At 41.7% G+C, this 268,317-nt stretch overlaps 17 protein-coding genes and 1 long non-coding RNA gene across 23 annotated transcripts; 10 read left to right on the plus strand and 8 right to left on the minus strand.

Moving 5' to 3' along the window:
• Positions 1 to 757: 757 nt before the first annotated feature.
• Positions 758 to 49,040, plus strand: LOC115362607 (membrane-associated guanylate kinase, WW and PDZ domain-containing protein 1-like). Its single transcript, XM_030056585.1, has 22 exons — positions 758 to 856; positions 9,992 to 10,111; positions 11,226 to 11,414; positions 15,754 to 16,021; positions 17,161 to 17,243; positions 17,953 to 17,991; positions 20,531 to 20,588; positions 20,998 to 21,092; positions 22,038 to 22,160; positions 23,091 to 23,276; positions 23,467 to 24,087; positions 31,254 to 31,288; positions 34,015 to 34,270; positions 36,968 to 37,059; positions 38,092 to 38,287; positions 38,539 to 38,841; positions 41,849 to 42,016; positions 43,652 to 43,733; positions 43,851 to 43,911; positions 45,101 to 45,244; positions 45,426 to 45,564; positions 47,929 to 49,040. The coding sequence occupies exons 1-22, from the start codon at positions 775 to 777 to the stop codon at positions 49,038 to 49,040; spliced, it is 4,452 nt and encodes a 1,483-aa protein (XP_029912445.1). The 5' UTR covers positions 758 to 774.
• Positions 49,041 to 53,311: 4,271 nt separating this feature from the next.
• LOC115361929 (rhodopsin) lies at positions 53,312 to 54,878 on the minus strand. Its single transcript, XM_030055647.1, has one exon. The coding sequence runs from the start codon at positions 54,800 to 54,802 to the stop codon at positions 53,744 to 53,746; it is 1,059 nt and encodes a 352-aa protein (XP_029911507.1). The 5' UTR covers positions 54,803 to 54,878; the 3' UTR covers positions 53,312 to 53,743.
• A 26,679-nt stretch (positions 54,879 to 81,557) lies between these two features.
• LOC115362728 (prickle-like protein 2) lies at positions 81,558 to 114,186 on the plus strand. The gene is made up of 9 exons (XM_030056789.1): positions 81,558 to 82,027; positions 104,204 to 104,387; positions 108,651 to 108,764; positions 108,925 to 109,062; positions 109,484 to 109,687; positions 109,980 to 110,166; positions 110,866 to 111,020; positions 111,184 to 111,985; positions 112,085 to 114,186. Exons 2-9 carry the CDS (start codon positions 104,256 to 104,258, stop codon positions 113,029 to 113,031), a joined length of 2,679 nt encoding a protein of 892 aa, XP_029912649.1. The 5' UTR covers positions 81,558 to 82,027; positions 104,204 to 104,255; the 3' UTR covers positions 113,032 to 114,186.
• Positions 114,187 to 114,487: 301 nt separating this feature from the next.
• On the minus strand, positions 114,488 to 121,312 carry LOC115362582 (putative uncharacterized protein DDB_G0271982). 2 transcript variants are annotated; one of them, XM_030056554.1, is made up of 7 exons: positions 120,801 to 121,312; positions 120,100 to 120,180; positions 119,855 to 119,958; positions 119,081 to 119,358; positions 117,507 to 117,568; positions 116,206 to 116,361; positions 114,488 to 115,188 (listed from the first exon to the last, which is right to left on the minus strand). In XM_030056554.1, exons 1-7 carry the CDS (start codon positions 120,837 to 120,839, stop codon positions 115,003 to 115,005), a joined length of 906 nt encoding a protein of 301 aa, XP_029912414.1. In that variant the 5' UTR covers positions 120,840 to 121,312; the 3' UTR covers positions 114,488 to 115,002. The 2 variants fall into 2 exon arrangements, with proteins under 2 accessions (XP_029912414.1, XP_029912413.1); XM_030056553.1 differs by having other exon boundaries at positions 119,081 to 119,367; positions 120,801 to 121,310.
• A 1,513-nt stretch (positions 121,313 to 122,825) lies between these two features.
• On the plus strand, positions 122,826 to 127,238 carry LOC115362609 (receptor-type tyrosine-protein phosphatase V-like). Its single transcript, XM_030056588.1, has 11 exons — positions 122,826 to 122,923; positions 123,532 to 123,682; positions 123,876 to 123,957; positions 124,073 to 124,163; positions 124,278 to 124,354; positions 124,639 to 124,773; positions 125,506 to 125,631; positions 125,735 to 125,895; positions 126,046 to 126,181; positions 126,835 to 126,905; positions 127,016 to 127,238. Exons 2-11 carry the CDS (start codon positions 123,678 to 123,680, stop codon positions 127,236 to 127,238), a joined length of 1,107 nt encoding a protein of 368 aa, XP_029912448.1. The 5' UTR covers positions 122,826 to 122,923; positions 123,532 to 123,677.
• Positions 127,239 to 127,854: 616 nt separating this feature from the next.
• Positions 127,855 to 134,879, minus strand: LOC115362032 (glutamine-rich protein 1-like). The gene is made up of 12 exons (XM_030055798.1): positions 134,647 to 134,879; positions 132,879 to 133,165; positions 132,689 to 132,784; positions 132,463 to 132,603; positions 131,586 to 132,362; positions 131,275 to 131,455; positions 131,024 to 131,178; positions 130,788 to 130,902; positions 129,861 to 129,969; positions 129,448 to 129,596; positions 129,260 to 129,350; positions 127,855 to 129,156 (listed from the first exon to the last, which is right to left on the minus strand). The coding sequence occupies exons 2-12, from the start codon at positions 133,131 to 133,133 to the stop codon at positions 128,970 to 128,972; spliced, it is 2,256 nt and encodes a 751-aa protein (XP_029911658.1). The 5' UTR covers positions 133,134 to 133,165; positions 134,647 to 134,879; the 3' UTR covers positions 127,855 to 128,969.
• Positions 134,880 to 135,442: 563 nt separating this feature from the next.
• qars1 (glutaminyl-tRNA synthetase 1) lies at positions 135,443 to 145,829 on the minus strand. The gene is made up of 23 exons (XM_030056332.1): positions 145,640 to 145,829; positions 145,101 to 145,251; positions 143,095 to 143,204; positions 142,918 to 142,993; positions 142,751 to 142,815; positions 142,563 to 142,616; positions 142,412 to 142,475; positions 142,242 to 142,313; positions 141,931 to 142,016; positions 141,736 to 141,822; positions 141,526 to 141,625; positions 141,360 to 141,438; positions 139,478 to 139,717; positions 139,263 to 139,355; positions 139,006 to 139,143; positions 138,414 to 138,501; positions 138,160 to 138,306; positions 137,935 to 138,036; positions 137,722 to 137,814; positions 137,342 to 137,472; positions 137,191 to 137,257; positions 136,952 to 137,077; positions 135,443 to 136,133 (listed from the first exon to the last, which is right to left on the minus strand). Exons 1-23 carry the CDS (start codon positions 145,748 to 145,750, stop codon positions 136,083 to 136,085), a joined length of 2,331 nt encoding a protein of 776 aa, XP_029912192.1. The 5' UTR covers positions 145,751 to 145,829; the 3' UTR covers positions 135,443 to 136,082.
• A 272-nt stretch (positions 145,830 to 146,101) lies between these two features.
• Positions 146,102 to 149,206, plus strand: ogg1 (8-oxoguanine DNA glycosylase). Its single transcript, XM_030054766.1, has 7 exons — positions 146,102 to 146,560; positions 146,688 to 147,040; positions 147,157 to 147,336; positions 147,895 to 148,073; positions 148,226 to 148,373; positions 148,485 to 148,534; positions 148,629 to 149,206. The coding sequence occupies exons 1-7, from the start codon at positions 146,451 to 146,453 to the stop codon at positions 148,848 to 148,850; spliced, it is 1,242 nt and encodes a 413-aa protein (XP_029910626.1). The 5' UTR covers positions 146,102 to 146,450; the 3' UTR covers positions 148,851 to 149,206.
• A 3,832-nt stretch (positions 149,207 to 153,038) lies between these two features.
• Positions 153,039 to 170,116, plus strand: LOC115362758 (proline-rich transmembrane protein 3). Of its 2 annotated transcripts, none has more exons than XM_030056826.1 (4): positions 153,039 to 153,144; positions 161,446 to 162,356; positions 162,460 to 162,786; positions 165,474 to 170,116. In XM_030056826.1, exons 2-4 carry the CDS (start codon positions 161,522 to 161,524, stop codon positions 167,504 to 167,506), a joined length of 3,195 nt encoding a protein of 1,064 aa, XP_029912686.1. In that variant the 5' UTR covers positions 153,039 to 153,144; positions 161,446 to 161,521; the 3' UTR covers positions 167,507 to 170,116. The 2 variants fall into 2 exon arrangements, with proteins under 2 accessions (XP_029912686.1, XP_029912685.1); XM_030056825.1 differs by having other exon boundaries at positions 153,118 to 154,072.
• A 3,859-nt stretch (positions 170,117 to 173,975) lies between these two features.
• LOC115361998 (cytosolic sulfotransferase 3-like) lies at positions 173,976 to 179,948 on the plus strand. The gene is made up of 8 exons (XM_030055745.1): positions 173,976 to 174,089; positions 174,883 to 175,021; positions 175,140 to 175,271; positions 175,629 to 175,729; positions 176,934 to 177,060; positions 178,417 to 178,514; positions 178,675 to 178,849; positions 179,003 to 179,948. The coding sequence occupies exons 1-8, from the start codon at positions 174,069 to 174,071 to the stop codon at positions 179,113 to 179,115; spliced, it is 906 nt and encodes a 301-aa protein (XP_029911605.1). The 5' UTR covers positions 173,976 to 174,068; the 3' UTR covers positions 179,116 to 179,948.
• A 3,489-nt stretch (positions 179,949 to 183,437) lies between these two features.
• Positions 183,438 to 184,362, plus strand: LOC115362000 (uncharacterized). Its single transcript, XR_003928469.1, has 3 exons — positions 183,438 to 183,516; positions 184,047 to 184,173; positions 184,270 to 184,362. It is a non-coding gene; the product is annotated as an uncharacterized LOC115362000 (long non-coding RNA).
• An 828-nt stretch (positions 184,363 to 185,190) lies between these two features.
• On the minus strand, positions 185,191 to 190,768 carry LOC115361999 (cytosolic sulfotransferase 2-like). The gene is made up of 8 exons (XM_030055746.1): positions 190,694 to 190,768; positions 188,398 to 188,536; positions 188,144 to 188,272; positions 187,890 to 187,990; positions 187,661 to 187,787; positions 187,460 to 187,557; positions 186,633 to 186,807; positions 185,191 to 186,497 (listed from the first exon to the last, which is right to left on the minus strand). Exons 2-8 carry the CDS (start codon positions 188,534 to 188,536, stop codon positions 186,385 to 186,387), a joined length of 882 nt encoding a protein of 293 aa, XP_029911606.1. The 5' UTR covers positions 190,694 to 190,768; the 3' UTR covers positions 185,191 to 186,384.
• A 609-nt stretch (positions 190,769 to 191,377) lies between these two features.
• Positions 191,378 to 198,868, plus strand: wdr46 (WD repeat domain 46). The gene is made up of 14 exons (XM_030056563.1): positions 191,378 to 191,485; positions 191,705 to 191,851; positions 192,155 to 192,235; positions 192,327 to 192,439; positions 192,548 to 192,635; positions 192,752 to 192,813; positions 193,320 to 193,424; positions 193,573 to 193,723; positions 194,159 to 194,394; positions 195,812 to 195,965; positions 196,804 to 196,951; positions 197,767 to 197,957; positions 198,079 to 198,192; positions 198,307 to 198,868. Exons 1-14 carry the CDS (start codon positions 191,429 to 191,431, stop codon positions 198,424 to 198,426), a joined length of 1,767 nt encoding a protein of 588 aa, XP_029912423.1. The 5' UTR covers positions 191,378 to 191,428; the 3' UTR covers positions 198,427 to 198,868.
• Positions 198,869 to 205,463: 6,595 nt separating this feature from the next.
• Positions 205,464 to 206,868, minus strand: b3galt4 (UDP-Gal:betaGlcNAc beta 1,3-galactosyltransferase, polypeptide 4). Its single transcript, XM_030055676.1, has one exon. It carries the CDS (start codon positions 206,577 to 206,579, stop codon positions 205,464 to 205,466), a length of 1,116 nt encoding a protein of 371 aa, XP_029911536.1. The 5' UTR covers positions 206,580 to 206,868.
• A 2,088-nt stretch (positions 206,869 to 208,956) lies between these two features.
• On the plus strand, positions 208,957 to 220,581 carry nr2c2 (nuclear receptor subfamily 2, group C, member 2). Of its 4 annotated transcripts, none has more exons than XM_030055673.1 (15): positions 208,957 to 209,103; positions 210,392 to 210,483; positions 210,751 to 210,844; positions 211,100 to 211,300; positions 211,543 to 211,648; positions 212,326 to 212,505; positions 212,737 to 212,893; positions 213,107 to 213,197; positions 213,620 to 213,765; positions 214,370 to 214,547; positions 215,800 to 215,921; positions 216,070 to 216,209; positions 216,620 to 216,757; positions 216,900 to 217,005; positions 217,966 to 220,581. In XM_030055673.1, the coding sequence occupies exons 3-15, from the start codon at positions 210,773 to 210,775 to the stop codon at positions 218,138 to 218,140; spliced, it is 1,812 nt and encodes a 603-aa protein (XP_029911533.1). In that variant the 5' UTR covers positions 208,957 to 209,103; positions 210,392 to 210,483; positions 210,751 to 210,772; the 3' UTR covers positions 218,141 to 220,581. The 4 variants fall into 4 exon arrangements, with proteins under 4 accessions (XP_029911533.1, XP_029911532.1, XP_029911534.1 ...); XM_030055672.1 differs by having other exon boundaries at positions 210,392 to 210,480; positions 210,768 to 210,844; XM_030055674.1 differs by having other exon boundaries at positions 210,396 to 210,480; positions 210,768 to 210,844.
• Positions 220,582 to 220,793: 212 nt separating this feature from the next.
• On the plus strand, positions 220,794 to 223,396 carry mrps25 (mitochondrial ribosomal protein S25). Its single transcript, XM_030055558.1, has 4 exons — positions 220,794 to 221,019; positions 221,389 to 221,495; positions 221,575 to 221,662; positions 222,443 to 223,396. The coding sequence occupies exons 1-4, from the start codon at positions 220,886 to 220,888 to the stop codon at positions 222,630 to 222,632; spliced, it is 519 nt and encodes a 172-aa protein (XP_029911418.1). The 5' UTR covers positions 220,794 to 220,885; the 3' UTR covers positions 222,633 to 223,396.
• On the minus strand, positions 223,285 to 234,553 carry rbsn (rabenosyn, RAB effector). The gene is made up of 12 exons (XM_030055557.1): positions 234,422 to 234,553; positions 233,032 to 233,313; positions 230,336 to 230,470; positions 228,426 to 228,526; positions 228,267 to 228,312; positions 228,005 to 228,166; positions 227,623 to 227,885; positions 227,366 to 227,436; positions 227,189 to 227,275; positions 226,955 to 227,057; positions 226,755 to 226,859; positions 223,285 to 226,662 (listed from the first exon to the last, which is right to left on the minus strand). Exons 2-12 carry the CDS (start codon positions 233,192 to 233,194, stop codon positions 225,550 to 225,552), a joined length of 2,349 nt encoding a protein of 782 aa, XP_029911417.1. The 5' UTR covers positions 233,195 to 233,313; positions 234,422 to 234,553; the 3' UTR covers positions 223,285 to 225,549.
• Positions 234,554 to 236,578: 2,025 nt separating this feature from the next.
• Positions 236,579 to 239,256, minus strand: trh (thyrotropin-releasing hormone). Its single transcript, XM_030055864.1, has 3 exons — positions 239,151 to 239,256; positions 238,507 to 238,700; positions 236,579 to 237,931 (listed from the first exon to the last, which is right to left on the minus strand). Exons 2-3 carry the CDS (start codon positions 238,682 to 238,684, stop codon positions 237,315 to 237,317), a joined length of 795 nt encoding a protein of 264 aa, XP_029911724.1. The 5' UTR covers positions 238,685 to 238,700; positions 239,151 to 239,256; the 3' UTR covers positions 236,579 to 237,314.
• Positions 239,257 to 268,317: the final 29,061 nt, after the last annotated feature.

Consider the following 268,317-nt stretch of genomic DNA (forward strand, 5'->3'; position numbering starts at 1 on the left):
GTGTGCTCTGTAGGAGGTTCAGGAGTGGCCCAGTATTGGGAGGCAGGATGTGGGTCATAGCATGCACTCAAACAGGCCACTTCAGGGACACATGTCCCCTGCTCTGGAGCTTTTTATGAACTGCCAGTGAGGACAGAAACTGGCTTCCACAACTAGCTATTTATAGTCCACACTCTGAATACAGTGTATGTGTATATTTACACACACACACACACACACTCTCTCTCTCTCTCTCTCTCTCTCTCTCCCTCTCCCTCACTCTCCCTCCATCACACACATGTGGGTCTGTATGTGTTTACAGTAAATTTTCATGCTATTAACAGAGCTGTCGCAAAAGCTGTCGAGCACAGTGGGGACTGAGGGTAAGTGGACATGCAAGATTATCGTTAAGCTGGCACTCATTTTATTTCTGGTATGGCTTTCAGCAAACCTACATGTATTTTATATGTTCTGTAATGTAAACAGGGAGAGCTTTAAGGGCTGCAGCAGTCAAATGACAGGGTACAGAGACAATGTTGATGACGTGACAGAGGCAAGGACAGGCTTGCCTGAGCTCCCTTATCCTTTTAGCAGTGCTAAGATCAATAACTACCCCCCTCCCATCTCTCTCTCTCTCTCTCTCTCTCTCTCTCTCTCTCTCTCTCTCTATTCTCTCTCTCCCACACACACACACACACACACACACACACACACACACACACACACACACACACACACATACACCTTTAGCCTTGTGAGAAAGAGAGAGAGAGATGCTACTCACTCAATAACAAGATGCCCAGACAAGATGAAAGTGAAGATGTGAAGAGAACCAGCGCAGGGAGTGGAACAGGGAGTGCTGCAGAACAAGCCAGAGGTGCTGTGTTTGTGTTTGGCTAGTTGGTGGTGCGATGATTGTTTGTCAGACAGCGAGAGGTGAGAATGAGGGAGAAAGTGTGAGATGTTTGTTGTGAGAGGGATTTCATATGCCCATTAGGTGATTGTTTTTCCTGTTGTCTGTGATCCGTGCTGTCATGTCTCTCCCCTGTCCACAGCCTCTCTTTTCCTCGCCGTCTTTCTCCCTCTTCCATTCCACCATTTGACAGACCCCCCACCCACCCACCCACCCATAACAACCGCCCCGCACCTCCTTTCCTCTTTTCCTCCTCTTTCTGTTGGAATGGACTGGAGCTGCTGATTGATGTTGTTGTTGGAAAAGGGATTGACGCTGATTGGACGATGAGTGCTCCATTTCCCAACCTTCCCCAGTAGCAGAGAGACGTCAGCAGTGTGGTGGGCATGTATAGTAGAGTATGGAAGAGATCGTGTGAGAAAGGGACAGTAGATAGGCCTATAAACTATGCTGGAGGGACAATAATAAAAATTCTATTCATTCCTTAAACAATGAGCGAGTGAATGAGTGAGTGAAGGGCAATAATGGGAGCTGAAACTACAGGGAGCTGTGTGTTAAAAGGCTAGCCATTTTACTCGTGCCTTTTGAAAGTCACATTAATGGATATACTTTGTCACAGAGCAACACAGCTGTGTCTGTTGAATACTCACGCTAATACCACAGGTAATGCACCCTACAGCAATGACATCAGCCTGTGACAGCCAAGCTGCATTGTTACTTGATAACAGCACAATGCTTTTGCCACTTCATTTAAAGGGACAAAGGAACCAGGTTCTACCAAAGCTGTTTTGTAAACATTAATTTTGAACCACTGGCAAGTCAGGCAGTGATGCAGCATGCTTACATGTGTAACACTTTATGCTGTTATTCCCCACAAAAAGACATGCCAAATTTACAAAATCACACGGTTAATAATCTAAATTATGTAACGGATAACTTGTGTCACATCTTACTGGTTATATATTTCAGCTAAAATAAGGCCAGCTGTGCTTTATTGGTCGCTGTGCCAGCAATTTAAGAGGTGTTTTACTGCAGCTCATTAACTTGTGTGTTAATTTGTGGAAAAGTATTGTAAGTGCACTACTTTGTAACATAGTCTATAATGGTACAACAATACCTTGTCTCTGAGGAAGACTCCATAGTGTTGAAACTGTTTGTACCAATAAAGGCAAACTTTTGATCTAACTATTGAACGATGTGTCTCAGCCACCATTTGAATGGTGTGTGGATCGAGTGCTGTACATTCTGCATTAGGGAGATTTTCATCATCTGTCTATATGGTCATTATGTATCCTTACGATAGTTTTCCACAGGGTCATTCCCTGGAATCAGGTGGATGCAAAGAGTTACCTGAAGTTCTTGTGGCAACACGGCAGCTCTGCTTGCTGTCTTTCTTGATTTTTGTTCATATCGTAGTACATGTGGAACAGAGCTCTTTTGGAAGTTCAGATGTTGTAAGTGTTTGCCATTATATTCCTCATGAAGTTATTAATTTTATTGAATCATGTACTTTTGTAATGAATGCCCTCTCGTGTAAAGTTGCTACATTAAATTTATATGATGGTGTTCAGTGGTGAGGCTCTGCTGACAGCACATGGGTTATATAAACTATAAAGACTCTAAATCTGTTGTCCTTCTAATGATGGCAACATTTTTCTTTTCAAATAAGGGATTCCTAACTTGTCCCTCTTCCAGTCTAATATTAAAATGAATGCATGTGTAAAATTGACTAAAATTGACTATGTTTGCTTTTGAGGCTTCCTCTATTTTGCATTTGATTTTTTCCTGGGTTTGATTCTGATGAAGCTGAAATAAATATGGAAAAAATTCTAGTCATACCTACCATCCATGGATTTTGTGGCTTGGTGAAGTGAAGGTATCAAGACATCTGCACCATGCTTGTTTATCTTTATTATTATTATTATTATTATTATTATTCAGTAACAAGTAACTAATACTGACTCTGTCGTATGTCATTTCTACTTGCATTACAACTAGTGTCATAAACATCTTGTTTGGTTTTCCATAGCAACAGGAATAAATGTCTGACTGAAGTCATACATCTTAGTTGTACAGCATGCAGCTGCATTTGGCCTATTTTTTATTTTTTTTATTTTTTTATTTATTTTTTTTTGTAGCAGCCTTTAACTTGCAGACAGTTTTTTAATATGTATGCATACATAAAAAAGCTATATATATATATATATATATATATATATATATATACACACACACACACACACACACACACACTACCAGTCAAAAGTTTGGATACAACTTCTCATTTAATGTTTTTTCTTTATTTTCATGACTATTTACATTGTAGATTCTCACTGAAGGAATCAAAACTATGAATGAACACATATGGAATTAAGTACTAAACAAAAAATTGTGAAATAACTCAATACATGTTTTATATTTTAGATTCTTCTAAATAGCCACCCTTTGCTTTGATTACTGCTTTGCACACTCTTGGCATTCTCTGGATGAGCTTCATGAGCGAGTCACCTGAAATGGAGTTCCCAGAGGTGTTTAGCACTTGTTGGCCCCTTTGCCTTCACTCTGCGGTCCAGCTCACCCCAAACCATCTCGATTGGGTTCAGGTCCGGTGACTGTGGAGGCCAGGTCATCTGCTGCAGCACTCCATCACTCTCCTTCTTGGTCAAATAGCCCTTACACAGCCTGGAGGTGTGTTTGGGGTCATTGTCCTGTTGAAAAAAAAATTATGGTCCAACTAAATGCAAACCGGATGGGATGGCATGTCGCTGCAGGATGCTGTGGTAGCCATGCTGGTTCAGTGTGCCTTCAATTTTGAATAAATCCCCAACAGTGTCACCAGCAAAACACCCCCACACCATCACACCTCCTCCTCCATGCTTCACAGTGGGAACCAGGCATGTGGAATCCATCCATTCACCTTTTCTGCGTCTCACAAAGACATGGTGGTTGGAACCAAAGATCTCAAATTTGGACTCATCAGACCAAAGCACAGATTTCCACTGGTCTAATGTCCATTCCTTGTGTTTCTTGGCCCAAACAAATCTCTTCTGCTTGTTGCTTTTCCTTAGTAGTGGTTTCTTAGCAGTTATTTGACCATAAAGGCCTGATTGGCACAGTCTCCTCTTAACAGTTGTTCTAGAGATGGGTCTGCTGCTAGAAGTCTGTGTGGCATTTATCTGGTCTCTGATCTGAGCTGCTGTTAACGTGCGATTTCTGAGGCAGGTGACTCGGATGAACTTGTCCTCAGCAGCAGAGGTGACTCTTGGTCTTCCTTTCCTCGGGCAGTCCACATATGAGCCAGTTTCGTTGTAGCGCTTGATGGTTTTTGCGACTGCACTTGGGGACACATTCAATGTTTTTGCAATTTTCCGCGCTGACTGACCTTCATTTCTTAAAGTAATGATGGCCACTCGTTTTTCTTTAGTTAGCTGATTGGTTCTTGCCATAATATGAATTCTAACAGTTGTCAAATAGGGCTGTCAGCTGTGTACCAACCTGACTTCTGCACAACACAACTGATGGTCCCAACCCCATTAAGAAGGCAAGAAATTCCACGAATGAACCCTGATAAGGCACACCTGTGAAGTGAAAACCATTTCAGGTGACTACATCATGAAGCTCATTGAGAGAAGGCCAAGGGTTTGCAACGCTGTCAACAAAGGAAAGGGTGGCTACTTTGAGGAATCTAAAATATAAACATATTTAGAGTTATTTAACAATTTTTTCTTTGCAACATTAATATCTTGCTTCATATATTTGATGTCTTCAGTATGTATGTACAATGTAGAAAGTAGTAAAAATAAACAAAAAACATTGAATGAGAAGATGTGTCCAAACTTTTGACTGGTAGTGTATATATATAAAAACTCAGATTTTACAGTTGCTGATCACTCAGATTTTATAGTTGCTTATGATTTATATGTAGCCTGATATATAAACCAGGGATAATGTAAAGAGGGGCAGTCAGTATTGCAGAATAAGCCCCAACAGGGTGAATCGAGACTTTAAACATTAATCTGCTGACATTAACTCACTGGAGCCCGGCACATTGAGAAAATATTTATTTATTTTTCTTTTTTTTAACACAGCACAATAATTTGCAAGCTTCTACCTAAAAAATAGTAAAAAAAAAAAAAAAAAAAAATGCACCATTGCAACCATGGAAGTGTCTGTGCAATCTAGTATTCCTGGGTAGAACTACAGCAGAACTGTAACTATAGCAGGGTAAACAAATAGTCAAGATCTGTATGTCAGAGTTACTGTGGAACCAGTTGTTCACCTCTCTGTGAAAAGCTGTCTGCAAAAGTTTCAGCAAGAGTACCTCTAAAGCTGCTTTTTTATTATAATGCTAAGCTGTTCGTTTTCCCACCTCTCATAATGTATTATTTATGCATAATACACTGTAGTAATTGGTGGTTTAAGATTGCTGTTTCTCAGTAAGATTGTGATATGTGCCCCGGTTGTCTTTCCCTCACTCCAGCATGAAAATCCTAGCATTAAAACACACAGAAGATCAGTGAAATACAGAATAAATACATTGTAACATCACATAAACACTTTGCAGTCCTAATTAAATGATAATAATGACACAGACTCTTGAAAAAGCTGGTTACCATTTTTCACTGCCAGGGAAATGCTTGTGTTGTAACACAGCACTAAGGCTGCACTTGCAAGTCCTGAATTCACATCATTAGAGCTGGGTGAGCGTGTGGTGAAGTCTCACTCCTGCCAGAAAGTCCCACTTTTCCTAGGAAGTCTGGCACATGCCATCTGAACTGTGGACATTATTATGAATTTATACTGTGGATGTTAAGCGCAACTTGATGCTGAAAACATCCAATAGGTTGAGAAAAAATATGGTTTTGGTGACTAGGCAGTTAATGACTTCTTGCAAACAGTTGTGCTGGCCTTCAGTTAATATCCCATAAATTAAATCACCAGAAATTTAAGCATCTGTCATATTTGCTTTACTGAATGATCATACCAATCAATAATAAGTGCAAAATACAAAGTGTTATCGTGGGTTTGCACATTGCACAATTGAGCGCAATTGTGATGCATCTAGAAATAGGCCTGGGCCTGCCATGTTTGATTCTCCAGCAGCAAAACAAACTGCTTGAAAGTAGAACACAGAGGTCTTAACCCCACTGTGGTTCAAAGCAGCCTCATTAAAATTCATTTGTAGCATGAATTTGCATTTAGAGATTTCATACAAGACTGCCGCATGTGGTACCACACATGCAATCAGCCGAAAGATCTAACAGTAGGGCTTAAAAGTCAGCCTGTGTTAAGAGCTGCTAAGAAACTGAGATTAATTTAATCTATAGCATATGCATTAAAAGCCATTTAATGTTTTTTTTTTTGTTGTTTTTTTGTTTTTTTTTACATGCATGTGTGACATGGATGCATCAACAAAGTGTGAAAACATTCCTGGACTACAGACCACAAAACAAGTTGTATCTAGACTTTGTAAAAGCTGTGAACTAAAAATTAAGGGAAAGCCCCCTTCTCTTTTACTGTAACAGTAGAACAAAGTTCAGCATGTGATTTCTGCATAAGAAAAAACAAGCACCCTTGCATTTTGATATTATCTCAGATGTTTGCTAGATGGATATGTGCCTGACTTTTTTCCTTACAAAGATTATTCTCTGCTGGGTCAGTAGCATTTCAAGACTGTACAAGTTTCCAGTGCTTGTGTTACAGTTTTCCATTCATACTAGCACTCAATGGCTTCTCACGCTCAAATAAAGAATGAGCCCATTGATAACTGTCAGTGGAAGTTAGTTCATCAGAGGCAGGGTCAGTGCTGAATATGGCCCGGCCATTGTTCCTCTGGCCAGAGAAAATAGAGAGGATCCACAGTGACAGTAAGGAGACGAGCCTGAGCTCACTGGAGTTATTGTGATACTCTGAGAGCAGCGAGACTCTCTGCTAGGAGTCCAGCTGAGGCCAACTGAAGTGTCTATGCTTTGGTTTATGGCGCTGATAACATAATATATTACATGGGGGCTGGGTGATGTATTGAATTTATATTGATATTGTGATATCAAACTAAATATTGTCTTGAGATTCTGGATATTGTAATACGATGTGGAGTAAAGGGAAGACATCTTTTGAACTTGTTATTTTTCCAGCAGTTGTTATTTGCCTCTACCTGCTTGGTCATCAAATCCACTTTAGTAATGATTATTATCATACTAATGATGATGAATGAATTCTTGTGTTTAAATATTTATGAAAGCATCAACATTCATCTGTTGAATATTGCCACAATATCGATTTTGAGATATTTAGTCAAAGTTATTGTGATATTTGGTTTCGTTCATGTCACCCAGCATGATGATACAGTATGTATAACAATAGCTTTTCAAAAGTAGGACATAGACTCTTTAATAATAATAATAATAATAATAATGATATCATGGTGACCATGAAACAGAAACATTCAGAAATGAAATATGCTGACAATGACTTGTATTGGTGGTACATATTAACACTAACACTTTTTATTCCTTATTCTGTGTTATATTAAAACTGTTTCCACTAGTACCAAGATTGCATTTCCTACTACCACGGCTACTGCTCCTAGTATGTAAGAATAAAATACTAATAATATATAAGTTATAACTTTACATGTGGAAAACAAAAAAGTTGGACTCAAAGTTACATGTGGCTTCTGTAGTTTCTTAAAAGTAAATTCGTATTTGTGTGGAGTGTTTTTCTTATCACTGTCTGTGCTCGATTCTCCTTTTTGTTCGTTTTGAGGACAATGCGCAGGTTTTTCTCAATGATTTTACTGTCCAGTTGATATTTTCAGAGAGAAGAGGTGCTGGTAACATTTTGTGGAGAAATATTCTCAGTTGGCTTGACAGGTGGAAAGGTTTAAGGCTGATTGATTTGGTGTTCGGTGTTGCTGTTTTTGTTGTTTTTTTTGCATGACCACTGTGTAGTGACGTCAGACTTCACAGCAGCTCAAGGATTTGTGTAAATGAGGTAGTGTTCAGTCTTCAGCATAATATGAGCACACCAGAATTAGTCATCCTATCAGAGCTGTCTACTGTGGGGAATAGCCTGGAATAACAGCTCCATTCCCTGCTCAGTCGACGGCGTCATTAGAGCACAGCGAGCCTCAGAACCGTCTCCCACCGTGGGACCACCCAGTCCTATGACTCAAACTCCCAGACAACTTCACTTTCATCTGCACCTTGATCTGCTGAGATGAATACAAAGCAGCACTTTGCTGCATGGTGCTGCTGCATATGGCCAATTAGATGATTTATCATACATAGTTTTTGAAGCGAGGGATTTGTTTTCGCTCACAGTCCCGGTACTATATCTTCTCACCTAAATCGCCTCTCCTTATCAATTTATCTTCACTGTCGTTTCCAACAACGAGGAGGGAGGGACATGATAAAGGGTATTGCTGCTTCCTGTGCTGTGCAGTACAGGTGTAACTCCAAGCAGTGCACGGTAAAGATTTGTGTATTAGTAAGTGTTTATGAGCTGAATGTCTCCTGACGGATCAAGTGTGTGTCTGCTTATTGGAGAGGTTAGATAAACTATCAAATGTCTTGCATCGACCCTACCCTCTCTCACCTTTAGCTGCCATTAACGCGGTGAAACAGAGATACATTATAATTTCTGCTTGCACATAGCAATAACATGCTTTGCAACCACTTATTACAATCTTTGCTTTATTCTAAAGGCATCCTCCCATGATAAAAATGCATCCCAGTGGTATGGTGTGTTATCATCACTGAGACCGAGTAAGGAGCATTTACAGCAATGTGGAAACTGGATAAGTGCCCATGCTACATTGATTTACACTGCTGCGTGTGTTACAGTAAAGCCTAAGCCCCTTGGGTAGGGTGTGTGTGCATTGTGTTCATGCATGAGCGTATGCATACATGGCTTGTGTGCATTTGTGTCCTGATCACAGATGGGTTACAACTTCCGTCAACCATCTGGCTGGTTTGTGGCCCCTGGTCATCTCATCCCTCTGTAAAGACAGAGACACAATGGCCTCTGCCTCCATTGTGTGGTGTCATTTCTCTCCTGCTTTAATGATCCTAGTACAAAGTAAAACACCACAGCCCACTAATCATTAACTCCAATGGGGGGCATCAGACTCTGGATAGTTAACCCTAGCAATTAACATTTTGACATTCCCTCGCCTTTTAACAGAAGATGATGCCACGTAGATGATTGAGGGCTGTGAGCATCCATTGCATCAGACCTCTAATCTGCATTTCTTTACGAATTCTTTCAAATTGTCTCTATTTTATTGTTTCATATTGTCTCTATGTCCCCAGCATGAAGGCATTATTCTAGCTTTTGATTGTCTTGAACTGAAAAGGCCTTCATTGTGATGCAGTTAAACCTAACCTAGCACCAAAGCATGCATTAAGTGTAGTCGTTTAACAATGAGAACAGTAACACTAACAGCATGGCTATACTAAACAATAACACGCTTATTCTGTCAGTCCCGGTGATGCAGTGATCACAGTATTGTGCCAGTAAAATTTACAACTCCAGATTTCCCAAGGAGAAATGGAATGCATTTACAATAGCATTGGGACTCACAAATTGATAAAGATGACCTTTATTTTATCCTCGGATTTTGAAGGCGGCAGTTCCCCATCTGAGCCAGATAGAGATGTGAGGCTCTTTTTAATTTCCTGATATGGTGCGCACAGCCACTCGTCATTCACCGCACTTCCAATCACAACGTCGAATGACAGTCATACTCCCTCGGCTTCAGATCACACTCATTTTCTGTTTTGGAAATCATTCCCTTTGACTAGTCACCATCTCGAAAGCTGATTGAATGGCGGGATTTTGGCTGCGTTTGAACACTCAAGATAGGCTCTTGTAATATGAGTGTAACTGTTAGAGGAGCATACTAAACATGGAGCATTTTTATGTGGATGTTGCTGCTTTTCCCCTTGGCTGCTAGGCCAGTAGGAACCCAAAGATCAGATTAGATCAGATTTGACTACCAACTAACTACTCTTGTATGCCTGTAATTGTACCAGGTGATCAGCTGCCATCTAAACCTGATTTTCTGATATTTTTTCCTCTCTCTGCTACTTTCCCTAGGTACAACTCGCCCCCCTCGAGACGGAGAAGTCCCAGGGGTGGACTACAACTTCCTATCTGTGGAAGATTTCCTAGAACTTGAGGAGAGTGGCACACTGCTGGAAATAGGAACTTATGAAGGTGAGGATGATGATGATAAAGACACTCAGTGCATCTCATAATAACACCGTCATCCTAGTTCTCTAAATGTGTTCAGCGCAGCACCGATGATCAAGCACTTATTTTATCCACATGCAGACAGGCTGTAAGACTATGCACTCAGTTGATTCCGATTAGACGGTGTATGATGGGGAGAGATGCATGCAGGAGACAGCAGGTCACTCCACATCTGCCCCTCTCACTCTGATTAGAACAGTGTTGTGCAGCGCTAAGTCTCATACTGACACAAACCTGTGTGTGTACAAGTACGCGTGCGTGCGTGGGCGGATGTGTGTTCGCCACAGTTGTGCACTGTGTGCTTCTTTGCAAGGCTGTGTGTTAACGCACCGCTAAGACTCATACTAAGAGAAGTGTGTGAGTGTGTGTGTGTGTGTGTGTGTGTGTGTGTGTGTGTGTGTGTGTGTGTGTGTGTGTGTGCCTGCGCATGGAGCAGGGAGAGAATGTTACAACGTTAATCTGCTTGGCACCAGTTCTGCTGTGTGTTGGCACGTTTCTCCCTTTCCCGCAGACAATGTCAAATACCTGTCCACAGGAGTCTGTGGCCATCTCAGACAACAGGAGGACTGAGTCACTGATAGATAACCAAAGCTTAATATGAGTGTTTTATGATTTTATAGAAATATCTTTGATCATGTAACTTTGCGTTTCTGAAGAAGACATGTGCATAACGTTTTGTATCTAGCAGATTTTATTTGTTTTGCAAACTCTGGCAGATCTTAGCAGAGCGACTGTCAGAAGAAGCTGGTAAAACATGAAGTATTGAAAGGTTTGGTGTTGTGAGATGGTCCATTGTTCCTGCCCGGCATGCTCCCTGTGGCCAGGCAGTACAGCTCTATGGACTGAGACAGTTTTGCTTTACCACCAGCTGCTTATTTCCACCAGTTTTGGTCACATTGTGCTCCAGCTTTATTCTTTTTTTCTGTAAGATCAAGGGATTTTATAGATCCTCTACCCCTGCTATCTTTCTGTCCCCCCGCTCTGTTTGTTTTTATTCCCATCTTCCTTTCTCAGTCTCGCTTTCTCCTTCTCCTTCTCTCTCTCTCTCAAGCATGCTAATGTCCCTCTTGTTGCCTAGGTAACTATTATGGGACCCCCAAGCCGCCAAGGCAGCCCGTCATTGGGACAGTGATTCTCAGTGATGCTGGCTCCCAGCAGTCCAACCCCAAGCGCACCAAGTCCTACAATGACATGCAAAACGCCCGAGTAGTGCCTGCTGACGACGACGATGACGACCAGGCCACGGAAATGAACAACAGTTTTACAGGTGAGGGAGCTGCTGCACCTATAAGACAGTGTCTCTGTTTCTTAAAGTGTGTGTCTCTGGCCTTGTTTGCCTGTGTGTATGCATGTATACAGTACACATGTTTTGTTACCACCAAATGATTGATTGCTCAAGGGCGTGTGTGTGTGTGTGTGTGTGTGTGTGTGTGTGTGTGTGTGTGTATGCATGTGCCTGTGTGCATGTGTGTGTGTACCCAGGAGATACAGTACATGTGTATGGAGAGTGTGTGTGTGCGTGTGTTTATGATCCTCTCCTCTCCTCTGTTCTGTGTTGCTGGGTGTCTGGCGGTTACATCATGTCTTTGTGATGCTGATTCCTTTTTGTGAGCCTCCAAACACTGCCATCTGCCTGCGAGGAGGGGTGCAGTGGGGGAAGAAGGCTTAATTCACCGGCTTAATTCACAAGATTCATCATTGTCTCTCCATGCTTCACTCCTCACATCCTAGAGTTTTTCTAATTAAAATGCACATATATCTGTTAATTGAGTAATATTTCTTACTCATTAAATAGGTGATAAAATGCTTGATGTTGTGTCAGCCTGCTTTTTATGGCATATATTTGTTGACACCTGTTATCACAGTTGCTCAACTGCATGTAAATCCATTCAAGAATTTAAAACAGCAAATACGTGACAATATGAGATTTTAGTAGGGTTTTTTCTCTAACCCCATTTCTTCCTCCCATCTTTAAGCTCTGTCTTGTTTGTGTGTGTGTGTGAGAGACAGTTGCTAGATGGTGTTTTCTCTTTCTTGACGGTGTGAATCTATGCCCTCTCTGTGTCCCCCTGCCAGGCTGCCAGAGTGTTGAATTAGCATTTGATCAAGGCTGAAAGGCCCACGGAAGTGGTGGAGGACAGCGGGCCTGAGCTCAAAGACTAGTGGGGGATGGGGATGGGGGTTGGGTTAATAGTCGGTTTTAGGAGAAAGAGGCTTGTGGGTGGGTGGAGTGGTAGAAGAGGGTGGGGGTCAGGAGAGAGGGAGTTTGAGAAAGACTGTTGCTAAAGGAATTAGCATATCCCTGGGCCCCATTCAATACACCCAAACTGGGCGGGAGCCAAACTAAGGACAATAGTGGAGGGACTGAGAGTTAGGTGTAGTTTGCATGCTAAATTTTTTTCAAGACCTTTATTTAACCAGGTGAGTCACGTTGCAATTACAATGTCTTTTTTAAAGGTAGCCTGGCCAACACAGCAGCAAAAAACAGTATACAAAGAAATATTAACATATACAGTAACAATTCACAGGATCATATGTCTAACAAGACAGACACAGGGAAACAGATCTAGCTAAGGAAGCAGCTACAATTTCCAATAGAGTTTGCCTCTAAACTCTTCACTACATTTTTAAATGCGCTAATCAGGATTAGCTCATCTAGCTGCAAATCTGTCTGCAGATCCCTTTTCACACATGCACTGGACACTGCAAGTTGGCCAGAGGAGCTGTATGTGTGAACACAAATGTCCGCATCAGTTGTTCTGCACTGTATCCTTCCAGCTCCCTAGTACTGAGAGTACAAAACATGCAGCCGAGCCCATGTATGAATAGGGCAGGTACAGGTCTGGAGCAGGCACAGCAAGCAACTTTCTGTGTGCTCTGCCTCCAGGCTGCTCTACCCTGAGGCATTTTGGTATAGTTGGAAAAGTATTCACAGATTCTAACCTCCTGTATCAATAACTCGTAAGTGAAATGTTGTTAAAACACAAGCAATGCCTCTTTCCTACCATAATAGGGTACACAAAAAGCCACAACCTTAGTTTCGCCAAAATGAGCCATCCTCCAAGCTGGACAGTTAACATTGGTTTGTATCTATGTAGAGCTGGCTGTGAGTGCACAGGGACTGTTTAAAAAGTGCAACACCAGAAAGAGATACTACAAAAATACTCAATAACTTCATTCTTATACAGTACTCTGTCCCCAAAATCCCAGGCACCACCCCTCATCTAAAGTATTTCCTGTAGGTGTTAATGCCTCTGACATGGACATCTCTTGTTGTGTGCTGCATATTTGAAAGGGAAACTCTGTCTTATGTCTGGACCTGATTCCCAGAGTTCATGGGTGAAAACAGCTAGAAAGTGGCTCCAGGTTGCAGGGACAGAGAACATTAAGTGCTGTTTGCCAAGTTCAGTGCCTTGGGGACGGACAGTAAAAGGATGTCTTTAGACCATAAACAAGAATTACTAGTTTTGAGTGAGATATACCCACAAAGGTAAGAGGACAGCAGACCAAGGATAGACTTACAAGTAAATCTGTACCAGTGAGTGAGTTTGTGAAAAGTCAGTGAAGGCCACCGAGCTTTGGCATATAGGATGCAATGGTGAGTGAGATCTTTGCGGCCTGTGACTAATCTCAAAGCGCTGTGGTATACGGTATCCAGCCAATGTAAGCAATAGACCAAAGCCCAGCATAGGAGAAGTAGCACTTGTTTCTAAAATAAAAACCTAGCTCAAACATAACTTTCTTTACTAATTTTTCAGTGTGAGGTTTAAAAGTCAAATGATCATCAATTGAACTACCCACAATTCAAGCTGACTTCCCCGCAATGATAGCAAGAGAAGCCGATTTCATCCTGGCATTAGAAAACAACTTCAAATTAGTTTTTATAGCATTCAACACAGCTTTCACAGACTCTACAATACCAAGAGAAGGCTGTAAATACTCAAGTGACAGAGCAAGGATGGCACCACAGCAGTAAATAACAGTATCATCAGCATAAAAATGAAAATGTGCATCAGGAAGATTTTGACCCTGGTTGTTAACATAAATAGTAAAACAAAGTGGACCAAAAAATGAGACTTTGGGGATTCCAGAGGCAACATGTAGTACCCTGGAGGACGTGTCATCAAATTTAACATATTGTGTCCTTCCAGAAAGGTAATTTTCAAACCAGTCCACAGCCTGCTCAGACAAACCCAATACTGAGCAGTTGTTTCCTCAGGATAAAGTGGTCAACTCTATGCTTTTGAAAGACTGGCACAGTTTTTGTATGTTTGTTTGTTTGTTTTGTGATGCAGTGACTCAGTTAAATTACTAACAACCTTTAAAGACGTCATGATGGTAATGTGCTGTTTCCTGAAGACAGACTGGTACAATGAAAGGATATTATTATTAGCACTGAGGAACTCCCTTATTTGATCACTTACCAATCCTTCAAGGACCTTTGATAAGACAGTTAAGTTGGAAATAGGCCTATAATTGGTAAGTGATGTTCTTGATGTTCTTCCCAATCAGGGTAAAATAAATCATGTAAAAAAAAAAAAAAAAAAAAAAAAAAAAAAAAAAAAACCTGCTCAGAAAAGTGCTTGTATCTCATTTTATAACAGAACGAGCCTTGGACTTGGGAATTTTGGCATTTCAAATTGCAGCAGTTAAAACAGTGATCACTAACATCATTTGCAAAAACATCAGTCTCAGAGTACTTCTGTGAACACTAGTTAAAAACAAATCAACTAAAGATGATTTCTCTGGGTATTTGGGGTTAGGGTGTGTGGGGCACCCTGTAAATTTGGTAACATTTCCAGAAACTACAGAAATCTTTAAAACCATCATAGGCTTTAGCCAGTTCTAATTTAGGTTACGTGTCAGAATGATTTCACTGCACTGCAGCTGTGATCATAACTATATGACAGTGTTGGAAGTGCATCATCACCAGCTGAAGGCGGTCTGTAGCACCCACCTACAGTAATATGACTCCTTTCAGATATGTCAATATTTAGGGCCAGGAATTCCAATTGTTTGCTGACAGATTTAGACAGCGCAACATTCACAAGAAATTTGCTTTTTACAAAAATAACTACCCCACCCCCTTCCTTGGCGATCAGTTTGATATACATTATACCTGCCAATACAGATGTGTTTATCCACAATAGATTTTGTCGGCCAGGTTTCAGATATGACAGTATCATGAGCTGATTTAGCCCAGATACATAACAAATCACTTTTAGCATGCACCCTATGTGTATAGGGAGCATCCTACCTATATTCAGATGAATAACACCCAGACCAGACCTGCTCTTAAAATCAGCAAGCATAAATCTTGATGTAAGTGTCAGCTGGGTCAGGGTAAGGTTGTCTGTCACGAGGGATTATAAATAAAAAAACAAACAAACAAACATATATCTGTTTTTTTAACACTGTAGGGGGACTCGTTTTTTATAATGTATCATGTAGATAAAGTCAACAAGAGAATTCTCAGAAAACAAATTAGAAATCAGCTACTAGCGATCAGCCACTGCATGTCTGCATTTGCTCTTTTCTTGCATGCATGAAACATAAACCATATTTGTTCTTTTCTTGTTCTGTGTTGTGCTTGTTACGTTACCCAGGATCCTTAGTGCGTAGTCTCTTCCCCTCTCCCTTGCTGTGCACAGGTAACCCTAGTGACCAGGACGAGAGCCGCGGCGGCATCCACCGGCCATACCCCGCCCGTGACAATGCTCCATCCTATGGTCTGAACAATGCGGCCACCTCCACAGCAGACAGCGGTCAGCAGACCCTCGCGGAGCCCCAGGCCTCTCCGGAGGACCCGCTGGGCCCCCTGCCGGAAAACTGGGAGATGGCCTACACAGAAAACGGAGAACTCTACTTCATAGAGTAGGCGCCTGAAAATTTACTTCCAACATGCTGAGATTGTTCTGCTGCAATGCCATGCTACAGTGCCATGACGGCCTGAATACTTTCACTTTCTTTTCAGTTTTTGTTATTCATTTATTTATTTATTTTTAATGTGGACATCACACTAACTTTGGAACTGCGACATAAAACCACGTTTAAGTACCAGATGTACTGTGTTCAGTGTTTGTAGCAAAATGCAAATGTAACAACACCTGCCCACGGGAGGGTTTTAAAAACTAAAATAGACAAAAGATAGAGTCAGTAAACAAAAAAAGAAAGCAAACAGGTCACCACACAATAACGAGAAAACAGCCTTGAAGGAGAAGTCAGGAAATACAAATGGAGAAGAAAGAGAGAGAGAGAGACAGAAAAGCAAGGAAACAAAAGAGGGGCACTTATTGTACTTGCCATACTGTTAGGTGTGAGGGCAATATTTATTGTCTTTCAGCGGTGATTTAACACCTCTACAGAAAACATTAAACTCATGTTGCATTTTCAGCTCAGTGGGTGGGCAGTTCCCTAAGCATTGCTGCGAAAAGCTCATAGCTGAGGTCCTGTGAATTGGTCTTCTGTGTATTTTATCTGCACAGTAATCAGGGCATTGTCCCTCAGGTGTGTCCCTAAGCCCAGCAGCTTCACGTCCCGCCGCTGCTTCAGGCTGCCTCTGCTCCTCTTCCAAGCCACCTTGCCCAGCCCTCTGGGTGCTGCTGCTCTCCAGGCAGCCTGTTAATCCCTGCATGCCCTGAGGAGATCACAGCCGGATCACCTGACTACCACCAGCTCTCTGTCCTCACCATAGCACAGCACAGGCACACCACCAGGATGTGGCTGTATATTATCAGAATTTGTATGTTTATGTATGCGATTACTGAACTGCGCGCTCGCCTAGCAGTTAGGGAAAAATTCGGCGCAGTTGTTATTGTTTGTACGCTGTCTACAATGCTCTGCTGTTCTTAAGCTATTCTCATTGTAGCGGATGCCTTCTGTCCTCTGTAGACAAACTTGCTGACATGGTTTATTTTCAAATTCTTATTTATGCATTCATAAGCCCCCGCTGTGCTTTTATATGTTGGTTTAATGGCCTGTCTTGAATTGTTGTCTTGTTTATTTTCTTGCAGCCACAACACAAAGACCACATCGTGGTTGGATCCTCGATGTGGAGACAAAATATCCAAACCTCTGGAAGAGTGTGACGATGATGGTAAGCTGCTCTTATGACCTACTAAACAGAGGTGTGCTGTAGATCCACATTTGTGTGTCTAGTGATTTGCACGTCAGTAGATGGTGCACTTGAGCTCTCATGTACCTAGTTCTTTTTGTGTACCTACAATCCATTTGATCACATTATGTAGCCATTTATGTCTTAATAACATGCTCTGAATGTATTGGCTGAATGTATGAATTTGATTTTAATCACAGAATCTGATCTTATCTGTGTTTCACCAAAAGGAGCTCAGAGTAGCCTTCTAATTTTGCTATGCTCTCTCTGTTGTTAATAGGTGGTGTTGTGTTGTGTAATGTCAGAACATGTGATCAAATTAAATAATGAAAAAATGTCCCAAGTAAATAAAAAATGAAATGCAACACATTCACATGCACATTCAGATGGTGGATGAAGATTTAAGACCAGTTCATATTACAAATAACAAAATTGCACCATCAAGTGGCGAAATGGAAAATGGCACATCTCACATGGGTTGCTCAAGTTTCTTTATATTATGGATGTCCTTGTGTATGTTTTTAGACTAAGGGGTTTCTGTTTTCTTGTTCTTTATTTCTTTGGACCTCATTCTTTATTTGGCTTTGATTCCTTCACTCCCCCACACCCACTCACTTCTCTCCTGCTATCCATCCATTTTCTGCTCCTCATTTTGTTCTCTTTGTTTCATCCTGCTTTCTTCACCTTGGAGAAGAAGGGATACATACAGAGGATCTTGAGAGTGATCTAGGTAGGTTTTTTGTTTTTTAAATGTTTGTATTTGTACATAAAGTTGGGGTTCATAAAGTTCAGATGCCAAAGTTTAAAAAGTGATCTTAAAGTGTAAAAGTCTCAAATCTTAAAGGTAAGAGCTGCTACAGCTTGAATTATGCCCTCTGTTAGCACGGGTTAAAACTCTCGCTGCTATGTTGTGTCTGCTGTCTAGCAGAAAAGCCTCTGATTTAGGCAGGATTGAAGAGAGTAGCAGTTGTCTAGACAAAAGGAAATAGAAGTGTGAATGATTTTCTCCTGATTAAATGACTTCATTAGAGAGATTTGAGAGATTCACACCCTAACAAAACAGGACTAAAGATGGCACAGCTTTACACAAAATTTAACAGCAAATATGACTGCTATGTTTCTGGCAGCTGGCTTTATATAGCAGTCTGGCCCCACTCTTCCTATATACCTTGGTAGCATTTCAGTCATGTAATGAAGTCTCATAATATTAGTCACTGATAAGACATTGATAGGTGCTGTGGTGATTTTAAACCTATTGGTCATGTCAGCATTGCTTCTTAAAAATTACATGTTGTTGGCCCGAGCGCTGCATTTGTTTCCAACATCCATTACAACGGCCATATCCCGAACATGTGCAGTTGGGATTTTCAGACCATTCAATTCGCAGTTGAAGTCATTTACATGGTATGCTACTGCTCAGTGTTCACAGAGTGAATGACAGGGGTTATTTGTCTCCTTTGCACAGGAACACATTGGGAATGTGTTTGGCTGGTGATGCAGGTTGTGATGTATGTACTTAGCGTTGCTTCACAGACTGGAAAATGGTTCTGCCGCTGACTCTCAGCCCATTTGCAGGTGGCACAAACAACCCTGAAGCGAAATCAAATCTCAGACTCATACAAGGCCTTGAATGTCTGGCTATAAGCGCCTATTATTCCTGGCTGATCAGACGGAGACAGTCTGTGATTATTGATTGTGAAATCCAGCCCACTACAAAAGTGTTTACTGGACTTGGTAGAAGCCCACAGTAACACAATGAGCTAATGTCTTTGCCTGAAATCAAATACAGTGGGGAGGAAAACTGAGATGCCAACATCTTAATGGGAACGTGTCAGCTTAATAGGCCTTATCTGTCAGCCTGTTCCCTTGGAGCACAGCTAGATGTGTGTGTGTGTGTGTGTGTGTGTGTGTGTGTGTGTATGTGTATGTGTGGAGGGTGTGCGGGGTGCATGCGTGTGTGTGTGTTTGTGTTACACAGTGAGGTAATGTTGAACTGGGCATATAGTGACAGTCCGTCATCTGCCGTGAACATGTGGCTGTAAGCTGCGGCTAGATTTGCAGTACTGTAGTGGAGATTTGTGCAAACACTGACGATAGCTCTTTGAGTTTAAAGCCCGAAGACTGCTCTCAGTGCCTGCTTATGTACCCACATTTTAACAAGAACCTATTTGCCCTGCCCCTTGGTTTGTTACTGTAAAATATTTTAGTCTTAATAAAGAGCAGAGTAATAAAAGTGATCTTGTGCGGCAGGAGGGGGGATCCATGTTGTAATTTTGTGTTGCACGTTCACTTGACAGCTCCCTGTGTCTGATCTGTCATCTGCATGAGGTTGGATCAGCAAGATTTTCATAAAACATTTGTGCTTGGAGCAATGCTTGGATGAAAGAAGATACCAAGGAATCTACAAGCCCTGAACACAATAAAGAAACAAAAACAAATCGTGTTGCTGTAGCGAATGATTAACTTTACTCCGTACTTGCTGATCTGCATTTAATTGGCATTGGGTAATAATTTTAGCCAGATGACTGGACCCTCCTGCAATTTGACATTTATGGGGGAATCTATAACAGCATCTGAGAATGTAGCTTTCATCACGATCATAAAGATGGCAGGGCCAGATGAATGATGCCGGATAATGGCCCAATAAATGTAACAAGTCGAATTGCTGTATGTATATCCGTTGAACAAAAACAAAATTCACCGATAAATAATAATAATTTATAGCCTCTGTTGCTTTTTCCTGAGATTAAAGTGCCTCTGTACAGCAGTTTTACACCCTGTTTCAACTGTACCAGATAGGTGTAGTGCTTATGATTTTACCTATTGTTTTACATATTCAGAAGACTGATGACCTCTTTCAGGGTCACATACCAACCTTTTCTTTTTCGGCTCTACTAAAGCTAAAGGTAAATGTTAGGGCTGAACATTTAATTGAAATTTGTTCAAAATCGCAATATTGCAAAGCACAGTATCCAAGTTGCAGGAGGTGCAATTTCTTGTAAAACATAAAACGTGTGACAAAACACTGTTGTAAATGAAGTGTTATGATGCTGCAGAGAGGCCTTGGCCTTCAAATGGTATTTTCCAGATGCAAGAAAACACATTTGTTTGGTTCAACAGCGTTTTCAGTGAAAATGAAAATTATTATGCAAAAACTATCCAGAATATGAATCTTAATGTGATTGTTTTACCATATCATTCAACCCTAGTAAATGTATTGAGCAACGCTCTTATAGTAAGATCTTATGTCGCCTCTTTCTTTGTTTCAGAGCTGCCTCCGGGATGGGAGAGGATAGATGACCCCGTGTATGGAGTATATTATGTAGAGTGAGTTACGCTGAGTCACTCCAAATTACACAATTTCTAACAAACCTTTTCCAACCTTAAGGTACTGCCACTGTAAAGGCTGAACCTTCACATTGATATGGCCACATTTGCTGAGCTTTGGTGTAGCTGTCAGTCCCATTTAAATTAAGTTGAACAAAGCTGTTTCAGCAGTGACTGGAATCCATTTTGTGTCCGCTGTGCCTGAAGTGTGGACTTGCACTGCTTGTTACTGGGAGTCTGTGCGCCACAGAGACTGTCAAACACAGAGCACCACTATTTATCACTGACAATCAATCCTCCACTTCACCTCTACACCTTTTCTCATCCATCTTTACCTGCTCAATTTTGTTTTTCCATCCTCTTTCTGTTCTCTCTCCCTCTGTTTATCCCTCCTTCCAATCTCTGTCAGTCATATAAACAGGAAGACGCAGTATGAGAACCCGGTGGTGGAGGCTAGGCGTAGGAAACACCTGGAACAGCCGCAGCAGCCGCAGCCTCCAGAAGGTGAGCGGTACATTCGAGGTTCGTTTCCTGCCCTGGCACGGCACCATTTCTTTCTTTCTTCATGTGTGTGAGTGTCATGTCCTTCTTGGTTGTGTCCAGTTTTGTGTTCTCCTTGGTTTGGGCCAGATTGCTTTCATTTTTTTTGTTTCAGTCCAATCTCCAAATGACTCAAAATCTCATTTCCTTAATCCAACTTCTGACTCATGCACTGACTAAACTTCATTGGAATAGATCTGGCCCAAGCCTCGCTGTCTTAATCTGTGTTTAGGTTATTTGTTATTTGATTAAAAATCATAAATGCTAAATATCATTTTAATGTATATTATTTGAGACATTGGTTGCCATGTTATTTACTTTGCCATCAAATGCCTGGACCTTCTTGGTTCCATCTGAGCTATCAAAAGTTTTCATCTTTCTATGAAGATCACAGATATTGTGTTTTATTATTATGTACATGTCATCATTGCCAAGACACAGTATTATGATTTTGTTTTGTGGGCAACATTTATCACAGTATTATATTTTCAATGAGGAGCAACAAATAACACCTGTGCCTGCTGATGTAAATGAGTGCAGGTGACTTTTGAGGTTTGAATTGCACCAGGTGGCACAGTGGTACTCTAAAGTATGTATGTACTCTAAACTCTGTTCCTACAGGTGGCTGTAACACTAACTATATCAGTGTGCAAATTGGTTACACAAAAATAGGGAATTTAAATAAGTTTTCTGGCTCTTTGTTGGCCAGAATAAGACCGTCTGTACGCAAAATCACATCAGTACATGAAAGTACATCTGTACACGCGACGTTTTTAGTGTAATGGCCAACCTTAGTTTGTGTCTGTGTTACCGTCATGTGTTTGTCTGTGTGCATGTGTGTTGCATGAACATACAGCTCTGTGTTGTATGTGTGTGTGTGTTAACCGTGCTGTGTGACTGTGTCTGCAGAGTGGATAGAGGAGCACTCCTCAGCCGGGGCTCCCCTGGCAAACTATGCTCCCAACCACCTGGAGACCTACAGGGACCCACAGGCCCCACCGCCTCTACCTCCTGGTCCTGGAGGACCCAAACGTGAGTCTTTACACACAGATAGAGAAGCCATCCTAAACACCTCCATTACTGCATCTGTCTGCATCACAACTGCATAATTATCCAAACATGTCCTCTTAGCTGTTGCATTACAGTGTGGCATGTCCTGTAGGTGAGATTAGGAGAACGACGCAGAGCCTGTAAAATGGTATTTTACAACAGTTTGCTAATTTATTTCCAATGCATCGACTTAAATTCAACCTGTGTCTTTACAGTTTAGTCTAAAAATGTTCCTCATTTTCTGACCATAAAATTTAGCTCATAGTCGCTGATTTCTTGCAGCCTTTTTGCATGACCTTTATGGGTGCCAAAGATTGTGAAGGGTGCTGTACATGGAAGGGACAAGCCTTGGTATGCTGACTAAATGCTGTTAGACATATGTCAACTTTGAGCAATCAGATGCTCTAAAATTATAGTCCTCCCTTTTTCTCAGCTCACACATTTTGTCACCAGAAGGGCATGCAGTGTGTATGTTCAATGTAAAGTCCACCAAGATTATTATTAGATTGTTATGCAAGTAATTCAGCTATCATGAGTGTCAGAAGGAAATAGCACTTCATGTGTGAACCAGGTCTGTGAGACGATAGTGTTTCTTTTAGATTCATGTCTGTGGTGGCATCGCAGCCAGGAAACGTCTCCCATTGCTCAAAGAAAGTAAATACAGCAATCACTCCTCATCTGGTGTAATGGCTTAGTTCATAATAAACCAACAGCACAGCACATTTGTCCATATATCCACCCAACCACCCAAACAAGAGTGGTTTTTACACTAGAAAACTTATTAGAACTGAAATTGGAATGAGTATTACTCACACATTACCCACATCTACTCCAAAAATCTTCAGAGAACACTGAGTTTTTGTCTATAGGATGCGTGTAGGATAACAAAAGATTTACTCGGGTGTTTTGTAGGAGGGAAGCCGTTCTTCACAAGAAACCCAGCTGAGCTGAAAGGAACCTTCATCAACACCAAGCTGAAAAAGAGCCGTCGTGGTTTCGGCTTCACCGTGGTCGGAGGCGATGAACCAGATGAGTTTCTACAGATCAAGAGCCTGGTGCTGGATGGGCCTGCAGCTGTGGACGGCAAGATGGAGACAGGTGCAGTACATAACCACTGTCCACAGGGGGCACTGTCTTCATTCAGCCAGATAGAAGTGCTAATGGAGTTTGATGTACCCTTGGGATACATCTCACCAACATTTGACTTGTGTGTGCAAACACCACAGAAAATAGCTGCCAGGTGTGTTGAATAGTTGCATTATGAGCGTTTCTCTCTCCCTCTCTGCAGGTGATGTGATCGTCAGTGTGAATGACACCATCGTGCTGGGCTACACTCACGCCCAGGTGGTGAAGATCTTCCAGTCCATCCCTATTGGATCCATGGTGGACCTCGCCCTATGTCGTGGTTACCCCCTGCCCTTTGACCCTGATGACCCCAACACCAGCCTGGTGACCTCAGTGGCAATCCTGGACAAGGAGCCGATCATTGTCAACGGACAGGAGACGTATGACTCGCCGTCCAGCCATGGCAGCCAAACTGGGCCTGTTAACGGCATGAGAGAGCCACGCCCCCACAGCCCCTCGGCTGAGGTGGCATCTAACGGCTCACACGGCTACTCCAGCGATGTGGTGACCCTGGCCTCGTCCATTGCCACCCAGCCTGAGCTGATCACTGTACACATGGAAAAGGGAGACAAAGGCTTCGGCTTCACCATCGCCGACAGCCTGACGGGAGGAGGTCAGAGGGTCAAGCAGATAGTGGACTATCCTCGCTGCCGCGGCCTCAAGGAGGGGGACATTTTGATGGAGGTCAACAAGAGAAATGTCCAGAACATGAGCCACAACCAGGTGGTGGACCTGCTCAGCAAGTGTCCCCGAGGCAGCGAGGTCACCATGCTGGTGCAAAGAGGTAAGCACTCTCATCTCCTTGTAAGGGATTTGAAGGGAAGGATGGATGATGTTTTTCCTTGTATTCAGTTGAGGGTTCAAAGGTTGGGTGGTGTCAGTAGTTTTGATTCACTGTTTTCATAATGTGACCTTGTGGCCTCTCAGCGAAGGCATGCGGTTTTCTGAACTTTTCAGACTGTTGTAGCTGTTCTGTTTTGTTGCCTCTACCTGCTCGGTCTTCATTTCCATATTACTAAAAACTGTTCATTAGAAATCTATTGTGTGAATGTCATAAAAGCACAAATAGCCATCCCTAAATTGTTGTCACAATATCAATATGGAGGTATTTAATCAAAGATATTGTGGTGTTTGATTTTCTCCTTATCGCCCTGCCCTAGTTATGACAGTGAGGGGTGTTGTGTGTTTGAGCTAGTCTGCTACAGACACAGAAGACGCTATGAAAGAGGCCTGTTCGACAGATAACAGCTTGGCACAGAGAGAGTGACATAATGAGCAAATAAGAGAACGAGTGAGGAAGCAAGTGGGTGGTGGGGTGAAAAGCTTGGACTGCATGCGATGAAATGTGGAGAGGTAAAACGAGGATGAGCTGGGCTAGGAAAGGAGTGGATGAGCAGATGAGTGTGGGAGGGAGTGGGAGGCCGGGTAGAGAGGAGAGATGGATGAATGAGAGAGGGGGAGGAGCACATTAGGTCAGGGACTCTCATACATTATGAATATGGATACTGCTGAATCGGTCCTCAGGGACTTTGTGAGTCTCCATGTGTGCCATCATCTCTGTGTTCCTCCCTGCTACCTATATGTTAATTGGGCGGTGTGTACGGTGTGAGTGTTTATTGTCTGCTTGGGATGCCTCTTATTTTCAAATTACCTTAAGGAGAGAGAGGGATGAATGAACAAGGGGAGCCTGCAGCCGTGAAAGTAGAGTAAAATCAGAAAGAGAGGGGCGGTGGTAAATTTTGAGGGGGGCAGGAGTGGCAAAGCAGTTTTTTTTCATTGATTTTTATTAGCATTGTAAATATTTGGGAGGGTCTGCCACTCCCATATTCACTGTTGTGTGAATGCCTGCTAATGGAGTCACACATCATTAATGCGGATGTAAATAATAGACCTTACTTGTCCTCGCACCTTAGTCTATAGCACTTAACTGCTTCACCGTGGCATTCCTTTTGCCATCCATTACACATTTGCCCTGGAAGGTCCTTGAAGCTAAACATTTCTCTCACTGTTTGCAGGAGCCTAAAATGCCCACATATGCTCTGCATGACATCAGGGGTCTCTCATTTGTGTCCAGCCCTCATTCTTGTTAAATTACCATTCATGCTGACTTGCCCACATCTCTATCGGAGGCAGGTTCAGATATGCACCCCACATCAATTATTTCCTCTAATGAGCTGACCTTGTGCACCGCTGCTGGAATAACACTGCTGTATTGTGTTAAATGTCAGCATCATTATGGGCCTGTGTGTGTGTGTGTGTGTGTGTGTGTGTGTGTTAGAGGAATAGAGACAGAGAGAGAGAGAAAGTCGAGGAGACAGAGAATAATACAGATACAAGACAGTATATCTGCTGTCGGGGCATTTAGAGTGAAAGAGAGACTCAGATAAGAACTGAACGCAGGGGAGGGATAAGTGGGAAGGGACAATCGGGGTGACAGACAGCAGCACTCATCATCTCCCTTAGCTTTGACACCAGGCTGTCATTACTGCGGACCTGCAGGTCAGTGGCTTCCTGATGAGGGACAGAAACAAACATAGAGCCATGGAGTTATGATTTCGCTAAATAAAGTGCCGATCTGTCTGCACAAACTGTGGATATCAAGAAGTGAACACAGAGGCAAGCCGGGAGAAAGGATGCAGATGAATAATGGGCTAGGAGGCTGTTTTAAGGGGGTTGATAATGAGGGTTTGAGGGACCAAGATGCATGCCTGGGTTTTTGTCTAAGAATGATGCAGTGACCTTTCAAGAGTTATTGCTGGCAGTAACGCATAATCCTTCACAAACAACAATTACAGGAGCTAAGAGAGCGAAGGTAAAGGCGTGTAAGAGGAGAGAGAGCAGAGGAGGATAAACAGGAAGGCCTGAGATCAGGTATTTCAGGGAGTGGAGGTGGAGGATTAGAGGGGAGCGTGAGATTTTAAGAAAGACGCAGTAAGTTCAACAAGGGGAGGGCAAATGAGGTTGATTCAGAGAAGTATGGGCGGAGGAGAGGAGGAGGAACAAGGTGGACTTCAGCTAGAGGAGAAGATGCCTTAATCTGTTCATCTGTGACTCATCAATCTGGGCTGTCTGACTCAGAGGCAGCAGAGTGCTTTTTTAAGAGAGGATACAAAGCCCAAGGTCGCACATAACATCATGCCATGGCAGTGAATTTCTCCCCAACAATTTGTATCCACAGAAATGGAAATGTTTGTGAAATGATGGCTTACATTCAATTTCCTTATCTGTATGAAAATGTTGTTCAAACCTGTCAGAGATATCAGGGTAGGATTTTTTTTTTTTTTTTTTTTTTTTTTTTTTTTTAGCAGCCGCTGAAGCTGAAGTCGCATCTCGTCAAGTCTGGACCCAGATTTATGCAAAACATCCTGCGCTGGAACGAGAAATATTTCCTTAGATCATTTACAAAGTGTGAAAGCAGCTGTTAGATCTGCATCTCACATTGCCTCCTGTTCTTCTCAATATTCAGATGAAGTTGTCTGCAGAATCAGAATGAGGAGGGGGTCGGCTCCTTTTGTAATGACACAACAGTTCAACAGTTTATTCTTATCACCCCCAGGAAGCAGGATCGCTGCAAACCGAACAATGCAGAGGCAGATTGCTCGTGGTGAATCTCCGATAGATAGGCGCTGAATTTAGAGTTGCTTGCTTTGCAGTAAAAATCCAAATGAATGTATTCTGTCACGCAGTATTTATGAAACGATATAATGCATTTGGCCATTACTTCTATGCTCTCTACAGTGGCAGAACAATGTGTCTGAAATGAACAGAGCCATAGTTTGGCTTTTAGATTGCCTGACAAATGACCATTCCAGTTTCAATACTGCACTCACTGAATACTCAGAAGAAGGGGGAATGGAAACATAAAAACCGTGCCCTGTTAGATAGCGAAATAGAGAAGCTCTTGTGGTAATGGTGGAAGCACTTTTCTAAAGGATTGGGTGGTTAATGTTTTTCCAATATAGGCTTTATTGTCTACATCTAATAACATTGCACGAGGTCTGAATGGTTTAAAAACTGGAAATATACATTATCGCCTTAAGCTTTTCTCTGTTTCTAATCAAAGAAATTGTTTTATTTTCCAATTCAATTTCAAAATGTTGTCTCTCTCAAGATAGCATCAAATGTTTTCTCACGCAGCCATATCCTCCCCTCTAAAGGAGGCCAGCTATGACTCTCCTCCATCTTGCCTTCCCATCGTTGTTGCCATGACAATCGTGCACAGCACTTGTGTAGGGTCTGTCCCCTGAGAGCCAGAGAGAAAGAGGAGAGAAAATGAAAGAGAGAAAGAGAGATGAAGAAAATAAAATGTAGGGTAAATGAAGATAGAAGAATGAAATGTGATGATAATACATGACAGAGAGAGCGACAATAAAATATAGAGCAGATAAAAGGGGGGGGGCGGGGGCAGTGGATATGTCATGATATTCACTCAAAGGATTTTTTTAAAAACAGCATGGCAAATGAAAAGTTTAGCTCAACAAAGCAGAACATTTTTCATGATGTATGTCCTTTAACAATGCAATACGCAGAGAAAATCTGGAGGAAAGGCTTGTCACTCGCTCTGTGTGGGCACTTTACAGAGCCCACCAAGGCCATTGCTTCAACAGTGCATTGAAACGCTGGGCCATTCACCTCAGTGCAGAATAAATTTGAAGAGCTCAAGCCTATTCACTGCTCTTGTTCCAAGATAAAAGAGTGACCTGCCCCCACACACTTGTACCCACATACCTATGCCTGTGCACATTTTCTCACCTTTTTTTTTTTTTTTTTTTTTTTTTTTTTTACTAGTGCTCCGCTGCTGCCACTCAACAGAGATACACTCATGCCTCGCATGTATGATTCTGAAATGATAAAGCCCTCTATCTTTATTTAGAATGAGATATATAAGTTAAAGTCATTTTTCTTGGGTCAGATGGCAAGGATGTCTTTTCAAGACTGAGCATGTTACAGACCAGACCCCTCCCCCTTATCACTTGCACACATAAATTATGCAAACGTATTAAACACTAACACTAATTGGCATGTGCTGGTGGCCGTATGAGGATGCTGTCGCACATATGCATGCGTTTACATTCCCTCTCTCTAATCGTGATCAATTATTGCCTCATTAACAGCTTTCTATGTAATGCCGCTCATTGTGACAGGCTTATTTCGCTGTCCTAAGCAGCCCCTTTCTGAGTTAAAGAGGCCAAGGATGCAGCCTCCTCCACTGTGATGCTGGGAGCCAGTCTAGGTCACTGAACAACTTATGGCACTCTCTTTCACTTCCAATTTGTTTACTTCCCTTCTCATTTGAATGATAATGGCTGCAGTCTCTTAGTCATTCTGCTGAGATGGTCCGCTCACTATTCAAAACACTAGCCCTTTTTAAGCCCATGTTGCATCCTTAGTGATCAATTCAGAGCCCTTTAAATGGAACGAGGGGGAAACGGCTTAATTGTTCCGTTTTGGGGTATTGAGCAGAGCTTTGCTATCGTTCAAGCAGCTTAAGCAGAGGAACAAAATCAGGAGTGTGAACCTAATGCATAATTTACATTGTGTGTGCGCGTGCGTGCGTGTGTGTGCACATGCGTGTGTGTTCCCTGTGTGCATGAAGGAAAGCTCACATTTTTATGTGCATATCTGCCTGTGTTGTTATCATGTATGAACAGTATGCACGTGTTTATGGATCGCGTGTGTAAATGCATAGTGAGTACGGGAACATGCGATCCCCATCTTTCTCTTATTGAGCTTCAGTGGGTGCACAGCGGGTGCATTAGTACAGATTTGATCCTCTGCGCCTGTGGGTGTAGTTCTGAATCACACGTATATATCAACATCACAGTAGCAGAGTTCCTTCAGTAGATTTCAACGCGGCACCGTGCATGAAGACGCATTCACCCCGCGCAGCGTGTAAACCAGATTTTCAGCTGACACAGGCTGGAGCAGATGAATGTAGAGTTTGTGAGGGCTGTATTGATTTCTGCTTAGTTGCTTCAGTTCCTTGGAGTTCTGTTCTCCTTCAGCTCCATGCTGCGGTTTATTAACCATATGGTCAGTGTTAATTTCCATTTGTACACGCCTCATGCAAATCACTTTGACCTCGGCGCCAGAGCTGAAATTGTTCAGAGGTTGTTTCAAAGTGAAAGGTTTCTGTTGGTCTCCCACAGCGGTGTAATTTAGGGAGCCATGGTCACATAACCTCCCGTTGTAATGGGGAACACTGTTTTTGACATCTGACCTTCTGATGTGCATCCTTTCTCGGACCCTCGCTCTCTCTCTCTCTCTCTCACACACACACACACACACACACACACACACAGAACCATTCATCAGCACACCAGCAGCTGAGATGTTCCACTTGCTCCAGTCACAGGCGATCCCATGAGCTGATCTGAGAGAGAGTGAGTGAGGCAAGGGGAAAATAGGGAAGATAAATTATGAATCGTGTAGAGAGAGAGGCTTTGCAGCAACAGAAAGTTTTAACATTTAATGATTTTTCGCCGATGCAGCAGGATGACTAAAGAAAGAGGCTAAGATGGATGCTCACATGTCACTGCATGTGTTAATGTTGCTAGAACATTCCTTTAATATTAGACGTAGGTTTTCCTTGTGTGTGTTTGGTAGGGAGGCTGGCTTTATTGGTTTCATGTATAGCAACATGAAGCGGCCATGAAGGAGAATGAGGCTCTACTGTAAAATGGCTCATGGACCAAAGTGAAAGATTCAAATGTAGATTTAGCGTGCTGCCGCTCCCTGTTTAAGCTATTGTACATGGAAGTACATGATCACCTTGGCAACAGCGACTCTTTGTCCCAGTCCTACTTCATGCCATTTATACACTCAATTCAATTTCTATTTGCCTCTCAGTGTACTGTGCTGTAATAATTTTTCTTCAAGTGAAGAGGATTTGTTTTATTAAAAAATGCTCATGCTTAATTCTATCCATGAGACTGCATCACTTGTTTGAATCAGTTTTCATTAATATGTTTGAGGAAACTGTGTCATAAATGATTTTTTTTTTTCTTTTGCATGTGATACATGTGAAATAAAGCTGTTAACTGGGAATGTAGATTAGTTCTTACCCTGCTATGCTTTGAATCCTCCCCCTGACAATTGACTCCTATGTTAATATTTCATTAGCAGGTATGAGATTGATCTTCTTGGTAACTGTGTGTGAACTGGAGAGAGAGAGAGAGAGAGAGAGAGAGATAAAGAGAGAGAGAGAGAGAGAGAGAGAGAGAGAGAAGGGGGTGGGTGCCAGTAAGCAAGTCATGGCGTACGCAGGAGGAAGAGGGGGAGGGCACAGAAAAAAAGATCAGCTTCTCAATGTGTAAGCCTTTAGCAAAGCAGAGGAGTGGAAAGGAGGGGAAACAGTACTGTAGTCACTCAGCCGCTCAGAAGATGTGCATAGTAAGGGAGAAGCTCAGGCTTGCCTTTGATATAATGCTCAAACTGCTGAGCTCCTTCTCTATGGGTAATAGTTGAGATTCTGCTTGAGTGCTTGCTCCTGTGGCGGCCGTGGAGAAAGAAGACAGCTGGTGAGCGGATTGGGGGATCTGTGGCTGGCTGCGGGGACCTGTGGCTGGGACCAGCCCTCCGGGGCTGCTGCAGCATCAGCATCAGTCAGCCTGTCTAATGCAGATAGATCAGTAGCTCCTCTCCTAATAGCAGAGCGGCACGGGTGAGAGCGCTGAGCGGAGCAGGGTGCAGCACAGGGGGGAAGAGGATCACTTGGGCTAGTGACCAGCCTAGCACAGTGTTGCTGAGAGTGAGAGAGAGAGAGAAACACAGCGAAAGAAAGGAGGAAGACAGAGAGCTCGGCCAGCTGCGGTCCATCCAGTTGTCCTGTGGAGTCGTCTTTGCTTTTTTTTTTTTTTTTTTTTTTTTTTACTTTTTGCTCGGAGGAGACCAGAGAAGATCACCACCGGTCATTAATGCTCTCTCTGTCTCTCTGTCGCTGCTTTGCAGGAGTGGTGCCAGCCAAGAGGAGTCCAAAGCTGGTGGTGAGTACGAGGCAATCTTCAACTCTCTCGTGCGTGTGTGTGCATGTTTGCATGCTGAGCTATTTAAAGAACAAAAGACATGGACAGATGATATTCAAATCTTCTGTTGTGTATCCAGAGCTCCATAACTCCTCCTAGCGCGCTCTCTCACCATCAGTCTTTACTCCTTCTTTCATTTTCTGCCTCTTCTCTTGCTACTTATGCTCCTCTCCGTTCTTGTTTTTCTTTCTAGTGTTTCCTTCATTTTCTTCTCTTCTATTCCCCGCTCTTTCCTTCTCTTTGTGCCTCCTTTTCTCCCATGCTGCCATCCTGTGACTGATTAAGCATAGCCTGAGCATAACAGTATAACAGTGACCAGCTGTTGGGGAGGGCAGACGGCCACAGCTGAGGGAAGATGGGAGAGAGGTACGAAGCAAAGACAGGAGGAGGGGATGAGGAGGAGGGAGGGGAGGTCTGTCCTACAGCATTGAATCACAGTGATAACCCACAGCTACAGAGGACACGCTGAGGCTAACAGATTGGGAGAAGAGGGCAATGACAACAGAGTGAGGTGGGCGCAAAGGAGAGGGAGATTGCAACAGTTTTCCAATGTGACTTCGAGTTGCAGTGGATGGAACAAGTGACAGATAAGAGAGGAGCGATAAAGACGGGACAGAGAGGCCAGTTCTCTCCACAGTGTGAGGGTTTCCCAGGGGACGGGGCAATTATTCAGGAGTTTAAAGAGCAAACGGCCCTCTCATTTTTACGACTCATCCTGACCTGATAAAAAAATCAATACAGATTCAGAAGAGATGCCAGCTCTGCTTTAAATTACAGTCACCCCAATTCACCCCTGGGCAGCCACACAGTTTTAGCAGGAAGATGCTTCCTCCAGGCAGGCTCATCCAAGGTCAGTGGTGGGTTCAGTTCCCACCACTTGACTGGAACGAAACCTGAACCCAGGTCTCTTGATCAGAGCGAGGATCGACATTAAAAACCCTCCCACAGCAGGCAGGATATTAGGATTAAGGATTAGTTTGAAACGGCATCAGTCGAAGCTCTGGGTGCCACCTATTCAGGTCACATGTCATGAGGGATGGGGGAAGGGTGGGCGCTGTAAGGGGGTCGAGTGGGACCAATCGTGGCCCTGCTTGACTGTCACTGTCGATTAGTTTTTCTCTGAGGAAAAGCCGGTTTTCCCCCTCTGTGTTATGTCAGTGAAATGTCACGCTGCATGCAACTCCATGTCAGACTCAAAGAACCATTTTGCCCCTAGTTCAGACTCTAAATAGATGCACACAGTAGACTCCCATATGCAAAAGAGACTGTTCTGTCTCAAATCATTAAGCAAGTCTCTGGTGATCAAATGAGAAGTCAGCTTTGCATGGCTGTTGTCCTCATTAAGAAGCGTTACTAGGATACTTGACCTTTCAACTCTCAGGGTGTGATGAGTGAGAGACTGGAGGGCTGTGCCGCAACTTCTCCACCTGTTATTTTCAGTCTTGACTTTATTTGCCAACTTTCTGTTGGGATGACGATTGATTGTGTCAAAAATTTCATCACCTACCTCACAGTGGAGCTGTCATATCTCTAGATTATCAGGAGCGTTGCTGTCCAAAATTGATACACAGGGCAAAGGGATAATCTCCAACAGTTATACAGTGGATGTTATTCCAGTGTGTGAGCACATTGGAAAGTCGATTCTTGATGTTGCATTCATCACACAGCCTGCTTGTGGTCTAAAGTATAAAAATCACAATTATCATTAATATTCACACAAATATAATCAGCCACAGTTACAAAAGGCAACAAATACCTGCTGTGGTCCATTTACTGCTGACTTTTATAAATATAATTGATTTTGAATGTGGGCGTTCCATCGAGTAAAACATGCAAAGAACACGCTAAACCTGAAGCAACAAAATCCCGTTTTCCGCCTCTTCCAGCATGACTTGAACGCAGCAGAAAACTGTCAGCAAGCAAAGTAAATAAACAAGGATCGCATTTTGGATTAAACTGTTGGAGATTATGCGTAGTGTGTACGTGTGTGTGTTGTGTGTGTGTTGTGTGTGTGTGTGTGTGTGTGTGTGTGTGTGTGTGTGTGTGTGTGAACAGCAGCACTGCCAGCAACCTGGAGATATGTAAAGCTCTCCAGTGAAGTAAGTGACAAAGTACATTTTCAACACAATCAATCATTGTAATAGCAAAATGACACCTAGGTTGAACTGTAGTTTATGGATTATACTTTAAATCTGATGGTTTTTTTTAACTCATATCACTTAAAACATGATTCCATATGTCAAATGGAATCACAATGCAAAGGAATTGATAGAAATGTGAATGACAGAAAACCATAAGGGGCTCAACATTACAGTAACAGATATATAAGGAACAACACATGCATAACAACCTTAGCTCTTATCCTCTGTCATTAAATTCACTCATATTTTGAATTATCTTCATCCCACGGCCATGGCAACCATGTCATTTTTTTTCTTCCACTTCAGCAGACGTTGTTAGTGAGAGATGTTCTAGTGCAATGTCTAAAAAAGATGACCTTGGACATGTTTTTCCCCTCCTCTTTGTCCTCTATTGCGGCTTTTTTTCACTCATCTTTTTCCCCTCTGTCGTTATCACCGGCTCACTTATCACTCTCACTTTTTTCTCCTCTCTCTGTCCTCTACCTCCTTCTTCTACTTCGCCTCACCCCACCCCCACCTTACTCTCTGTGTGTTGTGTCCACCCAGCAGCAGTTGGAGAGGAAAGACAGCCAGAGCAGCTCCCAACACAGTGTGTGCAGTCACCGCAGCACCCACACCGATTCCCCCAGCCACCCGCCCTCCAACATGCCCAGTGAGGCGGTGGCCCCTACTCCTGCTGCCCCCACACAGCCTTTGCCAGGCCTGCCGCCCCAGGACCCTGCAGATGGCACCCTCACCCTGCAGAAGAAGCCAGACCCCTTTAAGATCTGGGCTCAGTCCAGGAGCATGTATGAGAGTCGACGTGAGTACAATTCAGCATTTTGCAGATTTCCTCTAAAGCTCAGCAGGGTTTGCAGAGCTGAGCCCAGCCTAAGATCTTATGCCAGGGCCCTCCTGAAGGATCCTCCGCTCAATACTAAAGCTGAATCTGCGTTTGCTGGTCTGGCCTCTAGACTGTCGAAACGACCTGCCCAAGGATCTGAGGCTTCGTGAATAAGTATCATCTATTAAATCCCCACTTAAGGCTCATTTTGTAAATTCGCTTTTATGTAACAATGAATTCTAATTTAAAATTTAAGTCTTTACATATTTTAAAAAAAAAAATCTCTTTCATGCCCTTGTTTTTTTAAATCTTAGTCCATACAGTGTGCTTTTTCTTTTCATTTTATGTGAAGCACATGGGGGCTGTTTTTATATCAACGCTGTGTAAATAAAGTATTTCAGGAGTTTAACAGCATAAAGTAGAAAAAAAAGTAATGCAGCAGATAGGTAAACCAGTTTTTTCTCTGTTATAATAGCCACAGACTGAATGGTTTGGCCTGATTTGATATGTGTAAGAGGATGTTGAAAAACACACAGGACACAAAATTGCAAAATTGTGGAGAGTGCAAGAATCACAGCAGAGTACTGAGTGAGAGCAACACAGAGCACATCTGTGTGTGTGTGTGTGTGTGTGTGTGTGTGTGTGTGTATATATATGCATGGGAGCGTGTGTGTGTGTGTGTGCGTTTGATGCTGTTTCACTCTGTACTAAACAAATGTGCACTTACTGAGTCACAACCATCCCCATGACAAAAAGTGCCTTCAAGAGTGAAGTCTCCTTGAAACACGAGTGCTCGGTGGTTAGTCTTGTGGTCTGTGTGTGTGTGTGTGTCTGTTGTGTAAATCCTTTTCTATTGTGAAGCACTTTTGATATTTGCAAAAGATGCGTGTACTCTACTGCACCTCAGCCACTGGAAGGACGATGTAATCTGTACATTGCTTTCCTGGAAGTTTAAAAAATCGGCTATCAATGATCAAACAGCCTGTGTATTTAAGCTATCTGATCACTGGCTGCAGTTTATTTGAAATCGGTTTGCGGGATAGTTGGTAGCTTTTCAATAAGATTCCTCAATATCAATTATAATCATGGCTCTTTCTTGCATTATGCATGAAGGAAACATTATGAGGTTATCATTCCACTTATTTTCTGTTTATTAATGGAAGACTCCTGAGAGAAAAAAGGGACGGATCCTCCAAATAATGGGTCACACAAATGATGTCTAGCAGACCGAGTAATAGTGTCGTACTAACAGTGGTGATGTTTAAAAGGAGGATCTGTCAAGTGTACAGGATTGAGCACATTGTGTTTTGTAGCATTATACTGTATTATAACAGCAAAGAGGTCAGGCCAAACTACACACACTCTTAAGAGACTTGTGATTGTTGCCAGCCACAGCCACGCGCTGTGTATTGCGGTGCTGGTTAATCACAGCGGCTGCCTGTAGAATCTAGGGCTGCCGCTGATTAAATATTAACAGGGCCCGGTGAGGGCTGCTTTAAGCTCTGGCTGATTGGTATATCTGTTTGATAACCCCTGAAGGAGCTGCAGCCCCTTTTTGAGCTGACTGGATTATGAGAGCAGGGAGGCGGGGAGAAGCAATGAAAAAGAGAGAGAGACAGAGAAGGGAAGAGGACAACAAAGAGACTGCTTGACTGTGTGTGTGTGTGTGTGTGTGTGTGTGTTTTTTTGTGTGTGCATGTGGCACATTCTTAGATATGTGAGTGAATGCATCTTTAAAGCTGTTGAGTACACAAGAATAGCAGCATTTCATCGTCTCTGAGTGCTGATGTTAGTGGCAGGATGGGGCCAGAGATAGACTTAGAGAGGTGAGCCATTCTCGCCGCCTCCTGTTGTGGCCATTTTGGTTTTCCTACAGGAGGTCACCACTCAATTCCTCAAGTCACCTGTGGCTGAGTGTCTGTGCTGAGAGCCCCTGGCATGTACCTCTTACTGTTAGTTTAAGCTGAGCTTCGATCACTGGTCCATAGACACGGGTCAGCGGAGGGTTAATTACCCTGTCCAGCAGGAGCAGTCTAATTCACACTGAGAGACAGAGAGCTGAGGCTAATGGGTTTTCTACCGGCCCGGTGTGGCAGTCATGGAGACAGCAGGCAGTGCAGAAGAAATGGCCTGTGCCGCCTGTGCAGACTGGCCTGGTGGGCGAGCAGACTGCCGCTAAATTGCCTGTGTCCTCCCGGTCTGCTCCATCCACCGCAAGATGCAAATGTGCCGGCGTTTACATGAGTGCATGTGAGAGAGTTTAAGATATTGATCGTGATGGATTAACTTTTTTTTGGATCGTGGTCTGAGGGTATGAGGAGGTCACAGCATGGGACTTGGGACACAGGCAGCCTTGTGTGTGAGTGTGTGTGGTCTGTCTCAGAGCAGCGGGCCAATCTGCCCAATGAGGCACAGCTGAGAGGAAAGAGGGAGCAGCTGTTGATGCCACAAATTGTCTGCTCTCATTCTGATGCAAATGAAAAAGCAAACAGTTTATTATTATTTTATTGATCACTGATTACACAAGTGCAAGTGACACTGTGATAACTGTACAAAAGGGGAGTCATTACTTGTTGATTGCTGCAACAAGCATCAAGTGATCAGCCTACTCGATGCTAATCAGTTACCGTGAGCTTGTGGTTCACGCCTGTGATGCCCTCGTCTTTTGTGTTTCAGTGCCAGATTGCCAGGAGCAGGACATCTTCTTGTGGCGGAAGGACACAGGTTTTGGGTTCCGCATCCTGGGGGGAAACGAGCCAGGGGAGCCGGTAAGTATCCCTCCACCTTTGTCTCACTGTCAATTTTGTCCGGTTTACATCACTTACAGAGAGATTAGCCTGATTCAGGTTGGAGAAAAGTAGGGCGTGGAGAACAGAGGTTCATCTAATTTAGTTCCAGTCCTTGAATCTCATCAGGGGTATGCTCTAAGAAAAACTCATTTGATGAATAAAACAGTGCACTGTACACACACACACACACACACACACACACACACAAACACACACACACACACGCACACACAATTCATATGCTATTGTTGACAGCATTGGTTCTCTAAATGCTCTTAATTCATTGCTCAAGGTAGATTGCCCAGTTCTGTCAAAAGTTTCTCCTTTTTGTCTGTATCACTTGTTTTATCCATCTGCCTACAACACAGTAACAACACTGTTTTTAACTGTAGCCACTGCCATCTCTGGAGGTTCATGTAGACATCTTATTAGGAGAAGCAAAAGCCCTTTGGTTGTGCTTCATATATTTGTTTGAAAAGGAGGAAGGGAGAGGGAAGCAAAGGATCTTGAAAAATAGAGGGAATTAAAACAGCAGCAGGCTTGCAGGTCTACCCCAGAGGAGTTAGTAGTTGTTTGTGCCAAGGATGCTGCATGGTAGCTGTGCTGTTGTTTCTATCAGAGCTTTGTACCCTCCCACATGATGCCAAAAGCGCACGGCTTCTCCTTAGCCCCAGTGGGCTGCAGCTGCCTTCTTGATGTCTCCTACCATCAGCTACAAATAATTAAAGCAATTCACCATTAGATTCTTACACTCAGCTCTGTTAAATAGATTAATTTAAAATAAAAAGGAAGATAAATCACACTGAATCATTCTGTTGTGTTTCCCCTTGACTGCTGTTTTCATTTATTGCAGTTTTATGAATCTTAATAGCATATAGTATTTTAAAAATAATTAACTAAAGCACTCATTTCACTCATTTGTTGATAAACATCAATGAATTACAGCACGTGTCTTTTTACAAAACTCTATCCCGAGTACATTATGCGTTGTGTACGTGTGCTTCGCCACAGATCTATATAGGGCACATAGTGAAGTACGGAGCTGCGGATGAGGACGGACGCCTGCGGTCGGGCGATGAGCTCATCTGTGTGGACGGCACGGCGGTGGTGGGCAAGTCTCACCAGCTGGTGGTGCAGCTGATGCAGCAGGCCGCCAAGCAGGGCCACGTCAACCTCACTGTCAGACGCAAGACCTCTGGATATGGAGGTGACCAGGGTTTTACATGTAACTCTTGCATGCATATGCATACACACACTCCAGCACGAGCAAATGTATGCGCTGTCACAGGTAGATTAAGCAAATAATATAAAAATATTCTCTAAGAATATTCTCTTCTCGCTTGCTCCTCTGTGCACATAGATTACTGTCATCATACGCTCCACGTTGCTGTCGGCCTGAACACCTGCAAACACCTGCAAAGCCACTCAATCTGTTTTCTGTTTCGTCTTCATTCAAAGTGTCAAAAGGGGAGGGCGATGTTCCCCCGTCTCCTGCCTCCTCCCACCACAGCAGCACCCAGGCGCCCAGCCTGACGGAGGGAAAGCGGACCCCCCAGGGGAGCCAGAATTCCCTCAACACTGTTAGCTCTGGCAGTGGATCCACCAGCGGCATAGGCAGCGGCGGCGGAGGAGGCAGTGGGAGTGCAGTGGTGCCTGCCACCCTGCAGCCATATGATGTGGAGATCCAACGTGGGGAAAATGAGGGTTTTGGATTCGTCATTGTGTCATCAGTGTCCAGGCCGGATGCTGGAACTACCTTTGGTAAGTGTGGCAGACTGAGATGAAAGTGGTGTGGGATCTATTCAGTGTGACATTTATTTTACCAGGCTAATCAGGCAAAAATGTTTGACTTGAAAAGAGAATCAGGTTCAAGTTAGACTTCAGTCTGACAGCCATTTGATTGGGTCTGGGGAGTCTATACTGGTGCAGCTGCGTGTTATTTGGAAAAAAAAGAGAGAGAGAGAGAGTCACCGTCACTTGTGATTTTTTTCTGTGATCAATTTACTTTCCAACTGTGAGAAGCATGCACAAATAAACAGGGCTAAAGTTTGTTCTCAACATCCTGATTTTCTACTAACAATAATTATTTGCTGATTATACTGTGAAACCATTGGAGCCCCCTTTATCGCCTTTTAAACTACTGAAAAAAATGACCTTTATGTATTTATGTATTTATTCATTCATTTATTTATCAAAAGTTAAAAAAAAAAAAAAAAATCTGTCATTTGGCCTGTGATAATGCAGTTTTGTAATGGAAAAGCACAGGCTCTCATCAAAAATAAATAAATAAATCAAATTTGAAAACTTAAACATTAAGACAATTTCAAGGAAAAGTAAAGCGCATGCTTTAAAAAATGCATATAGAATATTTTTTTAAAGATGTAAACAAAATGTAATTAATTACATGTATTATAATATCCTAAATATATGACATGTTTTTGAAAAACAGAGCCAAGAGCATGGATGTAGCCATGTTTTTCAATATTTTTGAAAGAAATGTAGTTAATTTCATTCAGGTTTCAAAGGGCTAAAGCTTTGAAACTCTGTGACGAAGATACTTGAGCTTTGCATGACACAGCTCTGCATAACTCCACAAACACATCCACAGAGTGCAGCACTCAGTGAAATGACTGATGCCATATCCTGGCAGAGTTACAATATTTTTGCAGTCACCCCTCATTGGGTTTCCTCCACTTTAGAGAGTGGCATTTGACAGGGGTGCACTCAGTGCCGCACACTGAGGTCACAAACCCAGTATCATGAGCTTTGGGAGAAACAAATCTCTTTATGTGCACAGCACATTTGCTGAGGATCAGACCGGATGCGGTTTTATCAAAACACCATCATCACAGATTCAGGCCTCCCAGCTGCCCTCACCAGTTCACTCAGCATGTAATTGAAGTCTACTCAGCACAATCCATAGCTGTCCATACCATTTATATATGAAGGCAAAAAAGCAGAGTTGCATCTATTAAAGTTGCTCAGCCATTGATGAGAGATTGTAGGTGTTCTCCTCTGAGCAAATTTGCTATTATGCTCCCTGTGATAAATTTGCAACATCAATGTCATGCCAAGGTCTCTTGTATAGTTAACATCATGATGATGTACAGTGGTGTGTCACATGGGACAAAATAAGAATGGATGACATGTTTTCCACAGTGACATCTCAGGGGGAAAAAATATGATCCCATGGGCTAATGATGTTGCTCTGTAAAATGCAAGGCAAGATTTAAAATGCTGTTGATAATGACACAGAGGTCGTTGATCCATTCCTGAACGTGTCAGTCTTTTGAGGTTTACTTTCTGATTTACTTTATCATGTTTGCTGCTTCCTCACTCTGTTCTTCTTCTCTCCTCGGTCACTGTTCCTCTTGAGAGGGTAAGAGGAATAGTTGTGGGTGTGCTGATCTGAGATCACGCTGTAGCATGCCAGGCTCACTCTTCTAATGCAATCCAACTATGTGGGACACAAACTGGCATACAGAATGAGGAGCACATATTACTAAAATATAGACTAAGGACTCCTCCAACTAGGGAAGCTAGATGCTTGTCACGGCTGGGATGACTGGCAAAGAGCCTTCAGCTGTGTCAATCCCCCATACATCACAGATGCATAAACCATTTTGCTCCTGTCCCAACAAGCCCCGCCCCCCTACACACACTCACACCCCCTCTTTCTCTGACCTGTGTTGGTGTTGTGCTCAGCAGATTATTAAAGTAGAGTATTAAATCCTGGGCATTTGTCACACCCAGTAAAGTCTCATATCTCATTATTTGGAAAGGGTGTCAGGAGACAAGTGCATTTTTTTAAATCAAGATAGGGGAAGGCGAGCTGTGGGGAAAGGAGATATAATAAATACGGATGTTGCGAGGAAGACAGGAAGAGAGAGTGCAGCGAGGGACGAGCACAGATAAAGGGAATGAGAGGGAGGGTGAGGAGAGGAGAGGAGAGACAGAGATCCCTAGGGTCTGTTCAGGGCTGCTCTGTAAACAAGATGTGCAGTATTGAATGCTGTCACACAAGTGCAGCTTGTATTTTCTGCGTCACCTGGATTTGCCAAATGATCACCCCCGGATTATCATCACAGCCTTGAGATTCCACATTGATATTCTCTCTCCTTATCATTCTGCGAGCTGTCCAAGAGCCCACAGCTCAATTACCTGAACATTGTAAGACTAGACTGCAGCAAAGAGTGCGTTCTCATTGATTGCTGGCAGATAGGGGGAGGGGAGGACAATCGTAATGCTGTGACACATGTATTGATAGCCTGTCAAGCATTAGCCACCTAGGGCTCTGACCGGTGGTGTATGATTCACACTGCATTGATTAATGCATCAGAGGAGGACAGAGAGGGAGGGTCAGAGCCCTGCACAGGAACACAGGTCCTGCATTTTCCCACCCGTCCCATAAACTCTGTGTTTACATTACTGTGTTTTGCCCTCCTCCATTAGGGGCGTTGTATCTTGCATGCACACTGATTGGAAGATGTTTTCCTTGGGCCGCGCAGCCTGTTTATTGGTTCTCTTTAGGTGTGTGGGATGCAGCGGTTTGGATTATTAACCCTTCTCTTTCCTCTGTCTTTTTTCTTTTCCTCTCTTTTCCTTTCTCTCCTTCTAAAAATGAAAATGCAAACCATTTAACCAATCAACACAATCAAATAATCACATCACCAACACTCACTATTTCTCATTCACACAATAAACATTATGGACATGCATGTTAACACAAAAGCTGGAAATGCTTGTGTGGCCATGCCCCACAAAATAGGACGCATCATCGAGGGGAGCCCGGCAGATCGCTGTGGGAAGCTGAAGGTTGGAGACCGAATACTGGCTGTAAACGGCTGCTCTATCACGAACAAGTCACACTCGGACATCGTCAACCTGATCAAGGAAGCTGGGAATACCGTCTCGCTCAGGATCATCCCAGGTGATGGTAAGGCTTTTGGCTTTCAGCTTCTCGTGGCTGTTTTATAATGCAGCAGGAATTGACTTATTCATGGAATCAGGTGGGAGGGCATTGCTGCTCTTCACTGGCAGCAGCACTTTTCATCAGCCTAGATGGAGATCCAAGTGGGTATGAACCCTGGTATCTCTCTGCGAGACTGACTCAGTGAGTAGGAGAAAAGGTGACACTTCCCTTAGAAATGTCTCCAGCACTTTGCGTTCTTCTTGGTGTGTTTGCATAAGTGGAGAAAGCGGGAGAGGTCAGATGTGCATTTAATGTCCAATGCCACATCATACTTAAAGGAGTTTTGTTTATTGTCTTGCAGACTGGTCATGGCATTTGCAATTATCTTTTTGGCTTCCAAAGCTAAATAAAAAAATGTTTAATCAGAGCTTCCTGTCAGTGTTGAACTCTTCTGCCTGGCTTTGAAAAGGAAATGGAACTGTGAAAAAGGCACAACACACGTAGTTCACTACCTGGTGCCCTAACAAGGATGTGTTTGATTATGTGAGTGCTTGTCATTGGTTGAACTAAGCTACTGGTGAACCAATGACAACACTGAACACATAGCCCTGCTCTAACAGCCCTCCACAGAGATAGAACATGAAGCTTAATTAAGATAGGAAATGAAAGAGGTAGGAACAAACACGCTCACACACATATACGTTCACTCACCCACTCACAGGCTTGGTATGTGCACACACAGTCACAATTAAAGCATGATTGCCCAGCAGAGAGCCTGGCACTTAATTTAAGGGAGCGCAGTGGTCGATTGAAGTAATGACTATTTAGATTCAAATGATAAAGAAAATGGGGAATAACACACGGTTCACAGTTTTGATGGCGGAATCTGCATGGATCTTAGGGCTTAATTCACATGTTTATGTCACTTGAATCTCTTCACTTGGCCCTCGGGAGTTTTTGCTCAGTGCAGCTTTAACATATAGGAACGATGGCATTAGCAGGTCCACCTCATTCTAATTTAAAATACCACCACAAGATGCGTGTGATTGCAGAATAGCTGCTTAGTTGTTTAGCCCACAGAGGTGGAGAGGTGGCCATGAGGAAGTCATGGCTCGCCAAATAATGAGTGGTGAGATGACTGAGTCAGGCTGATGTTCTCACTAAATGCAGGCAGAACTATATTTGTGTTATTAGTAACTAATGTCAGTGGTGACTAATGCGTGCTGCCTTGCTCTTGCGAGTGTTACCCTCAAGTTACATTTGAAAGGCAAGAAAAGACAAGTAGACAGAATAGCAGATGAAACAGACTGATGCAAGTCAGTATTTTGTGCAACTGATGTTTTTTTTTTTTCTTTCTTTCTTTTTTCTGTTTTTGTGAGGCCAGTGCTGGTCATGAGAAAATGGCAAATGACAACATCACAGGCAGTTAGCATCAGGTTGAATGGTGTAACCTTTAGGCAGTTCAAGGGCTTCTGGACAGCACAGTTTTCTTCAGACTGTCTCTTGAAAATGTATTTACTGATGAAAAGTTGCCAGTTTTTTTTTTTTTTTTAAACAAAGTTGTTCATTACTCATATTATAAGGCAGTCTGCCTTCTTATCATAACTAGTTCACCAAGGTCATGTCCTCTACCCATAATGTTCTCTGTTTCTCACCCAGAGTCCTCCAATGCTTCTCTGCTGACCAATGCTGAGAAGATTGCGACCATCACCACCACACACACACCTCAGTCAGAGTCCCGGTGAGTGACATTAGCTTGGTTGTGTGGATATACAGTACGCAAATCCAACAGCCTCCATAGAAAATACTCTTACTTCCTGTGTGTATTCATTTGAGTGTCCGTCTTATTTTTTTAAAGGAACAACTCAAAGTCAAAAGGTGCTCCTCCACCTCCACCCACACAAGCTCAGCCAACACAGGTAAGAAGAATAGATGCCATCACTCTGTATTCAATCAGTCAATACATCGACTACCATTTGTCATCGAGTTTGTCAGAAGCCATACGTCATAATTCTACATAAAGCTATGACTGGATTTCTTCCATGTAACACAAGTTTGGTCTTGGGACAGTTGCGCAGACAGAGAACTTTTGATGAGTGTAGTGGGTTTTGGGTCCAGCCCTTGTGGTGCCCTTGCTTGGTGATCTGCACCCTGCTCACATGCTGATGCAGCATTAATTATTCATGCCTTCTAGGGTTTTGCACTGCCATTGACATTTTGAGAGTTTTTGTGGGACATAGGTTGATTACCCCTTAAGGTTGGGCCCACCTTTTGACTCTCTCGTGCTCTGTGGATTTTGGCAATTTCTCTCTTCCTAGAAGCCACTTTCGGCTTCTCTCTGGCTTTCTCTCTCTCACTGTCTTTCTCAGTGTCTGTAATAATACAGTTACGGCAACACAACAGATAACTGTATGCAGTGGTCTTCATTCTGTGATGGCGCTTATTTCCATGTGTGTAGCAGTAAACAAATGTAGAGCTAAATTTGTGTACTTTGGGAGTTTGTTAGGGTCAGGATATCTGATGCTTATTCTATCAAAATACGCCTCTGCTATGTCTTTTTATCTCTCACAGCCGAAGCCGAACAGAAAGTCATTTCAGTTCCCATATTGACAAAACGAACATCCTCAACACTTGCTCTCTCTCTCTGTCTCTCTCTCTCTCTCTCTCTCTCTCTCTCTCTCTCTGTCTCTCTCTCTCTCTCTCTCTCCCTCTCTCAAATTCTCACACAAATTGGGTTAATGGGATTATTGGCTTCAAATGCAAATGTACGCACACAGGCACATGTACAGAACAAATACAAATTTACGAACTGATGAATTGATGATAATGACAAAACTAACAAAAACACTCAATTGATCGCATTATCAAATAATCAAACAGTTTATAAAGAACAATGTTTTTTTTTTTATTATTATTATTTAGGTTTTCCATTGTGTCTGTTCTTGAATTAAGTGCATATAATAAGTGCATCTTTCAGCTAATGTGGAATGTGGTAAAGATGTAATGGAATTCAAGAAAGTGTGATTCTCTCATGTTGATCCTTACCTCTCTCTCTCTCTCTCTCTCTCTCTCTCTCTCTCTCTCTTTCTCTGTCTCTCTCTCTGCTAGGATGCTGAGTTCTACTCTGTGGACCTGGAGCGTGACAGTAAAGGCTTTGGTTTCAGCCTGAGAGGAGGACGGGAGTACAACATGGACCTGTATGTGTTGCGACTGGCTGAGGATGGGGCTGCTGTCAGAAACGGCAAGATGAGGGTACGGCGCCGTTCTAGCTGGGTGTATTTTTATAACGTGTATTCATCTTCTCTTTTAGATCCATATACATCAAGTTAATCTCCGACCTTGTCAATCTGAGCATCTTTGAATTCTCTCTCTACACAACACTCGTTATGATTGTTTCGCTGGTTGTCATAGTAACTCGGCCTCTCTGTTTTAGGTGGGAGATGAGATCCTCGAGATCAATGGCGAGAGCACAAAGAACATGAAGCATTCACGTGCCATTGAGCTCATCAAGAACGGCGGCCGAAGGGCACGGCTTGTCCTCAAGAGGGGAGATGGATCTGTACCTGAATACGGTAGGTGACAGTGTGTTGTGATGCAACGTTTTTTTTTCCCCCCGCCCTAACTGTGAATAAAATTGCTAATGCCAAGGTGGAAAACTTATCCTTGTTCCAGCTTTAGACACTGGAGACCAGAATAAAACCGCTTGCACTGCAAAAACTCAAAATCTTACCAAGGTTATTTGTCTTATTTCAAGTCAAACATGTCTTATTCCTAGTCAAAATATCTCATTACACTTAAAATAAGACATAATCACCTCAGAAGTAACTTGTTTTTAGACAATTTTCACTTGTTTCAAGTGAAAATTTGCTTGAAACGAGAAAATTTGCTTGTTTCATTGGCAAAATTTGTTTCTTCTTTCTAGCTAATTTTCACTTATTTCAAGTGAATTTTCACTTTTTCCACTGGCAAATTTTGCCAATGAAACAAGCAAATTATCACTTGTTTCAAGTGAATTTTCACTTGAAACCAGTGAAAATTGTCTAAAATCAATTGACTTCTGAGGTGATCATGTCTTATTTTAAGTATAATGAGATATTCTGACTAGAAATAAGACATTTTTGACTTGAAATAACACAAATAATCTTGGTAAGATTTTGCATTTTTGCAGTGTGCATCTGCATAATGCACTTGAGCAACATCTTTTTTTCTGTTTTTAATGTACTTTGATTAATGCTAAAGGAATACTTGCCCAGCCTGAGACAAGATGTTTGGTATCATTTTCGTCTCTGTAAGTCCAATGGTTTTGTTCCAATGGCGAACTACAGGACTACAGAGGTGAAAACGGTATCGAACATCTTCGTCTCAGTCTGGGTGAGTTGGATACTACCAAAAATGTGGTGGCATTCCTTTACATGCGAATTAAACAATAAATATTACACAGGAACACACTTTCTGATCCATTAATTTAGAATGACCTATTATGGTATCAGTACTGGGTTGTCACATGATACTGATCAATGTAGAAATGGCTGATGCAGTAGCTATTTCAATGATTTCTATAGATTCACAGATGTTTTTATAGCTGAAATATTATTCCCTCCCAAGACTTGTACTCTCTGCTGATGGATTATGCCTCTTGCTGTGTTAGTCTAGACAAACAGACTGAGTCATATTATTGTTTTATTTTTCAGCTTTTTTCTGATTTAGCTGGGGTTTCATTTTGTGAAAACTTGTTTCTCTCCTAAGGTTGTTTGATACTGTATGAAATGTACTATTTTCTTTCTTTTCTCAACAAATTCCCTCCTTCTCTCTTTAAAGATGCACTGTAAACAGTCTCTTGTCTGTTTTATTTGTTTTCTCCTTTCTATTCCTCTCCCTTTCTCTCTTATTGTCTCTTGTTGCTGGGCTCTTCCTCCTCTCTCCAGCGATGATGGCTCCTCATCTCGCTGTTGGTACAATGAGGAATGACAAGATGGGAGAGCCCTGTTTCTACCTAATGGGCCAAAATCAGACAACGGTTTGTAGCCAAAAGTCTGTCCCAGTCCACTCTCCCTCTCACCTTTTTACTTTGACGTTCCAATTTAATTCACCCCTCTCTCCAGCTCATCCCTACCTGCATCCTTCTTTGTGTGTGTTTGCGTTTGCGCACACAGTGTACATGCTTTATGTTTTGTCACGCCTGACTTGTACTGTACTTCCATAATTGCTGTGAATCCTTTTGCATACAATGCCCCTCCACTCTGCCCACCCCAGACCAGCAATTTCCACTGGGACTGATCTGTGTCACCGCTCATCACATGCTGCTACCATAGCAACCTGTCTCTAATTTGGCAGACTTGCAGCCAAACACACTCTTGTTTTTGTATTGCTTTTGATTTGTTCTGCTCTTCCCAATGATGCACATTGAGTTGTTTGCCATTTTGTTTTTTAATGATTTCCTAGGTTCCTGTTGTGTCATTGATAACCCCTGCCCTACACTGCCAATGTGTTGCACCTGCTGTTGTTGCTGACGTCCACTTGTGTTTCAACCCACAGCCCCCGTACAGAAAACATGAAGTGATTTGTCACTTCAGTGTATTTTAGATACAGATGTAAAACAGAATGTCTAATTTTTACCTATTTAAGATGAATTTAATATAACCATCCAGGATACAGTCCTCAGTTAAAGTATTTTACATTTGTTGTCCCAAATATCATTTTTGGGATATATAATTGAAAGTGCTCGTGAATGCATCATTTCCATAAAAGCCCTGCATTGACTTTTTATAAGTGTCAATGCAAGAATTCGCTTTAACAGACGTGTTTGTCGGTATCTGTGAATAGCTGTCACTATATGCAAAAATAAATGTCGTATGTTTGTTTACTTGTTTGCTAATACTGTTTCAAAGCCTCACTCTTCTGTTCAGTCAGCTGACTCTTCCTTCTTCCTACTCCAGACGGCAGCAGTGACGGGCACCCTCCCACACCCGGGGCACAAAACACTCCGGAAGTGAGAACGCTGCCACCCAACAGCCGATATCACACCTCATCGGAGTCCAGTTATCCACCAGACCTTCACAAACCATCACGCCAGGAGGAGGCTGCGCGTGGCCGAGACAGGGACAGGAACTGGGACAGGGACAGGGCTGGGACAGACCAGAACGACTACCAAGGCCGGCAATTTAACCCCCACCATCATCACACCTGGAACAACAATCACAGTCAAAGTACCCCCAGACAACAGTCTCCAGACAACAGCAGTGGCAACAAGAAGGGCCGAGGTCGCAAAGTCAAGAAGTCTGAGTCGGAGAGCGGTATCTCTAAACTCCTAAAGACTCTGAGGAAAGACAGCTCGGGGAAGAAAGCTGCAGCTGCCGAGAAATTGAGGGGGCGAGAGCTCTCGAGCAGCAGTTCTACTTTGGACGGGAGGTTTGGTCGGCAGCGCCGTGGCTCCCTTGACCGTTCACCAACCCGAAAGCGTAACTCTTCCCCTGATCGTCGGCGGGCAAAGTCGATGGACCGCAGGGCAGAGCGAGCACATCGGGACCATACACCTGAGAGGGAGTATGACGACGGGGGGTTCCTCACAGTCACCCCCGAACGAAAATACTACGAGCGCAGGCTCTTAAAGGACTCACAGACGCCTGGACGAGTCAGGGAGGCCACAACCCCTGAGCGCACCAACAAAAACGGGGATTCCTTGTCTCTCTCCAGGGGCCGCACACCTGATAGAGCCATGAATAACGGCAGCCTCCTGAGGGACTCTTCCTCAGAGAGGCGGGAGGAGAGATACAGGTTGAACGGAACACCAGAGAGACGATACCGAATGGAGCGGGACTCTTCCCCTGACAGCAACTACAGCCGGGAGGAGCTGAACTATGCAGCAGCACCCAGACTGAAAGACTATTATAGCATCATGAAGAACAATGCTGCGCACAACAACGCTGCCTACAACAACACAGGCCATAACAATGCGGGCCACATTAACGCAGTCGGCCGCAGCCCAAACCAGCTCCCTGAGCCCAAGAGAAGGCTGTACAAAGAAAGCCCCAAAGACCTCAGTATCTAGAGCAGAGCCGAGATCCCCCTCGCCATTCTCTCCTCTATCTGTGGAAACTATGTACCATACACTGGAATTGGACTTCTGAGGATACTAACTCTTGTGATTAATTTGGTTTATTGGTTTATTGATTGATTTGATTGACTTCACTTCTTGTGATCCCAGCCAGAGATTCATAAAACAGCAGGAGTACAATCCTTCTTTCAGTTCATAATGGTTGTTTTGTTATTGTTATAGTTATTTTGAGCATAACAGAGGTTGTTGTACTATAGTAAAGGTATTGTATGTGCCTGCATATAAAATCAGTGATATTGCTTTTTGTAGGCATTTCTGATTCTAAATATTTGTTCCCTCAGAGGTTTGAAACATGCTTCCAGTTGTGGTAACTTGTTCTTCTAACTACTAGGCTTGTTTTGAACATGTTTTTAGATGTCTTTTCCACTCCTGAATTGCTTTACTGAACAAACTATAGCACAATACACTGTTGGTTCACAAGTATTGTGAATGCCACAATGGACTTAAGGCAAACACTAAATTTAAGACCTGATGGTAAAACTAGAGTGAAAAAAAGTATATATAATATATATGATTATTATTTTTGCCTTTGCTCACTATTTATTTTTTAATTGGCACATATCTTGAGCAAGCTTTGTTAAACCTATAAGGACCAAGGTATAAGTTCATACTGTACCTGGGAAAGCATGGTGTACCCCTAGTTGAGTTGCTCAGAAACTGTCCTCTTTTAAAAGAGTGGCAGCTCACTCTCCTTTGCCTAAACACCCCCACATTCTCATCCTGCATCAAAATTAAGAGAATAAATCAGACAACCAATGTCAAAACTGTCGAAAATTTTATTGGCTTTCCTGTCAGAGCAGGGGAAGCAAACACTCACACACATATGCACGCACACACTGGCAGCTCCACTACCCTGGCCCTTTGTTCCTTGGTGTGTAATGATGTAGCAGGGGGAAAAAAAACTAACTCGCTTTCATCCGTAAGAAAAGCTGTTCTGGAGAAATTCCCTATGGGAGAAATGAGAATCTGAGTTTCTTGCTCTTCCTAATCAGAGAAATGTCAAATCAGTCCTTTACCTGAGCCTGTGTTGTGCCAGAATGCCAGATTTAAGCTGCCATAAAATAACATAATTTAAGTGATATGCCAAAAAAAAAAAAAAAAAAGATGAAATCAGGTTTTATGGAAAACAACTAATCATCTCCATCCAAGATGCATGTGCAGATGAGAGTGTAGTTACAGGCTGCCACCTCATCTGACACGTCTGAGTGAGAATAATCAACAAGGAACATGCACTCTTATCCCATAGTAATTGTCAGCCCTGTCCTCATTTTGACACCCACATCTGTTCACCGACCACCTCCAGGGTCCCGACACAGTGAGCTGATTTGGTTGGTTAAGGAAGCATCTTGTGTTGGTAACAGATGAAGCGTCCCGGTACAGAAGTCAACCAATCTGCCATCCTGAGCCATGCTGTCACGCCACTGGAGTCTAACTGCTGCTTTATAATGTGTTTTGTGTGTATTCTCTGTTTTATGTTTCACTAAAGAACAAAAAAGATATTGGATAAACCACAACAAATGCATTGTTTTATCACTGTTGTCACCATGGTACTGTATTTAAAAAAGAAGAAAAAAGAGGAAAAACATTTAAGAAGTTAACCTGTTGGCCATCACCTGTAAAGAATTTTACTATGTAACTAATAGGAACCTGTCAAGGAATAAAATGTTGCCTTTTTCTTGTACAAAAGAGAAATCTATGAAAAACCTCAGCAGTGAGGAATGTGACATTGTGTTTATATTTCTTAAATGGACCTGATGATTCATGGGAAATATGTTCATTTACTCTGGATCAGGTATGTAAAGACATTTTAAAATGAAAGACTGTATTTGGTCGGTCAGAAGCTGTTTGATGGTTTGAATCTCTCTCGATGGTTAGCCTGCCTTTGTATTATAAAGCACTTGTATGCAGTCTGTGTTCTTTAAGCATTATTTCTTGCAATGTGCTCCGGACATAATGCTGTCTCTGTGTTGATAAAGCAGTACATGTATATGGGCCAATCTTTTTTATAAAACTATGCATATATAAATACTACATTGTTCATAGCTTTATTTGACCCATGAAGCTATACATAACATTAGTCTAAGTACAAGTAGATGTGGACTTATTCAGTAAAGCTTCTTTCCTTGAGTCAGATCACAATGTATATGTAGCTATCAAAAGAAGTCTGTGAATGCTATTTTTATTATCAAATAAAGTTTTCCATACAAATTCAAAAGGATTTCATATTTCTGCACGGCCATTTGAGAGTAATGTCTCAGGGGAGGCTTCTGCCATTTTTTTCACCAGTTTCAAATAAAATGGTCCAGATGTGTCAGCACGCACTAACCTTGATGTCTGATCCACTAGTCTAGAAAGTTCCTTCTTATGAAGATCGACACTGGAGTGAAATTTGTGAGCTGGGATATTAATCAGTGGTTCTTAAAGATCAATCAACTGTGTTTTTTTTTTTTTTTTTTTCCCTGGTCACTTCCGTGTCCTATTTAACTATAGTGAGGATGCTGGGTTTTAGTTTAAGAAATGAGCAGACAGTTTTACATGCTATGCTTTCCTGCTGTATATCAGTTCTTCGCCTTGGCAAACAGCAGAGATGGGCATGACACTGACAGTTCCTGCAAGATTCCCCTTCAAGCAACATAACAAGCCGACCTGAGGCAGATTTTCAGCAGCTTGTCATGTTTCAACTGTACAATACCTGCTTGCTTAAGGTGTTGTAGTAGATTACTATTCTGTGTTATAAATGGAGACTATGGCAACAGTGATTGCTGTAAAAAATAGACAATGTTGTCATAGAGTGAGGCACAGAAAAAATAGAAAAGAAAATATCTGACACAAAAGCACTTGCCTGCAACTGCAATTTAATAGAGCTGTGTACATGTTCAGTGGCCCTAAATAAAAGATCGGTAGGATTGTTTTGAAAGGATTATTTGTCATCAAGATTATCACTGATAAATTATGTTAATTAGGCTTAAGAGTATCACCGACCACAGGAATTCATCCCATTATTTTTCCCACAATTTACACTTACCAAAACGTTCTTTAAATTGATTTTTCCAGAACATAAATGTGAAACCACAGGTGGCGACTCTGTTCATTCTGTTGATGAAAATGTAGTAAGTGACTGATTGATTGTGGTTTTCTTCGACCTCTCTGATGGAGCTAGACTTTGGCAGACCACTTGGTGGGTGTATCTCTATTCCAAGATAGATCCACTGGTATGATGGTTGCTATAGCTACACATGAAGGTCATTATGGGAGAGATCTTGAGGTGTTTGTTTTGCTCCAGTCTGGCACTCTGCACTGCCAAGTACGGAGGAGGAGGAGGAAACATGTCATTCTCTGAGTTTCCGTTATTTATCACACTGGCACAGCTCATTGCTGTGTTTCGCCGAGTATAAAAGCATACGCTTGATTAACCAACATTATAGACAAATAACGAAGCCTCAAACTTAAAGAGACCTCCAAAATGAGCCTGTAGTTAACAAAGTGTCCCATTATCCATTACCTGGTATTTATCCTCCATTAGGACTGCAACTGAATTATGTCAGCTTCAAATCATCTGGTTCATATATCATTGTTGGAACAAGTGCACAGTTGAAAAGAAAAATATATATGTATATGCAATAAATTACCTTTTGGATAAGGCAATAATGCAGCAACTAATGCAACTGATTTTTCCAACCAGTCTAAACGGTCCTCACTTGTATCATCCTTAAACAATTTTGTATATTGCACACTAAAGTTCTGTGTCTGCATGTGTGTGTGTGTGTCTATTTACCTATCAGTGTGTTTGAGTCTGTATATATACATATGTGCGTGCATGTGCCCAATATGTTTGGGAAGGACTAACTTTTTCCAATCACAAACACTTGCACCAAGGAGACTTGATAGGATAATATTGACATGTTATCCAATATGTCTTTGCCCATGTTAACCTTTAATTAATGTGATTAATATGCGTCATCAGATAAAGCGGGTATTGTGTCATGTGTGTCTTCCTACATGATTACTCATGTCATAATCCCTAAGGTGGATCAAGTTCTAATCCAAGGTTAACTTGAATTGAGATTCCACTTTCACCGCGAATGAGACTACAGAAGAAAACCAAAGTCGTATCGGTGCTACCAGATCTTGCATATACATATACAATAGTAATAATTACACAGTATTCTAGTAGCTCTAGAGCAGCAACTCACTCGAGACATGAATGCAGGTCATTCACATTTATTGATTTGATTACATATACTACAGTCACTTGTACTTTTCCACCCCAACTGTAAGTAAAACATAAGCATGGATTGATTTGCAAAGTGCGATTTATTTTACATTGCCTTGATTACATGCTTCTACATTCAAAAATAAGCCAGTAACATATAAGATCCAACTGTAAAAGATTAACATTTTTTTCCTTTCAATTCAGAAAAAAAATTATTATTGTTACGTTGGATATTCTGTACATACAGAAACAACTTTGTAATGGGCTGACCTTTCCTGCAACTGTCTTTAGGTTGAACCAACTGGTTTGTAAAAATACAAAAATGAAGTTATTTCTGTAGACATTAGCCTTCAGTCGTTTCCCGGGGGGAGTAGAAGTCTTCTTCTTGGATAGTGGATCACGCAGCCTCTTGCTGAGGGCCCATTTATGCCGGAGACACAGAGCTGGAAGATGCAGAGGAGGCCTCGGTCTTGGTAGAAGATGCTCCCTCCTCCTCCTCGAAGGGATTCTTCCCGCAGAACAGGGTGGTGAGCATGCACTGACGGAACTGCTTGTTCATGCAGATGTAGATCACTGGGTTGTAGATGGAAGAGCTCTTGGCAAAGAAGGCCGGAATGGTCATGAAGAGTGGTCCGAACTCACTGCCCTGGTGTGTGAAGATGTACCAGGCCACGCTAGCATAGGGCAACCAACATACCAGGAAGCCGATGACCATGAGAATAACCATGCGGGTCACTTCCCTCTCAGCCCTCTGGGTGGTCTCAGACTCCTGCTGGGCGGCAGCAGCCTCTTTGACGGCGCAGAGCAGACGGCCATAGCAGAAGAAGATCACAACCAGTGGAATTAAAAAGTGGCCCACGAACATATATATGACATAGGATTCATTGTTGAAACCCTCTGCACGTGTGTAGTAGTCGATTCCACATGAGCACTGCATGCCTTCAGGAATGTAACGGGACCAGCCAACCAGAGGGGGAACGGTGCAAGCCAAACCCATAACCCAGGTCAGGGTTACACCCATGATGGCGTGGTTCTCTCCGAAGCGGAAGTTGCTCATGGGCTTGCAGACGACCACCCACCTTTCAACAGCCAGAACAACAAGAGACCAGAGACCGATCATACCACCCAAGGTAGCAGAGAATCCTTCGAGGTTGCAGCCAAGACGACCTAGGACAAAGTAGCCATGCATAGAGGTGTAAATCGTGGTCGTGAATCCTCCAATCACCATGAACAAGTCGGCCACCGCCAGGTTCAGCAGGATGTAGTTTAGAGGGGTCCTCAGCTTCTTGTGTTCGATGGTGACATACAGGGTCAGGAAGTTGACGGGGAAGCCAAAAATGATGAGGAAGAACATGTAGGCACCCAGGACAGCATAAGCCGCTGGGTAGACAAGGTAGTACTGAGGATATTCATAGGGACTCCGGACAATCCCAGTCGCATTAGACATAGGGATGTAAAAATAAGGTCCCTCTGTGCCGTTCATGGTTGCGGTTTGTGGTTGCGATCAGCCCTCTTCGATGGTATTTCTTCTAGCTGTACAGAAGAGTGATGGAGATGGACTTTGCTACAAATGGACCCTGGTGGCCCGACTCTGGCTTTTAAAGGAGCACCTTGGATTATCACTTTCCAAATCCGTCAGCACAAAGTGATTTAGGCCACAGTTAATATGTAATCCAGCCATCACTGCAAGCATAACTGACCACTCATCAAGATATTAAGGTTACACCTGCTCATACCTATCATGGAGCTATCTGATAACTGCTTACCCTAAAGCATTACAGCCAGGTAAACCTTGTTGACTGTGCCCCATCTGGAAGAAGTAATTTCTTTTCATGAGTACTGGATTTGAAAAACAATTCCAAGATACTTTTGAATGTGGGAATTTTAGACATTTGTGTTTGTAATAAAATACTCAAAGTAGCATTTTATTAACTTGTAAGCTTAAGTTAGTCAGTGGTTAGTGTCATGGCCTCAGAAAGATTTCCCAACCCAGCCCTTACTGTATGAAGTTTGCATGTTTTCCTTGTGTCTGTGCGGTTTACCTCACACGTTCCAGGCATACAGGTCAGGTATACTGGAGGCTAATTGTTCGTATGTGTGAATATGACACTGACTCTGTCTATCTGTGTTGGCTTTGTGATGGACTGGTGCCTGTAAAGGCTGTTTCCCTGCCTTTTACAAACTCCCAGTATACGTAGTTTCCTGACCCTGAACGGGAATAAGAAGTTAAGGAATACGAATGAACATAACCTCATTTTATAACTTCTAAACTCTAAACACTGAATACCAAGCTTTAACCCACACAGCAGCTTTGGCTTTACTACTACATTTATGCACGTATGTAAAGCTGATCCTAACCCTAAAACAACCTTTTTTCTTTTAAATATTTGCAAACATATCTAGGACATAAGCAGGCATTTCATTTTTGCACTTTGTTAGTATTTTTCATACACCAAGACACAGGGTCACATGTATGGCCCATGTCACTTCTAGATGCTGAAATACAGTACCACTTAAAACAAAAGTAATATATATCTCGACACCATGAGGCCAGTCAGCCGTCAGTAGATTTGTTATACCAGAGAATGTTTTCACTGATTCATGGAAAAACAGATCTGCAATAAAATGTTTCCATAATAATTTTCAAAAACATGTTGAGATGCACAGGCTAAGGCAGGGGTTTTCAAACTTCTTCACGTTCTGGACACCCAAGTTTATTTTCATTAAGTCACTGACTCTCATTTGAAGTGATTTTGAGCCAGAGTTCCTATGAAAAGACATTTTGGTATAAAAATATTCACTGTAATCACTTAGATGTCAGACTTGGACACTGACCCATAGATTCAAATTGGTGCGATTAAAACATAGTATTATTGTAACAATTTCAAGGAGAGAATATACAGGAATATACACACTGTGTGTGTGTGTGTGTGTGTGTGTGTGTGTGTGTGTGTGTGTGTACATAGCAGATGGTAAATTTTCTATTTTATGTATTTGAATGTACAGCAAAGACAGTAAGACAGTAGGTTTGAGTTGAGTTGAGTTGAGTGGCAGACCATCTTAGCATGTAGTAGAGTGCTCAGCACTTTCCTAATGGGTGTTGTATTAAAGAGATTTGGAGCTTACGGGCGCGTTACTCTCACCGGCCTGTGATGGGTTTAATGTCACAGAGGTCTAATAGCTGGTCACTCTCACCTAACAGCTTGTTGCTGCCTTCAACTTTAGTGCTCTCTATTTCCCGCTCTCTTTTTTGAGGGAGCTTTGTCATTAATGATGAATTTAATGCCAGGCTACATTATTTAGGCTGGTATTAAATTTGTAACTTAGAAATCCATTGGTGTGTAGTTTTGTATGTATTGTTTTAAGAGAAACCTTTGATACATTTTTCTGGCGTCTCAATCACAGAAGAAGAGATATTGTATCGCTATGGGGCCTTTATGGCTAAGTAAAGGACAATAATAATATTTAAAATTGACAAAATATTGTATAGCCTATGAGTGTAAGTGAAAGCACCACTGCAGCTGACCTACATCTTTTGTATGGTGACATACAGAGGCGACAGATTGGCCCACAGTCCCTTTATTTAGGAATGATTTACATTTTACTTACATTAACGATATCTATTAACAAACATGCTTTATACATTATTCATAAATGTTTAATTTGCTATTGATTATACTTGCTTTACTCATGTATAATGAATGATATCTTAGCACTGTTGTGTTATAAAGTTGCTCAGGTTTTTTGCAGGCCAGGTCAGGCTGTTTGAAACCATGCCCCATGTAATCCCTGATGAATACGCTGTAGGCTTTATGTATTTAGCCTTTACATAATTCTCTTCTCATTAGTAAAACTGTTTACAGTGTCTGATCCACAAAATGTAATCGGTAAACATTTATATTTATATTTATAAAGCTTAGAAAGCTAGTATTTGTTGCCTGAGGGATAAAGGAGTGGCATTATTACACGACACACACACACGTTTTTACAACTAGAATTAACGCACAAGTGGGAGTAATGCACATATTTATACATAATGCGCACACTTTTTTGTTTTGTTTTGTTTGTTTTTTTTACATATTTCTAATGCAAATATATTCATATTAGTTTCTTGTTTGTTTTCTATTTCTTATAATTTTACTTGTGCTTGCACTATATTCTTCTATTGAAATTTTGAGCAAATACAATATTGGCCCAATATATCCTGGGTGATATATTTCTGTTTCTGATATTGATCCTTATAAAAATAACGACGCCTACACCACCACTCGCGCACTCGTTTCCATGACGGCCATGTTTGAGTTACGTCATACTGGGCGGGACCCCAAAATACGTCACAGACCCGGAAGACAACAAAGCAGAAGGAAAACTCCGCAGGTGTTTGGATAAAATGTCCTTTTCAAACAAACACTCCTTTAACAAGACAAGTAAACCAAGCAGCTGTGTTTAATAAGTAAACTCGGACGGACATGTTTACAGATAGTTTAGATAATAAATAATGGACACTGACTGCGTCGAGCAGAGCAAAGCACGCCAAAATTATGTTTTCATGCTGATGTCACATTGAGTTTGGTGTTTCGCTTTAGGAGCTAAAATCTGGTGAATAGTTTGGTCTGATATTAATTGTTTATAGGGAGTCCGGTAAAATTGCCTCTTGTTTGTAAGTAAACTGTGCCCTCTTGTGGAGAGATCATAGTATGACAGCCCGTTTTCAGTGGTGAAAGGCCCTTGAGTATTAATTTGTTATAGTCCATATAGGAAAGATCCTCTAACGCCTATATTTCTATAGATATCATATACAAATGGGCATCTATGTGACTAAAGCCAGGGTTGGAATAAGAGAAGCCTACAGAGGTCCTGTGTGGGAACCCAGTGCCTCTTCCAATATCCAGTATCACAACCAATACTATTTAGCTTAGCATTCAGCATTTTAGAGAAAAATTTAGAGAAAATGAGAGACCGAATGTGGTCCAACTTAGGAAGACCACACATTCCCATATGAACAGTTGCTTATACTTAATATGTTTTGGGATATCTTTCAAAATAAACAATAGATGACCATATGTTAATCACTGTGTAAACTAAATTTTACACGTGCATGCCAAGGCCCTAACTCTAACATATTTTGAATAAAAAAAAATATAGATATCTATCTATATCTATATATATATATATATCTATATCTATATAGATAGATATAGATATAGATCTATAGATAGATAGATAGATAGATCTATAGATCTATAGATATATCTATAGATATATAGATCTATCTATCTATATATATATATATATATATATATATATATATGGCATTGGCTTAAAAGCTGGCTTAAAAGTAAGCATATACTGCTTATCAAGGCTGGTTGATGTGTTTTGGGGTTACAAACAATTTGGCATTTGCAAGCTTAAGAAAGTGGGTGCGATAAAAGGTGGACATGGCTCTGATCTACAGTGCCCTCAGACATCAGTCCCCTTGAGTTCTTCTGCATTTTTGGCAATGTAGCCTGAATTCAAATGGATTAAACTGAGATTCAGTATTTTCTTCAGGATTCAAGATGGAGATTTTGCCTGCAATCTACACAAAATACCCCATAATAACAAAGTGAAATCATATTTTTAGAATAGAATGAAGCATAAACTGATGAATATTGACACCACGTTGTGGGATATGGGAAGTGGGAGCTCATACACACAAACACATACAGCACACACACAGGCAAAAGGTTAAGTGAGTTAATGGCCAGTTGTGCTACGGTCACCTGGACATAACCTCAGGCAGCAAAGCCTCTGGTTGCAGATTTCCTGGTCGCGAACTCATTTAACCCTCCTGTCGTGTTCGCGGTCAAATCTGACCGGTGTACAAGTTTTCTCTCCAAAAAATGCAGTTAATTTCATCTGTTTGTCATGAGGTTCCATGACTTTGTTCACACATGCCATCTGAACACATAAAATAAATTTGGAGAATTTTATTAATTTTTGAATGTTTTATTTAACTTGTATACACCCATCGTGTTCCCGGTCACAAATGACCGGTCATTAGAAATGAATGGGTAAGACTACAATTAGTGTATAAAATAGAGTTAAACACATTCCCACACTCCTTTCCCACACCCCAACATGCAGGTGTCTTTGAGCAGACACAGATGTGTGTGAACACACACACACACACACACACACACACCTTATACCCCTTTCTGGCTTCCATGGCAACCCCCACAGGAAAATATCTCTCTGACTTCTTTCCCACACCCCAACATGTAGGTGTCTTTGAGCAGGCACACACACACACACACACACACACACACACACACACACACACACACACACACACACACACACACACACACCTTATAGCCCTTTCTGGCTTCCATGGCAACCCCCACGGGAAAGTATCTCTCAGATGTCTTTCCCACACCCCAACATGTAGGTGTCTTTGAGCAGGCACACACACACACACACACACACACACACACACACACCCCTTATACCCCTTTCTGGCTTCCATGGCAACCCTCACGGGAAAGTATCTCTCAGACTTCTTTCCCACACCCCAACATGTAGGTGTCTTTGAGCAGGCACACACACACACACACACACACACACACACCTTATACCCCTTTCTGGCTTCCATGGCAACCCCCACGGGAAAGTATCTCTCAGACTTCTTTCCCACACCCCAACATGTAGGTGTCTTTGAGCAGGCACACACACACACACACACACACACACACACACACACAAACACACACACACACACACACACACATGGACACAGACACACACAGACACACACAACTTTGCCCCTTTTTGGCTTCCATGGCAACCCTCACGGGAACCTACCACGGGAACTGCCAACACCTGTCACCTGACACGTGACACCTGTCAGGTGTCAGGTGTAAGGAAGAAGACCCAGCTGAAGTTGAGGTCACCTTTCGGTCCAAAAATGGTAATTTTTCCTGGACCTCATCCCCACCTGAGAGGAACGGTCAGCTTCCATGTGAAAATGTCATGAGGATGACTAGCTAAATCATAGTGGTCAATGCTGACGGGAACACAAAAGATGCTATTTTTTGCCACTATTTAGAAAATTGAAATGTTTTCAAAACAGTGTCCTTGGAAAACATTGAAATGAAGTACTCTGTGATAAATACTACAATATGTTTCATCTGAGTATTTGTTATAGTCAAAATAATATCTATATAATGTTTTTTCCCTAAAAAACGAATGGTATGATCTCAGGTAAATTAGGCCTACAGCACATACATAGCAAATAGAAGTTCAAAACTTGTCATTTTCACAAGAGCAGAAGTTGATAAAAAGATCTAACACAACATTAGGTGATAATATGTATCATAGTGGATTTATAATCAAATATAATGTTACCGGTCACATGTGACCGGGAACCTCATGAGTGTTAGCCCAAAATGAACAGAATAGGAGGGTTAACCTTATTTGGAAAAACTCCTAACTATTCCTTTGAAGAAGCCATGCCTTTGTCAACAAGCAGCTGGATGGAACAAGAGCAGTACACATGCCTTTTGTTTGGAGCGCAGTGAGGGCAGAGCAGGGTGACATGGCTCGCCTGCTGGGGTTACAAAAGCCTCCAAGGGCGCCACAGCGTTACCTCACCACTGTCCGCCCGTCAACTTGTTCTTGCCAACAGTCGGCAAGTTGTTTTGGAGAGCAAACACATGTGGCGCACTGATCTGTCTGTCGCTGAAATGGCCAACGCCCTCGAGGTCACTCAGTGCATTGTCCACTTTTCTATGCATCAGCATGGATTTCTTGTCTTGCAAAATTGTGGGATGTCATTCTGAAACCTGAAGCATAAAGTCTTATTATTAAGATGACTGAAGAATTATGTAGACTGCCTATGTGTGATCTATAAATCATTCGCCAGCCCTGCTCATCTTGCGGGCATTTCTCTAGTCTTTATTGTAAAATCCTCCCCTCAGTTTAATTACTGCAGTGCTGATACAGCGATCAGGATGAAATAGAAGCAGGTCAATAAAAGAGATATGATTTCACGATTTCACAGACTTATTCCTATTTGGGATCATGAGACAGCAGGGATAGTATATCCCAACACACACTGGGTGGGAGTGGGAGTCACAGAGACATAACACACAGTACTTGTCCACCTCAGTCACTTCTATGTACCATGTAGAGTTGTTTGGTAATTAGTACAGGTTAAGGGTTTAAACCTCTTTATTGGGGTTGTGGTATGTTGTTTGTGCGTGTGACATGATATGTTCAATAATGTTTTCCTGCTGTTAACTTGTTTACTTATTTATTTATTTTTTTTCTGGAGTACGAGGAGTTACTGTCTTTCTAAACAGTTGGCGCTCCTCTCGAGGACTTTTGTCAGGCCATGCTGCCATGAGTAGTTTGTAGTGGCTGTCTGCTGCCAGCGGCCCAAGCTTAAATGAGGCACAGCCTTTTGCAGTATTGTTACTTTCCCATCTTTAATGTGAGAGTCTCCAGTTGTTTTTCTTTTTTTTTTTAGTTTGGCCAAGCTTTTCTACACTATAAATATGCACATCACTGTTGTGAAGGGAAAAAAAGGGGGGAAAAAAGAACTTCTAACTGTTGAAAAGCTTAAAGAGCCTTACTTTTGCCATCGCCACTCCACTATCCTCACAGTGGGGAAAAGAGGGACCACTACTATCTTTCTGGGTGCAAATAACCAAAACAAAAAACACTGTAATTACATGTGCACCAGAGGAACAATGTCAACCTCATGTCAGGAATATAATTCTTATTACCCGGACAGGTAAACAAAAATAATTAGCATGCAGTTATATTCATTTTACAATCAGAGTGATGCAATATTGACTACGTGTACCTCAGTGTCGGCTCAATGATGAGTTAATGTTATAAAGAAATCCAACTAACAGCAGCACAAACATCCGGGAGGTCAGGAGAGACCTGTTGCTTCAGCACACAGTGCAGGTGTGTTGCTGCCCTCCACAGGAAGTTAAAAGTAACTGCACTTGCTATATTCAACGATGGATATATTTTTGTAACTAAACAAATGGATAGATTTACTTTTCGCATATAATAAAACAAAACCAAAAACAAGGCATATACAGTGTTAACTTAAAATTGCACAGGTGGTATGAAAAAAATACTGAGGTCTTGTAAAAGCCCTCCTAACACTGAAATTAAATACAGTCATATATACATGCCACAATTTACACACACATTTATACAAGTACATACATAAAGAAATACAAGGATTGCAGTAATATTTATTTACTCTGCTTACATTTGAAATGCTATAACAACTGCCTCTGTCCTCAAAACATATTTCCTCAGCTAAATCGTGTCTTTGTTTGCCTCATGTGCACAAACAGCCAAGAGTTGTTTGTGTTTGTGAACACTGCTGTGCTAAGCAGATTCAAGACACCAGTGTCTACACAGTGAAATCCGTCCACCTGGGGTGTACGTCTCAAACAAGGACTTCTCCAATGAATAATACACTGAGATTCTGTCTTATGAACAGAGAAACACATGTTAGCACAGGAGATGTACTGAAATTTAAATATGCTGATGTGTAGAGGAGACACAGAATGGAAGGAATCTGAATCACAAAATTTATCAAGTGGCTTGTTTTAGTCCTGGCTTGCTTTAGATATGCTGTTGCACTCTCTTAGCCTTTTAGATTAAAGGTACAGTATGTATTTTTATGGAGCTTTATTACCATCTAGTTGATATCCTTGTCTGTGTATACAGACTCAAGAGTATGTGCATTATAAGATAAATATTATTTCATTTGTAGAAAATTAATGGGGTTTCTGTTTTCCAACAATTTTGTCTTCTCAATATACAGTATTAAACCATGACATTAGAAAGACCAGAGGATGGATGCGTTCTTGCCTTATTCTAATTTAATATATATATTTTTTGTCATTCAAACACATTAACTTGATTTTCAACGGCTGTAATGCTAAGCAAGTTCAAATTTGTTCCATACCACTTTGACAAATGAAGACATCCATACGAAATCCAAAGATATTAAACAAGGCAGTCAGTTTTGGCCTCAGAATTAATTGGAGGCAGAAAATTTTCCCTTTTACTTCTGGCAACGTGATGGAACTGGAAGCTCCACATCACATCAGTGGTCAGTGGTTATTTGCACATTTAAGTGAGTAAATCATTGCAGATTGTAAGTAAAACTTTGTTTATGTTCATGTCTCAAAACAGGCACAGTCTCACATGCTTCACTTCTTTTTTTTTTTTTTTTTTTTTTTTTTTTGCCTATCAAGATGACTGTGGATTTTAGAGGACAAATGAGTGGGCAGAGTGTGATGCTCTCTCACTCTGCCCACAGCATCTCTCTTGCTGAGTGACCGATAGAGAGAAGGGAACACTGTGACCAGGATATGGCACATTCCACACCACCAGCTCCCACATACATTTCACACCGAAGGTTATACATCATCAGCCGCATGAGGGCAAGATAACAGATATTGGTGTCTAGAATGTCCAGATTAATTTACTGTTGGACTGAAAACACATTCAAGTGTTTGAATAATATTATTTAGTGTCCAGGGTTACTCGGCTGGAAAGAAATGTGTAATTTGGCCCATGTGATTTAGGCTGGGTGTAATCTTTGACAAATATTCAGCCAAACAAGTCACTGGACATCATTCTGATCTTACTTTTCCACCCCTCTGTGTCTTCTTTTTCAGTTCCTTTAAGCTATGAACAGAACTACAAATGAATCAGCATTTCATATAACAAGCAGTTGGCTGGATGTCTATGGTGCTGCACATGCTTACAGCATTTGCCAGTAGTGGGAGCTGTTAACCTATCATGCACTGCATGAGGTGAAAACATGGTCACATTTTGGTTTCTTGGTGATTCTAGAGGAATGAAGCGAGATTTGCATCTTGATGCTGAATTTTGGATGATGGTTTATCTAAATGTCTTGCTCATACTTTATTAGCACCGTTTGTAACAGCAGCACCACTGGAGTGTGTTGAAAAGATGGTGTCATAGCTGATCTGCACGCATGTTTCTTTCATCAAATTCAATTTTTTTCACGATGAACACCGCTATTACTCTGAGTAGTGCATGTGTCAGCACAACGCCATCACTGGCAGTAATGTATGCTGGATGATCCTCGATGTCTCTCAGACCCTCCTCCTCCTCCTCGTCCTCCTCCTCCACCTCCACAAAGACTGGTATTTGTCAGGAATAGCATTTGGGCCTATTCAACCACCTTAAAGTGCAGAGATGGATGAGGTCAGAGGTGTTGTTATGGTTTCATTCACTGGAGTCCTGCGGTGAATCAGATCATACTGCATCAACACCCTCCGCTCGCACCACAAATCATCAGGAGATGGAGTATAGCCAGAGTGGTTTTCAGAATTTAAATCAGATGAAACACATTTCTGTTTGCTGCTGTTTTTGTATGTGTGGATATCATTCTAACGTGCAATCAGATTGTAGCTCATAAATTATAAAAGCGTGTACAAGTACACAACTATCTCACATTTCTGTTGAAAAGACCCTTTTGTTTTGTGGGAGACAAGAAGAAATCCCCTTTCAGCAAGCTGCTTCCTGCTGGTCAGTCACATGTATGGAGAGGTAGATCAGTCATTCGTCCTCCTGTTTGGAAGGGCTTTCAAATGCCCCTTTTCCTTTCTGTCTCTCTTCACAGCGAAACCGTTTTGGCAGTCTTTCAGTGGAGACACACTCATAACACACTGTGATGACGTTTCTGTGACTGCTTCCTACCACCCATTGTTCATGTTTGATAACTGCACCAAAAAATTAGAAGACTTTGGCATGACTCACCATGTGCCGGTGGACTGCTTGCTAAGGTGATGAATCCCTGTTTTATGTGGAGACTGCAGAGGGCCTGTGGAATATGTAGAGAGCTCTGTCCTGTGCCCATCTGAACACACACACACACACACACACACACACACACACACACACACACAGCCTGACTTTGTGGTAAAAGTGTGGCTAAACCTTGGGCTGTGTTTAGTCCTTCTGTCTCCTGGCTTGATTTTTGGGGTTGGGAGAGAGGAGCCCCAGATGCTGGTGGTTAAACCCCTCACTGTGAGCCCAAATGTCACTCATCAGCAAACACATCCTCACACACACACACACACACACACACACACACAGAGAGAGAGAGAGAGAGAGAGAGAGAGAGAGAGAGAGAGAGAACCTCCCACACACTCATCTGCACATGATCGCACAACAACAGCATCAAAGCTACACATTTTTAGTCAACCCTCTCTAATCTCCCCTTTATTATAGCCCATGCTGTTATTCATATGCTAAGCAGCCACACAGATTTTGAGGTTGTAAGCTGACAAACAGCACCTAGTTAGGTGGACGCCCAGGCCTGGCCTGGCCCCAGTGTGATGCTTTTGTTGTGCAGTCAAGCCTGCATGGTCCTCCTTGTTAACTGTTGGTGTGCTGCTATGTAAGCAGTCTTCAAGACCATCGTCTTATCAAAATAATTAGAGATACTCACACTGCACCAGACAGACATTATTTTCTGTAAAAGGAAGAGTCTGGGCACCATCTTTGAAATGCCTACAGGCAGCAGGACCGCAACCAGTAAGACCAACCCCATTTCTTTTCAGTAGGAAGCTGTCTACATTTAACATTCTGCTATTTGTATTATTATTTGCATTTCATATTTAGGTGAACTGTCAAATTGTATACAACGTGGAGTGATTATGAATTTATTCCAATGGGTGTTAGTACCACAAAAAAGCTTTTTCATTCACTGAGGCTTGTAAACATGTACTATGCACCACCCCAAGAAACTGCAAGATTACGAATTTGGGCCTTGGGGCAGTCCTCGGCATCGCCATGGTAACTGTAAACAATCACTTCAGGCACGCAGTTGATTCACAGAGATTCCTTTAAAATCTGATAAAAGCGATTTTCACCTGTATCAATTGTACAGTTTTGAAGTGAGCTAACATTGATGTTATGTGGGTTTTTCCAGGCTTGCAGTGTTGTAATCCTTGCTGTTGAAAGGGTGATTGGCTGAAAGTGAGTCTTACACTAACGTCACGTCTTAAGCATTTGAAACATTCCCATTGTGAAACGATCGTCTGTGCCTGTCATGAGGAAGCCTCCTGTACCATATCATCCACCACCATCATCTGCTGCTCATATCTCACCACTCACAAACACAGCAGCATACACAGAAACTGTAAGATGTTCATTTGTGTCGACAGAATCAGGCAAGTCAAGATAATAACTTCCCACCAACGTAATAAAACATTAATGTAATAACAATTTGCACAGTATAAAGTAATAATCCAGTTAATGAACAAAATTTCCGGCACTTACAGTGATGACCAAGGGCCTCTTGCATTCACATCTGTGAATGGATGATAGATATTCCACTGTTTAAAACTGGAAATTTCACCCTCTGTATTAATGCAGTTCATCCTAGTAATGTTGTTATTATGCGATAAGAAAAGAAAAATCAAATGAATGGAAGACAATGCTCAAATGATATGCTTTTTTCAATTATTTAAAAAAAAATATGGCACAGACATGATTATCAGTTTGATTATCATTAACATCATCCAGATGTTACAGACTTAGATCATATATTTCAGTTTCCAACTCAGGGGCGTCATAGTGGGGGGAAAAGTGGGACTGATTACCCAGGGCCACAATGTGGGAGGGGGCCCTCGAAAGGCCTGAAATAAAAAGGTTTGCCTATTGGCTGGCTATACAAGGGCCCAATAAGATTTCTTTTTATGGGGCCCAAAATCCCTGGCGGCGCCCCTGTTCCAACCTGTAAAAAATATGGTGAAATATGTATATTTGTTCATAATAAATAAATGTTTGTTTGCCTACTGAGAATAATTGAGTATGAGGCTCACAATTTAAACCTTTTTTCAGTGATCACTAAACACCTATTTCATGCAAATCTGTGATTGGGTGAAAGTTATGCATTGAAATTTGACTGTTATAACATGATCAGTCCAGTTACTAGATTTTTAAAAACTGGAATGTTCAAGCTTCCTGTTAATGTAATAACTCCCTTTAATGTAATTATTATGTTAACAGGGGAAAAAAGATATTATAATAATGGTTGCCACCTTTTGTTATTATGTTTGCAGGAAATTTATTACATTAACTTGATTATTATGTTATTTAGTTATTACATTGACTGTTGCCTACTAGGTTTCCCTTTAAACTTCAATGTTATTTTCACATGCAGCTCGTTCCTGGTACAGACACTACAGGCCAAATTATTGCCGCATTAGGTGTGGCTCCCTTTATATTGGCAGCACATCAGCAGACCAGACTCTTTTTTTCCGTGTGTCCTTTTCATCACACTTGTCTTTCACACACATCTCTGGCTATGATCGGCGAAATACAGCAGACAGCACAAAATGTGGTGCTGCTCATTTGTGTTTTAATTCTAAACATCAGAGGTCAGAGGAAATGAGCGGCTGCCAAAGCAAGGGGCATCACTGATGTTTTAAACATCGGGGATGTTTGAAGCTGTTTCCTGTGTGTGTGCGTGTGTGTATACATGTAGGATATGTGTGAGTGCGTGCATGTGTGTATACATGTACTACATGAATGGAGCAGTGGTTTGCCACACCAGTGTGCTAATCACCTCAAAGATGAGCTTTAGTTCAAATCCAAATTATCATTCATTAATGCAGGACCTCGAGAACAAGTAGCCACGACTCATCCCAATTTTCCAGCACAGATGTATCCCATGATGCGTACAAGCTGAGACATGGATCCCGAAAATTTGCTTTGGTGAACCAGCACGCTTGTAAGTTTTTGATAGCATTAATCATTGTGATCTTAATGTGGCGTGAATAGTGGAAAGTGTGTGAAGATGAAAATATTTAACTAGGATGTGCATCAGTGGAGCTGTCCTTCCAAATTTGTCATGTGTGCCTCCTGTTTAGATGAAGTGAAGCAGAGATGGAGATTCAAACACAATTTGCAATTAGGGTTTTCATTTGCCTAATGAGAGGGAGAGACTTTGCATTCAGCAGATGATGGATTGTTCTCTTGAGGGGTGTGACAGGGAAAGGGATAAAAGTGCTTTAAAGTCCTTTTTTCCCTCCCAGCAGCCTGATTTGACTGCTCCAGAGGGCAAACAACATCACTATGACTGGACATATGAATAAAATGTTTGGGGGGTTTTATTCCCCCGTAAGCATGTGTGAAAAATGAAAGTTCAAGCGCTTCACTGCTCTAAATACCAAAGCTGGCAAAGAGAAAAATATCAATCCTTCTTTTTCATTTGCAGTGAGGATTTGGTATTTTGCTAGCTCACCATTGTGAAAGACTAACTCCGGTATATCTCTCAGGGCTGGGAAAGAGTGACAGTTGGTGTTTCAAGAGCTTCAAATATAGCTCGGGAGTTGATTGAAGTCTGCTAGTTAGCCGGAGTCCCCCGCTGAAGCGGCAGGGTCCAGCAGGCTTCAGGGCTCCTCATTGATTTATACAGGGGGTCTTATGATTGACACAGCCTCTGGTCTGCAGGGAAATTGACCGTGATTAATGATAGCAGACATGTGACTTGGTCTTCATGGTCAGCTAATGGAGGTGGGCAAGAACATGATTGCATGAAGATCAGACTCTTCCTTTCACAGAAACTACACAGGAAGGTACAGGTGCAGAAAAAAAATCCACTTTGCTGTACAGCACACAAGGGCAAAATGAACACCTCCGTGATATAGTTTTACATTCCTGCTTTTTACAGTCTCTTGACAGCAGAAGATGGCAAATGTGCAAAAGCAAGGGAATCTAACATCATCACTGTCTAACAGGCATATAAATACGTGTTTAGAATTGGTTTGTGTATGAAATAAAATGAGGTGGCTTGTTTTTTCCTACCATACATTACAGATTATCATTCTGAAATGAGACCATCTGAAAACACTGGCATCCCCTTTAACAAAAGGATGGCTGATATTAAAATCTGTGGTTCATATAACAAGGTCTTATTTTACAAAACAATTGTGTTATTGGAGATGAAGTCTGTGCTCGTGAGTGCTATGATTTACCCTGGTGAAGAAACACTCTTTTTCTTCCTTGGATATATATCACTTTTTGGAATGAAACCCTGACATCTCCAGGAGATAGATGAAGCAGTCAGTCCAGACAGTGATAATAAAACAAGCAGGAGTAGGTGGTGGATTGATTTATTTAATTACACACACAGCAAACATACAGCAAGTGGCTGCAAACGCAGACACACACATGCGCTTGCTTGAATTACTGTGGCCGTCTTTGACGGTGGTAATTATGAATGCTTGTTCTTTGAACTTCTCTGTCTTTTGAATTTTTAAATCTGTTTTATTATTATGCACATTGTGTTTGTGTGCGATAGCTGTTCAAAGCTGGATCGGATGAATACTTGTGTGTGTGTGTGTGTGTGTGTGTGTGTGTGTGTGTGTGTGTGTGTGTGTGTGTGTGAGTGTGTGTGAGTGTGTGTGTCTGTGTAAACTGAGAGAGTGCATCCCTACTTGAGGATGAAAGCTGTGCATCATGTTGTGATGTCCCGCGTGATCATGTACAACCGCTGGTTAAAGGTATAAGCCTGCTATTTTCAGATTTAAGACATGACATCAACCATTCTACACACACACACACACACACCTTGACGGCCCCCACACATATGCATGTGTACATACACATCCACATACCGTACACATACATATAAACATACATGCACACCCCTTCCTTCTCATCCTACTCACTCACTTAATGACACAGCTCGTATTAGATAATTCCTCTTAAATGATGTTGCCAAATATATAAAGGCCCACCAATAATCCCTAGGAGCCTTGAAATAGAATTGAATAACCCAAATGCTAACATGATCATCCAGTACTTAGTTGCGTAAGTGTCAGTGCTTGCGCACACAGTGTGGTGTGTGCTGCTGTCCTTCACCGTTGCTCTCTTTCTTCCATCTTCCTCCATCTGATTCTGCTGCTGCGCAGTATAATGTCATTATGCTCTGATCTGTTTGTGGCTTGTCTAGGAAACTGGCAGAACGCCTCCCCAAAGCTCTGAGCACATTCAGGAGACAGAGATCTTCACTGTCTGGCCTTGTAAACTAACAGTGTCTTACAGACCATGGCCAGACACTGATCACGTCTGCTGAGCCCAGTGTCTCACTGAGCACCAGTCTGCCCAGTAACGTGTCCCAGACACCCACCAGTAACACAGCCTCTCTTCATGTCCAGTTCTGGCCTTTTCCAAAGCCAGTGACAGCCACTGATGGACTTATGTGTGCGTTCAACGAGCAAAGGTCTTGCTGTTTGTTTTCTTGAACCAAATATGAGCCAAAGTCAGAGCGGCTGATTATGACTGGATCATGTGGTTCACAAGTGTTGGATGAGGCATCCCAGCACAGAAGCTGTGATAATCATCGGACACAAGACCACAAAGCACAGCAGGGCAGTCCCGGGCTCTTTTTGTATCCTTTGCAGAGATGAAAAGCAACTAAGTACATTCACTGTACCTACTATTGTACTCCAGTGCATTACTTTGCAAATGGTTTTGAAGTACTGGCACTTCACCTGCATATTTCTATTTTGTGAGACTTTAGACTTTTACTGCAGAAGAAAATATTGGTCTTTGCACTGCACTACATTTATCTGAGGCTGTAATCAGTAGCTACTTTGCATAATAAAATTTTACCACAGAGTTTAAACTAGCCAATAGCATGTGGAGCAATGAGATCTATAACATTAAAATAAAAATACTATAATATATCAGTAATTCACTCTAAAAGGAACTATTCCTCAGAATGAGTCCTGCTAACACTTTATAATAGCCATCATTAATAAATGGCAAACACATAACTGATGTTAATTAATAGTTGTTTTACAGTTAACAAAAAATGTAATGAAAATTAATAATGTTTACTTATTACATAGTGAACTGCTCATCAACAGTTTGTTGTTGCACACATTATAACATTTTATACATTATATGAAGTATTTGTTAAGGAATAACAGATGATTTGTAAACCTGTCAGAAATGGTCTCTAAAACATTTGCACACACTACATAGATAGATGGAGGAGCTAACAAAACTGCTTTGTAAACGCTCCATAAACATTATTTGATGGCTATTTTAAAGTTGCGACAGATGTTAATAATATGTGGCAAATAGTTAATAAATTCTGTGTAGTCCATCTTTAAACTTTATTTGGATGGCCTTTATAAAGTTGAATAATTTTAAGTAAGCTGTGAAACGTTTTACTTCTAACAGTCCATGTTGACTTGAACCCCAGAGTCACCTATAGATTTATTAAATAATTATTATAAACAGTAGTTGCAACTTTATAACTGCCACCCAACTAATGTGTATAGATTGTTTACAAAGTGCTATAAAACATCTGGTCCTGATGTAATGTTGTAGATGTTTGCCAAATGATTTAAGTCTGAAAATCATTAGGTAATCATTAACAAATACTTAATATTGTGTGTAAAATGTGTATAAAATGTTATAATATGTGCAACAATAAACTATTATTAAATAGTCTATGTGTAATAAGTAAGCATTATTGGTTATAATTTCAATGTTGTGAACTATCAATTTACCATTTATTGATGATGGTTATTACAATATCTTACCTGAGTGCTTTCACTTTTCATGCTGAGGAACATTTTACTGCTAACCCTAATGTAGTTTTGCTTAAGTCAAATTGTGAATGAAGGACTTTTACTTTTACCTTTTTTTACCCTTTATTTTCCCACTATGTTACTGCTACTTAAGTGACGGAAAAAGTAGTCAGATGCTGTGTTTGACTATTTTTTCCACCACTGACCCTTTGTCATACAACTTTACACTCCTGCCTATCACATCCATCTCATACTGTTACTTTTAAACATTTGAATGCATAGTAATTACTTTTGTTATGCCTTTGGAATGCCTTCTCACACACGAGAATAGCTGCTGTTTGTTGTTATTAATGGTGCTCCTCAATGTCTCTTTTTGCATAAAGGTAAACACTCTAAATAACTTTACAAGGAATGTAACCTCAAATGGCAAATCCTCTTGTGCTGGATGTTTTTTAGCTGCTTTTTATTGTATGACTGGGATGTCTCTGAGGCAAACGTGCTTTAGGAGTTTATCAGAAAGTATTTATCTCCACTTAGACCGCCCCCTGTGGTGGCAGCCACCAGGGCCCCAGTCGTGGCGCACAGTCCTTTGATGTCACAGAGATAGAGGGATGATAGAGATGCTAAATATGTATGAGTGGATGAGAACTGAGAAAGAGAGTAAATGTGTATCTGGTTGGCCCATTTCCCCAGTGGGGGAAATTACATCAGTTGATCCTGGCCTGTATCAATGGCAGCTATCCCCTCTCCTTATCCATTCCAAAATATGAAAATGTAATCAAAGTCAGAGAAGGCCTATGTGAGAGGGAATGGGATTGAATTTCTCTTCATGTGTCAGTCGACCCCTCTGCACTGGAACTAACAATGTTATTCTGACCTCCCCATCCTGCTTGATGAGGTAACGTCCTATGGTAGCTGTTAATCCATGACCCTCCTGGAGACTTGCCTGAGAGCAGACAGAAATAGACATGCAAATGAAAGTGGTTTCATAACTCGTCATATAGAAATCATAACCCTCTATCTTTTTTATCTGCTTTGTGTGTTGTAGCCCTCTTTGCGCGGCTCTGTTCGGGTCGTTCTGTATCAAACATATCTAAAGCGGCTTCTTCTGACGCTTTCATCTGTTCAGCCTGCTTAATTAGCAAAGCAAGAGTAATTCAATACCTGAAAATTGATTCACTAAACATGCAGGCTGTGGGACAGACAGCCTCCAATAATCTGAAAGTGGTTGGAGGGCTGAAGCTGCTACATCACTCAGTGAGAGCTCGTATGTAGAAAGGATAAGGGTTTGTAGCGGGAAGCAGTCAGTTGTTACATTAAAAAAAAAAAAAAAAAGAAAGAAAGAAAAAAAAAGAAAAATTAAATATGCCGCAGAAGGGTTTGGGATTACAGTCTCTAAACACATGTTCCATCCATATGAGACCCAATCAAGAGTGATTTACTACTCACATGGCTGTATAATAAAGAAATGAAATCTGCTACCCCGATGTGCCTTTCCCATTTAACAATTAATGTACTGCAGCATAGAGAGGATTTAACCAATTCAGCTAGCAGTGTGAAAGGCTATAGCTTGTGTGACTAATATGTGCAGTTGCAAAGTCGGGGTTTTGTTGCCGTGCTATTACGAGATCTGTTGGTACACTTGTGGCCAGAGACAAAAAAAAAAGGAGCTCAGCAAACAATAAAATTTGCCCCTTGTGTGTTCCTTGTGATGGTGGCCTCTTGAGAAAAGGGTAAGAGATAGACAGGCAGGATTTGAGGGCAGACTGCACACGGTGCCCATGTGGCTCCCTTCTCTTCTAGTCAACGTGTTGTCATAAAATGTCTTGTCTAATTAGTTCTACCCATAGTGGATGTGGCAGATCCAGAGGGCTTGTCCTCAGGGCTCCACGTTGTTGATGTAAAGCATCAGCGCAAAAAGCAGAGGGACCTCCAACACACAACAGGTTTGTGTATGTATAAATATGTCATTAGGTACAGGTTTGTTGTCACTGATATTCTGTGGTAAAAATGAAATTTATATAACAGCTATCATATGAGACTATTATTCTTAGTATTTGGATACACTGTGACCCCCGTTTAGATACTTATGGAGTGTACACGGATACATTATTTTATCATGTTAGCTTATATGTTGAATTGTTCATTGCAAATTATTTCAGTGCTGATTTTCCCTAATACTCATCTATGATTGCAGGTGAAGATCAAACAGCTGCAATTAGACTAAATGTTTAGTTTAATTTTGTCACATGGAAAGACGCCGGGAAGGTGAAAAAAGATATGGCCTCTGAAAGAAAACGTGCCGTAGACCTTGCCTATCATGCTTCTAGTATTCATTTTCAATTCATCTTCCTGGAGGAGAAGATTGCACGGAGATGGCTTTTCACTTGAGTGAAAAAGCCACAGACTCACAAAAGGCAAGAATAGAGAATTTCAAGCTTGGAATAATGTACGCAGCAAGGCAGCAGACTGTTTCAATCCAACAGTATGTGCCACATCTTTCATTGTGTACACTCTGCATGTGTGTGTCTCATCCTTTTGTGCAACTATACAATATTTTCAGTCAGTGTGTGTTTGTGCATTTGTATGTGCACGTACATTCATGTCAGTGTCTGTGTGACAGTCTTTCGGGTGATTCTTCTCTCTTGGCAAAAGAAGGAATATTACAGTTCAGTTTGCAGGGAGTTGTGATAAAGAATGATAAACTATAAAGATGTCTAGTTGACATCTTGTGCAAAAGCAGAACATGGAGGAGCTCTATTTTTACACGTGCTTTGAGGGGAACAGCTGGACAGGTGAAGATGTGGAGGAGACATGAATAGAGTAAAAAGACATTGAAAGAGGTAGGTAGATAGAGGGAGAAAGGGTTATAGATTGAGAAGGGAAAAAAAGCGTATTTCAGTGCAGCTTATTTTTGCCTGTACGGATATTTGGAAAACTGTGAGTTCGTTGTGTTTTACTTGGATTGATGCTCACTGCATCCCGAGTTGCAGCACGAAAAGCCATCTAATTCCACCTAAATCTCTTTTTTGATTTGTATGGTGTGATCCAAATGCTTTTTTTCTGGCCCATGAAAGTGGATTATCTTTCTTGCGTGACTTTCCTCCTCCTGTGTTGTGGCTGTGTGGTTGTGCATTGAGCCACCGGGGAATCGATGGCTCATCTCCTGAAGGCTCTTAGTGGTCTTAAGCTTGAGTAGTTATGACCCAGTGTTAACCCCTTAGGCATCTTATTCTTCACTCAGGCACATCCTCAACATCCTCAAATCTGACACCAAAAAAAGAACAGAGCCACATTTTCTGCTGCATATTCTCTAGACTACTAACCAAGAAAAGTAGATAGAAAGATACATGCTTTCAAGTCTTATGCTGCAAAAACCCCAGAGATACTTGCTGTCTAATGTTTTCCACTTGAATACCAAATAGCAGCACAGACAAATACTGTGCAACATCTAGCAGAGCAGTACACGGTCAAATCTCTCCAGTCTGCTTGTAAACAGATGTAGCTCCTATTAACTGGCAGCATATTCCACATAATTTCATAGACGGCATCAAAAAATGCATTCAGTTACAAGAATTTGATCACATCAAGGGACATGGTGTTGCAGAAAATTAGATAGTATTTAATAGGTAAGAAAATACGGCTTCTCCAGCTGACTCTGAAACAGTATGACATGAAACAGAGGCAGTGTTGTTGACGGTTTATTAGATTTCATTGAAGATGCAGATATTTCAAGTATTTCGGTGAAACAAGGCTCAAAGCGGAGCCACGATAGCTAAAAGCAGATACAGTAATTGGAACAGGGACGCTGGGACATAATCACCTCATCCCAATCCCGATATGGCCTGTAAATATTCACACTTTGGTGACACAAAACGGCGCTAACTGGAAATGGTGATGCTTTGTTTAGATAGCGAAGGTCATCTATAAAAAGCCCAGGCTGAACTGAAGTGAACACAACATGTGTCTCTCAGGCCACATCTCTACAACAAAATGTGTTTTCACCCTGAGGAAATAAGTATTTTTCATGTTTGGATTATGTTGTGTTTCTGTATTTTCTGGGCAGGTGATGGCATTTCCACCTTTTTTGCGATAGTGTGAATTGTTTCTGCTCTCAGCGGGATAGTAGCTGCCTCAGTGAAGGAGTGTGTAGGCAATATTTTTGGGTTTGTGGGCCAGACAGCCAAGACGGTCACAATGGGACGAGAGAATTCGTTTTAGCAAAATGAATTACTCCTGGTGTTTTAGCGCTATTGTGTATTTTGTTTAATTTTAGCACATGCTGTTTGTGTTGTGTAAGCGCCTCTGTCCTAGAGAGTCCAGGTGCCAGGCTCCACAGTGACAGTGAGGGATGAGAGGACAGCTTATCAGGCTGTAGTACTGGTTGTGTGATCAAATCAAAGTGCAGGCAGGATGACACTGGCTCTAATAGACTCAACACATCACTGTCAGACTCATTATCTCCTTTCTCCAGTGATCTGATCACCTCAGTAACACCATTCGCCTGGCTCACAATGGTTTATTAGTGTAGCACAGTGGATGTAATTTCCTCATTGTGGAGCTAAATCATACCTGCAGATACAACTAAATGTTTTTTTTTCTCTCTTTTTTCTTCTCTCGTCTCATCAAATACAAAAGAACAGAAAATAGACCTCAGTGGCCCAAATGCCCAAATATGAAATTCCAGATCCAGTGCATTTTCTCTATGTGGAAAATTGAAAGGCTTTTCACATAATCGTCCCTGTCACAGGCTGTGATTGATGCTGGCCGGCATTTAAAACTTGGACGTTTTTATCTGCATGTTTCTCTCTTAAAATGGGACTGGATCCACTGAATTCAGCTGCTGCTCTTCCACTGAAAAAAGCTTTAAAAAAAAAAAAAAAAAAAAAAAAAAAGCCAACACTGTAGTGCACAATAAATACATAGCTGGCTATTCTGTAATCAGCTTTGCCTGTCATAAAAACACCTGGTTAGTTAGCTACCATGTTCATTTGTTTGGTGTATATTTTATCTTTGTTCCAGGATGATAATATGAAAAAAAAAAAAAAAAAAAAAAGAATTACCACAGCACTAACTATGTGTAGCGGGTCATCACAGGTGACTAACTGTTTGAAGGTTATGGTACCTGGCCATAACCTTCAAATAGTTTGGGCTCTTACCCATATAATCATACTTTTTCCTCTATACTGGTATCAATATGCGACGTTGCTACCTATCGGAAAGTAGTACTGTCAGTTTTTGGAAGTAAGAGGGCTGGGAAAAAAGCAATAAATAATGAATTGCAAACAAAAGTCTGTTGTTCTGCATCCTTGCAAGCATATTTTGAGCTTTGGGTCATTGGTGGGTCAAAATCATGCTATTTGCTGGGCCAGGTGCACTTCAATGATTTTGGAGAAAACAGTCCCATTGAAGTGCTCATCCTTGTGACAGGAAATGAGTTGCATGGCCAAACTATATGGAGTAGCAAATACCCAGACTATCAGCTCAAATAGGCTCATGGAGCACCGGTGTGTCAGCTTCATTCCTGCTCTAAATTCAGTCCTGTGCACATGGTCTCTTGAGTCCTGTGCAGCTCAAGAATATTTGGAAAGACTGCAGATAAGGATAAGTACTGATTGCTGTTTATTTTACCTTTTCTTTTGATACGATAAGTTTTAATTTGTGGTTATAGAGTGGTAACATGCTCCCAGTGTACCAGCCTGCTGATTGGTTGCCACGCAGGGCTCCCTGTCATTAACTTCTTCTTTTTTCTTTAAGATTTTATTCTAAGGGCCCCGGCCTGGTTAGGGATCACAAAAGGAATTATGAAGACCCCATTCATTCATTCATTTCCCCCCTCAGACAAATATATGTTCTCATCCGGAAGTAACGACAATGCTAACAAATCAGACAAAATGATGACATGACCTCTGAGGCCTATTTACAACTAAATCATGCAAGTGTACACATGCATACACTCAAGGATGAACACACACACACACACACACACACACACACACATGCATTGCATACATATTATTCTATTCCAGACATACCCTGGCATCCATACGTCTGTACCTCTTTCAAAATAAAGGCCTTGCAGGGCGTCGTGGTAGTTCACCTGGTAAGAGCACGTACCACTTGTTAAGGCTGAGTCTGGTCGCAGTGTCCTGAGTCTGAATCTGACTTCAGGCCCTTTGCTGCACCTCATCCCCTCTCTCTCTCTCTCTCTGCCTCCTGCCTTTCCTGTCTATCTATTGTGACTGTCAAATAAAGCATAAATGCCAAAAAAAAAAAAAAAAAAAAAAATCTTAAATAAATAAATAAAAAAAATAAAGGCCTTGTGGTTGGCACTGCAGAGCTGTGTCATCCTGTGACACTGCACAGTGATGGAGCGGATGAAACCCCCGTGTGTCTAACTCACAGTCCCCCAGAGCAGGGCTGCTGCTCAGTAACTGAGATGGAGGATGGCAGGGCGGAGCTCCCCCCTCACTTACAGCATTTAACATCAGTGTGCTGGTATCAGATGTGGAAGGTCCCCAAGGGAGCGAGAAGTGAAGCAGCACAAATGTGTTGTGGGTGAAGGCTTGACAGAGAGACACAGAGTCAGACAGCGAGGAAGAGGGAGAGAGAAACTTGTGAAAGTCCCATATGGGGTGTCATCACCTTGACAGACAGATATTGGTCACAGTAAGCTCATGTGGATCATATTTTTGTTTATTTCCTCACTTACTTTTTTGATTGACAGGCTGTTGTCTTTGAGGCCTTTTGAATTTTGCTGACACTGAGTGGTTCTGACCGCCATCTCTTGACTTGTGAATCTCTTCCCTTTGACATCCACTGCTGACTGAAGTCTTATTTTACTATAAGCACTTTTAGCTGATTTTTCTGCTGCAGGAACATGACAAAAAATAATCAGGGGTACAACAGTGATTGGGTCAAAGATGTAACTAATGGAACAGGCCAACAGGCCACCTGATTGTGTTACTGTAGCTCCGCTATGGCTACTTAAGAACAAATGAATCTGAAAAGAGAGTTAATAGCAAAATGGCAAAAGCTGCTCATGTTAGCCTTGCTACTCTGATCTGGAGGCCATCAGTAACTGCCGTGTTCATTTTCCCCCCATTGTACACACAATGTTGAAATATCTGTGCAAGTATATTTCATCCAAAAAAAAAAAAAAAAAAAAAAAAATCCAGAGCCCCTGAGAGAGAAGAGTTTCCTTAAGAAAGGTTTCCTGCCAGCAAACTCCAGCAACTTGTATTTATCCAGCACCCAGGAGTGCAAACCATGTTGCTGGTGAGTTGTATTTTGTGAATTGTTCCTTTAAGTCAAAGCCAAAGCCAAAGCATGACACATTTAATGCAAGCTTTTGACGTTTGCTGATGTTATGTGAAAGATATGAGCAATATCAGTCAGGCCAGTGATGTGATTAATATTTTCACATACCGATTGATATTTCCAAGTTTCAAACGTAAATGTCAAGTACAGTCTTATGTTGTTGTCATGCAGTCCATCAGCATCAGTTGGCTCCAGCTGCTTTTATGAGGTCCGGTGTTGTACAGGGATGAGCAGGGAGCGCTTCCCTGCTTTGTGTCAGTGAAGCATAACATTTTCCATCATATTCCCGTGGAAGTCCATATGCGTCTCCGCTGCATGAGGAGAAACAGCTGTGAAGTCGTTTGACCGATCCCCTCAGACAGTTTGGTACTTATCTTAAGTGAGATGTTTTTGTCCTGAGAATGAGCCACTCTCCGAAACGACTTCATCATTTCAAGTCCTTTGCCCAGACCAGAACAAAATAGCTGTCATACTTTTACTGACCTAGTGAACTGGAGTCAATTGCAGCGGATTTCAAGGAAGGATTAATCTACTGTGACATGTTGACCAGACACAGTTGTTTGCGCTCTGGGAAGAGTAGCTCTTGTCCTGTGATGAGTTTCTTCTTTTTTTGTCTTGACAGAGTCTTGGCTAAGGTCATTACAAATAATTTTGATCTGATTTAATGGATACTTTCACAGTGATAAGAAAGATCTTCTCCTCATCATTGTTTCCCTCCCCCTCCCTCTACTTGTTCATTCATTTTGAGAAGCTATACCAAATGGGTTGATTTTGCCCTCCATCAGGGTATTTTTTTGCAGAGATAATGGAAATTTGAGTGGGGGGAAAAAAGAGCCTGTTAGGAAAAAGTACAATCCAGCCTTATAATAATCAGGATATTCTATTATGTGCATCTGACGGCGGGGCCTATTTTCAGCCTGCAACAGAAATTTGCGGAGGGGAAATGACTTTAACAGCTACACAGCCTTTCAGTCATATAGAATGGGCTCAATTTCCTCTCTTCACAAGCTCCTCTTTTTCTGTTTTTATGCTCACTGACTGTCATCTATTGATCCCTTTCACCTTACTGTACCTCCTTCTCCTCAGTCCTATCTCAGTCATACCCCATCTCATTCTTGCTGTTTCGTGCCCTTTGGCTCGTGGAGCTTCAGGATTAGACATGAGAGAAATTGATTTGGATTTGTGGCCCTGCCAAAAGACCACCACAGTATTGGCTTGACGGACTTTTAAACAATATCTGGTGACAGTTATTGAGTTACTCATATTGCATTATGTGCCCCACACTTCACAGACGTCCCCCGTCTTATCTGATTTTGTACAAGTCTGGCACCAAATGAAGACGTGTCTTCCTCGTAGTGCTGTTCAAAATCGATTTACAGCTCAGCCCTTGAAAAATAGCCCATTTATTCAGAAAATAGGATGTCAATCAATATTAATAGCCCCTTCTGAAGAATCCAAATGTTAAAAAAAAAAATCTACTCTTTTCTCTCTGCCAGAACCTCATTTCATTATCATGGTTTGGGAGGCATCCATAGGTATCCATATTCAGCTTGGAAGAGAGTCAGTCTGGTCAGGGGCTAATGAGGGGGGTGGGAGGTTGGATAGCTTTTTGTGGATTTCTGCACAGAATAGATTTGTCCTTTTTAGTCTCCTGAAATGAATCATATAGCACCCTGAGTCACATCATACACTGCACAATGAAATACTGTACCCCCATGACCACATACAAGCTTTCTCTTCACTTGTTTTGCCAGGGGTTTGTGGAACATGGCTGAGATTCAAAATCAGGAGCAAAGTCAGGTCACTTTCAGTCCTCCCTACTTTCTTAATTGTGCCTTTCAGGAGCAATGTGACTTTGTAAGGACCCCTGCTGCCATTCACTGCCTCCATCACTCACTTGGCAGACCTCAACCCCTCCTACCACCACCCAGAGTGATGACCACTAAAACTACGTATGCCATGTCCTGCCAGACCTTCTCCATTTCATTTTCATCTCCTCAAAATAAGAGTGCATAAGACTCCACTCCAATAAATACTCCTGTGATTCTAATCAGAGGCAGTGTGCTGGCTCGCGATTGGCTGAGAGCTGATGACTCATTTCAACAGGCTGGTGTGGGGAAGGCAGAGGAGGGGAGGAGGCGGGGGAGGAAAAAAAGGGAGTGAGGGAGGGGGAGAGAGGGGGTAGGAGGTGGGAGTAGCTTTCTCTCTCTCTCTCTCTCTATCTCTCTCTCTCCCTCTCTCTCTCTCTCTCTCTCAGTGAGGAGCCTCTATGTATTGTTGGTGTCACTGGTGCTAAAAAGATTCCTCTTCCTCTCACTCACATAAATACTTGCAAAGGGAGTCAACCTAATACATACACACTTTCTCCCTGTTTCTGTGTTCATCTCTTCACCCAGCCTCTGCCTCAGTCGCCTCCAGCCAGCCTTGAGGAGAGACACAGAGCCCAGAGGAGAGAGAGGAGGAAGAGTGAGAGAGTCAGAGAGAAAGACAGAGAGGGAGGGAGGGAGAGAGAGAGAGAGAGAGAGAGAGAGAGAGAGAGAGAGAGACTTGATCACACAGTCTGCAGCCCCCAGCCTTCCCTCCGTTGCTGCTGCGTGTGAAAGCCAGAGGCAGAGGCAGAGCTGGTGTTCGTCTCTGAGAGTCAGAGCGCAAGGGAGCTGCAGAGCAGAGCCGAATCACTGGCATGACTCCAGTGTGACAGACTCCGTCCAGTCCCTCCACATCTCTGCCGCTCTCTGACCAGCCTCCAGCCGGGAGATCAACACCAGGATCATAAACAGGTGAGTCTCACAGCCTTCCTTTAATCATCATGAAATACTCTGAGTAGTGCTGATTTGACTGACGTGTGGTATCCAAATTGAAAATGACTGATTGAAAACTGGATTTTCATCATTGAATATAAATACAATGGTGTTATGTTAAGTAAACACAACATAAACAAGTTGTTTATTATGATGATTATTATTGTTTAATTAATTAATTAATTAATTGTTTTTTTACTCGACTACTTATGAAAACTGTGATGCGTATTTACATCGAGGATGCAGTGATTTCAGAAATACTAGTGTGGGTTGTAGTGAAAGTTTTCCTATGCGGGGTGTGTGCATAGGGAGGTGAGGGATTGGTGTGTGTGTGAGGGTGTGTGTGGGTGGAGTGTGGGGGGGTGTTTGTATAAGAGCGATTGTATGCGTGTTACTTTGCGTGAAGGCTTGTTTACCTCTTGACTGACAAGTGAAAAAGACCACTGGGACTTGGGGAAGCTTTGCGTTTTTAAAGGGCTGTATCCATCTTGTTTCATCCTGTTTTCTCTGTGTGTTTGTGTGTGTGTGTGAATAGGTGTGTATCCATGTGTGTCTGAAAGAGAAGGTGGGAGGAGGGAACGGTTACAGCAGTGGCTCTGTTACTGTTATCTCAGTCATGTTCAGAAACAGAAAAAAAAAAAAAAACACATGAAGAAGACTGCCATATCAGCTGCTGCGCTTTAGTCAGAATGCAAATTTACACATACTACAAGCAGCGTTTGGACGCAGTAGTCCATAGACAGCTGTCTGGAAAATCTGCAGTTGTTTACATGTCAGATTTACGCTGTTTTTGTAGAGCTCAGTGGGAATCTTTTGTCTGAACTGCGCAAGACAGCTCCTACTGCAACCGTAGGATGGGATCACTGTAGTGTAAGACTGTAAAAATATGCTCAATTTCAAAGTATAATTCATTACATAATACTCAATTCAAGAGACTGGCATGATGTCAAAAATAGAAGTGACGTGAAAACAAAGATCTCAATATCCCCATACGGAGTCTTTGCTCAGCCACTCATTTGCTATTTCTGTGCTGTGAAAAAAATAATGATTTATGCAAAGGATGATGTGTGAAGTTGTTGCAATATTGAATGGTAAAATAAAGTAAGTCATAAAAAATGGTTAAAAATAATATGCTTATTATTATTATTATTATTTTGGATTCATGATGAGTTTTGACTTTCCTCATAAAGCGTATTTGTCATTAATCGTTTTAACCACGAAACGGTTGAACAGGCTCTCACTGCAGATGTGACACTGTTATCTAATTGATCCATCAGCTGCTCACCATTTAAAGATTTAGCAGGTCCTCCTCCTCCATGTTAATATGTGACACTTGTCACTCCTGCTGTTGCTCCGGGGAATGTAGTTTGTGTGTGATGGCAGCTCATGAGTGTTTACTGTAGGGAATCTGCAATTATTTCCTCAGTGTACAACTTGTTGAATCAGCTCATGTCCCGACTCAAATTTTTCTCTGAAGTAAGACATAATCTGTTACGACTTACTTCAAGTCAACATAATTTGCATACAAAGAGGACAGTGAAATATGAGGCTTTGAATACGACCATATGGCTGAATGAGATTTCCCCAAGAGACGCTGTCTATGTCACATTTCTACAGGCTGCTCTAAATGCTATAAAACCCTGGAACACGAGTGTGATCTCCGCTGCCATAGGTGATAAACTGAGTCTGAGAAATCCCTTCCATGTTTGTCTCTTTCACTGTGGATGCTGCTGCCGTTTGCCGCTCACTGTCAATCTGTCACTGAGTGTGATGTTCAGGAATGAGCCCCGGTTCCCCATTGACCCTGCCACATCCGTTTATCTCTCATCCCTCCGTCCATCTATCCCTCTCTTCATCTTTCTCCCACTGGATCTGAAATGTTGTCTCTCCACTTTTCACCCAGTGCCTCCCCCTACCCCTCTCTGCTCTGGTCGCCACAGAAACGGCTGATTCAGGAAGGGTGGGCGGGTGGCTCAGAGCTCTCGATGCTCTGCCCCATGCGGTGCTTTCACAGTACATTTCTGCCTCTGTGTTGCCTTTATGGCCCTTAAAAGCTGACAGTTCAGGTGGCTTTGTTGCTATACGATGGGAATAGCTATACAAAGGCTGTTTGCTCAATTCCCAGAAAAAGCAGGTTCAGTATTTACAGCAAATTTCTGTTCACAGTTCATTTTTACTAACTATGACATGGATGTTGAAACCGGTTCAACACCTCTAGATTGTTGAACACCACCATTTTTTTTTTTTTTTTTTTTTTTTTTAAAAAAGCTCATTATACTGAATTTGTGAGGACATTCTTCGTGATCCTCAGTTAAAGCAGCTGCAATCTAAATGACTGTCTTGTGACTGGTCATCTAATGTGATGGCAGATTGATCCTGAGGTTTTGCAGGCCTCTGTCTGTGTAAACACTTATGACACTCAGGCCGGAATCACACTGTGTGTGTTAAGGGCTTACAGAGAGGTGATTAATAATGTAATATACCATGACCGAGTCCTTTAATAATAGATATGCCATGACCTTTCTCTTACATAAGGTCACTGAAACAGAATGAGAGTGGTGGGGAGAAACAAACAACAGGAATATTCCCTTGCCAATACATACTATATGGCATTTTATGACGAAAACACAAAATAGGTACCCTATATGCTATTATAGAAATTTCGGAGTTAGTGAGAACTAAATAAAGGATTAGCAATTACAGGATTAGGATTAGTCAGAATTGGCTTTTTGTGTTTCTGTTGTGGTTTTATCCATTTTGTCACATTTTTGGATAGCTCTGCTTGTCATTAAAGCTGTGCAGATGGTTTATGCAGTAGCTAAAATAAAGCCGTTCAAAAATGTGTCTTAACAGGAAATGAAACCTGTGTTGCACCACAGTCAATTCCACGCAGGACCCCATGAGCCTGTCCTGCTGTGCCTGATTAAATTAAAAAGGGAATTTGTATTCACTGAGGAGGTAATGGTGAAGACCAGGTCTGTCTAATTTGTTTTGCTTGCTAAAAATCAAGGTTTTAGCTTTTTTTCTGCTCATTTCACAAGTCTTACTGGCTCACAGTCTTTTTTATAGTATATCCCTGGATATGTATTTATTGCAAAATCCACTTTCTGTTACTATTATCTTAAGTTTTGGATAATTAATGAAGATCAGTGTCTATTACACCAACCAATATGGACATTTACAACTTGCTTGACACACTGTTTGGCCACGGCTTGTTTAATCAAAATATCTCAACACAGATTATGTGTTTTTAAGTTTTGGAGAACAAAAAGGTAGAAATGTATGCAGGCTGCAGTGGTTTTCCACCCTGCAGTGTTCAGCCATTACAGTCAGTAGTGACGCAGCCCAGACTCACACAGCACACTGCAGACCCATCACGAGACACAGCCAGAACAAAGAGCACACACTGTCATCTGAGAGAAAAACTCAATATGGACGAAAACACAGATGTCACCTCTCCACAATCCCTCTGAGGATTGCTGATTTGGGAGAGTGTGATATACAAAGCCATGTGCGGTGCCCTGATCTCTAACCCTGCTCCTTTTAGGAATCTGTCCCAGGCACCCAAGGGATTTCTGTTGTACTAGAAGCCTCAGGTGGGACGCAGATGATTTTTTATGGGCATCATCGTACCACTTTGATGTATGCTAGTGTGTGTGCATGTGTTTCTACATCCATGCTCTCTTCCATGTGAACTTTTGAGGTGTAAATTCAAGAGGAGCTCACAGGTATTACGTCCTGTGGCATTTTCATGGTACACGTTTGCTTCACAGACTATAGCATGTATAGTCATAGAATACCCATTTGCAATCACAGCAGTGCCTGTTTTGAAGTTGAAATACCTGTCATGTAAGTGAGACAAATAATCCCACGGCACAGAACATGAACTGGTTGACTGACATCCTCCACTGCCATAAAACTGGTGTGGATGCACAGTACAGACTGCGAAAGAAAAAAGTAAAATATCTGAAGAGAAAGGTGAACAAGGAACTGAGTGGGAGGAAGTCATAGTGTTGCCCCACATGATAAGTGAGAGTGAGATGAAGGCTTGGCCCACCTCTACTTCACCATCCTCGTCTCTCCTACACTTTTCTCTCCCTCTTGCTGCCCAGAGAATCCATGTTCTTGGCAGGGTTTGTTCCTCTGGCAGAGCGATGCGATGTGGAGGAGCAAGACAACCTGACTTGCTTGTATTGACAAGAGAGGTTTTCAGACGTTAGCTGTGGAGCTCACTACGCATGTCGAGAGATGTCTGTTTTGCTTTGGTGGGCTGAATAATGATTATTTAGTGTGTCTTTCGAGTATCTTTAACCGTTATTTAATGTATCTTTTTTCATTTTTCTTTTTTTCTTTTCTTTACCGGGTAATGATTTAAATTGTCTGAGCTGAAAAAAGGTTGATCTGTGTAGTAGGATTACTCTAAATTGGTGCCACGAGGAATTACTGCAGATAACCTCTGTGGTCAGGAGGGTAAATAGGGAAAGCTTGGTTGTGGAAAAATGAAAAGCAAAATAACCATGTCGTGTATCATCCAGAAAATAAAAGTTTATTTGCTGACTACATGCTGAAAAAAGCATCATCAGTGTTTCGCTTAGGATAACTTGGGAGGGAATCAAGTGAATCACACTTGATTTAGTGCTGGAGTGTTGTTTGGGGTGTAAAAAGGGCTTGATTTGATTTCCATGTGGAGTGAAAGGGTGAATGTTTTGTCTCCAGCCAGACGTTAAGAAAATCAAGTTCCTCTTGAAGTGAATCTCAGATGATTCCCAGCGGCTGACTGCTGCTGTCTGATGACTAATTGTTTCCTGAGCCCCATATTAGAGTCCCTTAATTGGTTAGAACAAGTTGGTCATTAACTTACTCATTAGAGCTTATTGTAGCTCTGAGACCGCTGCGACTTGATCATGGCAAACTTCTTTAACTGCTAACCAAGCCTCCTCTCGGTCCTGTCTGTAACGTTATTCGATCTCATCAACACCAACGTCCTGACTCACTTTGGTTCTTTAGAGATTCCATGGCACTTAGTGTCAGGGTGTCTCGGCACTAACCTCACTGTTCTGGCCAAAAATTCCCATCTGGACCCACACTTCCTGCCATCTGCTCCTCTCCTATCTAATTGGCCAGTCACGTTGACAGTTGTGAGGCCTCCAGTTTGAAATGGCCCCCACACTGTTGTTGGATGGAAATAAAGAAGGAGGTGAGCTGAAAAAAGAGAAAAGGACAAGCCAGAGCAATAGGTCTTCATAAAGCTCAGGGTCTGGATTCACCACAGTGCCTTTCTTTACTGCCATTGCGTTGTGCATCTCAGCAGTTTCTATCCAATCTCTGTGTATAGTAGAAAGTGCTGACTGGTTAAGAATAAGGATCACTAGGAGAACAATATGCAATTTATGCTTAGTCAGAGAACAGTTTCCCTTAAATTAAAAGTAAAACCCGGAGAGAAGTTGAGGAACAGGGAATGAAAGAGAAGCGGAGACAAACCGAGGCTGTGGTCCTGGCGCAGGTGCATGGGTTACTGCCAGGGAGGGGTGACAATGTGGTGCGAGTGCCGCTGCTGCTGCTGCTGCTGCTGGTGTTATTGGTGCTGATTATGGTTGTGGTGCTAGCATAGCCTCACTGTCTGAAGCACATGAGGAGAGCAGACTGTGGGGGAATCATCTGTGCACCACTTTGCCCCAAGGTTCAGGGCTCACTCTCTCCTTCGTGGTACAGTCAGACATACTAATGACATCATTACTGTGTTTCTGAAATGCCTTTGTCCTACTTGCATATGCATACACACAATGCATACGTACACATGCACACAAAAACACATACAGGTGCGCACAAAATGCCAGAGGTAAACAGTCTTGAGCAGGCAAAATAATAAATTTACACATGCACATAATTTATAAATAGCGCAGCCCATAATGTAGGAATAATGAGATTTTGCACCTTCCATTTCACACTGACATTTGCCAATGAATATTGCATACAGAGTGAAATGTACAGAACACAGTGCTTTTCTGTGTTGCTGATTGAAATACTATAGAGTATAGAACCACTGTTAACACCAGCATTTATAGGTGATAATGCTTTGACTTGCAGTATAGTATTAATCCTGTTATTTTACTGATCATCTCCTTAAATTATTTCATGACTTAAGTTGCAGCCTCCACTGGCTCTGATACATTCAAATGCTTCAAGGGACAGGGAACTAAAATATGTAATCTTTCATTAAAATGCCTTGCCTATTTTCACTGAGTCAAAAAAGTGGTTTTGCTGTGGATTAAAAGTTAAAAGAGTGCGGGTAGTCCAATCAGAGCACAATCTCAGGTGGTTTTCCTCCCGCCCCCCTTTTGGTTGCCTCCTAAACTGCAGCTGTTATCCTCTGCTGTGTTCATCAAATGGTGCTAACAGTAACAGTAGGCTCATTAGCGTGGCATGCAGATTTTGTGCTGTTCCTTTTACCAATAATTATTTTACCATTATTTTATTAGAGGAGGGAAGGGCTGGCAACGTGCTTTATAATCTGTGAAATGAAGCTGTACCCTCTTTCGCCAACGTTAGCAGTGGGGTCAGTTGGCTTCCTCGCATTAACTCTAACTGGCTACCACAAGCCTCCAAAGTGTAAGTTTTCACAGCAATGGTAGCTTTACCACATTTGCCAACATATTGTTAAAGCACTTGTAAGACCTGTAGCTATACAGTTCCAATTTTCACTTTAACTTTGTTGGTTTTCCCGGAGTCTGTAGAAAACGCTGCACCTAAAATCCCATTTTATTACAGTTATTATTATTGTTAAGTCTCAAATCTTGGTGGATGATGAAGATTGTACTCAAGAATAATACATTTTTGACTGGGTTCACCATCCCTTTAATAACAGCTAATTTGCATGAATGGGTATTTCAGGGCAAGAAGTAAATCTTTTGTTGAATCAGTCACTGTGTCTGATGGATGAAAAATGTTTACCAGACACTTTATCAGGCGCTGTTTCTTCCCCACACAATATGAAAACGAGAATTGCAAAACCATGTGAGATTGCTTTGTATAACTTTTTGTTAAATCAAAAATGCACACACACACACACACTCGAATGACGTGTCACCACATTGTTTTGGACAACTGACTAATGTTTGATATTTGTTTATAATTTTCACTGAAACATGTACGACAATGTCTGTTCAATACTAGCCTCAAGTGGTTCAGTCCACAGACACAGGTGATAAAGTCATAGATGCTGCAATCAGTATTTTATCAGTATTGTATCAGTATTTTTATCAGTATTTTAATTAAAACTAAAAAAAAAAAAAAAAAAAAAAAAAAAAAAAACAAGCAGAGCATCGTTGTGCACTGAAGGCATCTGTGAGACAGCAAGATGAGCTGCTCATAATGTCAACATTGACTTACAATTTTACTGTTGGCTGGAGTTGCTAAGGTAGGCTGATTTGCAATCGCACTGTAATGCATCTATGGTGTCGACTGGAAATGTCACAGTGACATGATTGGTTAGCAGGATTCAAATCCCTCCACCCACAGTGATCAGCTAATACAGGGTGGGGGCAATTTCAGACTGAATAATGGAGTGGAAAATGGAATAGAGCCGGCAAGCAGGGTTCAGGAGGTAAAATTCCCATTCATATTTGCCATAGCGACTGAGATAATTGGCCATAAAATATTAACAATTCAAGGTACACTTACCATCAGCTGTGACATTGAGATATGATACTATATGCTCCCCCAAAAGAGATCAACTTTATTCTCAGCACTAATGTAGAGGCACTACATTTCCCACAATTCTTGAAACAAGTTCTACAAATCAGAGAGCTGTTACCATGGTGTCAGGAACAGCGTTGAGTGTGTCTTTTTGGAGCAGTTTTTTTGTCTAATTGCAGCGAGTATGTAGTCTCATAGACTATTCTGTGATTGGATTGCTGTTACCATGTGAACTTAAAAGTATATTTCTCCACAGCCTGCTATCTGCTATAAACATTGTGTTCTGTTTACCTGACAATGACACTCATTTTTTGAGTTGTCAGACCCTGGTATTCTACCAGTGCAAAACCATAATGTTCATACTTTATAGTATGGTCACACCATTGACAATGCAATAATGTAGGATCAATTTTCATTCAGGGAATAGAGCTCTACAGCAGCAGTAAGAAATTTAGACTTTAGCCAATTCCAAGCAGCTGCACACAATATTGACATTACTGGTGTCATGAGAAAGCTCTTAAAAAGTCTTTTAGATGCATTTTTTTTCATGTTACTGTATGTGTATAAAAATGAAAAAAAAAAAAAAAAAAAACTGCAACTGATCTCTCAGCCACAGATGATGTAAAAATAATATTGCCCGCATGACCCATTAAATTTGTAATCTCCATGAGTTTTTAGTGTGGAAGTAGTTCACAGACGCCAAATCTTTGGCGTCCGCCCCTGATGTCTGCATCAGTCTCAACAGCTTCGATGAGATGAGACGGCCATGCAGGCAGAGCTGTTAACTATTTCACCCCTCCCTCTGAAAACTACACACACATACAGGTTTAGGTACAGAAACACACACCCAGATACTTAGAGCTAACAGATCTGCTACATTGCTGTACCACCTGCCTCTCATCAACCCCCTCATCAAGCAGAATAAGATCACTGTTAATCCACTTGTCTCAGCCCACGGCGTACCAACAGTGCTCCCATTGCATGGCTCTGTTGTTCCCTCAGGGCTCCCTGGAAGCCAAGAGAATAGAAAAGGTGCTCACAGCCTACACACTCTTTTATGTGTCTCTCCCTCTATCCATCTCTGACTATTTTTCCACACACACGTATATATATATTTTCTTTCTTTCTTTTTTTTTTTTTTTTGGCAAAGCAACTTGACTTCAGAGAGACAGGTCCAACCCAGATGGATGTCCAGGTTTGACAAGAAATGGCAACTGTTGTTGTGTGTGTCTTATCCTGCCAGGAGGTCACTCAGTCCTGGGGGCAACAAATAATTCCCTCTTCATTTCGTGCTTGCAGTGTATTTGTTTTCTTTCACTGCCCCCCTGCCAGCACCCTAAACCTCTCTCCGACTCTTTCTGATTGTGGCTGCTGAGGTCGGTCCTGTCATCTGCTGGGGGAGTTCAATATCGAGGGGAGTTCTGAGAGTTATTTTGGCCACACGGTCCTCCAGGGGACCATCACAGAGATCCAGTACCAAGGAGGTAATTGAATTTGAGGTTTGAGCTAATGATTTTTCCAACAGCGGGATGATCCCCCCTTTTCCTTGGCACACAGCGTCATGCATGGCCTGCACTGAGCATCTCTCAGGCAAACCCTAAATCAGCCAATAATGGTGTTGGAGGAGCTAAGCGCTTCCTAGTCCTTTAACTGGCATGATTTAATAGCACTTGTTAATCCGACAACATATACGTTGCTTTCCATTTTGCGGGGGCTTACAGGCTTCACTGCACGGATTTAAGGCTAGATTTATTGCCACAGGACAAGAGCTTCATTGTTAAAAACCAATTATCAGCTAATAAACCTCCAGCCCACAGCAGTGTCATATGTTCAGTGAGCTCAAGATGCTAAATTACTAGGCCTTTACATACCACTTTCTTTATTGCCTTGTTTAGGTTATTATGTCTTTAATAAATATTGAAATCTGGTTTATCATTTAACCAGTGATCTGCCCTATCATGATCTGAGTGTGTCCTGACACACAAAGTTATAATTTCTTTTTATCCACTCAGATTTGAGAGGTTAGAGAGAGTCTTTTGGAATATCTCCATCTGTAATTGGCTCGAGAGTTTAATTTGTGTTTGTACTCTATTTTCTGATGACAGAAAAATCTCTTCCTGCTCAGACCAAAATGTCAGTTTGACTTCAAGTTATGGATAGCTCGGTACTGAGGCATTCCCTTACTACCCACGTGTGCTTTACAATAGCTTATGTTATGTTATGAAACTCTGCTGGACCCCATGGTGTCTTTGACCCCTGACAGACATGAAGCTGGATGTGGACTTGAAACGTGGTCTTTATTTATAGTTCAGTCATGAGCCAGGCCTTCTCCCCCCTGGGGCCTGTCTCTCACCTCCACTGTTATCCTTTTATCCCTCTTTGTCTTGTCTTTCACCAAATCTTATCCAATTCTCTATCCATTTAATCCATTTGTTTCTCTCTCCAACTTGGAAGCTTGTTCTTCTCACCAGAGAGGTGTATTATAATTATTCTGCTTACTCTACTCCAGTCCCACTCGAGTCACCACACACACACACACACACACACACACACATTTAGGCTTGTTCCCATTATTCCCAGCGCAGTGCTCTATCGAGTTGCCTTGCAGCAGTACAAGCACAGAGCTTATTGCCAACAGGTTTTCCTCATTAGTTAATTATGTTTTGTGTTAATGTCCACAGCTCTCAGCTGTTGGCTTGAATGCCTTTTAGGCCAATTCTATTTGATCACCTTTGCACACTGACCAAAACTGGCATTTTTTGGTAATTATTGCATCATCATGGCCATCTATTGCATCTAACTACAGTCATTATTCATGCAGACAGCCAAGCTGGTGTTTGTCTTTGTAAGAGAGCCAGTCTTGTGAACTCCGGTGGACTTTGCTGTAGCATTAAATGTTGTGTGATTGGGGTCGGAGGCCGCCAAAGGAAACTCTAGCAGATGATGGCGCCACCCACATGTCTATATGTAATCACACTCTTGCCAATAACCCTGCTGTCCTAAACATCATATGGCTCTCAGCCTGTAATCTTCCTGTCAGATGACGACCCACTAAAGCACGGAGGTGTAAATGATTCACAAAGATTTAGAGATTCAGCGGGGACACCTGCAGCAGCGTTCGACTGCGATGTACATACAGTTAGATTTGTTCTTTTTTAGAATCTTTGTCTGGCTTTGACTTGATCTATTGAAATATGAGCGATTTGTCTCATCTCATTGTCAGCTTCCTTTGTACTGTCAGTTAATTTATATTTCTTTGTTAGCTTTGGAAAGCCTGTGGTGTGAGTCATTGTGTGTCCATTGTTGATAGCATCGCTGCACAAAGGCACTGATTTTCAATAAAGACTACAACGATGAAAGAGAGTGTCAAATGAATCATGCCTACAGTGGCTACTCTCTCTCTCTCTCCCCTTTTGAATATGGGTTGGTACCCAGCTCCAAATATTCAATATTAGATTCCTATTATATTAACCTAAGGCTTCATGGGCAAACATATTCATGTCTGTGGATTGGACACTAGAGAACTTTTTTTTTCTCAAGCTGCACCATTATGTCAGTATGTTGAGCTACCTCCCGCACTTCCTGTTTACTGCACATTGATTGGTAAACTCATGGTGTTGATGTAATGTCTCAAACTACTCAACCCTATTCACACTTCTGAGTCCTGCCTACAGCTTCTCGGTGAAAAGCGTGAATCCTTCAGAAGCTGCTCGCTCTATTCTCCCGCAAGACTCCAATGTGCCCTTCATACCAACACATGCTATCTGTGGTCACACTGACAAAGCAGGCAGAGCAGTATATAGGGCCCAGACAACTCAAATCCAGACTGAACACCAAAAGACGTCTCTTTCAAATGCATAACACTTTACACATGCATGGAGAGCAGTAAATCCTTCCCATATGGCTGAGTTCACACATTGGTCAGCCCCTCTGCGTCAGTAAAAAAAAAAAAAAAAAAAACTGGCAGTCTCTTTTACCAGCAGTGAACAAGGCGAGATTATGGAAATATGGAAATATATTGAGATTTCTAACATTATTTATTTCCGGAGAGAGAGTGCTGAGATTGTGAAATTCTCACACTGCTGTCCTATTAAAATCAAATTGTCATGAGTCAAACATGGCACAGGAAGAAAGGGATTCTCTTTACTTAGATCCCAATACCTTACATCTTGCTCAGCATAGATACTTATTACATGCAAATCATTTTGCCTTTTGGAGTTCAATGTTGAATTAACTTGGAGCTTTTGTAGCTCAGTCACAACACATCATGGCTCTATTTCATAAGTGTGTCATAAGTGTCAATGTTGGAGGTAACTTGTGACTCTAACTGTAAGTTGCATAATAGCACTGATGTAATTATACTTGCCATCAAACTAATGTAATGTAAATACTTTCTTGAAATAAGTTAGTCAAATCATATTATTATGGGCAGTTTTATGTAACACAGTATCATGTTTGTATTACAGTGCTGTAGCCTACAACTACACTGACTACTACTTTAAAAAGCCAAACCAATTTCATGCTGCTTCCATTTCTTGTGAATACCATATCATATCATGTCATATACCAAAGGTTTGCAAATTTCTTTGTGGGAAGTGGGAACCCGCACATTAATTGATTTAGGAAAGATAAAAACATTTCACTGAAATGTGTAGGCCACTCTGCATTGCTGAATCTACAGCTGGCCAAAACGCAGCGCCTAGTTTTTGAGTCATTTTAATAAATTTGTGGTAACAGCTCAAAAGTTACATAACAATTTAATATATAATTCCCCAACCAAAGTAACATGGTAATGCTAACATGTAATATACTGTAATACATTTTCCTAGCAACTATCCCAACAACAGAATCTGTGGAAATAAAAAAGCAGGCTTAGGAGAACTAACAACATTTCAAAGGGTGGGGGTGGGGGGTTCAACCCCTTTTCCCTCAGAGCAGGAAGACAACTTAGGGAGGTGCATGACCTCTAACGCTATGCCGAGGGTTTCAGGGCTATTGCCTCTGAAAAAGGCTCAACTACATGTTTGTTCAGGCTCAACTACATGTTGTGTTAAACTCCACTCTGCTGTGCTTCATGTGAAAAGACCAGTGGGAGGAAGGACGTGTAAAAATGCATAGCAACAGACTCTTTCTCTCTAGCTCTCTCTCTCTCTCTCTCTCTCTCTCTCTCTCACATACTCACACATTTTAGCACAAACACGCTCATACACACACACACACACTTACACTTGCACAAACACACGCAAATTTACACGCGCCTCCACACATATACCCCCAGCCACAAGGCTCTGTGGAATAATAATGGGCCCATATTAAAGATTACACCCTCGAGCAAATGATGTAAATGGCATCACACAACAGGAATTAGCCTCAGTTTGTGAATCACCACCAGCAGTGATGGGAGAGGATGAGCCTGCCCAGCTGCACTTCTTCTCCACATACAGTTCACACGGGCTTCATCTGGCACCTGATCTGCATTGTGCTGCCATCTCAGACAGCGCCACTCTCCTGTGGTGACACACAACACGCTGTTCCTCCGTCTCCTGTCACCCTACTTCATCACGCTTGTCTGTAAAATAATTTGGGAGAGTGCCTACGGTGAGGGGAGCCGAATGAGAACCGGCAGTACCCATGTTTTTTTTCTTTTTTTTTTTCTTGTTGAGACACAGGATTGTGACTGCGCAGCGGTGTGAGTGTGATTTGCCTGTTGAAACCCTGCTATTCTATTTCAGGCCATCCCACACACAGTGGGAGAGGAGCAGAAATTTGTCACCCTTTAATTACAGCTTTCAAGTTCCCTGTGAAATTTTGTGCATCTGTAGGTAAGAGAGAGTCCTACTTTAGATTTCAGGAACAGACCTCCAGCAATTAGCACATCAGGGAGATGAACTTGTGTGTGCGTGCGTTTGTGTGTGTATTAATTGGTTCAGTTTAAGCGTTTTGGTTCATTGCCTATACTTTTGGGATCAATAGTTACAGCACACTGAAAATTATGTCCTTCCAGCTACTGGTGACAACACTGTGAGAGTATTGTAGACCGCTAAATGGAGCGTGTGTATTGTTCCTATTTAATATCACCAGTGATATCACCCACTCTGAGCTTTTCTCAATCTGTTCTGCCAGCTGAACTGCAGAGCCTTATTCCTATAGGGTCATCCCCTTTCAATTAATTTCTTGTTAGTCCTGATCCAAATAAGCTGCAGTAAGAATTTAATCCTCATAATTGGATTATGAAATGATTGGTGCTTCAAGCGAGCTTTGTTATTGTAATAGAGTTAGATATTTTTGGTTTTGATGGCCTGCTGGTTGCTGATCATAGCTGATTGCATATTATAATGGTCGCTTATGAAGTTACAGTCATTATCACAGTCTAGCCGTAACCTGTTTGTCTTTGCTGTGTGACTGAGCTTCAGAAGTTTATTTTACATTTTAATGGAAATACTTAAGTTTCCAAAGATACCGAATAGGCCCTGCTGAATTACAGGGAAATGTGCATAAATTGATGCACAAGACATCGAGATGTTTTCTATTTGATGAAATGGTGCAGCCATAAAACAATGGCAGTATTTCACCCAATTTAAGCAAAATGTAGCTTCAAAGAAGCGTTGCAACCAGAATATACAAAATATGAATCTGACGTCACACGATATCAGGGAAAAAATGTTTTTTGTAAGTTGGCTGCTACTTAGGGGCAAATTTAATGGAAAATCAGTGGGTTGATATAAATTATATGAAAGGACACAATGGAACAAAATGCCGTGCAGTGCCTGTGTTTCACACTTCCTTTTAGTTGCTGAGTGTCCTTCATGATGATTTTCAACACAAAATTCAGAGAGCCACTGAACACTGATACACACACATTAAACACACACACACACACACACACTCACTCACTCACAATCACTCACACTCTCGTCCTCCATGACCTGCTGTTATGCACGCTACAAAGAAGAGAAGGTGCAGGAATGAAGGACACAGAAGTTACACACAGAGGATTAATTTTAAAAGAAATGAAAGTTTTCATTCTTTTATGTAGGACAACTGGTGTGACACAAGAACTTGTTTTCTGCGGCTTTCTGTTCTATTTTCCTCATGCACATGCACACACACACACAGACACACACACACACACACACACACATCCACAAGCTCCTGTATCATCCCTTGCATCTTGTGTCGCCACATTTAGATAAATGAATAACAAATTTCCTGTCGCCGTCTGCCACAGTTATCACGCTGTCACTGAGTTTTTCCTTCCATTACATACATCGGTGCAGCTGAGAGTGTTGGGCACCGGGTTACCTTAGTTACTCAACCAGGCTGGCTCCATGGCGACCGGCTCCTGTGCCAGTGTACTGTATGGGAGGTTACTGTACTCTGGCACATTCGCTTCATGCTGTGGGAAATAATCCTCTCTTATTGGGAGGACAGGCTGGAAGTCACACAATTGGCGTGTGTATGTGTGTATGTGTGTGTGTTTGTGTGTCTATAAACCTTTATTATTAATCAAGGATAACTGTGTGTTCAGCAGGAGAGGGGAAAGAGGCCATTGGCTGACATTTTGTGCTGTTGTAAGTCCAGTAGGGAGGCTCACACACAACACTGTTTGTGGAGCAGTGGGTTACTGTTTCCAGGCTGCCCGTAGTGCTTTGTTGTGATTCCTCCAGAGTCACTGTGAATCTGTGAAAATGTCATAAACATTTTGTTGCTCATTGTACCGTATTGTAGAAAGGACACCGTGACATTCTGGCAGATTCCAATAAGAATATCAACACTTTTATTACCTAAAGATTAGTCTCTGTGCATCTCACCGTCAGCGGCGTGGTGTGCCACTGCCTGAGGAAGTCTCCTATTTCTGTTAAAAGTGAATCCAAACTAAAATCACCGAGCAGTTTGGAAGCTGTTGGGGTGAGAAGGACAACATCATTTCTCACCCATCTGCTGTCACATATAGAATTAATTTTATTATCATAACATTTCGTATTTTTATAGTCCTGCCTCTACACTGGATCATTTTTATTTGAAAGTTTGGCGGAAGAGAGATATGACTTGAGCCAGCAAATTAGAAACATAATTGTGGATAATTGAGATATCGGTGTCAGTCGGTACACATACATTCATGAATGAATATCAAAACATACCATTTAAACCTGCATAATGTTTTCAAAAGCAAAACTACAATCTGATAAACATCCAAATCCTATTATTCCACTATAAAGCCCTTCCAGGGTTTTAGTAGATGTGAAAGGCACTTATGCAGATAATTACCTTTACAACTGCTCTGTGAATGATTAGCTGAATATTAGCACTGTAGTCGGCTTCACTTATGAAAAACAAAAATGCGTACAGCCCTTTAGTGTTTCCCCATCATGTATGATGAGAGAGAAGAGGGAGTACAAAAATCAATAGCCATTTCAGTGTTTTAATTCAGTCAGCCTCTCACAACAGCTAAACAAATACTGCCAAACACTTATAGTGAAAGAGCTAATTAGGCGTACCTTATATTGGTAATCTATGTTATCTTTTGATTGTGATGTGCAATTTTCATATTTGTATTCTTAGATAATTATATTGCATCTTGTCAAATGACTCAGTAAATGAGTAAATTCTCAGGAGTTACATATGAGAATTCATTAAAGAATAACTTATTTAGCCTAAATTCAACATTTAGCTTCTCGGGCTTTCATCATTCCCTAATTGGGCTGCACTGCAGTCTACTCCCCCAATAAATTTGCATTTCAGTTTTTTAATAATTGACCTTTATGTACTTTGTTTCCTCATGCATTTGTCTGCCACAGTTCCCCCCAATGTCCCAAGGGCATATTGTGGAAGTGTTTGATGTTTTACAGTTTTGCAGAGGGGGGACACCACACGCCTGGAGGAGAACTAAATCACTATCACTTGTTTAACATTTGGAGCATATGTATAAGCACACACACACACACACATACACACACACACACACACACACACACACACACATGCACACACATACAGAGCCAGCAGAAAATGTATGAGTAAAAGGCTTCAAACCCCCAACTGGCTTTAATATTTCATTGGATGGGCTGAGTCTGTGAGATTGCCATGTTGTTGAAAGGGGTAAAGTGCTGCCATTACCAATAGAGAGCAGTGAATGACAATGTCTTCCTATCTGCTACATCTGATTCCACAGACGGGTTGTTTCATCGAGACAGTAAAAGGTTTAACAGCAGTCGGAAATTCTGAGCAGCACTCACTGTTGAAATTACGCCTAATGCATCACTGCAGCACCGTTCACCTTGCAACAGGCAAAGAATACTTCATTATCTGGGGGAGAAAAAAAAAAAAAAACAATTCTGCGATGGTTGTTTACTACAAAATAATTGCCAGCATACTCAAATTATTTTTTATGGTACAAAATGACACTCAAGTACCTGTTATGGACAATTACCAATCTCTTTTCCTTGACTTTTGCGTCTTTCTGGTGATGACTGTACAGTGGAGGTTGGTGCATAAAATTGTCTTCATCCAATTATTCAAGTTCCAGTTCTACAATTTTGGTGCCTAATTTATTTGTCAGATTCTGTTTGGCACCAGTTTATCTTTCTAGTCACAGCATGAAGTGAGTTATGGGCTACTGTCTGTGTCTGTATGTCCATTTTCCTTTGTTTTACATTGTTGAAATTTGGGAAGGGACTGTATAATTGCAGATAGTACAAGAAATGTGTCATTAACATTGACATTGTGGTAATATGTAAAGAAGTTAAATGTGAACTGTGTGTCATGTTCTGTGTCATGGCAAGAGCACAGCTGATTTTGATTGGTGCTGCTCTCACTGTGAAGAGTTAATAAAAACCTTGGTCAGGCACCGTGCTTCAGCCGAGCACCTCCTCTCATGTCAGCTTTTACATAAATAAGAGCTTTTTCTCTCCATCACTCCCTCTCCTTCTCTTTATTTCTCTCATGCACACCCACACAGAGCCTGTCAGAACCACATGAGGATGGGAGGAGGAAGGAGGGAGGTGGGTGAAGCATGACACGTGAAAAAGGAAAAGCGTTGCTCTTAACACTGCATCTACAGCCCTCCATCTATTGTTTCTCCTTTTTTTAAACATCTCTACCTCTGTTTCCAGATTCAATACGTATTCAGCAGAGGCATCATTTTGTTTAATCTGCTTCTTTCATTTGTGTATAAATTGTGTCTTACCGTCAGAGATGTCTGAGAGACTTTTGATGGAATCTGACTGAAGCAGAGTTAATGATAATGCTAACACTGAACAGTTCAATCTTTCATTGTTATAGTCATCAGAATTAGTCATGATGGATGATCAGTAAAACATGACATCGTTAGGTATCATCATCCATTACATAACCATCCATATCCATTACCTTGCTTAAGTTGTCAGAGGGGCACATTTGAAAGGTAAATTCACAACACCCTGAAGAAAAGGTAAAATAAACATGTTACACTCCTCTCACTTCAGATGCTTTTTTTCTTTGTGCTGTGGATTCACAGTTAGTCAATAAAATCATACGTTTTTTCAGTCACTGGCAAATGGGCGTTGTTCAGGACGATGCACACCAATTGGTTGCCAAGGCAACTCGCTGAGTTTTTCTAACTGACTTGCAGTTGGCAGACTGCTGCCTCACTGAGGGATGGATTGGACGAGACTAGTTGTTTTTCATTTCCTGGTAACCGTATATGGTTAAAATAATCAGCATCGTTATCATGTTAAATGCATTGATTCGAAAAGTTGCTGGACTTTTTTGGACATTTTAAATTCAAATTTTTTAAGTGACTTTGAACAATGCCCATTTCCCAAATTAAATGTATTATTTGTTCTAAAAGTTGTAGCTTAGTCCTAAAAATAATCACTTCAGCCAACCAATTTAATAGCCTTTCAATACAGAAACATATTCTGACCGCAGCAGACTGCTTTCAACAGGGTGAAAAACTGTAAACAGCAGGATAAGGCAGTGTCCATGCAATTATCACCATGAGAATATTATGTGACGGCAGTAAGCTTTTTTTTTCTTTTCAACCGTTTGTTCAATACAATCACTTCTTATGTTTCACTGAAATAATTACAGTATTTATAAATAGGACAGAATTATTCATTTTCATGACCCTACAGAGAGGGAGAGTTATTCTTACTTCTTAACATCATGCATCAAAATAAAAATAGATTTGAAAACATCAAATACCAGATGACAAGTTGGTATACTGTGGCTCACCCTTCCGAATGGTAGTTATCCTTTTGCTTTTGCTCTAGGATTTCAACAGCATTTATAATTTGGGGCACCAAGGTTATTGGTACTAATCAGGATTAAATGATAGATTAAAGATCAGAAACAGATGAAAACTGGGAGTGGATTGAGAGATTGGCACCATCATTGTAGAAAAGGCAGTCATGTGGTCTCGATAGACAGAAGTCTGCAGGTTTTTATTCAATATAAAGACTGCATCACATTAGTCCCTCTTCTCTGGGTGACGTTGTACAAGTCAGTGAAGTCACCAGGTGCAGTCTCTCTGTGTGGGATGAAGATTTACCGATTCCTGGCTCCCAGTGGCTTACATTTGTCTGACAGACTTTGGATCCTAGAATCATCTTATTGCTGTGCTTGAACATATCGATCACTCAAATGACTTTTAATCATAATGTTAATGGTTTCTTCAACATCACAGACGCTGCAGGCTAGAGAATCCTTAGATGAACTGGTAAATACCGGATTACTAGACCAGGATCACGTCAGGCTCACCCTCTGTCAAGATAAGGAATGAATTTGATAAGGAATGACTTTTTAAGTGCATAGATGTTGCTGATAGATTAGATTAAATTAATCAGGGTATTATCTGATGCATTTCTGTAGGGATTAAAAAAACATTTCAGCGTAAAATAATTAACACTATGGGGACAGGCACTCTTGAAAGTATATTGCATTTATCCAAAATTGAGAAATTGAGCCAGGCACAATGTGACTGGAGAGTGTAAAGAGGCAAACCATAAAACAAAAAGACGCTGTGTTCACCTTGAGGATGGCAAACATGTAATAAAAATGTAGAAAATTAGAAAATATATAAAAAAAAAGTTTAATATTTCTTTTCCCCCAAAATATAGATCAGCACTTCTTTTTGAAGCATGAATTGCCCAGAAGTACGCCTCCTCCAGGAAACAGAAGTTCACAACTTGGACCGGCTCTCCTCTCCTCTTGTGTTGCTGGGGAAGAACAGAGGAGTGTGTGTTATGACTAACCACTCAGCCTGGCGAGTGTGTATTACGTCAAAACTCACACACTCATCAGCAGCCTGTTGCACCAGCTGAACGTGCATTCAGTCGTAAGTTAGGGTGTAAAGAATACTCCCAACATTATGTCAAAACAAGTTAATTTTACACTGATGTTATGTGTAAAAAATGCACAGGGGAGATTTAAGGGAAACTTTTAAACTGGTGAGAGTTTAAAGGGAGCCCTAACCAAAACATTCCCTATAGACTAACACTTCTGTTTCTGATTAAGAGCGTGCCTAAATTAATTTCTCATTCCTCAAACAAGTTAATAAAAAACAGCTTACCGAGAATGATAGAAAAAGAGGATGCAATTTGCTAATTCAACATAACCAAATGTAAACCAACAGGTACAATATCTAGCATATATCAGGATAAATTTGTCTCCCACACCATTACATAAATCTGTGTACGTAAGTAAGAATGACAATTGGAGTAATATCAGAAGGTGTAGCTGTTCATTTGAATGGTGAAGACGCCTTTGAGAAAGGCCTATTACAAATTCTGTTATGACTAATAGTTTTAGAAAGCAATGCTTCATCTAATGTCAGATACCTAAATTGTAGTCTTTTTTTTTATCATTCCAGTGATCTAATTTCATTGAGCCAATTACAAAATATTAGTATTTGTTCCTCTGCGTCCTCCACAAATTTTGTCCCATTAATCAAATCAATGCACCAGGAATATTGCATAGAAGACTTTACACAAAGCAGGATGTCGGTGTAATTTTTACTTAGCTCTACAAGAGAGCTATTTTAGCTGATGCAACCACTTTTAATATTGTGTTAACTTAGTGAACATTTGCATTACAACTAGTCTGACTTTGAACTGAAGTTTAACTGGTGCAACAGGCTGCAGATGTCCCAGGAGGCCTCTCTGTCACTCTCCTCACTGAGCCTTCATACACTAATGAAGGACGGCCCGAGGCCAGGCCACGGGCTTGAGGTTACGTACCTGCGATCCCTCCGCATAAAGGAATCAGCAGCACCCATCTTAGAGAGATAAACAGTAGTCAGCTCTGCTGGATGGAGGCTGACTCACTCAGTCTGTGGAAATGTCTGCTGTTCCTGGCCACTGCGCTTAAACTCGCTCTTTCTGTGTTTTCTAATCTGCGGAACTGAAATAGTGTTGCTGCCTGAAACCACCACAGAAGGCCAGTCATATTTTTTGACAAAAATCATTTGGAATCAGAAATTTTTGGGCTTCATTCTTAAATAGACACGGACAAACATGTAGGTTCTACAAGGACTTTGTTACTGGCATGACCTTGATCTACAACCTTGAGACTCAAACAGAAAAAAAAAAAAAAAAATACAAAAACTGACTGTCTAGACCCTCCTGCTCGGTTCTCAGTTTGATGCTGATCAGACTGTGTACGCTGTGAATACACAACAGCCTCACAATGTCAGTAATCTCTGCAGGGTTTTTTCAAAGCCACATTAGGAGCTGCTGCTGTTGCAGAGATTGTTTCTTCCATTTGGACTGTTTGACTGACTCTAATATCCCTCCACCCATCATTTAAAGCGACAAGCAACGTGAAATTAACAGTTGCGACTCATTTGTGCTGTTGCTGTTACCGCACTAAATATTCAAATTGCTAACTAAATTAATTGCATTTTAGTTACACATTTCTGGTAGTGGAAGCAATACCTAGCCTGTTAATCATTCATGTATTAGTAATGTGTGCAGCTGTTCTTCTCTCAGTCGGAAAGCCCTCCCTCTCTATATCTCCTCTGACTTTGCCATGTGTGGCTCAAATTAATCTATGCACCCTCCAAACTCTTGTAAAGCCATCAGCACGTACACAGTGTGCTAATTTCCGGACTATACATGAGTTTTTAGATCCTTTTTCTTTATTTAGAGGATCTGGACCACTGAGGGTGTTGCCTCTGTGTGTTAGACTGTGCACTGTGCTACTCATAATATTGTTGATAATAAATTGCTTCCAACACTGTAATTCATTTTGCAGCAGCCCTGGTGCAGCTGATAAACACCACCAGGGAATCTGAACCTGCAGTTTCTGGATATAGTCTAGAAAATGTATCCTCTCTATTCCCTCTCTTTGCATCCCTAGTTTTTGTCTTGTCTTTTCCTCTTTTCCTTCCCCTACTCCTCCCTCTTGCATTCACTTACTATTCGTTTTTGTCTCTTTTCCCCCCCACACTCCTTCTACTTCTCTCATCTCCGCCCACAACAGGAACACCTGTCTTCACTGTAGGAGCTAAGCTCAGGAGCATGTTGTGACGGCCATGCCTCTGGAGATGGAGAAGACCATCACCAAGCTGATGTATGACTTCCAGAGGAACTCCACCTCTGATGATGACTCTGGATGTGCACTGGAGGAATATGCCTGGGTTCCTCCTGGACTCAGCCCCGAACAGGTACACACAAAACCAGCTGTATAGTTTCCCACTCCTCAAATTTCAAATCACAGATATTCAAGTTACGTGTGAAAAGCAGCGCACATTCACATCTCATTCCCTTCACTCAGAACTGAACAGCCACCCACCCATAACCATACTGTTGCACTTGGTAAGCATGAGGTCTACATCAGCCAATGCTTTATTTTGAGTCACCTTTTGTCCGGTGTCGCCAGACCACATCAAATTGAACTGTATCGGTCAGATGAATTTAATTATTGGCATGATAATGCGTCATTTAGTGTGACATTTTCCTAATTATCTGAGATGGAAAATTCACTGATCTGAAAACAAGGGAGTAAAACAAGACAGCGGACCGTTATTGTTTTTAAATCCCCTTCATGCTGTTTTAGTCGTACGGGGCTGCAGGGGAGAGAGGGAAGGGCAGGGATGACGCGCACGTATCACAGAGAATTAGCCATCAGACATTTCATGGAAGAATAACTGTGAGGAAGTTTCAGAACTGTCAGCGTTAAAGCTGCCACGTTGTCGAAACCAAGGTCACAATCTAAGAGAATGACACCCAGAACCAAGCTATAAAAAGGAGCCGTGGACCAATTTATCATTTGAAAAACAGAGATGACACTATGCTACATTGTCTTAATTACTTTGTGATGCAAGTTATTGTTATTATTATTATTATTATTATTATTGTTGTTGTTGTTGTTGTTGTTGTTGTTGTTGTTGTTAGATTATTAATTAATTATTCAATTATATAAGTTTGTGATGTGTTCAGTAATGATATCATGAAAAGTGATGTCCCATATGCCATAAGCAATGGGCCTGTGCCTTGACAGTGGCCGACTTTCCCAATCACCGTCAATGGAATTGCTCAACTCAAAGCAACATCAAGCAAGAATTTGCTTTTTCCCCTTTTATAAAAATGAATGAAAGTAGTGAAAGATGATTATTTAGATACTTGGTATATATAACCATTCTTTTTTCATTTAAGATTATTGTATACAGATTCATAGTCTAGAGCCTTGCACATATAAACCACACTGAATGGAGAGCTAGTAAATATCTGGATGGCTCAAACTGACCATGATCAACAAAATGTTTATGCATGGACATTCCAAGGTGCCTCGCCAGGACTAATTTGCAGTTTAAATGCCTTTCAATGCTTTGTTTTTCTTTTCCCACTGCATCTACCCGTTAGGAGATCCGCAGTTCAAATAAAAATGGTTGTGTTCAGCTAGGTTGTATTGGGTCAGGCTTTAAACCCTTCCTGCCTTTATTTAGTAAGTGCAGCGTTGTAATGCAGCAGGCCTCCTAGGGCTCTGTTAACAGATGACAGGCTGGGCTGATAACAGTCATTTTCTCCAGTCAGCCATCTTGACAGGATACTGAAAGAGGCTGCAGCTCCTCTCATCCAACAGGAGATGAAGGAAACTGGAGCAGCCTGTTGGTTTTCTGTATAATTGAATGTAATGATTTTTTATGCTTGTCACTTCTTGTTGATGGATGCGAGTGTGACAGCTGTACATTTCTCCCTGTACTGTATGGTGACATTCCTGTGCTTCACACTGTCAAACAAAATAATCAATCATTCTCATTTAATGTTAAAATCTGTGTTTTTTCCAGTTACAGTATCTAGTTTAGACACTATCACTGCTTCAAAATGAAAAAAAATTACATATATATAGGAATATGGCTGTTTCATATCCTATGTACTTTGGAAATGAACGTTATAAAAGCCGTGAAAATAACTCCAAACGAATTCAAACCCCATTTGGTAACACCAATTCATGAGTAATGCTGACACAAATATAAACAGCAACAACAGAGTTTTAATTTCATGCACTGTTTCATTATTTGGCTCTAACGGTGTCCTGTAATTCAAGTATTTTACTTGTTATGTTTCTGCCAGAGTTGCTTCCCCAGATGTGGTGGCGCCTGGCCAAACTGTCTTACTGCCGACTAAATGTGTGCCAGTTACCCAACAGACACATCTTTTGAATGTTCATTAATAGTTTGAATAACCGTCCTGACATAATCTTTGATTACATTTATATAATCCCATTCACGGACTAATAATATGATCAAGTTTGTCGGTGAAATAAAGTGTAAGAGCTTAGCAATGCAGCAAATGGTTAGTTAGAGCTACCCAGAGATTATCTACAGCAAAATGACAGGGAACTCAAAATAGAGCTGTTAAGTGAAAATACTAACCAGGAGGTCCACTCAAAACTATTTTTACGACTTGTCTGGCCAGATGCTTGCCAGAAAACATAAAAAAGGTCTGTACAGTATGAGAAGGAAACACTCAATAATAATATAACTGCAGCCCCTTAAAAAGGTTCCCCATTTTTCGCTCCTTCAAAAACCACTGTCATTTCTGTTGCAATGAAATTCAGTGTCATGCTCCATGGCGTAGGATAACCAAGTGAGTGGGACACTGAGAATCTTAGGGGAGGCTCCCTATCTCTCTCTCGCTCTCTACCACACTTAAACACATTTTTCATCATTTGAAGTAGCAGAGACAGGCTGACAAGAGCGTGTGTCACTGTTGTGTAAGAAAATGTGGAAATGCACTAGAAATTGTTGTGCTTTTGTTGGTAGTATAGTCTTAATACAGTATGTGACTCTGTGTGCTTTAAATATGTTAAGTGCAATATTTAAATTGGAGCTCACAGCCATTTCAGCAAAATAGGTGTCAACACCAGAGGTAGGAGTAAGTCCTTGATTTGCAAGTCGCAAGTACGTCTCAAGTCCTGGCATTCAAGTTCCAAGTCCTGAACTTTGAGGTTTTAGTCCTTAACAAGTCTTAATTCACTCTGGACCAATCATAATTTAATGATTTAATATTTTATTTTGCCTGCCCTGTACATGCAAATTATTGCACGTGGTCCATTAGCACACCCCATTCTAACTTACAAGTCTATTTTAACTGTTTATCAATTTGGGTGTATATGAAAAAAAAATCCTAAACGGTACTTCTGCATTTGGTTTACTCCAAAAAAAAAAAAATGGCAGGGCCAGCTGTGTGTGTATGTGAGGTCTTCATTTTTTTCATTTTCTCCTCTCCCAACTTACATTAGACTTAGCTGATTGTTGACTGATTTTATGAGCTTTAAATACCAGCTGACTAGCTGTGGGTCACTGTGGATCTGGCATACAAAGAGCTGATTTTTTAATGTCAATTAAAGTCATGTTGTTTATACCACTAGGGAACCTGCAAGGATACAAGGAAGTTTGTTGGTCATTATACAACAGGTTGAATAATGATTAAAGTGTGGTTCCCTCTTGATTGATCAATTGATTGTATAGAAAATAAAATCATTAAACATGGAGGAGTGCAGATGGTGCATTTAGTAGTCTCACAGCCTGAGCAAGCAGGGCTAATTTGTTTGATTTTTAATCTTTGGCTTTGGGAAAGGCAGACATCCAGAGAGATAGAAGGTAGAACGTCTCAAGTCAAAGTTAAATCATTAGTAATTGTTATTAAAGTCAAAGGCAAGTTGCAAGTCTCTCTTGATTTTGTGACTTGAGTCCAAGTCAAGTCCAAGTTATGTGACTCAAGTCCACACCTATGATTAACGTCACGCTAAAAACAACAGATTAGTAAATAACGAGAATGCTTTGTGCCACCAGATGGGTGTGTGCACTTCTCAACCACTGACTGTGAGTAGTTTTTGCTCATGTCACCCACCAACGTGCGAATGAAAAAGGTGTGCTAGTCAGTGGATGCCAACATACATATTCCTTATGACAGGATGAAGGCTAAATGCAAAACAGTATGCAGGAGAGAAACTCAGGTCTCCTCAGCAATCTGAATGCTAACATTTAAAAAATAAAGGAGCCTGGTAGTGTCCAAGGTTGCATCTGCCGCAGTAGCACAGCACTCATTGTCTCACACAACTTTCAAATCCAGACACTGATTTTCAAGGACAATGATGATGGAAGGCAGAACAAAAACACAAACCGTGTGCGGGTACAAACCATGATAAATTAATTTGAAACTGCTTTCAGATTCATATGGGTGGGTTTTTTTTTTTTTTTAAACCATTTTCAGGTATGTTACCAGTTACCACAACTAAAATGAAATCATGAAACAGGTTAGATTATGTGAACCAGCCTAGTTTTACCTCAGTGCAGTGCATAGTGAGTCAGTTACCATGGCTACAGGAATACCACAGCAGAACTTTTGCCTTAGCCTTACTTATTGAACAAGTGTGCAGTTATTTTCAGAGCCATCAGCTTTGATTTGGGTGTTTGTTTCAGGTGCATCAGTATTACAACTCCCTACCAGAAGAAAAGGTTCCCTATATAAACAGCCCTGGAGAGAAATACCGCATCAAACAGCTGCTTCATCAGTTGCCACCACATGATAATGAGGTACAGAAGGTTTCATACTGCAGTCAGTGCCTCGCTCATTTATACATTAACAGTTTGTGTGTTTTACTGTGATTTACAGAAGCTAGAGACATTCTATCTTTCTGATAAATAGGACAGATGTGGCAACCCCACTTGAATGATTATGAATTGTATTGGTCAGGTGCGTTACTGTAATGGTCTGGATGATGAGGAGAAAAGAGAGCTTAAGCTCTTCAGCAACCAGCGGAAGAAAGAGAACCTGGGCCGCGGAAATGTCCGTCCCTTCCCCCTCACCATCAATGGGGCCATCTGTGAGCAGGTAAAGTCAAAAATCAGCAGTGCTTCCTCTTTTTCCTGTTGTCGTCCTCTTTGCAAACAGAAGATAACAACTGTCAGTGCAACACTTTTGATAGTTTCTCCCTATTCAAGGCATCTGTATTATCATAAATCTGCCCATTTCTAAATGATATGCTCAGATTTGCTGGCCTGGGCTTCTTTTTTTTTGACATTTCATCAGATAGATGATACAGATTAGAAGTAGAAAACACATCAACCTTAAAAGATTGCATTCAAGTGCCCCACACACATACACACACACACACACACACACACACACACAAATATTTTGCATTAATCTCTCTCTTGCTTTCCCCATCCCTATTTCCTTATCACTCTCGCTCTCCCTCGCTCTCTCTCTCTCTCCCACTCTCTTGCTCTCTCTCACTCTCTCTCTCCTATAGTGTGGGGGTCAGATAAACGGAGGGGACATTGTGGTCTTTGCTGCCAGGGCAGGTCACGGGCAATGCTGGCATCCTCATTGCTTTGTCTGCAGTATGTGTGAGGAACTGCTGGTGGATCTCATCTACTTCTACCAGGATGGCAAGATCTACTGTGGCCGGCACCATGCCGAGAGGCTGAAACCCCGCTGCTGTGCCTGTGATGAGGTGCGCCTATCTGGGCTTACAACCCATAAGAGCTGGAAATGGCTGAATAGCTCAGAGGCTTGGATGGGGTTTAAACTGGTCTGGAATGAAAAGATCTCTCAGTATTCTTGCCATGTCTCAGAGAGGCCATGTCTGGTTGTTTTCTGCTTAACATGTGGCAAGCAAGCCTGTGCTGAGTTAAAAAATAATCTTTCATTTTCCATCACCCGATCACCTCCATCTCCATCTCAGTCAGATCAGTTTCCCTCCGTAGTACATCTACACTAATGACTTTGATGTCCTGGTCATGCAGATAATCTTTGCTGATGAGTGCACTGAGGCAGAGGGCAGGCACTGGCACATGAGGCACTTCTGTTGCTTTGAGTGTGAGGCCCCCCTCGGCGGCCAGCGCTACATCATGAAGGATGGACGGCCACACTGCTGCAACTGCTTCGAGTCCCTTTATGCTGAGTACTGTGACGCGTGTGGAGACCATATAGGTACAGCACTCCAAATGTGTTCCCTGCCCTTTTTCTTCATGATTTAAAGTGTACAAACCTAAATAAACACTCGGGTACACATTTCTTACACCAACCTTTTTGAAAACCTCAAACAGCCATCTAAGAGGCAGATTTAAGTGTGTGCAACATTAGCCCTCTCTGAGCCCTGTGTAGCACACAGCTGTGGAGAGGCGTATTCAGAGCAGTGAGATGTGGATGGTTATTATCGTCTCAGGCTCCAGTAACAGTGGGGGAAACTGAGCATGCTTCAGAGGTTGCCATGTTGTATCCAGATGGAAGCTCTGAAAGATGATTACTTTCCCCAGCTCAGGAGCAGGTCCAGTGAGAAGCCTTCTCAAGTTATTTCACCAGTTGAATAACCACGTTTGGAAGTGCAGTCACAAATATTCCACCTCAGGAGATTAAAGCTCCGTGTTTACTGGATTTCTTTACTTCCTATAAGTACCATCATAATATTGAGAGGCATGTTTCATGAGGATTAGCTTAACCTACTGGCTAAACTCAGACTGCGCTTGGCATTTGTAAGAGTGCTAGAATCACACAGCATAGATTCAGCAGGAGAGCAGTTTTACAGTACGCTGAAACAGTTCCCATCACCTGACCATTTTAAGGCAGTGGAGGCTACAGAAGTATCTAACAGATTAAAGTTAAGCATCTGTTTTCCTCATTTTACTGCAGGTATTGACCAAGGACAGATGACATATGATGGCCAACACTGGCACGCCACTGAAGAATGTTTCTGCTGTGCCCGTTGCAAGCGCTCACTGCTTGGCCGCCCCTTCCTGCCAAAGCAGGGGCAGATCTTCTGCTCAAGGTCCTGCAGTGCTGGACAGGTGGTTAATAAAACATGCTACTAACATTTCAGAGGTTGAAATTACACTTTGTGTATGTCATAAAAGGGAATTGTTTATGTGTAGATTTCCTCATACATTATATATGTTTACTTTGCCTGGCGGTTTAATCATTTTACTAATAAACTGTATCTGCACCAATCAGGATCCAGATGAGTCTGATTCCTCAGACTCAGCCTTCCAAAGTGCCCGTTCCCGTGAGTCCCGCCACAGCACCAAGATTGGCAAAAAGGAGCGGCGCAATGCTGAGCAGGAACGGAGGAGTGTGGAGGCCCGCCAGCCAGCTCCTCCACCAATGCCTGACCGTCTGTCTGCTGAAATCGATCCCTTGTCTGTTCAGATGGACCGCTTGAGCCTCTCCTCTGGCCAGACCCCAAGCAGAACCCCCAGCCGCACACCAAGCCGCACCCCGAGTCGTACTCCGAGCTTAAACCAAGTGTGGATGAGCCGGGATGAAACCTATGCCCCTGCTGCCTATGAGACCTCCCAACGGGACCCGTCCCCCACTCGAACACCTATACAGCTGCTGGGGCAGTGTAACCCCAGGCAGGGCTACAATCCCACCCAGAACCTGAATCCTCCAGCCCAGAGTCCTGTCAACCCAGGGAAGATGCCTGATTCCTGGGGGAAGGAGCAAGGTAATGCCAAGAGGACCCCTATGGCCGCCCTCAGGGGCCACTCCTTCAATGAGAACTGGATCCAGCACAGCCAGGATGAGTTCAGACCCAACAAGCTCCGCACCCAGATGAGCTTCAATGAGATGTCTAGCCAGAACCAGGGCTTCACAGACAAGAGGAGCATCAGCCTGCATGGGTTCCAGAGGGACGGCAGGCCCCCCCTGACCAGGAGAAACCCCATTAACGCCATGAGCTTCAATGAACCCCTCACTCCTCTAGAACAGACCCCACATGGATCCATTGACTCCCTGACAATGTCCAATGCTACAGGTAAAGTAATACATGATAAATGACATAATACATGATACAATATATGAGGCAATATGACATGACATGAACATCTGATGTGAGATGTATGGTTTTTTACAGGTAACTCTCTGGATGGGGTCAGTAAGCGTCAGGAACATCTGTCCAGGTTCTCTATGCCTGACCTGAGCAAGGACTCTGGAGTGAATGTGTCTGAGAAGAGCAACATGGGCACCCTAAGCTCCTCAGTCCAGTTCCACAGCACCGAGTCCCTGTCCTCCTCTCGTCCCTATGGAAACATGGATGCTCCACTGAGGGTGGGCTACCCCCTACAGTACTGGGATGCCCCACGGCCGCTGGCCTTTGAAGGCAAAGGTCGTGTTGGGCTGGTAGGCAGCAGTGGAAACCTTCACATGGCTCCTATGAGTGACAGAATGCCCCGCCGGCGCATAAACACACAGGAATCTGTATCCCAGCAACAGCAGCCACAACCAAGACGCCGCAAACACCATCGTGGTAACCATGGTAACGGCCAGCACCGTGGTAGCCGCCACCACAAACGCTCTCGCCGCTCTCGCTCTGACAACGCCCTACACCTGGTGGCTGACCGCCCTGCTCAAATGGTGGAGCTGCCCTACCGCCGTGTCCAGGAGGATTACGACTGCTTCTCCTCTGGCCACACCGGCAGGGAGATGTTCAGCCTGGGACCAGGCGGGTGCAGACAGCAGTCCTACCGGCCCTGTCCTCGCACCACCTCTGATCTCACCCTGCAGAATGCTGGCTGGCAACCTGTGGGGCTGGGTGGGCCTCACTGGGGCGATGGTTACAGGGAGGGGGCTGACCCCTGGTGCTCCAGCTGCTCCTCTACCTCAGAGTCTGAGGAAGATGAGGGTTATTTCCTGGGGGAACCCATCCCTCGGCCCGTGCAGCTGCACTACATCAACGAAGAGCTGCGCCACCGCTACAGCCCCTCTGGGATGGGGGGCCATCATGGACCTCTGCATGGACAGATTCATGGCCAGCTACACACTCGCCAGAGGAGGAAGAGCAAAAATTGCATAATTTCCTAGATGTAGAGCAAAGAGATTGAGAGGGATGAGCAGGAGAGAGAAAGAGTTGGGAGAGAGAGAAAGAGGTAAGAAGAGTGTGAAAGCAACAGAGGAGGGAGAGAAGGAGTGGGAAGGTGAGAGTGAGACAGTGAGTGCATGTGAAATGGAATAGTGTGTGTGTGTGTGTGTGTGTGTGTGTGTGTGTGTGTGTGTGTAAGGAGGGGGGGGTGGAAGAAAGGAGAAGGCATATTTTTTATGTATGTGAGCTTACACAACTCTACACCGGGTAGTGTTTGTGTACACCTACACGGTATGATCTAATCATGAGAGGAAGCTTAGCTGGCTTACACAACAGAAATGTTTACAATGATGGAGATGAGAATCAGATGATGGTACAAGGAAGCACTGATGAATTCAACTGCTAAATATAGTCTGGTCAAGGCAAATAATGGGTAAATGGTGTATGTGTGTGTGTCTGTGTGTGTACCCATGTACAAGAGAGGATGAACATCCCCTTTACAGATTTAAAGGGACATATTGGTATAACTGCAGTGATCCAGGCGGCTCTGGACAGCTTAACGCTCCGAGCTCTGGGCAGTAAACTTATTCTATGTGGACAAATCAGAAATTGTGTTGGGATAGTGAAAGCTACGTGCTAGATTCCAAGCTGTGTCTTTGTTTACCTCAGTGGAATCCAAATGCTGCTGGAATATAGTGTTGGCTCGCTAGCCCTGTTATCACCTTGTACAAATAGTCTGTTGAAACTTGTGCTCTACATAGCCTGCTCTCCATGCTTTACCAAGGACAGAGCGCTAGATAGCCTCCGCTCCTCGGCCATTCAGGCACAGTAACGTCAGGTATGGTCCCGTTTTCTCTTCTGCAACATGCTTTGTTTTTTGAGTTACCTATAGATGATTAAAAATACTACTACTAATAATAATAATTACAATAAATTAAAGAATGATACCTGTTAAATGTATATATAGTAATAAAAATGTTATTAAAGTAATGGATGTAGTAATGTAAATGTTATGTACATATGGTCTTAAATATTTATATATTATATTTTGTATCTAAAGAATCATTATTTGTATAACATGATGTAGAGATAGGGAGACTTGCATGTCAATTTGTTGTTGTTGTCTTATATTGAAAATAAAGTGTACTTCAATGATCCACCAGGAAGTTGCATCTTATATTCAGCTCTCTGGTTGGTTGTGGTTTTCGTCTGGTTGTGGAGAGGTTGGCTGAGTTATTTCGAGTGACGAGTTCTCTCCCTCCTGACTTTTTGTCTAATCTCTGATAAGACAACCCAATCTGCTCAAGAGCGGTCTGCTCCGATGATCAAACATCAAAAGGAATCTGCACTCATTTTTTAATGTACAAATAGCAATCCCTGGTTTAGTCACCTACTAACCCATAAATAAATCACCCACTATGACTACATTCATCTATAAATAAGTCACTGGGCAAACTGTTAATCATCTCATATTTAATGTACCATGAATATAAGCAGATTTAGAAAAGATTTAGAAAAAGTGGCCAGTGAGTGATAACGATAAATTATGAACATCAGTCATGTAAACATCAAAAAAGCCCTTTTTTGCTTCTTACACTTCAAGACGCCTCTGATTAATATATCCACAGTTTTTTTTTTCTTATAATCATCACAGTCTCAACATCAAAAGGAATGCAGAATACTCATTATGAAAATTGAGGATTCACATTTCAGCAGTGGTCACGCAAAACATGCAGGTCGAAGCAGAGCCACCAGACGGCTTAACACCAAGAGTGACTTTGACCAGGCAGCAGACAAGGACAAACGAGCTCATTACAGCCGCTGGCATACCAAACAAACACACACACACACACACACACACACACAGGCGCCGTTCAACCACCTGAAAGAAGAGTGTCAACATTTACCAGGGGTATGTATGCTAAAGACGGCAGGCAGGAAAGATGAGAGGTGTGTGTTGTGCGTATGTTTGATTAGTGCGTCGAGGGTTCCCTGGAGTCATACTCCTCGATAAATTTCTCCATGGCCTCCACACAGCGCAGGCCTATTTCCCTGAGGTTCTGCTGCAGAGAGGACTGGATGGGACTCTCAAGCGAGGGATCCTTGGCTATTAGCATCCTCGCCACCACACTGAACGTTTCGCAGTCCTGATGATACACCTGGAAACACACACACACACACACACACACACGCACACATTCATGGTTATATAGCCTGTTAAACTGAGGTTCCAGGAGAATTTGAGTAGAAGGGGAGGGACAAAAGGAGAGAGAAAGAGCTGGTGGAAATGGAAAATTAAGATGAGGATAAAACAAATGGGGGAAGAGGAGGAGAAGAGAGTATAACAAACAAGTAAACACTAACGAGAAGTCTCGTCATGTGTACACCGTTACCACTGAATAGATGAACAATCCAGGGATACACTCATAAGCAGGCAACTGTTCACACAAGTATCTTGTGTGTGGCTGTGTGTATATGTGTGAATTTTTGTGCACAACTTTGCATCAGCTACCTGTTGCCAGACTGCTTTCTTGCAAAGCCTACCTTCTCCCGTAACCATGGAGATATGAAAAGCAAGAGGCCATCTCTTCAGTCAAGTGGGTGGAAGCGCACACTCACTCTCTCTCTCTCTCACTCTCACTCTCTCACCCTGTCTCCCTCTCTCACATACACACACACACACATACACACACACACACACATACACACTGTGTCTATGAGCAGAGCTTCATGTGATGTGCTGTCACATTGAAGACAGCATTAAAGCACGTGTGTTTGAGTCAATGTGTCCCAGCGCCGCTGTGCGATGCAGGTGAGGCAGCATAAACAGCCTCGAAACACTTCAAGGTTTTGCTCGATTTGAAATTAATAATCTATCCCCATCGGTCCAGTCGGGTGATGAATGAGAGCTTCTTCGCTGGACTCAACAACAAAGCCAAGACAATAACAATGCACTGAAGCTGCCTCAGGCTCGGTATTTCAAAAATACTGTTTAGACTACACAAAGCAAATCTCTCTCTCCCCCTCTCATCTCTTTCTCCCGGTGCTTTCCAAGCTTTTCCCTCCTCCCTCTATTTTTCTCTCTCTCTCAGATCTTTTATCTCTCCCTATCTGTTTGTATCTATCCCCCTTCCCAAAGTGTGTGTGCTGTTATGTGTGTGATGGCACTCTTCTACCTCCTCTATCTCTCTCCTCTTCTGCTGGATGGCTCTGTTTCGTGCTGCTGCCTGGCTTACAGTTGAAGAGAGCTCTCTGTCTCGACTTCGTTCTTTGCCTTTGCCTCCTTTGTGATCTCGCTCTCTGCTTTGGTTTCTTTCACTCTCCTGAGAAACCTGTGCAAACGGCGAGACAAGAGAAGGGGAAAATGCGGCAATTAAAACAGTCAGCCAAAAACATGATGACATATGACCAGAATAGGCAAGCAGTCGTCAAATGACTACACTGTAATTCCACATGGCAGCTATCTAAGAGCATGCTTCTAACACTAAGGCTAAGGATTTATAAATTTTGAAGGTGTACCTATATATTTATTCATCCCCAACACCTGTAAAACAACACAGACATGCAGGAATATTTAGTATAATGAAAAGGTAAAACTTTGATTTCTAAAAAAAAAAAAAACAGATGCTGCATTCATGATAATGTCTTGGTTAGGTTACTATATTAATTATAGTATTACATGTGGCAATTCATCTACATTTACACAAATACTGTTTGCCACAGGCTCGATTTATGAGCAATTCCAGAAGCAGTCCTAACATAATTCTGATTTGAGTATTGATCCATAGAATCAGACAAATCAGAAAGCAGGCTCTGATTCTTCTTCCTCTCTGCACTGTGACTCCAATGTTAAAAAGCAGCCGCAGCCATACATGATTCATCACACTCGCAGGGCTGCATGAGATAATCATGTCCTGCTCTGCTCCTCACCTTGCTGAGTCTAGGTCGGCCAAGAAAATCATCCTGACTTTCAATTTCAAAATTTTCGACTGCAGCTGTAATCTTGGTATTCACTAAATGGCCTGAGTGGACAGATCAACTGCGGGAGGTGAAATTAATACTTCTTAGATAAAATATTGACCAACACAATTTCAAAATCTCAAAAGACTATATTCTTGTTTGTTTTGAGTTTGTTTTTGGTGTTGTGCCCCCTTTTCCATGACATTGTATCAAGGTCCACATCACAGAAAATGTTTTACTGCAGGCAAATTTCTTGTTACATTTTTAAAATTGCCTACCCATCGGTTCATGTTGAAAAAGCTGTGTTTACATGTCATATCTCAATAAAAACAATCAACAAAGAGAACTGCCATGTGAGTTTTTGTCATGGTTTAAATTGGTCTTGTGGGACAAAATGAAAACCAGCGTTTTGATCATGTGTTTTTAAGTGACGGCTGAGCTTCTATCATACTCTTGGACATAAGAGAAATGTCAAAGAAATGGAAAAGCAGAGCAGGTTTGTGGCTTGTGAACTCACAGTGAACTGCTTCTCCTTGTCTCTGCTGGAAATAGACCTGGGGAACAAAGGTCCCCAAGTAGCTGGGAAACAGACAAACCACATGAGATCAATAAAACACAACACACGGCACACACAGAGAATTAATGCAACCTATCTAAACCCAGGCGGCTCTGACACATTAGAGGGGTCTTCTTTTTCGACGCCATACACATAGCTTTCTGTTCTGTTTCAAGTCTCCTAATCTCGTTCTCTCTGTTCAATCTGCCATCAGAAGGGGAGTTTTATTGTCTGCAAGCAGTGGGGGCTAAAATTAATGTTTCTTTAAGCAGAATCCGCTGGGTGTGATTTGAGAAATCTGCCTCGCAACGTTGAACTGCAGTGTTCCTGTGTGAGGCAATAGCTTTGTTACGGCTCATTATATACTGCTGGCTGCCTGCCCTCTCTCTCCCTCTCCCTCTCTCTCTCTCTCTCTCACACACACACACACACACACACACACACACACACGCATACACACGCACACACCAGCAATGAGTCACCATCATCGCACCATCACTCAGGCACACAAAGAAACCTGTTCCCATCTCTCTCTCTCTCTTTCTCCCTCTCTATCTCTCTCTCTCTCTCACACACACACACACACACACATAAACACACACACATACACCTCCACAGTGCTGCAGTCTGCGCATAGATACAGTGGCAGAGTGAGAGAGAGAAATTAAAAGAAAGGGAAAAAAAAAAAAACACCAATTCTACAGTCGATAAAAATGCGATACCACAGCACCAGAGGATCAGTAACAATCTGAAACATTAACCTCACCAAACCAAACAACTCCAACAAAAACACACAACAGACCTCTACATTATTCTGTTACTACTTATCCTCTGAATCTAAATTGTTATTCTTTATTCATAATAACAGATCTTGCACTGGCAGATGATTAGATAATAATCAGGTATCTACTGTATCTCCCATATATGACATAAGTGCACAGAGTCCATGAGATGTGTTGAAGAATATGTGATGGTATGAGTGTAATCGCTTCACTGGGAAACTGTTAATCATCCGATGACATAATTCATCTGTTAATTCTAGGCTAAAGCTTCTTTGTAATCAAGATTATGTAACATCGGTTGTTGCAACCTGAATCTGACTACCTACCATCACATTCTGTGGTGGGAAAAAAAAAAAAAAAAACCCTTATAAATATTTGTAATGCAAAGTCGTCATGGAAATGGAGAAGTGCCACTGCTTGTCTACAGTGCCACCCAATGGTCACTCCATAAAGTGCACAAATATACAGCACTGTACATAAATTCACTGTATATGCTTATATAAATACATACATACATGTATGTGTGGGTGAGCCTATGTTTGCTCTTGCGTTTGCACAATCATGCCTGCATGTGTGTGTAGTGCTTTCTGTGGTATTGCTCATAACATTACTTGCAGCTGTGAAATTCATTTTGTTCCTGATGCACCTGATACCACGGGGAAATGTGAACACGCAGCCTCCAGGTATAGCCGAAATGAGGCGCGTGTCTCTGTGTGTTGTTTTTGCAGCCGTTTGTTAGAGAGGTAAACTCACCGGCGCTTTCTTTTGGAGGTGAGCTTGTCTCAGTGCCCTGTCTCTGCTCACTCCTCTGCTCACTCTTCTGCTCCCAGTCTTGCTCCTTCTCCCTCTCTCTCTCTCTCTCCTTGTCCCTCTGTTTTGTCTTTTCTCTCTCCCGCTCCGTCTCCCGGTCCCTCTGTGAAGTGTGCTTCATTTTAGCCTGCAAGTAATCTCTCCGGTGGAAGTAAGGCCCGTGGCTGAGATGGTGGTAGCGCTGGAGGCCAACGCCAGGTTTCCGGAAGGACTGCTCATCTCTCGGAAAACTACATGATACAGGGGAAACTTTCAAAACGATCATCCTCATTCCCACTGTCAGTATTACATAGATTAGGGATGTCATGAGAATCAACACAGTGCCAAGTCACACACAGTCTCACACCAAAATTTTGTAGATGACAGCAATATTAGTGCAATTAAAAGGCTATTGGCACTATCGGCACAATCTGATCCCACATGGCCTTAGCCTATTTGTTAATTACTTGAAACACATAAAGTTTCTGTTTACTTGTTGATGTTTATACCAAGTTTTTAGGGAGGGGTGTGTACTGAATGGGATTTGGTTTTATCATGTATCAAATCAGGTATCAAGAATTGTGGTATTTCACTTATTTTGGTATCAACTAGCATAATTCTTGTATCGTGACACCTCTACTGTAGATAAATTAGAACAGATAGTGTAATTCCCTTCCACGGGAGAAAAGGGAACAAACTGTTGGAGGAAAACAAAACACAAGAGCTGCCTCCTCTCACCGAGGCCTGTAAAATCCTCCTCCTGTCCTCGGCTTGTACGAACTGGACGTCCACGCCCTCGGTCTGGACGGGCTTCTCACTCTTCTGAAGGGCCTTGTCTCATCCTGAATTAACGGCAGCACCCAAAGTATGAGACAGTGACACTTATACAGAAAGCAAAAAATAATTTTACAGTGTGGAAAGGTCATGTTGGGGCATGTGGTCCCTGCAGAGAGGAAGCAGCTGGAGAGGGGGAAGCAGCCTACCTGAGTGGGAGATTTCAGAGAGACATCACTTGGCCTGTTGTCAGCAAACTCATCACTGTGCTCCCGGTGCCACACGGAGCCCTACACAGAGACGGCACTGAGTTTTGCATAAGTCATATATATATATATATATGGTCTTATATAATTAGCCCTCCTATCATATATTACAATGCAAGTGGATACTGAAGCATTATGAAAGCAGCTTTCTTAAGATGATTATGTGGTTAAGACACACGGACATTATAATAATCTTAAAGCCTGTCTGTGGTGCTCAGTGACTTTACAGCAACCATATTGTTCTTGTATTTTTTCGCATTTTTAAATCCCCAATGGTTCTACTATAATATTTCTGTATCATTCCAATAGGGAGTCATAGTTTTTGTGATAGTGGTATAGGCCTAGTTTCCTCCTGCTGTTAAATATCCTCCTGCATCCTTTATAAGATTTTTGGTTCTTTTTTTTTTTTTCATAACGTTCCGTCTTGGCACTGAGCCAGCAATGAGTCGTCTCTTTTTCCCAACTAATCAAACACCATATGTTGATGTAGGTCAGTCTTATACAGGCCTACATTACGTGCTTTCTGGTCACAGGGGGCAGGAAGGTTATTCTACCTGTGGCTATCCGTGCCATTTTTACCGCAGGGCACCGTTCAGCCCCCGGGTCTCCTGTGGTACAAGGGAAACAGCAGGAAGTGATTTTACCTTGCTCTGCGGCGACTCTTGCGCTCGTACATAATCCATTTCTCACTGTTGCACCATCCAGTCTCGTCTGCGCTTTCTGAACAACTCTCACACTGCTGTCACTAAAGTTGTGGCGATCAGGAAGTGTGTGGGACCTCTCAAGATTGTCTGATCTGATGAAAGTGAAACTGTTTGCCTCCCGTCTTCCTCATTGTCCGTCACCTGACATGACGGACTTTACCTGCAAGTTCACTATCATCGGCTCTGCACCATTAAAAACAACACGGTGTCGGCAGTCACAACTTGCGGATTATGGGGATTGCGGAAGGCAATATCGCTGCAACACTGTTTCTCACATGCCTTTTTTTTTTACTTCCTATTGAAAAGCTGCCATCCAATCAGAGCAGCTCCAGTACAATGGTTAATCATAAAACTCATGGATGACTTATTAGCTTGTTGAGACAACAGCAGGGAAATCATTTAGAAGCAGTGTGCTCGTTGCCGTTCGCCACCCACCGAGTCACACCTGCTTAATTCCCACCAGACCTGTCCTGTCTTTTGTCATGCGACACTCAGGCAAAGTGGTTTCACCAGCTGGTGGCGCACCTTTACTTTCGCAGGGAGTGGAAATGAGAAATTTTCTAACCTAGTGGGCAGGTTAAAGAATTCCCAAGTCCCCCCCCCCCCCCCCCCCCCCCCCCCCCCTGTGCAATTTGACCAGGGAGTTTTGTTATTTTTGTCCCTATGAATCCCACGTTATGTAGACTCTGTCACACTTCTCTGCAAAGAACAGTATGGACATTGAAACCTATTACCAAAACAGATATCTTAATGTCTCCTCTCATTGTGCCAGTCTCGGTGGGTGAAATGGCAGTGAAATTAAATAGTAAGGTGTGATTAAAACATTTTTCATTTTGGTGGTTCCAGACCCCCAGAATCCCTGGCTCTGCATGCACAGTGTGCTTATAAACTTATAAACCACGGATGTCCCATAAAAAAACCAAGTGCACAACTTATTGTAGCCTATGTGAAAAGAAGACAATTATTCCACTGGTGTTTTATCCCAGTTTGGCCTCACAAAAAGAAGGTGACAGCAAACCTTTATTTTCCAAGTACTACACTAATTATGCAGCCAAGCTTTAATAGGAATATGTCATGCAGAAAATCCTGTAGTTTCTTCTGAAATTGTTTCTGTGTTTTCATGAGCAGCACTGAACCATATTCCAATCAGCAATGGTTGAAATATCAATAAAGTATTGAACTGAATTGAATTTATTCACTATTACCATTACCTAGTACCACAAATACACTGTGACTGTGAGAATATTGTAGACATATTATAGTGCTTGTACACTGGCCTCATGTGGTTTATTAGTCTATTATGTGTGAGTGGAATAGTAAAATAGTAGAACAGTTTTGATCCCTCACCCCCCATAAAAAACAGTATTCATAATTAAATTCACGATTAATGTATAGCATTAGATGGATGCAATTTATCAATTTATGAATGTATTGAAATGATCATAAAATAAAGTGCTATTGTTGTAGCTCTGTCATGCAACACTTTTCAACACAATACAATAGAATGAATGCTTATTTACACATTGGTTTAGAACAAACTCATATATTTACTGTCTCACACTAGACACAAACAACCTCTAAAGGTTTGTTCATACTGAGTGACTGTGACCGGAAAACAAAGCCATGGGCCCCAACTTCACATGGTTTTAGTTAACGCTCAGGCCAAATAAACCTCTGCGTGCCACAAAGAAAATGCAAAAAGACAAGAATTCGAAGATGGAGATTTCCGAGAAGTAAGGGCATGTTGCTATTTTGTGCAATTAAGCCACAAAAAAGGAAAAAAGTAAGACCAACCTATATGCTGGCCACCCTTCCCTTCCTAAAGATGACTGTTGTTCTCCCCACCCCCTGTCTCCACCCATCTCTTCTTTCTGCCTGGAGGAGAGTGAGAGAGAGAGAGAGAGAGAGAGAGAGAGAGAGAGAGAGAGAGAGAGAGAGAGAGAGAGAGAGAGAATTATTAAAAGCAGACCACTTTTAGGATGACTTGGAGCAGTGAGGCCCTGCTCCTTTCCTCTGTGGCCCGTGACAGACTTAAAACAATCAACATGGAAGCTTTTGAAGAGGTAACACTGAAACAAGACAACACTGAACTAACTCGTAACTTGTCAGTTTTCTCCCTCCCTCTGCTGTTCGTGTTTAGGGTTGAGAACTTGTTGGACCAGGTTTCTCTACCGGGTGTTGGGAGGACGGTGTTGAATTGGTCTTAAACGTTGTATGTGTTGTGTATGCATTTTTGTTCAAATGGAGCCTTGGAAAGTGAAGTACAAGTGTAGCTGAGCTGGAATTTTTATATATTTTTTGTTGTTCTTGGTTTGACAAGACACCAACCTCACCTGCCCGGAGGCGTAAACAGAGGCAAACGATTCTGCGCGCGAGAGCTTAACTGCATTGTGACTGCTGTACCTGTTGTGTTCACATACATACATTGTACATTTTTTTGTGTTTTAATTAGAGTTTTTTTTTTTTTTGTCTGGTGTGACAGAGCTCAGTTAGAGAGGTGAAATTCCTTTTTAACTATCGGGGGAGGGGAAAACAGAAGCCAGACCGTGCTAGACACATAGATCCTTTGCTTTTTCAGCCAGTGCTTTTTTGTACTTCTCTGAATAATTATGTCTACTTTGAATTCATAAATATGACTTTATGAACAAGGGATTTGGTGTCTTTGTCACAGCTACAACACTGAAGAATGGCATCATCCAAGGACTGGCTAGGATTTCTGTAATTACACACTTCATCACAGAGCCGCTCCACATGCCATCGCTGTCCCAGTGGGATTTGTATTTCAAGTAGGAGGCTGCACAGAACTGCACAAGAAAGATGAGGTAAGAACTGACAGCTGTCCTGGCAGGATAGGTTGGGGCATCCTGAGAATAAACTTTAAGCATACTCTGAAAAGTCCCATTGATGTCTGGAATGAAGGATGCTAGTCTCACAGGCCAGATCCCCTGAACAGAGGATCAATATAACCTTACAACATAACAGAGTGATATTTCACAGGTTGCGAACTTTCTCCAGAGCAGAGATCTTTCATGAATTCCAACTTCGATGTCAGTCACTCGCCGCCAATAACAACAGAGGCTTTAAGCAGGAATTTGAGGTAATCCAAATGTGACTTGTTTAAATGTGTGCCTGCCTCAGTTTAACTTGGGAAAGTGGGAATCCGAGGTGTTGTCATGTATGCCGATGTGATCCTCTGTTTTGGCTGTGTGAAGGAGCTGAATGATGTTGGCAAGGAGCTCTCCGCCAGGGCAGGAGAACTGGAGGCCAACAGAGAGAAGAACAGGTACCCCTACATTTTGCCATGTAAGTACATAACCTATTTGCGTAAAAAAAAAAAAAAAAAAAAAAAAATGTTGCCTGTGAATGCTGATCAGCATACAAGCCACGCATCCATTTCTTGCTCACCTCTGCTTATAGATGACCACTGTCGGGTGAGGCTGTCGCTTCAAGATTCACAACCACACTCTGATTATATCAACGCAAATTTTGTGCCTGTAAGAAACCATTCTGCTCCTCCAACTTTGTCATGTGAAGTCACTAAGACTGTCCATTATTTTCCTGCCTGGCTTCCTCCTCATGCACATACCTTGCTCTGTCTCCGTCCTTTGTCTCTCTTTGTGGTTACCCACCTGTCATTCTGCTTCTGTGCTCTCTTCCTATCTGTCTATCAGCTGGGATCATTGTCTCCTTCTGTGTTTACCTGCGCACATTCCTCATGTTTAGGCTGTCTGTCATGGCTGCTGGTCTAATCCTGTAATGACTGTGTGTCTGGATCCAGGGTGGAACATCAGAACGGGACTTCATCTGTACCCAGGGTCCTTTGCACAGCACCATGGCTGACTTCTGGAGGATGGTGTGGGAGCAAAACGTCAGGATAATTGTAATGGTGACAGCTCTGAGGCACAAGAACATAGTAAGAAACACACGTTGAGTCTCTGTGTTTGCCTGTTGTGAGCTAATCTTTGTTTAATTGTTGTGCAGATTCTGTAACACAGTATGTCGACTGCCTGCTGCTCCAATATGCATTGTTATGAAGCCCAATACAATCTGGGCAGCCTATCGCCAGCTGGAGAAAACTGTTCATATGACAGCAGAGAAAACCCGTAGCCAACCATAACCTTTAACTTTTTTGTACATGTACGACTAAGGTTGGGTGGCATATCAATATTATATCAATATCATGATATGAGATTAGGTATTATATAGGTTTTTGGTATATGTGCTGTCTTTTCCTGGTTTTAAAGGCCACATTATAGTAAAAGGATGCAACTGTCTGACTTTAGACTGTTGTAGCTGTTCTATTGTTTACCTCTACCTGCTTTACTTTACTTGGTCATCATAACCACATTATTAATAACTGTTTCTCAAAAACTTTCATCTGTAAATATCTTATTAAACAGCCAATGGTTCCCAATAGTCCCAGTATTCCCTACAATAATGTAATAATATTGATATCAAGGTATGCAAAAACATTTTGATGTAAAATTGTGACCCATGTAACCCCTCTCTCCTGTCCATGCATTATAAATACATTCCTGTGTCAACAATGTGCATTTCCTAACAATTCCCTTGCTATACAATGTGTATTAAGATAACAAGGCAATTGCTAAAATACATTTTATGTCTTGGTTTTCCATGTGCACAGGTGCTGTGTGATCAGTATTGGCCCCTAGAGCGAGGGGGGGCAGTGTGTCATGGACTGATCCAAGTGACCACTCTTAGTCGTAAACAAGGTCCAGATTATTTTATCAGCACCATTAACCTCAGAAAGGTGAGCAACCAGTCAAAGAACCTTTTAAATTTTACAATACGGAAGCCAGATGAAAATAAACTGACAGGTCTTTGTGGTGCCATTGTGAATGTTTGTGCTTCAGAGAGGCTCTGCAACAGAGAAGACGGTCACACACTATTACTATCCTTCCTGGCCTGACCGGGGTGTGCCAAAAGAGCCATCGTCCCTCTGCGCATTCACCGAGCATGTGAGGCAACATCTGGATGCTATTCCATGCCTTGGGCCAGCTGTGGTGCACTGCAGGTCTGACCTCTGACCCATCACCCTCTCTTGCAAGGAACCCAGGACTTATGTGGCAGCCTTGTCAGCAGTCATCTCCATAATCCTACAAAGAGTTCATAGAGTTCATCAGATGTGAACGTGTAAAATCATTCATCTTTTTATGTATTACAGTGCGGGAGTCGGGCGGTCGGGGGCATTTGTAACGTTGTTGTGGCTGATGCAGCTGAGTGTGAGGGGCGTCCCACCTGATATCCGTGGTGCCGTGGAGGATCTACGCCGACACCGAATGTGGATGGTCCAGAATCTGGTCAGTCCACAGCTGACACCTGTCTGGGCAGCGCCATTAAACATTTTCCAGTCCTGGAGACATAAATGTCCGATAAAGAAGCAGGAATATCCCATTTAAATTTCCTTTAAATGCCAGTTATGATGGAAGGACTCTCCCTGAGTACCTTTGCTTGAGTACTCAGTGCCATGAAAAAAGTATTAAATGGCATACCCTGAACATTCACTCAGATTTGCAATGTAATTATTAGCGTGCTTCTTTGGATTGCCTTAACTCAGTTAACTCAACCTAATTATTTAACAAAATGTTTTTGGTTTTTTGCCTCTAAAATGTATACAACATTCAATTAAATGCTCAGTTTTCCAGTTTAAGGACAATTTAGCCACATGAATACCCACATGAACTTGTCAAATCTAAGTTATCACTTTGTTTGTACACATACTGGAAGTGTAATCAAATTATTGTTTTGAGAGTGGAATGACTTACAGTTACCAAGTTTTGTGTTCTTACATAACTGTAATTCATTCCAGTAATCCTTTACTCCTCCGCCGGCATCATAAATCTGTCTGCGCCTAACTCATAAAGTCAGTGTGCCCTAATAATATATGCAAAATGCAAGATCAGGCATCCTAATTATCTTCTCATCTTCTCATTCCAAATGTGTGTGTACACAGGAGCAGTATGTATTTATTCATCAATGTCTGCTGCACTGGCTCGGCAGAGGAACCGGGGGATACCCTGCACGGTGAGAACACATTAACATGCACCAGCACACAGAGATTGATTTCAGTACAGGAACACTAGTCACTGTAGTTTATGATTGCATCTTAATTGGGTGTCTCATCTCGCTCTCAGCGGCACACAGAGTCAGGGTGCCAGTTCTAATGCTGGCCAGATGCAGGAGAGACCGCACAGCGCCTCGGCACAGGGAGACGGAGGGAGGAGACATCAGCATCGACGACAGAAGCCTCACTCAAACCAAGCACAGAGCACCACGCAACATGTGCTTCACCCCGGGAACTTACTGAGGAGGTTCCTGCCTTCTTCAATGCAGTTCAACTCTAACTCACACACCTGAACATGCAGACACACCCGCAGCTTCCAAGGAACAATTACTCATCCAAAATGTCCTCACACCTGAGACGGAAGGATAAAGACTTGAGTGCAGAAATATGTGCCAGTGCAGGACACGCCCAGTAGGCAGGAACAATGCTTAGGGGCAACAAGTCCTTAAAAGGTGACTGAAGAGGGCACAGCTGCAGCTCTACATATTATTACCCGAGGGCAAAAATTACAGACAACCTGCCATTCGGGTCAAACCTGTTCCTCCATGCTGGTTTACTAATGCTAAAACGCTGACAATCAGGTAGATGAATGTAAATCAACACCAAGGATACAAACAAAAATATGTCGGTCACTTTCAGCAAAATGTTTACTCTTTATATCCAGGATGTGTACTGTATGACTACTGTGAGGTGGGGGCTTGAAGAATGATGTATGTTCCAAAACACTAACCAGTGAATTGTTTTTGAGTGTTGCCTCCACTACCGATGGGTTGATGTTGTTAGATGACTTTTATTTTGAACTTTTTTTTTTAATGTGTATTTTATATCACAAATAATGAAGATATCATAGTCAAGGATGCATGTGTTGAACTGATGATATACTCGCTAGAAAGGCAAAGAGACATTGTATAGTGGCTGTACAAAAAGGTCATGTTTCAAAAACACACAGGCACTGCCATTCTCCTTAGATGACTGAAACCCATTACAGTACATGAAGGAGCTATGAGTATTATACATTATAGAACAATAAGGGCTAACCCACTTTTAAAGAGTCTTTCATTTGTCATGTAAATAAACATTTATGATACAATGGATCCCTCTACGGGCGAGTCCTGGGGTTGGTGATGTACTGAAGAGGGAGGAGAATCCAGCAGTAGTCGGCCTACTTCACGCTCCCTCTGCCAGGTGTCCTGTGTGGCGGCTGCACGAGACCACACTATGGCAACAGAGTCCATAACAGAATTAAGGTCCTGAAAGTCATTCAACACTGCTGATCTGAGCTAGTCTGGGGGCACTACAGCCCAAGCACCATTCACTAATAAGCAAGTCATCTCCAGAGATCAATGTGTTCGCATGTCAACGCAGCTCATCACTGACAAGAGAGAAACGAAGAAAGAAGGAAAATTCACAACTTCAAAGTGAATATTTCAGGAGCCCCTGTTCGGCTACTTGACGCAGTCTCAATACCACTGAGGTATTCACTGAGATGTAACAATGAGGAAGGCAGAGATGAGGGAAAGTACAGCAAGAAATAGGGATATACTGTATATATCTATTATGTATGAAAAGCAGCATAGAGCAGGCCAACCCCAGTGAAAGTATGTATGAAATATATTACAGATTAAAACAAAAATAGCAAAGAAAATGTACAATTATTCCAGACTATTGGTAAGAGAACCAACAGCTAAAAGAACATTTAAATTAGAGTTCAGGTCCAATAAAAAAAGATTAGACACTACATCCTTTGGCAAAAAAAGAGAAACAGAAGGGAAACAAAAATGTGTGGTGCGATTGACAGATAATGCCTCTGTGAGGCAAAATCTATTATCTGCTGTATGTGTATGTACAATCAGTGAGTTCAAGATATGCAGACACGATGAATACAAACATATACATGCCACCCTTAAAGAGGACAAAAGGATGTGAAAGAATAGAAAACTATTGATATTAAGCAATCAAAGACTGAGTGAACAAAGAGGAGGGAAAGATGAGCCTAGTCCATTTATTGTTCTCCCTCAGCCCAACTAGTGCAAGTTCACCGACATGTTAATGGCTTCCTGGATTTCCCGGACAACAAGGATGCGGGCAAGCATGTGCTCCAGCTGTTCTTTCGGGATTGGCTGAGTAGAGTACCAAATGGGGCTGTTCGGAGCCACCACAGGCTCAGGAGTCAGATAGAAGGTATCATTGCGGCCTTTAGCGCTCTGTGGACTGAGAGACAGAGAAAAAAGAAAATGTGAGCACATTGGAGACACTCCTTTTAACAACATCATCATCCTCACCATCATTCTTATTGCATTTTTTTCCTATTTACCATTTGAAGAGGTAGAAATCATAGAGCTTGATGGGACAGCGCAGAGGGTTCTCTGGGTCCTCCAGTTGCTCCGAGTACATGTCGTCTGTCACTAAAAGATGAAACAGAAGTGTTAACTGTCAGTATGGTCGGTTTAAAGGGATATTCCCGCTAGAAATCATGGTACAAATCAAAAGGTGACTGCTCACCTTTCTGCCCGATAAATCTTTCTGTAGACTTCAGGTATCGAATGCTGGTGCTCTTGTCTTTGGGGTTGTTGGGACTCTTCCTGGTGTGTCTCAGCACCTTTGAAAAGGCCACTTTCAGATGCTGGTCCACTGTCTTCAGGTGGAAATACCTGGAAAACAGAATAAAAAAAAAAAAAAAAAAAAAAAGGCATGATATGGATTTCTTGTAAATGCAAAGCCTTGGAAAAGTAAATGTTAAGTGCTGTACTTAACATTGTACTTTGTTCTTATTTGGACATTTATATTCCAATTTATGGACAAATGATTACTGCACAACAATGGAGCAGTATAGCCAGATGAGAAATTTCATTTCATTTGCGTTTTTCTAGTTGATGGTACCACAAAGTTAATGTGAATAATACACTGCAACTCACTTAGTGTTGAAGAACATGAGCGTTGTGAGCAGTGTCGCAGGGGAATGGGCTCCCAGCTGTTTACATTCCCACAGCATCTCCTCTGTCACGTGACTGGGAATGACATAACCTGGTGGAGGTGAAGAACACAATATGAAGACATTCATACATTCACCAAATGTTCAAGCTCTATTTTACTGCACTCCAGAGGCCGATCAATATATTGGCTGGATGACACTGGCTCATCACAACTATATCCTATCAGAATGTTGGTTGATATGCAAAAGAAGACTGCAGCTAAATGCACTTGATATGATTAAAAACAGTGATACTAAATAGTCTGTAAAGCAAACTATTAGTTACGGTATTGGTAGTGTAGCATATCACAGCTAATGGTAATGTGGATTATGTTAAGAAATTTATTGGTCAACTGTAAAATATTAAGCATCCAGTACATATCTTTATTACAATATATGATCGCCCAATTTGATTACTTGCAACAAATGTGGAATTTTATGTAAAAAAAAATTGCCTAATACATTATTGTCAAAGGTTTTCTTTGTACTTTTACTTTTTTTTTTTTTTTTTACTGATATTGATACAGGTCCCAAAAAAATCCAGTATCCCCGAGCTTCTATCATGTTCACAACTGCCATTTCTGCATTTAGACAGTAAGCCATTTTTGGTAAATAATGTTTAAATAATATTTATTCAAATGATCTTACAGAGCTACAGGTCTGTGTTTCAGATATTTTACAATCGTACTGAATACGACTTAGCCAAGCTGAACTAAAAGGTCAATTATGTGATGTTATGGGATTGTTAAAAAAAGACGTACATTAGGGTTGTTCATTGCCTCGTATCATATTTGAAAATAAAATCTGCTCAAACAGAGTGCATGGGATACACATTTTAACGCAAGACTGGATGGACATCTTTTATTCTCACCTAGTGGATGGACAGACGGTCTCCATGGCTCAAGAATCTGATGCAGACTCTGAGAGAAGCGAGTGTAGTACGGATCTGAGAAGACATCATCCACGCGACCATTATCAAACAGGTACTGCAGAGAAAACAGGGAGGAAGAGAGATGTGATTAATCTGTGTTTCCACATCAATACCAAGCACCTGTTGAGATTAAAAGTGTGTTGAAAGCAGAGCCTAAGTGTGCATGCTGAGCTCACCTTTTGTATGCAGAGAAAGACATAGTAGAGAACATCAGCCTCATAAGTCTCCCCTTCCAGCCCCCGGGCCTCCTGGGTCATCAGAGAGAGAGCCATGCTGAGCTCCGCTACTGCACACGACACCAAGTCCTCCTGGAAACGCAATGCCTGGCGACCTACACACACAGACATACATCACAGGTTAGGCTGATATACGAGTCAAAAAATTATTAATATCGTGCTAACAACTTACACTGAATGTGTACACTTACGGCCAATTGGAGCTAGTTTATTCTTCTCTTCTTTGTCAAGCTCTGCATTTTTTCTTTGAGCCCAAAGCCTCCACACCTCCAGCCCCTCCTCTGGCTTCAGAGACGTAGGCAACAACAGTTCCTGTACCTGTACCTGCTGTTGGCCTTGGCCATCCACCTCTGCTACTGCCACTGTCTGACCCTAGACACACACACAGCAATTTTGTTATCTCATTCTACCCATGTAGCTGCAATACTACATGATGCACATTTCAAAGAGTTAGTCATGTGCCGACTGGTGGCAAAGTGTTTTTAGAGTGGTAAATTATTACCTGTAGCTGCTGAGCGTCCTGGCCTGGCAGCCCCTGTGTGTGCAGCACCTGCTGCTGTGGGTCCCAGATAAGGGACTGTGTAGCGTTGGGGTAACCCTGCACCGCCACGGGGATGTGGATATTCCCGTTCATCAGCTGGGCAGGGAACAACGTGTTAGCAGCCAGTGTGTGTACCACCTCTTCCTGGCCCCCCATCCCTCCAGAACTCGTTATGCTGGAGACGGCCTGCGCTGTCTGACTTTGACTGGCAGACATTTTCAGCTTATCATTTTCAACAGCAACTTGTGTTGGCATTGTGGTCATCGTTGTAGTGTTTGCTCCTGCAACCTGCACTGTTCCATAGGCCTCCGGGGGAATGGTAATATGTGTGACCTGTTCACGACCTGCTGAGCCGGCAGGAGCAGAGTAGACAGGGATGGTCCAGGTCTCCCCTGTGGGACTGGTGATAGTGCCTGTGGCACTGTAAAGGTGGGAGCTGTCCACAGTAAGGAGGTCTGGTCGCAGGGACACATAGCTCTGCTGTTGACCCTGTCCCTGTGGGATGGCTAGGACCGTGGCTACTTGCTGACCAGGCAGGGCATAGGACACTGTGATGGGCATGTCCACCTTACGCTTCTTGGCTGGCTGGAGGACCCCTGCTCCCTGGGAAGTGGCAACAGTAGTTCCCAGCACCCTCCTCTCAGAACTGTCCTGCTGCTGGGTGGGAGAAAGTGCCCCCACCGTCTGGATTTGGATCTGCTGTCCTCCTGCCACAGCTGCCACCAGCTGAGCTTGCAGCTGAAATCCATGAGAAAAAGCCAATTAAGTAACTAAAATCAAAGTGCAGTTGATTATTTTTTTTTAATGGAATGGACATGCTATGTATGAATGTTTGTACCTGCTGGTGCTGCTCCTCCGTAAGATCCCCAGGTTGAATCAGCTGAGCAGTAGTGACACCCTGTAGTTGTTGATGGGAGCCAGAGGGCACCTGCAGTACCTGACCCAGCATCTGACCTTGCTGCTGACCCTGGATCTGCACCTGCAAGAAACGGCAGTTCAAAATGTGGTAGTCCAAAGACAAAACAGAATAGGATTTGGTACTAAAGAATGACAAAGACACTAACCTGCACAATCTGTTGCTCAGAATTCTGTTGTACAGGCTGCTGCTGAGCTGTCGACTCCTGTATCTGTTGGGGCTGCTGCTGAACCTGCACCTGAACCTAAATCATAAGCACACAGTATAGCAGAAAGCTCAATCTCACTTGTAAAACCTATAAGAAATATTTTACTATCCTCTGTTGCACAGTGATTTACCGGGCAGGCCAGTTCCAACAGTGACCCTGCAACCTCTGTGCTGTCGGTATAGATGCAGTTAGTCTCTTGTTGGTAGACCATGGTGGTGGTGGTGGTCGTAGCATCTCCACCTTGCTGGCTGAACTCCTGCAGGGCATCTGGTCCCTTGCTGGCCAAAGACTCCAAGAACTCCTTCATGCGATGCTGAGGGATGCTGCGAGCTTTCTGCCTCACCAGCTCCTCATAGGAGCCTGTGCCATCCAAAGTGTTATTCATTACTGCTGGTAGCACTCTCTCTACAGGGGAATCTGTGAAAAAAGTTGGATTCAGTTACAATTTTTTCCCCCTGCGTTGCTGAAAGATTTTTCTCACCTTGGCACAAACCTAGCAAAGGAATTAGGACTGGGACAATATGTTTATCTCCTGATTATATACAATCACGATACTTGGGTGCTGTTTCCTTATCTACTGCAGTTGGATATTAAAATTTACTGCATTATTTTGTTCTGTTTTGTTTTTAATTATCCTCTAGTTTCTCTGATTATCCTAAAGGTCACAATCATTTTCTACAGTGATGACAAGTTTAAAAAATAGCCTCACTACAACGAAATGTTTACAATGGGAGGTAACATCAATGAATTTGAGCTCACTGAATCCACAAGAGTCTCAGCTTTACCGCCAAACCCAATTTTATGCAACTTTAGGCCCCAGTATGCAGAAACGCACAATTTTAGAACAGGCAAAAATAACACATTTACACTGCATGCGAACAACTGCATGGGATTAGCATAAAGTGGGCTTATCTTCAAAGGGGAGATCAATGGGTAACCATAGCAGTCATTTTCATTCAGATATAATGAGGTGGGAGGTACATGGCCATTCCAGTGTTGCCCTCACCAAAATTTAGCCTAAGTTTGGAGCAATACTCTGCCCCCTTGCCATGACACCACCATTGCCTGTCTGATTTCATATGATAACAATATAGTTACTTTACCTCAATTCACTATTTAAAAAAAAAATAAGATTAACAAAAACGTAAAAAAAACAATCGCGATAGTTAAGTGAATCGACTTTTTCCCATCCACGCCTACAAGGCATCATCATAAATGATTTTCTGTAACCCTGCCAATGTGCACAAGACACAGCGCTGAATATGTTTGACTACCCAGATGATGGCAACGCGACTTTTCATTTTGCAGCCCACGTAGAGAAGCTCGGTTGACATCAGCTGAGGAGTACTGTTTACAATTACAACTTGTGCTCAGTGTCCACTAGCAGCACGGCTAACGTTTGTAATACGAAAGGGTTAATTCTAGTTGTCTGTAAACGAGCAGGGGCAAAAGCGCGGTTTCTTTCCAAATCAGCCTCAGAGTTCAAAGTAATGTTTTGCGGCCGCTGTGAAACACGACGTGCTGTTTTTTACACGGCGAAACAAGTTCCGTGCATCATGTGGCATCAGACTTTACTTGCTAATGTGACAGCTGATTACACAACAAGCTAGGTTTGGCAGACAGCTAGGCTAACGTTGAGTAGCCGCGTGTTGTTTGCAGAGAAAAAAAAAATCAAGCTAACCCCCTCAGCTTGCAGCTTGTTTGCGGCTAATGCGGCGTTAACGCGCTCCTGTCGGCACAAATAACCCAACACTGCATTTGCATTTGATGTGCAAACGAGTAAATAGCAGGAACCGAATTGGCTGGCTCGTATCGGTACATCGAGTACATTTTCTTTTCTGTTATCTCCACTCCCCAGGTAACACTAGCAGGCTAACGTTAGCTGGCGCGTTAGCTACCTCTTCCTCAACCGGGCCGAGGCTTCAGCCGCCCACAAGCGCTTCTCTACCGGCGTAAGGGCAATCCTCTTCCAGCGGGCAGGGACGCAAAGTCACCACCGTCGTCTCTCTGCGCCTCGCTTGCTCTTTATTTCTTGTGATTTTCGTTAGATGGCTTGCCGTATTTTCCCCTTTTCTTCACCACTCATATTTCGCTGGGCGCCATCTTACAACAGTAGCCTCAGACCAATAAGCAGGCGATTCCGAACTATGGGCTGCTATCGCGATATCGGCGCCGCTCGGCATCGCGATAACCCGTGTTTGTGGGTTAGTCTATTAAAGGGGACATACACACCCAAATAACATACATGCGGTGAGTCAGCAACGTCGACTTCAGTCCACCTTAAATCCCGCAAGTGCTAGACAGACGCTCTCAGTGGTTCACTGGCTTCTGAATCTTTTAAGGTCGTACTACAGAAATGTGCAGAGTGTTTGGGCTGTGCTCAGGAGGCTCTGGGCAGTTGAGGGTTAATTCCCACGCACTCACTTCACTCAGCATGGCCTGTGTTGTGTCTGTCCCTCACAGTGTAAATGGCCTTTTTATGATGTGTATAAATGCACCGAGTCATATGAGTTTTAACTTAAATTTTCCATAGACCACTGGGAAAAGTGGAGACAAACATGTTAGATATTAACATCCATAAACTTCATTTTCAACATAAAGTGTGTGTATCTATATGTGAAGATAGATAGATAGACAGACAGATATATAGATATTTTGGTTTCAAAGCACTGAGAAATTTGACATTGAGACACATTGCATCTTCTTTAAGTATTATTTATTCATGGTCTTCTGTCAAAATGGCATGTCACTTTTCTGAAACTTACAAAAACACATGGTGGTTTGGCAGTGACAAACCACTTTTGTAAGAAAACCATACAGTGCATTGGAGAGCATTTACTCTGTGTAACATCAGCTTAGAGCTAAAAAAATATGTGGCGATATAAAATTAATAGATTTAAGGCCCCTGTTGAACTATGACCAAAGTAGCATACATTCAACAAAGACAAACCATTGTAGGTACATATTATTGCAGTAGATATAGAAAATATTCAAGAGGCCACTTATGACACTGACTGCCCATAAGATTTGGGCTGATCAAAGTGATACCGTTGTAACTGCTTATGCCACTTTTAGTATGAATAAATTACAACTGAAAACCAAGACAACCAATTTTTCCCCGCTGTTAAATGCTTTCACATTTCAGACAGTTACTAACATGAGGGGTGCAGTTTAGAGACGGAGACACTGTAAATGCTACAGTTTATAATCGGATTCACTTTTTGCCTGAGTAGTCCGAGTCTGATGTTCCACAATGAGTGATGCAATCGGTGATACACTGAAAATGTTTCTGTGGGCTCATGGGAAGCAGGGGGTGCAGCTTGATCTCGCTCAATCAGATCTTCCCAGGATCCTCTTTGAGGGTGACTGTTCTGTTGAAGACGAGCTGTAGCGAGAGGGAAAAAAAATCAGTTTCTCATATGCTAATATTGAAGGAACAGCTTTACCCAAGCCCAAAAAAATAACATTCTCCCGACTTACCCCCAGTGGAATCTATCTATTCAAATACAATAGTCTGTCATGATTTCACCTGGCTCCTGGCTCTCAAATACGACGAAAAAAATATTTCCTGCCACACAACATTGTCAAACTGTATCTATCCACCTCTAATCTTTTGCCACAAGGAGTTGCATTTGAATTTCGTTGTACAGTTTGTGCAATGACAATAAAGGCATTCTATTCTAATTCACACTCACTGGGGACAGGAAATACAGTACGTCCCCACAAAACTCTTCACCCTCAAAAGCTGTAGAATATGTCGGGTATTTGTGCCATTGCTTTTGGGAAAGAGCTTTTCAGTTTTTCACATGCACATCTTTGATAAAAATGAATACCAATCCAGTGATACTGTACTGGGGCGAAGAAATACAGGAAAGATTGCAGCAGAGTGCAAACCCCACCAAATCACACAAACTAACTGGATGGACAGATTGTACTAGTAGTGCGTGCGAAAATATATGTTTTTTGCATTTTGAGTGAACTGTTCTTTCAAGTGTGAGTGTTTTCACAATGGCAGTGTGGCAGTGTAGATGTAAAAGCATTTCTTGAAATTAACGGGACACAAAACTTTTCAACAGTCACCACTTGTAGTCTTACCATTTTAAAGTTGCATGGCAAAATACCTGAATATCTAATGGACATGGAAATGCTTTCTGTCAAACAGTCGCTGGCTTCACAAGCAGCAGAGCCTTTGTCTTACTGTACCTTATCTGCTGTGCTGTCTGGGTCCAGGGAGAAGTAGCCCACCCTCTCAAACTGGAATTTGTCAAAGACCTTTGCCCCCTTCACTGAGCTGTCCACAAAGGCACTGCTGATCACCTGCAGGGAATTCTACATAACAGAAAGAATAATTTTTAAATAATCACCACACATATTGATGCAGTTCATTAGTTTATCCAAGGCCTTCCCCCACAGCTTCCTGCTAATGGCACTGAGTTACTCACAGGGTTGATGTCACTCAGGAAGCCCCCGGGAACTTCGGACGGATCCTCTGGATTTCTGTGCAGGAATCTACAAAGACAACAAGAGAAGCTGGTGAGTACGCCATATCGGTGGATTGTTGGCTCTCAATTACAGCACTTTTTTGTGACTTACAGCCTTTCGTAGAGGCGTACTTCACACTTCAGTGGCTGGCTGACCCAATGGATGAAGGCCTTGGGTTTTTCTGCAGTTTCAGTGGAACTGCAGCAAGTCACCTCCAACGCTACCACTTTACCCTGAGAGTCCTAGGAAAAAAGAGAGGAAAAGCACAGGACAAGTTGCAAGGAGAGAGGCCAAAAGGTAGGTAAAGCAACACCCATGAAGAAGAACTACAGGATGCATGCAGGTAAAGGCATGCACAACAGAAAGCAAACACTGGTAGAAAACATACGTGACCAGGATCAAACGTGTTCTCAAATTTCAAGTTAATAAAACAAGGGAGATGCCATGAAATATGCCCAAAGTGCTGTGGAGTGAAAGGTCAGGAATTTTACCTTGATGACCCTCTGCACAAAGATGACATAACCAGCATGCCTTAGGCCAACTGGCTGTTCTGGGGTCAGACGCTTGTAGCCCTTCTCCATCACCTGTGCAGACAAATGTGAGAGTCATCTTCTTTACACTATCCAGTGCCAGAGAGATTTGCTACATTTATGGTGAAAATATTAATTTTAGGGTTCTTTAGAGGTTCATTGTTTCTCTCTAACCTCTCTGAAGTCACTCTGTTCAATGAAGATGGTGCGTGTAAATGGAACCACATGGCTGCCCTTGGCCTCGTTGGCAGGAAAGTCTGGTACTCGTACATCTGACTGAGAGACAACAGGATGCCAGGGGTGATTCAGTGCCAAGGCTGTTAAATATTATGTAAAAAACACAATAAATAGCAAGTACCCTGGCAGTTGGGTGTGCCAATGTGTACACAATGTACAAACCTTTGCATTCTCAGGAAGGTTCGTTATGGTAACTTTGAGGGGCTCCAGGACAGCCATGGCTCGAGGTGCCGTTTCATTCAGCACATCCCTCACACATGCCTCCAGTAGGTGGGGCTCCATCGTTACCTGGGCAACTGTTACTCCCACCTGTCAGGATCAGATGAAATGTCATGATCACACAGAATCAGGTTCCTTTTATACTTGTATGCTGGCTCCCCCATACAGCAATCCATCTTTTCATCCGCCCTGCATACCCGTGCACAGAAGTTGTTGATGGCCTCAGCTGGGAAACCTCTTCTCCTCAGCGCAGTCAGCGTAAAGAGACGAGGATCGTCCCAGTCTCTGCATGGTAATGGACAGTTATTAAGTCATTAACAAATCACAACAAACACTGCATACTATGAGTTAGAGCTATACACAAGTGAGTAGTTGTTCTTTTTCAGATTCACTCATAATGTATGACTCATTTGTGTATTGTGAATAAACAGATACTCAATCAGGGTCTATGCACTGCAAGAGATTTGTGTTCCTATAATAATCAATAGTAACAGTTTTTCCTGTTGACACATGGGGAGGCAGCACTAAATGTGGAGAAAACCTAAATCTAAAATAAAATAAATAAAGGCCAACAGACCATACTGTATACTCCTCCCCTAGTCATAGCTTCTAATCCAAACCACATGTTTTGAAAACTGGTGAACAAAATCTTTCCATCTGTTTTGTATTTTTACAACCCATTATGTAAACTATGACAATTATTACACTGTCAGCAGACTGTTAATTATTAGCCACAGAGTTACGAATTAACAACTAGAAGCCTAGAGGAACAAGAAAGTCCAGTTTTACCTAACAATCCCGGTCTCTACCAATTTGATGATTTTCCTCTTTGACACAACAGTATAGGTGAGGTTCAAGCGTCCATATTCCCACTGCACAGGACAGTATACATCCAGGGCATTGCACAGCCAGAAATATGATGACCGCCTGAAACACAAACATAAAAATATAGCAACAAACAAAACGATGACCACTAGCAATGCATTAATAGGCCTGCAAAGACTGTCATAATGAAACTGAACGAACACTAAATCACGAAAGTATACCTGGCCTGAAACTCTTTGGTACAAAGCGAGTGTGTGATGTTTTCAATGGAGTCACACAGACAGTGGGTGTAATCGTAGGTGGGGTAGATACACCTAGGGAGAGAGAGATGAGCAGAATAGGGATAAGTATAACATCTTGGGATAAAGATTTTTAATCTCAATTAGACCACATGGCATGGCATGCATTGTGTGTGCCATAATTCTTGTGTTCATACCATTCATCTCCTGTTCGGTGATGTGGTGTGTATTTGATTCGGTATGCTACAGGGTCCATCTTCCCGTCCTCCATGACCATCTTCATCCTGAGTGTAGCCTCACCCTCAGCATAAAGGCCCTTCTTCATCCTCTCAAACAAGATCAACGACTCTTCAACAGGACGGTCTCTCCATGGTGATGGCGGTACATTGTGGCCCTTTAATTCCTCTCCCTTCTGGTGGCACACATAGGCATGGCCCCTGAAGGAGAGAAAAAGACAGAAGGCCTGAGAAGGTGCCTATCTACATTATGCACTTTTACCAACCAGTGCCAGATCTAGAAATTTTGCAAGGTGTGGAGAAGGGGTGGCACGGAGTTTTGGCAGGGTGGCTTAAAGGGTGATGAGTAGATAAGGACTCTTTAATGTAACTTATTTTACTTAGACTGGAGGTGCAATCACAATCATTGCCTTCCGCTCCTCACAAGAAATCCCCTCAGTGAAAGAACCAAATCCCAAACCACCACAGACACACTCTCTCTCTGTTTGCACTTTCACATGGAGGGTTCACCACATTGAGGGCTGTCCCAAACCAGTTAGCAGGGAGTGGACAATGAAACTCTCCACTACTGAATCTAACTGGATTTCACAACCACTAAGACAGAAGTGAATGCAGAAAGACAGATGAAATGTCATACAACTTTAGGTTTCAATTTATAACACCTTTGCTGTCAAATCCTGTGGTTTCCCTACACGGCCTGTTCACTTGGCTTTAAATATATTAGAATGACATTTTAAAATCAGTGAATCTCTACTGACTACATATAATTTGTCCCTAAGGTCAAATGACTTGCAGATTTTGTAGACAAATTACATCCATCCATAATTTATATTACAGCATAATGGGGATTATTTTGGTGATGTGATACATTTGCAGGGAAGATGAAAACACCATGGACACTATGAGGCTAAGAATAGAACATGACTTTTAATTTTTTTTCCTCCAGTTATTATGTTCTTTTTTTTTTCTAAACAAGTTTGTCAAAAGATGTGTTTGTCAGTAGCCATGGCAACAGCTGTTTGCTGCTTCGGGTGGCAGGTGACAAGTGCATCTCGGCATTGACCCATGTTTTTTATCCTCTCCCTTTATCAAGGAGTTCCCTCCACAGCTGTAAGTGTGACTCCATGAGGAGAGTCACTCCTGAGTGAAGTGGCAGTGGGGAGGGACCCGTTTGAGAAAGGGCCACCTACTCTTCAGAAAACCTCTCTACAGAAAGCACAATCAGTCCAAGGGAGACCAAGAGTTATTGCTATACTGGTTGCAACTAAACCACTACAGGTTAAACAAAAAAACTCTGTTAACTTATGTTACATACTTATCTAAACCTGTAATGCCCACTGCGTGCACTGCAAAACAACCCCTTTTTTACATCAAATTTCTAACAAATCAATCATTTCTAATTAAAGCTGTAGTCCAGCCACTTGCAAATATTTGGAATCAAATGCAATGATCAAATCTAAATCATTAAGCCCAATTAATCGCCATATATTCTACGCTCACCCCAGTGTCCAAAACACTGTACCACACTCTTTTTCTGTCTGACAGCAGTCAATGGCCCCTGGCTGAGCTTTCTCTCTCTGTAGACTTTGCATGAAGAGATACATTGTATATAGAATGTGTCAAGTTCATGTATCCATTCATGCAAATCCTATATAGAGAGAAAGGCCACTGACTGCTGTGGGACAGAGAAAAGGTGCAGTACCACGTAATCTCATCCCTCTTGAATTTATCCACACATTTTTTAGACTGGTTGAAACTGGGGTGGCAAGGACTTTTTTTTTTTGACAACCTCCTAGATCTACCATTATTAGCAACATACGCAGCTCCCAGTTCTCACACTTACCTGCGAATAAGATCCACAGCAAGGTCATATAGTTGCTGGAAGTTGTCTGATGCGTGGGTGATGGCATATGGTTTGTAGCCTGTATGATACAGTAAAACCAATGAGAGACTATCCTCTTGAATGTGGATACTGCAAAGCTTACAGTGTAACTCAGACTAAAGCTCACCGAGCCACTCCACCATCTCCCTGATGGCAGTGAAGTATTTTTCCTCCTCCTTCTCCGGGTTTGTGTCATCGTACCGCAGGAAACAAATTCCACTGTTGGCCTACAGATAGAGACGGGGTTAATGACAGATAGCTGTGGCAGAGAGGATGCAGCAGGTAAGTCGGCCGCGTGTCTGGTATAGTGCAAGAGGGGAGAAATAGAGACTTGTACCTTTGCATAGCCAAAATTGAAGTTGATAGCTTTGGCGTGTCCGATGTGAAGAATACCATTAGGCTCAGGAGGAAAACGAGTACGTATCTAAAGGAATTTGACAAACAGGAAGGAGAAAATTACTATAGGTGTTGAAGAAATTTTTAATTTCCAGCATTTTCCAAAATATATATTAAAGTATCTTTTTTTATTTACCTGCCCACCAGTGATCTCCAAGTGCTTTTTAAGCAGGTTCATGGTGTTGGGTGTCACCACATAGCCCTCAGTCTTATAGTTCTCTCCTGTGCAGAGAAGGCAGGAGTGAGTCAGTCAGGGCAAGTGCTCATATAAATTGCTGTAGCTGATGTACAGAGGAGTGGATCAAAAGTTGTAAAAAGCCCCCCCACAAACTGTCTGACTAGCAATCACACATGTATGTTGTACTGGAAAACCTAGGTGACTCTGTCTTGGTGACTCTCTCCTATGCATCTGTCTCATGGAGTAGGTGTGTGAGTGTGTGTTCTCACCTGGTTTATGAAACTTGAGTGCTTCTCCTCTGAGCTGCTCCATTAGAGACTTTCCCTCATTGTTCATCTCACCTTAACAGCCAATATAAACGTGATCGTTAAAACATGCCATCTGATATGTACTTGTCCACATTCGCTCATCACTGTCATCCAAACCCACTTGGCCTTACCATTCAATGCGACCTCCTCTTTCTTCAACTTCACCTCGTTCTCGGGGGCTTTGGCCTTCTGGGGCTGCAGAAAGGAGATAAGTATAGATGGTAACCAAAGATGAAATCAATGTATTTTAATCAATCATGTGATTAGACTGTGAGGTGTTACCTTAGGTTTCTTCTCAAGGTCTGCCTCTGTCTTGGGGCCCAAGAGGTGTAAGACCTGTGAGCACAAAGCCAGAGTTGGAGTTGTGCACAGACAGGGCAGTAAACACCTCCCACCCACCTACAATGACAAGTAACAACCACCGTAGTGACCTGTCCTCATACTGACCAACTTCTCTGTCTGAAACCCACCTGCATGTCCACCTCATTTTTGATTATTTTCCCATCAGCCCACTTCAGAGCAGTACGTGCTTCTCCTGTTAAGTCACAAAAAAACTCAGTGAGACACTGTTTCTTCAACAATATCGATGTAACTGAAGGACTCAAAATTATTCATTCAGACAAGCCGGAGATCATACCCATGAGCAGTCCCATGTTAAAGCGATACCTCTCCTTTAACAGCTGTTCTTTGTGTTTCTTGATCACAGACTCAACCTGCAAACATTACATCGTCAGTGAACATGACACAGCCGCTAAACACCACAACTGTCAAGAAACTCATTTTTCCTGGCCCATGTATACTCATGTACACTTACTGCATCTTCGATCTGCTCTGGTGTTATCACCACGCCGACTCCACAAGCGTCTTCAAACTCCTTCTGGTTCATGGGATCCTGCGGATGGCTCTTCACAAAGTCCAGTGCAGCTAATGAGACAGAGAAAGCAGAAACGCATGGGGTGTAATTGTGTGTGAGTGAGTTTGAATGTCTGTGTGTAGCACGGCTGGGTACGCGCGAAAGGTTTGTTTGTTTGTTTTAATGTCGGTGAAAGTCCAGGCCCATCTGTGCAAATGTTTTACAACACTCTATTACTGTGACATCCTCAGTGATGCAACATTTTGAAAGACCAATTAAACACTTCATCCTAGATACAGAACAACAGATCTTTGATCCCCGGCAGTTTCCCTAACAGCCCAGCAGGAGGGCTGATGATGCTATCCTGACTGTTGAAATGAATACATTAAAAAGAAGAAAGACAACACATGTGTCAAGACTGTATTTGTAGATTTTACATCTGCTTTCAACAGAATTCAACCCACACATTCTAGCTCAGTGCCTGTCCACAATTTTTTTCTTTGATGGTGGCCTGATACCGAAGCTATTGGATTTCATGAGTCAAGGGTCACAGCCGGTCAAGGTCGGCAAACACCTGTCAGGAAAAATATTCACTGATACAGGTTCTCCACAATGTGGTGTTCAGAGCCGTAACAACCAGTCAAATTATCTATTAGCTGCCAACTATTAAATTAATCACCAACTAGTTTAATAATCAAGTAATCAATTTGAGTCATTTAATTTCTTAATTCACCGATTCTAGCTTCTCAAAAGTGAAAATTCTCCGGTTTATTTCGTCCTTTATGACTGTAAACTAAACATCTTTGGGTTGTGGACTGCTGGTTGGGACAAAACAAGCCATTTAAAGACATCACCTCAGGCTGTGGGAAGTGGTGATCAAGATTTTTCACCATTTACTGATGTTTGATGGACCAAATATCTAATCAATTACTCGAAAAATAATTGACAGATTCATTTATAATGGAAATAATCATTTGCTGCAGCTCTAGGTGTGTTCTGGCCACACACATATTACAAATGTACACAAGTAATTGCACCGGTTCCAAATAATAGCTGCCCAAAACATGATTAAACTTGCTGATGACAGGGTTAGGGTTAGGGACAACAGAGGATGCATTTCCTCAAAAAACTAAAAACTGTTAACGTGGACTGCAAAATGTCTGAAATATTTGCTGGTTTGGTACTACTACTCTCACAAAGGTCCCTGAGGAAAAGCACGACTCCAGCTGGGGACAGTCCAGCTAAACCAGTAAGTCTGGACCATATTTTTTAAGAAAAGGGCCCCAGATAATGCAAAGGAGATTCTCTGTGACCACTGTCACCCCTTGACTGCAGACTTTTACTTCATGCAGGCTGAAGGTTTTCAATCCCAACCTGCAAGAAAAACAAAACTAAGCAGTCCTTCATCCCTCAATTTATAGCCTAATCCTAATAAACAAAAACAGCTACCGTCCAGCTGGATCTGGACTAAATTTTGACACTTTATACCATTACCATATCGCACTGTGGTAGTTCCTTGTGCACTGTGTGTGTGTCCTCTAGGGGTTAGACTATTTAAAACAAATGTAAAAATACATTCAGTATATTCATTAAGCGGATGTGTTTGTAACGCTGCACTCTGTAGGGCGTATTGTGGATTGAACAGCTGCTTTTTTTTTTGTTTTGTTTTTTTTACGGTTCTGTTTTACGGCCCAAGTGTCCTCAGATGTTCTTTTACTAACACGTCGGACAAGTTTATACAACTCAATTTCCCATCCCAACCCATCACTGCAGGTCTGTTCCTCGGTGATCACACTGAGAGAGACAGCAGAGTGTCAGAAGAAGATCAATGTTCCCCTGTAATGTTGTATGAGGAATTTTATGGGAAATCACAATGATCTAGTCAACAGATTCATAGCTTTTTTTTTTTTGTCATCACTTGGTTCCCACTATAATCAGCCAGGCTGTGACACGTCTAAAGACAATACCTGCCAGCTGTAGCTCTGTGCAGATCTTGCGCTGAGCGATGTGGTCTGACAGGAATGCCAGGCGTTTGGTGTCTCTGAGGCGAGAGGCCATGCTGTACAGCAGAGTGCCCATGGCTTTGTCCACTCCTGACGGGCCATGGACCCGCTGAGCCTGTTCAAACAAGGAGGAAGAAACCAGCACTGACCATGTTACACACAACCCTGCCCTTCGGGATGCAGCTGACTGTATTAGAGCCAACACAAGGGACATGGAGCAAAGTAAAAAGCCCCACAGGTATGATGGTTTTCAAGTAACCTCAGGAATGTGAAACTAAAACTTTTCAAAGCGGCACAGACTAAAGTACAGTATAATCACACGGAGAGAGGGGAGCTTACTTCATAGCTGTATGATACTGTCTGACCAGGTGACATGTGGTAAACAGACAGCACCATCGAAAAAGTAAGAGCAGAGGAACAGAGGACTGATGTAGCAAGTAAGCTAAGGAAGACAGACTCAGCTGTGTTTCCTTCCTCGTTGAGTTTTCTGGCTTCGGACGTACCTGAACTATCGCGTCCTTGAGGGCAGAGCTCAGCGCTTCATTTTTCAAGGTTTCTTTCGCTTTCTGCTCGCTGAGCCCGATGGAAGTGAAAAGTGTCAAAGCATCCGCCATTTTTCCAGCACAGCACTCACCCGGCCAGACCGGAGCCAGCAGTAGGACACGCTACTGAACACTTTTTTCAGAGAAGCGGCAACTTCCTGTGCACGGCGAGGAAAATATGAGGGACACAAATGCGAGCCAATCAGACGCGGCGCGGCCGGCAACATCGACCAATCGAGCCTGAGCTTCATTTAAGGAACCGCCCACTATGAGTGTGGGAGCCAATCAGCGGCTGTGTTGACATCAGGAAGGGAGGCGCTACGGAAATCTGAGCAATGTTGCATCAGATGTGGATTTTGTCAATTTCAACTAACTATTAACGTGAAGTTGTGGCTGCAGTCACTTGGAAATCATCATGGAGGCTGATTCCAGTCAGATTCACCTAAAATGTGCACTTTTAGAGGCCATCTCTCCTTTGAAATGTGCAGGTTTTGAAAGGAGTGTCAGTGGGTTTTTTTTTTTTTTTTTTGGCCATCATGGCAGAAACTCCGTGAAAGTTATTGAAGGCCATCAGTTATATGAGCCACACACCGGACTGTAAACACCAACACACGATAGAAGATAAAAATGAGCTCCGTCTGAAGTCATTTATTATGTCGTGATTATTATTTGTGGCAGTGCAATGACTTTTATAGCAGCAGTGCAGTATAGCTAGTCTGTGTGCATTGGTTAATCCCTGACTGTGCGATAACAGGGCATTGCATTATCAGCAATGGCCAAGCATGCGGTGCTGTCCTCTGGGGCGAAGCTGTGGAGCTCGGTGGCCTGCAGCAGGTCCGAGCTGCGCCTGGATCTCACCCTCGGCTGTGGACAGACTTTCCGGTAGGTCGTCAGCTCTTGACTGATGCTGCAGCTTTTCATCCTCATGAGCCACCAGAGAGCTGCAGGGCTGCTGTTACGGTGTAGATTGTCCTCTGTCTGTGCGCTAACACATGTGACAATCCCACAGCTGGAGAGAGACTGGAGAGGGCCACTGGACTGGAGTGATGGGAGGGCGAGTTTGGACTCTGACTCAGACTGATGACACTTTGTGGTACCACGTGTACAACAACCAAGATGGAGAGGAGAGCAGCATGAAGAGGGGAGCCAGTGTTTCACTCCAGGGGTCAAACAAGTCAGAAAAGAGACTTAAAGAAGATGTGAAGGAGGAGGAAGAGCCACTGGCAGTGACCTGTGCGCAGGAGACGAATGAGGAAAAGATGCTGAGGGACTACTTTCAGCTGAGTGTAAATCTGGGGGATCTGTACAGGGAATGGGGAGCAGCGGACCCCCACTTCAGGCACATTGCCAACATCTTCCCTGGTTGGTGTTTGTGTGATTTTGTCCGTCGCACACAGTCACTTAACACACAGTGATTCGAAGTAATTGCTGAGTCAATACTTGATTTGTGTGAAAATGCATTGTGTTCTTCACCCCAGGTGTGCGAATGCTGCGTCAGGACCCCACTGAATGCCTGTTTTCCTTCATTTGCACGTCCAACAACCATATCTCTCGTATCCAGGGCATGGTGGAGAGGCTGTGCCAGTCTCTGGGCACCCCGCTGGGCCAGCTGGATCAAACCAGCTACTATGACTTTCCTCAACTGTCTGCCCTTGCAGGTGCTGTAATTTTTTTTTTCCCCATAGATGTACATCTGTCTTTGTTTTTAATTAGTCTGGTTTTTTTTTGTGTGTGTGTGTGTGTGTGTGTGTGTGTGTGTGCTTATGTTTCCCTTTACAAGCTGCTGCACTTTCACTTGCCAAAGAAAAGACAGTTCAGTACTTAGGAATATTGATGTGTGCGAAATTCCTACACAGATCCTGGAGATCTAGAAAAGTATCGGGAAAAGTGTAATTTCTTTGTTTTGAAATGTTTTCGACTACTCTCAAAGTTGGGAAAAGCGAGAGAAAATTGTTTTTTCAGTCCCAGTTCTTAACCCACCCTAACCCACTTTTTATGTAATTCAAAACACGCTGTTATTTCACAAAGTGTGGTATTTATGATTGTGGAAAAATACACTGCAGCTGTAGTGATAGCTATGATGTGGTGAAATCTCAGTTAATTCTGTCCAAAATCTTCAATTCCAGTAAAAAAAAAATGAAGACCTGGAAACATTTAAATAGAAATTCTGCATGCTGGTATCATAATAGCGTGGCTTTTGGCATTGTGCTTGGCAGACAGCAGCGTAGAGGCGCGTCTGAGGGATCTGGGTTTTGGATACAGGGCTCGGTTCCTGCAGCAGAGTGCCAGGCAGATCCTGGATGCCCACGGGCCCCAGTGGCTTCAGGGTCTACGGAGCATCCCATACCTGCAAGCCCGCGATGCTCTGCGTACTCTTCCAGGTGTAGGAACCAAGGTTTGTCTGCTTGTTTGTCTGTTGTGTTGTTTTCAAGCTGCATACATTTAGTTTTCTTTTCTTTGGTCAAATTTAACGTAATATAGACCATTCTGTTATTACATGTTAGTGGGACAGCTCATGAGGTGTCGTCCCTCTCTCTCTCCTGGCAGGTGGCAGACTGTGTGTGTCTGATGTCCCTGGATAAGGCAGAGGCCGTGCCCATTGACACACACGTGTGGCAGATAGCTAAACGAGACTACAAATATGCTGCTGGCAGCGGACAAAAGAGCATCACAGAAAAAGTTCACCGAGATATTGGTTAGACTTTATCCACATCATCAGTATTTGAAATGTGTGAAGGATCAAAACAGGTTGCAGACATTGAACCGATTGAATTCACACAGTACCTAATGTGATCTTTCCACACAGGGGATTTCTTCAGAGGATTATGGGGTCCATATGCTGGTTGGGCACATTCGGTGGGTGTTACACATCAAGGTCTGATGGTCAGATTCTGTCACATTCTTCTACAATCTGTCTGTCTTGTTATAATCATATCCCTCCCCGTTTTAGGTGTTGTTCTGCGCTGACCTCAAGAAGTTCCAAAAACTCAAAGAAATGTCTCCTCTGAAGCAGTGGAAAAAGGAGGAGGAGGAAGAAGAAGTGGAAAAGAAGACTGTCAAGAAGAAGACAAAAATGAAGATGGAAGAAAATGTAACTGTAAAAGATGTAAAACCCAAATCAGCATGTCAGAGGAAAGCAAAGATGTCTGTGAAGAATGAGGGGATGGTGTGAGCTAAATAGACTTCTTAATTCATCATCTCAGGTTAAAACACTGAATGCCTCTATTTTGTACATTTCTTTTTACAATTTTTAAGCTTGTGGTACAATGTGGTGCTTGTTTTTGAATAAGTGAATATGAAATCTAGATTTTTAAATATTTTGCTGTGACTTTGCAGCCCAAAAACAATCTATCAATTTTGGTAATGTTCCCAAATTTGTTGACTGTACCTTAAAACTTTTTTCCATGTAAATGTGTTTTTTTTGTCCTCTCAGTCTTTTTTGTCTTATGCCCATTATTCATTTAACTCAATAGTCTATGGTAAAACTGGGCATGTTCATGTTTTTATTAAAAAAAAAAAAAAAAAAAACTAAAGTGCTATTTTTCAGTGTTTGTGTTTGAAACCAAATATTCACATTATTCTGATTATTTCAGATTTACTTCAAGGCCCACTGAAACCATCACTGACATATTAGCTCTTAATCCTGGAAAATGCAGGTAGAGTTGCAATAAGTGGCCTCTAGATGGCAATCGGACAAGGATGTACTGCTTCATAAGACAATATTACATGGATGGCATTTTGCTTTAGGCAGTCAATTTTAATATTTGAGAACAAAATGCTCTGTTCCCGAGGTTGAAGCCCTTCCCACAAGCCCTTTTGTTCCCTTGAATGTACATTACACAGAAGTGTGTTGGCATAAAGCAGCCATAGGATCCTAATATGTAGAGTTGTGCTCCTTTAGTACAGTTCATGCATCAAAATAGTATCTCTGTTTTGGGATGGCAAAATGTGTGGTCTCGGCTGGGCAGCTGTGAAGTGCCACAGTGTCTGTATGTTTATCTATAGGCATTACTTGACTGTGTCAGCTAGTCTTTTTATAGCAGGGATTGCAGTTATCTGCCCTCGCTCAGGGCTGCTGTGACCGTCTCTGGTGACAACATGAGTGTGTCCTGTTGAGCGTGTGAGACTACTGTCCCCTCTGGTGATGAGAGTGCATGTCTCTAGGGTTTTTGTTTATTGTTTGCTATACAGCACATGGCCACAAATTACTCTGACAACGTGTGGACAAGATATAGCTGCCAAGCCTCCTTCTTGCTCCAATTTTGAGAGATAGTCTGTGCGTGTGCTCTGACGTGTCAGCCTAATTGCACTCATTTGTGAGCAGATGCATAATGCATGTAGTTGTTGCATCTGTGTGTCTCTGTGTGGGGGGGGATTGTGCATGCTTGTCATTCAACCTTCAAAGTTGTTTATTTGCGGGAGTGTGTGCAACCATGCGTGTTAATGAATATGTGAGTCAGCTTTCATCCCCACTCCAGTTGAGTTGGCCAGAAGCTGGGGCCCAGCTCTAGGGCAGAGATAGAGAGATCAGGAATGACGAGAGGATAAAAATAGAGGTGGGAGGACATGAAAATGAATGAAAAAAAGGAAAGATGAGAGAAAGTGTACTGGAGGAGGGGATGTCACCATTTTAAAGAAAGACTCATGCACACATGCGCACACAAGCAGACACACAAAGACCAAAACAACCCCACAGTGGCCTGGTTATTATGTAAGAGATGGGCTCCAGCTTGTGTCATGCCCTGGGGAATACTTCTGCTGAAAGGACTTCTCTTTCAAAGTGTGTACTTCCTCTGTGGGAACTTCGTTACACCCTAAAGGCACTAGGGGGCGTTGGCTCCCACTGGAGCCCATGCACAAAGCAAGGCCCCTATCCACATACAGATGTGCAGCAGCAGGGGTGTGTTTGTCTCAGAATCGCAGCATGTAAGGGCTTGATTCGTGGTAGGAGGGTTAACAGAAAGTACCATGGGATATAGTGTCCAACAGTCTGATAAGTGCACTACAGAATATGGTTAGTTTTTATTATTTGATACAATATATGTATTTAATATGGTATTTTAAATTTTAATATGATAGTGCATACAACCTAAATTCAAACACTGAGATTTTGTGTCTGTTGTGGAGTTAGTGACGTGCACAGGATCAACTACATACTGAACACAGAGAGGGACTATAGTCTTATTCTGCAGAGGATGCCATCAAACCTGCTTTATAGTTGTGTGGAAGAGGATTCACTTTCCACCAGACAATAACCATAACCCCAAGCAGCTGGGACAGTCTAACTAGTTCTGAAAATTGCATCTCTTTACTGTAGTCACCAGGAAAACACAACAAATGTGACATTACAATATCCAAAATCCCACACAATGTCAACTGATGTATCATGATATTCTTACATAAATATATCTCCCACCCACACCTATGCATCAAACCTATGCCAGGCCTATCAGAAGTTCAAGGAAGCAAAAAGTGCTGATGTGCATGGCTTTCTCTACATAGTCATACTATATGGGATGTTCTAAGAGTGCAATAATGTGAATACAGTAAAATTCTGTAAAAACCTGTAGAATAAATGCTAAATAGACCGGCATGGGGAAAATATGTAATACTGAGAAATATTATGTTTTAATGAATACTATCATATAAGTGAAAAAATACAATCTTGATTGAGAGGTATCATTTATTGCAAAAAATGTATTCGTTTTTGCAATAAATGATAAGATACAGGAGTTCTTGCTAGTAAGACCCTTCATGCATTTAGGGAGAGACTTTAGAAAACTTCCTCTGCTTCTCATGTCTGGACTCTGCGCAGGTTTCTCTCCCACATATGATGCTGCACACAGACAAAGACCAAAAATGGTCTGATGGTTTCATGCAATTCCACACTCCTTTGTCTACACATAAAAGCAATGGGTGTTATTTTTACTGAATAGTAACAGATGTGAACAGATAAAATAGTATCTGTTACAATGCCTAAGATGGTTAAATCCGCAGAGATGTTGTTGATTTGGTGTTGATTTCCCAGACTTATGATGAAACCCAAAGCTGCTGGATGTAGAGGTGGGAGGCAGACGGATGGAGAGAGCTGGCCCCACATGGTAGTCTGACTTGGGGGCCCACATTGGGGCGATTATCCTTTAGTGTCTGGACAATCAGAGAGTGTGGGGGAGCGAAAAAGAGTGAGAGAGCACAGTGCTGGTGGAGGTATTTTAGAGCTAAAGCATTTCTGACTCACATCTGTGCAGATGGACATTAGCATATGATTGGCTCTTCTTAATGAAAGCAGCTTATTTCATAGAGAAAATTAATACTTTGCTCCATCTGATAGAGACCCCCACTTAGCTGGCAGTGATTATGCCTCTATGCCAGCTAGTTTGGGAGGAAGGAACAGATCCTTCTGCTCCTGTGTCAAATTTCAGCACCCCTACCAGGATCAATTCTAATGACAAAGTGAAATGTATCTGCATTCCTGGACTAAGATGGTAAAGAAATCCCACTATATGAATGATACTGAATGTTTCTGACAGGACACCAAGTCTGGTATTATTCTACAGCAATGGCCAGATAGCTCCTTGTCTGGGACATTTAACGACAAATTTGTTCATTTAACATGCATAATCCCTGCTCTGAGGCATGATTCTCTTTTCAGTTCTTTTGCATATCTGTCCATCTCTCCTCCTCTCCCCTCTTTGCATGATCCCGCATGTCGGTCACCCTCTAGATCTCTCTCTAAGGAGCTCATTGCCTTGTTATCAGCGTGTGTGTGTGCTCACTCCAAAAACACATGTTTAGCTTGTCCCTTTCCACAGGCAAGAAGACAGCTAGGACACCTGTGCTGGGTGACTCATGGGGACATTGTTTCCAGACTTCCACTAGTCCACTGGATTACAGCAGTCTTACAAGGGGAACAGAGCTGTATAAAACTCACTTTATAGTATAACCATTGCACTTACAAGATGCATAGTGCATGGTTGCTGCATAGCACACAATAATATTGACAGATTAGATGAGTGCCTACATGTGCCAGTTATCTGCTCAGTCAGTGATTACTTTTTCTATTTGAAGGAAAAGTAGATCCAGTTACATGCCTTGCAAATATTTCCTTGAGTCAAATCAACTCTGATACTTTAAAACTGGTGAGTCTGAGTCTGCATTTGTTGTTTGACCATTTCCCTATATTTTATAATGATAACAGTGATGCATTATGCAATCTATGAGTAATAATATAATCACCAAGTTCATGCTCTGTCTGTCCTCCCTCCCAACTGTGCAAGCTGCCTCAGTCTGTCTCCTGCTGGCTCAGTAGTAATGTAATGGCATTAGGACAATCCTCTGAGCTGCACAGGTTATTTTAGTCCCTTGAACTCAGCATTATAGTGTAGACAATCTGATGATTGTGACACATACCGGGAAGGATAAAGAGGAAAAAATGATCCTGGATGAGGTAGTTACCTGCAGCACAGGTAAACAAAACTCAGACTAGACTGTGCACTGTGTTTACATTTGCATTCGGGCTCTTTCACTTGGCAGTCAGCTGCCCTGTGTACCTGAGTACGCCCTCCAAGAGCGACTGAGTTTTCAATTGTTTGAGTGAAAGAGAAAAAAAGGACGGGCTAAGGGAAGGGCACTGGGCCAGGTTGCAGGGTTTAGCAGGTGGAAACTGTATCGGCCTTGCTGGCCGTGGCTGCTCCTTCTTTACAAATAATGGTTACAAGATAGGAGAGGAGGGCTAGAGTTTCACCCTGAGATCCAGCTCAGCTTAATGTCCGGGCATGTCAGGTGTCTCGGTCATCTCCACAAGACTCCTTTTTAACACCGCCTAACCCCGTGTTGGACTCTTAAACACCTCAGTGCAGCGCATGTACCAGCTTTTTCTCAATATCTGAGAAACCCTAACACATCTATCATAATCGTACAAGATGTGTTGAACAAGGGTGGTGATGGGGCGGCTGTTTGATGATGTCAGTGCCCGTGTCGTCATTTTTCTAAAGGGAACAGGCTAATATACTGTCTATTACCTTAGACCTACAGTACTCTATCTAGATCTGCCTTGCCGCGTAGTTGTGTAATAGACCTGCCAGGCGGGAGGCAATCGTGTTTATCCGCATGTGAGAAAAATGAGCGGGAGGGAGGGATGTGAGGAGAGATGGAGCAATCGGAGGGGGCGTACGTCTCCTTATACTCGCTCATGGTTAGGGAGCTGGCAGCGCAACAAGGCTAAACAAGCCCCTCTATGTCGATAGTCGACTGTTTGCATCCCCAACGCCGGCAGCTGTATCCTGCGGCGCACAAGCGGAAAACCTGGACTCCACTTTGCTCGGCTGTGCCACATGTCCTAGTCTTACCCTGACGCAGAGGACGCCATCCGAGAAGAGCCACACAGGACTGCAGGTAGGTTTGCTGCTGCTGGATGCACTCGTGATAATAATAATAAAATAGAGAGCGGCTGCTATGCGGCGATATTTTTGGGCAGTGATCCCATACGTGACGTAGCTCCTACCTGCCTGGTGGAACAGACCTTGGTTTCTGTATCCTTAAAGGCTATACAGTAATTTATCTCTCTACAGGGCTCACTGTACCTTTATATTTACTTATATATAAAGGGAAAATTACCTGCACTTGGTTTCATGTGTAGTATTGTGTACGTTTATGTGTCTATCTGTTGGTGGAGGGAAAGGACAGGTGCGCGTCGTGAGGGCACGGCAAGCTGCATTTGGGAGAATTTCGTCAGTTGCGGCCACCATGTCGGCTCCCTACCGCTGAGAAATTGGCCCAACATAGCTGGTGTTGCTCAGTAACACGGTACAGCAATGCTGTAGCCCAGTAACGATTAGTTAGGCTATTTTGCCAGTGTCGACGAGAAAAACCAATAGAAGTCGTTCTCCGTCGCTATCCAAATATCAGATTAAAGTGGAATTTACCAAAAACGTCCGCTCCTACCCCGCTGACGCAGACACATGCTGAACTAGAAGAGAGATTGGCAGTAAAGTTAACTTCTTGCTCTCACTTCCACAGTTTTATTCCACTAAGGGTTAATATTATAATTTGATATTAATTGGTTGTTTGCCCTGATCATTTCCAGATGAGGCAGAGGAGTTTTGAGGCAAGAGGATGCAGCGCGGTTTTAGGGCTCTATAACTTTATGAATATAGTAATTGTTGCCGACATCCATCAATAAGTAACATTAGAAGATTGATTTTCAAATAAGTTACGAGTAAGGAGTCGTTTAGTCTATTTCTGTTTCGGAGGAGCCTACTGAAGGAACCCAGCACTGGAATTGGCTGAGCCTATTTTTTGGTGCTGTGACACATGATACTGCAGGCTTCACCAGGCCGTTCAACTGAACTGGCTTCTCGTGTTTAATTGACGTAAAACCACGATGCCCCACAATAATTTTGGAAATTGAAGAGGGCCCTGACAGCGAGAGTGGGATTATTGAGGTTTGATTGTAGCTGTAATTGTGTAGTTTTTGGTGAAAGAGCAACAAGTTAAATTGCCTTGAAAGTATCATTTCTGCGCCCCATGCGCTGCTGGCAGGTGCGCAACGTGTTTGCGTGTGTTTTACTGTATGTTTACGAGTGTTGTCCAACCTCGACATGTAGACAAACGTGGCAGGGATCCTCCTGGGTTCACCTGTTTCTCATCAGGGCCTGAACCGCAGGCTCAGTCGGGTCCAGCTGAGTGGGGGAAGGGGAGGGAGAGAAGAAATGGGGGGAAACCGCGCCAGTGCGCCTCTGGATTACTGGGCTCACAGGCAAGCCGCTCCAAGAGCTACTGGGTTTTACACAGGTTCCTGGCAGGGGGACTAAGATTCAAAAGAAAAACAAACACACCGTGTTCCACTGACAAGAGCAAAGGCTTTATCCACCTCTACAAAGACTGCAACAAAGATTTACTGTCTGCTTTCAAAGTGTCATGACAGAGGAGTGGGGTTATTAAAGAGACAAAGAGAGGACAGGAGACAACTCACTCCAGGCCACCTAGGTGTGAAATATAATTTGCTTTAATGGTTTAACCTTGTGAGGCTTTGATCATTCTGCCATTTTTTTTAGGCCAGAGGGTCTTGAAACTGGCAGGATGATAGTGGAGTAATACCTTCCAGAAGTGTGCTGCAGACATAGCACCCTTGGCAGAACAGGCAGTCCTGAACTGACTTAGTAGTTGGAAAGTAAGAGCATCATAACTCAAGACGAGACCACCCCATCAGTGTACCATTGTAAGTGAAACACAATACTTAACTTGTAATTGTCACAGAACACACACCACACACACACACTACAGTTATGTAATTGCATCCAGCTGTAACAATGTAACCGTCTTTGGTTGAAGTAGACATCTGGCTCCCCTGCTGATGACTGGTGCTGTTGACTGTATCTTTTACTGAAACTGTTTTGCAACTGGACGTGTCGTAGTCTAACAGCTGTCTCAATCAGTCTCTAGACTTACCATCTCTCAGGGTGTGTTTCCTGGAATGTGTGACTGCTAACTTGAATATCCGAGCATGCTCCAGTCATGCTTACTCATATGTGCTAAATCTGTGTCTGAGATTGTGTACATGATGCAAGCTCTGCACTGGACATTCTTTCCATGGTCCTCCGTCATGCCAGTATGAAAGGCTGACCTGCGTTTTACCCCGAGCCAAGGTACAGTTTAGATGCCTCACTTTCTTAGGCTGACCCCCCGGCGTTTGATCTGTGGGCTGTCTGAAGGCAGAACATCAGACAAAGATGTCGCGGGGCTCGGCTCTTCTAAGCTGGACGTCCACCCCAACTGGAGATCAAAAACATCCATGACTAGTTCTGGAGGTTGCTTTCTTCGCATGACGTGACCCCCCTTTTGTGGTCGGTCACGCCACCGGATTGAGTTATGACTCTCTAAGCAGCAGAGCGACACCAGAGAGGGATGTTTAACAGGCTTGGGTTTGTCTTAAGGACTAAACAGACAGCTTTAGTCCAACACCAGACAGCTAAATGCCAGATGACCTCGCCAGATGAACTTCCTGGAGCAATAATGCACTTGTAGAGTCAGTCACTCACTCTATGTATAAATCCATTTTTATATGAATAGAATAATATATTGTTAATTTGATTTGATTATTTTTAATGTGGTATTAAGAGAGAAGATCATGAGAATAATGTAAAAGCTGTTTTTAATCCATATACTCTTTAAAGGTGTGGAACGTTTAACGGTCAAATCAGCTACCTCCCCCACTACACACATACCAATGCAACCGCACACATTCCCTCTCGCTTTTCCCATTTCCCTTGCCCCTCTCCCTCCCACACACACACGCACACACACACACACACACGCACACACACATTCACATATATACACTGCCTCACAGTCTCACCTTTTCCCTAAATGGTGCACCACAAACAGGCCATACATCTGGATGGTTAGCTGAAGGCAGAGCAGTAATACTTAACCACTCTGTTGGACTGTGGAACCGTTGCAGTGCAGCACTCCACCATGACACACAGCTCTGTGCCCTGTGTCTATTTCAGTCTCTCTCTCTCTCTCTCTCTCTTTCTCTCTCATACACACTATCTCTCTCTGTCTTACCATCCTTCTGTCTTTTCTATGTCAATCTATCCTTGCTGCCACTGCAGAAACCGCATCTCCTGTCTCCATAATTGCTCCTGACCTTCTAATCTTATTATTTTTTGTCACTGTTTAATCGTTGCATCTTCTGTTATTTTGCTCTTTCTCTTGCACATACTGCCTGTTCTGTCATTCTCCAGAGTCCTTCCATCTATGCTGAGCTTTTTTCCCTGTTGCATGACTTGTAAATCCTGACATTGGATATTTTGTAGAGCTAACTGTTTAGCGGGCACACAGTCAAAGACATGTAATTTTTCATGCATGGATGCACATAGGCACATGAGTGTCCGCACACTTTAACACGAATGCAGATGGAGACACGTGCACTTTAGTCTGTCTCTGTTGAAGAGACAGTTCCCAGACCCTTCTGTCTGTCCACAAACAGGCTTGTGTCTGTCCCTGGAAATGTTCTCTCAAATGAATGGAAATTTTGGACTGCCAGACTCTCTGGAATCTGGCAGAGAGAGAGAACTCTTCCAACAGAGAAGGCGAGTCTCTGAGAGCCTCACAGCCCTGCCCACTCCCTCTGCCTGGTACCTAATTCAAAGTATCAGGAACATGATTTAGCCGGTCATATTAATAAACCGGTGCAGACATGACATCACTACAGCCACGATTAACAGTTTAGTAACAGCTGCTGTAGCACTGAGTCATGTGATTGTATAACACAGTTCTATACAGTGGGCAAGGAGTTTACAGTAATCTTCAGATTGTTGCCTGCTGCGCTGTTGGATATTATCCTCAGGCAGTTCCTGCACTGAATAAAGGACTTTTTGTAAGAGAAAGAGAGAGAGAGAGAATGACGACATCTACTCAACACACACGCACACCCTGATGCAAATGAAATACAGAGTGATGTGTCCCTCTTCCCCTAGGGTCAGAGCGTGATAAAAATACTCTGACCATGCTCTCATCTTCCTGTTCTCCATAGTCACTCACAGAGGAATGTGCTTATCTGTGTCTGCTTGTCTTTTAATTTTACCTACAATTGAAGGCCCATAGCAGCGATAGGTAATCATGTAATTGAGGGCTGAGAATCTGCAGGGTTGCCTTCCTTCTTTTTTTCTATACCAGATGGTTTCACAGTTTATTTCCTCTTTGCTTGAAGGTATGCAAATCAATTAAATAACCTGGTACATCCTTTGGTTGGAAGGAAAACCTGCAGACTCCATGGTACCTGGTTGAGCATGATTGGCTTAGAAGAGCTGCCAAAATGCCTAAATGTATTGCATGGTATTACTTTCGGTTGAAAATTGTACTGTCAGATAGCTGTTACAGAGGCTTCTCCATAGCACTCAGGAAGAATTTTTTTTCTGGGGGAACCACTGATGTGCGCTTGCATGTCATGAGTGTGTGCGCAGCGTGATTGCATGTGCATGCGCGTGTGTGTTTGGAGATGATAATAATGTTGACAGCATTTCAAATATAGCAGCAGAGTGTTTCGCCTCTCTCTCTGTAAAGGTTATTTGGCAGACTGCCTTTGGAGTCCCATAAATCTGTGTTGCCTACCTACACACATGCACACACACACACACACACACACACACACACATGCGCATGCTAGATTAAACTGGATTGAGATAGTGATATGTTTACTAAGAGGTATTTCTCCACAGCCGGGTTGTTTCGATTCGGCTGTCAGAGATGGCGCACCTGCCAGTTAACCTCAGTGGAGAGGTGAAGCGCACTCCGTTTTCCCTTGCATGCCAGCCTGGAGTGACCACCATATCTGCACTTAGACCATAACAAACCTGTTAATCCTGTAACATAGTTTCCTTGTGACTCTTAGGTTTCTCCCTTTATTTCCAATCTTCCTCATAGTTTCTATTATTCACCCCCTCAGCCTACCTCCCCTCCACAATGTCTGCATCTACGCCCCTCACCACTTCACTCATCCTTCACGTTTGTCACCAATCCCCTTAACTCCATCTCCCCCCTTTCACTGTACCCTCCACTGTCAGTTTCATTGCATCACCATCCCTCCTCCTCCACCTTCTCCCTCCTTCATTGTCCACACTGCAAAAAGTCAAAATCTTACCAAGATTATTTGTCTTATTTCAAATAAAAATGTCTTATTTCTTGTCAAAATATCTCATTACACTTAAAATAAGACATGATCAGCACAGAAATAACTTGTCTTTAGACAATTTTCACTTTCACAAATTTTGCCAATGAAACAAGCAAATTTTCACTTGTTCACTTGTGCCACAAGTAAAAATTTGCTTGTTCCATTGGCAAAATTTGTTTCTTGTTTCAAGCTAATTTTCACTTGTTTCAAGTAAATTTTCACTTGAAACAAGTGAAAATTGTCTAAAGACAAGTTATTTCTGTGCTGATCATGTCTTATTTTAAGTGTAATGAGATATTTTAACTAGAAATAAGACATTTTTACTTGAAATAAGACAAATAATCTTGGTAAGATTTTGACTTTTTGCAGTGCATGTCCTTGCATGAGCTTACTCCTGACTCTTATCTCCCTGGTTCTCATTTATCACTCTATCTTCACCGCTCTGTTTCAATTCCCACCTTGGTGTGTAAAAGGTGCCTATGTCGAAATATTACCACCTGAATGGGAGTGCAGTAAGAAAGGGGGAAAAACATGGATTAATCAGAGGTGGATTGGCTAACAGAAGGCTAGACTGAGAGCGAGAGAGATGTCCAAGTCAGGGAAGGAATATAAACATTGAGGCTACCGTGAGTGGGTGGAGATACTACCGATTGTATTAGCTCAGTCCTCCTCAGCTGCTCTGGTATAGCACCAACATTAAAAAAAAAACAAACAGAGAAAACAAATAAACGGATTCATGAGAATACAAAATGAGTTTGTGATTTGCCTGTAGGTTATCCAGGATTTTCTCATTCACACTTTCACACTTCCCTCTCGGTGACCACCCCCTCGCACCCTCACACACACACATAACACATTCTTTCCATGAGTATGCTCATGCAAATCACCTCACATATGTTCATGAGCATTAAATGCACATACCACTCACTATAGTACACAGATGCATATAGGGTACAACTCAGAGAGCTAGACATCCTGGCTTCGAATGGGGCCCAGGTGAGTCATAAGCAGAAGAATGAATTCCCCCATAGGCACTGATTTGTTATTTTTTTCTGTGCTCCCACTCCTAATGTTTCAAGCTGAAGTTTCGGTATGATCTGGATCTGCTCCCCCGGAGTATATCTCCCCACATGAGTCATGGGTAGAAGTCAGAGTGGGCAAGGAAGGGTTTTTTGAGTCAGAGGATGAGGTAGTTAAAGAAAAGGGGTGTTTTTGATTGGACAGATATGCATGGAGATGGGATTGGCAGCTGTTGTGTGAGATGATTTATGGAATTATGTAATCCTCAAGGGTCTGCTGGTTGCTCTGTGTCACTGGGCTCGCTGGCCTCCACCACACTTGGTGATACAGCTGTCAGCTTCTGGCCTCCATGGCACAAAGATGACTCGCTGAAAAAGAAGTTGAAGCCAGCTTGGTGCTTGAAACAAAGCGCTGAAGACTCTGGAGGAGAGAGAAACCAGTAATCATCCAAAGAGCATTTTGTGAGAGAGCTAGTGAGGGAGCGAGTGAAAGCGTCCATCTGCCACTGAATGAAACCATCTGCGCCTCTCGTTGCTTTTTGCCTTGGTCAGTTTGGAGGTACTCTGTGTTATGCAACACACAGGCTGAAGTCTGGTCTTTTTGTGTGTGTGTGTGTGTGTCTGTCTGTCTGTCTGTCTGTCTGTCTATGTTAAAGTGCGCATACACCAGCATGTATGCCGTATACTCTGTAACCATACACCTCACCACACCCTGAATGTCCTCTGGGAGTTTCGTTGCGCTGCCCTCTGATTCAGCACAGCAGGACTGCAATAAACACCCCTCAGTTTGGACACAATCATTAATTCCTAATGCTCAAAACTATCCTATACAGTGAGACAATGTGTTAAGCAAACTGTCTATAGTTATTAGTACTATTACTATTAAATAGACAAGATTGTCATCAAGAAATTTCAGCCGTGAGCTGAATCAACAAAAAAGTTTCTATTAGATTATAGATTTCTTGTGTGACTGCGTGTGATATGAAGCTTCATGTGGTTGTTCTTGAGTTCATTTGTGTGAAAAAAGTGTTTTGCTTCACTAAAATTCCTGTGTGTTTTTTTTGTACCCACAGAGGCCCAGTGGGTGGATGATGTGACGAGACAGATACCCAGCGGGACTGGTCACTGCTCATCCATCCAAGGCAGATCATGGCTACCATGTCCCTCCTCTTCCTCACCCTTCTCCTCTTCTCCCTCCACCCTTCACCTGCCCAAGTCATCATCAGCTCCTCCTCCTCCTTCTCTTCCTCTCCTCTGGACTTGCCTATGAATTCTTCACCTCAGCCAACCAATGAGACTCCTCAGTTTTGGCCCTCTTTTCCTTCTAGAGGACGCAGCGATGTGCCTGTCCGAGTTACAATTCGCGATAGGCTTACAACTACAAATAAGGTGCTACAGCGGCAAAGAATGAGCCGTCCAACTGTACAGTCGCCTGCTTCCTTCATATCTACCCTTTCTACCCATAACCTCAGCAGTGGGCCAATCCTAACTCAGCCAACATCCTCCAGGCCCAGGACTGATATGGCAAGCCTGGCGCTCCTTAGCACTGCTGCAAAGAGAGAGGCTCCTACAAAAGGATCAACTCTCCCTCCGCCCACGTTACCCCCCATCTCTGTCATCGACTCCACAAGCAAGGAGCCTGAGCAGGGCCCAGTCATACAGAAAGAGGTTGGAGATTGGCAGGATTCGGGATCAGGTAGTACTCCAACAGTGTTTCCTGTGGAGGTGGAATCACATGTTCCTCGGGCAACATTTAGCAATGAAATGGCCCAGTTTCGGCCACAAGCACAGACTGCAATATCCGAGGGTGTGGCATTTCAAATGGCGGATGTGAAGACAATGCCCACAGACAGTCAGACTGTGAAGCCCGGCCCTTTTACTCTGACAGCATCCAATAGGATCGCCACCACACTGCCACCTAACACAAGAGCCACACTGTCCCCCGTTGTGACCCAGGCGACAGCTCGGACTGTGCCATTAACAGGTGAGAGATCACTTATGTTACTAGAGTGGTTGTTTCATAATGCAGTGTTAGTTTCATCACTTTTATGCAATGGCATGACCAAGCCTCTTCCATCAATTTACAGGTGAGCTGACAGCAAACACTCCTGCTACAGACAAAATTACACCAAAGCAGTACTCCACCACTGTGACGTTACCGGCACCCAGGACCAACACCCCCGGCTCCACCAATAACAAGCCACTGACTGCAGTGCTGGCGGTTACTGCCCAAAGCTTGACCACGTCACAGCAAAACACCACAAAGCAAGGAGGGACACCTACAACTATACCTAGTATCCTTACCACTGCACAGGAAGCTGAGAGGACATCCTCCGCAACAACCAGTCAAACTACAAAAAGAGCACAGCCAGAAAAACCTAAAACAAGCACAACCATACGATCAACACAAGCAGGTATGACTCTGTTTTTGTAGTTGATTTAAAATAGAGACTGTATTGACTCGTCTTAGAGTTTCCATTTCCGGTGATAATTTAGAATGGAATTATTTGTGCAGCTGGGACTTTATTTATTTATTTTTTTGACTGGAAGAATCTGGAAAAATCTTCAAAGGCGGGAAAAGAGACAGGGTGGGCACAAGTCCCATAGAAAGGGGGGTGGTAGGTGTGTGGGGTACAGACAGAGGAGGAGGGAGGAAATATGTGCGGGAGGAGATTGGGAGTGTTTGAAAAGGGGAGAGGATAGAATTATATCCAGGCTAAGCAACAGAGGAAATGTGGGTCTCAAAGAGAGGCAGTTTGGGAAGACAGAATACAGAGAAGGATAAGGTACAAGACAGACTGTGGTAGAAGACAGGTACAGGCAGAGAAAATGCAAGGAGCGCAGAGCTTAATGAAAACCAGATGGATAGAAAAGGGGATGGAGAGAGGGGAGCTGTGGAAAATCAGACGGAAAAGGAAAAAGCATGACACATGGTGCACATGAGGCGGTCTCTTAGATACCAATGAGGACAACATTTCTGTGACTTTTAAAACAGGCTGGTTCTGTTTGGTTCTCTTGTCCCATGTGTGCTTTTAATCTCTACAAGCAGGCTTCTTTGCAGTTCAGTGAAAGTTGCTTATTAATGGCCCACATCAGTGCCATTCGCCCATTGTGTGTACCTGCCCTCCTTTGTATTTTGGGCCTTTGTGCACACACGTGACTTTTTCCATCAATATATGATCATGTGCCCTGTGTGTTTAAACAGGATATTAGTGAGTGAGTTCATAGCCACGCGCAGACTTCTAAAGCAGTGTGTGGGCCTGTGTGTGTGTATATTATGTGTGTGCTAAAGAGAAAACTCAAGGGTAGGGGTAGGTTTAAGTGTATCCAGCTGTGACATGCGATAGGCACATCTGGAATGTGTCTGGGTCTTGCTGCTCGAAGAAACTACAGTTAAAGGGGAGAAAGTCAAACATATCTAAATGTGGCTGTGCGTGTTTGTGTTCTGTGCATGCAGTGTGTGCCTATTTGCGCATGTATGTGCCTGCAGGTGAGTGTGTGTGTCTGTGGTAGGGCATTGGGAAGGAGAGAGGGAAAAGTGAGTGAGAGACCCAGTAATTGTAGTGCACGCTGGGAGTGAGCCATCAGTCAGTGTGTCAGGTTTATTGGTGTCTTCCACAGGGTGAGGAAGGGCTCAGAATGCTCCAAGAGGCTGATGTTTTCTCTGTTCCCTGTCAAGTGTTTTACCACTGATCATTTTGTTCCACCATCCATCACATTTGTGAATGTGTGTGAAGAAAATGCCTTAATGTACCACTTATTGTACATATAAAAGCACCTCATTTAGCTACACCTTCCTTTGAAGCACAAAGCACTACATAAATTACTTTTGCAGTAGTAATAATAGTCATCATCATCATCATAGTCATACTCATAATATTCAAGTTATTTCATGGTGCTAGGTTTTAGTATGTTATGTTTCTCCACCCTTTATGTTATCCTGACAGCAGACTAGCTCACAGGCTGTAAATGATGGATGGCCTTATGATTAGAATACTACTGGGTGTTTCCTCGGTTTTGAAGGAGGATAATGTGGAGCAACATGGACAAATAGATGTGTGTAAGAATGCATAAGAAAAGCAGAATGCATGACAAAAGGGAGAGAAAGAGAAAAAGGGGGACAGAGAGAGAGACAGGGAGAGAGACAGAGATGCCATGTCACAAAGGAGCTGTCCGTGAAGCACGATTTTGATAAATGCAGTTTGCATTGTAAAATACCACCGCTTGAATATCGTATTGCTCATCCGCAGACATGTTATGACACTGAGTGGTGTTATATAACAGAGATGATCCCATTAATTATATAATCTAATCCAATTAAGCCACTCAGTTATTACTGAGTTAGTCACAAGAGTTTTACTTCAGCATGTTTATTGTTTATCATGTTTATTTTAATATGTGTATGTTGGGGTTGCGCTCTGTTCATATTATAATGTTATTCTTGAACATTGTGATTTGAATACACTTGAGCATAGGGTACAGAAGTCCATTATTAGTATTTCTTACTTTATTCAGCATTTAGACTGATTCTATGCAATGGTGAAAATGAACTACCAATGCTTTGAATTTACATTGGCTTGAATTTACTGAAAAAAAAGTTCTTCAGCTTGTTGGTTTTAGATTAGGTATTTTGCACAACACCAGAGAACTACCCCTAGTATAAGCCTCTATGCCGGGCCTTGCTTTGGAATATTATAGGCTGCTTATGTATAGCAACACTTGAAACCAGTAGAGCGAGGAGAAAAGGGGATAAATGAGGATTTAATACAAAACAGGTTAAAAAGGTGCACTTCTTTAGAATGTTTATGTAGACTGGTTTATTTTACATTTGTCCGCCTGTTAAGGAGTGCATTCACCTGGAACGGTGTGCTGCTGTAAACCTGATTAAGTGACTCAGAACAGCTGAGATGTCCAAGCTCTTTCAACTCAGTACTTTGATGGTGAACTACTCCCCTCTAGTGGCTCTGAATAGCTTTTGCATGCATATAGTATTGTTCAGCTTTTGATTAGAAGGTCACCGTAAAAGAGCTCACTATTAGCATTCTAGCTTTTCTGTTTTTTTAAAACCGTTAACCAAAACTCATTCTCTCTTTTTTTCTAGGGACCGGTCCTTCCATCGCAGCGCCTACTGGCCGAGCAAGGTTTAGCCCCACTTATCAGACTGGTGTTGGTCGGAGGAATCACTCTGTTACCTTGGGACACCCTCGCCGAGCTCATTACCCACCTGCCTCTAATTCCCCCCCGTCTCCCAGCTCTAATCCTTTCCCTAATGGCACTGTGCTCCACTGGGATGACCTGAGCCGGACGTTGGCTTTTGCCTGGGAGCTCCATGTCTATGGCTCAGCCAGCCTCTTCCTCCTCCTCTTTGCTGGAGCTGCTCTTGGCCTCACCCTGTCCCCTGGCATGAACTGTCCTCACCGGGGTGCCCTTGCATTGGCTAATGCTCTCTTGTTTCTGGCTGGGGGTATGAGGGCTACTCTCTTTTTCATTGACCCCTATGGGGCACGCCACTTCCTTCCTCGCCCAGCTGTAACTGCCCTTTACAACCTGCCTCTGCACCTGTTGGTGTGGGCACAGGCTGCCCTGGCGCTATTGGCTTTGAGGGTGGCAGGGGTGAGTGTGTTACCTTCAACTCTGGAGCGCCCTCCTCTTGTGGCTGTGTTGGCTGTGCTGCAGTGTACCCTGCTGCTGGCTGCTGACCTCCTTTCCCCAGCCCTGTCCCCGGCTGTGCCTGTCACCTTGCAGGTACTGTCCCTGTGCTGGGGTCTGGTTCTCTGTCTGGGCTTCCTCTGCTATGTCTTTCCACGGCTCCGCTGTCCTGCCATCCCCCACCCTGGAATCCCAGAGGAGGCAAGAAGAAAGACTTGGACTGGAAGCAGGAGGATGGCACTGATCCTTGGGAGGGTGCTGGCTGTGTGCGCTCTTCTAGGTGCACTGTGCTGTGGGTTGCATCTCCACGCTACCCTGTGGCTCTATGGGCTGCTAGGGGACTGGAGACGCTTCAACTGGGGATGGTGGCTGGTGCAGTTCTGGGCCCGGCTACTGGAGCTGGCCTGGGGCTTCTCCCTCCTACTCCTGGGCTCATGGGTGTTCTGGAGGCCTCGGGACTGTCGAGGAAGGGAAGAGGGGGGAACAGGAGATGGGAGAGCAACAGGAGAACTGTCATCCCCTGGCCAATCTGCTGGATCCCCTAACAGACATACCTGCTGGTCCAAGATAGTCCAAAGCCTGAGAGGGAGGCCCTGTAGGAAGTCTGAGAGTAATGGAGTAGGAGGGGGATCAGGAGGTGTAGGGGGATCAGGAGGACCAGGGGAGTTGCCTAACAACTGGGCTGGCCAGGAGCGCCCTGGAGCTGACATCAGTAAGAGTCTAATCAGGAACCAGAACCACGAGCAGGCCACTGCCCAGCCACGCTGTGTCAAAGACAGCAACAGGGGACGCAACCAGAGGGCCCACTCAGCAGAACGAGGCTTATCTGATGGCTCCACAGGCTCCTTGCTGAGGCTGCAGGCATTGGGTCGGCCCCCTCAGCGCTCACTGAGTGGCAGTATAGAACAGGATAAGGACACTGGGCTGTCACTGTATGAGTTTGATCTGCGGCCCCCTACCCCTATTGACCTGAGCCGCAGCATTGATGAAGCCCTGCACAGGGAACACCTGCTCGGAGCAGGCAGCCTGTTCCGGCCTTTGTCCCCACCCTCACTGTCCCCCTCCCCAGGCTCAGGGGTCAGCCAGGGCCCCTGGCTCCGCAGGACCAGTGATCCTCAGCTGCTTTCCGAGAGCAGTGAGGCCCAGACAGAGTCTTCCATGCCACTAGGGGGCAGTGTGCTCAGCAGTGTACCCAGTAGGCAAGTGACTGCTCCCCCCACGCCTTCCCACCAGGGCCACGGGTGGCCTGGGGATGCAATAGGAAGTGTCCCATCCTCAGTGTCCTGCCCTGTGTCCCTTCGTCCTTCTAGAACCTCCACAGGGCATCTGGGGGAGGACGGAGGAGACGACACTCGGCCGTTCATCACTCCGGACTCAGAGAGAGTGCGAGGGCGGGCCGGGAGACCGGTGGGGTCGCGGAGTTACCTTGAGGTCAGCCGGCAGGATGACTCTGCCAGTGTCAGCAGTGAAATTATTGACCTCTAAACTCTGAAACAATCCCAGGAAATGAGGACCAGTGATCACACACCAAACATGCTGATTTAACAACACCATTTCTAACAAAGGCCTGGACTTGAAACTTCAACAGACACTACAAAAAAGTAATCAGTGGACTTTCTAAAATGAATTCTTTGGAGATGAAGAGGGAAAAAGATATAAAAGTGTCTCTGGGTGATGAACTTGCGTAAATATCACCTAGTTGCCTTTTAATTTTTTAAAGGGTAAAACAACTGTGTTGAACAGAACTGAACAGATATGGCTTACCTTTTACTCTGGGAGTAAAGCTGGGAGATATTGCACAGATAAACAACAAAACACATTCATATCCCCTTTTTTCCTGTCCTTCCCTCTCTTGCTCTCTCAATCCCTCTGTCTCACAAACACTCTTATGTACCACTGATGAAGTGGTATAATTTCAAACATGCTGGGACCATACATTTATTTAGTCTATCAAGGGTTGCTGTTCAGCAGGTCCCTACTTAAGAGTGGCTTGACATTTGTGTTGGACATTAATATAATTTTACCATAGTTTATGAAATGCATACAATAGTTTTAGATTATAAGCCTACCATCAATTCCCTGTATGGAGCCAGTGCTTAGAACCACAAAGTGTTTTTGGGTGACATGAATTGAAGACTTTGGGCTGTAGGCTCCTGTAGGTCACAACCCTGTGGTTTCTGTGAAAAATGTCTTTGAATCAGCAATAGTGACTTTCATTGCTTTGATAGTGTTCATTTTCTGTCCATTATACTTCAATTTGCGTGTGTAAAGATGTGCCATCCATAACAGTCAGTGCTTGGTTCCATGATATTTTTTATAGAAATATAAACCCATTACCTGGGTCAAATCTCCATAGTCTCTCACCCGTACAATAGTGACTCATAGCTGAGGATTACTAATTCTAGGCTCTTAATATACTGCTGCTGTTGTCCAGTCTGCCTTGTATGTTAATGTGAAACAGATTACATAAACAGGCAGAGAAAAACAACAGCCAGAGACACAGCTGACATGTGAAACGCATGCTTACCTGTGAACCTGTGCTGAGGCCTTTAGCTGTAGCTCAAATTGTCGGTCTTCAAAATGAGATTTGCAGGATTTAAAAATGACTTTCATGCATTTTGTCTTGTGATTTTGCTGTAGGGTAACGCTTTTGCAATGGATAATTATGTACCATTGAAGCCTATGACTGCATTTTTGCGACATTATACAATTTGATTAAGAATATTAAATGTACTCATGATCCTATTGGTTGCATTAAATCAATCCAAACATTACTCTGCTTCATCTCTTATCTAATTGAATGCTACACAGCTTTGCAGGGCTGCAGCACACGTCTGGCTTAGCATGAACCTCAAAACTCCTATACTAGACCTAATACAGTAACAGAGCACTTAACTCTAAGCCTGAGCACTAGATTGAAGTATTTTACTACTCAAGAGGAAAATATCTTTCGAATATATGATGTATAAGCAACAATGTAAATACTGTTATTTTTGATGTTCATGAATAGAGGTGTATTCAAAAAAATAGATGTATTTACTGTGAAAGACAATCTAAAGTGGTATTTCTGGTGTATTTCTGAAGTGTGAAGACAGTTGTGTGTTTTGGGAATGACATCAGACTGTGACCTGTTTGGGGACATGCAGAGCCATGACAATTGACACCTGACTACAGAGGTTCTGCTGAGGTCTCTCTGGGCTGTGTTCAAGATTGTGATGTTGAAGGAGGATTTGTAATATATTAACTCTGCAGAGTCTGTACGATTTTAATTTTGTTGTTATTTTTGCTGTTCATGTTAAATGTTAATTTAGGGAATGGACAGGTACTGACAAAGTACCACAAATGGAACCATATTTAGTCTAGTAAGGGTTCACTTTGAAACTGTTTTTGTGATCCTGAAAATAGCCCAGTGGTCCCACCCTCAGTCTGATATTTGAAAAGTTTTATTCCAAAGTGAGAAATCCTCTCTTGAAATACTAAAACCTGCAGGAATGAAGGTGAAGTCACTGCTGGAGTTATGAGTCATCGCAAAAACCTTTGCCAACAATAGCAGTTTTGAAATATTGACTGATGAGTTTCAGATAACATTTCAAGTAGCAGAATGGAGAAACAGTATTTTGGAATGAAACTTTTCTTCTGTACATGTGCTCCCGGTGAGAGTGAGTCCATGTATCGCAGGATGAGATGTTATCCGGTTGCCTCAGGGTGACTTACAGTACCTCCCAGTGATGTGAGATGCTTGAACTGTTTAGTATTTACGGTACAATGGCCTTGTGTTGTTGTCTACATTCCAATGAATCTGTCAGATTTCACTGTATCAATGCTTACTGTTGCTCTTTGTTCCTCATGACCAGGGTGGTTCCTCCAGCAGCTACTGAAAGTTTAGGAGCCCTTAGTGTTGTCTCCCTCCCCAAAAAGCAGTATGTGCCATAGTTCATACTTCATACTATCAATGTGCCCCTCTCCAGTCCGTAGTCACAGTGCAGAGGTACAGAATTCGCTATACTTATTCATTTTGCTCATTGAACTTTTGTTCTTGTTTTTTTTGTGCTGCATCTTCATGTCTGGTTTCAAATAAAAATGAGAAGACACAGATCCCTTTATTGCCATTATTATTCTTGGGTATGCATTCCACTCAACTGTACCGAGTGTGAATATGATCACCTTTAGAGTTGTGCAAAATTGAAGGTAAGTATTTTTCATCATTTTCTTGATGTTTTCATCAAACTGCGCATCCTGGGCCACATTAAAATGATTTCTCCAGTTACCAGTCTGTAAAAACAGATAAACTATAATATAATTTTAAAAAGGTATTTTCAGCTTTTCTTTCTGTTTTTCACTCTATTTCTGTCTTGCTCTCACGCAAACATATGCATACACACATGCAAACACACATGCTTATGGCCTTTGCACATGAAAAGGAAAATTATCAGTGAGGCAGTTGGCCATTTTGCACCTCCTGCTGAACAAAACTTATCTGAAAAAAATATTTAAAATAAGTGAGACCAATATGTCACCGTGTTAGTTGGTCAGCAGCTAGATCCAAATTTATTTGGGGAATATCCATGTCTCTGAATTTTTCCAATATTTGTATTGTCTAGAGCATGAAATCTATCAATTTTGGACATGATATTCCCTCTATCACCACCAGAGAGCAAAATTGAGAAAATAGAGCATTACTCATTGTATCAACCAACATCATCCACCCACTCCAACACACTCATTCACACAGCGTGTTAACACAGTCTTACTGGGAGCTGCCCACAGTGTGGCTCATGGTGACAAACACATGCTGCAGGGTGTTATCTGTGCAGCAGCATACAGCTTCAGCATCTGCTTAAGCAAATTTAGACATTTTAAATTAAAACAAAAGAGCAACATGTGCCAAAATTCAAGTAGATTATTACATTTAAAACCACTGAATAGCCTATTACTATCTGATTTATTTATTACAGAAGAAGGGAAAGGAAGGTAGAGGAGAAAGGCCTACAGTACATGTTGGAGGAAAAGGCTTCACTGAAAAACAGTCAGTTTGAAAAATTTCATAATCAAATCTCAGCAGCATCTTGGAGGGAGTGATTACTTGTTCCAGCAGTTTCTGGACAGTTCTGGTGAAAGAGTGCATCTCATTGGCAGCAGCATCAGGACAGGTTTTGAAACTATGCCTCTTGCATTGCTGATGGTAAACATGAATTCATTTACACTAGGATTTGGTTTGACAGCTCTCACCGTATCAGGTGGACTTTGGAGTGAACAAGGGAGGGAACTCTTTATTTGGAGGAGTAGCTAATCTGACGTCACAGCAGTGAAATATTAATTGTTTGTTCGCATGATAGTCCTTGGCCAGCATTCACTTTGACAGCAAGATGAGGAAAACAGATTGTTTCCCTTCCTGACACACTGCCTTGTGTTTTTTTGTTTGTTTGTTTTTTCTGTCAGACACTTTCATTTAGTTTCCCAATCAGTTCAGCATGGCATAAATGCATTATCATACCTTTTCTGTGATTAACATCAAGTCAAAATACCCACGACACATGTCACGGTTTAGAACTGACTGGAATAACCAGTTACTCAAACTAGGTTCCAGTTGACTCCAGGTCAATGCAACACAAACACTCCCACAAGTATGAGTAAAAAGAAATTAAAATTTATTTACATAAACAGCCTGCCTAAAACACATTAAATCATTGGAGAATGAACAACAAAAACCTGGTAAAAAATATTAAAAGTCCTTTCCCACAATACAAAAAACAATGTCTGCTAGTAGACTTAAATTCCAACAGTGAGGTGCTCTGGTTTCTCACTGGATAAGAGCACACACCACTTGTTAATGCTGAGTCCTTATTGCAGCGAACCTCAGGCCATTTCCTGCATGTCATCCCCTCTCTCTCCCCTGCCTTTCCTGTCTCTCTCTGCTGTGACTGTCCAAAGAAAAAGCAGACATGCCAAAAAAAAAAAAAAAAAAAAATAACTTAAAAATTCCAACAATGTCAACCTGTTGGGAAAATTCTAAAATGAACATGGAGTCACCAAAGTCAAAGCTGTTGTGTTTATTTCTCTTGCAGCAAGGAGACAAGTCAGTACAATAGTACAGAGTTATCTGAAGAAAAGTTGAGCATGTGAGTCTTTATGTGCATGATTCTTGTTCAGTCATATAATGTTGTCCAGTCATAAACGTCATTGTTGCTATGGAGACTCACCTAGGAAGTGAAAAGTTGGGTGCAGTGCAAGATGCTAGGGTGCAAGATGCTACATTCCATGGTGAGAGTGACCTTGAACAACAAGAAGATACATGAGAACCCTATGTTTGAACATTGTGTACTGGCACTCTGTTCTTTCTTATTCAGTATAAGATAGGCAGCACATTTTTCTAACATTTCCCTCCTGTTTATACTTAACAAGAAAGAAAGACAGAAAACAAAATATTATCAACTTTAATTCACACAAAAATGTAAACCACACTGTAATCATCGAAAAAGTCAATAAGGCAACATGTCATGGGAGTCAGAGGTTACTACCTCTCCACCGGAGGAGGTCAGTCTTTACCACTGCCTCAAGCTGAAATCCATAAACAAAAGCAATGTATATACAACACAGGTGCGGGTGGCCTCCCGGTCGTATCATCACGTCGTCACTTAACACTTCATGCAGATTTTCATTAAGTGAGTCATTATTAGGAGAGGACCACCATCACACGCTGTCCTCCGCAGCCAGGGAATCGAATTGTCGTCATCGGAGACTTGCTGGTACATAGTCTTGCTTAGTGTCGGAGATGAGGAGAGAGGTCACGAGGCTGCTCCATTTCCCAAACCAGCTGTGCAGCATGTTGGAGAAGGGGTCATCCACGCCAGAGTTCTCTGCCAGAGATTAGGGATAAAAGTGCAACAGAAGGTGCCAAACATCTTACACACACCACCTTTCTCTGCTAGTAACACGTCTAAAGTCATTCTGTTGCCATGGAGACTCACCTAGGAAGTGAAATAAGTTGGGTACAGTGCAAGATGCTAGGGTGCAATATGCTACATTCTATGGTGAGAGTGACCATGAACAGCAAGAAGATACATGAGAATGCTATGTTCGAACATTGTGTACTGGCACTCTGTTCTTTCTTACTTAGTATAAGATAGGCAGCACATTTTTCTAACACTACCCCAAAGTCACAGCGGTCATCCCTCTTTTTGGGTTTGTCATCCTCTGGTTTGGCCCAAGGACAAGTGCAAAATTTACAAGTAAATACAATAAAATAGATAAATAAATGTATCAATATATTCATTAGTCCCTGAATAAAAGAAGGCAGACCCCCCCCCCCCCCCCCCCGCCACACACACACACACACACACACACACACACACACACACAATACACATAAGCTAAATAAACACAAACATGCAATATCTAAAGATCCTTCAATTATACCGAACCCTAACAGCTATCTTCTTGAAATACACACAAAAACAAAAAAGCTGTATTATATATTCACCATGCACCACTACAAGATACAAATTGTATAATACCTCGGGTCACTGAACTGAGAGGCAAAGTTTCCTGTTTAATGACAACTTCCAAGTGTCTGGCTTTTGCTAATACTCAAGCCTGTACAGCATCTCATGTCTGAAAATTGTCGAAGGGCCAGATGAGCAATTTGTAAGTGTTTTCAAGTTTGAGCCAGCAGAATGTGATGTTTCAAAAGAAAAAGTGTGAGAACTTTTTTTCATTATCATATGAGTGCCCAATAGAAACTGAGTTGCTTATCATTTAACCTTTGGAGAGCCAGCCATAAAGGAGGTTTTTGTAGATCCACGCCCATACAGACCTCATTAAAAAAAAAAAAAAAAAAAAAAAAAAAAAGGTGAATAGGAAACGCTAAGGGTTTGGTCCTCAGCAATCTCAGGATCAGTGTTTACTGTTTCACTGCAGGGATACGTCATTCAGAGCTTATGCAACAAGAGAAAGGGAAGGGAAATAGTTCACCGGAGAGCAAAGAAAGCCAAACAGTGGCAGAGGACAGACCAGCTGTACTACAAGGAAATTTTACAGTGCAATCAGCATGTCATACACCGAGGATCAGGTATGACTGTAAAAAAAAATGTAATTAGTATTTTTTTTTTTAACAATGTGTATTATGTTCTATTATTTGAACAGCGACTGTCTACTTCTTTACATAGGGTTTGTTTACTTCCTGTAGTTGTAACACAGAGCTGATGAAAACATGTTTGTAGAGTACAGTTAAATATTGGTTGTTGTTTTTCTTTGCTCACAGCAATAATAGAAGTGACTTTAATAAGATATCCCGAATGGTAATTGCAACAATAAAGCAAGGCAAGGCAATGCAGGTTTGTTTGTACAGCACCATTCATACAGAAAGCAAGTCAAAGTTCTTTACAGAGATGTAGAGATAAGAAAAAAATAAAACTTTGAAAGAACATGACATGTTTAAAATCAATAAAAAAAAAATTTATTTAAAAAACAAAGCAAGGAAAATTTAAAAATGATAATGGCAGAAACAAAACAAGAAGAAGGTGGTGAGATATGTGTTTTATAGGTGAGCTGCAGCAAACAGTAAGGTTTTAAGCCCTGGTTTAAATCAGCTAATTGTTGTTGCACACTTTGGGTATTCAGGAGCAAAGTAAAACTAGTAAGATTTTAGAGTGTATTCTTTAAGAATCGGTGTGATGTGCTCCACTTTCTTGGTGTTTGTTGTCTACATTGATTTACACATCAAACAATCACATCCATGACGCCAGTCTGTCTGTTCCCTCGACAAAATAAAAATAAACTACCTCCAAAGCAAATATGCTCTGCTATTGAAACCAGTTTGTTTGGTCTATTTCTGTGACACCCTGCTCATTTTTTCTCCTCAGGTGGATTCCCTTCCTCGACCGACCTTGATTGATTTCCATGGAGTCTCGATGACCCACTATTTCACAAGCAACTGGGAGAAAATTCAGAGCTTCCAGGCCAGGCCAGATGATATAGTTATTGCAACATACCCTAAAGCCGGTCTGTCTGCACGTCCACAAATTTTACTTTAACACTTGAAACAAAAGGGGAAAGGGGGGTCGCAGCTGCGACAGTCGGGGGTCTCTTGTGATTTCCTCATTTTAATTCTCTGTTTCAGGAACCACATGGGTCTCTTTCATCCTTGACCTTCTGTATTTTGGTCAGACAACTCCAGAGCGTCAGACATCCATGCCGATTCACATCAGGGTTCCTTTTCTGGAACTCGACATTCCTTCTTTACTTCTCTCAGGTTGAATCAAATGATCATACACACACAGTTTATTTCACTGTTACAGCACACACATTATTTAATCTTCGAGATGCCATCAAGGTGATTTTCTCACTTGACAATAAACCATCTCATTCGCAGTCACTTACACTTTATTGCATGATTCTAAAAGTAAAGTGTATCAAAGGTGAGTGTGTGTGCAGTTATTGCATGATATTGGTGCCTTCATCTTCAGTACAGTGACTAAAATGTAACATGGATTTTATTCATGTTTCCAAAGCACACTGTCATATTCAGTGATGTTTGAACAATTCTAATTTTATGTTATGATTTGCGAGCTCACTTCCTTGCTTACTCCACCCTCACTCTTCCATATAGGAACAGAAATGGCTGATAACCTCCCCACTTCTCCACGCCTCATCAAAACCCATCTTCCAGTCCAGTTTCTGCCCAAGTCCTTTTGGGAGCAGAACTGCAGGGTACAGTATGTCTTCCTTCCTCTAAGTCAACACATAACTCCCAGTGCTTTAACATGGAAGCAGAAAAATCTATGGGAATAACATTGTTTAGGCATATTTAAAACAGTGACTTATGAACTGAATTACTAGACCACATTACTCTGTTATCAGATCGTATATGGAGCTGAGAAAAAAAATAGACCAAATTATATGTGATAATACATTACAAACACTCCTTCAAGCAATGGACCAATATAAATTGAAACATTGGAAATATCTAATAATGTGTAATAAAAAAAAAAAAAAAAAAAGTGCGTTTTCTGATGCAGCTCAAAAAAAAAAAAAAAAATCAGTAAAATGGATTGACAAGATAGTACACATATGATATTGGAGTAATACAGTAGTATTACAGTTTCCATCAGTTCCCAACTTTTTAGTGAACATGTGATTCACGGCTCTGGAACCAGGTTAACTTTTAGCTGGCTAGACTAGCATGAAAAAAATTATAGTTAAATGCAGAGGAAGAGGCTGGCTATTTGAAAATACTGAAGATGGAATCAGTCATTTGTAATATCATTAAACATTAGGATACCTGTAAATATGTTTAAGGAAAACCAGGTATTGATGGAGCTTCAGATTTAAAATGCATGGAAACATATCGAATGAAACAGTAATTTGCACCACATATGCACAATACAAATCCAGCTTGATAAGGAAAAACACAGTTTTCTGTCCATGTTACTGCTTATTTAAACAGAGGGATCTACAAAACTACTGCAGACTCCAACCCTGGCGCCTAAATCATCAGGATTTTTAACATATATTTCGTAGTCTTGTCCCCCCCCCTCCCCCGGGACCCTAGTGAGGATAAGCGGTTTAGAAGATGAATGAATCCCAGCATGCTTGTTTGCTGCGAAGGAAAATTCGAGGAAATGAGTGTCCCTCTTCCATGACAAGTGCAGTATGATAACCCTGATCAAACTAACTTCAACATGTAGGACTTGATTTCTATTCAGAAACTGAATGGCTGTAGAAGGAAATATAGAAAACTGGGACTGATAACATGTCTGCCTCCAGGCACTGGTACAGCAGATTTACATGATCAGCTGTTAATGAGCACTTCAGCAGCTGATCGGTGTCAAAGTGATGGAAAATGGTGTAAAATCATGATACATTTCAAGCTGATGTTGGTGTAATCTATGTGTTTTTTCCCCTCTGCATGCAGATCGTCTATGTGGCCCGCAATGCCAAAGACAATGCTGTGTCCTTCTTCCATTTTGACCGGATGAACAAGGTTGAGCCTGAGCCCGGAGACTGGAACAGCTATCTACAGAGATTCATGGACGGGAAGAGTATGAATGAAATAGATCAGTGGGAGAGAAATCCACATGTTTTTTAATTCATAGTCCTGTCTCGCGGTCCTCTCATACACTATATCGCCAAAAGTATTCGCTCGGCTGCCTTCACACACATATGAACATGAGTGACATCCCATTCTTAAACCATAGGATTTAATATGATGTGGGCCCATCCTTTGCAGCTATAACAGCTTCAACTCTTCTAGGAAGGCTTTCCACGCGGTTTAGGAGTGTGTTTATGGGAATTTTTGACCATTCTTCCAGAAGTGCATTTGTGAGGTCAAACACTGATGTTGGACAAGAAGGCCTGGCTCGCAGTCTCCGCTCTAATTCATCCCAAAGGTGTTCTCTCGGGTTGAGGTCAGGACTCTGTGCAGGCCAGTCAAGTTCTTCCACACCAAACTCGCTTATCCATGTCTTTATGGACCTTGCTTTGTGCACTGGTGCGCAGTCGTGTTGGAACAGGAAGGGCCATCTCCAAACTGTTCCCACAAAGTTGGGAGCATGAAATTGTCCAAAATGTCTTTGTATGCTGAAGCATTAAGAGTTCCTTTCACTGGAACTAAGGGGCCAAGCCCAGCTCCTGAAAAACAACCCCACACCATAATCCCCCCTCCACCAAACTTTACACTTGGCACAATGCAGTCAGACAAGTACCGTTCTCTTGGCAACCACCAAACCCAGACTCGTCCATCAGATTGCCAGACGGAGAAGCGTGACTCGTCACTGCAGAGAACACGTGTCCACTGCTCTAGAGGCCAGTGGCGGCGTGCTTTACACCATTGCATCCGATGCTTTGCATTGTGCTTGGTGATGTGTGGCTTGGCTGCAGCTGCTCGGCCATGGAAACCCATTCTATGAAGCTCTCTATGCACTGCTCTTGAGCTAATCTGAAGATCACATGAAGTTTAAAGGTCTCAAGCTATTGACTCTGCAGAAAGTTGGCGTCCTCTGCGCACTATGCGTCTCAGCATCCGCTGACCCCGCTCTGTGATTTTATGTGGCCTACCACTCCGTGGCTGAGTTGCTGTTGTTCCCAATCGCTTCTACTTTGTTATAGTACCACTAACAGTTGATTGTGGAATATTTAGTAGCGAGGAAGTTTCACAACTGGACTTACTGCACAGGTGGCATCCTATTATATGACTATTACAGCACCATGCTGGAATTCACTGAGCTCCTGAGAGCGACCCATTCTTTCACAAATGTTTGTAGAAGTAGTCTGCATGCCTAGGTGCTTGATTTTATACACCTGTGGTCATGGAAGTGATTGGAACACCTGAATTCAATGATTTGGATAGATGAGCGAATACTTTTGGCAATATAGTGTATGTGTCTCTGTGGTTTCAGTGGTTTTTGGATCCTGGTACGACCATGTGACCGGCTGGTGGGAGAAGAAACAGACTCATTCTAAAATCCATTACATGTTTTACGAGGATTTGATTGAGGTAAACGTGCAGCCAGCATGGGTGTGTGTGTGTGTGTGTGTGTGTTTGTGTGTGTGTGTGTGTGCATGTGTGTGTTTCTGAGGAGTCTTTTTAGTGTAGTTTAAGCACCTTGTGGTGGTTGGTGTAGTTGTGACATGCCGTGTGACGACTATGTTCCCAGGATACTGGACGGGAAATCGACCAACTCTGCCACTTTCTTGGACTGTCGCCTTCAGTAGAGGAGAAGGAAAGAGTCAGAGGGGGAGTGCAGTTCGACAACATGAAGAAGGACAACATGGTTAACTATTCTACAGTTGAAATTATGGATTCGAAGATTTCTCCCTTCATGAGAAAAGGTATAATGTTCAACATTATAACATACAGGAAAAGAACGAGGTGTTTTTCTCCTGCTTCTGCAGTTTCTGATTCAGAGATTCATCGTCCATGTCAATATCTGCTCAAATAATCCCATAAATGCTAAAATAAATAGCTTCTCTGTGGTTCTCCAGGAAAGGTTGGTGACTGGAAGAACCATTTCACTGTGGCCCAGAATGAGCAGTTTGATGAAGACTACAAGAAAAAGATGAAGAACACCACACTGCAGTTCCGCACAGAAATCTGAGGAGGACTGAAGAGGCTGTGCACGTGTAGGGACAGACCAGTCACTCTGGATGATCCAGGGTTTTTATCATGCCTTAAACCACTTGGGTCCTTTGAGGGGCTTACAGGGCATCCACTGCTAAATGAGCTATAGTTTAATTTCACTGTAACTGAATTCACTATAAAAAGTATGAGGGATTATTTTAATGTTTTCTTTTTTCTGGTTTAATCTTACTGTGATTTGGCAGTGTTCAAGTATGCCATCTAAATAACTGAACCCACTGAAACCTGCAAAGATTCAGTTGATTTCCTTTCCTCACAGAAAAGCAGCAAAAATAAAAAAGTGAAAATCAGCCAAAGAAAATTATGAGTATAATCATCAGAACTGTATATTTAATGTCAGATCAGTGGTGCTGGATAGACATCAGATGTCTTGTGTTTAAATGAAAGGAAGTACACAAAATTACCTCAGATGGTTTTCTGCGGCTTATTAAAAGTCAACTTGGGAGTCCAAGATAAAAGCCCATGCCTTAAACAATATTATATGTCATAAATAATTCACTTGTGACATACTGACACTTAGAATCTATGTAGAAGTAGTGTGAAACTGTGATTATTGTTTCTGTTGTAAAATTATTGTAGGATTAATGCACATATTTCAACACAATGCATATATTTTTACACAATACAAATTTTTTAAAATATTGTTAAATCACATGTTTTTATATTTTTACATTCCCTTTCTATTTCTTATAATTTCACTCATGATTATATTATGTTTTTCTCTTGAGAATTTGAGCAATTGCATCTGTCCCAATTTCCCCATGGGGATCAATAAACTATTTCTGATTCTGATTCTGTTTGTTATTGTATCTTGTATGGCAGCACCAACGTCCATGCTGTGAATGCCCAACAAAGTGAGAACTTTCTCAGAGTTTAAACTCAAAGTTCCTGTTGAAGTGGTGGGAGCAACACCGGAGATGCTTGGCTGAGCGGTGCATGTCACAACAGGAAGGATGACAGATTACCCCAAAGACTGTATCAAGAGGCTTTTGTGCAATTTGTTCTTATTTATTTACTTATTTATTCAGTAACTTTATTATATGTTTTATTGAAATCATATTGCAGCTCACATTTTTTAATTATTCTGCTTTTTTTGTTGTTGTTGTTGTTTCTGTTGTTGTTTCAACCTTTATGAGAGGCCGTGTGCCTAAAAATGGTCTGAATGGGGAAAATGCCCAGTGAGAGGGGTAATGGCAGATAAAGCTGATAGGGGGAGCTAGAGGGGTGTACAATACTCTGAGATGCCAGTGTAGATAGAGACTGAGGTTCCAGGAAGGGAGTGTGGGAGGTAAACAATCAGTCACTTGAAGAGACTGAATGATGTGCTGCAAGTTGGCTGCACTCAGCATTCAGCTAGCCTTCCTGTTGGGATGGACTCAAGCCTGAAGAGGGAGAAATAATCCCAAAACAGATTAAAACTGTCATTGAAAACAATATTGTGAGTTCTCCAGGCAGAATGGAGCCAAGTGTGAAGGCTGAGGATTCTGTTGAAACACCGGCTCCACAGGCCAGTGTGGGAATCAGACCAGAAATAAAAACAGACTTTCCACATCTACTTAAAGGGTTAAAAAGGTCATTTAAGTAGTTTTTGGCCAGCTCAGAGTGCTTCGTTTGTCCCCACATCAACTCTTGTATTTGATTGATTTATTTGCAGAGGGACAACGCAAGTTAATGAACAAACACCATATATGAGTACAAGAGTACAAAAATAGTGTTGTAAACAAGCCAGGTTGTAGCCAAAGGCTAATTTCTAGTCCCTGGTAAGATGTTCCCTGAAAGATAAAAAAAAAAAAAAAAATACAAATCTAAAAACATAGTCCATATATCTAAGTAAGGTAACATGACACATCTCACAAGTTACAATAGGGCCCAGGTTAATACAGTACAATACAGTAAAAGACAAAACAATACAGCAGTACTAGACAGATATGACATTTAACCTATAGATCAGTAACTATAATAAGTTAGAGGTTTTACTGTAACCCAATTCAAAATACACGTAGATGGAGGCCTACACTATTAGCCTTAATACTAAGTTAAAAGTATGCCACATATGTTTGGGAGTGTGCACACATCTGATTCAATAGAAGCCATTCTTTTAGATGCACTTTGAACGTATTGTATGTTGGGCATTCTCTAATTTCACTTGGAAGACCATTCCAGAAGTTGCCTCCCCTGACCGAGAGCACAGATTGACCAGCGACTGTGCAGCAGTAGGGAATTATACAGTCCCCTCTGGCTGAGGCCCTGGTGGTTCTGGAGGTATTGGAAGTTATCTTCTTTAAATAGCCAGCTAGTGGGGACGGGGCTAAGCCGTGAAAGACTTAAATAACACACGCATTTTTAAAGTGTATCAGGTTTTCAAGACTTAGCAACTTGTGCTTGGTCAGGATGGCACTGTGACGGAAGGACCTGGGTTTTTTTGCAAAAACTTTCAGGGCATGCTTGTAAACTATCACTTGTGTGGTGGAGGACAGGAGTGTGTGAGGATTATCCAGGACGTCAGAGACCATGGAGCTGCTCACAAGGGAGGGAACTCTTCATTTGGTGGAGTAGCTAATCTGACGTCACAGCAGTGAAATATGAATGGTTTTCTCACATGACAGTCCTTGGCCAGCATTCACTTTGACAGCAAGACAAGGAAAACAGATTGTTTCCTTCCCTGACAAACTGCCTCCTGTTTTTTTATTCTGCCAGTTCATGTCAGATACGTTCTGTTGGTTTCCCAATCATGCCATAAACACATTATCATCATTTTTTCTGATGAAAATCAAGTCAAAATACTCACAGCACATGTCTCAGTTTAGAACTGACTGGAATAGCCAGTTACTTAGACCTTAGTTCTACTTGATCTCGGGCCAATACAACACAAACACTCACACAAGAATGAGTAAAAAGAATTTAAAAGGTATTTTAGGGAAACCAGCCACAAAAGAGGTGTTCTAGACACATGCACAAACCTCAAAAAAAAAAAAAAAAAAAAAAAATGAAGTGCTGAGGGGGTGGGCCTCAACAATAAATCAGTAAACAAAATAGTGTTTAACTGCAGCTAGATGTCATGGCTTATTTAACAAGAGAAGAAGGGGAAAAATGCCACACAGCGAAGAAAGCCAAACAGAAGCAGAAGACAAACCAATTGTAGTAAGAGGAAATTTAACTAAATTATCAGCATATCATGTTCCCAGGACCAGGTATGTCTGTAAAAAAAAAAATGTGCATACTGTCCTATTACTTAAACAGCTATTGTCTGTTACTTTACGTAGGGTTTGTTAACATATTGTAGTTGTAACACAGAGCTGATGAAAACACTTTCGTTGTTTTGTTGATTGTCGTTTGCTTTTCTTTGCTCACAGCGCTAACAGAAGTGATTCCCAAAAGTGAACTGCACAGACAGTTAACAGCCTTGTTAACACTGATTTACATATCACGCCCATGACGCAGTCTGTCTGCTCCCCCGACAAAATAAAAATTAATTACTTCCAAAGCAAACATTTTATGTTCTTGTCAACAGTTCGTCTGGTCTTCGATTCTGTCCCCCTCAGGTGGATTCCCTTCCTCGACTGACCTTGTTTGATTTCCACGGAGTCTCGATGACTCAGCATTACACAAACAACTGGGAGAAAATTCAGAGCTTCCAGGTCAGGCCAGATGATATAGTTATTGCAACATACCCTGAAGCCGGTCTGTCTGCACATGTCCACAAATTTTACTTTAACACTTGAAACAAAAGGGGATAGGGGGGTAGCAGCTGGGACAGTCGGAGGTCTCTTGTGATTTCCTCATTTTAATTCTCTGTTTCAGGAACCACATGGGTCTCTTTCATCCTTGACCTTCTGTATTTTGGTCAGACATCTCCAGAGCGTCAGACATCCATGCCGATTCACATCACGGTTCCTTTTCTGGAACTCGACATTCCTTCTTTACTTCTCTCAGGTTGAATCAAATGATCATACACACTCACTTTATTTCACTGTTACAGCACACACATCATTTAACCTTCGAGATGCCATCAAGGCGATTTTCTCACTTGACAATAAACCATCTCATTCATAGTAATTTACACTTAATTGCATTATTATAAAAGTAGAGTGTATCAAAGTTGAGTGTGTGTGCAGTTATTGCATGATATTGGTGGCTTCGTCTTCAGTACAGTGACTAAAATGTAACATGGATTTTATTCATGTTTCCAAAGCACACTGTCATATTCAGTGATGTGTGAACAATTCTAATTATATATTATTATATATCTAATTATATAGGAACAGATTTGGCCGATAAGCTCCCCACTTCTCCACAACTTATCAAAACCCATCTTCCAGTCCAGCTTGTGCCCAAGTCTATTTGGGAGCAAAACTGCAGGGTACAGTATGTCTTCCTTCCTCTAAGTCAACACATAACAATACTGTTTAGGCATATTTAAAACAGTGGCTTACAAACTGAATTACTACACCATTCAGTTTGACATTACTCTGTGTTATCAGATGGTATATGGGGTTAAGAAAAAAATAGACCAAAATGTATTGGTATCATACATTACAAATGCTTCTTCAAGTGATGGACCAATATAAATTTAAACATTGGAAATATCAAATAATATGTGATAAATAAACAAAAAAAAGACACCATTTGATGTTTTGATGCATTAAAGGTGTATTTTATGACTTCAGAACACGCAGCTTTAACAAAAATCAGGAAAATGGATTGACAAGATAGTACACATTCTACAGGGCAGTACTACAGTAGTATTACCGTACTATTCTATCTGCCTGAGTGTTAGTGGTTGATCAAATCAAATCCGGTTTAGGAAGCTTTGAAATGTGAGTGGACGTCCTGCCCCAGAATTTTAGTTAGTTTGGGTAATCTATGTGTTTTTTTCCCTTCTGTATGCAGATCGTCTATGTAGCCCGTAATGCCTAAGACAATGTTGTGTCCTTCTTCCATTTTGACCGGATGAACAAGGTTGAGCCTGAGCCTGGAGACTGGAACAGCTATCTACAGAGATTCATGGACAGGAAGAGTACGTATGAAATAGATCAGTGGAAGAGAAATCCACATATTTTTGAATTCATAGTCCTCTCTTGCTGTCCTCTCATGTGTGTCTCTGTGGTTTCAGTGGTTTTTGGATCCTGGTACGACCATGTGACCGGCTGGTGGGAGAAGAAACAGACTCATTCTAAAATCCATTACATGTTTTACGAGGATTTGATTGAGGTAAATGTGCAGCTTGGGAGTCCAAGATAAAAGCCCATGCCTTAAACAATATTGCATGTCATAATTTATTCATCCAGGACATACTGACACTTAGGGGGACAAAGTGTGAGAGTGTGAAGTGTGGTTGCTGTAGTTGTTGTATTATTACTGTCGGATTAATGCACATATTTTTTACATAATACACATATATTTACATTTGTAATGCACATAGTTGTTGTTTTCCCTTTATATTTCTTAAACTTTCACTTATGCTTGTACATGTTTTTCTCCTGAGAATTTGAGCAGCTGGCCTGGTTTTCCACGGGGATCAATAATCTATTTCTGATTCTTTTTCTGATTGTATCTTTTGTGGTAGCGCAGCTATGGGATGTGTACCCATGCAGCATCATTTAAATTCAATCACTATGCTATCAGTCAGAAATGGGCAAAGATACATCATAATCTTTAAAAGTTCAAGTCCAGATATCCATGCCCAGCCTCAGATCAGGTGCTGGTAGTTCACAGGAATGTCTATAGAATCATTAAAATGAGTAACAGGCTACCGCACACCGTGTTGACTTTCCTTAGTTTTTATTTCGAGCGAACAATGCATTTCGCCTGCAGTGTCATCAGGTTTGCTTAGGTATGGTCTGAGCTCACACAGGTGTGACTAAATCACCTTCCAGTCACATGACCATTGGTTCTTCAAAGTCATAATTTTCAAAATGCAATATGACCAGGTGAGATACCCTCCTGTGTATAAATACAAACTACATTACATAATAAATAACCACTGGTAATGAATCATCTCTAGAAAAAAAATAATTAACCAAGTGGCCAACATCTTAAGCTTATTACACAAAGTCATCACAAACATCCTAACAGGCCTAAGATGAGCAATTAGTCATAGAAATACATATATACCATCTGCACACCATAATAAAAGTGTTGTGTTTAAACACCAAAATCCAATGGAGTCAATCAACACACAATATTACAACATAGGCTATACAAGAGCAATTAATATAATAGAGAAATACACTGTCTACACACCATAGTTCAAAATTCCACGACATCGCAAATTATACATGCAGACAAAAAGACAAGTAGGCAGATACCATGGCAAAAACACCAATCATAAGAAACCTACAGGTGGGTCTATAGGAAACAACTCAAGTCCTGTGATTCATTTATGTCCCAGGGTTCAATAGTGGACAGCTGATTTATCCAAAAGGCCTCCCTTCTCAAGAGTTGTTTCACAATGTTCACAATTGTTCATTTTATGATGTATTTACATGATTTTTTAAAATATTTTATTAATCATTGGGAAAGTATTTTGAGTATCCTGGAAATACAAAATTCCTCCACTCTAAAGTATCTTGTTACAAATTCTATTTGATTTTTTTCAGCCCTGTCAAATATCAGTTACAAAATTCTCAGAAGAGCACAGTCCTAAGAAGCCACTTTGTTGTCAGTCATATCTTTCCAAGGGAACTTAACATTTCTGTCCACTGAGTTCATGTGTTTCATTAATTTTTAACTCCTGGACCAGTTATGGTCGTCTCCTGGCCAGTCCTTTAGGGTTGGTAATGTTACCAGACACTTCTCTAAAATGATTTCTTACAGACACACACCTGGATAGTAAGCCTTATATTTGGAAAATTACGCCTAATTAAAATTACTCACCAGATGGAAATTTTAGAATAATACAAAAAGATAACAAGATTGTTTGACTTGTACAATCCTGGGATGTGACCTCTAGGGAGCGCACAGGCTGAATTGTTCATGAATTAAATGTAATTTGCAATAGAAGTTGAGCAGCCTCTCTATGCAATTTGGAGAAAAAGTAAGAAAGCAAGAATTCTTTTTAAACAAATGCAAGTTATTTTGCCTTGTTATCTTAAAACTTTGAAGTTTTTGGAAAACCCTCCATGGGGCTCTGTAGTGCTTTTACAGTTTCTCTGTTAGCCATCAATTGCACTGACAGTCTCTGGTTCTGGCCATCATCATGCACCGTGCACACCCCGGCCAGGCCTGTCTAAATTTCAGTGCGGAACTGCAGTGTGGTGTTCTTCATCTTTTTCTTGTAGTCTTCGTCAAACTGTTCACTCTGAGCCACAGTGAAATGGTTCTTCCAGTCACCAACCTTTCCTGGAGAGCCAGAGAGAACCAGTTCGGTTAAATCTGAAAGGCTTGATTTTAACAGATGTTGCTATGAAAAATGAGTAGCGGAGATGTAATTTCTTGCCTAATAATGCCTTGACCCCCTCTCCTTTTTCACCATACCTTTTCTGATGAAGGAAGAAACCTTAAGGTCCATGCTTGGGACGGTAGAATAGTTGGTCATTTTATTTTTTTTCATGTTGTCAAACTGCACTGCCCCTCTGATTCTTTCCCTCTCCTCAGCAGATGGAGACAAGCCAAGAAAGGAGCAGAGACGGTCTATCTCTCTGCCAGTGTCCTGCAGTCACACATACTTGTACAGTGTGTTTGCTGTAGACTAATGCAGAGATCTAAAATATAATACTGTTAGCCTTGCAACACATGAATTAAAAACACATGCTTGTTAATCTTTCTGACCAATACAAACTCTGTTTGTCATATTTAAAACATCTGTGGACAATGTGAATTTATGTTGCTTTTCAATATAATGTGATAACATACATACTGATACATCTTTTTCACATTGCTAACACAAATATGTGTTGTGTTATAAATAATGGTTACCCGATGTGGGATTGTCTGATGTCCGATGTTGATATTTTAGCAGGGTAGCTGATGGTCTATATATAATGCCTTGATATCTTGTTGTTTTTGTTTTGCATCTGATTAAACAAAACTAAATTACTAAACACAAATGAATATTTATTTAATACAAATGTTGGTGTCTGCATTGTTTCTGTTTGCTGAAGTAGGTATGTGCTCTGCTCTCTACTTTTTATTTTGAATTTTAAAAAATATCGACCATGGTGGCTTATCCCATCTTTCTCAAAATGCCAGATTTTGGCCCAATTAATCAGCTGACCACTAGTTAAAAATCACATATGCACACATACAGACAAACACACACACATGCACCATGACCACCACCACATCAACAACAGATAACTCACCTCGATAAGATCTTCATAGAACATGTAATGAAGTTTGGAATGAGTCTGTTTCTTCTCCCACCAGCCTCTCACATGGTCATACCAGGATCCAAACACCACTAAAACCATAACACAATTCCTGAAGGGACATTTGGACGTGAAACAAGTTGAAATCACATGTCTTCTACACTAAAATGCTTCCAGTATTCTTCAGGAGCTCACCTTCTCCCTGTATGAAGTGCTGCAGAAAGCTGCTCCACTCTCCTGGCTCTGGCTGAAACATGTTCATGCGGCCAAAGTGGAAATAGGACACAGCTGTGTCCTTGGCATTACGAGCCACATAGACTATCTGCACAAAGCAAAAAATACTTGGTATTAATTTGTCAGCGTCAGGTTAGTGGGAGGTGTAGTATAAGGCGGGATGTAAATGAAGAAAAGACAGAAACAGTACCCTGCAGTTCTGCTCCCAGAAGGATTTGGGGACAAACTGCACGGGAAGATGAGATTTGATGAGGCGAGGAGAAGTAGGGAGCTGATCAACCAAGTCTTTTCCTTTATTGAAGGATAGAGTTAGAGAACAACAGGTGACACGAACAGATTAATAAACACTACGATTTATTTGCATTGAATATAATAAATATAATATAATGTGGTGAATTTGTTTCATAGTGTGAGGTGTGAATGGATTTGATGTCTTGGTTCAACCCGTGGGTTGAGAAGGCCTGCAGAGATCAAGGAAAGGCACTCTCATATGAATAGGGATGGATGACTGACGCTCTGGGGATGTCTGACCAAAATACAGAAGATCGAGGATCTGAGAGACCCAGGTGGTTCCTGAGGGGGTCACAACAACATGCCAACCAAATACATCCAACAACATATTCATAAATAAAGCAGTGTGTGTATGATGCTAAACATGATATAGTCTTGTAAGTCGAGTGCCAGAACCTGAAACTTGCCTGCTTTGGGGTAAGTAGCTATAAGAATATCGTCTGGTCTTGCTTTGACGTTCTGCACGTTGTCCCAGTTGTCCGTGAAACATTTGGTCATGGAAACTCCATGGAAGTCAAAAAGTTTAGGTCGAGGTGGCAGCTCCATCTGGAAGACTTTTTAATTCAAAATACACACAGAGCATTATAAATATAGCTGACCTATCATTATTGAGATACTGTTTATTTTCTTAGTGAAGCAAATGCAGTTGTTTATTGTCTTATTATGGAGAAATTTTTTTTATTGTTCATTAGTTATTACGCATTAATTACTCCTGATTCTGTATTGTTTGCCACTATTCCACTTTTATTAGTGAATGATCCATAGCTCTATTTTATATACTTGTCAAATCACTGTAATGACTTGTCAAAATCCTTTTATAAAAACTGACAACCAAACTTATCAATGACAATGATAGACTAGTCAAAATTAGATGGTGATTAGAGACTTTGAAAGTCAAAATGAACATATTTAAAGGAATATGCTGGTGAAGGTTTTCAGGCTCAGTAACATCTCTATCTGCGCCTGAGGCAAAGCCAATCGAGGACAAAGTGTAAGCAGCCCAAGGTAGGTCTAAAGCTTCTCACTCCAGCCTTAATCCAAGACGCTGTCACCTTCCCACACATAAGCTTTGAATTCCCAATAAGGATTCCCTCAAAGGACAAAAGCATACTACCCGAGCAGATGGACATTGGCTCTTATTTTCACTGAATGCTTTATTTTTACAGAGCGATGAAATTTATTTTCCCTGTGGACTGATAAAAGGAGAAGTGAGAGAGTCAAAACTAAATTTATTTGAACAAGAAGATGAAACTATTTTGGAAAAACATTTCATTTGTTCCTCATTCATTTTGTGAAACAACTGTATGTGTCGTCTATACATCTTTGCTTCACTAAATGAGGTGGCCTCTCCCCTACTCCACCTTGAAAAGAATCTGGTCTAGAATCTGGTCTAGAATGTACTTTTTTTTTTTTTTTTAATTCTCCTGATTAGTGTGTCTTTATTGTGTTTATTGTGCTAGTTTCCTCATCTGCTCTCTTGTCTTGCACATGCACACATGTAAAAAGACTTTCCACATTAGTTTTTACATGTTGCAGTAAACTGGTTTCTCCATTAGAAATTTTGTTGTGTTAACCGGATTTCTCCTAATCCTCTAACTCAATTACTGGATTTCTTTCATTATATGGCGTCTCAGACATTAGATAAATGTAAGGAATGTGTTGAATAACCTGATTACTAAAATTCATGTAAAACACACTGATTATCTGCATGCAGGACAGGAGTGAATGAGGAGTGAAGGAGACCATCTCTGAAAAAAAAAAAATCTATAAAAACGGGTTATTGTTTATCGGATAGTTAGGATGTGTTAAGTGCTAGTACCTGAGTTTAGTTCTTTTGCCTTTTAATTCACAGAACAGTGACTAGTAAACAACCAATGACCACTGCCTGATTTTTAGCTGACAGAATAATGACAACTAGTTTTTAGTGACTTGCCTAATAAGGAAAGAGTAAAGCTTGAAATTAATCACAAAATAATTACTAGAAGGCCTACCTGTTGAATTTAAAATAAAATTAGATTCAGAGTTAAATAAGAATCATTACGGCAATTATTAAAATCCCATCAGTGACTAGAGCCTGGAAAAGAAGAGATTAGCCTACCAATCACAAAATAATTACTAATGACTAATTTGATGCATTTTAGGCCATAAATAACAAACTGCCTTACCATACCAACATTAAAAATCGACACACAGTGTGAGTAGAGATACAGTGAATTACAACATTTCCTATTCAGCTAAATGTTGCCTTCCCACAGAGCTAACAATTGTGAAAGGATGACAGAACATTGACACTGAAACACACCTGGTAAAGACGGGTAAAACTTTAACAAAGCAACAAAATAAGTCCTCAAATAACTCTGACCTTCTTTTAATCGCCCTCATTTTTTTACTCTCTCTTACAGGAAAAAAAAAAAAAAAGTTATATTTTATAGCCTACTGGCAATCCATGACTGAAAGCTTGATTTTACTTCTCTTTTTCATATCATCTCAACCTTATTTAGAGTCCACATTACACAGAATTTTAATACTTTAATAATTCATAATCAAACTTCCAGGAGAAACTGGAGCATCAATCCATTGATTCAGGTCATTTATTAAAATCTCCTTGAATTAGATCTCTGATTGAAAGCACCAGCCCGGTTTTGTGAATTATGTCAATTCAAAGAACAACATTTATTGGCACTCAAAAATACACCCACTCACCTGACAGCTAGGGTGTTCAAACACTGTGAAGTCTCAGGCACAGTCAACAGTCAACTTGATCTGTAATATCCCCAGTAATATCATGCACGACTTCCTGGATTCAGTCTAGACTAGAATTACCCGTTCCCTACCTTCGGTGTGAGTCAGTCCATTATCCAGTCCATTAACTTTGAGGCCTGTTTGTCAAAAAATTTGGCCCAGTTTCAAACAGATCCTGTAGCTGTTTGACATTGCTATCACACTGTATTATCAGTGTGATAGCAATGTCAGGGAGAATCATTTTACTAATTTTCTGTTTACTTTGCAGAGAGAATTGATCATTGTCAAATGATTTTTGGAGGAAATTCTCTCATCAGTTGAAAGGTTAATCTCTTTGCATGCAAAAGAAAATGTGAAGAGTATTATTTAGCCAGAGTATACATCAAGATCATTATTTAAATAGAGTATGATGTTGTGAATGGATTAAGAATTAATTAAGAATGATGTTATTAGACTAAAGATGCTCAGGTATATTATTTTGCTTCAGTTTGTATTTGAAGATTGTACCTGGCACTTCATTAGTATGTCCTGTCACATGCACAAGTTAACTAGTGGAACAGGACGTGCAACAGTTGAGCCTGTGAAGGCTGGTATGTTTATGTTTAATTACAAACTGATACCGTGCAAAAAAAAAAAAAAAAAAAAAAAAAGGGCAGTGCGTGACGTAGCCGGAACTGGAAAACGTACACAACAAAGATGGCGTCGGCCGTGGAGACAGCAGTGAAAGATTCGCACGTGGAGAAAAAGAAAAAGGCAAGTGCTTGGATTTTTGAAATATTGGAAATAAAAAGCACACAAACCATAATATATTGCTTTTATTGTTGGTCCACGCACCGGCTGGTACCGTGCCACTGAAACTCCCACAGACACACTTGATTAGCTGCTAAAGTGCGAGGTGTCCCGAAGAGTCTGACTAACACCAGAGCTCATTTTTCTGGTCTTTACTAAAGTCATTTTCTCCCTCTCTGACAGCCCTCAGCGCGTTACTGGCAGGACTCAAAGGAAAAGGGGAAGACTGAGAATAAAAGTCAAAATGAGGCAGAAAACGGTAACAAACGGAAAGCGAACAAAAGAAAGCTTAAAGGGGACCAGAGAGGCGGAAAGATGGTCTTATCAGGGGTAAGTGAATGGAGGTAACTGTGAAATGTAACTAGCTAAGCCCATATATAGCCCTTATAATGCTGCAGGCACCGATTAATCAGCTTAAACGGATTGGCTATGATGTGAAAATACATATGAACAACAACGGCATCTTGAGGTGGCCTGGTTATTAGTCTTAATATTCATGAATAAGTTGTACTGTAGATGCAAATAAGCAGAAATATCTTGTATCTCTAAGCTGTGCTCCACATGGCAATCAGTCATCCATCCTTAAATCAAATATTTGTGCAACCATGTCCACGTTATTTCTTGTGATTGCAGAAGTCTGATCCGTTCCCTGGGCCTGCTCCGCTTCCAGAGGAAAGACTGCAGAAGTTTAAGAGGAGAGAGAAGAGTAAACTGGTAAGCCCACCTCACTGTCACTCCTCATATTTGTCTGAGTTTACTGTTGCTGTCAGCCGACTTCTCAGCTGTTTCATTCTTCTCTCCCTAGCCTAATCGTAAGAGACGTAAGCTGAGAGATGTTGTGGCTCGCTCCGAGGTTGTGTCGGAAATGGCGCAGAAGCGAGCCGCTCAGTTCGACCTTCTCCTTCCGGAGGAGGCAGGGTAATCTCATGCCACTCTTGCCAGCTCTTTCACATCATTTTGTTTGCGAGCCAGATGTGGACATTGAAATGCACTGCCCGGTTGTGACATCTCTGTGTCTGCGCTCAGGTTCCTAGAGGGAGATGAAGATGAAGACACTTGTATGATCTCCCAGGAGGACATTGCAGAGGCTGTAGATATAACATCTGGGGCAAAGGTGAGTCGCTGCTCTTGGAAAATCTCGGTTTTGGATTTTCAGCGCTGATCTGTCGGTGGTGCTCAGAGTCTGCTTTATTCTATCATACATTTAATCTCTCTCGCTTTTTCCTGCAGTATTTTAATCTTAACCTGTCTCAGTTTGGACCATATCGATTGGATTACAGCAGGACTGGACGGTCAGTATCACACTGTTCACTCAGTTGTTTGGAAAAAAAAAAAAAGCCCGTCTCAGTGTTTGTCTGCAAATACATTTCCCTTATTCATATCAGTTTACTGAGAAGCGCTTGTACCCCGAGTGTCACACAGTGGCACACAATTAAATGTTGATGGGAGCATATCATCTGGTGTGCGGACTCGGTTTTTCTATTTCTCATATTTATCTGTCCAGCACATAGTATTTATCATTTGGATGTGTGCGCTTTTATGGAAAGTGTACACGATTTGTATCAGTTTACACCATCAAATGATCATCTTGGCTTCCTTTTTTATCATAAACATATGTTGATCAAATGCAGGTCCATGAAATTATCAGACAACTACAGCTAATGATTTTTTTGTGGTGATTTTTTTTTTTTTTTTTTTTTTTTGTGGTGATTTTTGGATTTACAGAGAGGATTTTATTATGTCATGCTATGCACTTTAGAGTCTTTGTTGTTAGTGTTGTGTGTTTTCTTTTCTTCAGCCACCTGCTGCTCGGTGGGAGGAGAGGTCATGTCGCTTGTCTAGATTGGCAATCCAAGCAGCTAATGTGTGAGATGAATGTGATGGAGTCCGTGAATGATGTAAAGTAAGTTGGCCAACCTTGTGTTGTGCAGCATCGCACACTGTAGAAAACACTAATGAATTACACTCACCAGTCAGGCCTCACCCTCTATAGCGGTGAACATGTTGGCCTCTTAAAACAGTAAATAACATTCAGTCTCTGCTTCATTTAGGTGGCTCCACAGTGAGTCCATGTATGCAGTGGCTCAGAAGAAGTGGCTGTATATCTACGATTCAAAGGGAATTGAGCTTCACTGCATCCGCAAATTCAACGATGTCCTTTGTATGCAGTTTCTCCCCTACCATTTTCTTCTGGCCACAGCGGTACGTCCACTAAAACGTCTCTTTGATTTGCTGCACGATGGTTTGAGCTAGGCAGTATATCAATATTACATCAATATTTTGATATGATACCAGATATTGTCTGGGATTTTCGGTATGATAATATTGTGATATGGCATAAGTCTGTATTACTGATGATGATTTATCAAAAATATAATTGTGTAAATAGTAAGTTAAAACACCAATAGTAATCCCTGTAATATTGTCGCAACATTGATATCGAGGTAAACAGCCAAAAATATTGTGATACTTAATTTGGGCTGTATCACTCAGCCATATAGTGTGAAAGATGTAACCGCAAAAACGTTTTTATATACTGTATGTGTATATAGAGTAGATACTTGAGCTCTGAACCCTGAGTTTCTGTGATAGATATGCAGCTGCTCTGTTTAACGCTGTTCTCTTTCTCATGGTCAGAGTGCCACAGGTTTCTTGCAGTACCTGGATGTGTCTGTTGGAAAGGAGATAGCAGCCATCTGCACCAAGGCTGGCCGGCTTGACGTCATGTGCCAGAACCCTCACAATGCCATCATCCACCTCGGCCACTCAAATGGCACTGTCACCCTCTGGTCCCCCAACCAGAAAGAGGCCCTGGTCAAGATGCTGTGTCACCAAGGTGGTGTGCGCTCTGTCGCTGTTGACAAGACCGGCACGTGAGTGACTTTCAAAATTGTAGGGCGGAACGAATGGTTACAGTTGTTTTTGTCTACATAGCTACAGTATGTGTATAGGATACTTTGTCATCAGTGGAGTCTAATTATGTGCACTGTAATGCTTTGTAAATTATTACAGTGCCAAAAAGGTGTATAATTGACTGTTTTAACATCATGTTTTAATCTCATCGCTTTGACTCTATTTGTCAGTGTTCAAGTATGACATTTAAGCATTTTATATGTGTAAAAAAAAAAAAAAAAAAACTGGGACTGATATATTTATCTTTCAACACAAAGGGCACTGGGGCAAACTCACTTCAAATGGGGCTCCATAGCCTAATAAAGATTCAACTTTGGGTTCAAAACTTTGCAAAGTTTGTAAACCCTTACCACAGAGGACCAACATCATGATTGTTTTTGTTTAACCACACCATTTGATTTCACTTTGATTTTATTAGATTCTGTCTTTTTACTGTTGAAGCTGTGCAGTTCAGTAAAATCAGCCCCCCAAAAAACAGTAAACTGTTGGCTCATCATGGCATGTGATTCCACACTACCGCTGTATACAAATCTTTCATCATAATTGTCCCCCACAATCCAAGAGTGGGGAAGGGACAGTGGATCCATTTGTGTCCATTTTCAGACATGATCTCTGAGCTTCTGCTGGGTTGTTTTGGAGGAAACGTGGGGGAATAATGAATTGTGACACTGGAGTGTGGCATGTTGAGTATAAACCTGATTGACCCACCATAGTGCTGCCTCCATTCCGACAGGGCCCTACTGCTGGGTCAGATTTGATGAACCTTTGGGAAATACGTTTACATTGATGGTCAGTATCCACAAAACTTATTGGCCCACCACCAATAAGCCAGAAAGTCCGCAGGCTTCAAGTAGCAACATCTCAGACACTGCACTTCACAGATAACTCCAAAAAAGGGCATTTTGTACAGGCGCACCGGTGGATCACCGGTAAAGAGCGTGTACCATGTACCAGGGCTTAGTCCCGATCGCAGCAACTGGGGTTCGAATCCGACCTCAGGTCCTATGCTGCATGTCATCCCCCTCTCTCTCCCTGCCTTTCCTGTCTATCTCCACTGTGACTGTCAAATAAAGCAGAAAATGCCGAAAAAATAATCTTTAACAAAAATAATCTTTAACAAAATTTTTTTTTTTTAAATTGACAAATGCAGCTGTAGTTCTTCGCAATGCTGTCCTTCAAAGTAATTAACGCAGTGTAGACAGCTTTAAAAATAGGTTTGGTAATAACTACTTGTATGTTTTCAGCCCCACAACCCTAGTTTGGATGAGCGGCTTGCAAATGAATGAATGAATGAATGTTTTCAGTAGTTTATTGCACTTGCCTTTTGGCCCACTAGAGGGAGGTCTCCTGTCATGCTTTCCTCTCGTGTCTGGGCAGGTATATGGTGACGTCAGGCATGGACAAGAAGCTGAAGGTTTATGACATCAGAGCCTTCAAGCCCCTTCAGTCCTACTTCCTCCCTGCTGGAGCCTCATGTTTGTCGCTGAGCCACAAAGGCCTGCTGTCTGCAGCAACAGGGGACATTGTCCAGGTCAGTGTCTCCTTCCCACCATATAGTAGCTGATATGTCAGGGATGAACTGAAATGCTGTTAATTGCCTAAATAGCACCCAAATTGTTTTTTATTATTATTATGGACTCCCTGGTTCATTTTTTGTGCCACATTTAGTCCTATATATTTGGTGTTTTATTCTTCAGCACTACATATTATGCTGAAACACCATAAATCATTATTTGACATTCATTAAATATATTTAAAAATATAGATGATCCAGACTTGAAACATGTTATCATTCCATCAGGCATGGGCTTAAAGTAATGAGCCTTGATAATTAATTTGTTTTGTCATTCTTTGTCTCCAATAGAGCTTCTATAAATATCTTGTGTTTCCCAGGAAAAATAATCACATGTACAGGAAGTGATGCATTTTACATTTTTGGCTGCAGCAGAAATAAAGAGAAGAACTGTGCAGTTGGTGTAATCAGTGACATCCACTATGGCTGACCAGGGGAAGAACATTACCTACAGAAACTTAGTTAATAAATAGAAAATTTGAAGAAAACTACCATCACAGTGCTGCCATCACAGTGCTGTCAACACAGTTCAACGGCAGAGTAATTTCTGGGAAGTACAGCGCATAGACAGCACTTTAATCACATATTGCCAAAAATATCATCAGACTGAAAAACAGAAATGGTATGTTTCAGATTGTGACTCATAAGTAATCTAGTAACCTACAAAAAGTACCATCACTCTTTTCAGTTTTGTATCGTTAGGTATTTTGTGAGTGCAGCACTATATGCATCTTGTTAAAGTCTGACTCGGCCATCAGTAAATCTACATCAGTCTATGAACAATGTCGTCATGCAGGTGTACAAGGATGTATGGAGCACTGCAGTGACCAAACCCTACATGGCACATCGAGTGCGGGGGACAGTGTGGGGGCTGCACTTCTGTCCCTTTGAGGATGTACTTGGAGTGGGGCATGGAGATGGCTTCACAAGCATGCTGGTACCAGGTGCGCTTTGATTTGACACATTGCCTCCACGTTTAGCAATAGCTTGAAATAACAATGGGTTATTATACATCGTATAATCAAAAATAAAGGAAACACCAATCCAGAATTCTACTGTAGTCAAGAGATCTGGTGATGCAGCACTTGCATGGTGTGGTTTCCTGGCATGGAGTATTTATTGGCAACTGAATCCGCAATTATCTCTGCTGTGCATAGCCTGGAGGGGATCATATTTTATTCATCAGAAATTGTAGGTTATCGATTTCTCGTAAAATATGTGTAATAAAATGAAACACATACAGAGAGAACAAGAAACAGCTAAACTCCAGAGGCTCTGGGAGTTTGACAGTATATGTTCTACACTGTACTGTGTTAGGTTTGAATCATTCTGTAATTTAAACTGCAATTTGAAAAGCGTTTGACAAAACAATTGGCTGCTGAGTCTCTCCCAAGTTTTGCTCAGCACATAGGGTAGCCTATAGTTTGGAAAAGGGGAGATGCACCTGGTGGAGATTTGCACAAAAAGCTAGTTAAGATTGTGGTTTCCAGTGCATTAAATGAATGGCATTCAGAAAAGGAAAAAAAAAAGTTATCTAAACGAAACACTTTGCAGTCATCAGAGCATGAGTGCACCAAATCAGTTAGAAATTTAAAAAGAAAAACATTCCATAAGTTTTAGTCAGTATCACTAAAGTCTATATGCAGTTGTTTCCTTTTATTTGACAGTCAGTGTATTATGATTTGGTGTGCAGTGTATCTAACTACGTAAACCCTTATCTCTTCTGTCTTTACCTCTGGATATTCCTTGCCTTTGATAGGTGCGGGTGAACCAAACTTTGATGGCCTTGATGCAAATCCATACCGCAGTTCAAAGCAGAGGCAGGAGTGGGAGGTCAAGGCTTTACTGGAGAAGATCCAGCCAGAGCTGATAAGCCTAGACCCAGACCAGCTGTGCCATGTTGACCAAGCTAGCTATGAGCAAAAACACAAAGAAAGGGTCCAAGCTCTGGTCAGTGTTGGGAAGCATCGTGTTACACATTACATTTTATTGAAAATTCTATCATTATATGTTTTTTTTTTTTTTTCCTCTGGCTTTCTTAAAGATAAACTATTGTGTTTTCTTGTCTTAGGGCTTTGACCCACTTGCCAAAGAGAAATTCATCCCCAAGTTGAAGAAAAAAGGTCGGAGCTCTAGTGGCAATGTTGAAAGGCGCAAGAGGCAAGTGGCTCACGAGGATCAACGGGTAAGTAGTCTAGATCATCATGTACAGGAAAGTGTGATGCACTTATAATTTTATGACTTTGTAATCTGCAACAATTGGCTCATTTCCATTAACCTTTCTTGTTTTCCACCCAAGGATATGATCAGGACATCAGTGGAGGACAAGATGAAGATCGAAAAAGAAATAAAGAAGCAGGAGAGGAAGAAGGAGGCATTATCTGGCCTGAGGTCGGCTCTGGACAGATTCAAGAAATAGAAAAGAAGGAAGCATTGTGCCGGTCCAAATCCACTGACATTCTTTGGGATTGACCTTCGAACTGTGTATAAAAGGCACATTCTGACACTCTGTTCTGCCCGCCTCCTCCTTCCTGACAAAATGGATCCTGCAGAAACTATGACTTTTGTCAGCTATTGAGAACTGGTTTCTTACATGCTGATGGTTCATGAAGCCATCATCCTGTGGTCAGTGCCCTAGTCAGGCGAATCTGTTTAAAGTCCATTACTGGAGAAGTTGCTGAGTGGGAACTAATGGGGGGTGTGCTACCTATGCAGGCACCCAGAAATTGTATGAAGTCATATTTGTTCTCTACTCATAAAACACTTTTTTCTTACTGTTTTTAGACCTGGCTGAACTGGCTTAGCACATGTTAAATGTTTTATATAAATATTCTCTAAAGAATAAAAACATTTGATCAAAACATGCTGTACCCCTGAAAAACAGATTTTGCTTTTTGACTCATATTTTTTAGTATATGAACAAAACAAGTAAAATCTTAATGCTACATCCTCAGCACCTTCAAAAATAGATCCTGAGTGAACCAGGAAGTTATGCTGGCCCCACTTCTTCAGAAATATATTTTTCACATCATCTTCTGTGTTTGTAACAACTTTCACTTGCACTTGGTCTCATTTGTCTGATTTTAGGCACTACTTCCGAATATACAACCTGCAAAAAACAAATAAGACTAAAACACGTGAAAGCATTACCAAAATGCTCAGATCAAATTGCAGGTCTTCTTATTGAGTGATGTGCTCAAAAAGTGAGTTAAGAAAGTAAGTTGACAAGATTAAATGAGAGAGGACTAAACGGAGTGGGTGCTTGGCCACTAGATGGCATATCAGAGGACTTCATTCTCCATGCATTCAATTTCCCAAAGGTTTGCATCTGTAAGTGCAAGAATGCATATAGAAACCACTCATGCAATCTGGTGCAGCTTCCTCAGCTAGCTGTTTACATACTCAAAGTGGTCTGTACCTGATTTCTTTTTTTCCTCAAATATGACTCGCCTTAAAGTTTTAAGTTGACTGAATTTGAGAAGACAAGTTCAGGTACCTTTACAATGAGTCAAAACAGGGTTCACGGTCTCTTTAAATAAACTTGTTATTTATTCAGTTGTACTTAAATCCTTTCGCTTACATAACAATCACGATTCAGCTCTAGAATTCTCTAGCTGAGTCAACAGTTTTTCATTTTATTTTAACTGGAATTTCAAAGCTGAAAATAATTCATCTACAGCAGACTCTACCTAAAATATCTAGTTTATCTAACTTAGCTAACTCTATTACATAATTATATTTGAATTAACTTTATAATTCATGCTAAATATTAAGTTTATTCTACATATTTAATAATTCTCTTTGCTTTTAAATCTTCATTTAAAAGATTTAAGTTTAAAGATCTCATCTCTACAGGTTATTGTTTGATTAAAGGAAACCAAACCAATTCCACTTCTTCAAAGATTTGACAACACCCATCGCTAAGGTAATAAAACAGATTTGTGATACATCTTATCAAATACAAGAACATTTTTGCCCCTAAAACAGAACAAGTTGGGAGGTAAAACTCCCCTCTATAGGTGTGGGAATCAGTGTGTAACTGCTGATATAATACTATTTTCCCTCGATAATGATGTTCTGCAATAAGCGATATATTTTAAGATAATCAGATATGATACATCAAGACATCTGTACCTGAAGAACAAAACATGCCCAGGAAAAGGCAAAATAATACTCCAGCGTGCAGGAATCAGTCGTTTTCACACAGGCGGGGTTCGGGTTGAACTCTGGGCCCGAGTGCGCTTTGTTTGGGACGGTGTAAACACAACAGTGGCGCTCAGATGCGCAGCAGACCGGCCGCAGCGGGCCGTCCTGAGGGGGGCTCGGCTTGGCTCGGCTCGGCTGCTGTCGCTCTCCGGTGCGCTCCCTGTGTGATAAGGACGCGACCAGACCTCGATCCGCCCCAGCTGCCGACAACATGTGTTATTTATAATAGTATTTGCTGTATTATGTGTTTGTTCAGGTAGCCTACAAACTGACAGAATTTGCTTCTGGATAAATTCATCAGCTATTCATCAAGTAGAAGGGAGCTCTCCCCCAAGTCCACACATCAAAAACACTTATTGTTTTGCATATTATTTCTTGTAACTTTTTTTCTTCAAGACCACGGGCATAACCCGCCTAGTCGTTTGTCGGTATTTGCATGAAGATTTCACGCTTCAGGAGGTTTCATCTGGTCTTCTCCTGAAAGGTGCTGATATTTGACTGCAGCATATCCTGTGCATCAACTTTTTTTCCAAGCCGCAGCTGCGCTTCATTTTCAGACTTTATCATTTGCCGAGAGTGATAAATAGGCCTGCAGGTAATAGCCTATAGAATGAAAAGAGCAGCGCCACAATCTAATCGCGTACTTATGTCTCCATTATTCAAGTTTACTTCTTACTTTTCTCTGCTTTCTTTTTGCGGTAGGTAGTCATGGAAACGACACGCTCTGCTGGTGGTGCGTCGTTTGGACCAGCACAGACCAGCACAATATTTGAACAAATATTTGCGCAAAAAGCCACAGCACAGGCTTTTGAAATTGGAAATCACAGAGCAGTTCCAGTAAACACATGAGTAAAACACCGCCACATAAGTCAGCCAGATCCTCTCCGTCTCTTATCAGGACCCAGACAGCAGTACAGTCCTCCGCACCAGCTTTGCCCCAGGCCTCCCATATGGCAGATCCAAACCAAAGCTCTCAAGTCTCACGCATTGGGCGTAAGACACACGCATTTCAACCCGTTCACACGCTCACACGCCACACCTTGTATTTCTCACGCAGAGAAATTACCAGGACAAATCCCACCAAGTTGCGCCGCTACTTTTTATAACAGTAGAACAGGTAGAGGAATCAAGTGAGTTCCAGGTAGAGTTCAGAAGGCCCTGCCACGCACCAGCTAGTCAAATAAAAAGAATATTCCACACATACATTGATTCACGCGCTCGCTGAAGTAGCTACAGAAGAACCAAATCGTGCCCTTATCCGGCACAGATGCATTTTGCTGTTAGGGGAGGATGGCGAGTTTCATTTCCCCTGCCGTGCTGTCTTCAGTGTCTGCGGCCTTCCCAAGGACAGGAAAAAAATAGAAGCGTATAATCATTTGTGATTATCTAATCGTCTGAGAAAACAAGTACATTTGGTTGAAAGTGGTGCTATAGGAAATGTTATAGAGTAACCAAAAGCGATAGAGTCAATAAAACTGGGACAGGTTCTCCCTCACGCGTTAGGCGCCAGCCACACAGCTAGACATTAAAACATTTACAGCTGGCTACTTTTTGTACTTTATTGGCCACAACACAGTCAGAAGACACACTGCATGATTTGGCTGTTTGGCATTCTTATGTGGACAATACTTTTAAGTGGTTGTTTATACTTACACGTTTGCTTCAACAGAACGATAAAAAATCTAGATTGGGCGCTTGTTACCTTCTTAGACTGTTGCTCTCAGGCGTCATTGAGCGTGTGTGCACATGTTATGCAGTTAATCTTTAGGGACAGTGCAGTTGTTTGGCACACTTAACTACTTATTGCTCTTGCATAATGTTATTAATTCTAACCAGAAACAAAGGTCATCCAAAAAAAAAATAATGATTACATATTGACACATGCGCCAAAAACACATTGAATCTTAATGTTTTCAATTCTGATTAGGGCCACTTTCACATGTGCTCCTACATCAGACACCTGTGTGACTCCTGCTGATGTGACCACTCATCAGAAATCCTGTGGGTTTTGGCCACTGAGAACGCTCACATCACTGTCAGGGGGTCAGAATTCATTGACTGTCAGCAGAGGTGGACAAACAAAACATGGAGGATCACAGCAACAATGACCAGGAGACAGGAGGCTACAAGTTTATTAGATATATGGGAAGGTGATTCAATCCAAGCCCTTTTTTCCCTTCTTGCCCTCATCCTGTCTGCCACAACATCACTGTTTCCATAGCAAACTATTCAAAAAATGAATGCCTGCACCACTATTTTATTAATTGTGATTATGGCTGGTTATGCCACTGCCTTTTTCTGTTGTTCAACATCATGCATGTTGTAAATGTATGGTCATGATACAGATCTGCTCACACTGACGTCAGAAACGGGTCACATACGAAGATGAATGTGAAAAGGGCAGGCAAAAAGATCAAATTTAGAAAAAAAAAAGGCACTCTGAATTTGGTCACATTCAACTGCAGTGTGTGTCCACCTGTTACTCAAGTCTTCACCTCTTATATTTGCTTCTTCATTCCAGTTCTCATGTAATAGTACTGGTGATAGTCTCTGAAATTATTGTTGCCTTCTTTTTTAAACTCACCTTTTCAGCACCTCAGCACATTTCACTCAAATGAAGAGCTGCATTTTGATCTCAGTGATTCAGTAATTCCTCAGACTGTTGAGCCTTTTTGTGTTTGGGGGGTGCAAGTTGTTTTTATGTTTTTCTAGATACCTGCCCTGCTCTCAACCATCATACCTAAGACACACTATTTGATATGTTTTGTGAAAGATGAAGTTTGAACCTCCATCTTTTGTAAATGATAATGAAACATCACTGTTAGGATTGCATCATTTGCAAAGAGGCTGTATTCCAGCTGTTATTGCCTGCGGTCCCTGGAGCTGAAAATTTTAAGGGGGTGAGGGCAGAAGAGGGAGAATCTAGAGTAGTAGAGCAAGCCCAGACTAATTGAATGTAATCCAGATCCGGCAGAGACACAGTGGTCCAGCTGAAGAACACAGACGCCAAACTGATGACTAATGTGAGAACACAGGTCAGGATAGAGAAACCGTCAACGAATGTGAGGCAGTGAGTTTGGGAGTTATCGTCGAGTGTTACCAAATATTCTGGACCATAATAAAACATAATTTGACTGAAATATAAGTAAGCTTGAGTAAAGTCCAACTGGCAGGCCTAGGTGAAAAATAACACCCATTTATCATTAATGTGGCTCGGCAATACTAACAAGTCACAATAAACTGAATCTGATAAATGGAATGCAGTGTTGTCTTGTTTGCAGCCTGCCTTGACTTGCAACCAATTTGGGAACACTCCTACCCTACATCTTTCCCGTAAATTCATTATGCATGGTAGAGGCGTCTATTCTTACAGTCAATGATGACATTAACTGTGCAGCTATGGTGCTCATAGTACATTTTCATTACAATGATGAGCTATTAGGTTAATGGTATGAAATAAAATGAGGTGATGTGATGTGATGTGATGTGATGTGATGTGATGTGATGTGATGTGATGTGATGTGATGTGATGATCTAATGTGGTCATTCTAGAAACAGTAAAGGGGAGTTGGCACATATTCAGGAAACAATCCAGCAACCACATCTTAAACTTTCGCCTCCTCCCTAAAACAGATAGCTGTCTTTCTCAGTGATAAAAAAGCAAACCTTTTATATAATGCTGTAGTTAGTTATGCAATAAATGGCTGGTTCATCCTATAGAAAAAGGTGAGAGTTTAGGTTCGTAACATAAATATCTTAGGAATGTGCAAACAATACATATTACATGGTCAATTTTTAAATGTGGTAAAACACATTCTACCATTAGTTTCCTTATTTTTGACTGTTTCTTCAGATGGACAAGAAAAGAAAAAAAAAACAGGGTTATACAGTTCTCCATGTGAAGGCAAAAAGGATGCATTTGTACATTTTGACAATTGAAAAAGACATTAGGAAGAAAAGCTTGACATTATATACCAGTGGTTTATTGGCAACAACATAGCATTCACACATTTCCTGAGTGTTGACACACATAATCAGTAAAACTCCGCATTCTCTTCATTTCCACTGGGGGTGGGGGTGGGGGGGAGACCACAGCCTGAGGCCCTGCGCTGACCTGACCTCCATCTGCATTGTAAATGTCACAATGCCGCAAAGACCCCAGCAGAGACCGAAATGAGTCCAATCAAATCAGCGAATAAAGCCATCATTCACACTCTACTTGTTAAATGTCACTGTTATATAATGAGATGGAAGAAGGTTAAAAATACTGCTGCTTAGTGTGCCTATAGCTGTGCATCACTTTAGCTCCATGGTGCCGTTTCAGTGTCTGGTGGCACACTGAAGCACCGGAACAGTTCAGCCTCCAGAAGAGAGGGGCATACAGTGGCTGACTTCTTCCTCCTGTTCACGCCAGCCAAATACATTTCACTCAGCCCCAAGTGTCCAGTGAAATACACGTTGCACACCTCGTCACATCATTATGTTATTACTGAGTAAGATAACACTTTAAATCCTTTCACATATCATGTATACAGTTCCATGGTAGAGTATTTTCCAAAAATATTATTTCCAGTTGTGATGAACTCAAACTTTGATATCCCAATGGAAAATTTCTCCCTAACATGTGAGGTTTTGACAAATAAATCAAGTCTCTCCAGAGTGAATTATAGCGATGTATTTCCTTCTAAGTGGATCTAAGTGGATGTGCCGTACTATATTTGCTACTTTTGGTGAGATCATGCATTCACTGTGTCTGCTTAATTTGATTAATATCTACCTTGGAAGCAGCTAGAGCCAGAATAGACAGGTGCTGCAATGTTTTTAGGTAACAGCCTAGATTTAGCATTTTCTGTACCCTGTAGTGCATTTATCACATAACAAGCAGCTGTGTTTCTCCACTTTACCTTTGCAGAGTGTGAATATTGTGTGTTTGCTAGTGTTTGTTCTTTATTTACATCTACAGTATGTGTCAGTATAATAATGCAGTAATACTGTAACAGTCTCCATATCTTCATAGAACCAACTTCACCAACTGATCACTTCTCTTCTGGCATGGATCCCAAAATGCCTATTAAAGTTAACATACATTCAAGTGTTTAAAAAATAAACCTATAAAAATAAAATTACAATTTCTCAGTGCACACAGTGTTGCTTCATAGCCAGAAGAGCGCTTGTGCTATTCACAGTATAGAAGCGAGGCAGAGCCCCAATAATAAGTTCAACTTTGCTTGCAAGCCAGGCTGCACAGTCTCACAACCCCTGTTCCAAGCCAAGAGCTTTCCCAAGCATCGCCCTGACTTTGCAGACCCCTAAAGAGGCACGAAGGCTCAGCCAGGAACAGGGTGGTGATGAATGGACATCAGCCCAATAGCGCAGCATCTCCCTGGGTGGGGTGTGGTGGATGGACACCATAGCCTGATAGCAGCAGCGCCCGTACGGCACAGCTGGCCCACCAGAGAAGAGTGGGCAATGTGACGGCAGCACCCCAGCTGTACGGGCACACAGACCCACAAACACGTCCTCAGGGGGCAGGGGTGTGGATAAAGGTGATGCAGCGGCTGCCAGGGAAATTTTAAGCAAAGCTGAGCGTGAGAGGACATAGGCTGTACCACTGCAATAGTCTGGGAAGACTGAGGGAGGGTAAGCTCCTGCAGGGAGGTAGTGCTTGCTATCCGGGTCACGGTCTGGAGCCACGTGGAGATGAACTCGGCCAAGGTACAAGTCTCCTTGTTCGTAAGGGTTACGGCTCCTATTCAAGAAGTGCAGGAGGGCACTTGGGTTAAACAAGACGTCATCATCCACCTTGGCCATGTAGTGGGCCTGCGGGCAGAAGCGACGGGCCCAGCCCAGCATAGATAAGGTCTTTAGTGTGAGGTTGGAGTAAGTGTCCACAAAACGCCCTTGAATTAAGTCTCCTCGCTCTCGTGCCTCCTCTATCAACAGCTTGGACAGTCCAGGGTCAGATGCCACACCCACCATGAACAGGGTCATGACCCTGAGCCCCCTCACCTCAATTTCCCCACCCCAAGTGTCCCTGATGGCTTGACGGGCTCTCTGATTGGCAGGAGCAGAGGTAACCATAGTGATGAGATATGGCTTGGCACGTTGGCAAACGAGCGGGCTGGGCATGAGCAGGAACTCCTCCGGCCTGGTAGGTGGGACGCTCTGCGGGGGGATGATCCCGGCGTGAGGCTCCACCACTGCATTCATGCTCATAGAGGTGACCCAGGATTCAATGAAATCCACAAAAAGCAGAGCGAGCAGGGCTGTGGCCACCATCAACATGCAGAGCAAAGGCAAAAAACCGGGCTTGCTCCCCCGCTTTCCTAATCGGGGTTTACACACCCATATCCCCCGTCCCAGCATGACCAGCCTCCACGGTGACAACACAGCTCTGAACAGCGCTATGACTACTCACCCCTAGTTTTAGGCCTTGCTTCCTCTTTCTCTATAAGCACTCTGGATCCCCTGCTGTGATGTCCTTTTTATCCTTGATCTGAGGTCGGGTCCGCGGCAGCTGATGGCCAGTGCCAGCTGATGTGGATGTGGTGAAGAGGATGGTACTCTCGCTGCTGCAGCCGCATCACGTTTACAAAACTGGGATATGCAGTTGCGCAAATCAAGCGGTCGATTTTTGTAAATGCAGCCCGGAGCTGTATTTTCCCCTTTTCCTCAGTGATTGCTAAATGTGAAGCCACTGTGTGTGTCGCGACAGAGGGAAAAAATGTGTCAAACGCCCAGGATCGCTTCTACTGTAATAGGAAAAAGAAAAAAAAAAACGTGTTCCGATGCGTGGGGTCTCTTTGACTGCATACACGTAAATGGCATCCGCTATCACTAAAGGCACTTCTGCCTTAATTCCACGGGGACTATACAAGGATTCAGTAACATCACCTCTCGAACTCATACTTTTCCTTAATCCGCAAAGGATTACTAATTATGTTTAGACATATATCCGCATGCAACAACGCATTTTTTTAAATTACTGCTGCATAATTTGATAATATGGCTTCAGTGTGGTTTCAAATCTTTTACAGAAAAGAATAGTGATCCCGACTGTTACCGTATAGGACTAAAAAACAAATCGAAAGTAAATATATTGGTCTGTGGGAGCGAAAATGTCAATGGGGCTGAAACACTGAAATACACTCATGGCTGTATGGTCTTAAATATAGCCAGTGGTGTACAGGGAGGGAGGGAAGGACTCTAAACCTGTGTTTAAGGAAGCCCACAGTAGAGATTTTCAGGCCTATGACACAAGAAAAGTGACAAAAGCGTAATATTTATTCCTATATCCGGTGGGGCATTTCCATAGGAATGTGAATGGGCGTCAAGCTCTGCTGTCCAGTTACAGGCTATTGTTCTTGCTGAGGCTTCAGACATGCGACACAGATAGTCAGTGGTGTTGCACGACACCTGATGGTGATTCTATGGTAACGCTTGGCTCTTGTGCACTGCAATTATATTTTATGTGTTTTTGGCCAAGTATAGTTGATGTATGTTATGGGCTATACATGCGCATAAAAGTTTTAATTGGTTATAAAATGGTAAATTAATGTAAGGGAAGGGAAATGGATAATGCATTCCTTGACCATATACATATGCTGAACTGTGCTTGTTGTCAGTACATAGACCAGCGCAGAATTTAGTGCAAATGTAAAATAATCAAAAGAATGCAAAAGCAATGAAACAAAGCTGTCACAGGCCCAAGTTCAAGTAAATTTGTGACTACACAGTATCAGAATATACAAAAACACAAGTAAAACTGTGGTCAGATTTTTCAGAGACATATTAGGCCACTATTTCTAAACCATTTCAGTGCATGCATAAAAACTAGGTTTGTTTTCAACTATCCCTTTCAAGTTTTCACCCAACATTTTGGATTGGCAATAATATTCCACACCTCTTCAGTTTACAAAGTGTGTTTATCAAATTTTAATTCATATTCATATTCATATACAAAACGTCACGTGAAAGTGCAAGAAAAGGATTGCTGTCATGGTGAAGGCAACGTGGCTGGTAATACAAAATTGCTGAATGGACAAAAAAAACAACTCCCTAAAACAGCCAATAAAAAAAAAAAAAAAAAAAAAAAAAAGGAGCCTGGGTTCTACATAAAAAACCACAATGAGGAACATCTGATACTGTGATTGGCTGTGGTTATTATTCTGTTACAACTCCGTGCAAAAATGGCAACAGTCAAGATGAATGGAGCCATAACAAGCAGCAGAAGAGCGATCAATATGTTGCATTTGGCAGCCATTAAAGAACATCCTGCTGTTTGATGTTCAGATGGTGTGTGCCTTGAGTAGGGCCAGACTTGTCTAAAGACACTGCTGGAATGCTTTCTGTCAGGACTGGGAAAAAGAGCCGCTGCTAATGCTAAATGAATGGAAGTCACAGGGACAAATGTGGCGTGATATTTTTGGTCAGATCAATTCAAATGAACGTCAAAACTACATGTAATATGTGTCATTCATTCATTCATTCATTCATTCGTTCGTTCATTCATTCCACTTTAGCATTCCCAGCTGCTAATCTTCGAAATCCCACAAATTCAAACCGTGCATTTTAGGTTCTGGAGGTTTGCACTCAGGCCAAAGAGCCATCTGAGCATCACATGAAAAAAAAAAAATCACATTAATTATCCTTTAAAGTCCCTAGACAGGCAGACAGGGTGACGTCAGCTCTGTCTGGCTCGCGCCGAGCTGTGCGCCGGGGGGTGGAGGCGCGCAGGGACGCGAGCGGAGGAAGGAGGGGAGGAAAAAAAAAAACTCAACGGGCTGGCGGTGTGGGGGTCACGAACTATGACCTTTAACAGAAGAAAACCAAAACAAATATTTTATAAAATAGCAGACAACTATAAATCTGTGATCCCCGAATCCCGGAGGTAAGTCTTCATCCCAGATTGAAAACCGTAGAAAGCGCAGTGAGATACTGGATGATAAAAGAGCACAGCTAATCTCCCCGGCTAGCCTGCTAGCTAGCCGGGGAGAGCTTCCTCCCAGCCCGACTCTAGCGGCCAGAGAGCCGGGGGTTGATGTGAAGCCCTGGGCGTTGCAGCCATCGCTTTTCATCATTGTGGCTACAGTGATATGTCTGACAAACAGATTTCTGTCGTTTGTAAATATGCGACATCATTATAGACTTAACCCACAATAACACCCGCATGCTAGAAGGTAGACTCTAAGGGGCAGGCTGGATAGATTTTGCTTTTCCCGCAGCTCTTGTTGCGTTTACTCTGGTTAGCCAAACAGGCTAACACAGGCAAGCTAGTGCAGATGAACTCGACCCTTTTACCTTTGCCTTCTCGGGGACGGTAGCGGGTTGAAAGATTTAATGCTGCAACCCGTACAGCTATGACTTTATTCACAAAACTACACTTGTTCATTTATTACGCACAAACCAACGTGCGTCCACTGGGCTGATAAGAAAAATACTATACTACATTAATTAGACTTCGTAACTCAAACGCTGGCTGGTTGCCAGATTCTCCATTTTGTTCTGTGTTTTGATGCGTTTGGTAGGAAGTATTGATGGATACTTTGCTGGGCCAATCAGTAAACGAAACGAAGGAGCACGGTCCTCCTCTCAGTCAGTGAGGCTGTGGACTTGATGCAGGGATGAATATATCAATAATCATTAGTACTGTGTTTTGTGCATTAGTTATTCCTTTTATTGTCATTATATAATAATTTAACCAAAAATGAGTTGCATACATGTATGGTGAATAGAGGTTATTGATTGATCAACCTTGACCAAGACCTCTGTGTGTGAGGAGAGGCTATCACATGTCATTATGAGCAAATGTGGGATAATAATAGACCACTGCACCTGCCACTGAAGATAATCAACTGTGGCATGATTACCTCTCAAAACCGATACACAGGTTTTTAGTTACACGTTAAATTACTTTTAAAGTGGAGGGATGGTCCTGAAATTGATTGTTACCATTTTTAATTACATACAAATTGAATTAAGAAAAGTCAGAAAACATTTACTCAATAGAAACTAGGTAGATCTTACAATTCCTAATGATAAAACATTTCAGTGTCTTACCAAATGTTCTGTGATTTACCAGAAATACATTGATGAAACACTCGGGCCTCAGCATTGGCCAGTTCCTCTCTGACAGTTTGTGCCTCTGTGGCTGATAAATGTCTTTGGCATTCCTCCAGACAGACCTCACTAATGACCTTACATCATCATGACGACCAACCCGAATCTGCTTTCTCAGCAGAAATTGGCCTCTGAGCAGGTAGCAAAGGTGAGTGTGTAAAGAAAGAGAGAAAGAAAGTTCACAGATGTGCAGGCGGGTGGCAGTGTGGGGGTCACCATGACTGTGGCTTATTCTCTAGTACCTGTATGATTTGCTTTTGGAGGCAAAAGTCACTCACTGGATGTTATCGTTTGTGTTGCCATAGAGACAGAGGCCACTTAAGAGCACCAGTAGAGAGAGTTCTCACTCAGGTTATAAAGAGCACTGCACCACTGGCCTGTTTGGATTTAGCTGTCACATAAGTGTGTTGAAATTTTTTCTAACCTCTCCCTCAGATTTGATGATGAGTGGGTCTCCGCAGCACTTTCAGGTCATCTCCACTGAGCCTGCTACAACACCACAGCGAATACAGGTAATTGCTGTACTCTAAACATTACTTGGCTTCAGAGAAAGTGGCACTGCTGCCACCTGTTGATATTGTCCTATGGCTTCCCAGCAAGTTACACACACATTGTGATGCTGACACTGGAAATTGGTAGATGCTGATGTGGTAGTGTTCTCAGATTAGCCACCATCTCTCTTATCCTCATTTTCTTCACTCATATGCTGCTTCTGTATTTATATGTATCTCTTTTTTCCCTCTTTCTCCTATGTCTTCCACCTCTAGATTGTAACAGACCAGCAGACTGGTCAGAAGATCCAGATAGTGACAGCGATGAACCCGTCCAGTGCTCCCAAGCAGCAGTTCATCCTGACCACGGCTGATGGCTCAGGGACAGGCAAGGTGATCCTGGCCTCTCCAGACAGCCATAACACAAAGCAGCTCATCTTTACATCTGCAGACAGCCTGATGCCGGGAAGGATACAGGTACAGACTGATCCATAATATCACCTCGAGGCTTATTACATTATCAGCAAGATCCTCTTATAATGCAGAGTGTTGACTCTCTTTTGAGTGTTTTTTTTTTTTTTTTTATTATTATTTTTTTATTTTATAGCTGTGACATTACTGTAATTATATTCAGCCAGAATGGTAGCTGTGATACCAGTATCACATCAGGACAAGACACAGGAGTAGTGGCCAGTGTCTGACTGTACTTTGTTTCTCAGATTGTTACAGATCCCGTGTCAATGGAACGGCTGCTGGGGCAGTCAGGGGATTTGAGCCGACCACAGCCAGTGGAGTACTGTGTGGTGTGTGGAGACAAGGCTTCAGGTACTTATGTGTGCAGTTGCATACCTAGTCATGTAATCCCCTGTATGCATCTAAACAAGAGAAGAAGCAATTTGTCAGTTAATCGACAGAAAATTAATCTGTTATAATGTAGATATGTGATCAATTGTTTTAGTCATCTAAAAATACCAAATATTTGCTGGTTGTAGCTTCACAAAAGCTAAGAATTACATGCTTTTCTCAGATTGATATCATTACAAAACGAAACAAACAACTTGTACGCACCAGAGCCGTTTTTATGCAGGTATGCAGGAACAAAAATACATAAATCAATGAAATGTAGGATGGAGGAGGTCTACACACTGGACAATAAAGAACTGAAACTGCTCTTTTAAAAGTGGGAAGTCTTGCAAGTTCTAGCAGTGTGTGTGAACACCTCCTTTCTAAATATCATTCCAAAATAAAGTATTTGCTTTGCTTTTTTTGGCTGCTGGTCAGCTTAAGGATGCCATTTTAGGGCACCACTTTGGCTCTGGGAATTTTTGATAAGTATTTGTCATTAGTTTTAACATTTTAGAAATGAAGAAATGATTAATCAAAAAAAAAAAAAAATTTGAAAGCTGAATCGACAGTGACAATATTACTTAGTTACATCTTGGCCAGTGCAGCCTCGCTCACACAGTGACTCACACACTCTGACTTGTTTCCTTTGTGTTCAGGGCGTCACTATGGAGCAGTCAGTTGTGAGGGGTGTAAGGGCTTCTTCAAAAGGAGCGTGAGGAAGAATTTGACCTACAGCTGCCGCAGTAAACAGGACTGCGTCATCAATAAACACCACCGCAATCGCTGCCAGTTCTGTCGGTTGCGGAAATGCCTGGAGATGGGGATGAAAACTGAGTGTGAGTTGACATCTCATTCTAGGACATGATGACACCGATACTTATAGACGATGCAGTTGCACTTACAAGCAGCTCAGGTCAGCATAAGTTGGCTAGCATAGCAGCAGTGAGTGGGGAGACTGTCCTTCAACCAAAATACTTGTTTTTAAGTTCTAACACAGCAATAACAAGTCAAAGTAGAAAATAAATTCATTTTTACTGTTGGGTTGAGCCAGCTTTATGTATCTCCAGCCGTGCAGAGTGAGAGGAAGCCGATTGATCTGGTGCCCAGAGAGAAGCATGCCAACTGTGCTGCATCCACACAAAAGATTTACATCCGGAAGGACCTTAACAGCCCGCTCATTGCCACGCCAACCTTTATCTCTGACTCTGAGACAGATGTCTCCAGGTGAGGGGAAGTCTGGCCTCCTGGCAGATTTTAGTGGTTGTATTTTTTTGTCCTTGAAGTGACAGTGTGGTTGTGTATGTGGGCTTTCTTTGTCACAGTAAGGGTTGGGGTATAAACAGCCTCACAGGTTTCGTAGTAACCTTCACAAGTGTGTTAGTGCTGTTATATATCATCATGTCAGCCTGTTGTTTATAAATCCTCTGTGTCATGCAGATCCAGCCTGCTGGACCAGGGGATGCTGGTTAACATCCAGCAGCCTGTCATCCAGACTGATGGAACTTTGCTGCTGGCTGCTGACTCAAAGGTACAGCTGTTCCTGCTGTTAGGTTTAATGTCTTTTTCCTTTTCCCTGTCATATGACTGAGTCTTTTCAGCAAGACGTGGAGCAAGGCTGTGACTTTTATTTAGTGGAAATTACATGTGATGCTTTGTATTGCGACCTTAACAAAACAAAGTGGTCTATACTTAAAAAACAAAACATTGCAGCAGATTTCCTTTGAGAAATGCACCAAATTCAGACTTCACTCAGTCCACTTGTTAGGAGAAAGCTTTTGTCTTGCTTTTCCGGTGCAGGCTTCTTTATTTTTGTCCTATTTTGTTTCATTGTTGTTTGTTTTGTTATCTGATCTTGAATTGTGTATTGCCTAAGGTAGATCTACACAGGCGACACATAATCTCGCCTAATGATGGATAATAATTTTCCTGGTTGCATTATGTCCCCTCCAGATGGAGTCAGGGCAGGGGGACTTGGGGACACTAGCGAATGTGGTGACATCACTGGCCAGCCTGAGTGACTCACTCAACGAGAATTTAAATAACGGTGATACCTCAGACAGCCAGCAGGAGGAGCAATCTGCCAACGATATAACACGGTCAGTCATTAGAGCAGTGAGCAGATGGGAGTGTGTTTCCTATTGCTGCTATTTCATTACTCATTTTAACGAATCATCCCTGACTTCCTCTCATTGCTTTGTGATCGTGGCACCACAGAGTGGCCACTTGCAGAACAAGGAGCACTAAAACATGACTATTATTGTGTCAAGTGTTGTCCTCTTTCTGTGTTTTTGAAAGGATGCAACTTTGTTAAAAAAAAAAAAAAAAAAAAAAAAACTCAAACTCTTAAAAGAAATCATACACATGTGAACTAGAGGGTTACATTTATCCCAGCCCTATTTACATGCAAATGTATATCAAAATAGTTATTAACCCTATTAATATGAAAATCTCAAATTTTCATCACTTTTCATTTTTATATCTAGGACACCACTAATGTGAAACAACATTTCATATGTGTTTTGGTTTAGTAGAAAATATCTGTAATGATTTAAGCATTTCGATTTGCCTATTCTGGGGACTAAGATAACTTATAAGTCACCATATTGATGAATAATTTTACATGATAAAACTGTTGACTCATTCCTCAATGTAGTAAAAGTTATGTGCTTGTGTGTGTGTGTCTGTGTGTCTTGCACATAGTGCCTTTGACACCCTGGCCAAAGTCCTGAACCCACCAGAAGCAGGGATGGGACAGGGCCTGGCAGACAAGTCGCAGTGTGTCAGTGGAGCGACCATCCAGCTGATTGGTCGAGACCAGGAGACTCCCATCATTGAGGTGGAGGGGCCGCTGCTCACAGACAGCCATGTCAGCTTCAAGGTGGGTGGGGTGGCTAATCAGCTCATACAGCTAACTGACAAAATAAAGTGAACACATGAGTAATACTAGTAATTACTAAATGAAGGATACAAAGCATATTGGCAGCTGGTGCTTCCACACATTAATCAATCTCACCATACTTGGGGTTATGTATAAGTTATGTAATACTGAGTTGCTCAGGATTTTGGTCACCATGCCTTCAAGATGTGAACTCAGTAACCTTGAGAGCAAAGACCTTTAGGGCCAATGTTTTGGAACAGGCAAAGACTAAAGATCACATATTGCTGAGGAATTCAAATATTGTCTCAGAAATTATCATCTAGTGCGGTGGGTGACAATTAGTGATTTATCTGTCAAACACAAATTTCACTGGCCTCGGTGCAGGGCAGGTGTTTAGTGTGAAGAGTGACTACGATAATGTTGTTTTGGAAGTCCGAGAGAAAGATATGATCAGAAGGGGAGACTGTAGTCAGAAGTGTTTTCAACTATGGTGTACACTGGTTGATGATACAGGAAAGGAAAAACACATAAGCAGCTCTGAATCTGTTGACTCCAAATGTCAGTCTAAGATGTGAGCAAACGGTTTCATCATTAATGGTTTGCCATGAACTTTAGAGAGGGACTCTATGGTCGGCTTGTGGTTGGGTTGTGCATTTGATACACTTGGAAGTGAAGCAGGCAGTGGTGTACTGAGCAAAGTCATATGATCAGATGAGTCATCTTCATCCTGGTTTCAACAAGTGGATGACTACATGTGTGCTACACACCAAAGGGGTGAAGGGTGTCTCTACACAGAAAATGCTGACATATTTCATGTCCACTGAGCTCCTTAGAGGCCAAGGAATATGGCATTAATTACAAAACAATTGAGTCATCACCCTCATCCCATGTTTAAGGATTCCTGTCCTAACAGCAGTGACCAAAGCCCTCATTCATGGAGTGATCACTGAAGGCTTTGCATTTTCATGGAAACAATATGAACGATATTCTGTGGTGCCATTCCAGTTACCAGAACTCGCCCCAGATTAGCACTTAAGGCAGATTCAAGACTGGTTAACTGCCCCAAAATGGCATGGCTCTTAACCATTATCAAAACAGCTAATAATGGAGAAAGATGTTGTATCCCTGGTTGGTCTTTTATTCTGACGATCATCTGTAGTCATTTGTCAGGCCTTGTGAATTTTTTTCCCTCAATATATCCTTTAGTTTACTCTTTCTCTCTCTCTCTCTCTCTCTCTTTGCCTCTTTCTAGCTGACTATGCCCAGCCCCATGCCTGAGTATTTGAATGTACACTACATCTGTGAGTCAGCATCCCGCCTCCTCTTCCTCTCCATGCACTGGGCTCGCTCCATCCCCGCCTTCTCAGCTCTTGGGTGAGAATGCTTTTGGCAGAAGGATTCTTAAATTACACCCTTAATCAGTGACACTCCAAGCTCCTTTGTGTAACTTTATAAGCTCTACTGGAACGGGCTACCTGTTGACCCACACTCCTGTCTTCTTCCCTCTTTCTCTTTTTCTCAGTCAGGAGGCAAACACCAGTTTGGTGCGAGCCAGCTGGAACGAGTTGTTCACTCTAGGTCTAGCTCAGTGTGCTCATGTGATGAACCTGTCAACCATCCTGGCTGCCATCATCAACCACCTTCAGAGCAGCATCCAAGATGGTATGGCCCACAGACTTCTAAGCATTAAAACATTTAAGCACCAAAGAGCTGCTTCTTATCACTCATGATGAAATCAGGCAGAAGACTATGGACTCTGCTTCTTCCGTTCATTGTTCTGTATGTCTGACGTGCGTGACATATCACATGCTTTTAGGAAATGATACAACGTGGTGACATTTTCAAAATTGCATTGATTTGCCCATTAACACCTCACTGCTGCCATCCAACATATCCAAAATGATATTAACAGGCCCAATGGCAGCACTGCATTTATAGGTCAAAATGACACTTTGTCACTGATTTGTCTTTTGTTGAGGTCAAGATGTTGACTGTTAAATTTGCTGGTCAAGTAAAAGTTCAATCACTACATAATGTACATACATTAAACTGGACATTCTCTTCCATCTCAGACAAGGTTTCTGGGGACAGGGTGAAGCAGGTGATGGAGCATATCTGGAAGTTGCAGGAGTTCTGTAACAGCATGACCAGGGTGGAGACGGACAGCTACGAGTATGCCTACCTGAAGGCTATCGTGCTCTTCAGCCCTGGTGAGTCTGCTAAGAATAGCATCTAAGCTTATGTTTAGTTTTGTTTTTATGTTGATACTATGCTTTGAATGAAAGGCTGGCAAATGGCAAAACTCCCACATGTGTGTTTTGTGGAATGACTGGTATGTGTTTCTTTGATCAGACCACCCGGGCCTGGATAGTAGCAGCCAGATTGAGAAGTTCCAGGAGAAAGCCCTAATGGAGCTGCAGGACTACGTGCAGAAAACCTATCCAGATGACGCCTACAGGTAAGTGCTTATCTACAGAAGACCAAACACCACAGCTCCACAGCTCCTGTTTTAAGATTAGTTTTCAATTATTTACACGCTGATAAAACATAAAAGTGCAGTGATTGAAAAACATGCAGTGACAAAAACAAGAGATGTACTCAATATTCTTTGCAAGTAAGTACAGATTCTTTATAATCCCACTGTGACAACTTACAAAATTATCTGTTTTTTATGTGCATGTATGTGTATGTATGTATGTTTGTTGTTAATTGTATAGTTATGTTTATGTTGGTGGTGCATGTTGTATTTTTTAATTATCAGTATATCTTATTAAGGTATCTGGTTCCCTAGTTTGATCAGTTGCTTTTGTCTCCTCTGTGGCAAATACAGTAACAGTTTTTGGTTTAGTTTGCTGTTTAACATTAGCAATTGAACTGCTGGCAAATATAGTGCTTTGCCTTGTTTTAAAATACCACAGTATGTGTTGTCTTACAGTCATAAAAAGATTTAACTGTATTTATCACTGTATTTGACTGTATTGTATCAGGTCATGGAAAATAATTGATAAAAAGCAGAGGAAGGTTTGTATATCTTGTGACATAATTGCATTTATGTGCAAATTGGCAGCTAAGTTGTGATGAAAGTAAAAATCATGCACTAATGTAACTTCTAACTTTAATGAAACTTTCGTTATTTGTAAAAAAAAAAAAAAAAAAAAAGAAGAAGAAGAAGAAGATTTTTTTTCACCATACAGTGATAAAGTTTACACAGTTACCATCGACTGTGGTGATGATACACTGGTGGGAGAAAACAAAAAACAGTAACAACAGCAACAAAACAGAACCAAAAAACCAACAAGGACCTCTATAACCACATCTTCCTTACAAAAAACCCAGCAGCAGAAGCAACAACAACAAAAAAACATTACAGTGATATTTGCAATTTCATTTTAGACCCATTGTGTGTTTTGTCCCTTAGGTTGACCCGTATCCTGACGCGTCTGCCAGCGCTGCGCCTCATGAGCTCAAGCATCACAGAAGAGCTCTTCTTCACTGGCTTAATAGGTAACGTCTCGATAGACAGCATCATTCCCTACATCCTCAAGATGGAAACGGCTGAGTACAGCAGCCAGGACTCTGACCCTGCAGAATGACACCCCATCACTCCTGAGCCAGAGAAGATAAGTCTACTTCACACACACTCTCTGCCCCCTAAAGGGTCAGCGTTGACCCCCAGTCCATAATCCTGCAGCGGCCCCTGCTCTTATAACGATGCATGATGCAAAACCATTCAGGAGTCCCTGGTAGATTAAGATCCCGTGACACAGGAGAGCCAGGATGGCACTTGAAGTGTTTTCTGGACGAGATAAAGCAGTGTGGAAAGCTTGAGTTTCTTGGCCTATATTTCATGGCGCTGAATTTGACGAAAGAGGAGTTCCCTGCAGCTGGTGCTCGTTTCTCTTTCTGTTTTTATAGCACTTAAAACAAATTCCTTATTATGTGAACTTTGTCAACTAAACCTCTCGAGTTGTCATAGTCTTATCTAAGCCTTACCATGCCCTTGTGTTGATCACATGCATCATTTTAGCACTAACTTTTGTTGCGAACGTCAGATAGATGAAATAACCAGTACAGTCCTTAATCTCAAAGTCAACTAAACACAAATCTTGCACACAGGAACTGAATTTCGCCTTTTTCAAAGCTCTCGTATAAAGACTGAAGAAAAAATTCTTGGTACGGACTGTAAAATGGACTTTGAAACTGCAGTATAACAGTAAAGGCTTCTCTGAATGTCATTATAAAATAGTAAAATGAAACATATGTTGTTGGAATTTTTTTTCTTTTGTTTATTTTTTTATCCATTTTGAAATTGACAGTTTCTTATATGATGGAAAGCATCAATGTACAGTTACATATATAATGGTTCTTTCTTTACTCCTAGATAATGGTTGACATAGGAACTTACAAATCAGGTACAAGAACTAACTCAGTTTAATGGCAACAAACCTCAATCCTTAATCTGCAGAGCATTCGAGTGGACTAGTTATCTTTGGTATTTTGTCACCACACAGTGCATTCACAGCTCCTTACAGCATGACCAGTATTTGATTCACCTTCTGTTTCATCATTTTTCAGTATTGTGCTTTGAATCAGATTCACAAATTCAGTTACGCTAGATTGGCCAGTTAAATTGACCAAATCTCTCTTAACAGAATGGTCATGTTTTATTTTTATGTTTTGTTTTGTTTTTTTCCTGCGGCATAGTGTCTCAGAGATTTTATGCAGCACTGGAGATGATTAGGTACAGTTATTTCTAGATTAGGAAGTGCACATTTGTACCATGGTCATGTTGCAAATGTTGCCTGTGCAATTACTACACCACTTTTCCCTTTATGACAATCAATTAGGCTATATGCTATTTTCCTCAGTTCTCATCGAATCATGTCTGTTTTGTATAAGCCTTTTTTTTTAATCATTCTGCATTTTATATGTGTATTTATCAGTGGCAGTTGTTTTCTCTAAGGAATCAGATGAGCTTCAATGTTTGGGTTCAGAGATGTTACTTATGTGTAGCTATGCTACAGTTTTTGTACACATAAATGTGTTGGCATTTATATTGTGTTAAATGCACATCAATCAGCTTTTGTTGCGCTCTACTACATTCATGCTGATTTAAAATTTTGTGTTACATGTCGTTTTAAAACTTATTTGTTGTGAACAGAATTGCTTGTTGCATACTAAGTGTACTTAAAGTACTTTTGGGCAGGTTTCCCAGACTAAACAAAAAAAGAAAAGAAAAGAAAAAAGAGCTTTCCTGGGAAACCAGCCTCAAGTGTATCAATGTCTTGAAGACCACATGAAATATGCATAGGCCTACCTACACATGTTATGGTTCAGCAGCAGCATCCACAGCAACATGAATGATAATAAGGATGTAAAGCAAACAGTGATTATGTTCTTGTGAAATAAATGTCAATTGTAATATCTGGGTTTAATGCCCATAAAGACTGTTTGTAAAGGCACTTGTGTGAATTGACCTTTGTACATGTAATTTCATTAAAATGAGTGCATGTTGTTTTTAAGCTGGGTTTTATAATATTGTCACTGTCTGCCCTTAAAGGGAGCATTGTTATTATTTTTATAGTGCATTGCAGTGCATGAAGTTGCTTAAATGCATTTTATTAAATGCTGTATTTAAAAAAAAAAAATACTGATGTAAATGTTGTGGCTTTAAAATATCAACCATGAGCAGCTGCCATATTAGAGGATATTAGACCTGAAAGAGGATTTTTTTTTTTCCTTTTCTTTTTCAGCTTTGTGGATTGAGTATCCTATGCTTCAAGTTTTATAAGTGTTCATGTACTTGTTCAGTGTATTTCTTCAGACATTGTGAGTGAATAATAACTCAAACAACATTCATGTTTTGCTCAAGTTTGTCTCAGCCCTACATTTTCTACCTCACACCGATGAAAATATTAAAAAAAAAAAAAAATGTATTTCACAGTTGAGCTCCTGTATTGGCATTCCATTCTCTGAGGCTGGCTTCTCCGAGGCCACAGATTATGACAGAAATAAACAATTACCCATGCAGTAAGACGTGACTAAGTCTGTTTATGATGAAAAAGAGTTTTTTTCTTTAGTTTCTATCTGATGTAACAAATTGTTGGCAACAGAAATGATAACTGAGTTGTTATTATACTGGCATATCAGTTGAGATGCCCTGTAAGTGCCAAATTTGGACAAATAAACACTGGCATTCACGGATGGGTTGAACGCAAAAAACTACAAGTACCAAGCTGCATGGCTGGCAGCTTCACACGTCATCAACACGCGACTCGCTTACACTTCGCTGTGCGTCTCAACGCTGTACCAGATAGCTTGCACATAAAGCCTTTAAAATGCCTATGAAAGGAAGGTTTCCCATCAGGCGGACCCTGGAGTATCTCCAGAAAGGCGACATCATCTTTAAAAACAGAGTGAAGATCATGACGGTGAATTATAACACACGTGGAGAGCTGAGCGAGGGGGCAAGGTCAGTCAGGATTAGCTAACTCTTGCTAACACTTAACAAACCCACCGAAACGTGAAGTTTGCCCTAAAAAAACACACACAAAAAATACCTTAGCCACCTATATAGCCTGACATAAATCCATCTGGTGTAAATAGCCTGCAGATATAGATCGTGTCCGTGATGCTGATAGTGAAAGTAATGTCTTTAAGGTGAAATGCTTTGCTTATGAAAATTGCCCACTGGAGGTTATGGATTTCCTACCACTGTTTTTTTTTTTTTTTTTTTTTTTTTTTAAGACATGACTGTGTGGCGTTACGTTTTACGTACTACACCTTTAATCCACAGTGTTATCATCGTCCTGATTCACACACTTCCCTCTGTGTCTTGCAGGAAGTTTGTGTTTTTCAACGTTCCGCAAATCCAGTATAAAAACCCCTGGGTTCAAGTCATGATGTTCAAGAACATGACACCCTCGCCGTTCCTGAAGTTCTACCTGGGTGAGTGGCCCTGTTGGTGTGAGAGTTTGGTTTGTGTTGGATGAGCTGATGCTGATGACCTGCTCTGTCTCTCCTGCAGACGACGGGGAGCAGGTACTGGTGGATGTTGAAGGGAAGGACCACAAACAGATTTCACAGCATGTTAAGAAGATTCTCGGCAAAACAGAGTAAGACCCTCTCAGTTACTGATAACTAACATTTTGCTCGGGACCGCATGCAGTAAGATCCATACATGTTGAATGAGTCAGAATGGCCAAGTTACATATGTCATGAAAATAATCAACTGTCTATCTGTTAGCTATATGTATACACTCAGTGGCCACTTTATGAAGTACACATGCACAGTCTAATACAATCCAATATAACTACTCTGCCATAAAGTTTCCTTTTCTGATGCCTTTAATGTTCAGGTTTTATTTTTGTCACGGTAATAGAGGTGTTCATTCAATTCTATGTTTGGCATTGAGCACATAGTTAATGGTGCTGTTGTACTGCGCCGCATTTTATTTAGAGGTATTTCCGCTATTTTGTCCCCCTCATGTACATAAATAGGGAGGACAAAAAAAATCAGAAAAAACTCAGTATAATGTAGTCCAGTACAAGACCTCTGTGGGCTACAACCTCAGTAAGAAACATAGAATTAAATTTACACTTTCTCCACAATGTTAACAAAAGCTGAACATTATAAACTTTCTTAAAAGGTAGAATTTATGCTGTTGCATTGAACTGCATTAGATTGTACAGGGGGACCTAATAAAGTGGCTTCTGAGTGTATATGTGTCAGCTATACTGTTAAGTTGAGCCATCAAACATAAGCTCATCACAAGTAACAGCAACCTTGGAAAAATCCTGACTCTCAGAGCACTGGACATTCTTTAAATGTCCATTTCTATTATGACTAAATGAAAGCATGATCTATTATTATTTTTACTCCCTTCTATTCACAGAGAAGTGTTACAGGCCGAAGCTCGAGCCAAGTTGCAAGCTTCCAACCCTGCCAACTTTGGCCCAAAGAAGTACTGTCTGAGGGAATGTATTTGTGAGGTGGAGGGCCAGGTGCCGTGCCCCGGCACCACGCCGCTGCCCAAAGAGATGACTGGCAAATACCAGGCCAAGATGGCAGCATCACAGGATTGAGAGGCTGACAAGATAATGACACCATGGCTGGTGCAATGGACAAAAATATGACTGTGTGACATTATGTATGTCTGATTTTGTATGTTCAGGTCAAAGAGAAAGACTGGTGCATCACTTTCCGTCTTTGTAAATAGTGGTAACTCAGTGAGCCCCACTGTGCTGCGGGCTACATGCATGGAGAGGCTAGCCTGCTGGACTGAAGCCATCCTGAAATGCAGCGAGCACCAACAAACCAGATGGATGTCGATGTTTGCACACTCAGGACTGTGGGCTAAGTTCAGATGAAATAACCTCAGACCAGATGTGGACTGGTGCACAATCCCTGATTTAAGTGTGATTTTTTTTTTTTTTTTTTTTTTTTTTGATACAACAGCAACATTGTGCTGCTTGTTGCTCCTATACATTCAAATAAGACACATTTTGTTAGCCTGTGTGTTTATCGTCTATAAATGCAAAGAAGGATTTGTAGATGTGGACTCACATTTGCAAATCTCATAACACATTCACAAATATCATGTTACACATTTGCAATAAAAATGTCCCGATTTGATTTCCATACTATAGAGTCCAGTTCACTTTTCACTCCATGCTAGTGTTGGGAAAAACTTAAATTCTAAGTAATATCAATCAAAACGATGAGACACACAGTCAGTGTTTTATCATAGCCAACTTTATTAGTGCTGAGATGTAATGTTCTAAGGTTGATGGGCTGTCGGAGTGTCCAAAGCATGTTATAATTCTGCAATAAAAGATGACTTCTCTAATGCTTCCAAAGTTAACAAAATGAACTGCTAACATTAAACAGCTATTCAACAAGCCACGTATGCCACAAATTAATACATCGTTTAGAATTTCACTTGTTTTCGCTAGAACATGTTCTGCTGACGGCACAGATTAGTGTGTGATCAACAGCAAACAGAACATACTACTTGGTCTACAGAGAGAAATGGCCTTGTTCTGAATGACAAGAAGCACTATCACATTCAGAATCATATAAAGAGACTTAGCAGCATTTTGAGTAATAATACTTGCTGGTACTGTATTGACTTAGCGTTAATATATTTCTAACAAATGTCCAAGAGTTAAATCTTGTGTCAAGAATTTTGAGTGTGACCTTGGTTGAACAAATTAAAAGAACAGGACCGTTTTTTTAGATGCTACAGGATTCAAGTGAATTCTTGTGTCTCATTACTTGGTCTCTTCATGCTGCCTACAAGGCAATAGTGGCTAGAATGTAAATGATGAGAACTGAGTGACCCAGTTAGATCACTTTCACCACTCCCGTGAGTGGTCTTCATAAATTAAACTACTGAATGGATAACATGCTTTACATTCAGATCAGGACTTGGAAGATAACACACAACGAGAGCGGCGTGTTGAGAGATTAGGGCCTTTATCAGGCTGTCCAAGTCTGTAAAAAACCGAGACAACAGGAAGACGAGCTTGGCCACAGGCTCCATTGAAAGACCAGCTTCAACCAGTGCTTAACAGAAACCACAAACACATGAACCGTGCAACCTTACATAAAACTAGGCTAATGCATTTGTCCTGTGCTTGGCTGGATCAATAGTGCCACTGTAAACAGAATAAGAACACGACAGGATTTTGAAAAATTTTTTGTTCACTTGGCTCACTGTGGCATTTACCATGCACTTTTTTCTTGAATTGAGGTCTAACATGCAACCGGGCCAAGGCCAACCATGACACAGAGGAGATACAAATGATATGAGAAAGGAAACAACCCTGTTAGTGTATTATGACTTCAACTAAAACATGCATTAGGACACAGACAGAATGCAGTCTTCTGTTTTGCAAAAATTTCAACAGCTTTCACAGACACAGAAATTAACACCTTGTTAGAATGGACACACTGTTCACAACTTATGTGTTACTGTTAAAATTATGAAATGTTATCATGGATATTGCTTTGTCAGTGGTGTACCTTTTAACCAGGCCTATGATTAAAGATTAAAAACATTTCCTTGCCATTTTGCCATCATAAAGATCTTTTTGGTGTCTGCAGGTCACATTAACAAGGAACAATGGCAATGACCAGAGTGCACTGTGCGTTGTGCTTGTCCCATTGATATCTATTAAAACAACAGATCACAAGCTCTTTAATGACATTTCCAAGTGGTGTGAGTGACAAAATTAGTAATTTAAATATGTGACAAAACATTATTATGTAACAATGTATTTCACTGTACATTTCCTTCAAGTGCTAGGCTCCGAAACCATGAAACATATCCAACAAGTTTAAAAAAAAAAAAAAAAAAGTTTATGTTTTTATCAGATGGTTATTTAGTCTGAAAATCGTTAATGGCACTACTGAAACTGTAATGCTTTACTTATAGTCACATGGATGTCCGCAATTCTCATTCACAACAAAAACTGAAATTGTAGGTGCAGTAGCAAGATGCCTCTAAAATCAGGCAAATCAATTTCATTCAACATCAAACAAAAGTGCTGCTGCTGATTTTAAGATTATTTGACCATTAAATGTGAAATATGGTTCACTTGCTCCCACTTGGAAACTGCAAGAGAGCCAATTCATGCACGGCAACGTCCATAAACTACACTTGACTCAAAGAACCATCCGACTGTCCCGTGAAAAAAAACAAAAACAAAAAAACAACAAAAATATATATCTTTTATGGGGCTTTCTTCCTTTGTCACAGAGCCAACAGCATCAGTACAAGCAAAACTTGAAGTGCTTGCAAATAAAGGGAGTCGGTCCAGACTACAAAGATCTGGTAATGTTTACATTTAAGACTAGTCTAATCCCTCTGGTACAGCTGACCTCACCCAAATCAACACCACTGGGCTCATTAGTCATGTAAAGTGAGCTAGCCTTATACAACCGGATGGACAACCATGTAATTAGCAAGTGATCTTGGTGGATTACGAAGGGAGGGTGTCAGTGTGTCAGTGTTTTTTTCTTCTGTTCCTGCAGGGTGTGCTGCAGCTCTCTCAGGTTCTCGGACAGCAGCTCCACCTCATCGAGACGGCCGCTGAGCTTTGCGTCAAAGATGTAGGCCCTAATGTTGTCAATCTGCTGCAGCAGTAGCTCCTCCTCTATCATCTCCACATCCGGCAGAACCTCGTCATCGTCCTCATCGAACGGGTTGGTCGAGACACCCGGGGAATTCCCAGAGGCCTCCAAGAAAGGGTTACCTGCGTCACTGCTATCCTCCTCCTCAAAGGGATTGCCAGGTGTGGCCTCAGCCTGCCCTTCTTCCTCACCCTCCTCTTCGTCTTCGAAAGGGTTGTACTCTTTCTGCCCATTGGTCACCTCTTTGTGCTCCTTCTGGATCTCCTCAAAGAAGGGATTGGACGGATCCTCCTCAATGGGGGTAGAGTCCTCTTCACTGAAGGGGTTAAGGGAGGTGCTGTTCTGTCCTTCACCACCAGGAGGGGTTATATGCCCCCCTAAGCTCCTCAACCTGGGAGGTGACTCCTCCTGGCCTGTGAGAGCAGGGAAAGCCCTTAAAGATGGAGGGCTCCTCTCAGCTTTAGGGGTCAGCTGCTCTGCTTCTGTATCCTCCTCTTCCTGATCTCCCCCTGCCTGGCTGAAGTCCACAGAGCTCTCCCAGGTGAAGGCAGGCTGGCTAGAGCCTATAGCCGGCACCCTGTGCGCCCTCTCCTCCCTTTCCCGGGCCTCAAGACGGCTTAGCTCCTCCTGCTGCAAGCTCTCCTCCTGAGCCAGCTTCTGAGAGAGTGCGATGGCCAGGCTGGTCTGCTGCTGATCGTATTCATCCTGTAGCTGCCGCAAGTTCTCCTCCAGCATGGCCACCTCGTCCGCCCGCTGGGCCTCCCGCGCCTGACGTAGGAATGACTGAATGTTGTTTATCTGCTGCAGCAGGGGGTCTTCCAGTTCGCTGTGTGTGTGAAGGGTGTCTGAGGAGGGCAGCCAGCCACCAGCTTTGGTCATGCGGGGTGCTCTAGGGGCCTGAGGCAGCTCCCCATTAGCACTAGCAAATGGACGGTTCTTCTCAGACTCCTGCCTCCTCTTCAGGGCCTCCTGTGCAGCCTGTTGTGCAGGGGGGAGTACAGTGCATACACATTTGGTAACTTTTTGGGTCAATGAGCAATAAACACAACAGTATGTATGCATGTTCTCACCAGTCTCTCTTGTTGGAGTCTCTTCTCTTGTTCCTGTTTCCTCTTTTCCTTTAGCTCCTCGTACTTCTCCTTGGTGGGTAAAGACATCAGACCCAACAGCTTCTCCTAGTAGAAGCAGGAGAACAGCAGGAATTCAAGGAGAGAATAAATTGTTTTTTCACCTCAGTCACATGCTGCGTGTTATCTGAATCAGGTCTCACCTGGACAAAGAGTGTGGCTGTGTAGCGGACCATCCTCTGTAGCTGGAGGGTCTTCGGATGTGGTGGTGGATCATCTTTTGCTCCCAGAGTTAATATCCTCTTACTGAGAAGAATACACAGAACCCAATTTAATCTCTGCAAAGACTTTTGACATTTGATAAATACAACATAAAATGCTGTATTTTGTATGCTGTATGTTTAAACTTGTAATATTTAGTTAGGCCTGGAATTTACCTTAGTGCATCAATTAGTTCGTAGTATTTCTGTACTTCCATTCTCAGTCCACCAGCAGTATCGAGATTATATGTGGTTTCTCCGGCACTATGACAGAGCCATGACAATAATCAACATCATAGCCCCCCATAGGAAAGAATACTTCTCAGATACTGACTGCCAAACAATGGAACTTACTTGAGTGATTCAGCCATTCGGATATACTCTGGAGCCTTCTCATCTACCTTGTCCATGCACAGCCTCAGCCTCTGACAGGAAGACAAGGAATGAGCCAGTGAATGGCAGGAAACCACAACAGAAGAAGATGAAATAACAGGAAGGATACAGCAGAGTAATCTCGAAAAGACTTGATTCAGAAAGAACTGTGCTACTCTGGAGAACAGAAAGATAAGATAAGACTATAAACAATGTAACGGTGCTTTTGGACTACCAACCTCGTACAGTTTGACTATGTCAGGCACGTGGTCCTTCTCCTCCAATTTCTGCTGCCTCTTCAGCAGCGTGTCCATGCAGTGGTGACAGCAGCGAATCTTCTCGTCATCCTTCTCCTCCAGCATGGAGGTTACACTGCTCAGACTGCTGATGCTTCCTCGCCTGGAGCCCATCCCACTGCTGCCACCTCCTTGTGGGGGGGACTGGGACTGACCAGGGCTCCCAGGTACACACAGGGCCTCCCGCGTCCCACTAATTAGCTTGTCTGAGAACACACAGAGACACAAATCTCAACAAGAGTAGGGATAAATATAGAAGAAAACGTAGCTTAGACCATGCTCCTGAAGCTTTCCTGTATAGTGTTACGGTTTTGTTCATACTCACAAGCCAAAGGCAAGGGGACGAATTCCATACACTTCCTACACATGATAGATCCACAGAGACGGCAGTGGTGCCGCCTGTTCCGGATGTTGAACTTGTTGCCACAGTCAGGACAGAAGGGGACATCTGAGTCACTCACCCATGACACAACCGACTTCTCTATGGCTATAGGAGGAACATTCATTTATTTATTTGTAATATCAAATGAATAATATTTATATATAGTGAAAGCATTAATAATTTCAGTAAAATCACATGGACAAACCTCTAATTTTGGCTGCATCTGAGTTGGTCCGGTCAAAAGATGTCAGCTGAAAACAGAGACATGTTTTCAAAGTAAATAAGCTGGTACTGTTAAGCTCATCTTAAATTTAATTTCCATAGCAGTGCAAATAAAATCATGGTCTAACTGGGTTATGATTACCTTTTCCAATCTGATGATGAGTTTGTTGACTTCAATGACATAATGATCTATCCTGGCTGCCCGGTGTTTTTTGAACAAGTCCAGGTGACTTCTGGTTGCTCCTACAAAGGCAAAGAGAAAGGCAACCATCATTGTAACACAGAATTCAGACCAGAAGCTGCTTGCTGCCAGCCCTTTACCCCACTTAGAAGCTGTCACCAGAGGGCTGGGTTATTTCATGAAATTTCATGTTAACTACATGAAACTACTACATGAAATTTCGTATCTGTATCTGTTTAAACATCTGCATTATCCGTACCCGTATCTGTACTCAGAGTGGGCGGGGCCTAAACGGAAGTGGGCGGGCTTAAGTCGGAAGTTGGCGGAGTTTGACCGGAAATGGGTGGGGCTTAATCGGTAGGTTATTTTAAGCCTGAAATTGATAAGGGTTGATCAGAAGTTGCGATATTGTTTATTTGAAAACTATTTACAGAACAGCTTCAGAAGCTTCAGATCAATGTTTTTGATCACAATAGTAAGTAAACGATTTGCAGAACAAGTTTTTTATAAACACAGAACATGAATATTCTTAAGTGCATCAATGAATACAACACATGCAGTAGGCAATTATGAAGTACTAGAGAGTGTATATACATACATATATATATATATCTATATATCTATATATATATAGATAGATAGATAGATAGATATAGAGATATAGATATATTTATATAGATATATAGCTTAATTTGTAATATTTATACTACTTCATTTATTTTTTATGAACTACAGTGAGAAAGTGTCAGACTCAGTGCATGCATCCAAAATAAAATCCAAATAATAATGTACTTTGTGTGTTCAGCTAATATATGCGTGTAAGTGGTGTGTGTGTGTGTTAAGACTGTGACTCTGCACCGCGTCCGGTGCAGCAAAGTTTTCCAACTTACTTTATATCAGAAACCAGCCGGTAAGAGGGAGCAGATGGTGAAAAACAAACAAACAAAAAAAAAACCCAACCGCTGTGTCGGCAGTGAGAGACGCGACGCCAGTCGCATTCAGCCCCAACCCCTAAAAGCCTTAACCCTAACTCTGCTCAAAAGTCAGTCAAGTTTAGCAGAAACTCTACTGACTATAAGTGATTACAGACTGAGGGAAGAGCGAGCTGAAAAAACCTGACCGCTACTGAAGAGAGACACGTAAACTGTCACACCTGAGTGAGTGACAGCTGAGGTTGTCCCTGTGTGTGTATATGTGTGAGCGGGGCACCGCTGTACTGTGTGTGAGTAGGGGAGGGGCGCTGTGTGTGACTGTCCTATCACACAACGTGGACACAGTCAGCTACCCAATGAAGATTTTCATTCATTACGAGCACGGATATTGACTCATATTACTCGGATCATACTCGTACTCGGAAAAAGTGCTATATCCGTACCGGATACTCGTTTCAGCCGAGTATCCGGCTCATCCCTAATCTTCACCACACTAAAATAATACTGACCCTGTCTGAAAGCTGTATTTCAGCTCAGTTAAATGCTAAAAATTGTATTATTGCTTCCCAATCACAGTATAGCTTACCAGCTTCACCAACGTCAAATCTGTTAATTTGTAAAGGTTAGCTGATCACATCTTTACTTTGTCAGTTTTGGGACGGGCATCTTGCTCACCGCTGCAACAGCGAATGCTGCCCATGGTTTGCCTGCTCTCACTAAAAATGAATCACTTCCAGCTACTACTATTGCTCATGAATCTTTTGGTGTGACTGAGGAGTAACAGCTAATAGAGATGCACTCAGCTGCTAAATTGCCCTCCAAATGTTTCCTAACTGAACTCAGGACATCTGTTGGCCATGCTACACAAAACAAAACAAAACAACAGATTGGAATGTATTTTCATAAATTTTACATTACACTTTATCTTTCCTGGCTTACCCAGCTCCTGAGGCTCCCACATGTATGGGTCCACTCCACCGTAGTAGAAAGACTCATAACTGCCGGTGTCAGGTCTGTCTTCTCCATCCCTCTTCAGCAGCTTGTCTTTGGCCTTCTTAGCCTTCTGAACCAAACCTGTGCACAAAGAAAATGACAAAAATCAAGAAAAAAAGCAAGAAAAGATGTGTACACTGTGCCTATGGGCTTTACCATAGGTGAAATAACTCCCTGAATACTTCACAATCAAAAAGCAAATTAGACAAGCTATTGAGTAGTTCAGAATTAGAAACCACTTTGTATCAGACCAATGGGATGGCTGTCCTGTTCCATTGAAACAGCCCAATCTGCAGTTCAGAAAAGGAATTGCAAACAGTAGACTTAGCTATGTAAAATAATTATAACTTGAGTTGGAGACAATGTATGACTATGGAATGACATATCTATTGTATTATATGATTAGTAAACTTCTGTCTGAGTGATTAGATGAATTTCAGTAAGACACTGACTGGCTTACTTTCTTTTCAGCCATTAGTGGGTGGCCTCTGCTTTAGAAGTTGCCTTTAAGGCCTGACAAAAGCTTTAACAATAATTTCCCAGGTTCCAGCACCAACTGTGGTGGATGCTGAAACACTAATCTTCCACAGGTTGTATGCTGGTTTTCAAATAGCCTTGCTGTTCAGCCTCAGCTCATGGCTCGGTGTAGATAGGTTTTATTCTTTCAATTTGCCTTATGTGCTGCATTTTCTCATGAAACAGCAATCTCTGTAAAGCAAACAGACAACTGAGTTGTGGACTACAGAACCTGGTCAAGCTGGTGCTGACTGCCACAGATATGGGACTGTAAGTTGTTGCTTTGTCTGCTCAGTGCTCACATTTCTCCAGTCCCTAAATTGTGCCTATGTAAGTATTAGGTGCAATGCATTCCAGTAGCACAAGAAATGCAAATGATGCATATGCAGGGACAATAACAATATTTTCCTCACTTGTTCACATTCATAAATGAAGCCAATTTGATGTGTATAGTTCCATGTCATGATGGATGAAGGATTAACAGCTGTTCAATTTAAGTCTGCCAAAGATTTTATTGCTTTGCATATTTTATTAAGCAACAAAGTGCATAGGCTAGTCCTTGGGAAAAAAAAAACTTTGCATCTTGACTGGATATATCTGACCAATGTTTTTTCCTTAGAACATGAACCACTGGTTAGTTTTACTGATGAATTTACTCCTACTGCACACGTCGCAATACTCCAAAGCTCCTCCCATCTCCCATTTCATCCACTGTCTCTGCACAGTGGTGGCACAACTTGACATTTCCTTCCAGAAATACATTAGCGATGTGTTAAAGTGCAAAATAATCTTCTTGGCTGTCTTAAAAAAAAGAAAAGATTATTTTTGGGGCATTTCTGCTTCATTAGACAGTCACAGCGGAAAGAAACGGGAAGGACAGGACAAAGAAAGGGGATGACATGCAACAAAGAGGCTGAGCTGGATGAAAACCCATGCCACTGCAGCTTAGCCTTAGTATTACATGATACACACTCTACATGGTGACTCACTGGAACACCCCAGCTTCCTGCCTGCCTTAATAATGAAAAACTAAGAGCTTTTTTTGTTTGTTTGTTTGTTTTTTAGAGGCATCATGCGCATTGCTTTTTTATTTAATTAATTAAGAAAAAGGGCAAAGAGAAATGTAAAAGATCTTCCTGGCCCATGTCATACTTTGAGTTCAGGCTGAACGTGGAAATGCAGCCTTCATCTAGTATATAATCTCTGCACTTAAAAAACAGCTTCTTGGCTATCTTAATAATGAAAAAGGATGAACAGTGTAGTTATTTATTAGGCCAAATGCTTATAAATTCATTTTAAAAAGTATTTAAAAAGGGTAAAACAGAAATGTAAAGATCTTACTAGCCTGTTTTTTGCATGTTGTGTACAGACCTGTAGCCTTCGTCTAGTTTATAATTTCTACATGATGATATATTTCAGATGAGTGATGAAACTTTAGTAGGCTACATTTAAGGCAATTTTGCACAATCTTTTTAAAATTAATAGGGTCACAAAAAAAAAAAAAAAAAAAAAAACCTGACCAGGCTATGTTATTACAGAAATCTCAGCGTTGTGGTAAATCGCCTGTTCTGGCCCATCCCTATAATTTATGTGGTGCAGTAATACTTTCCTTTTTTCTAAGGGAGCTGCTTTGCTCCTTACAGGCTTGCTTATGCTATGACCAAGGCCTTCATGACATGTTGCACTTGCACCACAATGTTCTTACATCTAAACAGCGACTATGCTGAGTGGACGGCATTAATCATTCTGTCAAACTTATCCTCTTTCATTATGCCGATCTTAAACACTCTCAAAAGCCATGGCAGTGACATTATCAGCCCAGACTGTAGCCACCATCAATGAATATTGATCTCACTTGGCATTATGAACCTCTCATCTAACATGTATCAGCACTGTGATCATTCTGCTCGCACTCCCTATGTGTCCCAGCATATTACCAAACACATCAAACACTATAGCACTAACTGGAGCCACAAAGATGGTTGTGAGGCAAACATTGAACTTAATTTGCTTGTGGTTATAATTATTCTTTTATATGTAAGTGTAGCAGATGCTGGGGGAACATAATGAGAATCAAATGGCACTGTGACTGTTAAAGGGAGGGACTGTGAGTGGGTAAGACTCACTTTTGAGCTGTCCCCTAACATGGCGGTCCTCCCCAGAGTGCTCCTCTTCATAGTGGTCTTGGAGTTGATAGAACGACTGCAGGTCCTTCAGACATAGTGGGCAAAGAAAGCCCTCCTTCACTTCCCCAGTGCCCTCAAAGGGAGGTGGGTAGCTAGACGCCATAACAGAGGGAGGCTGTGGTGGCAAACGGCAGGTGCAAGGTGGAGATTATCCTGATTCATTCCACATGCCACAGGGTGTGCAAGACACCCCACATCAGCTCCATCGCACCAGAGAAAAGCCTGGCAATAAGGATCAGATCAAAGCAGAGGAGAGACTTTAGACTAAACAAACATCTGAACCAACCCTTGAACAAATCCAAGCTCCACTGGGGCATAAACTTTTTGACTAGCATGCCCCAAAATCATTCACAGACTCCAACATGTACTGCATTTGAATGTGGCATTTTGGTCTATTACCTAATGGTGCATAATCCATTAAAAAAAAAAAAAAAAAAAAAAAAAAAAACTGACATGCTTCATTTTGGCTGGTTTAACATTTGAGAAGCAAGTCTCACATACAATGGCATGTGAAAGTTTGCAAAATATTTACACAAGGAGAAGACAATTTCTCTATAAAAGTTTTTTCTAAAAAATGCTATTCATCAGGATTACAGTCTACTGATCTAATACTTTCTGCTTTGAATGGCTGCCTAAGTGACAGACAAAATGAAAGCTAAACCAGATACCCTAAGTCTTTCAGGTTAAAATGTAACAACATGTAAAATATGATTTGGTTAATTACACCATCTATTGTGTTATGTGTTACATAACGCTGCTTTCTGATGTGAGTTGTGGACACACCCTCTGGTCCTGTTCCTAAAAAACTGTCTGTGTTAAAGACTGAGTCATGAAGTTGATGAACACATTACGGTAAATGCAGTTGCCAATAAAATGTTGCCATCACAAAAATATTCTTGAATCTCGTGCACATAGGGGAAATCTGCCTTTAACTATGAGGCGAGCTCTGGCAGAGTCCAGTAATCCCACCCAAACCACAACATAACGTTCACCACAAATTACTGGGATTGCTGCCCCACATATGCAGAGAAGCTACACTGGCTAGCCGTCGTTAGCTTATTATTTAGCAAACTGTGAGTGAGAATGCTTAAATTTATACGATATCATGCTCCTATTTACTGTCTATTTTCTATTCCAATGGGTAGCTAACGTTACTATGAAGGTACACAATGTGGCTAGGGAATGCTAGCTGCAAGGTTGGCTAGTTTTAGCTAGCTATCGTTTCTACAATCTTGTAACGTTAGCTTAAAACCGCGGACATCAAAACAACGTCGCTGTCTTGCACACATAACCGAGAAAAGAACAACACCCGAGGATCGTCGGTACTTACAAATGAAGGCAACGATAAATCTGTTGTTTACAGTTTGTGTTCTCTTGACAGCTCGTAATCACCAGCTGCAGCACAGCAGCCCTGCCTCGTCATGTGATTAGCATACAGGCGGTTGGTATGGCACGGGAGAAGGGACAAACGGCACGGAGCGACGGCCAAAAGGGGCGGCTGTGCAGTGGCCCAGCATGGTCTGACCTGCAGGGGTGTGCAGGTGAAGTTGGCTACGTTGGGGACTTTGTTGTGTGTTGTTATTGTTGTTGTTGATGGTGGTGGTGGTGGTTGTGTAGCATGCTGTTTGACAGGACACTCACTGATGTTGACTGTTGTTTAGCAGATTTTTTTTAAGAATGCCCTTGAAAACTTTGATAAGACTCGCCTATAATACATTAACAAGGAATTGATCTTTGTGCAAATGAAACTAATTTGCAGACATATGCCAATCAAAGCGCAGTTTAAATGTCAGCCTGAAACACAAACACTGACTACAAAAGATCATCTGAGGAGCTGTAGCCCACCAAAGGGACACAGAGCAGTCTGAAGAGGACTCTCACAGCAGCAGGCTGTTTCATGGTACATATACTGGCCACATCTTGCAGAGCTGACATTGGTCAGTGTGAGCAGCTCAGACCACACCTTACTTATTGTATGTGGGAAAACCGGTGAGAGATGTCATACTGCCCTGAGGAGTGATAGGCCTGGGCTGGAACACATATTTAGATATTTCTAGATCTGTTTCACTTGTGTACATTCTTTGACCTGAGCATAGGCCATATTTTAAAATGGCTAGACTATCATAATTCTGCAATGTCTATTTCAGCAGTATAGTGCCAATCCACCTCAAATTTTATAGGAAAAATCAGCAGAGTCCTGACTCTTATTGACAGAAAGATTACAGAAGACATTTCTATTTTGCTAAACAAACATATTTTGGGTTCCTATTTGCTGTTTCAAAGTTGCTGAATGTCACATTCAGGTCCAATTTGTAACTGTACGTTTTATACTGGGTTGCATATTAATCTGCAGATTTATTGCACAGAGCAGAGATGATTAGTTGATCAGTCCACTTACAGAAAGAAATTCATTATAATTTTTTTAATTACTGATGAATTGTTTCTGTTATTTATCAAAGCAAATCACCAAACATCTGATTCCCTCTTCACTAATATAAGTATTCAGTTATAAATTTATTTTAGCCATTATTCACAAGAGAGTAATTTAAAGATGACACTTTGGGCTCGACTAACCTCCTATAAGACTAAATGATTTCTTGATTAAATAAAAAAAAATTGATTATCCACAAATCAATATTATCTGAATATTATCATTAATTGCAGCCCTATTCATCCCCAGAAAGTGTATGTATATGCCAAGAAAGAGTAACTAGATTTTCAAAAACTAATAACCCTTGCCCACGTTGCATTACACAACTGTGGTCTCTTCATTTGTCCTTCATTTCAGATCAGATGGACCCTGGGCATGAAAACATGTGGGCTGATGGCTGCGGGTCCCTTTTCGGACACCTGAACTCTGCTTTCACTGTGAGTCATGCTTTGACTGGTGTTGCTTCTGGCTGGCTCATGGTCACATTGTAAGAGAAAGTTGTATTTGTAGCCTGTAGTACAGCCACTGTTTTCAGCAAGGTCCAGGTATGTGGTGCATCAAACCCCAGCTGAATGAGTTAAAAAGGGCCGACAACCACTATCCACCGTGGTCTTGTTTTCTGTAGTTGTAAGATGTAGTTCTTCTAGTGTGAGTGTGTGTGTGTGTGTGTGTGTGTGTGTGTGTGTGTGTGTGTGTGTGTGTGTGTTTCAATACAGTCCACAGTTGAGGGCTGGACCAGCTCCCTATCTAACACATGCTTGAGGAACAATTTGCATATTGATCAAGTCTGTGGACAAGGGCCCCAAGGCATTGATGGAATGAGCCCAATTAGGCTGAGGAGAGAGTCGGGTACCTGACACACACTGCCTGTTATTGACTCACAGTAATTAATGCAGATGGGGCTATGGCGGGTAATTGCATTCTTGGACTAGATATTTAGAGCTGTAGCTGTGTGTGCTTACTGAACCAAGTTTAATAGGCTTTTACATTGCATGAAGGCTACATAATCTTAAATACATGCATTCTTTGCAGCTGATTTTATGTGAAGGCCATAAATCTTTACGAGTGCATTTTATTGTAGGCTACAACAAAATCATTAGTGATATGATTAAGGCAGAGGTAACATACAGTTTACAACAGGTCAAATAAACTTTAAATCCATGCAAAAATTAATGTAGAAAAATAATCAATGACACTTTTAATATGCTGTGGTAATAATTATATTTTACATAAGTAGAAAACAATAAACAAATTAATCAATAAATATAGCCAGACTATGGGTTTTATTTCTAACACTATGAACATAATAACTTAAATTTGTGGCTATAAGTTCGATCTCTTTTTTCCAGCCTAAGCATATCAGTAAATGCTCAGACTGGAAGCGTCTGTAGCCTCACGGAGGCTACATCGCCAAATGCTTTCATCCTTGGTCTGAGATGCCAGCATTATCTCACTAAATGAACATGGATAACAATATAAATTCAACATACAACATAGGCGACACCCTCTTATGAATGGGATTCCAGTGACACTGAGTCACATGTGCGTCTCTGTTTTCAGGTTTAGTGCACAATTACGCACAAGCTCTCCAAGGAAACAAACAGCAGATAAATGTTTTGCGATACGATCGAAAAGTCTCTGCCAACTAAAATTACTGTAGCACAAAAGGTGTAGTCATGTCAATTGATTAACTCCTTAAAATAATTCATCATGGGCAAGTAATTTACTGATTTATTTCGTTACATTACAGCAGTACATACGCACACATGACGGTTTTTTAATCATTATTATCCTACTCTGCTTCCACCAGATCCTCCTCAGGCGCCGACCTTTTACCCGGGTGTTGTCTCTTCTCCTCCGCGTGACTCTTGGTCATGTTGTCTAAAAAGTCGAGCAGCAGGCTGGACTTGCTGCAGCTCGTAGGGTCCAATACATCACATGGACTGTTTGTGCCTAAATCCGGATTCGAGTTATCCCAAAAGCGTTTCCCGGGATGCTGACGCTTTTCCAACTCTCGGAGGTCACCATCTGCATCCGGATCCCCGTAGGCGCCCCCATCCTCTGCCCCCGGGTGGCGTTTACCTGGGTGCTGGCGTTTGCTCTGTATCAACAGGTAGCGTTTGCCTGGATGCTGTCGTTTTGAAAGTTCACCGAGGAGCACGATGGGGTTTTCAGAAGTTTGTCCCATCATCGAGCGCTTTCCCGGGTGCTGCCTTTTCTGGAGCTCCAGGAACGAATCCATTTCGTCTTCGCGTTTGCCCGGGTGTTGTCTCTTTTCAACATCCACGTAGTCTTCATCCTCGTCTTCTTCTCTCCGTCCTGGATGCTGCCGCTTCTCCAAGTCCTCGTTGTATCTCTTGCCGGGATGCTGTCGCTTTGTTACCCACTCTGGTTGGAATGAAAATCCATCTGGGGAATTGAATGGAGATACTTATATCAGTCCCACTAACAGTACTAATCCCAAATCCACGCTGTCCCTAGCATGTCGTTCACCCTCTCTCAGAGACGTTTACGCCGTGCGTAAATTACGCATGCCACTTGAGAAGCCTATTGTAGCCTGACTTATTTTCAAAACAGTTTTGCACATTTTAACAAAATCCATTTTTGCCAGTTTTATGCTATTCAAATATTACTGTTTCATCAAATATTTCTTCTTATATATCTGGTAAATATCTAAACTTGGCATGAAGCGCCTTATGAAATCGCACAATTGTTTTCCATTTCAGTGTGTTGTCATATTAATTGAAAATGCTTCTATGCTTAAACTTACAGGCCATCTGATTATAGTAATAAACACAAATTTAAAATAAGGATAAATTACAGGTTAATTTAATGGCAAAAATAGTTTGTTTAAGCACATAATTCCACAGTTACACAAAAAAAAAAGCTTGGCAGAATTTTTCAACTTTAATCAAGAGAAAATGTCGTTTTAGGCTAGTTGTGTTCGAGGGTCTGAAAAGTGATCCAAGACATATTTTACGCACCAGTTCTGCCGTCTCCATCCTTTATCTTTTTGAGAATGGACCCTAACAGGAGACTCTCTGCTCTCTGCAGGATGATGTCGTCTATGGTCCTCCCGTCCCCCGCATCATCCTGTCCTCCAGACAGTGCCAAGTTACAGACCGTGAGAGAAGCCAAGATGAGTAGACACGTCGACTTCATGGTACTTTAGTTGGTCCTGTGATGAGGAGATAGATTATGGTAGACGGAAAACATGAATGTAAATTATAGGGAGCAATCAAACTAATGATAGGCTGCACTGCAATTCACATTCACCTTAAAGAAACCATTAAATCCAATATTCAGACTGACTTTTAGTTTTCGTAAAACAACTGAAAGACAATCTTTCAGTACTGTGAAAACATAAACAAAGTAGGTTTTTTGAAGATTTTTCTTGAATCAAGCATCATTTTCATATCAGATTGGCCATTCTTCTCGGCTTCCAAAATAAATCTTGAAACAAGTGAAACTTAACAGATTTTAACTAGTAAGATTTTAAGAATTAATGTATCTTATCCAGTTATCATGGCGCAGTACCTTTCCTAAATCCCTAAAACGGTCACTTAAGACAGACTTTTTTTTTATTTTGCAGTGTCGAAGAAGTCAGTCTAAAGTGAGCCACACTTACTTGGGAAATCTCCAAATTCGCCTCTCTCGCCGTTGAGCGCTCCACAGGCGGTGACAGCGGTTGCCCTCTGCTTCTCACAGCGGTTGGTGACCCGTATGAGGCCAAGCCTGGAGGTATGAGCAGATAACTTTGCGCCTCACCATTTATACTGAGTGGTCACTGGCGTCACACCAACGCTGTAGTCATTTTTCAGGATCCCTTGTCTCCATTGATGTCACCAAGTCGTGCGCATCTTGACGGTGGTGGATGTCTGCCCTATAGGGGACGCTGTCCAATTCGTCACTAGAAAATCAAATGAACCCACCGAGGCTGAGGCAGGGGAGACGTACAGCAGCATAATGACTTGATCAGATAAATTCGTCCTCAAACTTTGTTTTCTAGCTGCTGAGCTTGGAAATGAAAATGAATTTTAACAGCACATGTATTTGTATATTTGTTACCTTTTTCAAAGTAAATGAAAAAATGTCAGAGGTGGTATAGTTCCACCTATTTCCAATGCAGTTCCAGATTTTGTCACTTTTTTTTTTTTTTTTTTTTTTTAATGTGAGCTTCTTGAAGCCAAATCTGGATGGACAAGGTCTCAGCATCATGACAAAATTTCTTGAGTTCTGCAAGGGCACCGGAGATAAATGCTAAGAAAGACCCATTCATATATATGTAGGCACAAAAAGAAATGTCAAATGGAAAGCAAAAACCCATCAGTGCCCCCCTTTTCATTTACAGTGCGACCCAGCAGTTTTCACACTGCCACAGTCAAATAACTCCAGACTCTTGGTGAACTAGTGCACAGTCAGTCTCAGTCAGCGGTGGTGTTGGTGTGAACTGAACTGACCGTGTAATGATGTAATTACCTGCTTTCAACGTGCTGTCACGTCCAATACTTCAAACAAGTTTAGACTCAGTCAGGCTTGCAGTTAAAAATATCAATATCATCTGGATGAGCATTAGGGATGCTCCATGACTGATTTCAGTACATACTTCCACAACTCTAAAGCTAATCCACAGGTCATATATGTGTTATTACTCTTTCTCTTGAGACCGTGCAAACCTCTGTTTTGCAAAGTTTCTAATATTGAAATAAAAAAAGAAGATAGATACAGTATCCACTCACAGCAGAGGGCCTCATTCAGTATTATCAGGCATACGGTGTTTTACTTGGATCGACTGTAGTTAGCTCTCAGCCACACAGGTTAAATGAAAGAGCTAAAGGAGCACCTTGTTAAACCACACCATCTGAATTAGTGTCACTCTCCTCAGTTAAACTCAGATTCAAGGAGAGTGTAAAGGAGAAAAAAAAAATTCCCAGTCAGCCAAAAAAATTTCAAAATTTCTCTCTACACTGCATGACTGTAAAGGAACACAGACTGAGACAGGGGCTGGCACAATTAAAACATGTCTGACGTGTAAGGACGTGTGTCTGTCATTCATGTGCCTTCCTCATAGTGTATACACACATGCCCACAGGCACCATGAAGACAATTGTGCACGTGTCTGTTGGTTTTTAATCAGTTCAAAGGCTAGCAAGTGTTTAAACAAGTGAAAGCCTTGTAGTTTGACTGATTCAGTTTAGTGAACGTGGCATCCTGACACAAAGGATATCCTCTAGAATAAGGAGGATATAAAGAGTGCTGCAGTTTAGCAGCCACCATGTTGTCACTTCTTTCTTTAGTGTGCATCTCTGCCAGGCTGTGATTAAAACATAGGCTACCTTCCTTTCTCTTGCTTCTCCAGCGCTCATCCAATACAAAAGAGCTCACGATCAGTGTTTCAAAGCTGGAAAATCATAACAATTAGCGTTCAGGTCAGCGGTATCTACTGAGGAAGAGGACAGGTTAAATATGCACCCTCTGCAGTGGCTGACAATAACACGGCTCCCCAGCCTCCGTTTTCTGTTTACTCATGCTGGCGGAAATTATTTATTAATTTAATTTAGTCATGGTGAACTTCTTCAGTGTGACTTCTGCAAAGTTGCTTTACAGTGTTGCATGGCTACAGTACCTATACCTGTAAAACACAACACAGATCAGCTCCTGTAGTCTGTCAGGTTCAGACAGCACAGCATGGTCGAGCATGTGTGCTGCAAAACCTGTTGAGATGTTATAGTTTGCTGCATCTCTAGTATTCATAGGCCACTTTCCATTGGGTGTAGTTTTGATTTTGGGCAGGGCCCACCTGATTCAGATGTTTTGAAAAGGCACTTGTTCCTCACAGAAAGTAATAATAATAATAATAAAAATTAAATTAAATTAAAAAAAAAGATGTTGATTCACAGTGTGTACAATAGAGGTTTCTCACTTAACTGAAAATCTGTTAAATTAGATGAAGATAACGAGGTCTAAATGACCCCGTTAAGTAAACTGGGTCATTGCAGCATGAAAATGGCGAATAAACAGAATATGAGAGACAGAGCATACTGAATGTTAAATCCTGCATCTTTGTCAAATTCAGTCAAATAGAAAAATAATTTGAAATTTCTTTGATTTCACTTATTATGTAACTTGAAAGCAAAGAGAGAGGATAGTAATCAGGTCACTGCAAGTGACATCTTCTCATTCACAATAATGGACAATGGCTTTGGATTGACACAGATATCAAGCTGTGCGGTATCTCTTGCAAAAGAACATAATGTGAGTTTGAATTATAATATCTAATTTTTGTGCCACATTCAACAAGGATCAATGTAAAATTATGGAGAATTTTTTTTTTTTTTTTTTTTTTTAAAGTGACCCACAACCTCAATTATAAAACAGGTAGATCTGGTCCCTAGCTGTGATTGGCTGACACACATTTAAACCTGTTATAAGATATCCAATAAGAAATGACACATATGTAGCAGTCAGACTTGGTAATTATGATGTTTAGCTGCTGTTTAAGAACTGTATTGCCTGGTGGAAAATAGACAGTCAGTAATTTTTGATTTTGCTTTTCTTGATTAAGAATAAAAGATTTCATGAACATTTGTATTCTCTCCACAACCACAATATAAAAGCAGTGAGTCAGTTGTCAGTGCTTTACAATACCTCTTAGCTCTGCTATAATTACATTTAAGCACCACTTACCCTGGCTTATTGCTTATTAAGTCTCTAGTATTTTCCTTCAAGGCTGGAAATGAGAGAAGACTGAACAAACAGAGATGACTTTAAAAGAGGAGAGGCAATAGAAAGTACAAAGTTCAACAGCACTCACATTATTGGTGAAAGGAGAGAATGGATCAGTAGACGGGTGCAACACATAGTGGGAGGGGAGGAGAGGAAAATGGAAGAAGACACTTGCAAGTCAGGCAGTCAGAGGTGGCAAGTTAAGATGACCACCTGATCAGATGTCTGACTGACAGCAGGGGCATGTAAGGAGCAGACACTAGGAGACAGACAGGATGAAAGGAGACACCCTGCCAAAAAAACACAAAGACGCAAACAAACAAAATAAATAAATAAATCAACAAATGGATGAGTGGGTGCATGTGGATGACGTGCTAACCCTGTCCCCCAGAGCTGACACTGGCCTGACAGGGGTCACTGTGGCTGGGAATGAGTGACGGGTTACAGGGGAGCGGGGGTGGGGCTGGGGTGTGACTCTGCAGCGCGGGGTCACAGATCAGCAAGAGCGACTCGGCGCCACCGGTTGGCTTGTCCTGTTTGAGCTCTACAAGCTCTGACCATCACCTCAGAGCTCCACTGCATGTTAATGTAAAACAGGAATTCAGAGGAAAGTGGCTAAACTGTGACCCTCTATTTTCAGGTTCATGTTTTACTTTAATCAAGTCTACTATTTCATTGTTATGCATAATTTCCTTTGATTATTGTTCCTTTGGTTATTATTGTTATGTATCACTGGCTTCTTATTATTGATCACCCCATGCTGCGCACAATTTTGGGGATGTTATGATGGCAACTTGTAACGCCAATTCAATTTTAACCACTGTAATGCCATTCAGTGTTTAAATTTGTGCCCAAACGAATGTAAATGCTCACCTTAGACGATTTCTTGCTCTCTGTTGCTTTTTGAGAACGCTCTCTGAGCTGAATGATTGGGCAAAGCTGTCAAGAGAAGATGCTTTCATGCTGGTCTCTCTCCTGCAGGGCACTGGGTGACAGGGCTGATGCACAGGGTGAGCAATCTTTGACCCACGGTGCTTTGTGGGTGTCCAGACTCAGGGCATGAGCAGGGTGTGGGAGAGGGGATGAGGGACAGGGACAATGTGCGTCAGAGAGGGTATGTGCACTGGCAAGCGAGTAGAGGTAAATGCCAAAATGTGCTTGCAAAGGGCTCATGATGGGTGATTAGAGCAGCCCCTAGCTTCCTTTTTACAAAATAATACCACTGTCAAATAAGTGAGCCAGGACTTTTATTCATCAAAGAGAGGACAGCCCTGCAAATTGCAGCTGAAAAATGGCTGTAGAGGGGGCTGTGGGATCAATTGAAAACAAGGCAATGCTGTACCTTCTGAAACCCACACTATCAAATCTTCCAAACCACAATATCAGCAGTATTATAGACTTTTGCAGCAGCTTATAACAAATAAAAACAATAACTTTAGGCCACTGCCTTTTATTTTGAAGTTTTGTTTCGTGTTATAGATAATATTTTCCCTCTGCTTGAGCATTTTAGACAAAAGAGAAGTTTACATTTCCTCCTAGCAGAAGAGGCAAGTGCATTTTTATATTTAGTCGATTTATCTTCACATACTTATTTGCATTGTTGCGTGTCATTAAATATCATTAAGTTCAGTATAAACATGTGCATGGCTCATACTTGCACTGACTTCAGCTGGGAAGCCAAAGTCAGTACTCAGACTCTACAAAAACTGTGTTTGTCTCTTTTCCCAAGCCGACGATTAATGCCTTATATCTTCATCTTTCATCATGCTGAAGAGTTAGCTGGAGTTCTAATACAACACACACACACACGCACACATGCAAACACACACACATGCACACACACCGAGCAGGAGAGAGAAAGAGAATTTTGCATTATTTATTTTCAAATTTCATCTCTGTCTTTAGCGGTGTGTCTGGTTGCCCTGAGAATCCCATTATCTCTCAATAACCTTCGAGGCGCCTGTGTGTTTCTTCAGCCGGGGACCGTGATTAGTGCACTACTACCACATGCTACAGCTCACTTATCATCGCACTCCCTCTCTTTCCCTTCATCTCTGTCTCTCTTCATCTCCTCATCCCTCCATCACAGTCAGGTAGTGTCTGCGACTGACCGTAATTGTGGTAGATTGAGCTGATCTTTCAGTCTCAATGCCTGGCTGAAATGTAGATGTGAAGTTTTAAATATTTCATTCTTCTCAGGCGACAAAATGGAAAGTATTTCAGCAAAAAAATGTTCAGTGGGGGGCACTAATCAGAGTGGAAAGTTGTTGAATGCGAATGGTGGTTTGTTGAAAATTCTCTCAGCACACAGTTGATATGCACGCTTTGCTTGGAAGACTATGGCCTGTAGTCTTTCAGCATCATAGCTGTACTTGCATCATATTATATAAACAGTCATACTGTGGAATCCATGCATGTTGCCTATAAAGCCATGAAAGACTGGACAACATTTTTTACACACTGATTTGAAGTGATATTGCAAATAATATTTCCCTTAATCATTTGCTTTCTTACTACCTGTGTTGGTTTTGTCTCATTTTCCAATTCTCACATCATCAAAGATAAATATACACTATATGCCTTGCCTTGAGGTGTTAGTTTATTGTCATGGCTTTAATATTATGGACCAATGTGATGATATTGTTTAAATTTTATCAGACAGCCACTCAAGAAATCTGTGTTCATTCCAAATGTCTTAATCTAATACTATCTGGCATAAAGACAGTGAGTAATTTTCTTAGTCATTAAAATCTAATTGTGTCTTTCATTTTGGAAGACTTTTTTTCTTGAAAGCCTAGATGTCTAAGCTCTGGGTATTGTACAACTTGCTTTGAGGTGTGCTTACAGTAAATGAAGCTGCTCTACATAATGCAGAACTCCCCTCTGGATATCAGCTCCTCAGAAAATTTCATATTCCTCTCAGAAAGATCAGAGGCTCAGGTTAAAATCACCCAGGAGTATTTTGAGGCTTTCGTGGTCCTCGGCAGGTGCGTGGGAATGTGTGAGGATGGAACATGATAGCAATGTGCGAGTAGTGTATCACTATCTGCATACGAAGTTACCTAGAGCAGAGAAAATGTTTGGCCATCATCTACAACCCATCCATCTTGACTAGATAACCTGAGGGGGATTACAGACAGAGAGAGAGTCCTCCAGTATCCCACTTTAAACGACCCTCAGCCAGGATAATGTAATCGGGGGGATTGGTAGGCGGCTGCAAAGCATATTTAAAGTATATCTACCACCAAATGTAAATGCCACTCCATGCAAATGCTCATCTTCCTCTGTGTAGGTTGGAGTAGTTATGTCATATTTATGTCAGAAAATGCCTCCGCTGCATTTTTTGGAGTTGCTTGCTAGAAATATCATGGGCCTTTTTAACATTTCTGTTAACAGAAAAACCTTATTAATAGTTTTGGCGTCACAGGTTTTGAAGTGGCAGCAGGTCCCCCTTCCGGTCTGTTTTACTGTATTCTGGTCAAATGGGCCAGGAAACAGTCATACTAAAATCAGTTAAAATAGTTTTATTCAGTGTCATTTTAACAGTAACATTTTAACAGTATCTGGCTTTATTTGAAGCCAGATATCACTGTTTGTAGTCTAAAATGGCTTTACACGCCCACAAGTTTACAATAAACAGGACGACACCCCCTGATGGATTCTTCATAACCACTGAGATTAATGTGAAGCCTATCATATTCATAACATTTCTGTGTGTGTGTGTGTGTGTGTGTGTGTGTGTGTGTGTGTGTGTGTGTGTGTGTGTGTGTGTGTTTAGGTGCCTGTTCTGCGTGTGCATATATTTACCCTAACCCTAACCCATACTGCAGATATATATATTTGTGTATGCACAGAATATTCAAATCCACATTAAGATTGGAGCATTTATTACTCAAGTAGGTAGGAGGATGGCATTTTTAAAAAAAATGACTTTATGATATGCAGGTTTACAGCTTCAGTTGGATGTTAGTAGAAATAAGAGTAGCTAATAATAAAGGTATTTAAGTAAGACAATTTAAATGGTGGCCCACTTAAGATGAAAAAAAAAATGGCCCGATTTATTTCGCATGTTCAGGTAAAAAGGGACAGTAGCTAAAAATGGTGTTATAAAATCTTCATGCATCAGTATTTTATTTGAAAGAACTCATGAAGACACTGGTAATAAATAACATCTATTTCCTTTAGGTGAATCTCTCACTGATTAATCCCCCTTATTGACAGGTGAGGTTGGATGTGCGAGGCCACTGTGTGTACAGTCTCATTGACCAGTCATTTGAAGTGCAGCTCTGTCTACTGTAGTTACGTCAGACCTGACAAATCCATCGCAACATGTCAAGTTCTGCTGCAGCAACAACGCAAAAAATCATTTGCAGTGACTGGCTGTTAAATTTTAAAGAGCAACAGATGCCCCAACCTCATCTAGTCCATTTCAGCTAATGTCCCGATACCTGCTGGTGACTACATCCTACTGTGACTTCTTTTATTTACAGCTACCCAGGGTACAATGCTTCCATCAGGACTCTGTTTAGTGGGAGAAAGTCCTTGTAGATTAGAGGGAGTTCATGTTTATGTCAGTCAATAAAGGAAACCAGGGGCTGGGTCATTGGCTGCTTTGGATGTGAGTTTTGAGAATTTGAAATAGAGAACCAGTGTCTTTCTAATATCAAAAGTGTGATTGCTGGTGGGGAGATGTGTGTATGAGGACATGGGCATGCTGGAGCATAGCACCACACATAACGCCAAGGCTGCAAGCACAGGCAACACAACAGACTCGAACAATAACACCTGTGAGATTAAAGCTGCTGGCCTCATCTTTGCATGAAAGGACACCAATTAAAATGAGTTCTGTCTTAGAGGAGTTAAATTGTAGAAAACTCAACCCCTGAAAAACAGGAAGCCAAAAAGCGAGGAGAAATGAAGCCATGCTTAGATGCAAATGAGACACAGTGAAAGGTAAATAGTACACAAACTGGATTACTGTCAGATTATTGGACCTGCAAGCAGGAGGGAGAGCAAAATAAGCACGGGGAGCGATGAAAAACTAGACCGCCTCTTAATGCTTGCTCTCCTCCATGATATGTAAATCCCCGCTGCACTCTTTTTTTCAGGTTTCTGCTGTAGTAATACAGTCACGACGTGTGGCATGCACTTTATGTGTTGTTCATCATAACAGATTCTTCAAGCCTCTCTCACTTGCATCTGCTACATCTCATTTTCATTCAGCAGCCCACAAAGCTTTGCTCTCATATTAACCCTGTACCTGTCTTGAATTTTGTTTCCCTGGTACTTTCAACAGCAGCGCTATGAGGCTTTTTACTTTTTCTCTCACCCTCTCCCCTCTCTCTGTCTCTCTTTTTCTGCCTCACCACTGAACAACTTTACATTGATTAAACATTTAAAAGAGTTTTAAAAGGCTATACACTAAAACTGGCAAAAGCATAAAACGTTAACTTGGACTTGGACTTCTCTGGTGCACATGCTTGATATTATGAATGGTTTACACATTTAAATATGTAATAATTAGGCATGTAGTAGTTCAAAAAACCCACAGTTCAATTTTGTATTGCCATTTTTGTGTCATGATTTCAGTTTTTATTTGAATTGTTTTGTATATTAGGGAGAAAAAAAAAACATTACAATGTTCTCAAAAAAAAAAAAAAACTTTATTCGGTCATTTGGAGATATGGGATAATAATATATGAAATCAACAAATATTCTGTCAAAGGCGAAAGTCTACTTAGACTATTTAAAGCAAACATTAAAAATACTTGCAGTATATTCATTAATTCATCAGCTAAGTGTGTGGTTAGATGGCTGTCATGCAGTAGATATGGGTGTACTGTGGATTGAATGGTTCGTTTTTTTACGGTTCAGTTACACCCCTACTAATAATTTGTTTAATGATTCCTCTACATAGCCAGAAGGAACTTGGGCTGAGAGCTAAATCATCAGCACGTTTAAATGCTCAGTCACTAAACAGCAAACAAACACATGCATCTCATTTTCAAGAGAGCACGCTCACACTCACACGCAGACTCCTCTAAAACGTCGCTGCAGCTCTTTTCATGAGCTCTCAAACAGAAGGTGGACTTCAGGGAGGTATGCTAAGAGCCTCCTGATTAGCTCTTTGTGGAGCCGAGTGCAAGCAGCTGCTTACGCCTGCCTCAGTGATCAATGGGAGAAGCGGGGCGGCTGGCGGGATTGATGAGCAGGACCCAGGCCCAAGATCTGATCTCACATCAGGGAAACGGGCTCATCCTACCCCAAACTGTGACAGGAATAGGCAGGAGATGTGTCTGCGCTTTGTATCACACGCAGAGGGAAGAAACTGAGAGCTGAAAAATGAGAGAGACAATCAGTTATCAGGAAATGAAGCATCAGAATAGCCTGCCGTAAACAGACACAGGCTCCTGGGGCTCGGAGTAGTTATGTCATATTTATGTCAGATGCTAAGGCATCCATTGCATTTTCAAAAACTGCTCATCAGAAACACCATGGGCCATGTTTCAGAATAGAAATGGCTAAAGAAGAATCTTTATAACATTGCATAGTGACTCCTCTATGATTCCCTCTTCCTGTGCTTGAACATGGTGGGAGTGTTGATATGGAGAAGTGAAGTTGTGTTTGGCTGAAGTGCACAAAAGGCCGCAAAAAACAGACACCAGGGAGCTGAGATGGCAGAATTTAATACTTTAATTCTCAATCCAACATGGTGCAAACATAACGAAACATAAGCAAATGCACCAAAAAAAGTTGTAATGAGAGCCTGTTGGACTGAGACGACTGTTGCAATACCAGTTTCAACATGTTTTGCACACTGTGAGCCCACTCTTTTGATGTTTTTGTACCATTTAGCTTCATTTCTGCTGGATCCTTTTGTGCTGTATTGAGTAATGGTGAATTTCAGTAATTTTGAATTTATTACTTATGAGCTAACACATCTGAAGTAAGTAGATGTGAGGTATCAAGATTCACTCACTGCGTCGATTCAGTTGCATCAAGTTGCAATGAATAAATAAATAAATAAATAAACAGGGAGAATTCATCTGACTTTGGTCTGAACTGATATGAAAATGCCATGAATCAAATCATTCTCAATAAAAAAAAAGATCTAATGTGTTGATTTAACAGAATACTATCAACTGCAAAAACGCCAATAGTGTTTTTTTGTTTGTTTGTTTGTTTTTTTAATAATTATGTTTAAGCAATGCTTTTGCCTTCTTTTGACATTTCAGTAAAAGGATAGTCTACCACCTTTTCATGTGTTTTTTAATCGACATAAAATTTTGGTTAAAAGAACTGAATCAAATCGCTCATTGGAATTCGAGATTTGTAAACTTGAACCACATTGAATCATTCCAAAAAAAATAGAAAATGTTTTTAAAATGAATTGCCAGCTAGTTATGAACTGACTTGAGTAGCTCTGAATCTCTTAAGCCAAAGATTTACACCCCTAAAAGTAATCAAACACCTCAGAAACACACACAGCGCCAGCCTTTTCTATTCCTTTATAGCCTACACATATATAGAATGTTGAACTTGCATTACTTGCATCATCTTCTTGTTTTTTGGGGTATTTTTCATGCAGTGTCATGCTAGGGAATACCTGTGACCACAGAAGCAGGTGGTAATTCTCTCTATTGACCGACTCCCAGGGGACCGCAGCGGCGAGGGTCCTGTCTGCTCTGTCAGTTCTGGTGAGGCTCTAACTGGAAAACAATACCCCGCATCTTCATTTGCTGTCACTCCTGAGGGGAATGCACCTGTATCAGCACTAATAACATTGTTTTCATTACATTAGGGTAAAATTAAAGGCACTACCCATTAGGTCACGACTGTTGTTTTTCAGTTTTATCTTTGCTAATGAGGTTGTGTTCAGTTGAGGCTTGTTGCCATTTCCCTGTGGCTATTGTCATTCCATCTGAATTTGGAGCATATTGTATCGCCCCGACATCAGACGAGTCTGTGGTCTCCTGGGACGACAACACAGCCGTTGTTTACAGTAAAGAATAGGACCGAGGGTTCGTCTGTTCCACCAACCTAATTGTCGGCTGGCGTGGGTGAAGATACACTGCGTCTCATGCTATGTTTGGAGAGGTTGGAAAGGTCAGGCTGGCATCGGCTGATCTAAGACGCAGACAATCGTGTTTTGCCGTGACTGAACTTTTGTCACATCTCCATAAAATACTGACAGGCACAGAACAGCCCAGAGTTTGTCGAAAGAGCCCGGAAACTTTGAAGCCACTCTCATTAAAGTGAAGCAATGTATTATGCATTTAAAGATGGGGATGGGGTGAGGCGTTGCTTTCCTGCCTAGTGCCATCAACCTCATGGCAACGGAGGAAAGAAATTTACTTGGGCTCTCACTGTTTCCAGCTTGTTCCGTGTTATGGTCATTACTGAGATAGTCATTAGATGCATCTTTGTGAAAACCTGAAAATATGTCACACATTAAAGTAGACAAATGGAACAACATAGAGTAATGGATGCTCCTCTGGCTCCTGTGATTGGTGACTGTTTCTAAAGGCCTTCCACTATTCTCTTGCAACTTCCCTGACATAAGAATAGCCTGTTCCCTGCTTTGTGACTGTGAACTAAATCCTCATCCAAAAGACAAATCAATCATCAGTAAAGCACTGTGTAGAAGAATGTCCTCTTATATTTAGACGCTTCTTGAATGTCTTAGATTAAAATTTAAAAAACAACACGTTATTCATCAAACACTGGTCACAGCAAAGACCCTAATTGAGCCAGAGTGTGTATGAAAGAGATGGATACGTTTAGTTAGAGACAGGAATTTGTGTGGGGGATGACTGTCAAAGGTGGGACAGATGGACCGCATCTGGACTCGACTCGGCTGAATCACAAAATGTCTTTACTTAGGCCCTTTGTTGCCGCTGAAACATTATTGACGCGCAGACAAAGTGAGCTGATTTTAGTAGAGCACCATGAAGACGACAGTGATTGGCACGGTGATTGTGGATTTTACAGGTGACTCATTGTACATATCATGTACTGCTGCTGTTTACTACTTCCGTAACACAGTTTTCTACCACTGTGCACAACACACACACACACACACACACACACACACACACAAACAATTTCGTAAGATTGATGCAATGGAGGAAAATATTTTATTATTCACAATATAGTCACCAAAATAAAAAAAAAAAAAATAAATAATAATACCTATATCTGTTGGCTCAAAATAATGTAGTTTTGTCTGTGGTGGCTTATTTATTTATGGATGACCTATTCCCCTGTCTATGCATGATGCATTTTTTCTCATGTGGAAAAAGTTCAAATGTCATGTTAAATATTTCATAGAGGATCCTGAATCTGCTAAATAAACCTCTTCCTGGCAGACACCTTTATCATTTTTTTTTTTCTTGTCTCCACCAGCTGACATTCAACACAGGATGACTGACTGTAGCTGTCAGCTGTAGCTGTAGCTGCAGCTTTGTAGTAACTTTGCTACTTTTTAAGCTATATTTTTACATTTCTACCAAGTAGCAGTATAGTGTGACCAAACGCTACATGTGTCTGAGCTCGAGGAAATGCCTCTCCGAAGGGTCACAGCAGGCCAGAGGTTCACCCAGCTGATTATGGTGCTGATGCTGATAAAAGGTGTTGCGTTCAGTAGGTCAGATAATGAGAATCTCTATCACTGAAACAGAAGCCACAGTGATTTGTGATAAACAGAGTCTTTACCTTTAGAGTTAAGTACACAGCTGGCAGCAGGAGAGATGATTCTCTCCAGTCACTTGGTTCTCAGAGCCTGGAGAAAATGGCTTTGTGATCAGGTCCACTGCTCAAAAACACAGACTCCTGCTCTTTCACCAAGGCCCCGCTCTGCACACACACACACACACACACACACACACACACACACACACACAGATTGAGTCTCGGTCGCCTGTCAAAACTGTGATGGACTTCTGTTTAGAGCCATTGGAGTGGGGAGTTCAGTTTATAGTTTTTAAATAGAAAAAGCCACAAGCTTTTTTTTGGTGGTAATTGCTTTCACCGAATTACTGAAGTAGAGAAATCATTTGGAAAACAGTAAGGGGTACAGTAATGGTCTTCAAACTTTTCCATGCTCTGGACTCCCAAGTTGACTTTTGTTCCATTTCAAGTGATTTTGTTTTAGAAATTCTGACAGAAAAAGACATTTTGGTTTGTGCTGAGCATTAAATTTAGATATCAGACAACCAGATTCAAAGTACTGAGATTACGGCATAATGTTAAAGTAATCAGCTATGCATTGTTTTTATCATAACAATTTCTAGAGAATTTAATTACATTGAAATTAAACTATTTCTCCATTTGCTGAGAACCCTGGATCTACACTACCTAGACTATACTTGATGTATTTACTGTAAGTTTTTTTTTTCCTTTTTATTTAAGTTTTAAAAGTGATAATAGTGATAACAAACTTATGTGATCCTATTGTATGTGATGACAAAAAATACAAATGATAATCATAGTCATAAATAAAAATGATCTAATAAATAAAAAATAATAGATAAAACATAAAATTACATTTAAAAAAGACTCACAGCAAAACAGAAGGAATAAATATATAAATTAAGAAGAATAGACAGAAAGAAAATGATTGAGAAAGATGCATTACTCATAACAACACAAATAATATTAACAACAACCAAAGCAAACAAAGCAAAAAAGGTTATGATGATGATAATACCAATATAAGAAACAGTACAAACAAATGATTGACAAAAAAAGAGAGAGAGAGAGAGAGAGAGAGAGAACACATTGAATATGGGATTTAAAAAAAATCATACTGGATAAATAGATTACTATAACAAAATCAGCATTCCCATACTGGTTGCAAGTCCTGGCCAGTGAAAACCACGTATGTCTAATTCTTCCGATCTTCATGGCCAGAGCCAATTTGGGTATCACATGCTCTCCCGTGGGTTCAGAGAGCTCTACAACCTCTGGGGCCATGAAACCTTCACAAAACCAACCACGCAAAATGAAAAATGTTCAGTCGTCAAGCTAGTGACAAAACTGCCTTTCCTAGTCTCTGAAAAGTTGATGTCATGGAGATAAGAGGTCCCTGTTGGGTAGCAGTGAAATAAAAGTTTTCAAACACATGACAAATTTGAAGACTTCTTCTAATAGTTGCCGTCTAACTGTATCCCAGACAGAACCAGACGTATGTCAAATTTACATTTTCATTCCCTGAAGACATCTGAGCAATGTGCGATCACACTGCCATGTTACTCTGTCTTGTCCCTTCTTGTCTACTGGAAAATCAGAGGAGAGCTTTTGATTTAGTGTGAGTGTGTGTGTCTGTGTGGGTGTGTGTGACCGGGCTGTAGCCCCCTGTATGGGCCTGTCCCTCCCTGGCCTCCTGTCAGATGTCACTGTCACACCCCTGCCGCCCTTCCGTCCTGCCAGCCAGGCGCCTGCCTGCTGCCAGAAATGGAGAGTCTGACAGTCAGGGTGACTCATCAGCCCCCAAATGGGTCCTGCCCTGGGACCTGAACACAACCACAATGCCAGCCTGGACACCAGCCTGTGCATACACGCACACAATCAACATGGACAGCTGCACTTTTCGCTCCCCAAAAATAGCAAGAATAACAGGTTAATTGTCAGGCCAAGTTGTAAACAGGCTAAAGAAAATTTGTGTTTCATCCTCCCAGAAGTGGCTGTGATTTAACTCTTATTGAGAGTGGGTGTTGATGTGTTTTCTTGTTGCAGAGTGGCGTGCTGGCGAGTTAGGCTTGATCAGACACATACAGGCAGGTCTGTTCTCACACATTCACTGATGTGACTGGGTTTGTGTACATGAGCGTGTGTGAGTGTGTAGAGCTTCAGCACCGGCTGTACAGCTAGCCATGAACACCTTAGGCGGGCTGATAAGAGAAATAGATACATTTCCCTGTATTTATTTATTTTACTTCTATTTAAAGCTTGGAGGAATGTGTTGTTTGTCACCGAAATCAGTTTAAGCTTAAGCATACAAGGCAAATCCCATGCATTAATATGCACTAGCAATAAAGTATTGAATCTTGAGTCAATGCAAATTACATGATAACAGGGGGCGTCCCAGTAGCTCACCAGATCAGAGCATGTACCACTTGTTAAGGCTGGGTCTTGATCATAGGACCCTGGGTTCAAATCTGACCTCAGACCATTTGCTGCATGTCATCCCCTCTCTCTCTCCTCCTCTGTGCACTGAGTGCCAAATAAAGCAGAAATGCATAAAAAAAATCCTCAAAAATACATAAAAACTGCACTATGCTAAAACATTGATTTGCTGGAAACATGTGCCAAGGTGTTGCTGCTGTAACAAACATCTCTCAGGCTCATAGATTTCATAAAACTAACCAGTCTCCCGTCTTATTTTCATCTTTTTCACCTCATTGTAACAGCAGTGCCATAGACACCAGACATCAGGGGGTAATTAATCACTCAAGGCTTTGTTAAATGAGGGGAATATTTGGATTTGATCAAGTTTTAGGTCGTTTATCTTTTCCAGAAATGCTCATATATTTAGTGATGCTACAGGTATAACTGCTTCATGTGCCCTCATGAAAATGTGACATTATAAGTAAGCAGCATAGTGAGGTTCAGTCTTCCTTCCAAAGCCTTTCACGTTCCCTCCGTGGAAGATGTCTCTTTACAACATGTGAGTGGTAATTGAGGGTCTACGCCGATAGCTTATGTAAAGTAGGCTTACATGTAACTAATTAACGGGGTTTCCTGACAGCAGCCGCCACCCCCTCATCACCTTAAGTATCCAGCATAGATAAAGAGAAGGGCCATTTTAGCAGGATTTCTTCAAGAGCAAGACTGTATTGTTTGGAAGGCAACAATATGACATCAGCAGGAGAGGATCAAAGAGATAAAGATAGCAAAAGGGTTGTTTTGTGTGTGTGTGTGTGTGTGTGTGTGTGTGTGTGTGTGTGTGTGTGTGTGTGTGTGTGTGTGTGTGCGTGTGTGTGTGTGCATGATGGCCGTGGTGCTGTAGGCTGTAATAGAGCTGACAGAGCATTAGGCACACTCAGCTCTGAGGCAGCAGGAACTTGCAGCAGAACTCCACAGAGTCCTCTCCATCTGTAATCAGTGGAGTACGAGGGCAGTCACACCTTCTTTTGCCTCCACACAAACAATCCCTGTTCCTCCCCTGCCTGGCTCCCTCTTTATCTCTGTTTTTCTTTCTCCTTTGCCTTCTCTTGCCTCCCTCTTTCACTAATGCCCCTCTTCTTTCAATCTAGGCTTTGATTACTTCATTTGTATTCATTCATGATTTAGCTTGCTGGCTTTCGGCACATTGTTCTTTGGATCCAGAACTTGTATGCACAGCCTTCACCCAGGAATGTGCAAGTAATCCTTACTTGTAAGCCTAATTCCAGCAGAAAAAAAGATAGCTCCGTAAAAAAAAAAAAAAAAAAAAAAGAGACCCTTTGTCTGTCGAGGAAATAAATTGCCGTTGAGCAGTGAAAGCTGTCAATGTGCTTGCACCCGACCTGCTAGAACTTTCTGCCAGATTATTCAGGAACATCTCTTGTGAGCGGTGCCTCGCTCCCACCTGGCTCCTCCGTAGTCTGAACTGTATCCTTCACAGTTAACGAGAAGCCTGTCACTCTAAATTCCTCTCTCCGCTTCCCACCTCACCTCTCCTCCTCATCTAACTGTTCTCCACCAGCTCATATAACTAGAAATAGCCCCTAATAATAATACCTGCTGTCTGTTCCCCTCATCCACTCGTCTCTCTATCTGTCCACTGGTCTCAGCAGGATTCTCTGTATTAGCGTAACTCATCTCAGTGCCGATGGCAGTCCTCTGGCTCCCTCAAGGAGACAATTCATGAATAAATGAATAAAACAGGCAAATGATAACAAGATGGCTCACTTTACTGCATTTTGCGGTGTGTGCATGTGTGTGTGTGTGAGAGAGAGAGACATAGTGAGAGTCTCCTATTTTACCGTGATAGGTAGCTAACTCTAAAATATGGCATTACAGCATGTAATATGATTACAATATGTTTTTTCAAAGGAACTGGTATTTCCATCAACTGTTGATCCTGTTTCTATTTCTGGGGAGATTTTTCTGTCTAGGGGCAGCTTCTGTCTCTACACTGTGCTTTTTTGCACATTTTAACTAACTAAGTTTTTCCGGTGGGCCTCCTTACCTCAGTATACATCTACCTGTTTATTACAATTGATGCATCCATAATGATCTTCCTTGATGCATGAGGGGTTGGCTATACTGCAAACTTAGATTGTGGAGTTAGTGGGGTAACTTCAGATTTAACTCTGATTTTATCTTATGTCACCACAGTGGCGAACAGCAGCTTTATGTGCAGTGCATCACCATGGTAACTTGGGTCTGTCACCTAACCCACTCTGGGGCAGACTATGTCCCGGCTGACAAATCAGTACGCATGCATCACCATTTAGAGAGGATGCTATGGCCTTGTTCATAACCATTGTTTAAAAAAAAAAAAACTGATATGAACAAAAATAAATGCAGCTAAATCAGCAAATAGAAAAATCTTTGTAGGGCCGATGGTTTATTATAGCTGACATGATGAATGGTTGTTCACTTTTCTAGGCCAGTTGCCTCTGCCTGTTAAGGTGGGATTCTTTCAGATACCAGGTTACTCACATTAATCTGTATAAATAATATAAATAAATTAAATGTATTGTTATATTTTAAGCTGAAATTCTTTTACAGGCTTCCCAAGAGTGATCGGTGCAGGAGATTGCACCCATATTCCATCACCACAGGACTGGGGGAAGATGAGACAGACTTTGTTATGGAGAATCTCTTCACAGCCTCAGTGTCTCAGCACAGTGTTGTGTCAATGCAAAGTATGGCCACTGTGTCTTATTGAGGGGGCAGCTGTAAGCCTTGTTATTCAAATTCACGCTATCTGTGGTTTTTCCTCAATAATCCTCTCTAATCCGACAGCAGCGTTCCTTTTTGTTGTTGTATTTGTTTTGCATTGCTCATATCTATTAATTATAATAGTCTTTTCTTGGTAGTGAATGATTTCTTTTCTGTACGCCTCGCTTGTACAGTGTGCTGAAGGTTTTATAATTGTCTGCAGCATATGTTTACAAATAATAATTAAGAATTGTATATCTCCACAATTATTTAGACCTTATCACACTGTTTGCTTTTATTTTTGTTTATGCATTTATTAATTCATTTACAGTGTGTGCTTTCATTTTATTCCCCTTTTCTCTGTTGAGTCCTGCCACATTTTTCTGCTCTAACAACCCCACCAAATCTCCCCACAAGGGTTCAAAGATTTTCAACAAGAGTTTGAATATGCTGCTCCTGAAATGTCCATGTTGCAAATAATTGGCTATTTATTGCAAATCTGCCCCTTTTCCATGAACATCTTCATAGCTGGATTGGAAAATTCTGCGTCGACAGAATGAATCAACAGCCAAGTTTGTGACACCACGTTAGCCAGGATTGCCGTTGTTTGGTTTTGTGAAGCTTGATATTGAAATCCTGACTTATGTTGAGTTTGTTTTGCCTCTGCTTCCTCTGTGTTTTCTCCTCAGAGTTGAGTTGGAGTTGAACAGATGTCACTTTGAATGAAATCATCGATACAGTTTAGAGATGTGCTCATAATGGCAGAGGGGTGATATTAATCTGGAGGTCATTAAAACAGGTAAGGAACATGACATGGCGCTGAGTGTAACAAGTGCTAAACCGCCATCAGTGGGAAGGTCAGAGCTGTCATGTGTGTTTGTGATTGTGTGTGTGTGTGTGTGTGTGTGTGTGTGTGTGTGTGCACGTGCACCCATTCACACATTCATGGATTTATGTGGGTGTTTCTGTGCACAAACGCCCATGTCGATTCAGTTGTGATTAGACGTTGATTCTGTGTGTTTGTTAGTGTGTGTGTGTAGTGAGCTCAAGTGCCATGTCTCTTCATTGATTGCCGTCTGCATATTAATTAAGACAAAGCGCAGTGAGCCACACTATCCCAACAAGGCGGGCGCTCGTCCCGAGTGAATCTGAATGAACACTTGATGGAGTGATGCTCAGATAAGGGATTAGCCTTCTGGGAGACATGATCCATTGACACCAGTGTGGGGGAAAAAAACATTAATTTTTAAATTCCTCTGTCTTGGGAGCCTCACTTTGCGTCATAGTTTCATCATACAAGCAGTAAGCAATAAATAATGCCTGTGCTCAATGAAGAGCCACTGTGGTGTCAGCACAAGCGATGGGGGCATGGGATAAGTCAAAATTTGTTGGGTGTAGTGAGAACTCTGACTAGCTGCATACTTCACAGGGAGCATCAGAATACAGAGGTACAAAGACACAGATGGTATGGCCACTGAAATAAAAAAGAAAAAAGTCTCTGACAGACTGGGGCCTTTAATTGCTCTTGCCATAATGTTCTAACAGGAGGTGCAAGACTTCAGCCGAGCCCTTTAATAAGACACAATGTGGCTCAAACCAAAGTGGCATGACCTATTAGAACAATTTAAAGACAGGGGAAGATCTCAGCGTATCACCGGTACAGATTCAAGCACATTAGGTGCCTGTCAGCCTGCCTGGACAATCACCGCAGAGGCAGGTATTATCCCCCCTTCATTTCCTTGTGCTCGAATCGTGCATTTACATATTTTTTTATCCGTTAAAATTTTGAATTGCCATCTCTTATAAACAAGTGGACCCAACCATAGCATTTTATTTCTTTAAGAGAGGATTAAGACTTACAGTGAAGAAATCTAACAAACAGCATAGGGCCTCCACAGTCAAAAAAATATTTAATTGACAGAGGATTTATCTGGAAAAACAATGATCCAAACCTTGTGATTGTATCGTGCATTGTTCAACATTATGAGTAATAACTTTCATTTTTTTATTACCTGTAATTAAATTGCACTTGTATTGATGCTACAGTGTAACACCAAAAATGCAAATAGCTAGAAGCATCTTATGTATTACAAGTATAGGTGGCACTTCATTTTACTGGGCCATGAATTTCATTGTAAGTATATATTTAAAATTTCTTTGACATTAGCCCCAAATTACATCGACATTTACCTTAAAATTTATTGAAAACCGAACGTTTCACTTTTACTGTATCACCAGACTTATTGTACACAATGCAAATGATGCTGCAAACCAAATTTATGATTTTTATTCAGTGATTTCCCTGTAGAACTACAATACAACCAAGCTGCACAAAACTGAATTTGCCCTCAAGTTGCACATGTAAAGGCCGTCTTGAGATTTCATGATATTTCATAAACTCCATGACACTTGACAACCCTGGTTTCATTTTTATGATCTAATGAATATGAAATATTGAGTTTCATGACACAGTGAAAGCAGTAAAAGTTTTGGCTTTTAATACATTTTGAGATAAAAAACAATTTGGGGGAAATTTCAAATACGCTACTTTCTAATTATCACCTACTTACCATGAAATTCACAGCCCGCTAAAATGAAGTGTTACCCAAGTATATTACGAACCAGAATATTATTCTTTTGAGCTTTTCAACCCATATTTCAATAATACAAGGATTACCTAAGTCTCTTTTTCTAAGTGCAAACTAACCCTAATATCATAAAACTGACATTTTTACCTTAATTAGATCTGCAGGAAAAAAAATCACTAAAGGATCACTAAAGGATCTGATCAACAGCTGAATCTCTTCTGCTACAGTCTCAGTGACATGAAGAAAGGCATGAATTTAGTTCTGCTGACCAGCGGCCCAACAGAGAGGCAGTACAGTTCAGACAGATCACTTAATGCCACACATGACTCAGAAGTGGCAACTTTGAAAAGACAAAAACATCCTCGCTATATTCGGCCAGTTGACATGATAGAACTGAACTTGAAACCAAAAATGTCCCCAGACACTTCTATCACTGTATAAATCACTAACTTCAGTCACTAAATAATTATCATGTTAAGCTTTCCATTTCACTGCAGATGCTGGGTATCATTATGTAAGACCTAAACCCTTGAAAGAGAAAGTGAGATAACACCCACATGCAGTGGGACTCTGGTGAATAGCTGCCTCCTTTAAAAAGGCAGTTTTGTCTCCCTAAATGCATTCAGGTTTAATCCCCTGTTGTGTGTTTTGATGCCAGGTAATGAGGAGCTTAGACTGTCCTTCTGTGTTTGTGATCAGCGTGAGACTCACGGAGGAGATCACAGCTCCTGATGTGGCTACCAAAAACTGATTCCTCATTTAACCTCTAACCTAAACAACTGCCTCTTCTATCTCTTACATGTTACCCCTGCTTTCATCTTAAATATTCTTAGTGATATTTTCCTTGTCTATGTCTTGGATGATTTTATCCAAATTACAACTTCATTTCCCCCCACTGATATGATTTTGCAAAGCAAGGATAAAGTAGACAAAGTGGGTATAATCCACATGTTTGTCTCAGGCCCTTTGAAAAATGTTCCTCGTCCATTTCATTAGTTCCCTCCATCGACTGAATGATCCATACAAGTTGAATTTGGCACTTAATGCGATGTAGTGACAGCAGCATGGTAACAACTCCTATTTGACTCAGCTCGGAAATATCCATTTGCATTGACTGCGAGTTCATTATATTGGTCTGATGCCATATGGATTACTACTGTCCCTCCCCATTATCCCAGATCAATAACACAATCTGCTGCTCATCGTGTCCTGTTCTGCCAACACTTTAAGCCACTTCGTAGTAAGGGCTCAACAGCCAATTAGAAGCTTCACATAAACAAAGGCATTTGAACAGATGTCAGTATGTTGGTAACAATGTGGTGCTAACAATGTTAAAAATAAGTAATTGCATTTAAAACAGACCCAGAGTGCCACCTCTCATACAGTATTTTAGCCACACAAACAGAAACCTGTTGCTAACATTCCTATTTCTGTTTTTTTTTTTTTTTGTTTTTTTTTTTAAAGGATAAGACATTTTGTCATGTTAAGTTTAACAATAGCGTTCACATTCAAAGCCCATACAGACACTTTTTTGGTGCTGTTAAGTAATCTGATGACGGTGTACTTTTCTCAGGTGGATGGGTCGTTTTCGTGGAACTTCTGCTGATATAACTTGAGGCATGGTTTACAGTTACACCCACAAGCATGATTCATGCTGTATATTGAAGCACTTCCATCATAGCCCACCACTATTCCCTGGTGAGGACTTCTGTAAGAGCCCCTGTGTCCGTGTGTCAGGTTCAGAGAAAGCAATTAAACCTCAGCTTTGCAGCAGTTCCAAAAATATCCGTCCAGCCTCTTCGTTCCTATGCCATGACTATGACTTTATATCAGCACTCAAGATCTTTAGTTTGATCCGTTGCCTTATTGTTGCCTTACATGTTGCCTTACTTTCTGAAATTAAAATTAATGATTTAGAGCAGCTCCTAATGCTTCAAAATGGTACTTAAAGAACTCCCCATAGAGTTTATGTTATGTCAAAGGGGTCTGCTCGGAGTCTTGCTTGGAAGCTTTTCCAGAATTCAGACACAAAAATGTTCCCATGTGCAGGTTATGATGTAAACTTATGAATTCCTGCTTCACTCAAGCAGAAGGTGATCCCAGTGCCATCACCAAGCAAACCTATGTGCTGTAACTTATGTACAGTGAGGAGACATACAAGTAGTTGATTATGTGGAATGTGTATCTTTAAGTAAGGTGTTTAACTGCAGATTGTGTTCACCTTACACCAGTGAAACAGGGTCAAAGAAAGCATTTTTTTTGCCAGGACAACCTGAACAATTTTTATTGACGGCAGATTGAAAAGGGAAATTAAAGGTGCTCAGTGAGCCCATGATGGCTCAGAGAAAAGTCAGCTCTTGTAACTGTTTAGAAGTGACCGAAAGTCGGTCTGGTCTAATTGCCACAGTGTGACAGGTCTTTCAGGAGACATTACAGGCAGTAAGCAAGCTGCAGCATCGCATGGCACTGGAGACGAGACTTGAAATGGTCATTATGGACACCGCTGTACCTTCCAAAATGGGGGACCTAATGGTATCTAACAGAAACATTTGGGACATCTTCACATGTCTCTCCAGTGTTAATATTAGCCATAACATCTGTCGGCCCTGCTGGCTTGCCCGTTCCTTTGAATGCTAATCCAGCCCCACAAATGGCAATTAGCCTCATTAGCATGCTGATCACCTTGGAGATGGAGGAACACTGAGGGAGGCGGAGGGGTCCTGACCTTATCACAGTTGTAGCTGTACCAGGCACACTCAGAATATAGAGTGAGTGTGTGTGTGTGTGTGTGTGTGTGTGTGTGTGTGTGTGTGTGTGTGTGTGTGATTATTGGTAGTCGGCAGATTTGGAGGAGATGTTCTTACTCGTACCCACAGTTGGACCTCTGTCTGAATGCAGTGTCCGATGGTTATTTTACAAGTCGTTGTTTAATTTTCAAGACTGATGACTTGTGCTTTTGTGAACAGAAACAAAAGTAGTAAAATGTATGGTACGACATGATACTACACAATGAATGTGCAGACCGAGACAGCCTTTTTCTCATGTTTCACGTTGTGTACAAAAGTCGACGTCTAACTATTGACATCTCTGTGATTGAGGTGTTGTTATACAGAAAACTCACTCCACCTTGGAGATCCCCAAATATTTTTTATGGCACTTCTCTAGTGTGCAACAGTTAAATTAGGCTTTGCAGTAGGACTGAACGCAAAGCAACATTTTTCTTACCACCATATTATCCATAATTACCTTGTTTGCCTTCATGGGCCAAAAAACTGTTGCAGTGTATCAGCCAGGCACGGTCAGTGTATTTATCGCTGTGTGTGTTTGTGTGATTGAGCATGTAAGCAAGTGAATGAACTGAAACATGCATTAAATCGTCCACTTCCTTGCAGCAGCGGTAATTAGGTTTCCATACATCATCCATACGCTTGAAGCTGCTTTTCATTCCCCCGCTTGCGTTTTTACAATTTTCCCAAAAGTGTTGAAGAGCGGGTTTGATTTCCCTCGTGCTTGCAGGCGCCTGCCCTGAAAAACATCACATGTATTAAGAGTGGACGAGTTTGATTTCCCCTCCAGATACTACAGCTTACATCCTTGGCCTTTTGTGGAGATTGTGAAGATTGTCAGCTGGCAACGTGTGGCCCCCTGAGCGTCTTATGTTGCATATATGTTTCATAAGGCTGAATTAGAATTAATCTAAGACGCTGGCTTTTGGACATGCTGTCATTCTTTGAATTGAGCTCATTTAGTTTCAAGGCAAAAAGAGAATCTATAGTAGTTCCCACTTGGGATGAAGACCTACTGCACCCTGACAGGATTCATCTTAACAGGAAGCTTGGAAAAACTCGGCTTCCATGGACGTTGGCTTAAAAAAAACTCAGCCGGAAGCATTACAGAGCAAGACATGACATATATCAAGACACACCAGCGGCTACTTCAGATGTTTTACTATTTAGGCACATTGGCAGCTCAAGATAATGAAGTTGAGGGGTCAGAAAGGGGAACTCTGACAAGGATAGAAGCACAGCTCCCCCAGGGTGGCCTGTGCACGCTAGCAGAAGAAGCCGCAGTCCCAGAGTCCCCAGGCTTTCCCATGCCGGCCTCCAGCTGTGCCCTCACCAGGCTGGGGATCGATCCCTGCCTGCCCACCTCCACTCCCATGATCTGGACTCTTCATTAGGCCTGACCTGCTGGAGTGGCTGCTGTAATTGGCGAGGGCCACTGGGAGCCAGCATCCTCGTCTGCTGCGCTCTGAGAGTGAGGGTCGCCAGGCATCGGCCGCTCACACTAATCTTTCCCATTATCATCTGTTCTACTGTGAGAGGAGGAAAAACAGCCCGTCGCTGGAGTGTGCATGCCTGTATGTGTGGGTAGTGTGCATATGTTCACATTTATGTTTGTGTGTGGCCATGTGATTGTGCATGTAGGCCAGTTCTTTGGATGATATGAGTTCAGCTTTGAAAAGATGATGCAAAAAGTAGGGCATCATCACATCCATGTTTGTTTTTTTGGGGGGATGTGGTTGTGAGAAACGCTAAGGATTTTTTTCTGTCCTGTGTGAGATGTTTTTCAGGTGTATTTGCTCTGTTGCTCGGCGCTGTATCGTGCCTCCTTAACTCTGGACACCACTGCCAGAGTCTGATGCAGCCCTCAGGAGTTGTTAAAGTGAAGTGGCCCAAAAATACCGCAAAATGTCTAAAGCAGCGTATCTCTTCTCTGTATTAAAACCAGAAGGATCATAGGATCTTCCCTTACTCGACATTTAATCATCTTCATTCACACTTCTTCTGGTCATTCATACTTCTTATAGGTCTAATTTCATTCCTTAATCATTTTCATTTAACATTTTAATTTAGAAATTAAATTCAATTACAGCATCGCAATAACAATTTGCAGGGTCAGTTAGAATCTTGACAGCTTAATGAGAAATCAAATTACACAAGATGGTGTCACTTACTCTCTCCAATTTGCCCAAACTGCCCACAGGAGATGAGAGGGATGATGATGCTGATGATGATATCAAATCAGTGATGGGCAACTCAAAATGTCTGGTCTCACACCTGTTTTATCTGGTCCTCAGATCCAATTCCTCACCTGTATGTGCTGTAATAGGTGTGAGCGGTTCAGCCAATTTTAAAATAATGTCACTCATGATATCCACATATTTGATAGATTCAGAAAGAAACCTGGTCTTTTTCATATCAGACTTATTTCTGATGAAAAAAGACAGAGGTCAGACAAATTTTTGTGTGGTTTTTTTTTTTCTCACCACATTTTGTTACTGTGCTTTATTAACCAGTTTTGCTACCTTAACATTCATTCATGCCTAACACGTCATTTTGTGGGTGTTGTAACTTCTGGGATGAACTCCAGCTGTAGAGGAACCTTATAAACCCTTAAGAGATGAACCGGTAGTATCAACATTTTTAGATAAACGCATTTAAGCACCAGGTCATATCCCGTTACACATACCAAGCAAACATGAACATGAACTGTAAATTGTTGCACAATCTATTTTTAGGTGTAAATGCTTTCCTTTCATTTATCAGTTTTTAGCCAGGTGTATCAGGGCAGTCTATACTGATTCATACAGATTTAACTGTCACGTATCAGATACTGCTGGAGATATAAGTTGATCACTGTGTACACTTAGGCATATCTGGAAGAATTGATTTAACCTTCGTCAACCTAAATATGCACAGCTCATCACCTTACCACATGGTTTTACTCGTATCAGTTCACGGTTTTTCAGTGGCTGGGAAACAAAGGCTAAAAATACATGGACACTAAACTCAAAGTCCTAAGTGCAACTATTTGCTGAATATGTTATTTTAAAATGTACTGTTGATACAGATATGCATAGTCTTTGGGATGAAAGCAAGCCTACAGTAAGTAACAGGGACTCTAACATTGTAGGTAAGAAATTCAGCGCTTAAAAATTGTTGGTGGTCTGTGTGGCAGGCACGCAGACACACCAGAGAACTGATATGAGGACGATGAGAGGGAAAAGGATTCATCTTGTTATAGGGGAATGTGATGCAGCCCTTTGATTTGATATAAAAGGTGAATGAAATGTGGTTTAAAATGGCATATAAGATGGTAAGAATCTCTGTCAACATTAGGTGTGCATTTGTTTTTTTTTTTTACAGGCGCATCACATATGTAGTTTGATATTACACAGTGTTACACACAGAAACACACATACACCCACACACACATTCACCTTGACAATTTCTGTCTTTATGTTTTCACAAACTTGCAAGTGTATCAATGTTGCCATCTAGTGGCAACAGAAAATATCACATCGAAAATGACTGATCAGTCTCAGGGAAAGATCGGCAGATGGTTGGTGAAGATGACAAAAAATCAAATAAAAAAAAATGCAGAGATTTTGTAACACTAAATTTATTATTTTTTTGTTTAATATTTGAGAGGTTTGATCTTGTATCAAAAATCCCCAATTCCATCAGATTGTGTCCACTTAAAGAAACTCTTCATTCATTGATGAATGTGGTGGATTTTTTTCCACGTCCCTTACAAAAGAAAATAATAATCATATTTAAAAAGCTGAACTTGCAGTGTATTTTTTTACTAAAATGCAAAGACCATACTAACTTTAGTAAACTAGTAGTTTACTGTTAAGTGTATTGTCATGTTGGCTCCACAGTTTAGTTTACTTAAATATATTTAAACTTAAACATACAGTACCAGGATTTAGATCTAAATCTGTAAATTGTGTGACTGAAATAATCTATTTAAGTTTATATCTGTTTAATTTTAATCTACTTGAGGATGACCCACACAAATATTAAATATGTAATAAGGTATCTTCTTCTGACCTAAATGAACCAGTTTTAGGTTCATTAAAATATACTTCTGTTATTCTAAAGTACAGTTAGTTTAAGTATACTATGCTCAAATGTACTTTTTGCAACAAAATCATGTATATATATATGCCAACGTTTGTGCTGACATACATATATGCATGTATATCCTGAAGAAAAACACCTGCCCAAGCATGCTACAGAAGGTGCTGCAGAGGATTTCAATTTAACACCACTTACATGAGAAGACTTTCATTCTGATATGACACACAACATTTGAAAAGAATGACATGTACTCCTGAAAAATTCAGCTGAAACACAGACAAAATTACAGCAAAATCTGAGGTTTTTAAGCAACAGTTGATAACTTTAAGCCCTCATTGGCAAAATGAAAGCCTTTTGACTGAATAGGTCATTTAGCTAATTTATACTTCTTTTTTAGAAAAATGTAATAATTTCTATCTAAAGTGGATAGAACAATTTGGAAATTAACTTTGTACAGAGTGACACCTGCTGCAAATTCATGAATTACATTATTGTTTTATTTTATTATTATTATTTTTTTTAAATTGAGGTGCTGTGAACATTTTTTATTGTGCGTGTGTGTGTGTATGCGTGCATGCATGCGTGCGTGCATGCCAGTTTGCATGTTGCTTTCATAAACCAAATCAGCTTTTGTTTGTTTCTTCACATTCAATGCCTCTATTAAGCCTGAAATCATAAAGGCACAGTTGAATGGGTTTCTCTGTACTGATACTTGAGATACACTTTATGTTGCCATGGCTACCAAGGCATAGAACTTTTGTGATGATAAACGGGCTTTACACTTATTATCACAAAATGAAACTCCCCTACCGGCACACCATGCTTTGCTCTAGGTCATCAGGACAGAAATCGTGTTTAAAACAGCAGAGATGGAGGTTTAATGTGTTTCATCCCATGGGCCTGTTGGATTATTCAGCCTTGGACCACTGCAGTATCGGAAGTGCTGGACAGGACATAAGAGCCTGATTAGATTAGACTGGACAAATAAGGCCTTTTTGACAAATGATTGTCAAGATCAGCTTCCTCCACTGCTATTACATAATGGAGCTGCACTGGACCTGTCAGGGATTTTTTCACCCTGGTTAGAGGAGCGCAGTGGTCCTGCTTGAAAGGTCTTGTCTGACAAGTCTGTCTTATTATTTTAAAGCTTGAGAAAGTGGAGTGAAGCTTGTTGAACTCTTTGAAATTATGTAGCTTATCCAGTGAGATCCAAATAGTTTAATAGCCCATATTTTTTATGATTACTTACCTGGGGAACACAATATTTTGTTTTTATATTTACACCTGGGAGCTTCTCTTGACAGCAGTTTACCTTGAGCGGCTCCACTGGTGCATAGAGGGTCGACAGCCTTGCTCAAGAGCACTTCAACAGTTGTTTTTTTAGAGAGGAGAGCATGCTCACCATTCACTTTCCACATCAATCTGGTTGTCAAAGAGCCAGTTAATAGTCAACCAGCTCCACTAACCTTTGGGCTGCTGCCCAGGGTTTATTATTTATTCAATAACGCAACACTGTAGGGAATATATAGAATCAACCCACAGCTTTGTATCTGAGGAAAACTAAACCTATGATCATTTTTATAAAGACAGTCTACCTTTCATAGCAAATCTATAGGAATATTACACTGACCACAGGAGATATATATATAAAAAATCAAGGCTATTAAAGACTTAGAAACACTTCAGCAGCCCATATCCCTCCACAAATAATTGGTCTATAGCGCGAAATTGACAGTGTTTT

The sequence above is a fragment of the Myripristis murdjan genome, chromosome 7, assembly GCF_902150065.1.
Source record: "Myripristis murdjan chromosome 7, fMyrMur1.1, whole genome shotgun sequence".
Classification (NCBI taxonomy): Eukaryota; Metazoa; Chordata; class Actinopteri; order Holocentriformes; family Holocentridae; genus Myripristis; species Myripristis murdjan.

Coding starts and splice junctions, on each gene's coding strand:
- b3galt4 (XM_030055676.1), bottom strand. CDS start 206,579: ATGCTGGGACGGGGGATATGGGTGTGTAAACCCCGATTAGGAAAGCGG.
- LOC115361999 (XM_030055746.1), bottom strand. CDS start 188,536: ATGGAGCTGCCACCTCGACCTAAACTTTTTGACTTCCATGGAGTTTCC. Junction 187,788..187,889: donor TCTGGGAGCAGAACTGCAGG/GTACTGTTTCTG, acceptor TGCTTTGTGCAG/ATAGTCTATGTGGCTCGTAA. Junction 187,558..187,660: donor GCACTTCATACAGGGAGAAG/GTGAGCTCCTGA, acceptor TTATGGTTTTAG/TGGTGTTTGGATCCTGGTAT.
- LOC115362758 (XM_030056826.1), top strand. CDS start 161,522: ATGGCTACCATGTCCCTCCTCTTCCTCACCCTTCTCCTCTTCTCCCTC. Junction 162,357..162,459: donor TCGGACTGTGCCATTAACAG/GTGAGAGATCAC, acceptor ATCAATTTACAG/GTGAGCTGACAGCAAACACT. Junction 162,787..165,473: donor CATACGATCAACACAAGCAG/GTATGACTCTGT, acceptor CTTTTTTTCTAG/GGACCGGTCCTTCCATCGCA.
- LOC115361929 (XM_030055647.1), bottom strand. CDS start 54,802: ATGAACGGCACAGAGGGACCTTATTTTTACATCCCTATGTCTAATGCG.
- qars1 (XM_030056332.1), bottom strand. CDS start 145,750: ATGGCGGATGCTTTGACACTTTTCACTTCCATCGGGCTCAGCGAGCAG. Junction 145,252..145,639: donor TCAAGGACGCGATAGTTCAG/GTACGTCCGAAG, acceptor TTGTTTGAACAG/GCTCAGCGGGTCCATGGCCC. Junction 141,626..141,735: donor TCAATTTTGGCTATGCAAAG/GTACAAGTCTCT, acceptor CTCTATCTGTAG/GCCAACAGTGGAATTTGTTT.
- LOC115362728 (XM_030056789.1), top strand. CDS start 104,256: ATGCCTCTGGAGATGGAGAAGACCATCACCAAGCTGATGTATGACTTC. Junction 104,388..108,650: donor CTGGACTCAGCCCCGAACAG/GTACACACAAAA, acceptor TGTTTGTTTCAG/GTGCATCAGTATTACAACTC. Junction 111,021..111,183: donor GGTCCTGCAGTGCTGGACAG/GTGGTTAATAAA, acceptor TGCACCAATCAG/GATCCAGATGAGTCTGATTC.
- ogg1 (XM_030054766.1), top strand. CDS start 146,451: ATGGCCAAGCATGCGGTGCTGTCCTCTGGGGCGAAGCTGTGGAGCTCG. Junction 147,041..147,156: donor CATTGCCAACATCTTCCCTG/GTTGGTGTTTGT, acceptor TCTTCACCCCAG/GTGTGCGAATGCTGCGTCAG. Junction 147,337..147,894: donor TCAACTGTCTGCCCTTGCAG/GTGCTGTAATTT, acceptor TGTGCTTGGCAG/ACAGCAGCGTAGAGGCGCGT.
- LOC115362609 (XM_030056588.1), top strand. Junction 125,632..125,734: donor GCACCATTAACCTCAGAAAG/GTGAGCAACCAG, acceptor TTTGTGCTTCAG/AGAGGCTCTGCAACAGAGAA. Junction 126,906..127,015: donor ACCGGGGGATACCCTGCACG/GTGAGAACACAT, acceptor TCTCGCTCTCAG/CGGCACACAGAGTCAGGGTG.
- LOC115362032 (XM_030055798.1), bottom strand. CDS start 133,133: ATGAATAACACTTTGGATGGCACAGGCTCCTATGAGGAGCTGGTGAGG. Junction 132,363..132,462: donor CGGAGGAGCAGCACCAGCAG/GTACAAACATTC, acceptor CATGGATTTCAG/CTGCAAGCTCAGCTGGTGGC. Junction 131,456..131,585: donor AGGACGCTCAGCAGCTACAG/GTAATAATTTAC, acceptor GTGTGTGTCTAG/GGTCAGACAGTGGCAGTAGC.
- trh (XM_030055864.1), bottom strand. CDS start 238,684: ATGAAGTCGACGTGTCTACTCATCTTGGCTTCTCTCACGGTCTGTAAC. Junction 237,932..238,506: donor GGATGGAGACGGCAGAACTG/GTGCGTAAAATA, acceptor TCAATTCCCCAG/ATGGATTTTCATTCCAACCA.
- wdr46 (XM_030056563.1), top strand. CDS start 191,429: ATGGCGTCGGCCGTGGAGACAGCAGTGAAAGATTCGCACGTGGAGAAA. Junction 195,966..196,803: donor CAACAGGGGACATTGTCCAG/GTCAGTGTCTCC, acceptor GTCGTCATGCAG/GTGTACAAGGATGTATGGAG. Junction 198,193..198,306: donor TGGCTCACGAGGATCAACGG/GTAAGTAGTCTA, acceptor TTTCCACCCAAG/GATATGATCAGGACATCAGT.
- LOC115361998 (XM_030055745.1), top strand. CDS start 174,069: ATGTCATACACCGAGGATCAG. Junction 175,272..175,628: donor TCCTTCTTTACTTCTCTCAG/GTTGAATCAAAT, acceptor TCTTCCATATAG/GAACAGAAATGGCTGATAAC. Junction 178,515..178,674: donor TTTACGAGGATTTGATTGAG/GTAAACGTGCAG, acceptor CTATGTTCCCAG/GATACTGGACGGGAAATCGA.
- LOC115362582 (XM_030056553.1), bottom strand. CDS start 120,839: ATGGATTATGTACGAGCGCAAGAGTCGCCGCAGAGCAAG. Junction 119,959..120,099: donor CTCTGAAATCTCCCACTCAG/GTAGGCTGCTTC, acceptor CCGTTAATTCAG/GATGAGACAAGGCCCTTCAG. Junction 115,189..116,205: donor AGAGGAGAGAGATAGAGGAG/GTAGAAGAGTGC, acceptor GTGTGTTTCCAG/GTGTATCATCAGGACTGCGA.
- nr2c2 (XM_030055673.1), top strand. CDS start 210,773: ATGATGAGTGGGTCTCCGCAGCACTTTCAGGTCATCTCCACTGAGCCT. Junction 212,894..213,106: donor TCTGAGACAGATGTCTCCAG/GTGAGGGGAAGT, acceptor TGTGTCATGCAG/ATCCAGCCTGCTGGACCAGG. Junction 216,758..216,899: donor TATCGTGCTCTTCAGCCCTG/GTGAGTCTGCTA, acceptor TTCTTTGATCAG/ACCACCCGGGCCTGGATAGT.
- rbsn (XM_030055557.1), bottom strand. CDS start 233,194: ATGGCGTCTAGCTACCCACCTCCCTTTGAGGGCACTGGGGAAGTGAAG. Junction 230,471..233,031: donor TGTTAGGGGACAGCTCAAAA/GTGAGTCTTACC, acceptor CTTTGTGCACAG/GTTTGGTTCAGAAGGCTAAG. Junction 228,527..230,335: donor GTGGGAGCCTCAGGAGCTGG/GTAAGCCAGGAA, acceptor TTGCCTTTGTAG/GAGCAACCAGAAGTCACCTG.
- mrps25 (XM_030055558.1), top strand. CDS start 220,886: ATGCCTATGAAAGGAAGGTTTCCCATCAGGCGGACCCTGGAGTATCTC. Junction 221,020..221,388: donor GAGCTGAGCGAGGGGGCAAG/GTCAGTCAGGAT, acceptor TGTGTCTTGCAG/GAAGTTTGTGTTTTTCAACG. Junction 221,496..221,574: donor GTTCCTGAAGTTCTACCTGG/GTGAGTGGCCCT, acceptor TCTCTCCTGCAG/ACGACGGGGAGCAGGTACTG.
- LOC115362607 (XM_030056585.1), top strand. CDS start 775: ATGCCCAGACAAGATGAAAGTGAAGATGTGAAGAGAACCAGCGCAGGG. Junction 31,289..34,014: donor AGAGGAGTCCAAAGCTGGTG/GTGAGTACGAGG, acceptor GTGTCCACCCAG/CAGCAGTTGGAGAGGAAAGA. Junction 38,288..38,538: donor CAAGACCTCTGGATATGGAG/GTGACCAGGGTT, acceptor CTTCATTCAAAG/TGTCAAAAGGGGAGGGCGAT.